Here is a 246,292-nt window from a genome sequence, read left to right as displayed (position 1 = left end):
AAGTGTTACATTTACCCAGTTCATGGAGTTGTTTAGTCTTTGCATGCATATGTGTAACAGGCTGAGAACATATTTGCTCATTTTGTGATTAGAAAAGATCAAATGTGTTTGACGAAGCAAAATATGAGGACGGCATAACTGGCAAGTCCTCCACCATGGCTGCTAGTCCAAAACCAACAGGCAGCGGTGCTACTTGGGGGCCTCTGCTCAGGCCTTGTTTTTAAAACTCAGTCCGAGTTTAAGACTGGCCTTCAGAATCACATTTCTGAAAACGTTAAAGTAAACCTGAGAAAATGTGTGAAAGAAAGGAAAAAAAAAAAAAAAAAAAAAAAAAAAAAAGATACACAGAATATTTACATGTAGGGTTTTATTCATTTTTCAACCTACAATGAGCATAAAACTCAAAACATGATCAAGGCTATGACAAAAAATGTAAAACAGGAATAGGATGTTGACTTTACAGCTACTTACATCAACTTTCCTATCATAAGAGTGGAACAAGTGGAATAAAATGAACTGAATTCACATTAAATGTTACATTACTTTATGCTCAATCTTTACACAATTAAAAAAACTGCCTAAAATTGTAACAGATTGGTGATTTTTGGCAAAATTGATATCCCTCACATACCCTTCTTGGAAGAAAAACACTTTTCATTAATTGACTTTAAATACATCATCATAGCATTATCTTCAAGTAACAGATGCGGGAGTTTTTTTTTTTTCCTTGGAACAATCGTTAAATTAAGTTAAAATCAGATGTAGACAGGGCTATGCAGAGTCAGAGGATGCTTGCAACTCAAAAGGATAAAAATGATTGGTTCACATTTACACTGAAAAAGAAGTCCCTGATAGAGGCTGTAAAACAAAATATTCACATTCTGCTTGCTTAAGTAAATATTGAAATGGTTGCAGTATTTTCCCCTTTGCCTGCCCAGACATCCTCTTTCATGCTAAACAATTCAACATAGTCCAGTTTAAAATATTCACCCAAACAGACAGCTTCCATGGTTACGCCCCTCATACACACACATGCACACACACAACTCAAAAGTCGAGCTCACATTTCCATTTCCTTGAAAGGCGTGTGGGTGTATTTAAGGAATTTGATTTAACTTTGTCTATCAAAATATAGAATTCATTAATAATACATGGAAGGGCTAAAATACAGGAGCGAGTGAACAAAGAAAATGATACAAAGCATTTTTTGTTTTTGCTTCTTACAGTAGCTATTAGGACCACAGAGTTCAAAGTTCAGGCATTGTCAGGTTTTGTCCCAGAGGAGGGAGAGAGAAAAGGTAAAAGGGTCTTCCAATTACTGGGACTATGCCTTGATGCTCAGTTGTGGGTATAGTTCAGCCTTGATGCCTGATCTCAGATCAGATGTTTAGACTACCCCAACACCCTCCTGCCACTTCATTATGGCCTCATCATCATCTCGTCTTACCATGTTGCCGCTGTTTTTCTGCTCAAACTGTCTGAAATTCCTTATCAGGTCTGGCCATCGAGCAAAATTCAGTTAAGCTAAAAAACAAGTATCCGATAAAAAAATGAGTGTATCATAGTTAAAACCACAAACTGGGATTTAAAATTCATAGTCCTCATCTGCCATGTCGATGGCCCAGGCAAACTTCTCACGCTGGGTTTTGTTGTAGATCTTCTCAATGGGAATGCCCCACTTCTTGCACCTAAAAAAAAGAGACAAAACCAGACAGAAATTAGGCTGGACAAAGTTTATTATAGCACAATAATCCTCATTGTGTCATTTTGTATTATTTGTGCATCTTTGCTCCCAACAACAGAAGGAAAAACGATTAAAAAAAAAAAATTTAATTCTCTTACCAAGCCACAGAGATGCGAGGGTCCAGGTAGTTGAGCTTGGAAGTGCCGAGGGCAATCTGCTTGTTCTCTTCACGATCAGTTGCCTGCACTTCCAGCTTCATCAGTTGCTCCTCTATCCTCTGAACCGCCTTCTTCTTGGTCTCCACAGTCCTACAAGGAGAAACAGGAAACACAAACAACATGAAGGTTATGCATGTGGTCGACAAGGTCAACCAGTAGATGACATCTGTACCATATTTTCATAAAGATCACTTACTTTTTGGATTTTTCATCTTTGCGTACTTTGGCATCAGCCTTGGCGCTCTTCAGTTCTCTCTTGGCATCAGAAAGCTGGTCCCTTTTAGCATCAATCTAAGAAAAATGAAGGTAATTATGTTAACATTTAACATCTGCAAGAACTTTCTAATGAATTTCAATGCCTTTCCAACAATTCACCTTAAAAGGCATGACTTTGACTTAATAAGTACACTGACGCCTCCAAATTTTCACTCATGTAAGACTCCTATATCTATAATATCGCCTTCATAATACTACAGACATGCAGCAGGAAAGCTCTGAACTGAAGCAGACTTACATTTATTATTTCACAAAAATCTAATACTTGCAATATGACATTTGTAAAATATAAAAAGGTCTAAATCCAAAAACACATCTGATTATTTCCTCCCACATTACAGCCATTGTCGGTATCCATTATTCGGTGTTCCCAATATTGTACATTTGTTGCATTTTGTCTTTAACACATTATTGGGAAAGGCTTTGCTACAACAATGTAGCTTGAGCAAAACATTTAGCAATTTCCCTTTGAGAATGGTGATACAAAGATTAAAGCATCTGGGGATATAAAAATCCAACTTCTACAGCACTGATGATTGAAGGTCAAGTTCTAAGTTTAAATGGCATTTCAGCAAAATCTACCAATGAAATGTAGGATATAAACTTAAAACATCTCAGGTTCAGCAAAAACAAATTCTTGCCAGTCTCAAAAACATTTCCTCACCTTAGTCTGCAGGTTCTGCATAGACTTCTCAAATGTCTTGGGTGGAGCCCTCTGATGGTTACAGAGGATGGCCACAGCCCTGTTGGCCCTGTTGTAGGACAAGATCTTGGCTGGAATGTTTTCCTCCGCTAGAGAGGGACAGTGAGTACAATCAGTTTTCTGTATGCAGAATGACACTGAACAGTAGTCAAGACAAAAACCCACATGAAACACATTTGATTAATTCAAAACATGCAACTCAGATATGTTGTCATGCGTCTTCTCATTTCCTCTAGTTGATTAATCTGGTTTTAGATTCTTTGACTTCAGAAAGCTTTACGAGGTGGAGACATACCACTTGTGAGCTGCTTCAGCTGCTGTTGCAAGGTGATTGATGCGTTGTAGGTACGGAAAACTTTGGCCGTCAGACCGTCCATCAGCTCCTGAAGGTGCTTGTTGAGGATAGAAGTCTGGAAGACCACAATGAGTGCAATCATTATACAAAGAAATTGGTGTTACGAGTGCCAAAGGTTGACATTGTGCTCTAAGTTATTTTGGTAACAGACTTCCTGAATAAAACAATGTAATTGTGAACTTTGTGTCAAGACTACAAAACAAAATGTATAAACCAAATAAGGATATTATAGTTCCCATGTTATGTTTTGCTTACATTCAGGCGATCAAACAGGTCATCATCAGGCTCCTTGTTCTCCATAAACAACTGAAGATTCTTAAATACCTAGAAGAGGCAGAACACATGTAAATACAGAGGCAGTGCTTGTACTCCTAAAAACACAACTCTACAGTGAGATGACTGTCCTTACCCTCTTCTCCACTGGGACTTTGTTGTAGTAGCGGATGGAGTCTTTACCCAGGAAGTCAAACTCCACCACGTACTCTTGACCATCCTTCTCTGGATAGAGTTTGATGTGTTCGACTCTCAGGGAGCAGCAGCCCACAGTGTCCGCAGTCTCTCCTTCCTCCTTCTCGTTACCCGCTCTCAGAGCCAGCTAGAGCACATCAGGACAGCTGGATTAAAGCCGGCTTACAAAGAAATTACACTCACTCCAGCCACTGTTTAAGCACCCGCTAAACCCTCTTTGCAAGTTAGTCATCGTTAAAAAGCAATTACACTAGATTTAACTTCCACAAGCTGTATACACTCCATGTCAAGAGTCATCCATCTGACTCACCTTGTCGATGAAGTAGAGTGCCACAGCCCTCTGTCTGATCCGCATCTCCTTGGATTTCCAGTCTTCATGGTACTGGTTCCTGATGCGGTCCACACATTTCTTCAGTCTGCGGGCTGTTTCATACTTCTGCCAGTCCTTCTCTCCCTGCAAACAAACAACAACAACAAACATGGATAAATGAGACAAGAGTAACTAATGAATTAAAGAGGACCATTTGTGTGTCAAACATGCAGTCACATGAACACACATGAGCTCAAAAGCATTGAGAAACATGACTTAACAGCTTGTCATTAGGATGTTTAATTTCACATTTCAGTTGAGCAATAATTCATTTTAACTGGAATAATAAAAAGGCCTTGAAAAGTTTCAATGAAGTCTACAGAAATAAAATCAGTGCAGATAACACCACTCATAGATTAAAGTTGTCACACGCTGGGCAACTACTACACATCGTTTTAAACAAGGAGCAGAACACAGCTGTCAGCCTACCTTGATCCTGGAGCTGGGGTTCAGCATGATGTACTTAATGGAGCCTTGAATGTTCTCCGTCCACGACACCAGCCAAGTCACCTTGTTGTCATGACGAACCTCTTTCCACTTAGTGCCTGGAGGAGGCTCAGGGTGCTTGGAGTCCCTGTGAGGAGCACATTAATAAAACATTTAATCATTATACCCCCTAAATACAGCAATTCATCAGCATGGGGGGGGGCGGCGGCTTTGCTCACTTGCTGCAGTTGATGATGATGTCTTTAGGCCTGATGCGTCGTTTGAGCATGCCCATCTTGGGATGGTCTCCACGACCACGGAACAGGCCTGGAGGCTCAATGCGGAAGTTTGCAATACGTTCCTTGTGGTTGTCCATGATGCAGTAGCCGTACTCCTGCAAGAGGCGCTCATTCTCTTCTTTTATTTTCTACAAGGAGGAGAGAAATAACAAGTCAGAACTACATCACCACCATCATGATTCAGCGCTATTAAAAAAAAAAAATAAAAAAAAAAAAGTTGATTGTGTAGCACAGCTGATGTATTTTTAACTTTCGATCGGGTCCTAAATTGTGTGGTATCTGAAAACACACACACAGAGCAGCTTACCAGTTTCTCCTCCTTTGACATGGCCTTCCTGGCTTCAGACTGTGCCTTAAAATATTCGCTCATTTCAGAGAAGTTGCACTTCTTCAGGTCTGTGATCTTAGCCTTTTCCTCTGCAGTCATTTCCTGTATCAGAAAACAAACCACATTCAAAAACGGGAATCTTTGACCTTTATAAGACTTCAGACTTTTGTGACTTCGTTCAGAAAATTACGATGGCCATTTTTCCTACCTTCCTCCAATCTTTGAAGAAGTTTTTGCGGAAGATATCCTTTGTGGTGTACTCATGGTCCAGCATTTTTGCAAAGAATGTAGCCACCTCTTCTGCTTCTGGGCTGAGCTTCATGGGTTTACCTAAAATATACAAAAATAGGTGTGTTAACCAGCCATGGACATTTATAGCTACAATCGTGTAGATTTACCATGTCCTTTGATGTAAAAACGTGTACTGTGCCTTAGAGAAACAGAATCTCACCATCATAGTAAAATTTGACATTGCTAGGGACAGGATCATAAGGTGGCGCAAACACCGGCCCTTTGTGCTCCAGAAACTTCCATTTGGAGCCATCTGTGTATCTCTCCTCTTCCCACCTGGAATCAGTCAAATAAGAGTGCAATTCAATGATAAGTTTGAATATACAAGAGGAACAAAATATAAGTTGATACAACAATCGCATGCAAAACATCCACAATCGACCCATCGCCACTGATAACTAGCGTGTATGTATCATACAGCTGGCTGACATGAGTAACTCACCATTTCCACTTCTCCTCTGGCTCTTTTTTTGCTTTCTTTTTTCCATCAGCGACTTCTCCTTTTTTGTCTTTTGTCTTTTTGGGCTTAATGTCCTAAAAAAGGGAAGAGAAACTATTTGAGCTCTTTCACTCCTGGGTGGCCAGAAAAAAATAATTCAGAAATACAAAAAGGTTGAGACTCTGATTCATCAGGTGCTCCTTTCAATTTGTGCTTTCTAAAACACACTGGGTTTGCAGTCTGCTCGTGACCTTTGCTTACCTCATTTTGTTTCCTTTTCTTAGCCTTCTTTTCATTTTCAGTCTTTATTTTTTTGGGCTTGAATTCAGAGCTGAAAAACAATAGCATGTGTTACAAGCGTGACAGATCAGATTTTGTATATTGGCACTATGAAATAAAAACATTAAAAGACATGTAAGAAGTCTAATGGCATAGGCCACTCACTCATTATCATCATCATCTCGTTCTCTCTTTAGAGACCTCTCATGTTTAGGGGAGTGGTAAAAGTCATCCTCAGGCTCAGACTTCACATGTGGTGGGCTGAGGAGGAAAATATACAAATCAGACATGCTTTATAAAAAAATTCATCTGCTGGTATCCTGAATATAGCACTCAAGAGAAACATGGGAGTCCAGACATACCTGGCGAAGCCATTCTCTTTTTCCTTTTTAACTTTACCGTCAAGGGACTTCATCTGAAATGGTTTACACAATGATGTTAGTGGATTATCATTTCCTGTTACAGTTAAGGCTTTTCCCCTTTTCTATATACACATAAAAACTAAATGACAGTCCAGAAGTTGCTTAATATTCCAACTGTGATAATCATGATTTTTTTTTTTTTTTTTTAAACATTTCCATGTCCAGAGGACAGATTTGTCTCCCTATTGTCAAATCATAATTGAAACAAAAACACATGAACAAAAAATAGTAAGCTATAAACAAAGCTCAGTGTCTCAATAGTTGAGGGACATAAATGTGAGCACATGATTTAAAATAGCTCACTAGTGCAGAATAATTCAAACTCAAAAAAAAAAAAAAAAAAGTATTACATGCACAACTATACTGCACAACTTGCATTCTGCCATGAATAATCTGCATGGTAATTCACCTTCTCCCTCTTCTCCTTGTGCTTGTCCTTGTATTTGTCTGTGCTGCCATCTTTGTGCTTCATCTTTTCCTTGTCTCTGTGTTTTTTGTCAGAGGAGTCCTTGTGGTCACTGGAGTTTAAAGAAACACACAAACTATTTATTCAAAAGGGTCTTAGCTTCCACCATTTAATGCAGAAAATACCACAGTAGTCAAGTGGTAAGTCTTGTCCACTCTGACCAGACAGCACATCAGATGTCTGGGCTAAGACGGGAACATGCATTTAAGAAAAGTCTGGAAGCACACACCATACCTGTTGCCATGCTTCAATCTATCCCGTTCCTTATCCTTCTTGTGGTCCTTATGTTTGTGTTCCTTGTCTTTATACTTGTCTTTATGCTTGTGAGAGTCTACAAGAAGAAAACAATGTCACCTACTTTAGAAGTGAACAAGACAGAATGTAATAATCTGAAAAAGGACTGAATAATGTAACTCTTGATTCAAGTATGACCTGTATGAATCTACATATAAGTGGTAAAGACGAACAAGGTGCATTCTCCGTGACCAGGTGCTATTGTGGATGGGTTTAGAACAACAACAATACTCTTATTACATCAACTTAGGAAGCACTCAAAGTCTACTCACATAGCTTACATAGTTTTTCCAAGTAGAGATATGAATTAAATTGCAGCACACAAGGTCTGAACATGCACCACAATCTGATAATGCAGTCTGTACACTGAATATATATTACACAGTAGCACAGCACCTCCTACTGCCCGTATGAGTGTAATTGTTTATGATACACTATAAAAAACGACTGACAGGTTGAAACATGCAATTGAACAAAGTAGTCTTTCACCCTCGCTTTAATCTGTAGGCCGGAGGGGGGGGGGGGGGGGGGGGGGGGGGGGAATTTGCATCTTAGTTTAAGAAAAAAGGCAATTATCAAAATTTGAGCTATCAGCCAAACTTTACCATCTAAAACTCCACATCACACCTACATGTTCTAGGAGGCTGAAGACATTTAAACCAGAGCTGACAGTCTTTTTCACAAATAGGTCTTAAAAACCAAGTTGTCCATATTCCTCTGATAAGTGAGCATGGGACAAACAAAAACAGCTTACGGGTTCAGAGATGAAAAAGTTTCATCTAGTCTAGTCTCTCTAAACCCAAGACAGTTCAACTTATCACTATAAAACTAGATTAATTCACCACATTATTCAGGGATGATTGATTGATTTGATTTGTGTTGTCTTCTCAGACCCAGAGCCAAACAACGGATACATTTCTAATCACTGTTCCTTTTGTGCTCCATCAAACTAAAGAATTTATCTGACAGACTGTTGATTAAGACTCAATTCTACAGTTCACTTCCCAGATTAAATACATACATTGAGAATATATGCCTTAGGTTACTAACTAGGGAATGTATGGAAGGTGTTGTGCTTGACATTCAAAAATGTTATGCATAAAGCACAGTATGTGCTAGTAAATGGATGACAGTGCTGAATACTAAAAAATAAAAATAAATAAAAAGGATGTAATCTATTTGAACCACAACAAAGTGGTTTGTAAAAAGTCAAACTTCCCTGTTAATGCTGCACCCTCTCACAACTAGAAGTAATGCCAAGGCCCTTTATGTTATATGTGTTTTATGTCAGTTGTCTGTATGATCGTGTGAAAAGAAAAAAGAAAGAAAGATGCACAGACAAGCTCAACACAAATCAGTAACTCCATGTTTGGTTTCTTCTAAGAGGGCTGAAGGTTGTAAGTGTTAAAAGCATATAACCTAGAAAAGTACTTAACTGGCTTAAAAAAAAAAATTCTTTGTGTATATTTCTTCAGTATGGGTTTCTATAGCTCAAATTGATAAATGATAATTGCTTTAAAAACTCCAAAAACGTGCTCACTCTTTAGAGTATTGTCATAACCTCCTAGTATCTCACACCCTGTTCAACTTACAACGTGATGATGAATAAAAGTTAATGACTTGACGTGTTGACTGATCCAACTTAAAATGGTCCACTTTCTCCTAGCCAGGGAGAATGTTAACTCCCTGTGGCTGAAATAATAAATAATCTTGGCTATCAAAACGCATTTCATACCGCGTATAAAAAAATTTAAAAAAAACAAAAAAAACAAAAAAACATACTCTTCATGGGATCTTAATGAAGCACTGTGCCTTCGCATTTCTCCTGCACACACAGCCATCTGCACTTCACAGCCTGGGTTCAGCTTGCAGTGCAGTCAGGCCGCTACACCGAAAAAGAAAATGGCGCAGAGACTAAGTCCTCAACCCCCAAACCCTCACTTTCAGGTGGGAAATGTGCTATTAAAAGCTCTCCAACAACAAAATCTAATGCGATAAACTGATAAAACACCTCAAGATGTGTCCCAATAATGATTCGAATTAAGAAAATAATTTATAGAAAAGCTTTTACAGGACCTCCCTTTTGAACAATAGGCGCTTGTGAGTGAGACAGAGGACTTAGTCTCTGGACGCCATTTCTGTCCTCTGCTGATCAAATGCAACGTTACGTTAGTTCTCAGTGAAGACATGTCAAAATCTGAGGAAAATCCCACTTATAACTTATTAGCATCATGTCTTAAAACTTACCATTGACCCGAGAGCCACAGTCAATCTGAAAAATCAAAAACAGATGAGTGTTAAATTTCGTAGTAGCTAACTAGCAGGCTAACTAACTTTGAACTTGCTGGATGTTAAAGCGACAGTTTGTTAGCTGCTCAGCTAGCCAAGCTAGCTCGGCTAGCTCGGCTACGCTGGCTGGTAATATGACTTAGCGGCTAATACCGAAGCTAACATTGGCTAACAGCTAACGCCAAATTAAATGTAGCGTTACTCTACTTTATCTCTGGCTTCACGCCTGGACACATATAACTCTGAAAGCCAACTGGTCAGCATCTTCCCGTCACATTACAAATAAAAATACGATGAAAGCTGTCAGGACGGCTGTTAACAACAAAATTAGTCGGCTTACAAACACACTCGGCCAACGCGCGCTAGCGGACACTCTTCAGTTAGCTAAGTTACCCTGTCAAACCAAACATAAAAACCACAGCAACAAACTCTACGAGATGACCACTAAGTTAGTAATGACATGACAAAATACATTGAACGTTACCTGATCCTCATTGTGGGAATGGTCCCCACTCATTTCCTAAAGCGTTGGTTGATTGTAAAAGAATTTAAAAAAATGAGTAACGTGTATGGTTACCACACACCGGCGAGAAGCTGGCAGAATGAAGAAATGACTCGGTTGTGTAAGAGATTCAAGTCCCAATTGTATAGCAATGCGCATGCGCATCAATTTAAATGGTAGTGTAGCTCCTCCCTTCGACAAAACGTGTTGCTCTTTAGGTCCACGATAGTCACACTCTGTGACGTACACATGTGCCAGGAGCACAAGCTGCTCCAGGCCTAGTGCTCTACTTGATTAATCAGTTTATTGGCTTGTTCGTAGTATGCATTCATTCAACCTTACAGGTGAATGACAGCAAGTGGAAGGAGCACTTTGTATATATTAATAATAATAATAACAACAACAATCATCATCAAAAGAGGTCTGTCCTTTTAACTAATATGACCTCACTCACCCCTCAGACTCAGACTCAGACTCAGACTCTCAACTGTCAACTCATCCATATACACATATATATTTGGCCTCTGGTGCAACAGTTAAACAGGTAGACAGTGCAAGACATAAAATACAAGACATAAAACATAATTGACATAATCTGAACAAATCTATGCATAACATAAAAGTGCAAGGGACAAAGACTGTAGTGAAAAAACAATATAGACTATAAGACAGGACAGTAGTGCAAAGACAATGTAACTGTAAAACAAGACACTAGTGCAAAAGGACAGTGTAAACTGTAAAACAGAAACTGTTGTGCAAGAGAATAATATAAACTAATACTCAGCAGCAGGGAGTTTTTGTAAACATAGTAAACAGATTTCTATCACTCAGTGAATATACATATACAGTACAATGCTCCTTTTAGTCTAGTGGCATTTGCAAAACAAATGAGTGACATCATTTTCATTCATAGTGAAACAAAATGATACAGTATTAATCAGAATCAGAATTGCTTTATTCGCCAAATGCACAATGTACACAGGACTTTGACTCAGTGATACGGCACAGTGAAACAAGATAATAGCAGGATAAGACATAGAAGAGCACTAAGATTGAGTAAAAATGAGAGTAGAAGGAGATAAAATAACCATAAATAAGAATACAAGTTAAGAATAAGAATATATATACAGTTAAGTAATAATGTATACTACATTATGCTACTTATTGCACAGTCCTGGCAGGACAGTTGGGCCCATAATAGGGGTTTTATCGTCCAATACAGTGTTTGTGTGAAAGTTTGTAAGTGTATGTTCGTGTATGTATGTGTGTGTTGAATTGGCGACAGTGCATGGTGGGCAGGCAGGGGATGAGGTCAGAGCTAGGATGAGTTGTTGAGAAGAGTGATGGCCTTAGGGAAAAAACTGTTCATGTGTCTGGTGGTCCTGGCCCTGATGGAGCAGAACCTGTGGCCGGATGGAAGTTTTCTGATGAGGCAGTGAGCTGGGTGTGATGGGTCCGCCACTATCCTACTGACCCGCTTCCTGGCTCTGGCATCGTATAATAATAGAATACTCACCGGCACCTGGCTGTTCGTACGATATGTCTGAGTTTGTCCTCCACCACACAGTGATGGAGGAGGTGAAGGCAGTCTTGATTGTGGCTCTGAACTGGGTGCAAACTTTCGAGGAGATGTTCATCTTCGGGAGCAGTCTGAGTCCTCTGGTGAGCTCACTTGATGATATTAGATGAGTGGGTCTCCCATTTCAGGTCACTGGTGATGGTAGTCCCCAGAAACTTAACAGACTCCACCACCTTTATGGCTGCATTGTTGATGAGTAGTGGGGAATGTGAGGGTTGGTGTTTCCAGAAGTCCATGACCATCTCCACCATCTTGTTGACATTGAGCTCCAGGTTGTTTTCTGTACACCATGCTGCCAGCTGTGACACAGTGTTCCTGTAGGCCAACTCATCATTGTCCTTGATGAGGCCTAGGACTGTGGTGTCATCAGCAAACTTGACCAGCTTAGCGTAGGGGCTTTGTACTCCTCCTTGGCAGATTTGATGGTTCTGTCTAGCCAGCCTAAACGTATCCATATCACCTTCCCTGTACGTATGTTCTTTGTGGCGTCTAAGTTCTCTGAGCTGTTTTGAAAACCAGGGCTCGTGGTTATTGTACCTTATGATGGTTTTGGTTGGGAGGCAGATCTGCTCACAGAAGTTGATATATGAGCATACAGCATCAGCAAATGAGTTGTTGCGGTCCTCAGGGCCTCTCAGAGACTCCCAGACAGTGGACTCCATGCAGTCCTGAAGCATGTCTTTTGCTTCTGGAGTCCATCTCCTTACTGTAGTCCTGGATGGTTTAGCCCTCTTCAGTTGCTGTCTGTATGTTGGGACCATCTGTATTATGCAGTGATCTGAGTGCCCAAGGGATGCATGGGGGATGGAGTGGTATGCATGTTTGATGATGGAGTAAAAGTGGTCCAGTGTGTTGCTGTCGCGTGTGGGGCACATCACCAGCTGTTTGTAGCTTGGCAGTTTATGTGAGAGACTACATGACTTGAAATCTCCCATGACAAGACCTACCAAGTTTGGCCGAGAGTTTTCCACAGAGGAAATTTATTAAGCCAGCAAGTATTGTGCTTCTCGGACGGGGGTTTGCAGGGGGATGACAGACGAAAATGCTCTTGGGGAGTAGTATGATTTGCTCTTGATAAAAACGGATTCTAGGATACTAGAGCAGTGTTGGTATGTGTTTACTGCACTCAAGCACCAGTTGTCATTGATGTAAAAACATAGATCTTTGATGTGATAGCATAGAACACACAACATGAAGAAAACAGTAATAAGAGTTAAGATGATAAAGCCGTCCTGAATAGAAAGGTTTTTAGGCCTTTTTTAAAAGAGTCTAGGGTCTGTGCTGCCCTCACATGCTTAGGAAGGCTGTTCCGCAAGCATGATACAGCAGAGCAGAAGGCTCGATCCCCCATGGTGCAGAGCTTAGTACTGGGGGCCCAGAGGAACCAGCTGCTGATAGATCTGAGGGTACGGGTCGAAGTTTGTGGTATGATCAGTTCCTGTAGGTAAGGAGGCGCATGTCCTTTAATGGATTTGTATGTGAGTAGCAGGACTTTGTAGTCAACCGTGAAGGAGACAGGGAGCCAGTGCTATGAAAACAGAATTGGTGTTATGTGTTCATGTTTTTGCACTCTCGTCGGGATCCTGGCAGCGCTGTTCTGAATGTACTGGAGCTTCTGGATGTTCCTGCTAGGGATCCCTGTGAAGAGCTGCATTGCAGTAGTCAAGTCTTGAGGAGATAAAGGCATGGACAAGCTTCTCTAAATCTGGCAGGGTTAGGGAGGGCTGCAGTTTAGAGATGGTTTTGAGATGTTATAAACCCTTATAACCTGCTTAGGCTGCCTTTAAGGCCTTGGAAAGGTGTTGTGCTTTTAGTGCCTTCAAAAATGGAGGTGCCCAGAATGTGTGGCATGTAACAGATAGGAGCCTGTCCTGCCATGCATAACCTTGAGAGTCAACAGGCCTATCAAATAACAACTCAAAGTGTTTCAGACTATAGTTGATGTGTCATGGTGAATTGAAAGTCAAAAGGCATGGTTCAGACTATAATTAACCACCTGCAATTTCTTTTTTAAAAAAAAGAAAGTATAATTTAACAAGTACAGTCACTTGCCACAACTGGCCTTGCTGATCCTCTTTAGACAATATAAATGTGTATTGTTTTTAATGGGATTCCCAAGCTGGTTGACAGGTGACCACTAAACATCCGTAAATCTGAATCAGCATCTAAAAACACCAGTATTTAAAAATCATTGTCAAAGAACACTGTGTTGCAAATCGTTAAAGCCACTGATATTTCTGATTTTTTTCATCAGCATTGTACCCTCAGACGTTATGTGAATGTATATAACAGTGTGGGTTTATGGGCCTGTATGCACAGTAGTTAGAAAAAAAGTCTATTTTGTTTGGGATGAATACCATTTGCAGACCTGGTGGTGGATCTGAGTGAATGGTGTCCAAGGCAAATTCTTTTTTCTTTTTTGTCCACAGGAGGGCATTACAGTTCATAATATTGCCCAGTAACATTAATTTGGCCCCCCAGAACCTTTTGGCACTATTTTCTCTCTAGACTAGCAATATTTACTTCAGACTTTTAGCTGAAAATGTTTTAAATGCTGTTGATTTAACACTTATAATGACATTATTCTGCTCAATGAAAGGCTGCTAAAATACATGGATAACTGAGAGGCTGTGGTGTATCTGCTGAAGGAGTTTCTGTGAAATTAAAACTCTACGAAATTATTGTGAAAGTAGGCTACACTGGAATCTACTTGTTGAGACCATTTCAGAGTCTTGGGCCAAAATTGTACGTAATATTAATTCTGTAATTATCTTTTTGCCTGATTTTAGGTCCAATAAAATTCTGTTAGTAGCCTACATACTAACATCTGATTTTAAGTATATTAATGAATCTCCCTTCTTGACTCTTCTGCAGCCATTGCACAAATCGATTTTAAAAATTGCAACTGTAATTTTTCTTTACATTTTATCAATGACAATGCTATATTACTGGTTAAGGTGCTGCAGTAACACCTGCACGCAGTGCTATTGTTTACAGTAAAATATAACCATACATGTACTTTTCCCATCCTGTTTTTCAAGACAACAACAAACAAAAGGCATGTAGTTTATATGATCCAGGATGCTTCATCGAGCTTTTTAGTTCATCATTGACAATCCAGACTTCAAATAATGCATCACCACACCAACATGTACTTGAGTGGACTATCACTTTAATTTACCAAATAACAGGCAAAGAAAACAAATAAGCATCAAGTCATAAAATCATTGACATGCTACATTTTATATTAAAATCTCAGCATAAATAGTCACAGTGTAAGACAAAAGCAACAGATGACAGTTAAGGGATAAAAGTGGCAGCGTTATATTTTCACTGCTCATCCTTCTCTTTGAATGATCAACATTTTGTTGATATTTAAAGTCAGTAGTAAAGTCAGTCACTTGCTGCTGTTTGGATGTAAAACCAACACAAAATCTTGCTGATTAAGGGAAGGTGCAAGGTTATTAAGGCACTGTTATGGGAACGCTGTGTCCTCGTCCTCGTATGCATTTAAGGCTCCTGAGGGTTTGGCTTTGAAAGTGGCGTTGCTGGGTTCTGGTATAAAAACATGTAGGAGTCACACAGCAGTCTGCGCACTAGTTCAGGAGCATGAGAGGGGTTGGCACGAGCCTGCTCCTCCTCTGACTGGGACAGGAAGTCACCCAGCTCTGGACAAGCTCGGATCTCTGGAATGTTGTAGCCACTTTGATCGTCACCTGTAAGAGAGAGTGGCCTTAAGATTAGACATCAGCTCAAGAAGAGATAAAAGCCAGTCACAGACGTCACAGTAAGTTTTTATCTAACACTGTTGAGGCTGCATTATCAGAAAATAAGGCAGTCACGGGTAACCACTCTATTGATAAACCCAAACAGGTCAGTGTTTGCACGAACATCAGATTGAAATTACTTGTTTAGGAATTCTAAAATGCCACTAATGAAGGAAAAGATTTCTTGCTCAAGACAAGAAATAACTTATTAACAAAAGTATATAAAACAAGCTGAACTCTATCTTACCGCATCTGTCTGCCATGCTGTCAAAGAAGAGCCAAGAGTGGGGGTCAGGGCTGTATTTGACAAAGGACACATAGTGGCTTGTTTGAATGCAGAGCACAGCAAACAGTTCCATCATGTGCTTGGGCACAGGTGCATCAGTGGGTACCTCCGCTGGTACTGCAAGTGCTTTGGGGGAGTGACCCTGCCGCGAGGGATGAGCATGCACCTTAAAAAAATAAATAAACAAAGAGAAAGCAGTCAGGTTTATACTGCAATTTAGGTCAATTGGACGTTTGACAATTTAGATGGCAGTTTGGCTTACCTGTGTGTTGCAGGTAGTGCAGTACTGTTTGATTCTCCCTGGCTGCAGTTTGCGATCTGGGAGACACTGGAGACACTCGTGCTCTGCCAAATGCCCACAGACAAAGCATTCCCTAGGAGCTGTGAAGAAAAGTAGTGAATGAGCATCTTTGGCACTTCAAAAACACTGTATTTAAGAAGTATTCCACAAGCAAAATATGTGATTTTATTCAGTGGCGATTATGTCTGTTCCTCACAGTTATACAGGAGATCTGTGATGTCCAGCTCCGTGGAGGGAATGATGTGAGAAAACATCTTATACTTGTTTCCAAACCTCGGCATCTGAACTATTAGACAGGACGGCATCTGAGGGGCAAATCAGGAATATTGGGGTTACAGCACATGACTGTAAAGAAAAGACTTTTAAAACAAACTAGACTTCATATCATTTCCTTGTAAGAGAAACGCTCACCTCTTCAAACTTGAGGTCACATGACAGGCAGGATTTATCCAGCAGCTGTTGGACCGTGGGCATCTGTGCCATCTGCTCCTTTTCCAGAAAGATCTGGAAGGTGTAAGCACCCTGAGATGTTTCTCCTCTTGATCTAAAAGAAACTGATTTTCAGTAACTCAAAACAGCCAAACAGGACAGGATATTTAATACTGGGCAGCTCAGCGTCATACCTGAGCTTAAGTAGCGGCTCTACGCAAAGCACCTTCTGAAAGAGAACTGTGATGAACTCTTCTGGGTCTGCAATGAGGCAAGATAATTTTAAAATAAGAAATCATACAGAATTGTAACAGCAGGCTTCAGTATTGCTATGTTGCAATGACGAAAGATCTATTAAAATATGTTAACAATGCATGTTACAAGATATGGGTGTGTACCTTTTTCCTCTGTTCTGAAGGTGTCGCAGCCAAGCTGTTTGCGGAAATTCATCACACTCTCAGCAGGCACAATCCCTTGTCTGTAATAAATACATTAGCAATCAGTGAGCAAACACAAGAACTCAAACACTGTAATAGCATACACCAGAACAAATCAGTAAACCCAAAGACACGCCTTATGTAAGTAAGTTTTAGGCATACACTCTTGTTAGCTAGTGAATAGAGAGTACTCATATTATTAAGACATAGCAAACAAGAGAGCTTGTTTACCAGTTGAGATTATGTAAAATGTCATAATGTGCTTGTTTTGCAAACCAAATGATAATGCAAGGCATAAGAACAACAAACAGTCCTGAAGACTATGTTTATACCTGCGTAAACGGTTGATGATTTTTCTCAGAGTGCAAGTTATGGGTTGTTCTGTGTCAGCGGGCTTCTGGCAGATATTATCCAGGGTCACTGATGAGCTGAACAAACTGAAGTGAGAGAACAAAAAAAAAAAAAAAAAGAAAAAACAACTTGTTTTATCAATCAGCACTTGTCTGGATACAGTTCATCAAGCTCTTTTTGTTGTACATGATCTGCACATGAATTGCTTTAGATGACGTGAGAGATGATGACGTGAGATTAAAGTAGATCTGAGCTGAGCTTGCAACAGTGTGCTACTTGATATTCAAATGCCCTGAAGGGTGGTGAACTGGTTTTACCTGAAGAGTGTGGCATCAAGGTAACAGGAGTTGACGTGGCCCTGAATCCCTTTCATTTTTCCCACTAACAAAGACAAGGCCTCTGATTCAGGGATAGGTGGTGCATCCTCCTCTGAGTCCTCAAATGGAAGAACTGAAGCAAACACAAAAACAGTTTTAATCTTCATATTAAAATGGCCGGCTCATCATTTTTAAACACAAACTGCATCATTTCAATGTAGTTTTACAACATTTTACAACTTATAAACTTAGTATTCTACAGTACTCCTAACTGTGCTTTAACACAGTCCAACTCAGAGTTCTTCAGAAATAATGATTAATCTCCTTTTCAATTGCAGGAAGTTCGCAGGAATGTCAGACATGTTCAACTGATAAAAAAAAAAAAAAAAAAGAGTCACAAACCATGCATTGTTTGAGGTTTTATTGACATAATTTCTCTTAGACAAATCCTACCAGAGGCAGAAAAGTCAAGGTCACTTAAACCAAAACTGAAGCATGATTTGTGACCCTTTTTTTCCCCAAGTTGTGTATAACCCCAGTGTGACAAATAGGATATCACGTTCCTCAGAACTGATTCTTTGAGGTTCTGTGATGCACAATTATGATGGGTAGTGGTAGGAATGAAAAACATCTTTCCCTGTGCTTTAGGCGAGATAATTGCGTAATAATGGCACCCTGGTCAGAAGTTCAGAATTTGCAAAAACTTCCTGCTCAGCACTACAGTTTCACGCTGTGTACTACACAGTACCCCATAGTTAAAATAGATCATTCTGAATGTTCTCAAGTTAAAGGACCAGCATGGAGGATTTAGGGGGATCTATTGGCAGGAATAGAATATAATATTCATAAGTGAAATGGAAACTTAGACCCTTATGTCATGTCATGTCTTAAGATGTTATACTGCCTTACAACCAAAAGCACATTGTAAGATTTTGTGCTTCCTGTGTGAAAATGTTCCCAACAGGTATCATCAAAGGTGAGCTGTGGGACTTGGTCATTGTAACTTTTATTTCTCATCAGACAGAGGCAGAGAGGGAAAGTCAAGGGAGGTAAGGCAGATAAGGATTCAGCCTTCAACTCGTAATTCTCAGCAGAGACTGAAAGAAACTCCCTAGAGATACTGTGAATTAATTAAAAATACCTGCTAGGGTGACGAATATGGGATGTTGTGTGACGCACACAAATACCAACACTGACCTTCATAAAGTATCTCTTTCAGCCTAGCAAACTGGGTGAGCCACATTTGCAAATGTGAACTCTGCTTATTGCTAGAAAAACAACTTGCTCTCTGTCAATTCATCTTTAAATTTACACAACAGTAAGTATGTTTTAATTAATGTATAATCATCTGAAAATAAGAATCGTTGTGTTTTTGTTACCTTAGAATGAGCCCTTTATATCTACATAGGGAGCTGGTCCTCTTCCATGGAGGCCGCCATGTTTCTACAGTAGCCACTGGCTCTAAAGAGGGCCTTTTGCATTTTTTGCAAGTTTCGCAGCCACCATAGGTTCTCCTACACACTTGGGTGGGGGAAGGGGTGTTGAGTTGGTTGCAATCTGCAACCTCACCACTAGATGCCACTAAATCCTACGTACTGGTCCTTTAAACTAAACGTTTTATTTCATCCCGTAGGAGTGAACAACACAGGTTAAAAACTCAGTTATATTTTAATTCAAAAAACAAATCATACAGTGCTTTAATAAAACATTTTATACAGTTATATCAAAAATAAAAAATATGTATAATGTGTAAATTGTTGAATTGCTTGAGTATGTACAATCCACAAACTAGAAGAGAGAAGTGTCTAACCTGGAGGTGTTTCGGTGGGTTTGGGGGTCTCCCTTTCTGTAGAGGAGCTGACAAACCTGCTATCAGGGCTGCACTTTGTGACAGGAACAAACAAAGCCCGGTTTCCTTTGCAGGTGAAATATCTCTGACTTCCATACTTCCCATCAGAGCAGCCATTCACCTCATAGTCCTGAAACAATGAGACAAAAACAGATATGATATATTTCAAATACCTAAAACCTACAAAGAACTAGTAAGAAAAAAATGTTGTCACTCACCAATTCAATCCCAGCCCATTCATCAGTCTTTCCTCCAAGGACCCCCAGCCACCGGATGACCCCATACACTGTGATGCCTGAGTTGGACACCACCTCCACCATGGACCCCACCTCCAGAGGCACATGAGATGTGCTGGGACTTTGGCTCTGAGTGACGCTCTGCTCTGTGTGGTTCTCTCTCACTTGTCGTCCACGAGATCCAATATTTGGCATGGAGTTGATGCGTGTCACCGCTTTTCTGTTTAGACCTGCAGAGAGGTATGGAGGATGGGGAGTTTCATAGTTAAAAAGTCATATGACATTTTTTTAAAGGCTTGTCACATGCTGCCTCATCAGATTGACCTCTGAATAACACGGCACAGGTCTACATGAGAGGTATGTAGACAGCTTTGAGTGCACAAGGTGCAACAATGCTAGACCATGTGATGAATCCACTGTTCTGCATTCCAGAGCAACAGGACCAGTTGTTCCAGTTGTGTACTGGGACCGCTGGATCTGTGTCTGGAGTCCCAGGTGTTAAAACTTTCAAAGACAGGATTTCATTCACTGACTGGGGGGGAGGGGGATTTTGTTTTTTGTTAGATTTTTAAATGTATGATTTAGTGTGATAAACTCAATGAAACCACCACCAAGTATCATGTGGTCCAGAAATGCTGCGTGTTGACTATGAAAGAGGCAAGTAAACTGTGACTTTGACCACATTACTGACCCCCACATTGGCCGTCTCTCCAGTGCAGCCCGAGGGGGACGGAGTAAGATGGGACGACTTGGACGACGTCTGCGGCACTGAACAGGGGCAGAGGAGCAGGTTTCTTGGATGACAAATTACGATCACTGTCCTAAAAGGAAGACAAAGAAAAAACAACAGTTGCTGAAACGCAAACAAAGATACATAACACATGTCCTCAGGTGTAGTCTACAGTACATAGATAACGTTCATGTGCATGTGTACAGTCAACACTCATGACATCACGAGTTGCGGATCTATTTGGCAATCTTTTGACTGATAACTTGGTTGTTTTTTTTAACCTGACGACATACAGATCACTGGAGATTATATAGTCCCGTGTTTCTCAGACATTTTCAAGTCAAGGACCCTTAAAGTGACACAAATTAAACCACGTCTGTCCCAGAGGGTCCCCCATCTGATAAGATTTTTGCTTTTAGATGTTGTATTACAGAGAGTGTATTGAAACCCATGACCAAAATAGTCATACATTCTGTCATTGCATTACTTATGGATGGAATTATAGTGATAATAAATTATTTCCCTTTTTGCTGGGGACCTCCTAAAACCCCTGGGGGGTCCCTGGACCCCACTTTGAGAACCACTGATATAGTTAATCTTATCTGGTTACATTTATTCAAGTTAAATAACTGCAGGTGTAATTATTAGCTTCAGAGCCATCTGACAATTACTTTGCTCTTTGCACTTTCCCCTCTATATCCAAGACACCCACCCAATGATAAACCAGAAAAACGACTCTACCCACCACAAATTCCACCTCAAAGCCAAGCATGTGCAGGTCATCTTTATTCTCCTTCCTCCCAATCTGCATCAGGTTCTTCACCAGGGCAGGCAGGTGTCCTTTCTTGTGCTTCACCACCACCAGGTCATCCTGAGACAGCTCACAGATGGCAGTGAACAGCTGGGGGTTACACAGCAGCTCCAGGCGTCTGCTTGTGGAGGACACAAAAAGCAGTAGCTGGGCCTGGTGGCGGGTCAGAGGGTACGTGTCCTCTCTCCTCACGATGCCTCCCTTCTTGGGGCTCCCTGCGCTGCTGCCTCCGCAGTACAGAAGCCCCATCAGCTCTCCACGCTGCGTCTCTGCCTCCACACGGCCAATACATCCTCGGCAGAAGCCTTTCTTCGACTTCCCGCGTATCACGATGAAAAACTTCTCCTTTACTACAGTGTCGGCCTCCATTGAAAGTCTTTTGTTTCTCTATAGAGTTTTGAAGCAGGTTTGGTACTAACACAACCTGTAGAAACACAACAGAAGCTCATTACATTGTAGCTTTGCAACGGCTCCCTACTAAAGCTACTTAGTTACAAAGTTGCGGGGAAATCAATTCCACACGAATTTCGTTTGAAAACACAATTTCCTGTTTAACACTTCTTACTGTGTCGAGGACAGTATAAAACTTATAGAAAATTAACAACACTAGAAAAAATAACTCATTAGTTCCTGCAAGAGCTAGCTTGAAATAGGTTCTGGGATAGTTCGCCTCTTTAAATAAACAAACCGAGCTGCTTTTTATTCAACGCATTTCTAATGATTTATTAGGGAGTCACTTACTGTTTTTTTTATAAGTCAAGAGCAACTACTCCATGACCGGTTACTCTACTGCTGTTCAAATGAAATAACTGCAGGCTGGTCCTCCTCTTCCTCTTGGCTCCCACTGAAGAGGTGTGTTAATCTGCAGGCGTTCAAATACTGACCTGCATGTGACCGACAACGCCCACTCTGCGTTGCTCAGCTTCTCCGCCCCAAAAATGCCCCCTGGGCGAGATTTCCGCAATAATATAAGACTATCTGTGATAAGAAAAAAAAGGGGGATTGTTGACCACCTTGTAGTTTGAAGAAAAAATATTTTGTGAATATTGACTCTATTATAGACTCCTAATCTGAGTCTATTATATGCCAAGATGCATATAATAGGCTATGTAGTGACATTTTAAAATCCATATTATGACCTTTTACTCTTCTTTTGCTTTACTGTCTCATTAGATTTGACAGTAAAATAAACCTAAAAGCTCAGTGCAGCTTCATTTATCAAAATATACCTTCATGATGACAAGAAGTTGTTATGTTGACTTCATTTCCATCTTGAAAAACAGACAGGGAGAACATCACATCCTGATGACAACTAATCACTGGAATATTACTCACCAGAAGCTACAAAGAAACAGTGTCAACAGACAGTGAGCAAAATATTGAGCAAAATGAGTAAAGTACACTGTTTTGAGTGACATGTTTGTCTGCATCCAAACACATGTGACGTGACGTCCTGTCCTGCGATGCAGGTGGTATGCATGTCTGACAGTATCTTGACTTCACATCAACTTTACATAACAGCCCTCATTTTCTTCAGCAGGCATGTACACAGTGGCCATGTTTCCTCAACCAGCAGCAAACTGGTGTCTGTTTCGCTTCATTTATAAAACAAACTGAAAATATATCAGAAGGGAGCTCATGTTTGATGAGTTTGTCACTTTATTAAGTTTTAAGATCATTCATATGAGCAGAGATTTTGCCTTTTTTCAACAGTTGAATTACTTTCCTCTATCGGCTCGTGATTACAGTAACACAAGGGCTAAACACTTTTCAAAATAGGCAGTACAGCATAAACTTACATTATACAACAGCTTATTCAGATGTTACTATTTCATTTCATACGTCATCGGAAATGTCTGTAAAGTTCATCAGAACATCAAACTTTAATAAACTACTATTTAAATAATTGAGGTACAGCTATGGCCTTGATGATATCTTTGTTCCTCAGGATCCCCTGGACAACGGTGTTTGTCTTCACCCTTTGAACTACGTGGCCCTTTGCTTGCAAATATTGCACACTCTCTTCTGGAAACTCAGCTGATGAGGGATTGGGAAACTGGAAATTACTAATATGAAAGAAAATTACTAATGCGACAAGAACAAAATGCAAAGGTCAGCTCCTGACCTCTGTGTCATATATGTACTCACACTCAGCGTGAAGTCTGTTTGGTTGAAGTTGGGGATGGAGTCTTCTCAGGGAAAGGCTGTTGTTTTTCTCTTTATAATCAGACAGTGCACTTATCAACACCTAAAGCAGACAAAAAGTCTAAATGATAAATGTTTTTTCTTCCTTTTTTTACTCATAACACCATCTACTGAATAAGGATCCAACTCCTTTTATGAGGAAGGTGAATCAGACCTGGGTAATCGCGCTCAAACTGTGTTTGTCTGAGCCGCTTAGTGCCATGTAGATCCCACATTTATGCCAGGCTGGCACCACTATTGTGGGCATGAGAGGGGACAGGGGCCTCTTCCCAGGCTGGACTCTGTTTCTCTACACAAATGGCAACCAGAGAGAAACAGTTAAAACAGTATTTTTTAACCGACTGGTTTTACTGGGTGATATTTCTCATGGTAAAGCACCTGGTTGGTTTGGAGTTGCCCTCGGGTTTTGTTTGGCCAGGAGAAGTCGAGGATTAGGCTGTTTAGAATAACGCCTGACTGCGTTATGATTCTGCTCCCAAATGGCCTGTTCAGGGAACTGCAAGATCACAAAGACAAGAGATAAGAAGAAAGAATGTCAGTGCGCCCAGCAGCACATACCACACATACATATCCTCCTGGTGGGATCTCTAATGTCAGACTGTAAACAGTATGATGACCAAGCACTTCACCTGGCCACTGACACTATGAGGTCATCTGGTCCCATTACCACTACCTGTCCAGCCACCAGCTCAGTCTGGAGGGAGGGGACAGAGGAGTAGTGTTCAAGTAGAGATGCACTGGAGTGATTGATCCTCTGTCGAAGCACGTCAGCGTGATTCTTGCTTTTAGCAAGAGCAGAGATAAAATCAACAGGAAGTTCACTGAAGTGCCTCAGCTACTGATTAGTTAGTTTGGTATTGTGCGGGTCAATTACGGCACAAAATAGTTATGAGAACAAGCAATGATAAGGGAAACATTATTATTATGACTTTATCAGCTGAATTAGAGCTGGGATTAGGTGATTAAACAATTAGACAATCAACAGAAAACTATTTTGATAATCAATTCATAATTTCAGGCATTTTTCAAGAAAAAAAGCTAAATATTCTCTGGTTCCAGCTCATCCAGTGTGCTGATTTGATGCTTTTTTTGTCAGATATGATTGTAAACTGAACATAACTGACTTTTAGGCTGTTGGTTGGATAAGACAAGACATTTGAAGATGTCCCCGTACAATGAGGATGTTTTACTGTTTTTTGATATTTAATGGAAAAAGTGATTAATTGATCCATTAATAAAAACAGATTCATCAACAATCAAAATAATCGTTAGTTAGTTGCAGCCCTAATCACAATTATGATATAGTTTACCTCAGTATGTCAAAGAGAAGATCATTCACTGAAGAGTTATATTTAGGGTCACCCAGACCACTTGCCATAGCCAGAGATGCTTTCAGAGCCTTTACATGGAGGAAAAAAAGCTATTTTACTTGGGAGAACTATTCAACTGGGCCATAATAAACATGAAACTTTGACTTATTTAAGCTTTGCAATTCAGTACCTCAGCAGTCTGGTGGTATGTTTGATTTTCTGTGTTATTGTTCTCAGAGAGATTAAGTCCCTCTAAGAGGTTGAGAACCGATATCAATGCTGCACCAACAGATGGGGGCGGAGGAACTTGAATTATAAACTCTAAGACAAAGGTAAAAAAAAAAGTAGATGAAGGCATCAAGAATCCACGCATATTTCTTCAGTCAAATAAAGTTTAGCTTTCTCTTTACCATTGAACAGGCCCTCCACTGGTTTCTTTACTTGTACACTGTAGTTACTGATGTCCTCTCTGCTCAAGACCCCTCCGTTGGCTCGCACCTTTATACGAAAACACAGAGAATACTGTCTTAAATCCCTGAAATTGATTAAAGATGATCCCAGACTAGATGTGAGTTTCACACAATGATTTTGCCAATGAAACAAGCATGTTTAATGTATGAATGTCGTTCACCTCATCCTCCATCTCTTGTGATAAGTTTCCATTGTAGAAATTCGACAGGCCAGCTTCCAAGACTCTAGCCAGACTGGGCATCCTCAGAAATGAACCAGGACGCAGAGCTCGGCCCTCGGGGAGAAACACAGTCCTGAAACGTTGCAATAGCTTCTCATCTTTTACTTTCGATATTGCCTCAGCTGTAGAAGAAAACAAATGAGTCACACCAGGGTATACTGTCCTCAGGTGACATCATCAGGTTATACTGTGAGAAAGTGAGAAATTGTAAAGAGGGATGGTTTGACTCACCGAGACTGTGAGACACATTAAAACCGTCTTTGGCTACGTCAGCTGCTCTGGTAACCACATCCTTCCAAGATAAACTGTGTTGATTTTGTGATAAAACATGTTCAACTTAAAAAGGTAGAACAAAATAACAAAAAACAATAATTTTGACTTTATCTGTTCATTTTTACCTTCCGTACAGCCTGTGAGCTTGGTGTAACCCTCTGAGCATACCTGGCACTCCTACTTGCAGACCTGCCTGAATGGATGAAGACAGATTATAGGCCTCTTCATGCTAAATAATAAAATCAATAATGTTTAATGGTGACCCACTTTTATATTACCTTTAGCTCTAAGCCATTCTGTAGCATTTCCTCTTTGAGTGTTTTTGGTGCAGTTCCCTGAAAATTTATTAACCTGGTTTCATTCTTATGGATGTCATGAACCAGCATCACCCCTCCTCTACAGAAAGAGAGTGAGCAAAAGATGAATTCATGATCAGACATCTTTGTATATTTTACAGCAAGCAAATCAACAATAAGTCAGTCACATACCCACCAATACCTGACACATGTGGATGCACAACACCCAAACACAGAGTGGCAGCGATGGCTGCATCCACACTGGAGCCGAGATCATTAAGGACCCGCTGGCCGAGTGCTGTGCAGCGTTCATGATCTGACACCAGCACACCTTTTATGAAGACCTGAAAAGCCGCAGTGATGAAGACCAACAGTGCAGCGGTGGTTTAAATTACAGTGCAGTTACAGTATATGGCATGACATACCGAGCTTCCCCCGAGGTAAATTTGCAGGATCAAAGCAATGGTCGCTCCAGTGGCAAAGATGATAGATGTGGCATAAACCAGTATGAGCGTGTCCTGACTGGAGCGGTCCTTGTTTGTCTCTTTGAGGTTGGATAAGCCTCTTTCATATAAATTTGGGCTACCAGAGGCCAGCTGTGTCAGAGGGATCTGTTTTGGGAGGTGACTGAGATCTGTGGCAACAGCAAGGAATCAACATTTTAAACTGTGATCTCAGTGAAACTGTTGTGGGTTTACAAACCAAATGTTGATATATTGGTTTAAGCCAAGATCCTCAAGACCTGCAGATCCTGCCTGTTTTCTCCCTTGACATCTGATCAGGTGATTTACATCCACCATATTGCAAATTAGGACCATGGCAGGTGTAAATCAGTAGTAGAGGAGAAATACAGCAGCATCTCGTGTGCTGAGAACTAAAACGAAAACCATCACTATACCTGCATCCTCTACATGCTTTTTGTTTGAATCACAGGTGAAGTCACTTGGTGATGAGCCATCAGCCGATTGAGATGAATCACCAAAACTTTTGTAACTGAAAGTTGACTGCTTGTTAAGTTTTGTTTCAGGGGAGACTTCCATGCTTACAACCTTCAATCAAACACTGAGGTGATAGCACCCTTCCCACAGGTTAACATGTAGTAGAACACAGCAGGTGCAATTATCCCCCAACCAATGAGATCTTAACATGTGCATCTGTCAAATAGTGAGCAGTTCAATGTCATTTGGAAGTTTGGATTTGAATTCCTAATGAATAAAGCACAAGCTGCAATGTTGTCCTTTTTATTGCTGTATAAAAAGGTTTTAAACTACGTACATACAGGTAAAAGCATGTCGGTACACAAATCACATCACCTTGCTCCAAAAATGTTTGAGGATACATTTTGCATAGGCTGTACTTTCTGCATCCACTCAGCACATTATCTGTCTAAACTCACATGCATACAACAACAAAAAAAAACATAGTGTATCTCATTTCATGAGGTTATAATGTAGCTGCCTATTAACTGATAACAGTTGTCAAGTGTTGTCATTGATTACATCAAGATTACATGAATAGATTATAACTGCACAAGACTGGAAATATATAAAAACAGACAGAATAGTGCTTTTCTTATCAACTCTGAGAGCCAGTTGTGTGTTTATTAGAGTATGTTAAATGTGTATGATGTGTGCTGGGTGTGCAGCCAGAGCTTCAGTGGCTGAGGGTGCGATGCCCTGGCTGTTGGAGGTGGAAGGACTGGTGTTGGACTCCTTGACGAACACGGTTTTGGCGCTGAATGGCATTGCGGGACATGTGGTGCCGATCTGCACAGGACTTAGCCTTCTGGGTTAACTGTGTCACTTCTGCCAGAGTTTTAGGCTGAGAAACAAGGCCAATGATGGCTCGACTGTTACTGGTGGTGTTGCTGGTTTGAACTGTGGGCTCTGGATCTGTCGCACTGGAGAGAAACACAAGAAAGTATGTGAAACATTCAAGTGTTGATTGCTTCTTGATGTGTGAACTCTGCATATGACAAGAAATTCCCTTTTTCTCTTGCTCCCTCACCTGGTAACAGTTTCCAGTGTTGTATCAGTGTCTGCGTTAATAGCAGAGTTTGATTGTTGGATATCGGGAACATCTGCATCCTGGTTCTCTGTTGTGTGAAGACATAAATGGAGCTTTGTCATGATTTGGGAATAATTCACTAGACAATATATTGTATTTCTGTGGAATCATTGCGAGTACTGAAATACCAGTTCTCTAGATAAACGAATAACAGGTTAATTATAGAAATTGTATGAGATACACATTTTGAGATGTCAGTCTTTGAGTTTTATTCACTTGTGTCTGTCCTTTAGCTTAAAAACACGTTGTCCAATAGTCCAACATTAGTGCAGTTAACAATATGTTTACTTAACATGCGTTTGCATAAAAAAAGCTGGATTTATGATTACTGTGATATTAATTTCAACCATACTGCCAACAGCCTATAATTACTCTGCTCACCAACGCAGACAACAGTGGACAACAAAGCCCAATGCTATAATATGCAACAACACTAAAATATGTCTGCTTAAATAATCTATAACAGTATATTTCTCTCAATATATGTTGTTATATTACAAATATTCTAAATGAAAGAATGGAGTAAACAGCCCATCTACTGTGGCTACATGACCAACCTTGATGATTGACAACAAGCCACCCTTCTTCCACCACTTCTCCAGACTTGACATCTTCAGGGGTCTTCTCCTCTCCCCCAAAAAGCAGACGGGTGATCGTTCTGAACATTACTGCTTTCTCTTTTTCTCCTCTTGAGGTGTTTGTCTTTGCTATTGTTCCTGTTTCCCTTCCCTTCTTTGTTCAGCAGGAAGCTCAGGTGCTGCAAGAGTCTTTAGCTGCAGAAGAAAAGAAGAAATATAGAGCACACAGCTGTCATATGCATGTTCACAAAGCATCTTTGCTTGCTAACTCTAATCCCTCTTTGACTGTTTGAGAGTGGGTAATGACACAAGACCCTCCCTTCATTATTATTTTTCAAAAATCTAGCAATGTTTGGTCATATGACTAGGATGTCCAATGAAACGTCTTGCAGTTCAATGGTTTGAATAATGATGCCCACTCCCCCAGAATTTCATTGTTAGGGTCCATCTGTTTCTGGATACATGGGGGAGGGGCTCCTTTATCAAACATCTTTCAAGTGCACAGCCTGGTCTGCACCTTTCCATGGACTGGAACATCTCTGTGCAGCCATTGCACTTTGTTAATGACTGACACTGCATTGTTTCCTGCAGTGCACACTAACTGGAATATTGGAATATGTTAGTATAGTTTTGTGTTTTCAGTGAATGCCATGCATGAGGAAATAATGGCAGAAATAATGGGATTAAAACACCACTGTCTGTAGGTTCTTGTTGAATCAAACTTGCCTCACAGTGTTTATGATGCATGTTTCCTTATTGTGTCTGGTCTTTCACATCAGTTCAAGTCATCAGTGTTTTACAGTTAACCGTTTGTTTTATCGTCCACAGCTGCAACCAAACTAAACCGAAACAACCACTGGCAGCCAACAGTACTTATCTCGAGCCAATAATTATGTTACTAATGTCGACTACAGTGATGTTTGTCGCCTGTTTATTGTCTAACGTAACGTCTCACAGTCCGTAAATGAGCTCGGCCGTTTTCTTACCTGCTGTTAGTGTTTTCTCACTTTGACTCGCAGACCATTGTGTCAATTTTCGAAAATTTCGAGTATTTTACCATTCTACGACTTTGAAAGCCTGTAAGTGTTACATCCAACAAGAAGACTGTTGTTTTGTATTTCAAATTTCCAACTGATCACAGACAACAGAAGACCCGCCCATGTCTCCGCCCACCAGATCTGATCCACCAATCAGAGGCCGCACACGCTCCCGCGGGTTCATTCGATTCTCGCCAAAGATCAAACTGCTGTCAAGATGATTCCCGTCCAGTTTCATGATGTGGTCACTCTTGTTCGTCCTTTGTCCTGCTCATGAACTGTAATACTAATTAATAACCACAGGAACGCTGCCTACAACAAAACACTCTTTATCGCAACCATGGTTAGATATATAAAACACTAAATGGAATGACTTTCAGTTAGATAGGCCTAGTCTCTTTATGTATTTGTACATGTTCATGGAGTGCGTGTGTGTCTCAGGTCCGCAGCTCCGGATAAAAACTATTGTAGCTAATGTTACTGTGTTAATGGTACCACAAACCCCCATCACAGAAACGCCTCTTTGTCTCCACTTAGTGGTTCGACGAGATTAAATGGTGACAACCTTCTTTGCATTCACTTGATGCACTTGTACTAATAAATACTTGACTAAAATCTAACAGGCAGTGCTTCAGTCTGAACATTATTGATGCTTTGTGAGACTGCCTTAAAATGTCCAAGGTGATAGGTCACAAGATGAACTGGCATTTATAATTTAAATTGATCATCGTGCGTTAAAGCAAAAGGTCAATGCAAACACATTTTTGAAGTACTTTATTGACTTTTATATTATTGGGCAATGCAAAGAATCTAACCTGTGTGGGGCTGTGGGATTTGTTCACTTTGATTGCTGATTTGTATTGTTTTATTTATCTTTAAAAGAGAGAGAGAGAGAGAGAGAGAGAGAGAGAGAGAGAGAGAGAGAGAGAGAGAGAGAGAGAGAGAGAGAGAGAGAGAGAGACAGAGACAGAGACAGAGACAAAAAAAGTAAAATGTGCTAAATTAAGTAATTAATTTGGTGCATTCTAAGATATAAGCCAAAGAAGTTTAACATTACAATCATTGAAATGAGCATTATACAGCCTTGTAGTTTGGTGGTGTAAACTGTACAAATGGCCAGTGGCCAACTTGCCCGAAGCATTTGAAGCATCAAAGATTTCCCTTAGATTGGACTGAATTACACAAAAAAAGGAAGCTTTTTTCCCTAAGAAGGACTGATGATCTCCCAGCATCAGTCCCCTGCAGCTATCACACCAAATGTACCCACATGCTCACAGTTCAGTCTTTATCACAGCGATATTCCTGCAGGGTATAGTGTAGGCAAGCTTGTTTGTGAAGCACAATGGTGAGTTTATATCGATATACCAATGAATCATACTAATCCTGTTCTTCATGACCTTGTTTTGTTTTGTTTTGTTTTATATATAGCATGTAGTAATATGTGTTTTATGTGAGTGTATGTACTGTACAAATATATCTATGTTCTGAAGGCACACATAATTCATAGTCTGTGGAAACAAAGGGGACATTATATAAGTTATTTTCATGGGTTTTTCTCACCGTATAATGCAGCTCATCAGGTCATATTTTATTCTTATCATGAGCACTGGAAATTTGAGAGGAATTATTTTTGCTGTTGCTTTTAAAAGATTTAGATTTGGACAGAATAAATTAAGTACATAAAATACACAAACCACTATCGGACAGAGTTTGACATAAAAGTCAAATCTTTGAATTCACAAGTTACACAACCTTTGATATATATACATATACAGATTAACTATCAGATCGATGCACTGATTGATTATAACCCTCTGTAACATAGCGCCTCCCGGTGTTAATTGGCATGAAGTTGAGATGTTTAATTACTACTTTCTTCCATAAGATGGTGCAGTTGCTCTACTGAGGTTGTTACAGCGATAAGCATAGCTGAGACAGCCTGTGATTTAATGTAGGCTATAGGTTAGGTAAGTGCTTCATTTACAGTAATGAAGTGTAGCAGAACACCAAATTACAATTAATACAGTTGACATATCAGAGCAACCCATCTACCATCTTAGAAAAAGAGATTAATGTCTGCAGTACAGTCTTCAAAACTTCAATTTGACGACAATTAAGCAGAAATATTACGCACATTCGTGATGTTTTTACGCTTAGACTCCCTCATCCCCAAATTCACCAGTGAGGGAAAAACTGGCTGAAATAAAATCAGTTAATGGATACCTAAAGACATGCAGATTAGGTCAGCTGAAGACTTTTCCATGTTTGAATCTGTTTGAGTGTGACTGTTTGTTTATGCACTCAGATGGAGGGATGCTTCTCAGCACATATGAAGTCCGTACATCCTTCATACAATGAGCTACAGTGTATAAAATAAATTCCAACCAGCCATAGAAATGGAAAATTATTTCTCATTATTTGCACACTCCAGGTAGCTACATATAAACATAATTGGACCACACAGTGCCACGGTGAGTGTGTGTGGTTATAATTTACGACACTCAGGCGGTCATTTACATACAGTCATTAGAATAATTGCTACAGTTCCTTCACCTTTTCTTGTCTGTAGGTCAACACCGCTGGATTCCTGTCTGTAAACGCTGTAAGGCTAATGTTTTTGTTATTGTGAAGTGTTTGAGCATGAAGGTTTCTTCCTGCGCATTAAAGCAGTGATATGGGAGGTGGGGAGGGCCCTCGGGGCGAGCACACCCCTACCGCCTGTGTCAGAGTATTTCAGAACAGAGGCAAGCATTTAGTCATTCTGCATGAAAGCTGCACATTCACTTGTCTGCTGAAGTCCACTCCAACTTGTGGACTACAGGAAGATATTTCCCTGTTTCCTACGGATCCCGAGGACCAAGATTTGATTTACTCTTTTTCCCATACTTCTAGAAACTGTGCGTCGTGACCACAGGATACTTTTACGCACAGTTATTTAACGCTCAAAAAGGACAATGCCTCGATCTTTCTTGGTCAAAAAGTACTTCGCTAAACAAAAGCCAAACTACAGTGAACTGGAATGTCAGAATGGTGAGTTATGAAGTTTTTTATGTTTGAATTATGAAAGTATTTCCTACATAAACGCGCAAACTAGACAGACAACAGCCACCTGTTTTCACAAGTGTAGTTTGTTACAAATGTGAAAGTATTTTTGTGTTTGTGATTTTTGTTTCTGGTTCAAGTAAAATCCAGTTACTCCCCGATCAAGTCGGGGCCCGTTAGCTGCACTTTCCCCCCTTTCTGCAACCAGACAGAGCTCCATTCATGTTACAAGAGCTTGTGAATACGTGGGAGGAAACGGCCCATGAAACCTTCCCATGGCTCCAGCTTTATGCCCAGTAAATGCTGATGGAAAAACAAGAATCTATAACCAAAACAAATAGGTGTAGCTGATGAAAGCATAGATATCAAATCATCAATTTGTTCTCTGTTCTTCTATTGTTTTGATAACTTTTATTATTGCACTTTCTGTTTACTATCTGATATTATATTTTAATCAATCCTCTCTTCTTTCTCAGACACTTCACTGGAGCGGTATCCTCTTGCTGAGCTCACATCAGGGGTCAACACCTCCACTGCCACCTGCTTCACAACAGGCCTGGTGTGGGACCTAAGTGTCCTGCCTGCCCTCTACCTGCCCACCTCCCAAACAGAGCCCTCTGCCACCCCAGGCCCCCTGGACCTCAGCTCCCCGTCCAGCCTCAGCAGCAGTGCCAGCAGTAGTGGAGAAGAGGATGAAGGGCGCACATCGGATCCCCCCAGCCCTGAACCCGCACACACGTATGCCCCTCGTCAGCGGATGAAATGCACCGGCGTTATGGCCCACGTCAGTCCCCCAGAGGAAGAGGAGGAGAGGGAGGCCCCCGTCACAGCAGCCAGGCCAGCCTTCCTCTGCAAACACTGCCCCAAAGAGTACACCAGCCTGGGGGCTCTGAAGATGCACATCCGCTCACACACCCTTCCATGTGTGTGTACCACCTGTGGAAAGGCTTTCTCCAGGCCGTGGCTGCTGCGCGGCCACATCCGCACACACACAGGTATGATCCATGTTTAAAGATATACCACAATATTACACATCTTTACTCATCTACTGAGTTTCCACTTGATTCATGAGTTACGAAATCAGTGTACGTGTTGTTGGTAAGGTTAAATCTGCATTTGAGTTGCTGTCATTGTGAGTCATTAGGTCACTCCTTCATCATCTGAGCTGTGAAGTGAGGAGCAGGATACCCATGATAATTAGCGTGATGAGCCAACATTTGATCAGCAGACATTATCACATAGGGAAGCCCTCTGTATACCCTGAACGCATTGATCACTCATTGTGTTTAATGTGCCAGCAACAATGACTCACTGGCTGGTTATCTTATCATGGCTGCTGGGGAAGACAACAGACTAAGGACACATGAGTGACAAAGGTTTTAAAGAATGCCTGAAGGCTCTTGGCTATCACCAAGCACTTAGTACCTGCAGCAACTTGTTACTGTGCTAATCTCATTTGGCTCTGATTTAATCATGCTAATTCAGTCAGGCTCTGACCCCACCAGCCTGCCATGTGCTTCTTCATTATCTACAGAATGTGTGTTTGTGTGTGTGTGAGGTGTTAATGGAAAGCTCTTGTGAACTCAGAGAAGCCTGACTGTCGTCACTGTATGAGGATGGTCGTTAGCACCACCTGCCAAATGCTATAGCCACATCAAAAGGGAGTGCCAGTGAGGTCATATGACAACATGTGTTTCCATCCTTTTTTTTTTTTTTCTCTCCAGGTGAGCGCCCGTTCTCCTGCCCCCATTGCAACCGGGCCTTTGCCGACCGCTCCAACCTGCGTGCTCATCTGCAGACCCACGCTGAGGTGAAGAAGTACCAGTGCAGCGTCTGCTCTCGCACCTTCAGTCGCATGTCGTTGCTGCAGAAACACAGCTCCTCAGGGTGCTGCTCGGCCACGGTGTGAGACGCCACAGCAAGAGAGACAGAGGGACCCACTCAGAGCTCAGGGCAGTGGAGGGCTAGTGGCCACGGAGAGAGGGTCTACACAAGCCGGGCTGCCTGTTAATGACCTGTAAGGCCACACAGAGCATGAAATGGCCCGCTTTAAGAGACCTGGAGAGAATCAAGCCTCATTATGGATCTGAATTTTACACTTTTAGCCTCTCTGCTCTATGAAAAAAAAATAAACAACAGAGGAGCAGATTTTTTTTTCTTTCTTGAGGCTGCTGGACCAAATCTGAAACGAGCAATGCTGACACTCACTTGATATCAGCCCCTTTGTTGCTATTGTGCCCATTCCAAAGCCAAATATGTAGTGAACTCATTGGGGTAAGAGGTGTTCTTTCCTGTCTCTGTCCTGGTGCTGGCCAGCTCAGGATCATGGCCTAGACACAGCTGCTGAGAGGTAGGGGTGCGTGGGTGGAATAAATCTCTCAGCGTGCCTCAAAACACACTCACACACTCACACACACACACAAAAGCAAATGCACACACAGCTGTCCCTGGTACTGTGGTGTAGATAGACGAGGTGCTAACAGGTGCTACAGCCATGACCTTCGCTGGTTGATAGCAGGTGACTTCCACTGCCCTTGGTTTGCTTAAGAAAAAAGAGGAAGCATGTCATCGCAAAAGAATGGCATCAGTTAGTCTTTTTTCACCAGTGGGGATCATTTTAAGCCTCTATTTTGACTACATCCAAACCTTCTCTTTAATCTGATGAGTTTCAGAGATAGGAAAAGCCGTTCTGTCTGTTATTTTCCAAAGAAACTTCACTTTGCAGCACTGCTGCAACATGGATGACAATGCAAGCCATGCACTCAAGGTTACCACAGTGTTAATAATACCAGCCAAAGCCATATTTTGTAAGTGAAATTAATTTGTGACTTGAAATTGTACCAAAAATGTGCCTTTTTTACCTCAGTATGTATTGTGGCTTTAAAAACTATGATTGCAGTATTAGTAGTAATTAGAACCAAATAGTTTGAAATGCAAGAAGGCTGGGACCAAAGATTTTAAAAGTTTACACCATGGAGACATGGTTGCCTAGTATGTGATCAGAACCCTGTAAATGGACAGAATTTTTAACTTTCCTAAACATTTTATGGCAGTGTTTTATAGTGCAATGTGCAGATGATGTGTTATTTCAATTTTGTACTATGCTTGTGTGTTCACTTCTATTTCTTGTATGTCATAACTGATAAATTTTCATTCAATAAAGTAATTTATGTTTATTAAAACTTGTTTTTTTGCCTTGGCATATACTTCAAATTGTGCGCGGGCAGTCTAATCTCTTCTTTGATATGATATGGAAATGAGAGCAGTTGATCCGTCGGTTATAAAAAGGTCTGTTTGATCATTAACTTGGAGATCTCTATTCAGCATCTTGATATTAGATGTGGCAAGCGAAATGACTATTGTGGTTAAGCAGAACTGCAGATGTGCAGGTGAACACTCTGCATGATGGACGGGAACAACTGAATGCACCTGCTTGTAGTTTCCACCTGCCATCTACTTCTCACTGTCACTGTGCAAACACTGCTGCACATGTGAATGTGTGTCTACAGTTAAAAAGAGAACTTCAGGGGAAAAGTCGACTTCTGTTTTCAATCAATCCTAAGATTTAGCATGAATTCATACGTGCTTGCTAGAGGCCTTGAAACGATCTTAAGGTGGAATTCTTGTAAGCTACGTACGTGATTGCAGTGTGTGTATATTTTTTTCCTCCTCAGGGAGAGTATAACATTCTCCTCTTTCTCCGCCTAGACAGTGAGTCAGAGTCTGCCCAGACTGGAGCTTTAGGTTCCCATGGCTCCTCTGCTCTCAGTCAGTAAGTCAGGCCACTAGTCAGTCAGTTAGTCGGTGTGCGTGGGCTGAGGCCCAGCTGGGCCAGCACAGAGTGAGGTAAGCTGTTCCACGGAGCAGTTCCTTATTTCCTTCTGAGTCAGGGAAATATACGAACATCTACCAGCCAGGACGACCACTGCAGCAAGCACAAATGACTCACCTCACACACTCAGTACTTCAAACGAGATTGCTTATACAGATTCTCAAACATCTGCGTACAAACACCAACCAGGTCCAATATGGAACTAATGTGAGAGTCCCCGATTGTGGATCCTTCGGCTATTATGGTCTCTTGTCTTTAGCCCAGGATGCTTTTGGATAAAAGGGCTATTAAAATCTCAGCTGGTGGAAGTTAGCTCAGGACTATTTTGATGATGTCAGCTGGTAACATGTCCTGAGGTGAGGGGCTTAGTTCTGCTAGCAAAGACAATTGAAGCAAGTCTATTATTTAAAGTTTTATTGCTCTCAAATTTGCTTGTTGTTTGACTTTTTCTGGTGATGTTCATCTTTGTAGTCTTTGAAGAACTGAAGGAAAAAACACGTATTCTAGTGAGGTGCTGCCTCACAGAAAAGAGTGGAGAGCCACACATAACTCTGATGCAATCTTCTTGCTTTAAATTCTATATCAACATTTTGGCACACATTGCTTTCTTCTAGTCTTACCAGGTCACCATTGCTGCAGAGGCTGTACAGCTTCATTCTGCCAATATAAACTTATATATTTCAAATCTTTGCTGCATCACAAGTTACTGTACTTATTTCTGGCTTTTTATAGAGAAATGAAAACACAACATGCTCCCTTCTTGTTCCTTGGGGAGAGTAGAGGGCCTGGATCTGAAATCTGAGAGCCTTTTCCTGCTGTGTGCTTTACAGTGCCAGAGCACTCACTGTAATTTACCAAAAGTGGCTGCTATTTATGCCATAAAGCATGTGTTTAACATTCCTGAACCCCACCATGTTTGTGTATCCCTCGCTCTCTCGCTCGCTCTCTCCCACTCACTCTCTGCCTGCTTCTACGGCTGTATTTCTATTTATGTGTGTGTGTGTGTGTGTGTGTGTCCCTACAGAGCAGCAGCCCTTTCCCTCTTCACAGAAGGATCATCTCTCCCCCTCTGAGACAAGGCCGACAGGAAGTGGGAGTTTACATTGGCCTACTTTACCCGAAAAAGCAGGCTGTACTGAGGAGCTGCAGAGCTCAAGTGCTGTTTCTGCTGCTGCTGCTGCTGCTGCTGCATTCTGCCACTGCCAGCGCCATGTCCCCCCCCCCACTCCCACCCCCACCCCCATCAGCTGTCCCACCCATGGCTGCTCTTATAGCCAACTTTTTGGGGTGGAGTTGGGTGGCTAGGAACTTAAGAGTGGCCTTCGGTGCAGCAGCAGTTAGGGCTCATGGCCTGGGAGACAGGAAGGAGCTGTCAGCATCTCATAAACAGGACCCATCTTGCACTCATGACACACAAGAACTGGAGAGAACTCTCCCAGGAAAAGCCTCCAGACACCCACTTCAACTCCAGTCTGGGCTTCATCCTGGTGCTTTTCAATGACCTGCTCAAAAGGAACTGTGACATAGACACTAAATATGCGTAGACTGCCTTTCACACTTGTGACTATCACCTGAAAGTCAGTAGTTGTTTTACTGACACGTTACAGTCACTTGACAGTAAGCTGATAATCAGTGTCGGGCAATCCAAATAAAGCGCGACCGCATTGCCATGTTACTTGGGAGTTGGGATGAGTAAAATATAACCTTAACAGTGGGATCAGTGTGAAAAGGCAATTGTCTGGAAACAGAACCATCCTCATGCTTTATGCGTAAGAATAGAAGGACTGTGCAGTTTTTGATAGCATCAAATCTATCATCCTATCCTCAGCTGTACTCCCCAAGCACCTCTCACCTCATGTATTGCTCCCTTGGCCTCCTCCACCAAGATTAGCACCTCTCAATGTCTGTCACCTTGCTTGAAAGCACTTCATTACTCTGTAATGTTTTTTCTGTTAATAACTTTTCCCTGACTAAGTTTGGTGGGAATTCTTGTCCCTGGAACGTCTCTTGCAGTGTTGTTGTCTTCCTCTTGACACGCTAAAGTTCAGAGTACTGATGTAAATGTCAGAATGCAGAGCTAATTCCTCTCCGCTGAGCTGCAAACAGGCCAGAGACACAACCGCTGCATCTGGTAAATAAGAAGGCCAACGGCGGTAACACCACAAGTATGCCTAATGATGGATTTGATCAGGCTGTGGAGTTGCCCCGAGGCTGGATTGGAGAAGTGGTTGGGTGGGTTAGGGGATGGGGGTAGGGGGTGCATATTAAAGAGTAATGAATCACACACTCAGTCACAGGGTCGCCGGCTATGAATGTGCTCTCTGTTGGTTTTCCTGGAGCCTGGAGTTTACTAACTGATGACGCAGGCTGGACTTGATCAGAGACATGTGTTGCTGCGGACTCGATGCCAGTGAGAAGCATAGCGAGAGAGAGGAGAAGGGGGAGAGGCAGAAGGATGGATGGCGCCTGAGCTTTCTGCTTTCCCTCTGTGTGTCCTTCTGGGCATTGCCTCACACTGGGGCTGATGGAATTGGAGAGAGCAGGAACTGGGAGAAGGAGGGAGAAAATAAGCCCAACTTCTACTCTGGGACAGGAAACAACAGATTCTCATAGAGTATCTTGACCCAGCTTTCAAAACTGTCATTACTCCCAAATTCTTGTGTGGCATCTCAACGAGCTGAGGGGCAGTGTGTCTGCTGTACACAAAAGCAACCAAAACAGATTTTCTTCTGGCCTTGACAGAATGAAAAATGAAATGCAATAATTATTCTAGCGTGTCAGGAGTCCGCAGCCGTGCTAGCAGTTGTGTGAAGCTGTGCAGTGGTGCTTTGAGCAGAATGCTAACACCCACACGACAAATTGTTCACAATGACAATGCTAACATTCAGATGTTTATTGCTGTATTGTATTTAATGGAACCATGCACAGTGTGAAACATAAATGTTAACATTTGATGTATTGCACCAGAGTTAGCTTCAAGCTAATGTATAATAACAGGTATAATGTTTACCATGCTCACATCTTAGTTTAGCACGCTAACTGTTCTAATTTGCTGATTAGCACTAAACACAAAGGACAGCTGAGGCTGCATGTGTTTGGTCATAAAGTTAAGAGTCAGACAAACTGAAATTTTGTCTTGATGGTGGCTATAGAGCAAAGGTTTAAGATTCCCAAACCTGATTTGGATATGGATGTGTGTACCTGATTTCATTGCAATCAATCCCATGGCTGTTGAAACATTTCACTTAAAACCACAAATGTAAACCTCATGGTGGCACTAAATGAAAAATCAGGCAATCATCAAAGTAATTAGGATTCATCCTCGGGGGACCCTGAATGTCTGTACAGAATTTCTTGCCAATCTATCCAATAGCTATTGAGATATTTCACTCTGGTGGTGGAGTCATCCCCCATACATTAAGCCCATACTAAGGAGTTCTCTCCACCTGACATTGGAGGAAATATCACCTGTTTGGCACAGTGACGTGCACCTGAGCATATTTTCCCAGACAAGGTGTAAGAGGACGTTGAGCTGTCCCCGGAGGCATCGACAGAGTATGATGAAAGAGGTAAAGTAGATTTCTGCCCACCTGTCAGAACATGTCACTGTGTAACAGCGTGTAAACAGCGTCAGGCGGTGTGCTGGGAAACAGATTGTCTTCCCATTTGTTCCTTAGTTTTGAGGATTTTGATTTGTTGAAAGCTAGAAAGCTGTTTGTGAAAGGGAGAAGCACTTCTCTTGGGCAAGCCAGGTCACGCCATGACTAAATTTGTCGCACACATGAATATCACTGACAGGAAGAGGATTGCCAATTGAGTCATATTGTCCGTAGCATGTCATTTCCCATGAACAGCCTGACAAGTTCACAGAGTCTTAAAGCCACACCAGTATGTGAGAGGGGCACGTTTGCAGCAGGGATAGGAGTTTGGTTTGTCACTGTTGAGGCTGAGGTGTCAAGTGCTTCCCATTTGTTGCTTTGGAGATCAAAGAAAGTTAAGACTCAAGGCACTGCGCCCTAGGAACAGATGCATGGCATCAAGACGTTGCTACAGATAGTAAACAGCAACAATCTGCTTCATGTACACACACGCTCACACACAGATAACATACAGCAGCTGTCATATTGTCATTATTTACTACACAAGCTGTCACACTGTCTCCAACATCCACAGATGCAAACATGCAGACGTAGGTGAACACACATAGGGATACAAACTGAAGAGCCTTCTTCTGAGTGGGAGGCCTATGCAGCAGCTGGTTCTGATGGAAAACACCCGGCACTCCCACCAACACCCCACAGGCCGTCCCTGTCATTGTGACGCACCGGGCGCTGCTGAATCCCCAAAGGCTCCAAGGCTCCAGACCTGGAGGAGAGCGATCTATTCATCAGCGGTCCAGCTTTCAAACAACTCCAACCTAACAGAGAGCCAGTTGATTCTGCACAGTTGGTTCCCAAACAATAGACACACACACACACACACACACACACACACACACACACACACATACACACACAAGTGAGTAAGTAAGCACTCGCACAATTCCAAATCTACACACGCACACAGACACATGCACACAGTTCTGCACATGTTGAAGCCATTATCCTGTTGCTTGTTAAGTCATTACTCTGTAGCTTGTTATTTTCTCAAGCAAGAGAAAGCAATCTATCCACAAAGGAGTGCTGAGAGATTTGCCACCCGACTGAGCCCTGGGATATGGGAAGTTACCCTGAAATTTGAGGAATGTGGTGAGGCCTGAAACCTAAGGAACAGAAAAAAAGATCATCTTCTGGAACAGTGAAGCTTCTTTCCCGGAGTCTCCGGGTTGTAGATGCAGCCAAGGCTGTATGAGATGTCCACTGGGAGGGTGTATTATAGACGTTACTGATGACAGTGCAGAAAAGTTTCAGTCCACCAATGGGACATGGAGGAACTGACATAGTATGAGAGCTTTGACATATTCACGGAGGATCTCAGACATCTGGTTTCCATTTCCCTCCTCTCCCAAGACAGTGAGTGCTGGCAGCAAGGCTTTTCAATGAAATCGTCTATTCCACTTCCTGTGCTATCAGTTTAGCATAAGTGTGTGCACCACAAAGCGCAATGAAAGCAATGCTCAACGCATAGGCAGTTATTAAAGTGAACTGCACTGTTTTCCTCCAGGGTTTTTTGTTTTTATTTTTTTTACTTCCCCACCCCCCTGAAACCCTGACGCCACCATCAGGGTTTATTAGCAGGAACACCCCATGAGCAGCCATTTTCACAGCATCCTCTCCACTCTGCTCCATACTGGGAGAACCTGCGAGCCACCACACTCTCACCACACTGCTAATGAGTGACACATGCCCCACAGCTCCGCCACTGACACCTAAGATCAAAGCCCTGGAAGAGAAGGGGACTGGTTTAGACAACCCCCCCCCCCTCCACCTCCACCTCCTCCTTGACACCCACGCGATATGTCTGAGGGCAGCCAAATGGTGAAGCACCTGTCCTTTCTACATTTAACACAAGCTGCGGTGTGGCTGTCTTGTGCTTCCTCCGTTCACAGGAGCTGAATCGGGGCGAAGCAATGGGTATTCCAGCTGTGGATGATAAGAGATCAGATAACACCATCCAGATATGCTGCATGTCAATGTGAGAGACATGAATGAGACACTGTGCGCAGTCAAAACTATTCATCTGCACTAAGCTTGTGGGTGGACAGATTAAGGGAGGAAATGGACTTATGGAAACCTGATTGCAAAAGTCTGGATCAACACTGAATCTCTCACCCCACAATTCCTCGAGTCCTTTTCATTAAATCAATTGCTTCACCCATCTCGAGCTGAAATATTGTTCCAAGCAGTTTCCATACTACTGAAGGGCGTTGAGAACAGAGCGGGTAGACAGGAGAGGGAGGGGGGCTAGCCAGGGCAAAGGCAGGAAATCCCAGTGCAGCATGAACTATTTTCCTCCATAGTTCCACCAGAACAGCTCTTTGTACCAGTTCCCCACCCCCTCTATCGGGCCTCTGTCTCTGACAACCATCCACTGCTGTTCTACGAGGCAACCGCACCACTACCACTACCACAACCATGAGAAAAACAACCCGAAACCTCTGTCACACACACACATGTACACAGTTCACTCGCGGGCCATTACTCAGCAGTGCTGGGGGTTGTGGAGTGGGGATCAAAAGCGTGGGGTTCCCCTCCATCTCAGTCCAAAGTCCCACTGTGGTTAGGCCATAGACAGAGAGGCACCTTATTTTACACAGAGCCCCTAAATGCCAAAAACACTCAAGTTTACAAAAGGAGAAGCGAAAACGCACACGCTTTCTTTCCCTGCTTCACAAATTCAGGGCAGGAGGAAAATGATCTGTGGCAAATCGAGGCCTTTTTCTTTCTCAGTCCCATCCTTCTCGTCAAACATTCCTTGGCAATAACTCTCAACTCCCCTCACAGTATCACTTGATCATCGAGGACGCACATGCTCTTCATGTGACTCCAATGAAAGATGGCTCTGCGAAGGCATATCACAACAAAACTCAATTCTGTGTGGGACTCTCATTTCACAGTGACACACATTCCACTTCATTAATTCTGGACGGTCGGAGGAATGAGAGAAATTCAGGTCAGTGACACTCATGAAGAACCAGGGAAAAGCAAATATCAGCGTTTGACTCCCTGCCACAGCACGACCCCACCGAATGTGTGTTTCCATATTGCAACATCAAATCCAGACACAGTGCTGATTTGTTGCAGAGCAGGAACCAGGCCTGTGATTGACTTGGATTTATTTTATGCACCAGTGAGACCCCATGCAAAGACTGAGAGGCCTCCAAAAAAGCCCACAGCCGACCTTTTTTTCCCTGAGACCTACTCAAGGCTATAGAGGAGGCAAGTGTGAGTATAGTGCTTGGGAGTAGGCAAGGCACCTTGCAACAGCTGGTCTGAATTATCCGTGGGGTTGGGGGTAGTCGGCTTGGGGAGGTGGAGGGGAGGTGTGGAGACTCCTGGCGCCAGGATCGGGCCAGCAGGTCAGGGAGGATGACGATTACCAAAATACTAGCAGGCAGCCATAGCCCTGGAGAGAGGGGGTGTTCCTGGCTCACACCGCTCACAGCTACAGGATGGGCAGGCGAGTGGACGACCACGGGGGGAGTGTGAGTGTGTGAGAGAGGGACGCTCCTACTTCCACTTCCTAAGCGATAGCCCCTTCCTGTCATTGAGAAACACCATTTCAATGACTGTTTGTTAAAACGACCTTTATTCTATCAGAGAATACAACCAGACAAGTGTAACATGAGCCTGACTCTAACTTTATTATATACATTTTTCTGTTTTTGTAAAACGTAACTTTACTTTTGCTCCTTTGGAAAGCCATAAAACCAGCTGCTTGCAAGGTGCAGTTCAGTCACTCATAAAGTTCCTTTTGTCTCAGTGAATGACCACATGTGAACAAGCTCAAAACTGTGGTTACTGGTGACAATCTGGAGCATGGCTCCGTCTGCTGGAGAAGGTGTAGCACTGCACCCATAGACATGTAGGGTTACAACACTGGTACAAAATACCATCAATGATTTTCAAATATTCACTTGTTCAGTTTTGACCTGCATCAAGACAATGAACAGTATAATAAAGTTTTGTTATCTTCAACTATAATAGCATGTGTTCATTGTTATGTTCAGCTGAACACCATCTGAGCCATATTAATGATCAAATATGTGTTTATTTTTTATGACTCAAATAATATTGTTTGTCATCAGTTTAATAAAGAATAAAACGTAAAATAGTGTCAAATCACACTGATATAACTTTAAGTCTTCTTCTTTTCCTTTACTGCTGATTTTGTGATTATGACCAGTCCACTTTCATGAATTTTCCTTTATCTTCTCATTGAAACTCAGAAAGTTGAATTCTCAGAATAAATCTTCTCTAACATGGCCAGCCAGTGCCTCTACTGTACAGTGACTCATATTTTCCTGTGTCAGGTTACCTAGATGCAGCACTACAAATATCTTGAGTCCTTTATGAACCTATCACTGCCCCGTACTGCATACCAAATAAAATATATATTTCTATAGAGACAATACACAATAAATAAAACAAAGACACAAAGATACAACCTTTTTACAATAAAATCTATCTGACACAATTAATGGGTTTCACATTGCTTGATTGTTGTAGATATTGATACTGTATCAAACATTTGACACACCTGCAGTAAACTACACCCCACAGACCACAACTAACGACTGCACACCGGTTTGCAATCTCAGTTCATCTTAATGTAATTAAGTAGACTTTAAAAAATCTTGGAGTTAGAGTTCAAACTCTTATTTACATCCAGATATCTATCAAGGTTCATTTGTATCAGGACTGATGTAAAATGTTACTGAATTGAGGAGTTTAAATGACATAAGTCCACATAACTTACAAACCTTGTTACAATACATCTAGAGCACTGAGGGAAAATGCCAAGTCAGGAGCTTTATTCACACACCTTAATAAAGACCTGTGTAATCTCACTCTGTCATGACTTGATGTTTAGAAAAGCACAGACTGGCCGCTAGCTCCCTGCTGGTCACAGAGCTCCTCTTGGCTCAGTCTGCATGTCAACAATAAATTGCATCTGGACAGATAATAATAACTTCACAGTGGTTCACATTCTGCATCAAGTCTCCACATACAGTAGGTTTGGAGATTCGTATGTGACAATGAACAAATGAGTTACTTCAGTCACGGGGTTCATTAAAAGATCACATATATATAATCTTTTTTTTTCAGCATGAAATGATGAGGCCTTTATAAAAACATATATATGAGAACACTTGCACTTTTAAGACCTATTGACTGCGGATCAGAAAGTCGGACTATTTTAGTGCGTTGCTTTTGTGTTAATAGAATAACAGTTTTAACAAATAGCAAGTTCTCCTCCTCCAGAGAGAATAAAATCATCTTAAACCATCACAACCTCACACAAACACTTCTCCAAAGATCAAGATTATTATATTTCAAGAAATCATTGTGCAGCCACCACAGTATGAATTTGAGACTAGTCACAATTAGTTTAATCACAAAGGAGAAAATGTAATATGTGCATCTCAGAGAAAGTGGGGACATGTGATTGATGCTTTGTGGCAGTAGAGGGTAGCATTGGTCAGGATCACAGTACTTTCAACCAAAAGGGCAAATTTAGCTTCACATTTTTCGGCCCTGTTTGAACTGATACATAGAAACAGGGTCCTGTTACACTCTCTCGGTTGGAAATATTTGCTTTTTTCAGATTCAGCTTTCTTTCATCTCTCTTTTGGCTGTATGCACACAGGTAAGAAGACTCCTAAGACTCCAACCTCTGATGTTCACACTATTCGGATACTGCCAATTAAGAGATGACAACAGATTGCTAACACTGCTGTATTGTGCGCTAAATGCAGTGTGAGAAGAGAAGAGCAGGACTGAGACACACACGGTGCCAGCTGTCCGAGTGTCTGGCCTGCTGCCGGGAAGTAGCACTTCTCTGAATGCCAAACTGATCCTTCTGTTACGTCTTGGAGAGTGAAGCAGAAGCACAGGGCTTTCCCTCAGGACTCTCTTCACCTGCTCCTGCTCCAACTTCTCACTGTTCAACATCCCGGGGCCCCACATAGCTCCGACTAGCTGTTAAATGTTGGCAGGATCTCTCAGAGGCCTGGGGAGGAAGCTAGATGGGGCGCAGGCTGATGCCCTCTGCTGGCTGAAAAAAACTAGAGCCAATCAACAAATCACTGACATACCAGCTGTTGAAATGTGTGAAGTGTAAATTATCCCTCCAAAATACATACACGGACCAAAAGGAACTTTATGTTTGTTATTTTTGTTAGGATACAGTAACAGAGGCATCAGGGGAAGCCAGTGAGGTAAATCTGAGCTGTCACTCAGATGAGAGACCACCTTTAGATTAGATTTCTGTGATTGTGTGATATTTTTACAGAATGTTTTTTTTCTTTTGTTGTTTTTTTCTTTTATTTTTCTCCTTTATTGGCTTGTTGAAAGCAAAAAGAGAAAAAGATGGGACGGCTCTTGGCTGGAATGCCTTCATAATGTCAGCTGTTGGCACCATAAACCAGGATTCCCAAATATTTTCATTTTTTTAGACCCCCCACATCCATGTGCACTTGACAATTTTTTTTATTTTACTTTATATTATGACAAGTAGGACATTATAATAAATCACACATAATTAAAATGTCTCAGATGACAGAATAAAGTTTAAGACTTATTTCCAGTGGAGTCCAAATGACAAGGTGACATCATACTATTAACTAACCAACACAATAAATACATATAACATCAAGTCGAACTTCCAAAACATGAATTATAAAAAATTATAAACACATTATAACTTAGATGATAAGTTATGAATTTCCCATAAACCATAATTGGACCTTGTTTTTAAAGTGTGGTGGTAACTTAATCCAATTCCTTCCCCAACATTTAAAGAAACAAGAAATCATGTTGTTGTTAAACCTCCAAAAGCACAAATCAGTAACACTAGAGGGAATGAGGTTCCCCAACCCTGCAGAGGAGGTATTTAAGATACTCGGGGGATAAGATGTTGTAGATACCACACTGAGATGTAGTTGTACGGCTCGACTCTTCAAGGGTAACCTCCCAATCCTTAAGGGTTCAAACCCAACATGACCCTGACCATCTTGTTCTGAGAGATCTGTAGTTTGTCTTTAAATGTTTTTGCCAGACCTTCAAACTATGAATAAACTGAGATGACAAAGCAACTTGATAATTGACCAGCAGTCTCGAACTTTCTTAATCTATAGATTCAATATGAAGATATTCAGATTCTTGTAATTCATACTGACATTTAAGTGAGATGTCATTAATATCTGAAACAAACTATTAAAAAGTCATAAAGGTTTATAAGTAGTAAGTTGCATAAAAGCTTTATTCATGGTTAGTAATTAGTTTATTAATGCGTTACAGATGATTAATAAGCTATTCAGAAGAACAGTTTGGGGTTCCCAGATAAAGAAAACTTCTATAATGTAATGTTTATCCTCTTCCAGCATCACTTTCTTATTCTTCTATCTTTTTGGCTCTTACCTTCAGGAAAATAGCTGCAGAACTGCATCGTTTGTTCAACAATTTATTAACATGACAACTGCAGATTTTATGACATATTAAAAATAAGTAACTCTCTACAGTTTTTTTCTCATCTGTGATGAATGAAATGGAAATCATTATCCCCAAAACAATGTGTGTAATTCTCATAGTTAATCTTCTCCTTGTAGTAGGTTATAAGCATTAGTTGTTACTTTCATAACGAGTTCAGATGTGTAATTGTATTTACATTGAGTTAATCTTCAAAATGGATTACACTGCTTTCATATTGAACTGTATTACTCTTATATGTGTTCATCAACATGCTCATCATGCTCAATATTTAAAATTTCAAACATGAATGTTTCATTACATTTTAGTCATCTGGTAAAGAATTCATGACAGGCCAATCTTACGTAACCACTGTAGGGGTGAAACTAAGTTTTATGATAGCACAGTTACTGAATATAAGCAGACAGATCTCAGAGAGGGACAACAGGCCTGTCATGCAGAAGGGACGATGTGAAAGTAGAGGGAGAGGTGGACACAGAGGGAGGACATGTAGGGGAGGAGTGAGGTAGATAAATCACTGTTGCCAGACTGGATCAATACAACACACCTTGTTACTAATTTTCATGAACTTGTTGTATTTGATTTGTCTTCTGTATTTTGTGAACAGAGATACAAACCTGTGAATGTCGACTTTATGTTGACACTGTAAATTTGCTCTGAGTTTTGATCCAACTGGCTGGAGAGGACTTATGACTTCACTACTGGTTCAATGTTTGTAAGCCTAAATGAGAAAATAAATACAGAGAAAAAAATGCCAGTGGATTTCAGTGACAGTTTCTGAAACATTTGGATGTCTTCATTTATGTCATTTTGGTGATAATGATGCACCGCTTGATGAATTTATTTACTTTTAACACATGAGCTGAATGATTTGAATGAGTTAAAGTGCTGAACAGGATAAATTGATGGAGTAAGTGAACTGCAATAATGATTCAGAAAATGTGCTTAAGCAATAAAGAAAACCAGTAATGGCTTATTATTGATCTATATATCCTTGATATATGTTTCATTAACTGTCATTAAGGCCATTACTTCAACTTTAAAAGCCCATAAAAGTACGATTTATTAGAAAGCAGTATCTTCAAATTTTGTGCACAGAGCAGCTTGAGAACTGAGCCACCAGCACGGTTCAGGTCTTCGCTCCTGTGTGTTTGCTCACAGAGTCGATCTCTCTGCTTCAGCTGATGTTTCCCCTGAGTGGTCTGTGTCAGTTTGCTTGGACTCTGCCTGGCAACCAAGGGAACCAAATGAACTCACAATTTGATGGTGCAACACCCACGCTGCCAGTCGGCCACCTCTTTCTCCGTAATTTTGAGCAGTTGCCACGGGAGACAGGTGACGTGGTCTTCCGTCGCTGAGGTGCTGGCGGAGGTGGTGATGGTGTTTGTGTGTATGCATGCACTTTGGTGTATGCGTGAATGCATGTGCGTATACAGGAAATATACGAGGGCTTGGAGCCTGTGTAAACTGTGAAAGAGCCGCCACGCGTCTCAGTGAAATGCCTCTCATTGTGACAGCAGCTCTGTCTAAACAGCAATTATGGTCAGAGGCCGAGCAGGGCCACTTGCATCCCTGAACGTCTCTAACAGACCCCCAACGGGACCGACAGTAAATTAGGTGAAGCTATGTCCACCCTGACAGTGAGATGCTGTAGGTCACTAAGTGAAGGTCTTTCCAAGCAGCTAGACAGGTTTCCCTTCCAAGTCTATTTAAAGTCAAGCAGAGTGACTGAAGTCATGGCCCGCTGTTAAGAACCAGTGATTTCATTGGAACCTAAATACAAGACCTGAAAAACATGGAGGAAAATCATTGTGTGAACTGAACTGCTCTGTGTAGCCGTGACAAATTCACAACGAAAACAAGGAAAAGTGGTGTGAAAGTGTGTGACATCAGTGATGTGATTGTACATGGATACATTCACCATAATCATCTTATTTTTCAAATCATCATATAGGAAACATTCAGCAGTGCCAAGTAAATTGTTTAGTTTTCAAAAATGAATTAAGATTTTTGATGATTTACGTCAACTTGGTGTGTCCACGAAGATCCACAGCAAACACTTCACATCAGAAACACCAGTGTCAAGAAGAGGATCGGCTGACTGTAGCTGTGTTTACTTACTGCCACCTTCCTGTCTATCATTACACATCACACAACAGATTAATCTCTCCTTGCAGTGGATTGCTCATCATGGGGTGTTTAAAGGAAGCCTTCCAGCTCCTGAGTGATGTGTCTAAGTGTCTGCACAGCCTTGTTAACCCTTTACTTCTGCTTTACTGGGCAGGAGGGGGCTGCAGCGGGGCTCTCACTGGGATCCTGGAGTGCGTCAGATTGTCTGCGGGCCTGTGTTTGGATAAGGCAGCATGCCCATTGTCTCTGATGCCCCAGCTGGGTCGAGGTATGCCTCCATGCTCCTGAAATAGAAAGACAGCTGAGGGCTGCCATGCATACTGAGGGAAGGGCTGGCCGAGCAGGCCGGGCCCACTGACCCAGACCACAACTTAGCACAATGAGAGACAGGGTATTGTCTGGAGCCAGAGGCTAATAGCAAAGGATTCAAACCCTCAAATGGCTCGCTAAAAGACTGATTAACTCTGCTGTGTGTTATTGTTGCCTGTGTATGAGTTGATGTCAGGGGGGTGGAGCGGGTGTGGAAGAGTAATTGGGGGCTTTAGAGTGTGTTTGTGCCACGCGTCTGCTCGTCTCCACTCTGATGAACCGATGGCTAAGACCTGAGCCCGCACAGTTGCTGCAAGGTATTGTGGGGAAGGCACGAGGCGATTACAGAAATATCCACCAGCGATGAATGCTTTGATCCAAAATGAAACACTGCTTCACCGATCTTTATATGGTTACTGGCATAGTGCAAAACAGGGATCCTAATATTTGTTCCCTCGAGCAGTCAAACTTTATTTATACAGCATTTTTCAGCACAGTAACTATCAGCTGATTTATGGAAGGAGAAAAAGAAAAGCAGGAAATAAAATAGAGCAACAAGATAATAAAAACATCTTTTTTCTGTCTTTTAAAGATGTTTGTACTGTAAAAATGTGCACAGATTGTACAGATAGATTAGTGGTTATAGAAAAAGTGGCTGCTACCGGATTTTGAATTATTACCACACGTGCACATTTTCGATTATAGATTTTTAAATGTTATAATACTTATAAACTTTATTTATATAGTATATTTTATACAATAAATTAATCTAAAAGTGCTTTAAATTAAGATTAAACAATTTAAAACAAGTTAAAAGAATGCAGACATAGATACTGATTATTATGTTGTGTTGATTGCTTCATGTTTTCATAGCTAATAATTATAGCAATAGATTTTGAATGTAAAAGCAGCAGCAGTTCATTTTACATTTTGTATACCTCTTTTGGCATTGCTGCTGCTGATGAACAGTTCCACCTGTGCATGGAGATGAAGATGGACTGTGTCGAGTACGATTCAACCCTGATGAGAATGACTGCAGTCATAATTCCCAATCCATTCTCTACATCTCGCTGCCTAAGCCTGGTGGCATTCAGTGCATGATGATCTAAAACAACTGTGACCGACCCCTAGATCAAGCCCTGATGCCCAAAATGTCGGCTCCTCGCTTGCACATCATCAACCTGACGGCCGGCCAATCCCCAGAATGAACTGAGGACTCAACCAGCATTTCGGAGTTGAGGCCCGCAGTTGGACTCCAGTAGAGTCATTTTATACGGGAAGGTAATTCAAAGCTTCACAAATGTCCAATAATCAAAACATGAGCATTAATGGGTCTGGCCACATTAGGGTCCAAATGATTTTGAAGAACACTGGGGATGTAAGGAGAGCTGTTGCTCTGAGAAGTCAGCTGTTGCAGTGGGCTGCAGTATAGCAGTGCAGAGAGATGTGCTGGGGGACGACACTAACAGTGCATGCACTTCACTATGTGTTTGTATGTGTGTGTGTTTACGTGCCGAAGTATGTGGACTTATTTAAAGCCAGCAGCTCTGGGGACTTTGGGATTCATCTCCTCCTCATGTGTTATCAGCATACCAGCTTTTCAAATGGTGCAGCGAGTGACATAGTACATAAACCAGCCTCTGCCTCTCTGAAGAGCCCCTTCAGAGTCCCAGAATAGCTCAGGCCCGTTCTATCTAACTGATGCCCAAGAAAGTTTGAGCCATCACGGCAACACCTCTCAGTCTGCCACGGCAACAGATAGCGGCATCAACAAAGATGGCTGCCTCTCAAGTCAAGACATCCATGTAGGAGTTTGTTTTCTTGTGTTTGTGTTTGTGTGCGTGTGTGTGTAGGTTGAAAGATAAGGGAGCAAACACGTTCTGTGATATTACAAGTAGACCTCTCACCTCTTAGGGTTTGTAAAAGTGACAGCGTCTGCGTCGGGAGTAGACGAATGTCTTTGACTTTTCTGTGTTGCTTTTGCAAAATTCAATGCAGCCAACAGTTAACAGTCAATCTCCCTATCAGGAATGCTGGACTCTGGCTTTGTCTATTCTGAGAAACTGTGGTCCCCTTTCCCTCCCCCCGTGCTGCACTGTCACCCTGCTCTCATACCAGGCACCAACCTCTCCCCTTGCTCTGAAGGTCAGATCTGGTGGAGCCAGAGTGTGAGAGGCGCACTGCTTATGCCAGAATTACTGGTTACACAAAATTACAGCAGCTACGTATGAAAATATAACGCACTGCACTATCAGCAGATGGTTTCCGAGATATAGCTACTTCGCATTTTCATCCGAGGCCCAAAGCGCTAAAGCCTGAGATATTGCCGTTCGTGGCTTTCTAGAGAAAATCTGAAAAAACAAAAGTTAAATTTACAATCTCTCATCTCATCTTTGGGATGAATCGACGCTCATATTTATCGGTTTTGAATTCATGTGAAGCACTTTATTGTGTGGTAGGAGCCGTGCGCCATGTTTCTCTCTATTAATATAATGTAGTATATTTATAGTAGCATGTTTAATGCCACACAGCTCCTGAAATAATCTCTTCTAAGGTTGCATCCTCTGTGGCCATACACAATAGCAAACATCCCTGTTGGCTCTTAACAACACAAAAGCAGCAGGGCAATTACTTGGAGGCCAACATGAGTTCATGAGCATCGGAGTCACCTAAAGTGGGATTAGTGGATTTGTGTTCATCAGGAGTTTGAGAGAGGATAAGAGCAATAAATACATTCCATGTATATACATATGCCTACTGGCTGTAACTTTTCTTTTACATGTTCTGCGTATATCATTTAATAGTTTTCTAAGAATATTCTGTCAAATTTCCAGTTTTTGTTTCTAGGTGTGGACACAAGTTACTGTGTTAATAGAGGCAATGATGCATCGCCCTTCAAAATCTATGGAGTGAAAAAATTCCCCCCTACAGGGATGCTCCTAATGCAACTCTCTCCCACTCCCTCGCAGTGTGTACAGTGCATAAAATAACTGGGATACAAAAATAGCCGGCTTGGGTTTAGCGCAATGACAAAAACGTAGCTTTCCTTTTGTGTCAATTGAGACAGGCGCTCAGCACCAATAGGCGTCGGAGGAGGTGGCATATGCTAATGAGGGACAAATGTGCACTGACCGTGACCTTGAGGAACACAGTATAAAGGAGGGAACATCTCGCCAAGCTGTTATTTCGTTGTGGTCGTCCTGAGGTCAGTGGAGAACTTTTTGCCTCTGTTTGGTAGGTTGATCATTACGTGTTTTTACGCGCGGGTTGGCTCCTCTTTAAAGCGTCTTATAGAGTCCTACTTTCATCACAGTAGAGTTATACCGTTTACCTTCGCTGACACGTGTGAGAAGGGCGCTCATCTTCCTCTGTCCTCTTTCTCTCCATATGCTGCTGTGTTTTTGTAGTTTTCATTTTGGTGATAGAGGATTTGCGCTCTTTACGCACAGTGTTTTCATGGCCACGTATTGTTTTTTTTTTTTTTTTGACTGCAGCTGATCTCATCCATCATTCAATAATGGAAGACTGAAGTAACAAAAACAGCTTTAGCTTTTTTTAAGAACTACTGATCCTAACAAAAAAATTGTGTTTTTCTTACCAAAGGAGTTCCACAACTTGTCTGCCTGTGTCCGGTTTTTGGGCCGGCGAGGAGTTGCCACCATGTCGCGCTTTGACATGCGGGAGTTCGGGGAGGCTGCATCGTTTTTACGCAAATCTGACCTGGAGCTGCTGACGACGCACACCGTCTCTATTGACGGTAGGCCTGATATCATTTAATCACCTAATAAGGGCACTTCAAAGAAACGCAACCTTATAGGGCAAATCACATGAAATATGTTCATATTAGAATTTAATTCAGTTTTGGACTTAATTTTAAATTGTTAACTGTCGTTAAATGATGTATAAATTCGGCCGATGGTGAGAGATACTGTAATTCTGTCTGTGCGGTTATATTTGTTTCAGATATTCAAGAAACAATTAGTATTGAAACTCGGAAAACACTCGAAATGTATCTTTTTTGTTCCAATGCAATGCTAGAAACAAATAAATTAATATTAATCAACTGTTGGATTTCTCTTTTGTTTTGGTTAAATGTTAAACAGTTGTTACTATTTTATTAACTCGTTTTTGAAAAGTTATATAAATAAATGTTTTTGATTCAATAAATACAATAACAGACTTGCTGAGATGAGTATTTTTGCCACACAGGCTGACTTCTGTAATATTTTAATTTTGTGATGATTGTCTGTATTTTTATTAGCTTCTATCATATTATATGTGTTGTGGAGAGTTTTGCTTTTGTCCAACACCCTTCCACTCAGTGATCACTTCTCTGCTGTGCTGTTAGGTAAGAAGCGAGCCTGGATCCCAGATGACAAAGAGGCTTACATTGAGATTGAGATCAAGGAGCACAGAGGTGACAAAGTCATTGTTGAGACAAAAGATGGGAGGGTAAGAGATCATCCCTCCTTACAGAAAGAAAACCTAAAATATAGACCTCAGGAGTTTTACATGTACAACACAATCCCATGATGCCTTTCTCATGTCCGCCTGTGTCCATCAGACTCTACAAGTGAAGGAGGATGACGTCCAGCAGATGAATCCTCCTAAGTATGACATGATCGAAGACATGGCCATGCTGACACACCTCAACGAGGCCTCTGTTCTTTACAACCTGCGCCGACGCTACTCTGCCTGGATGATCTATGTGAGTATCTTTTTATGGACTGATGGTGTTTCCACTCACACATGTTTCCAAAGGACATGATAATCCCCGCATTAAAATACCGAGTTTAACTGTGTGATTTTAAGTTATGTTAATTTATCAGTAGCTCTCATTTGGGGATTATAGCAGAAATTGTCAAGTTTGTTATCATAGTGAGTTGACCTTAATCTTACTGACTGGGGTCCCCGCAGACCACAGAGGTTTACTATTTGTCATATCTCACAGTTGCTTTATTCTATTTTTCCAATTTTTCATGACTTTGTCAATCAGTTTGTTTAATGACTTCATATCATTGTTTTCGGTTTCTTTAAATTAGTGTTTTTTTTTAAAAAATATCAATGCATTGGGGTCCAGTCAAAAGAAGTCTGTCAGCCATTTTGAAGGCTTTGTGGAAAGATTGTACTTGGGATAAAAGCTTCAATTTGTATTAAAGAGAAGTATTAATTTTCATTTTACACAATATGCAAATTAACTGGAACTTTCCTAAAATAATAATAAGATGTTTTGTTTTGTTTTTAAAGATGACATTAATGACATAACTAATAATGTTTTGAGAAGTAATCAGTTCACATTTTGCTATGATGGTTGTTTCTTACAGTACAGTCTTGGGGTCCCCAGGAGCCCCAGTTGGTAGTCCTTGTATTTTAAATATGTTGGGAGGATGAGGGTTAATCATGTTTGTTGTCTTCCTGTTACCTCAGACCTACTCCGGGCTCTTCTGTGTGACGGTGAACCCATACAAGTGGCTTCCCGTCTACACAGCCCCTGTGGTCGCTGCCTACAAAGGCAAACGCCGCACTGAGGCGCCGCCGCACATCTACTCCATCGCAGACAATGCCTACAATGACATGCTGCGCAGTGAGTGGTCACACATACACAAAACAATATGAAACCAGCATGCAGATACATATACCAAATATAAACACACACACACACCTGTCAGGTCTGAGTTACAAGAGTTAAGCCTTGTGTTATTTTCTCTTCATCAGATCGGGAGAACCAGTCCATGCTCATCACGTAAGTATCAACTGCTTCAAATGAATTTAGATTTTGTCTTATTGCAAGTCACACATTAGAGAAGAAACATTAGACAGCTTGTAATTATATGAGCACTGATATAATATGTAGAGTAGATTTTTCACACACAGTCGATTTTAAAGATTTTTTCTTTTCCGCTAAAGATTTTGGCTTTTCTTTTTTTCTGGCTGTTTCTCACTTTTTTCTTTTTCTTTCTCTCATGCAGTGTAATGATTTTGACTTACACTACCTTTTTAAATAGTTTTGTGACTACTTTCTACCTGTTGTATCTACACTTTGTTATTTTTCACACTCCTATAGCGGAGAATCCGGTGCTGGCAAAACTGTCAACACGAAACGTGTCATTCAGTATTTTGCCATTGTGGCAGCTCTTGGGGAAACATCTGCTAAGAAAGGAGTAAGGCCGACATGGCAACCCGTATTTTTGTTCCCCACCTCCCTTTTTCAAGCTTTTTTGCTGTATTTTATTTTTATTTTCTTCATTTTTTTTTTTTTTTTGGTCCCAGGAGTCCTTCAGTGTATTCCCTTTAAACCATATGTTTCCATACATTTTTTCTCACTGTTGAAATGGTGAATGTGAGAACTTATTACATTCATGTCTGAGTCTTTACCCTCATGTGTTGTGTAGCCACTTCCAGCCACTTCACAATGCTTTCTTATTGATTTTTGAATCATTTTTCTTTTCCCCTTTCCATGTCATTTCTTTTTTTTTTTTTTTTTTGGCTCCAAATTTTCCATTATCTTTCCCTTTGATTTTTGACTTTTCTATGTTGTTTGATGCTCATTTTTTCCTCCCCTTTTCTCCCCTGCGTTCACCACACTTCATCATATAAAACAAAGTGGCCATTGTTTTCTTTTTTTTACCACAGTTTTAACAACCAGTTTCTAATTTTCCAGTTGGTCATGATGTTCCCCTTTGATTGTGAAAGCATTATTCAGCCATTCTTGACATGATATCGCACTCACAGGCTTCTCGCCTTCTTCTTTTGCAGCAGGGTCCTGCAACTAAAACAGGGGTGAGTTAGAGTTGTGGAACATCACTTTAACATAAACTGTAAATTGTAAAAAATGATTGAAAAATGATCTTTACATTTACTGATAATTGTCACTCCTAGGGGACTCTGGAGGATCAGATCATTGAGGCGAACCCCGCCATGGAGGCGTTTGGTAATGCCAAAACGCTGAGGAATGACAACTCATCCCGTTTTGTGAGTAACAGGAATATACCTTGTGTCTTTTATATTTTATATACATTCAAATGAGCTTGATATTCTGGATATTAGTCGGTTGATTTACTGAGCATTTCATAAATATTTTTCCCACAGGGAAAGTTCATCAGGATCCACTTTGGACCTACTGGAAAACTGGCCTCGGCTGATATTGATAGATGTGAGTTAATGTTGTGAACGCAGTATTTTTAACACTACATATTTTTCTTGCTTCATGTGTAGTATGAACTCCTCTCTCTGCTCTTCAGATCTTCTGGAAAAATCCAGAGTGATATTTCAGCAGCCCGGTGAGAGGAGCTACCACATCTACTACCAGATCATGTCGCAGAAGAAACCAGAGCTGTTAGGTTTGTCACTGTGGCAGCTTTAAATATGTTTTACCTACGAGTGCAGGACTGTGACATGACTGTGTGTAAACTCTTTGTTCCAGACATGCTGCTGGTGTCGTCTAACCCGTATGACTACCACTTCTGCTCCCAGGGGGTGACCACTGTGGAGAACATGGATGATGGACAGGAGCTGATGGCCACTGATGTAAGAGCTTTTATCTAAGGGAGAGAAATTCAGCTGCATTTTAGTACAACACATCCAGTAAATCAAGTCGTGAGATCTCTTCGTCTCTGTCTTTCTGCAGCATGCCATGGACATCCTCGGCTTTCTGCCTGATGAGAAGTATGGCTGTTACAAAATAGTTGGAGCCATTATGCACTTTGGCAACATGAAATTCAAGCAAAAGCAGCGCGAGGAGCAGGCGGAAGCCGCCGGCACTGAAAGTAAGAACCAGTCACATAAGATCTGACACAAAACCAACCACTAAAAATTTTAAAACAAGCTTGTGATTGACTCGTTTTGTCCTGTTTGGTGACCAGGTGCAGACAAGGCCTCGTACCTGATGGGAGTCAGTTCAGCTGACCTCATCAAGGGCCTCCTCCACCCAAGGGTGAAGGTGGGGAACGAGTATGTGGTGAAAGGACAGAATGTTGAACAGGTGAGGAGATACATCAGTGTTTGCTTTCTGTGTTTTTTTTCATTATTTTTAAAATTGGAATGACAATGAATCGGTATTTTTCTTAGAATTTTCTGTAATGTTTATCATAGCCAATCAGGGGAGAGAGGACTTATAACTGAACAATCAATAGATCGTATAGATAAAAGCAGATCTGACACATAAAAGATACTTTACAAGGTAGTACGTGTTCAGGTTCATTTCATTCTCCAGGATGATTAGTGCGTTTATGAAGGACAGTTTCTCAGTCAATCAATACACTCTCCACACACACTAGAATCTGGTATCTAAGCAACAGGGCTTTCCTGTGTGAATGACAGCTGTATTCCTCCTGTGTGTGTGGGTGTGCATTTGTGCATTGACGCTGTAGGTTAACTATGCCGTCGGCGCTCTGGCCAAAGCCACGTATGACCGCATGTTCAAATGGCTCGTGGGACGCATCAACAAGACCCTGTACACCTCTCTGCCCCGCCAGTACTTCATAGGAGTCCTGGACATCGCTGGCTTTGAGATCTTTGAGGTAAGTAGATCCATAATGCAATTATTTTTCATATTATTATGGATGTTAAAGTTGTCTTTTTTTAAAAAAAAAAATATGAAGATCAAACTGGTTTTCTGCTTGCATGGGAATATTTTGTTTGAATATCAGCAGGTGCTCTGTTTTGTGTTTCATTTTTCTCATCAAGATGAATTATTGCAAGATGAATCTGTGTGACATATCCTCATGTTTTTCATGCTGTTCACTTCTAAACACCTGTTCCTCTTTCATCGCAGCTCAACAGCTTCGAGCAGCTGTGCATCAACTTCACAAATGAGAAACTGCAACAGTTTTTCAACCACCACATGTTCATCCTGGAGCAGGAGGAGTACAAGAGAGAGGGCATCGACTGGACCTTCATCGACTTCGGGCTGGACCTTCAAGCTTGCATTGATCTCATTGAAAAGGTGAACAAATCATTTTAGTCATGTTAGGCAAAGTTTAATCAGCTTTTCTAGACATATTATACTCACATGTTGTCATCCCTGCAGCCGCTGGGCATCATGTCCATCCTTGAAGAGGAGTGCATGTTCCCAAAGGCCACAGACAGCAGCTTTAAAGCCAAGCTGTATGATAATCACATTGGCAAGTCGCCTAACTTCCAAAAGCCACGACCAGACAAGAAGCGCAAGTTCGAGGCCCATTTTGAGCTGGTGCACTATGCTGGAGTGGTAAGAGCATTCTCACAATTAATTCTTTAATGAAGAATTCACCGCATTCACTGTTTTAAGCACATCTAATAATTTGGCTCCCACGGCTGTGTTTCACAGGTGCCATACAATATTCTTGGCTGGTTAGACAAAAACAAAGACCCGCTGAATGAGACGGTGGTGGCCTGTTTCCAGAAGTCTGCCAACAAGCTGCTCGCCTCTCTGTATGAAAATTACATCGGCTCAGACTCAGGTACAGTCAACAGGATTCTGACAGAAGATTAAAGCATATAACAGATGCCTTAATGTGGTCAAATGAATCACTCTGCTTATTATCACTCAGTCGAGTCCAAGCCTGGCGTCAAGGAGAAGAGGAAGAAGGCAGCCTCTTTCCAGACTGTGTCTCAGCTTCACAAGGTGAGACTGACACCAGTAAAAGGGTCTACTATTTAACCAGATGAATCCAGTCTTATTCTAAATAACTGTCAGTGTTTTTTGTGGTGTGAAAATGTGGGCATCACTGGACAGCTGGGACGGAGGCAGTTAAGACTTGCAGTGATGTTTAGGGCAATGATCACATGAACATCACTTTAAGTCTGTGCTGGCTCCTCTCTCATTTACATCAGCGACACTTGTGAGGAACACAAAATCCTGTGAGATGAAATGTGTTGTGTGGAGGTTCTCTAGTTATTTTTGTAAAAAAAAAAAAAAAAAAACACACACACAATAAAGTTTTTTTCATTGACTCATTAAACACAATTTGCAATGTTTGATCTTTCTTCCAGGAAAATCTGAACAAGCTGATGACCAACCTCCGCTGCACCCAGCCCCACTTTGTTCGCTGCATCATCCCTAATGAAACCAAGACTCCAGGTAACACTCAGCACAATCATCACATATCATCAGGTGCTAAACCATGGGGACTAGACTCATGTTTGAACCTGTTCTGTGCAGGGGTCATTGATTCGTTTCTGGTGCTGCACCAGCTACGCTGCAACGGTGTTCTGGAAGGCATCAGGATCTGCAGAAAGGGCTTTCCCAACCGCATGCTCTATGCTGAGTTCAAACAACGGTAAGACAAACCAGACACACAGATCACTCTGATCACTTTTTGAATATAGGACTTCAAGTGACACTGTGATCAGTCCTAAAAATCTTTTATACATTTGTGCAGCTACCGCATCCTGAACCCACACGCCATCCCAGATGATAAGTTTGTGGATAGCAGGAAAGCTGCAGAAAAGCTGCTGGGCTCCTTGGATATCGACCACAACCAGTATAGATTTGGACACACAAAGGTATGAGGCAGCAGCTTGTGTGTAACATAGAGCTATCTACATTACACCCAATCTATTTTAGGTTATGTGTTTTGATTTTATTTTAAGTGCTGTCAACCCCTGATTTAATCTTTGTTTCTTTCTTGACTTTTGGCTTCATGTAGGTGTTCTTTAAGGCAGGCCTGCTGGGTCAACTCGAGGAGCTGAGAGACGAGCGTTTGGCCAAAATCCTGACGCTGCTGCAGGCAGTCGCTCGAGGCAAGATCATGAGGATGGAGCTGCAGAAGATGATGGAAAGGAGGTAAAAGACTTTTTTCATGAACCTGAATGAATATAAAACATGTTCTCAGGCGCATGAAAGCCTTTTTGCTTTATACCTCACAAGAAGGTGAAGACATGAGTACAAAAAAAAAAAGACCTCCAACACCAGTTGCTTCTTTGAACAGGTTCAATAGCAACATGATCAGCCGCGAGCCTTTCAGCTTGTGATACACTATACCTTAGTATTCACTCCCTCGCTCTGCTATGTGTGGCATGCAAGGGCAGTGTTATCGGCGTGTGTGAGGCGTGTGCTTGCCCTTGTATGGTTACCAGGCATGTGTGTGGCCCTACTGTTAATAAGGGCCCCATCCCTCTCACACACACACACACACCCCACTCGCAGGTCTCTGGTCATTCTCTCCATCCGCTCTCTCTAAATTAAACAATGCTGACGGTGTCCTCAGAGCCAGGTGGCGACATGTGTCAAGTGGCAGCTGCTCAGGCCCTCCCTAAAAATACAACCCCCAGCCCCCTCCCTGGATGCCCGATGGCCCCTGGCCCCTTTTGTCCGCGGCGCCTGTACTTGTAAGTGAGTGCATTGATGGGATATGTGGCGGGTGACAGAGGATTAAAGCCTGCCGTTGGACAGAGGGCTTTAGTTCCTAAATAAACACAGACGCTCACCTTTGAGAGGCACCCGGCATGGAGTCATGTCAAAAATGCAATCAGCTCCCCCACCCTCATTCAGTCACCTCCTGCTCACTCAAATTCACCCTCTGAACACTGACAGGAAGTCCTTGACCAGTCTGCTCTGGATCCATATTTAGGACTGTGAGAAGTCATCCTGGGACTAAATCAATCTGGTAACCCTGTTTGGTCACAGTCATGAAACATCAAAAGCAGCATTAGGTGTATGATTTCATATTACATCCCTGGGTGTATGATTAGATACAAGAGAGTAGATACTTGCAGGATTAGTGCCAAAAATCAAGCGCCAAGGAGAAGTAACTAAATAAATAAACGGGGAACTCCAGGATAAATCTTTCTGACCTTCTTCCCTTGATATAAGTGCTCTGAACTTTATTTCTATTGGTATTAAAGCCTGATACGGCTTACGTCAGTGTTTCCCAACTTTGTTTTTCGAGCGTAACCCCACAACACTATCAGATGAGCCCAAGTACTTCAATCCCACCACCAGTCATGTTCCAAATGTGTTCATTTAAATTGATTTTGACCTGGATGTTGTTTTAGCATTACAAACTATATCAGAGTGAGTGTTGTTGCATTCTTTTTTTTTCTTTTTTACAATTGTACCATCAGTGTTAAGGTTGGTTTGGTCAGTTGGCAAATGCTATAGGTTTCAGCCATCTATCATTACTTTTTAGCTACTATTTCAACTGTTTATCCATTACTTTTAGCTATTTCACCTTTTATCTGATACTTTTAGCTAATCATTTGAACTGTTTATTTAATGCTATTACTTTTAGCTATCTATTTCAACCATTTATGTATATTATAACTGTATAGACCTCTCGGATGCTTGCTAATTAGTTGTGATGCATTGTATTATATAATACACATTATATTCAGGTGTTACAGCTGACCAAACATATATATATATATTTATAATTTTTTTTAAAAAAATTTATTGGTTAAACACACCATGGTAACTGCTGAAGTGCCTCCGGGTTTGTTTTCTAACCTGAAAATTTTAGAGGGAAAACATTCACTCTTCCCTCCATTCTTCTTCCTGTTTTCAGGGAAGCTCTGATGATTATCCAGTGGAACATCCGGGCCTTCAACGCTGTCAAGCACTGGCCCTGGATGAAGCTCTTCTTCAAGATCAAGCCCCTTCTGAAGAGCGCTGCCACAGAAAAAGAACTGGCATCTCTGAAGGAGAAGCTGATCCAGCTGAAGGAGGCTCTGGAGAAATCTGAGGTCAAGCGCAAAGAGCTGGAGGAGAGGCAGGTCAGCCTGATCCAAGAGAAGAATGACCTCGCTCTACAGCTGCAGGCAGTAAGTATTCACACATTCAGCTTTTAGAAAAGGGAACATATTGGAAGAGTATATAACACATTTCAAGTTTTTTTTGTTCTTATTTAGTTGTTTTTCTCTTCTGTCTGCCATAGGAGCAGGACAATCTGGCCGATGCCGAGGAACGCTGCGACCAGCTCATTAAAACTAAGATCCAGCTGGAGGCCAAAGTGAAAGAAATCATGGAGAGGTTGGAAGATGAGGAGGAGATGAACGCTAATATTCTCGCCAAAAAACGCAAGCTGGAGGACGAATCCACTGAGCTGAAGAAAGACATTGACGATCTGGAGATCACCCTGGCTAAAGTGGAAAAGGAGAAACACGCCACTGAGAACAAGGTGAGGAGACTGGAATAGGAGAGCAGTGAGATACCTAAAGAGGGTGCTAAGAGGCCACAGAAAGCTCCACAACACAGCCGGTGCATTGTACTGTACATGTCTGAGGGATAAAGAAAAATGCATGTGTCTTTGATTCCTTATTTCCTAAGTGTCAAATTTTGTTTCTTCTTCTTGCTTGCAGGTGAAGAACTTGATTGAAGAAATGTCAGCTCTGGATGAAACCATACTGAAGCTGACTAAGGAGAAGAAGGCTCTACAGGAGGCTCACCAGCAGACGCTGGATGACCTGCAGGCAGAGGAAGACAAAGTCAACACTCTGACCAAAGCCAAGGCAAAGCTGGAGCAACAAGTAGATGATGTGAGTTTATTTATCACTTACAAAAGCAAAACATCCTTTTTATACCATTTAGTCCACATGCTAATAGGTAACAAATTGATCAAATAAAATTATTTTTATTGTCATAATGTATACAATATACTATCTAGTAATGTGTAACATAGTTGGACCCTCCTTTTGCGAATTAGCTGGAGGGATCTCTGGAACAAGAGAAGAAGCTGCGTATGGACCTGGAACGGGTCAGACGTAAGCTGGAGGGAGATCTAAAACTCTCCTTAGAGTCTGTTATGGACCTGGAGAACGACAAGCAGCAACTTGAAGAGAAGCTGAAAAAGTAAGACTGATCATATATATATGTATATGATATAATAATATATTATTATATATTAGCAAAAAAACATCATCTTGCCTTTGAGGTTATTAAGAAGTAATAATTAACAAAAATCATTTTACTACCAGAAAAGACTTTGAAATGAATGCGATGAGCTCAAAGATTGAAGATGAGCAAGCCTTGGTCAACCAGCTCCAGAAGAAGATAAAGGAGTTACAGGTGAAGACTATTCTCTTAACCTCTGATAGAGCAGTTATGTAAGATAATTTTGATAAAGTAACCGACCATTGCTTTCTCCAGGCTCGAATAGAGGAGCTGGAGGAGGAGCTGGAGGCCGACAGGGCTTATAGGGCCAAAGTGGAGAAGCAGCGTGGTGATGTGACTCGTGAGCTGGAAGAATTGAGCGAGCGCCTGGAGGAGGCTGGTGGGGCCACATCAACCCAGATTGAGATTAACAAGAAGAGAGAGTCAGATTTTCTCAAGCTTCGGCGAGACCTGGAGGAAGCCATGCTGCACCACGAGGCCACAACAGCAGCCTTGAGGAAGAAGCACGCTGACAGCGTTGCAGAGCTGAGCGAGCAGATCGACAGCCTGCAGCGAGTCAAGCAGAAACTGGAGAAAGAGAGGAGCGAGGTCAAGATGGAGGCTGATGATCTGGCCTCCACTGTGGAGCAGCTCTCCAAAGGCAAGGTAGATAGACAAAAAAGAGGGCAAACACACTTAGAGATTTAAAATAATATGGGACCACACCAGATCAGTGTCCAGAGAATTCCCTCAAAAAGCTACAATTTCCATTTCTGGTCTGCAGGCCACTTCAGAGAAGACATGTCGCCTGTATGAAGATCAAATGAACGAGGCTAAAGCCAAGGTAGACGAGCTTCAGAGGCAACTCAATGAAACCAATACCCAGAGGGCCCGTGCTCAGGCTGAGAGCGGTAAGAAATATTAATTAATTTGATCATAAATCTTACAAACAGATTTCACAGACATGTAGGTAACATAGATACCTGCTCCCCTCGTAGCCGAGCTGGGCAGGAAGCTTGAAGAGCGGGAAGCCTTGGTCTCCCAACTCCAGCGTACCAAGAACTCCTTCGGGCAGAATGTCGAGGAACTCAAGAAACAGCTGGAGGAGGAGAATAAGGTCAGTTTCTGATCAATACATCAGTCAGTATTTGTTATTTATAGAACTGGTAGCTACCTCTGCAGAGCTTCTGAGTCCCTCCAGTTTAACAAACTGCTCTCCAACTTCATGATTGGTCTCTTAAGGCTAAGACCGCCCTGGCCCATGCGCTGCAGTCATCACGACATGACTGTGATCTTCTGAGAGAGCAGTATGAAGAGGAGCAGGAAGGCAAGGCTGAGCTGCAGAGAGCTCTGTCCAAGGCCAACGCTGAGGTGGCGCAGTGGAGGACTAAGTATGAAACTGATGCCATCCAGAGGACTGAGGAGCTGGAGGAAGCCAAGTGAGAGAGATATATTTTTACAGAATCAGATGGTAAAGAATGATCCTTTGAAGGCATGAGCATCAAATTTGTTTGCCTCTTTAATTATTAGGAAGAAGCTGGTGACACGTCTGCAGGAGGCTGAGGAGACAGTGGAGGCTTCCAATGCCAAGTGCTCCTCTCTGGAGAAGACCAAGCACCGGCTCCAGACAGAGATCGAGGACCTGGTCATCGACCTGGAGCGTGCAAATGCTGCAGCTGCTGCCTTGGACAAGAAGCAACGCAATTTTGACAAGGTACTGACAAAGAAAAGCTTGAAAAGTAATGTGTTTCCTGACAACTACTCTAGAAGATTGCTTTTACAATTGTCAAGGAAAGTACCCACTAATTAGGAAGATGAATCATAGTCTAATTAAGTTATTTGTACATCAGTCTTGTTACTTGATGACTTGGCAGGGTCAAGTATTAGTACCATGTACAACTCATGACGTTTGCACCATTAGAGCTCTGCTTTATCCTGTGAAGAAGGGATGAAATCTAAAAGCTGAAAATCCATCTCATTGCCTCTCCCAGGTGCTGGCTGAGTGGAAACAGAAGTATGAGGAGTGCCAGTCTGAGCTGGAAAGTTCTCAAAGGGAGTCTCGTGGCCTGAGCACAGAGCTCTTTAAACTGAAGAACTCCTATGAGGAGACCTTGGATCATCTGGAGACCATCAAGAGGGAGAATAAGAACCTCCAAGGTACAGTATGTGCCATTGTAGCTCACGTCATTGATACACAGTTTGAGATTTGCATTGAGACAGAGCATTCATGATCTTTACGCAAAATATAAACTACTTGTTCATCTTTACTCCCTCAGAGGAGATTGCTGACCTGTCAGATCAAATCAGTCAGGGAGCGAAGACCATCCATGAGCTGGAGAAGATAAAGAAAGGTCTGGACTTGGAGAAAAGCGAGATTCAGGCTGCACTGGAGGAAGCTGAAGTAAGTAGTTTGCTGAGTTCTCTCACTTCTCTGTTCTTGTGGTCTGTGTAAAAAAAAAAAAATCTGACTGGGGTGGCCAACAGTATATCTTCAAGCCTCAAGTGGTTTGTCCTTCTGTCTCAGGGCACTCTGGAGCATGAAGAAAGCAAAACTCTCAGGATCCAGCTGGAGCTTAACCAGATCAAGGCTGAAGTTGACAGGAAGCTGGCAGAGAAGGATGAAGAAATTGACAACCTTCGGTTAGTTTTTGTCTTTTCATGCTACTGCAGCAAATCAATGATTCTGTCCCATCAACCACCCCACATACACTCGATCCTCCTAATGTTTCTATTTACGCCTTCTAGCCGTAACCACCAGAGAACACTGGAGACTATGCAGGCCACCTTGGATGCCGAGGCCAAGTCTCGCAACGAGGCAGTGCGCCTGAGGAAGAAGATGGAGGGCGACCTGAATGAGATGGAGGTGCAGCTGGGCCACGCTAACAGGCAGGCCGCAGAGTCTCAGAAACTCCTGAGAAACCTTCAGGTCCAGATCAAGGTGAGCTCAGATTCATCGGTACATGGACTGTTTTTGTCCAATATTATTATGTTAATGTTTCATGACAATCAAAATCTCTTGCATGTACTTGACAGGACATTCAGCTGGAGCTGGATGAGACTCTTCACCAGAACGAGGAGCTGAAGGAGCAGGTGGCGGTGACAGAGCGCCGCAACAACCTGCTGGCTGCTGAGGTGGAGGAGCTCAGGGCCATGCTGGAACAAAACGACCGTGCACGCAAGCTAGCGGAGCACGAGTTGCTGGAGTCCACAGAGAGAGTCAACCTGTTGCATTCTCAGGTAAGAAAAATACATTTAAACCCAACCTGCAGTACATTTATGATATATAAATAGCTTATTTACGGTCATTTACTTTCAGTAGACAGGAAGAGGGTATGCTGTTTTCCAAGCTAGCTAGTTTTTGTGTTTGTTAGCTGAAAATATTCTTCAAAATGTAGTTCTTCTAGCCTGTTTATTACCTTCTGGTACAGCCACCCAGCTTGTACTAAGAAACCATATTGAAATCAAGATAAAATGACTTGAAAGGAGTCTTAAAATTGACTCTTTTGCTCCAGAACACAGGGCTGATCAACCAGAAGAAGAAACTGGAGATGGATCTGTCCACGCTGTCGAGTGAGGTGGACGATGCTGTGCAGGAGTGCCGTAACGCAGAGGAGAAGGCCAAGAAGGCCATCACTGATGTAAGAGATGTGCAGTTACGAAGCTCAGATTAAGTTTGTGAGTAAACTAAATCTAAAATGCAAGGGTATAAAACATCTAAATGTAAGATATTCACACTACAAGACAGCGCAAAATGTATCCTCAGGGGTGTGATAGAGATCAGAGAATGGTTGACTACATTGTGTTTATAATTATTCAGTAATTAGATCACTGCTGTAATAAATCAGCTTACATAAATACAGTCCACAGTCTGCCAGAGGCGTGTTGATGTTATTGCTGTTGGTTTCAGTCCAGTTGGAGATTACTTCATGCCCCCCCCAACACTGATCTTCTGTATTTGTAGGCAGCCATGATGGCAGAGGAGCTAAAGAAGGAGCAGGACACCTGCGCCCATCTGGAGAGGATGAAGAAGAACATGGAGCAGACCATAAAGGACCTGCAGATGCGTCTGGATGAAGCGGAGCAGATTGCCCTCAAGGGTGGCAAGAAGCAGGTCCAGAAGCTGGAGGCCAGGGTGAGAGCTGAGACACATTCATTTTTTTTATGTTGTCACTGTCCTACCTGCTAAACCTTGTAATGGGTAGAATGGGTTTGTCATATGTTGATCTTTCTGGTAGGTCAAAGAACTGGAGAATGAACTGGAATGTGAGCAAAAGAAGAGCCAAGACTATCAGAAGGGAGTGCGCAAGTATGAGAGGAGAATCAAAGAGCTCTCCTACCAGGTAAACCACCACTGCTGTTTGAACATAGATCATGCCAGGATGTATAAATTGAAAGTAGGGTAAAAGCTCACTGTGCTGTTTGTGCAGGCTGAGGAGGACAAGAAGAACCTGGTCCGCCTGCAGGACCTCATCGACAAGCTTCAGGCCAAAGTGAAGAGTTACAAGAGACAAGCTGAGGAAGCGGTGAGTCCACCATTAGAGATGATGTACTTAAGTTAGTATTAGTGTACTGTCAGTGAAAAATGATCATCATTTTTACAAAGTTCCTCCAATTCTGAAATAGTTTCCTGGTTTCTTCCTCTCTGTAGGAGGAGCAGGCAAACACCAACATATCCAAGTACAGGAAGCTCCAGCATGAGCTTGATGACGCAGAGGAGAGGGCTGATATGGCCGAATCACAGGTCAACAAGCTCCGTGTCCGCACGCGTGACCAAGGTAGCAAGGTTGGTAAACTAAACTCATGATGCAAGTCATATTACAGTACGCTGCAGAATTGTTTGACCTTTGGAAGTATTTGTTAAAATAAGCCAGTGGGCTTCGTAACAAGAACTAATCTTAGAAGAGACTGGATTTAATCCTCTGTTGAAGATGACCTCACATAGCCGTCTCATGTGATCTCCAGTGTGGTCATGAGTAACTCTATGACACTGTGTATGTGGTTGCTAATAAACACCCCTGTCTTGTGTATTTCAGCTTGCTGAATGATGTGAGGCTGAGCGTTGTGGCCAAACATATCACAGCCAGCCAGCTGCAACAGCTGTGCTCGACTGTGTGGACGCGCCCAAATAAAGACTTTTGAACCTTTAAATATGATTGTTTTTATTTTTATTTTGCAGTGTGAATGTGTGATAAAGATACGAAATCCCACAAAGAAGGTCCAAAGAAGAATTTATTATATTATTAATTTGACAAACAGCTGTTAAATAAGGAAAATTAAGTTCAATACCAGCATTAGAGGAGGAACATGAAGGTGAAAGTTGGTTACAGAAGTGGTTATAGTAGAATATGAAACGCAGACATGATTCTTCTCTCTGTTTGATGGTCATACAGCGTTAGAAAGAGATCAAGACGTGTGAATTTTTTAACACGACCATAAGAGATTTTCACACTATTCAACGCAAACACAAATAAAAAAAAATAAAAAAAATATGGGTTGTTTTTAAAAATGAATGTTAACTTTATACCATAAATATTATCCACCGTCAGCATGTCTAAAAGATAATTCTTGCTGTTAATCCTGCTGAAGTAAGATACAATCATTTAGAAGTCTGAGTGGTTTTGAATGAGTCTTTAAAGGCGTCATCTACGTGCACGTGACTGTGTGTTTAAGAGTGATTGCAAAATGTGTCTAATATCATCCTCATCATGCCAAACATTACATAAATATACAGCTGATAAAGTCAAAATATCAGGGGTCGAAAATGAAAAACAAATACGAGTGTTATATTAAACATTATGCAGCATGTTCTTAGCCAAGAGGGTAAGGTTTCATCATTTTTCTAGACAAAGTAATGAGTGAATGAAATCTAAGGCTTACTAGATCACTACATAAAGATCACTCTCAGAAATTCTGATCAAAAAGCTACTGAAGTCAGGGTTCAGAGATTGTTTATATAACTGCTCCGAAGAGGGCTCACAACATTCATGTTTTTATAGCAACAGCTTCACTGACCTCCACGGTGGATGAATGGAGTGATTCAGATCAATGATAACACACGATCAGTACTCAGAACGTAACACCACGGCAGAAGTACCCTGTGTTCAAATCACATCATGTTATCAAGAATAACAGCAATCATCTCGGGCATCCAGCAAAGAAACTGAGAGTCTGTAAGAGAGAAGCACTTGTAAAGTGCACTTGCATTAACTCCACTGCAAAGCACAAAAGATGAACTAATTTAAAGTATGTGCACAACCATCAAGAGATTTAAGACATGCTGAATGATTGCAAAAGCTAGAAAAAAAAAAAAGGAAACATTTCTGGTTAATCAGCTTTAAAGCAAATAAAAGGCTTTCAAAGTGTAAAGGAGGTGTGTGTTTGCATCCCAAAGGCGGCATAGCATTAGTAACTCATGGCATCAGGGGCCAACTGTAGAAATGCCCTTATACATTCACATGAACATGTGTTATGATTCATGACATGCTGGGAGTAAAACTGTACACTACACTTGCCATTCCAAGTGGTTTGATCTGTACGATGTCAGGATAAAATATGAGGTAGCTCATTCATTTGTACTTATCTCGGGTTGGGTCTGTTTAATTTGAGACACCAGATATCTGTTCAGCTCGCCATCCTCCATTTACACAAAACAGCTGCACATATTCAGGCTGCGGACACCATGTCGACACAGCCGTGCAGCTACAGATCAAGTGGTACCATGCAAAAAGAGCCATCACACAGAAAGATTGTCATTCTCAGTTTGTAGTCAGAAACTGATTTTGAGAAATAGCACAGACAAGAGAAAGTTGTAGACTTTCAATCCAGTGATGATTTTGGGCTGAAGGCTAATTGACATAAAACAAACTTTGTGTGGAGTGGAACAATGAAAGTGGTATCTTAACATTAGCACCTGCATAGTTTATTCTCTTCCCAAAGCATCTCTCACAACATGGATACAAATTCTGTTACAAAATGAAGATGTTTTTTTTTGTTTTTTTTTTTAAACAAATGTGTTAAAATAGAATAAACAATAAAAACAATTTAATCTGTGCAATGTTTTATTCTACAGTTTTATCCAGAGCTAAAAGCCATTGTTTTCAACAAGACAAAAATGAATCGACAAAAATAACCGGAAAAAGAAACGGGTCCCTGGGTGAAGCTTCTGAAGCCACGACAGAGTGGATGGTTGTAGGTGCGAGGAGCCCCGAAAAGATTTGTGAAACATGTCAACCGGCCCACAAGCTACCTAAATGTGCTGAGTAGAGCCAGAAAGCACCGATCAACAACAGCCACCTAATAAAGTAGACCCACAGATAGACTAAATGAAAATGCTGTTCACTAAGAAGACCCCTGCAAATACTCCAACATCAGCGGTTTCTCACCACAGGTCAGGCAGTGGAGTGGCAGAGAGTCGACAGCGAGCGTGTAGGTAGTGGGACAGTGAGGGCAGTGACTCCTGGCAGCCCTGTGACGCACCACTGACCTGCACATCTGGGTGATAGCTCAATCTGTGGCCATTTCCAAACCAAGTCCACGTGAAAAGAATCCTTTTCCTAACATATAATTTGTTGAATCATACATATTTTTTTCATAGAATTTTGTATAGGTTATATAAAAGGCTCTATTTGAATTTCACCTAAAGCAAACAACCAATGCAGGTGTCATTTCCCGAGGTCCTTTAATTGTCTGTTTTTTAGAACGTGTGGGCAATCTGGGGTGAGCATACAGGTTTCCTCCCCCTCTTCCTCTGAAGGAGAGGACGGTTACTTAGTGAGACGACAACAGCCGGGCAAATTACGCCCCCTCCCCATCTGTGGTGATGGCCTCCATGCGAAGGTGCAGACAGCAGACAGGCGAGTCTTTACATCCAGAAACGCAGTCATTTAAACGCCTGGATGGCTCGGCTCAGTGGAGTCCTCACCAGCTTCAGGTGTCCATGCTCCCTGTGACCCTCTGCCCTGCCCCATCCCCAGCGCACTGAGTGCACACCCTGAGGGTCAATCTTCCAGCAGGTCTCTGTCCAGATCCATGAAGGGCTCATCAATGTAGCTCGCTATGGCACACAGAGAAGTCCTGTCTGAGCCCAGCAGCACTGACACCGTCTCCTTCCAGTAGCTGAAGGGGATACAGGAGCTCTGAGAGGAGGGAAACCACAATTAGACTTCTAAACCTCATTTACTGCTTTTTATTGACAAGTTGTCTTTGTTAGCTCACTTACCACAGTATCTGATGAGCTACGAGCTTGTGTGTTGGATCAGTACTAACTCTCACATGTAATTATTGCTACAAACAACAAAATGTTTGGGGTTGTGTATATACTTGTCAAAACATTATAAAACATTGATATTTTTGGTCACTTGGGGGCAGTGGAACAAGCAAAAAGTTGTTACAGCTAACAGGTTAGCAAACAGTTGCCTATTTACACATCCAGCAGACACACAGATACATTAACATGAATTTGAAGTCACATTTCTTTCTACTTGGTGACTGTAAGTCTAATATTCACTCTCCTTTAAGCTCTGTTTGGGTATTCACCAAATTCTAAGAAAAACTTCTGGCTCTTTAGTGGTAAATTCTCCATTATGTTCACCAGCTAGTCACCAGCTTTGTCCGTCTAGCCTTTGATGCTGGGTAGGTAGCGCACAGTGGATTTAGCAGAACTTTTTCCCAATAACAGCTGCCTGCTGCAGATAAAAGCAACACTGATGAGCATGAAGAACAAAAAGTAACAACAACAAAACAATAAAAATAAAGTTAAAAACTATAAAACCAAACTAATGAGCGAAAAATGCCAAAATGCTGTGTAGAGCTACAGAGTTGGTCATCACTTGTTTTCACTACCAGTGAGCAGTTTCACGTTAGTCAATTAGCCCTTTTAAAAAATATATATATATACTGATTAATGTATCTTTAATGAAAGGTTAAGAAGTGCAAAGTATGAAACGGTCACCAGTGGGGGATGTGCATTACCTTACCTGACAGCCAGTCACTAGCTTACACTAATATCATCCATCAGTTTTATTAAAGTAAGACAAATACATAATAATTGTGTAATAATATACTGTGTCACATTAATTATTCATAAATTAACAATGTCATTACTTGTATTGCTGAATTGTATTACTACAATTGAACTATTATTGTATTACTGCAAACATTAATTAGTTGTATCCTTGTCTGCTTTCCCTCAAAAAGAGAGATGATTTGGGAAATTTGGAGAATAGACAGCAATATGATTGAGATTTGCCTTTTTTTTCCTCCATCTCTACCGTCTTTACACACTTGCTTCTGCTTGCTGTCGCTGTAAGAATGGAGCTTTTAGAAGATACTTGTGACTCTTGCTGCATTTTTAAAATAATGTGTCTCTTGGATTTTTCAAATTTTATTTTAACTAATGCTGCTGTCTAAAACCAGTTGTACAAGCTTGTGTTCAACACGTCACTGTGACGCAGCAGTCAAAACACTTAAAGCCTTTGTTTTTCCCAGCATGCATAAATGTGATTTCCTTGTCAGGATGCTTTGAAAGTGTGACAGAAAAGCGACTGAAGGTAAACAGTCAGACACTGAGAGGGAACCCTCACGTCGTGCTGCTGACTTGCAACTTGTGTGATGCAGCTGGTGTAGACTTTGGGTAAATGAAAACATTCACTGATGTTTCAGGTGTGTACAGGGAAGAGTGAGAGCAACTCACGTTCTCCAGACAGGTGCTGTCTTTGTCCTTGTTGAGGTAGTGACGCTGCCAGAAGCGCAGTAGGTTGTGGAAGTTGTTGAGCAGGCAGCCCGGGTACTTCTCAGCATACTCCTTCTCACGCAAGGCGTTGAGATAGAAGGGCAGTTTAGCCTTTCTTCTGGCCAGCATCAAGATGACCAAACTGGTGTTTAAACAGCTCACATTCTCCTGAAGGAAGGGGATGGATAGATGCAGAAAGGAATAAGGTTGATGAGTAATTCAACATTTTTTATCATGATTCTAACAAATAAAAAAAATCATTTAAATGTAAATTATAGCTGATACTACTTTAAGTTCACATCAAGACAGATCCTATTTTATTAAATTCGTTAGTCAGACCTGTGTGAGCGTCTGTACGTTGATGATGTTGATCAGTCGGAAAAGGAAGGAGAGCCTGTTCTCAACTCTGGCCATGTAGGACAGCAGACAGCACTCAGACAGCACCTCCACCACTGTTGAGAAAATACCAAAATCAATGCTGAAAGACCTCATATCATATCATAACATCATGGAACAGCACTTCAATTCAATTGAACAGATTTAAACTTTTTTTCTATTCTCGGGGGTTTCTCTGTGTGGACAGCAGATACAAAACAATCTGAAAACACTCTGATGCAGTTCATCAATAATGTGAGTCATTGTTTCATGAATGTTATGAGCAATATGAGCAACTTTTGACAAAATGTATTGCTTAACTTTCCTTTTAATCACAAAGTTCTTCAGTACTTTACAAAACAAGAATAAACACAGGACAAAAACCCAACATCTACATCCACAATCAATTACAAATGATGTGCTGATATTTAATTAAAATCTTCTTCAAATGTTCTCTAATGAACTGCTTAAAATGTGTAAAAAAAAAATTCCATTCCTGTTCACCTTTGACATCTTCAGTTTGGCTCTCAAAGCGGTCCAATGACAGAACAATGCAGCGCACCAGCATGTTAGAGTCCACCAGAGAGCTGTTGATCTGCGTCAGGAAGGTCTGAAACTGTGATGAGAAATCATGCTGTACATTACACACACTACATAAGTTGACAGATAGCTGTAAAATGTTATTTTGTTAGGCCCAGATACACAACATTTTTTTAATTTAAAAAGGGTATACAGGGTGCACAAGTACTGTATACCTTCTCTGGAGTGTTGACGTATTTGTTGAATCTTTTGAAGGCATCAATGTTGAACTTCATGAGCTCTCCAAGCAGATCAAAGTAGCTCTGCAGGACATCTCTGGATGTACAGCCACTATCTATGATGCAGAACAGGATGTGCTGTCGAGGGAAGAAAGGAGAAATTGAGCCATTCATTCAAAGTGGACTGTCGTCATGGAGGATATCTGTTGTGGGTTTTACTATTGATTTTACCTCTAGTAGTCCCCTCTTCAGAAGGAACATTTGGTCTGCATAGGAGGTGGCTCCTCTGAGAAAACTTTCCACTGCCCTCGCCTGCCAGAATCTACATATACGTCAGAAAGAGTCAGCAAAGCCATAAAAAGCAGAACTAGAGACGAATCTTGCGAAATCTTTTCAAAAACAGTTGAGAGCCTGCTGCTCTAATATGTGGATGTTTGACTTCCTTCAGGAAGCCTGACACCTAAAAGATCACCATCTTGGCCTACATGAAACTGACCTAAAGGACGAGTCTGGAGGCTCCCTCTTCATGACAGTGAGGAGGCGCGTGAGGAGGCCCTTCTTCCCGTCACACACTAAGCTTCTGTCTGTGTTGACCAGAGCTTCTACCTCGGGGATGTTAGCCTTCATGGATATGGCACTCAGTTCATTCAGCTCCTGGCTATTCAACAGGAGGTACTTGTTCCTGAAAGACAGGCAACACGTTTTAAAAAAAACAAACATAACATAAAAAGGACAAGTCAGATCCATGGTAAGTGAATTAAGAGTTGCTTACTCATGGTGATCACTGAAACTCTGGAGTAACCGCAAGAACTGGATTTTGAAAGATATTTCCTGCATAATAAGAGAAAAACAGAGAGTTAACAGTTATGTTTATTTGAAAAAGTTTCATTTAACTGCCCAAAGTCAGTTTCCAAGAGTGTTGTGTCAAAAGTTCATACTGGACTACAGTCGCAGTTCTCGTTCTGGCCGTGCACCACATGATTTGAAGCAGTGTATTTCCTCCAGATCAGCTTGTCAAACAGGTTATTGAGTCCCGGGATGAGACGGAACTCAGCCAGCATCTTGTGAACCTGTGCGGAGACACAATACAGGCGTCGGTAAAACAAACAGCCCTGCAAGCATAAATTCCAAGCAATGAAGACATCTGTGCTGTGAAGTACCTGGTTCCTCTGTCGCCCCATGAGAAGGACACACAGCACATAGAGCACTTCCACTTTATACATGATCTCATGGACGATCTTCATAGACTGGGGCAGTCGATGTCTCAGAGGGCTGGTGGCCAGGGAACTCTCATCTGATGATTCTGAAGGTGCAGAATAAAAATAGTTTTAAGTAAAAAGTTCTTAGGATTTAAGCAGCATGAGGAACTAGCAGCACAAGAGACTGTTGTCTCACCTGTACTGCTTTGTTCAGCCTCCTCAGTCGCCATCTGCATGAGGGCGTCCAGCACCAGAGCGTTGTCCAACCATGTGTACCAGTCCTCCAGCTCCTGCAGGAAGTTAGCTCCTGTGGCCTCAGACACCTTTCTGGTGGCCAGTTTACACAGCCGCTCAATAAAGCCCGGGATGTTCAGCAGGGTTACTGTTGGAAAATGCAGTGTGACAGTTCACTTTACTGATCCGTTATTTTGCAATGGAACAGCAAACATTATGTAGTACACTTGAGCTCTGTACTGTGAAGGCAGCGTACCCTGGTTGACCTCCGCCCGCGATGGGCTGGCATTACGTTTCTGCTGGGCATTTTTTGCCAACAGAGTGTGCTTGTCATCATTTCCTACATCAGGTTCTGAGATGGTGACAGACAGGATGCGGCAGAAGTTGGCCAGCTGTTGTTGGTCGAAGCTCTGAACCAGACCTGACAGGTTGGGGATGCCCTCTAAGTGGATCATCTCCTTGGGAAAAAAAAACACATGGATTGTTACCAAACTGAAAGTAAATAGAAGGTGATGTTTAGATTCATTTTTAAATAATCTCAAGATTACTTCCTTGGGCCCAGCACATACTTCATACAAGGTATGCCTACGCCAATGCAAGCATGTGAGATACACAAGTTTTCTGCGTTGATAAAGCAGCTAACACATGTTCATCAGCTTCTCTGGGGCCAGTGTGGTTATTAAGCATTAATCCACACGGGAGAAGAACAGTCACTGTAATGCTAGAGCCCTTAAAAATGGTCACAGAGAAGGAAATGTTCGTTTTTGTGCACTAAATTCTCCACAGCTGCAGTAAGAGTTTTTCAAAAAGAAAGCAGAATGTAAGATCCAGGATGTTTTAGACTTTCCAATGTACAAAAACATTTACAGGATAGAAATGTCTTTGCTAGTTTCACTTTCAGCAAGGTTTTATCCTCATTTAGTGTCCCTTCCTGTAAAGCATAATTATGTGAAGGAGATCTTCACATCACATGACATATTTTTAACTTCACATTTTTTCAATGCAAGTCTCTGAAGAATGTTCGCTGCCCTTTGCTTTGCGTAATGCATACCTTATGAAGAATGCAACTTGCCTTAAAGAAGAATAGTACTTATTGTTATACTTGTCATGGTGCTGCAGTGGTTATATCATATATGTAGCCATTTAAAATTAATTTAAAATGTCATCTGTCATAGCACCACTGCAAATGATACAGACATGCTGTGCATAGCAGTAATCAGACTGTAATTATACACACAATGCACTAACATGCCATCATGTTGTGATAAAAAGTGGGGAGGTGGTCTTCACCTGGAAATATCTTTTCTAAATAACAAAATATTATCTGTCATAATTACTAAAAAGAAGAGGATGTCATTTTGTCAAACTCATCATCATTTAAACATTTAAAAGATTTAAAACACCTCAAAAATCACAAAACTAACTGTGTGTCGGTGTTCAAGAGAACATAAGAAGAAAGCAAAAGGACATTGTTTGCCAATCAATCTGTTAGATTACAATTTTTTCATGATACAGAGCAAAGCAAAGACAGTGACGCATTTTAAAATGTTAAAGAATAATGAGAGAAATTGAATCTTAGCACAGCATGATTCTAAAACGAAGGCATGAGTGTAACATTAAGGTGTTAGCAGCTCTGCCAGGCACAAATATTCTGGCATTAGAGATGTCTGTACATGGACACCAGAGCCGGCAGATAACAACATAAATTAATGTGCAAAGCAAAAGTTAAAAGGTTTTGTATTTTTACAAAACAAAAAAAAAAAAAAAAAAAATCAGATTAGTAATCAGTTTGGCTATTTTTTTTTTTTTTTTTTTTTACACTTTTCACTTTTTAAGGCAAACACCGGCTTGCCAAATGTGTCACACTCTAGTCACTTCAAAGTCATTTCATTGGCCTTTTAACTCTGGAGTAAACATGGCCATAAACAGAGTTTACATGCTTCTGCTGAGGATTTAATCCATGTTTAACTCTGACCTTTTTGACTCCAAGAATATCTTCAATTAGAGTAGCAGTCTGTAGGAAGGTCTTCTTGTTTGTCATCAGGGTGAAGAGAAACAAAACAAAGTCGTCCCTCGCTGCCAGGCTCTTTGTGACCCCCTCCGTCTGTCAATTAAAAGGAAGACATTTGCAAGTAAATTAAATCACGCCTGTTTTGAGACAATCTAACAGCACAAACCTGCAAGGAAAATACATTTAGTTATGTACTAAACTGAAGCAAGGTATGATGCACCTCTGACATTTCTGTGGTACGTAAAATATGTAATAGGATACTTACACATATACAACAGTTGTAGAGAACACTAAGGCTGTCCTTGACCAAGTCATCATTCACTGTTGTAACAGAAACAGACATTAGTCTAATTATGAGAACGTTTCATGAAATTCAAGTCAATTATCATGTAAACATGTTTTAAATCCCCAATAAAGGAAAGAAATGTGCACAGATGTGATGTCAATCCTTCTTACTTTTGGGTTTTTTCTTCTGCATAGTTAGTGTGGGTCTCATCAAGATCTCCACAAGCAGCTTCAGGGAAACAGGAAAATGAGTATTCATTGCTGTGAGTCAATACTGTTTTTATTTCAACACTGTCTCAGTATGAGCTGTACTGCATACGAGAACTGACTCTCCAGAGGTAACAAGCTTCATTGTCTGAGTCCAATTATAACAGATCATGGAGTACTAAGAATGTCAAACTTACATCAACTCCACCAAAGAGGTCAAAGGTGTACGTGTTGGGGAAGGTGGATTCCTGAGCGGTCTTCCTGTCCTCTGTGACAAAAGACATGGCCTCCATGGAGAGCTGGGATGATAACACCTGACAAAAAGAGAGCCCGCATGTACTTTACATCACCCAGGCTCCACAAGTGAACCATTCAGCGACACGTGACTGAAAACAGTGATGCCACAGGCTCATTGTTGGATGGACTGGTGCTGTGTGGTTACCTTAAGAAGGCTGTGGGCATGAGAGAGGTCACTGTTGGGATGGCTGCTCTCGTAGAGCTTCTGCAGCAGAGTAGGGATGCCATTCCACTTGGCTCGTTTATCTCTCTCCTGGAGCAGGCCTCCTGGGAGCTGCAACACACAATCAGAGGTAAGCCGAATTAGTACAATGCACACTGAAAAATTTATATTTTGCATCAGGAGTTCAGACTGGTTTTAAAGGTCTAGTTTTTGCCTGTATGCGCTGTAGTCAGGCTGAAATCTGCAGGACAATTCATACCAGATTTAGGCCTAAATGGCACATTTCATGTGGCGGAAACATGAACAGATAACCTTCCTTCCCAGAAAAATGGGTTTAACTTTAAACATAAAAGGCCCCAGAGGGTAGTTGGGGTTGTGAGTCATATTGGAGTTGAGCCACATCTCAGGTCAACAAAGGGAACTAAAAGCAAAGTTTTTTGTTTTTGTTCTTTTTTTATTCCAGTGGTAATGTATGTAATTCCCTATGCAGTTAGCCATAATGCTGCTACAAGCAGCTAGTTCCACTGTTTACTTTTGTTCAGACTCACAAATTTTGAAGCGAGTCATGTAAAAATCATGTTTATTTCTAAAGCAGTAGGAGGCTGACAGAGATTGTCTCAATAACTGTCATGCTACGCGAGGCCTCGTTCATCCAAATCTCAATCTGAATCTCCAGAATCTCAACAACAGAGCTACCTGGGTAGCTAGCGAGCTGTACCCAGTATGCCATTCGGCAGTGTAATTTTATAAATGTAGAGTTGTTAGTGTTACAAATTGTTTATGTGTCACAGATTGTTGTGTTAAAGAGAGTTAGTTGTGAATTATTAATTGTTGTATAAAGTTATAACTGTTAGTAAGAAGATTATGCAGTTAATAGGGGTTCCCTCTCAATATACTCTACACAGCTCCCCCTGATTGTAGCGCTCTTCACTGTGATTATATATTTCGCCACCTATTGAAAAGTTGCAGCAATTATTTCAGCTATGAACTGGTGTGGCAGTGTATGAAAAATTCATATTGTATGGGAAATTAAAACTGGTATACCAGATGAGTCAGTATACTGCCCAGCACTATGTGTACATAATTTAAAACATACAGTGCACCATGTTCGACTGGCGGGACAGAGACAGGGTGATGGGATGGGAGAAAATAGTTTCCTTTCAGATAAAGTATTCACTTAGCTACTTTTATACATCTACATGTGTGTAGGTATGTATGTTTACAGGGTATGGGTATGCGTATATATGTATATCTATCATTATTATTGTTGCTTTTGCTGTATTTTTGGTTTTTAACTTTAATGTAGCTTTTAGAGATATTTTGTTTGTACCTGCTGTTGGTGTCCTTTCAGTTTTTATCTATTTGTTTGCTGTTTTTGTGACTATCTATCTATAAAACCCATTGGAGTGCCTTTTAGGGATGTCTATTAAAGAAATAATAAAAATCATAATTGAGGGGGAAAAAATCCAGATATTAATAAACATACACTTATTTCTCTCAAGGAAACAAGCTGTTTTCCAAACGGGACAGAAGAAGCAGCCTGTTTGAGGGATGTTTTTGATGTTCTCTACTGCAGCTTTCATTAATGTGATGTGTCAGCAGCACTGACTTAACACCAGTTTTCAACAGTTATCACATTGTGGCAGTTAAGTTAAACTTGTCAGATGCGACATTTTCAGTGTTATCAGGTATAGTAGAATCAGACAGAACTGCAGATACCAAGGAGCCTATAGACGATATTATAGGTTCCTTGACAGATACCAAGTCTACTTCATGAAAAAAACACTTAATGAAGTGACGCAATATTGAAGATGCACTGTATAAATGGTTTTATTAGCTTTATAATTTAAGGCCTTAAACTAACACTGAGTAAGTAGGTGAGATATTTGCTCGGTGGCTGTATGAGTCTAAATGTCAGGACAGGTGCGACGTTCATGGAGATTGATCAGAGTCAAAACAGTTGACGTAGACTAACGTTAGCGTTGTATCAAAACTAACCGTACAAACAATGTTCTCCAAAGTTACAAATATCGTGCAAACGTTTACTAGTGTAGAAATAAAAATAAACTTGTTCGCTTGTCCAAACAGCTGTTGTGTCCATTTATGGAAACGATAGTTATTGTGGTTAGTGTGTCGTTACGTAATCGCCTGAGCTGTTCAGCTGGCTTAGCTAGCTGGCTGACATTAGCAAATGTTACTGTCATTAATTACGTGATTTAAGCACTTTCCAAAACTGACCTACGGACTGTCTTGTAGCACCGACACCACAATACCTGATTAACACAGTGACGGCCCGTCAAACTAGCGATTCGAGGCATTTTGTGTACCGTAGTTCCCCTGGCCTGTAATGCTAAGCTAACATGGAGCTAACAACAAAAGACCCACTTGAAGCGGAGCTTGCTACATACATTTGTTGTCGTGCTACCATCATTTGGCTTGTCAGCGAGCAAATATTATTAACCAGAACTCAATGGTGTCAAAGTTTAACGTTTACATTCAATAAAATGTCCCACAATGTCGTAGCTAGCCGTAAAGCCAAAGCTGTAGGGAGCGACTACACCTTCAGTCAGGTCTCCGGGACAACGTCTTCGTTTTCAGGCAACATCCCGAGCGCAAGTCCCCGGTCTCAGGCGACCAACTTTCAGACGTCTTTACTGTCGAAACATGCGTCGTTTCTCTTACCTGTGTCCCTCGACTGAAACCCTGGCCAGTAATTTTACTGGCCGTGAACTTTGTGATGATATTGCTACTGCAATTTCTCCGTTTTCCTCCAGTACAAGGGGACTCGGACCCCAGAAGCGTCGCCATCATTTCTTCTTCCTGAACTGAAAGTGCTCGGGCAGGAAGTGGAAGGCTTTGATGAATTATTGGAGGTAATTAAGCGGCATCTGCTGGCAGAGAAGCAGATAATGACAACAAAGTGAAAGTAGCTTATGATAGGGGAGAGGCAAAAATCATTCATTAGAAGAGCCATAAATAACACCAGGCAGAAGGAATGGGATACAGTCAATAAAGGGAGACATTATTAATATATTGTATAATATATAAATTAATATAATATACAGAAGTCAGGTCATGTTGAACAGTTTAAATGAGGATATCATAATTGCAGAGAGGAGGTGATCATTACACGATTAAGGTTCATGCAGGTTTTCATTCCACGTTACATATAATGGAGAAAAGTCAGTCCAGTCTGTGTCAGAGGTGATTCTCTGGAAGATGTACACATTATCATACACTGTACTAAATATAATCCAGAGAGGGAGATATTAAGAAAATGAGACAGAGTAGGAATGGAGTTTAAAATCATTACTGAACACAGGACAGGACTTCAGGGAAATCAGAATGGGGTTGATAGGTCATATAATACACGTAGGATTAGGAAATAGGGGTGTGATTTGTTTATTTATTTAGATTTTCTATAGACCAATCAGTATTCAGGTGATCTAATGCCATGAATCTACACACTCTGATACAGTAGATGGCGGTATGCACCTTTAAAGTTGGTCTGCGATCCGCCAATAAACACAAAGAAGAAGAGAAGCATCTTTTTGTAAGAACCAAGGGCCCCCAATGATGTACACATTTTATGTTTCTGACAATAACACACACACACACACACACACACACACACACACACACACACACACACATATATATATGAGAAAGCACAGGCCAGACACTGTTTGTGTTAACGTGCTTATTTGTGTGTTGCTCATTTATTACACAACAAACATATTTTATTGGATTCCAATTACATAACTGCACACTGCAATATAGTTCACTTAGACTATTACATTCAAACAGCATGTACATATAATTAGGTTATAATTTAAGAAACATTCACAATAATTAAATGTTTGATACCAAACAAGACCAAACAGAAAATGGTTCACTGGCTCTCAATTTTCTGCTCACATCTCCACTGTGTGCCTGTTTGGACACAAAAAGCAGTCCACATACTGACATATCCTACAGTATGTCACAACTTTACACATTGTAGTGCCTCAGCCCTCCTGCTATCCTAGGGCGTTCCTCGAAGACCACATTGGGGCATGCAGACGACCTCTTCCACTGGATTGTCCAGACAGCAGGTGAGACAGGGCAGCATCTCGCTGCACTCTGTCAGCTTCTTTCTCCCCACACTGAACTGAACCATCTTTCCTCAAGTGTCCCAGCTATGATCATTATCTTCTGTCATTTGGAGATAGGAGCTGATGGCCTCCCTCAGCCCTTCGCTCACCAGAGAGTGGTCCGACTCTGTTCTCTTCCTCCTGAAGATCACAGACCTGGAGGAGATGGAGAAGGATTTTGAATTTGGTTATAAGGATATGACACAGTGTATTTTACAGAAACTTTTTTTTTTTTTTTACTAATGTGTAAACATGGAAAGAGATTAAATGCTTGTATTTATATCTTCAGGTTCTCATTGGACATTAACAAGACAGAAAATGCACTGCATTGATTTATTGCAGGCTACACTGAACACTGATGTGCTTTTCCAGAAACACCCTGCTCTAACCCACAAAGTTATACCTGTTAGATAACTAGCACAACCACAGTTGTATCTGATGACTATTGACTGGATAAGTTGGGGATGAAGCCCTTTGCTCAAGGGCATCTCAACAGTGGATAATGAGAGAAAGGTGAGAACAACTCGTTCTCTGTTCTGGACATATTTATCCTGCCATTCAAAAGTCAGTTTCTTTAATCTTTGAGCCATAAATCAATTTAGATATTTAGACAAACTCACTAAATTGACCTAATTCTGCAACAAAATCACTATACAGTTGAATAAACATCTTTCTAACAGTGTCAACAAAAACTGAAAATAATAAGCTTCACTAAAATATATCAATTGTTTTACATCCAGGACACCACCAGGGGTTCACATAGTACAGTACAATAAGTAACAGAGTGACACCTTGTGGCAGTCATCAGTAGAAGCAAAGAAAGAAAGAGTTCACACCTGCTTATGTCCTTCCAGTTGATGGTAGGCCTCCGGGTGGTTGTTGGTATAGGCCTGGCTGTCTGTCTGGAGTTGTCTGAACCCTGGATGAAGCAAGGCTCTGTCAGCCGACAGCACAATCCATTTGCAGACTCTGTAAAAAAAAAAAAAAAAGACTTGAATTAATTTCATTGCTTTGTCTTTTGTGTGTTTAGGCAAGTAACCAGCATTAGATCCTTAGTACAAACCTGTATAGTGTTCCACCAGGTGACGCAGGGAGGGGAAGGTAAGTCCTGGAGATATGTAGACCCAGCCGTTTTGGAGGTGAGAGATGCGGTAGTGCTTCACACTGTCCAGGTACGAAGGGTTGGTTCTCCTCAGGACAGACAGCGTGTAGCCATCTAAAGACAGAAATAGCACACAGATGTAGCAGTTAAACTACACGGCTCATAATTATGAACTGCAGGTCATTTAGTAATTATCAATATTACTTAAATTAAGCCATTCCAATCATAAGCCTTATTATAATACAGTGTAACTACTACAAGAAAATTCTTTAAATAGTTGAACCTGCAGTCGAAACACCACGCTTCATATTTTAAGTTTCATTTTGTGTACTAAAGCTACAATGTTGGGCTCAGTGATTGAAGAATTCAGATCATTTAGTGCAACAATGTAAAAACACTCTGTACTCCAGTCTTGCATCAAAAGTAAAAGTTGTGCAGAAAGTGTCTGATATATATGTTACATTATTAGACTCTGGTATTTTAATGTTGTAGCTGGTCAAAGCTGAACTAGTTTTAACTCCTTTATATATATTTAGTTTAGGGACTTTTCTCTAATTTTTGTATTCTGGAAAATAATAGTTAATTTAGTCTCTTTGGGACTCAAACTATTCTTAAATGAAACTATGTGGGAGGTCTAAAGGGTCTTTGGTGAAACTGCTAACAATCTGAAATGTGACAAGAGGCCCCGACTAGACACTGCTTTTGTGTCTCAAACCAAAGAGATTTTTTAAAATAAATATATCACATTTGTAATAGTCTTAATCTGCAAAGTAACTAACTATAGCTGTAGTGTAGCAAATGAAGTGGAGTGAAAAGTACAATATTTCCCTCTGATATGTTGTGGAGTATAAAGTAGCGTAGAATGGAATTACTCAAGTAAAGTATAAGCACTTCAAATTATAATCCTTGAGTATTTCCCGCCACTGGTTTGGCTTGGATTGAACATGTTTATGATGCAAATCACAAGGAATAAAGAAAAAGGGAACAACTCTCTAACCTCTGTTTGTCTCTGACTCTCGGATCATGAAGGCTCCACTTATGTTATTGGGCTGCATGAGCAGCTCCACTGCTTTGTACCTGCTGATGCCGGCGAACAGCCAACTGAACAGAGAGAAGACAAAGAAGACTTTTAGACAAGTGCGACAGACAGACAGACAGTATTGTCATGCAGATTTAAAAAAAAAAAAAAAACAACTGTTGTTTTGAGGTTAGAAAAATCCCCTGGAACAATATCAGAGCACATTCCCCACTGGAGGAGGACTGAAACTATAGGAGGTAGATGCCTATGTCATGACACTAGAGACAACGAAAGTCTTGTTCCAAACATCTGTCGCCACTGAGGTAAAGTTCACCTACACCCTCCAGGAAACTCCCCGCCTTTCATTTCACTTTCGTCTCTTCTGCTTTCACACACGCACACACACACACACACACACACACGCAGCAATAAGACTTGCATCTTAACACATCTTCATGATAGTTACTTACTTATATGTAACCTTGGCAGTGTAGTTGGTGGGAATGTAGCTCTCAAGATTTGTGGTAGTGGATCTCACCATCATAAAGTCACCATCACTGTTGGTTGGAGAGAATAAACAGTCATGACTGATTGTTTCTGTCAAGATGAAACAAGGGTGAAGGTGAAACATAAAGAGCTATATCACATACTCTGATATGATGACGAGTCTTTCCCCAATGCACATGGTCAGTTCTGTGTGACCGAAGGACGGGTAGTTGCAGAGGGACACAATCATGCTCTCCTGCGAGGCTGCAGAGAGGAAGGAGGAGATGTTTAAAATTAAGTTCAGTTATTTACATTTTCCCTATTTTTTTATTTTGTGTGTAGATATCTTGGAGATAAACTTACTTGGTGATACAGGTTCAGGTGGATTTTCTAAGCTTGTCAAGTTGGATCTACATCTGATGGGGCAGGTACCCATGTTCTTTGGCTTCTTGCTGATTTGAAGTTGCTCTTGTGGCAGAGAGATGGGGAGCATAATTAGAAAATCTTCAAAGGCGCTCAATAACTCATGTTTATAATTTAATTATCTCCCTAGTTAACAGACTATGACTGCTTACAGGTATTGCAACAAAACCTAGATGATACAGGAAGGCGCCAAACCACAACAAGAGGTATTGATATCCTGTGTTAAATTTCCATGCTGCATGTATGCGAGGAATACATGCAGCATTTTCCCATGAGAAATGATATTTTATTCTTACTATATGATACAGACTATTTCTTCATACTAGTAGCAGTAAGGCCAGAAATTGTCTTAAATAAAAAAAAACATTTAATCCATAAGGCATGGTCATTGCTAAGTGAAAATAATAGATATTTTATATAATACAAGTGATTCAGGCAATGAGTTTATTAATATTCTGGAGGTACAAGTCAGATCAGTGAACTAGAAAAAAGAAAAGAAAAGCAAAAAGATTCTCATCAGAGTAAGAAAAAATACTCACCTCTTTCAATTCTTGTATTTAAAATGTTGCTCCCAGAGGTTAGTCCGATCCTTCCCAGAGCAACAGATATATTCCAGGTCTTCTTGTCCAAAGATGCCCGTCTGCTTTCAGAACACACACACGAATGCTTGAAATATATGTGAAAGCTCAGGTTTCTACTCAGTCCTGCTGATCAATCTGAATGACTCCTCCGCTCTCTTCCCATGAAGACTGCTATGTTTTTGCAGCTGTTTATTGGGGGTTTGCTGGCTTAAGAGACGTGGCTTCCTGCATGGCCTTTATGTATGTCACCCGGCAGCAGCTTCCTGTGACGCCTGAGATCATGACATCCTGACTCAGAACAGCTTGTGTTGATCGCTTTGATGCAAAGTTGTTTTTTTTTTTCAAGTGGAGCTTAATAGTGCATCACTTGTTTATGGAATGTATTGTAGGTCTACGTAAGCAGGTTTTACATCTACTTGTATGTGCATCATGTGGTTTGACGCAGTGGGTAGGAGCGGTGACACAATTTCACAATGATAGTTTGTGTAAATTCTACAAGACTACATCTGATCTGACTATGTTTTTGCAGCTGATTCTGATGACTGATTGAAGGGAAACGCTGACCAAGTGCTTTGCCAAGTGTTCTCATTACATTCAGCTTTTGTCAGTCATCTTAAAATGTTGCCATTGAAGTTCACATCAGATAACAGTTAAACCTCAGCTGGAGCATGACAAAGCTTCCCCCTGCCAGCCTACTCCTGTCTTGATTTATCAGATGCAGGTTCATCCATCATGCTGACACTGCAGAGTCAACAGTGGAACAATATGACTGGAAATAAGGTCATTATGAACAATATAACCAGTATTCGTGTGAATCATTTGGGTGTTAAAAGAGCAAAGAACATTAACAATTGACTTTTAAAATCAGTCATTTATTCAGGGATAGTACAGCTTTAAGCGGTACATATTCATTGACGTCGGGGATGGCTGCAAGAATTTGAATTACTGATGTTATTAAGAATTTAACAAGGCTGAGAAAATCTCCTCTTGTTCTAGTCTTTAAACAGATGTACTAAGAATCTTTATCAGTGTGGAGTAGATTAATGCCTAACCACTGAGAACTGCCTGATAACGCAGATGGAATGAAACTTTTTATCTTATCATCATCATGGCAGATCTTTATTGACTTGTTTTCACAGTTATCTCATTAAATATTGCAACATCTCTATTTATAAATGTGTTTTCTAACTCCACACTAAGTATTTTTTAATGTTTCTGTCTGGATTGCAATGAAATACAGAAGATTTGTGTTATATCATTTTGATTTTTGTGCACCGGGGGTGGAAACAAAACCTTAGAAGATATTACAATCCAATACAGCAGCACGAACACTGACCTCAGTAATCACCAGTTAAATCAATGGCATTTAATATTGTGTCCACTTGATGAGAAGTTCATTTCTATTTCACTTCAGTTGAGGAAAATTGCAGATGTGCTGCACAATGGAGAAACCAGAATGATAAAAAAAAAAGCCACAGTGGCTGATATGAACATCAGATTAAAATTTATCTTGCCATGACCTTCTGTGTTTCTTCTCATTTCTAAGTCAATCTCCTCATCTCAATTTGCAGAGCAGCTGACCATTGTTTTCTTTCAAGCGTGCTAAATATAGACCGACTCATCTGTGACAAAAGTTTTCACACAGCAAGGAAATACGAAGACCTGCGGTTGGAAACTAACTCGCCACAGTCACCTCACTTTTCCACTAACAGAAGACGGAAAAGCATAAGCAGTTGCTGAGCTGACTCTTGTTTAATTTCTCTTTCTTTCATTCAGATAATCTCCCTGAACTTGCTATTTATATGCACCTGGTAGTCAGAATTATTAGTAATGTGCTGATAAATGAAAAACACAGGTGTTCTCATGTAGCTTTATTCAGTAGTAATATAAATGAGTTGAAAAATGAATCAGCAGACAGTGAGAAGCACCACTGGGCCGGTAAGTGAAGGGATTCATACTTGTCACACCAGAACCCACATGTTAAAGGTTGCTAAAACATCACTAAAATCTATTCAACTGAACAAAAAACATCAACACAAAGCAGAAAGAAAAAGGAGGCGATGAGCTCAATTACAAAAAGAATCCAAAAGAAATGAGAATAATGTGAAGTCGACAAACTGGTACAGGTTTCCTTTAACATTGAATGTCGTTTTATAATGTTTAAAAGCAGCTCTCTCCAGAGTTTTGATTACAGTATGTGATGGTTCTTGCATGTATCTACTGCACAGTTTTACCTGGCGTCATCGTTTTAAATACAGGCTGTAATCCTGTTTCTGCAGTTACAATAGTGATCCCTCTATAACGCATTGCAGCGGGTTTAAAAACACACAAAGATACAGTGACTCACAATCAATGTAGCCCATTTTTAGAGTTCACAACAAAAGAGTAGAGTTAAAATAGCGAAGGTGTTGTACCGTGCAATGATAAAAAAAGAAAAGAAAATCTACAAGTTATTTCGAGCACATGGAGGATTTCCACGGTGTGTGAAGACATTTAAAACAAAGACGTGGTGAAAAAAAAAATAAATACAAGGGAGGTGAGGTTGGACAGTTGAGTTGATCACGATTTGAGCATCTGAATATACAACACATCTGAATGTAGTTATGGTTTCTGATAGGAATGTGACTTTGACAGTGTATTCAATATAATATTTAACAATATGCATCTGTTAATATATTTATTACATCCTCTTTTCTAATCACATAGTTCATTACAGATCCCTCCTGGCTTTGAGTTGCTTAGGAGCAGGAAGAGAGAGAAAGAGAGAAGGGAGAGGGCACATAAGTTACTATGGGGAGGGTGCAGGGGTGCAGTGGGGTGGGGGTGGGGGTGGGGCGGGGGGGGGGGGGGGGGGGGGGGGGGGGGGTGGGGAGGTGGGTTTAGCAGGAAACCTCCATGGTCTGGGGTCTGGCCTGGCTGTCCAGGGCCCCGGTGGCGCTGCCCTCCAGCAGGCTGTTGAGGTTGGTGCGGCTGCGACTGCTGTCCATGGAGGTGATGCTGGAAGAGGAGGTGGTGCGGGAGCGAGCCAGACGAGTCATTCCTGCTGACGGCACTGAAAAGAAAATGGAAATGTGATTGTGATGCATATTAATATTCCGCTCACACAGCACAGAGACTCAGTGCACTTACATAGCCGGATACCACGACAATAAAAAAAAAAGTGCTTACCCATGCAAACAACTCTCAAATATGGAGACTAATCAAATAAAAGAGATGTTTAACAGAAAATTATGCACGTGTCCACTGTTGGGAAAATTTAAAAAAAAAAAAATCAAAGCAATACAACAGCAGAATAAAGCATTTGCAAGCCAACTCAACTGACAGGAAGCAACACCAGTGGGTCATGCAACAAAATAGGTCACTGAGGATAGAATCCATGCTAAAGGGGACAAACTAAACTCCTACAGGGAGATGAATGTGTCAAAGTATGCATGTGTGGAAATAATATATTTCACTGTGTTTAATACTGTCTGTATCCATCACCCTGAGCTGCTGTTGGAAATATCAAACAGTGCCCTCTACAGAATGTATGCATACATTGACATTCATCTACTGTAAGGAAGTTTTGAGGCCGTTTGGGTTCAAAGCCTTCTAAGTGGCAGCTGCTCAAGAACCCTGTACCTGATTCGTTGCTCAGATGACTGAGAAGAACGTAGGGAACTGTAAGTAATGATTAAAGAAGGAAAGAAAGAGGGAGAAATGTTGAAAAGGTAGCTCTTCTGTTGCTTTATCCCACCTCAGTGTAGTTCTCATTCAAACAGAGTCTCTGTTGCAGCTTCAATTGTTGAGTACAAATAGCTGTTTGCTAGCAATAACAGGTAAAAAAAAAAAAATCATGGTATGTGTGCAAACTAGAATATTTTTTCTTGTACTCTTGAGCTGTTTCCCTTTTGCATTTCACACTGTGGCAACGTGTTAATGAGGGAAAAGCAGCTTTCAGAAACATGCTGAGGTGTTAAGATTTATTTTCCACACTTTCCCTGCATGAAAACACTCTTTTTAATCTGTTCTAATCCTGCAGTGGCATTTACTCAACAGGGGGACTCGATGGCCTTTAAGCAACACTGAGACACTGACATAATAGCTACACCCGAGGGTGCCTCCCACGGTCAAAGGGTTTTTGGAACAGGAGAGAGCAAAAAAGAGAATTAGCATCACAGAAATACACACACTGACAGGCGTCATCTGTATGGCCAGAGCAAGCAAACCTACGTTCATGAATTCATCCATCCATGGATCAGTGTCTGGTTGGTGCACTACAAGTCAGTACGGTCTGACACAAATGTGTTTGTTGTTGTTTTTTTTTTCTTTGCTGATGAATGACTGTAAAAACCTGGAGGCCTGTTTAAGTATGCATTGAGTCTCTCTGGGAGACAGCATCATTAAACAGTTCTGAAGAGAAAAGAAAAGCACACCAGGCAAAAGAAAAAAAAAAAAAAGAAAAAAAAAAAGAGAGGTAATTCTTTTTAACGCCCACTCTGAACAGGAAGTGAATTGCTGTTCAGCACATCTCGAGTGCCAGTGTCATTTCAATCATGCTAGAAGCACTTCACACCTCACCTACTGAGGGTTGTGGGTACCACACACTGCAAAGAGCAGAGAAGAAATGCCGTTAGCGCCCACTGAGCTGCACAGGCTGCGTCTCCGTGACCAGGCTGACAAAAAAACGGTGTCTTTTCATGCACAGCTGGACACAGTCCAAACACCATCAGCAGGGGTGTTCAGCTACAGCTCAAAGGAGACTGCAGTGAAAACAATTCTCATTTAAGTAACAGTTGTCATTGCGCTCACGTCAACAGGAAATTCAAAACACAGAGAAACCTTGACCACAAACACGTCAGCCCAAGGGTGTTAGTCTGTAAACAGTTCTTGGACATTCAGTATAGACTAGTTTGAACTACTTCCATTATGTATTTTGATGTTTTCATGTACTGACCACATACATTGAAAGACATGTTTACTTACTGTAGCCCATGCCCTGAACAAAGTACTTGAAGGCCTCAGCAAGTTTCCCCGGCTGTCAACAGATAAAGCATAAAAGTTAAGAGTTAGAAGATCATTTAGAAAAGAATACTGCTAAATGACATGAATGTGTCTGAAGAAAGAAAAACCCACCTGCACAACCTGGGGCAAGCCTCCACAATCAGCCATCTGAGAGTGCAGAAAATATGATCAGTTCAAGTATATATTTTACAGCTTCTTATTCTATTACTAAATGTTTTTACAGTAAAAAAAAAGATCATGTGTGACATGCATGATATAAAATGTGTCTCAAAAGCTTCACCTTTAGCAGTGTGGTCTTGGTTGGATTTAACCTGGAATTGCATTCCACCTGAAACACCAAAGAGAGGTTACAACTGAATGCAAAAAATAGAAATAACAGCAAACGCTGCTCTTTTGCAAATCCTTCACAAAGCTTCTTAGATTACTGAGAGTTACAGAGTGGTGTATAACTCACCACAGCCTCCACAGCAGGTGATGTGTCACCAACCACCAGCAACGCAGGGCATCTGGATGGGGAAAAAAGAATGAGGTGTAAATATTCTCAAATCACATCGTGCACTCAGAGACAAATGTTTATTAGTGTGATCTCGACACCTACGTTAGTGTGTTGACGGTGTCCTCATTCAGGCCTACGATTGGCCGCTCGATGTCCAGTTCCTGACGGCTGGTGAAGGGAGAAAAATTATGATGTGTTTAGTGGAGCTGGACCACATACACAGCTGAGTGGATATCTGCTACGTAAGCTGATATGGATAAAAGATGACTTGGCAGTCGCTCATAAATAATAGATAATATATATCGCATCATACTATTGATAGGAGCCACAGAAGAGGGCCAAGTTGTCCTGGTTGATGTCTTGGGCGATGTGGAGACGGTAGGTCTGGATCAGCTCCTGGTTCTCTGTCAGCTCATCCTGGGGGAACAGAAAATCTGATTCAAATAGGAGAATCTTTCTTCTACTTGAAAGCTAGGATCTGTATTTGTGCTTAGCTTCAGCACTATCAGTTATTAAAAACTCAGTCTGTAATCTACATGTCACAATCTAGCAGTCTATGCATCTGAGAGGACAGAAATAGAATAATTAGTAATTATCTGTTATAGTGAGTGAGATGAGGTAAAGGTATCCTGGGAAATCAAGAAAATCCTCCTGAGGTTCAGACACTGTTTCACATTGTCAATGAAAAAGGTTAACAATCCCTCTTTCACAGGCTGAGCACTGTAGACTCACAGTGCTGAAGTGGTGAGACATGACGATATCCACCAAGTTACTGGTCCATCCAGACAGCTGTGGGCAGGAGGACAAGACAAGACTATTTTTAATGGTCAAATAATAGTAAGAGAAAATAAAATGTAGCTTGTCAACAAGTGATGCAGTGTATATAGATAAAAGGTCATATGAAGCCCTCCCCCGCCCCCGACTCTATGACTGTGTGCATCTTGAACACACTCGGTGGCCACATAACCGCAACGTCCATGCATTCGACTCTCGGCCGAGGGACCTGTGTTGCTCATCATACCCCTCTCTCTCTCTCGCTCCATTTCCTGTCTCTACATTGTTTGTCAAATAAAGGCGAGAGCCTGAAAAAATAATCTTAAAAACATTGTGAGCCATCATGTTCTGTACTTGAACACTCAAAATGAAACAAATCCAAATGAGTGAGCACTAGAAGCTTTACTGCTCTTTTGACACATTTGTAAAAATCTTATTTTTTATTTTTGATTAACTTTGGAGTGCACCTCACCAAGAAACAGCAGGTATAATCAAATTAACACAGGATTAGAGGCCCTGCCTGTGATTTTAATGCTATTACATCCAAATCTTCAAAGAACTTCTTGCCAGAAAATGAATCCTGTTTGTCTTTTTTGAAGTTAAAATATATCAAGTAAATCCAGAATAAAAAAGGTGACTTTGTGTCAGCGTCCATGCTTCTAAAACTAGTGGACTTGTTTAATTTACTTCTTGAACCAAACAAAATAGAATATGTAACAATATATGAATAATCTATAAATAGCATAGAAGCCATATAGTAGGCATAAAATAACATATAAAAGTGATCTTAAAATAGTATTGTAAGGGTAGAGAGCATAAAGGAAGCTGGCTGACTGAAATGCATTCATTAATCACAATCTAACAAAACACTGGAAAGTGAACTGAAATGGTTGGTGAATTATTAAAGCTTTAGCTCCGCGCTGCAGCGTGCTGAGGTCTTTCTAGGCTTATAGCACAGTAGTTATACTGACCTTTGAAGCTGCCCAGTCGATCCAGCCTTCGGCACATGGGTCGATATTGATGAGAACCAGCCCCTCCACCAGGGTGGGGTTGTTCAGCTGGGAAGGGAAGGATTCACATCAGTGCCTTTTTGACAAATAAGGGTGTTGTCTAGTATTTTGTGGGTTGTGGTGTGCTTACAGTTTTCGTATGAAGAGCTAGTCTTCACTCTTTTGTAAGCATGCAGTGTGGTTTATTCTCAACATTCATTAATCCAGTGAACTATGACTATGTGTATCTACATCTTGGCAGTGAAAATTTTGGACTGCAATGTTTTCTAACATGATGGAGACCAGAGCACATCTGTTCCCTTAAATCAAGACATGAAACAATGAAGATGGGCTTGTAAATTAAAGGGTGCGGCTTTGGAACTGCCTGAGGATAGAAAGAGGATGTCTGGGGAAATCTAAGATCCATACAGTACTGCAGAAGCTGCTTCCTACAAAATGCAAATGCAATGCAGCAACAGCTGCTATAAATCTATCAAGGGTAAACACATTTTGTTCCAAGCCAGTTAAAGCAAAACGCATTTCAGAATCAATTTTTGCTCATTAATTCTAAAGAGGAACAGACGCTCCGCAGAGAGCCCAGTGCTACAATTCCTAATCCCCACACCTTCCTTTCGTAACCCTGACCACCATCCTCTCTTTCATTATTCATCTTTCTCGCTCTTCTCTGTCACTTCTAGCTCTTTCTGCTCCACTGTACACAGATTGTGCTTATTTTAGCTGCACTGCTTTGAGTGTGGAAACAAGACGTAAGCCACTGAAAAGAGAGAATCACCAAGGTGATTCATCAGCTGGGGAATGGCAGCATATGCAGCAGACTGTAGAGAACCCTGATGCCCTGTGTGGGCTTGATGGGAGGCTTTAATGTTCAGTGTAACAAGCTGTGAGGCCTGAAAACCTTAAATTATTATAGGCGAGACAGGGAAGTGGACAAAAAAGACTGAGAGGGGGAATAAGAATAGAAAAGTGAAGAGGTATGACAGCGTAGATGATCTGGTCCCTGTGTGGACTCACTGCAAAGCGGGTAAGGATGTACGCTCCTGCTCCCACACCGATGCCGATCACGCTGTTGACCCTGCAAAGAGACCACCGGTTACTGTGGGCCTGGAGATGAATAGTCAATTTATGCACATCATCACTGATCAGCCATCAACAGGGGGGGGGGGGGCACTCACTTGAGCTGAGTCATCACAGAGGGCAGCATTTCAGCCAACTCGTCCATGGTCGGGTAGCGGTAGCTGGAGACAGATGAAACATGTGAGTCCGTGCCAGTACGTCAAACCTGCTCGATTTAATTCTTTATGTTTGAATTAATCGGAGAAATTGAGTTGATCATAAATTTAAATACTTAAAAAGTCCAGCGTCAGGATTTTGAATAGATTGGATAATGAATACTTTTCCATTAGCAAATGAACTACTAGCTCATTTTACATTCTGACTAAATGAATTGATTGTAGCTCCTCCAACAGCACTGCAATGATTGTGATCCCATTTATCAGCGCATGTAAAGCCAGGCTGGCACCCACCCGCTGGGGAAGGGAGGTGCACCCTCCTGCTGGCCGGGCGCGTCCACGTGAACCACTGCAAAGTGCTGCGTGATCTCCTGCATGTCCTCATAGTTGAACAGGGTGTTGAAGCACGACTTGTCTGGAGGGATGCAAACAGACGACACATTCATTATGCGAGAGTTCAAAAGTTTCAACTATCAGGACCTCAGGGTGACTCCAAGGTGCCGAGACTAAAAATAAAAGCATTTTCATTACACCCGTCACATTATGTATTGATGACTTTATTTTTGGCTGACTCACGGTTGAGGCCGATGTCGTGATAAGTGAGGATGACGGGTCTGTTGCCCTTGGGAACGCCTCTCATGGTCACATGGAGAACGCCATGGGGAGTCTCAATGTCATGCTCCTGCAGCCACGGGGAAGAGAGGAGCAAACAGATCAGAGCTGATCGATCAATGAATGGAAAGAGAAAAAGTATTAATTCTTGTGTTATTTTATCTTCTTCTCAACAAATCCCATTAAAAAGAAACTAAACAGAAATGAAACAATAGCATTCATTATAAAAATAGCAGTTCATTTCTTTCAGCTGCGTTCCAAACAGTACTCAGTGATGTCTGCCTGACATGGAGCTACACTCTAGACATTGAATGAAAGTTGTAAAGCGGCTTCAGAATAAATTACACTGGCTGTGTTTGTTGTAATAAACTAAGATCAGTGATGTTGATTTCGATGTAGTGAGGCCCCGGGGGGCCCACAGGGGGTCATTTGAGTGGGTCCCCAATACAATTTGTGTTATTTGATAAATTGTACTGTCGTGTTTGATGTTATATGGTTATAATTATGGTTATATTCATGTATGTTAACAATGTATCTGAAAATGAAACAAATAAAATACCAAATAGCAGAGACACAGCAGCTGACAGAACGAGGAGGTGATATTATACAGAGAAATATTCACTTTTTCTGGGTGAATAAATGTTAATATGACTTATAAAAAGGGAAGCTAAAGGACAATGAGAATGCTGAGCTTTCAAGTTTCATCAGGAGTCATTAATAACACCATCAAGCACACACACACACACACACACACACACACACACAAAGTGCAACCATTTACTGCATACTGCCGTTAGAAACCGAGTACAGTTAGATGATAATTGGCCTGTTCAACCACTGTCTGTAATCAATACAACACACATTATTAGACTGTAAACCATTAATCAAACCAATAACTAATAGCAGTCAATGTCAGACAACCTTATTATACTCTAGCAGTTACCTGCTGTTTCTGTAGTGGTGACAAAATGTTAAAAAATATACATATTAGCAGTTTGAATTAAACTGAAGCTCCCTGCACTCTCCGGGGAAATATTACATCTAATTCCCTTTAAGAAATATGACATATTAACAATTCTTACATAACTGTAGAAACACAAGATAAAAAGGTGTCATGTCAACAGTCTTCTTGTCAATTCAGCATCAATATAATCCATAAAGATAGACTTTATTTCCATACAAACTTTACATTTTGGATTTTTTCTACCAGGCTCCGTTGTTCAGCTGTGCTATTTTAGTGGCAAAGACTGTGGGAATGAGAGGCGAACCATTTAAAAAATTAAGATTTCTCACTAAAATACGTGCTGGCTGGTGGATCAGATACATGCCGACTTAAACACAGACTCATAACACTGTTAATTCACAATCTATCGTGTGTGTGACAGAGTTTTTTTTCAGCTGTTACCTTAGTAACTACCCGGTTTGCTGCTTCCCGTTTGGTGCTGGAGAGATATATGCGCAAACGGTAAGAAAATTGTTTTATGACATTGTTTTCTTTGTTTATTTCTATGATTTCAACACGGATTTGTTGTTCACAATGTAGCATTACTGGACGTAGTGGATAGTGAGTAATGCATCAGAGACGCAGGGTGAGTACCCATCAACATCACTAGAATATGTCATCAAATGCAACAATATTGTTCTTTTGTGTTTTCAAAGTCCTTGAGCAACAATGAATTCTATGGCATGGAGGCTTAAGCTGTATCAGGCTTTGCCTATGCAGACAATACTTAGTAGGATGAATTCATAGTTGGTTTTTGTTTTTCTCAGGGGATTTGTTGATAATTAAACTCCAGCCTTCTGCTTTAAGCTGTGGAATACTAATAACAGTGCGTGGGCCTTTTCTTTTTACATGAACATTATCTCAGCCATACACCACACAAGACGTTATACACGTGATTCCCACAACAGACTTGTAACTATTTCAGCTAAAATTAGCAATTTAAGCATTACTGTATTAATAAAGTAGGAATATGTAAAACAGGTAGAGTGAAAATAATTCAGTCTAAATAAAGCCTTTAACAACGCTTGAACACTGAAGGGATGATTTTATTCACAGATACAGGACACACACACATTCCCTCAATTAAACACTCAGTGACCAGCACGACATTTGGGGTTCCTATCTTGGTTAGAGCATGCAAAGCATGCACCTCTTGTCTCCATCACACATCCCCTATGCCCCCGGTCAAACAAAGCACTGAATGGGCTGTCTGGGAAAGAGGTTTTTCATGCGGGGAAAATAGTCTTTTTATCCACGGGTCTGAAACTCGCAGCGCTTTCACAAGTATGACTCTGCAAAAATGCCAGTCATTTGCTTTGCAGAATGTCGTTGCAGAAAGCCCCATTAAAATTCAAAGAGCTCACACCGGACTCATTCTCTCCGTTACCGTTTTTTTTGAATATCTTTCTTTATCAAGCACAAGGAAGCCCCGTGTTAGTGTTTCACAGTGCTTCTACAAAACAACACATTAAACAGCTTAATGTTCATTTCAGCCGACAATTAATTTGGCTGGAAAACACTGGAATAACAATAATAATAAGTTAAATGGGGCAGATAATTTAAAAGATGACAACAGACAGACAAACAGAGGCTCTAATTAGTGTTTATGAGCTTCAGAAATGTGTAGGAAGTGACATAATGTGAGGTGAGACAACACACACAAGTGACAAAGCAAATTTCCAGACCACCCGTCAGATTTACAGCTTCATTTTGCATTACACAATCAAACATACACACTTCCCAAGGTCAGCAATATTTGGTGCTGCATACAAGGGTGTGTATGACGTAGCTACGTGTGTGCGTGTGTGTGTGTGTGTGTGTGTGTGCTGCACAGAGAGTGAACGGCGGGGCGGGGCACAGCGCTTGCCTGGTCTCAAGGCCCACTGGTCATCAATAATAAAGAGAGTGAGCCTGGGCGGACGAGAGACACAGGTTATGGCTGACAGACACAGACGGAGCATGACTCTGACTGTGCAAGCTGCCATTTTCCTTCCTGGATTCCCGCTGTAGGTGTTTGGCTGATGGAAGTGTGTCACAATCTCTTCAGAGGTGCTGAAGGTTAATTCTCAAGGACAAGGCTGCGGTAATTTGCATCTGCAATCTGTAATGGACACAGCAACACGAGCGGGAAGCTACACATCTGACAACAACGGAATGAGATGTATCTCCATTTGTGTGGGCGTTGGTACAGAGATAAGCCTGTCACACCAAAACATGAAAACTATGCAGAACAAAACAACACAAAGCAATCCTCACTGCCTGCTAAACACTGTGAGCTACGATCTACAGCTGCTGAATATAACCTTGCTTCCTAAAGATGGAATAAACTCTAAAGAAACTCCTCTACTGACAGGAAGCTCTGCACTCATTCAAGGCCTTTTCATAGATAATGAAATGATTCTGCAACCCCTGCCTGGTGGGGGGGCTCTGTCTATAACAGGTTGCTCTTATAGACAGAGAGGAAACTCTGCATGGCTGTGTTGCTGCAGAAATGTTTCGCTTTTAGACAAGGACAGAGTCAAGGACGCTCCGTGTAGACAGAGAGGCTTTGCTACATGAAACGAGGCAAACACACTTGTTCAAATGCCTGCCTTCTGTCATGTGCGTGGTACTATACATGGGCCAGCAAGAAACAGCCGTGTACGCCCCACCGGTGAAACGAAATGAAAACGGTGATGAGAACATGGGGCGGGGGGGGGAGAATAGAAGATGAAGATAAGATAGATAGAACAAGAGATAGAGAGAGTTTGGGAGTGGATGGGAGGAAATAGAGCGTGAAAGCAAGCTGGGACACAGTGACAGAGACAGGAGGAAAGAGAGAGAAGACAGGGGGAGTCCTGTATGACTAACAGAAGGGTGTGCCTTAAAACAGAAGGGGCGCATCGCTTTAATTTATCATGTCTTTCAAGCCATGTCCTGGAACAAGCAAGGGTAGAGAATCTTGGAGAAAAGGGGTTGTGGAAAAAAAAGTGAAGGAGAGGGCCTTTTATCTAGCCATTAGCTCTTGGTTTGCTGATGGTTTATAAGCTGTATTGATCTGAGAACTCTGCCTCTCATCATTTCCTTTCACTAACACACAAAACACACCCACACCCGCGTATGGGTATATATGTACACACGGCTGCATCACAAGAAAACAGACATGGGGTGGGGCTGTTAGCCTGGACAGCTAGAGGGGGGGAAAGCAGGAGAGCACTGCAATGGCAGCACCCCTCTCATCCCCTCTGATACATTCATGGTGGCTAGTTGTTGGACAAAGAGTGTGTGTGGGTGTTTGGGAGGTTGTAGGTGAGACAGGAATACTGAGTAGGGGGTTTGTGCTTTGAGGAAAGGCGCCTCAAGAGGTTGCTCGGGGCAAACAGGGAGGTAAGGACTCGGGTTTTGGTCCCAGGACGAAGTAGGGTGAGGGAGGTGGGGTGAGGTGAAGAAAGGAGAGCAGTATGTCATACTGCCCCCCCCCCCACCCCACCCTCTCCAAAAGACAAAAAGAGCACAATGCTGGCACTTTGCACCATCCACAGCCATTAACTGTACATGCATACATGCATCCTGCAGTTATGGGTATACAGAGCATGCACGAGCATGCACACTGGAACACACAAACACATACCAATGACCCTGCTCATGGACACCCACTTACTGATGGGCACGTACACATCCTCTCTGGTTGTGGCATTTGCAGATTCAGAGACACTTGAGCACTGCACATATGCATCTTTCATATCATCACATTAAAATGCACCACTGCACCCTGAGCCTGTTTAGGCTGAGCTGACTGCACACATGGGCACTGTGTGACCTGTACACATACACACACACACATACACACACACACACACACACTGAACAAATGTTCAACCCATACGAGCAGCTGCCCAGAAACAAAAACCCCAAAGTCTCAGCCGTCTGCCGAAGGTGGTGACAAGGAGCCAGGAAGACCCCCACCAGCTTTTCCCTTCCCAGAACCAGCTGCTGTCACCCTGTCTTTGGGGAAACCGCACAACAACCCCCCATTAATCTGAACCAGAACCCCCTGCTGCAAGACCCAGCCAGGTCTGTCAAGGCAGGCAAGACGCATTTGTCACTCACCACTCCATTCCCAGAGCATGCAATCTGGTCCAGGTCCAGAATAGCTGACATGTTTTTCCCACGCAGGAGAGGAGTGTGTTTTGCTATGTGCGAGTGTGTGCTGGACAGCTTTGAAGATCTCCAAAAGGAGGAGGAGGAGGAGGCGGGAGGGAGCGTTGGTAGAAAAGGGAGGGATGTAGGGTGAGGCGGCTAGAGCGGCAGCGACAAGGAAGAGAGAGGGAGGAGAAAGACACGGCAGAGGGAGTGAGGAGGAGATGGGTAAATAATCTGAATGAAAGCAGAAAAAGGGGGGTGGATAAGATGCAGAGAGAACGAGAGAGAGAGAGAGAGAGACAGAGACAAGAGGTGGGAAAGAGAGCAGGAAAGAGACCGAGGGGGAGGAGAGTGAGACTGCAGACTGTGCTTGGTAGTCACAGTGCGTCCGTACATACAGCCACCGGTGCGTCTAATTGGATTGCAGAGGGTCAGGTGGGTAGGGGGAGAGGGTGGAGCTAGAGGAGAATGTCGAGGAGGGGGGCTAGAGTGGGTGGAAGAGAGGGATGGGTGGGTGAAAGAGGGGTGATGGGGTGCAAAGGGATGCAGAGGCAGTCCGGGAAAATGGGGAGGCTGCTGACGTCACGTAGTGATACTGATAAAGTGAAGCGAGAGAAGAGAGGAGAAGAGAGGAGGCTGACTTTGACAGCTCACCCTGGGCTGTGTTCTGCATCAGCAAAATGGCTGCTCACCACTGAGATTTAACAACACCCGTCTCCAGGTTCACTTTTGCTTCACCTTGCAGAGGGAGAAGAATCTGAATGACCTCAAGAGTCTGAATAAGAAATATGAACGGCCTCGATCAGACCCAGTTAATAACTTTCAATACCGAGAGTGAGTCACTCAGCAGAAATAGCGTAAATCGCAGCAGTATGATACATACCAAAAATAGCTTTGTTTGGCTCCTACTCCTAACACTACTTTATCATGTAAATCTTCCTGCAGTGCTCCAGTATTCATTTCAGTGTCGACATTTAAAAAGATAGACCTCATCTTCTAGGCTTCCCAGAAAATGAACCCACAACTATTTTTATCCAACATTCACAACCCAACATGAAAGGATCTGTTTCTCCTAAACCTCCCTCTGAGTCATTTGATCCACATAGTTTATTGATCTCTGGTTTTCTGCTCTCCTCTGTCATCTGCACAGCTGCTGGCAGTGCAGGGTGTTACGCCTTTGTTTGAGACAGGCTGCTCCATGCAGCCAATGGCACGCAGGCAGACAGCACGGAGTGGGTGGGATGAGACTTTTCATTGGCTAGCTAGTGTACTAGCATGGTTGGTTGTAAACTTCCAGTGTTTCTCCTCTAAAATTTCCTTGTCCTAACCCACAGAGGGTGCCACTGACACATATGTTATTGTATGTGCATTTGAAGGAAAAACACTTATTACACAGAGAATACAAATAATAACTGGCATTTGTTTAAAAAAAAAAAAGGGTAAGAATAGAGGATAAAGGGAATAAATATGGATATCAAAAATATGCACTTGGCTTTTTTATACAATATGATGTCACAAGAGAGTAGCATCTCTAAACCTTTACTTCCATAGACATGTTGTTTGTTAACCAAAGTATAAAGTTTAAAAAAAACAAACATGATTACAGTCTATTTTTGTTCCATCTACAGTCATTAAGTCATCGTATGTAGATCATGGTGCTCAGTGATTTATGCCAGATTAAGGTGTACATGTGATCGGTCAGCTCATGAGCTAATGGAGATGATGTGTGTGACCGTACACATGTACACCATTTCCTCAACAGAGCAGGTGCCTCTTTTGTGTCATGCACTGAGTCATCGAGTGTCTCGGCGGGGTTCTGCAGTCTGAGGAGTCACACAGGCAGACAGAGACGCTCTGCATAGCTCAGTTCCATGTACAGATCTGCGCAGACCCTGTTAGGATTTAGGGCATGATTTCAATAATTCAGCGATTTCATGTTTCTGCATATTAAAATGCATAAGCTTGGGAAAACATTTTCTATTAAACCACCACCGACATGGCTAAATCTCTCTTCATCCTATCGTCCTCTTCTAAAAGGTGGTGACTGAGCTACATCTGTGCAACGCATTACATTTTTATGATGCTTACGCTTACCTTTAGGACATGCAAACAACAAGAAAAGCACAGCGGACTGAAAAGACATCATGCAAAGGCAGAGCCCTCCAGCCACACATGAACAGGCTTATGGCACCCTCTGCTGAGCTCAGTGAGGCAGTGACGGTTTAAAAAGATGAAGGCATGACTTGGCAGCCGTTTATCTGAATAAATAAATAGACGGCTTCTTCTTGTCTTTGTGTTGCAAAGGTAGAGGATCGAGGAAAGAAAGAAAGTGGCCATAATATCCAACATAATGAAATGTCAGCCTTAATAAGTGATGATGAATAGACTATATGGAAAATACTGTCAAAAATAATACACTCATAGTGGCAAATATAAACTCAAAACCATTCAGTGACAAACTAAAACATCTTAACCTTTTGCTCTCCGCAGCAAACTGCATCAAGTCTAAGATGTTCTATTTTTGCAGTGTACAGTCAGCCGTTTCCATGTCCATGAAGTATCTCTGTGTTTGTAAGTATGCACTTAAAACACAGCAGCTCCCATGGGTGGAGGAGGCTGACTCACACCTTCCTCCCCTACTCGCCTCTTAGTGACGTAAGCAAGACATCATAGGGGACATAAGACTGCAGCACCACACCCTTAGGTTGTCCTCTGTGACCCCATTTCACCACCACCACCATCATCATCATCATCATCGTCGTCGTCGCCTCCCTCCCTCTCACACACACCCATGCAGGTGCACAGGGCTTGGACATGACTGTTGCAGTGCCTGTGGATCGCCTGTGGTGGGAGCTTTAGTAGCGAGGAAGACGGGAGGAGAGCAGCTGGATTCGTCCTCCAGCTGCTGGAATGTCACATCGGCAGCTCGGAGTGATGGTGCAGTGGTAAGGACCCCTCCCCCACAACTCATTGCATTCATGGGAAGTCTGCTGCTAATGTCTTGTACTGCATGTGGGCATGTGTCTCTGTACTACTACTATACTGTAGAGCTGCAAAGATTAGTCGATTGACAGAAAATTAATCGTCAATTATTTTGATAATCCGTTAATCGTTTTGAGTCATTTTTTTTAAGAAAAAATGCTGAAGTTCTCTGGTTCCAGTTTCTTAAATGTGAATGTTTTCTTTTGTCCTCTATGACAGTAAACTGGTTGTGGACTGTTGGTCGAGACAAAAAAAGGACATGTAAGGTTGCATCTTGGGCTTTGGTTTGATTGACATTTTCACTGTTTTCTGACATTTTACGGACCAAACCACTGATTGATTGAGAAAATAATTGACAAATTAATCGATAATGAAAATAATTGTTAGTTGCAGCCCTATCACACTATAGTAGTCAGGTTCAGTGATATTACATAGCTTATTTAAACTAAAACAGACATTTCAAAATCTGAGCCTATATCAGTCTAATTCAAATAAATCAGCACATAAAAATGGACAAGATTAAAATAGCAATAAACATCTACAATTTCCTATATTTTCCCACTGAGAATAATTACAAACAAAGTTGAAATATCTGTATAAATTTTTATGTGGCTAGTATTTTTGGTGAAATGTAGCTTGCTACTACAATGCAGCCTACATACTGTAGCTATTTGCTAAATTGCTAGTAAGTAGTAAGCTAGCTAACACTCCTTTTCTCAGAATGTCTGCCCTCTTGGCTTGTAAAAACAGAAAAATAGACACAAGATATACATATCTTAAAACTGTCACTTTTATGAACCCAAAGGTATAAATTCAGTAGGAAAATTCAACCTGCTCGTTGCTCTTTAAATTAGCTCGATCGCTGGGCTGCGACAGTGTGACAATGAGCCAGCATGAACAACACCGGAACCGAAGCAACTTAATAGAAATGATTATTAATTTGATCATCTCCAGCCGTACCTTTTCTACTGTGACATGACGAGTTGCTGTCAGTGAAAAAGGCCTGCTATTGTCAAACTTTCCCTTGTTGAAGTAACATACATATGGAAGATGTCCGAATGGAGTTCAAAGAATCAGCAGTTTAATGATTCCTCTGGATAACTCCTTGAGGGCTGCTGTGTGAGGTCAAAATGGCTGCCATGAAAATAAGGTCAAATGCACTTCTGCCTCAATGCCACAGACACAAATTCTAGTCCAGTTCTTGTTAAGTACAACCTGGACTGAAAACAAATGTCACCTGAGCAGCTGAGTGAGTGCGGTATTCTACAAAAATGTGAATGTATTGTTGAAAAGGCAGACAGAAGTGCATGCTGGGGAACATGTAGCATGCCTACTCCAGCTAACATGCTTACGCTACTCTCCTCCCCTGCCTGCAGCAGCTATATATAGCTCTGGTGAGGATGCTGGAAGCAGGCGTGACTGCAGAAAGTGAGAGTGGGATGAAAGGTTTAACCCTTTGCAGCTTTGATGGTCATGAAACACTGCAGAGTGCTTGCCACTGGGAAGAGACTAGTCCTCATGTAAGAAGCTCATCCTTTGCAAAAAAGCCAATTTTACAATCACAGAGGCCTGGCAATCCAATTCCTCGTGCAAACAAACCATCAAAGAAAGATCTGGAACACTGCCCACTTAAGGCCAACATTTTTCTTCAATGATAATAATTCCTACATTATCACATAAATAGACAACGACTTTGGCTCAAATGCTTACTGTGGAAAGGCAAGCATAGTTTCTGCAACACTCGTTTTTTACTGTAGAAAACAATAGATGAGGCAACAAATGAAAGATGTCTGAAATGACTGTGCTTGTACCTTTCTTTCTGACATTTACTAAGAAGGTACACTCTGTAAAGATCACCAATATCCATCACACTTTCAAAGACAAAAGAACCATCTCTACACACATTTATTTTCCTTATTTTGTGGCATAAAATGCATAGCTTAGTACAAAAAATGACCTGGTGACACATGTAATAGTCTAAAGGTCCTGCTAAAAAAATCTCTAGAGGAGGTGTTAGACCCTCTATCAAATTTGACAAGTATTGACTAACCAACTGATGAACATGCCTCCCTTAAAGCCCTGCATTGTTGCCAACAGTGCTAAAACTCTAAGACAGAAAGAGAGTGACAAAGGGAGAAAGAGTGGCATGATGTGTGATAAGGTTGCAGACTCACATCCCTCTGATTGGGTATTTAGCAGTTCGAGGACTGCATCTCTCTGATCCTGCAGTCTCTCCCATAAGCCTTTCTTATTGGAAATGAGTCCCAACAAGCAAACACAATACTAAACTCTAAAGCCACAGGTATACTCCTGAGCAGACGTGTACCATTAACAACAAAGCTCAACACAGGAGGGCCGACTCCTCAGGTGACTCAGCAGTATACCTGCATCTGAAATATAAGGGACACTCTTTCAAGGACGATAACACACATAATTTGTATAGGGAGGACAGATGGTTTGAAAGAGGAGTGAAGGAGGCTGTCTACATCAACGTAGAAAAACCATCCCTCAACATTGGAGGAGGTCTACGACACCACTTATCCCCCACCTACGATGCTGTGCTTTCATCACCTCCCAGGAGACTTAACAACCGTTCACATTTGGCCTCAAGACAACTCCAAAGACTGTCATTTACACAACGACTTTAACAACTATCATTACAACAACCAGGAGCACTAATGAACCAAGTGGTATCAATGACCTTGAAAACAATCTCACAGAGGTTAAATACCTGAGACTCCCCACCAGTCAGTTAGAACTGAAGAAGCCCTCTGGATGAGAGGGATGTCTTCAAGTACAACCTTCAACAACCAAGTCCAGTGACCCTCGATTCAACCCTCCTTGGACTACTCAACCCATGTTAACCCTCTTCAGTATTATTTTGTTTATAGACTACAGCGCTATCGACTAGACTATTATGCGGATAGTGTCCCTGTACTTGAGCAAAGGATACATGGAGAACAGGCTGGGTAAAAACTGTGTCTGAGTAAACATCCAAACGCTGTCATGTTGAAAAAACATTGACCAGTATGGTGGATTGCCCCATTCATTTTCCCACAAAAAATAATATAAATAAATAAAAATAAAATAAAAAATAAAAATACATTTCACCAGCATGTGGGCTGCAGTAAAATTGTAATGTAATGTTGCAGATTAGGAACAATGTTCAGATGTGTGGCAAGAAGACAAATAGGGTCCACAGTTAAGGAGTGAGAATGGGGCCATGTCCCAATGCCCTTAACCTACTTAAACTAGCATCACCTTGTCCCCCCTAATGGTCAACGAAACAATGCTTAAAGTAGGAGCAGAGAGCAACACTCACCTGGCAGTCAAAGTCTTGAAAGTTGCGTGCATTCTGCAAAAAAAGAAAAAGAGGAGAAGAGTTAAAATACACCATAGGCTCATAGATGCCTTATATCTAAAAGTAATTCCAAACCTCTGATGCAAATTCATCTATTATAGATGGGTGGTACTGCAGTGCAGATTTCACACGAGGTGTTGGATTTATTCCACAAATAGAACAAATCTAGTGGTCAAGTACTATCTTGAATTTTAGCGATGGGATCCAGGTAGAGAACTGTACCCAGTTTGCAGCAAACTGTGTGCATTACAGTAGTGCGGCAACGATTAGTTGATTAATCTCAATTAAGTAGCTAAATATTTTCATATTTTTCATGCCTTTAAGGAACAGAATTGTGTTCTTCTATGTATCTTTGCTACATATAACATAATTAACGGTGCGGGCTTTCAGAGAGAGTATTGTCTCAGTTGGTGTTTGTCTTTAATGGGACAGCAGGAGGCAACAGAGTAGATGAGCAGAGAGGCAAGAGTGGGCAGAAGACAACAGAGAAGGTTCTGGTGGGATTCAGTTGTAGGCCAGACCAGTAGGGTGCATATGGGTCTTGAAGCAGATGGTGGTTATAAAGCTCTCAGTTTCTTCCTCATGCTGAGATAGTTGTGCAGCAGATATAATGGTGGTGCGTTTCTAGTAAAAGTCAACATGATTTCATTGCTAGAATGCAGATCTGTGGTGCTGAAGCGTTGTGGACACATGATGAATGTACAGGAAGGAACTTTACAAAATCACTTCCACCAAAGTCGACTGGCTCAACATGTTGAAGAGAGTGACAAGTTTATAAAAAATGTGTTGCTTCCTCCAAGTAATCGGATGTGTTTGTCTGTTTTATTTGTTATACCAGTGGTTGCTCTAGCCAGAGAGTTAATTATCATTTTTACTGTTTTCTTCTCTTATGCATCTTCTTTTTGAAGCAAATAATAATCACGTATATCTGTAACCTTTGCTGCAGGCTGTTATACCTGTTAAGTTGTTCTTTACTGTTGTTAAGGTTACTTTACTGCTGCAGACAGTACTTGGTTCTTCCTCATAACTTGCTGCATCATCAATGTATAATCTGTATGGAAATCAGAAGGTGTTTTCATCACATCCTCACAGGATCAGACAGAAACTGAGAATCCCCTTTCATCACTACTATCATGTCACCATCTCCTCATCTGATTTCAAGACTCCCGTGTTTCACTTTTGAAATGAGCTGGCCACTAGGTGGAGTGAGAGGTCAGTGACAGTCTCCTTTATTCAGATGCCTTTCCCCACCCTGTCACCTCACACAACACATCTACTTTTACTGGCACGGAGCCTGACAAAGCACGGAGCCTACTCCTGCTCAGGCTTCCAACCCACCTCCTCAGACTTGATACATCACCACTTGCTCCTCCTCTGGAGGTACTACACCCTCCTGACTGTCTATGACAGTTGCCTGAGGGGAGAACAAAACACTCCCATGTTTCCCCATACACACCCTCTTTCTAATCAGCTGTTGAGATTGAGTGGGGAAGAGAAAAGGGAGGCCAGAGGAGAATGGGAAGAGCTTTGATCTACCATTGGGGTTTTTTTCTTGTCCATACTTCCTTCTGTTTTTGCCGTCACTCACTCGCTAGAATCTTTTAAGCTCTCAAAAATAAAGAGATGAGTTTCTCCCCGCTTCTCCTTTGATTTCTCTTCGTTCTTGCTCGCCTGTCTCCTCTAACTCTCATGGTCTCTTATGCCCCCATCCTCTCTCTTTCTCCTTTCCTTCCTTCTCTCCTTCTTCTCTTGCCTCTATCTTCCATCTACAACCTCCTTTTTTCTATTGACTTGCTCTCTCCCTTCTTTTCTTTTCCCTCTCGACAGTCGAGCAGATATGAATAATTCACTTTGATGAACAAGACTGCAGAGTGAGCATGCCTAGTGTATTAGTGTATGCATTTGCCTGGAAGTACCATATAGGATGCTCAGTCAGTTTAACTCTGCACCACACGTCTGTTCACTTTGTGTATGCGGTTACACAGTTGAGTTCAGATGCACTGTTGTGTGCCTGTTGCCTTAGCAGCTTGTCACGGTCTTGTCCTCCCAGGAACTCACCTTATTGGTCAGCAGTGGCTTGATCTCAGTCAGCTGTACATCCTGCAGCTCGTCCATCTTCCTGTCTGGTCACTGTAAACCACTCTGCCCAAGAAGAAAAAGAGAGAGAATAACATTATTCTCACTAATGATAAGCATCAGTGATTGGGATAGCAAAATTGTACATAGTGAGAGCATAGCATAAAACACTCTACACAACTGAGAGAGAACGCCCAGAGTCATGTTTAAAGAGGCATTCCAGCAATTTAGTACTGCTGTTTCATAGAGGTTGCACATTTTGAAGAGGCAGATGGAAAAAATAGAAATGTCCAAGTTGAATCAGCAGACACCAAAATATGTGTAATCCCTAGTATGGATTACACTTAAAAAACCCCATAGATCCTACATTTCCCATAATGCAGCTGTCTTTTGTTTATACCCATGTCTTTCAAAATCCACCCCTCAGTTTGTAAAGCAGACTTTGTGTTGAAAAGCCTGATGACATCATTATGACATCATCAGGGTTATTTTCTCAGACTTGACAATCCTCCTCCAGAGCCACAGAAGACACTATGCAACTGTTTTCACAGTAAATGGTTCTGTTTTGCAGCAACTGATTATTATTCCATTAATGGTTTAGTCTGTAAAATGGTTGAACAGTGAAAAATGTCCAGTGACAAAGTCCAAGGTGGCACATTCAAAGTTCTTGTCCAAAACTTAAAGATATTCTGTTCACATAAACCAGAGAAAAACATCCAATTCTCACATATGAGAAACAGGAACCAGGAAATGTTTGTTATTTCTGATAAATGACTGAAACAATTAATCGATGATTGACTAATCAATTAATCAACTGATCCTTTCAGCTATAGATGCAGTTCATGGCAACACAACCTACTCATCTGATACTGATAGATGAGTGTGGGGATGAAAGACATGGCAGCAGGTAACTATGTCTGAGTCCAGCCCTGAAAGTGTATCTTTCTCTCTTTCTCTCTCCTTGACTCCATACTGCTTTAATGTGTACAATATAATGATACAATAGCCAGCCAAGGAAGGGATAGAGGGCGTTTTCTATATTAATTCTCATGGAAAGGTCACATTTCCAGTCCACACAGGTAGCGTGCAAACACACACGCACACAAAGATGGATCAGGCCAGGTTTAACAAGAAGCTCTAAAGCCCACCTCATTTGTTTTCCCCTTGAAGCCAGCCGTTTGTCCCTGCAGATAATTGCTGAACAAGAACACACACAAGAATGTCCCCCTCCTCCACTTTCCCCGAAATGGTACCTCTTCGGCCTTGCCTGTTTGCACAAGGTGAGCACAGGAAGTGCTATTGAATTACCTGGCTGCGCTCTGGTGAGTGGCTCATGTTGCACATAACAGCAGATGGAGCCTCTGTCTCTTCTAGGTCAATGCTTACAACAGGAAGACAAAGCCAGATCAGCCTGCCCTGCAATACAAACAGCCTCTATACAGTAAAAATCATACTTACAGGTACAGATGCACTTGATGCTAACAGAGACAACTGCAAGTGCAACTGAGTAGAGGACTAGCCAATTGGAGGAGTGGCTACAATCACTTCCTGAGTCAGTGCCAACTCCCCTGGAACGACCTTGGGCTGGTATCAGATAACCTTCAAGGCTGGTTAGTGACGAGTCTATCAGCCTACCAGCAATGATGACGTCACACAGTGTCTGTGTTACCAGCAGTTTCATCCTCTGATTGCCTGACAATGGCAGGAACAGAGAGCTGCTTGCTGTTGACGCATGAATCTGGTCAGAGGTCATCCTGCTCTGGAAACAGATTGCACCTTGCGTGGAAACAACCAGGGAAGCAGATGGGTGCAACTGAGCACAATCCTCAAATTACATAAAACAATCCAGTGAAAAAAAAATGTAGAAACACTAAGTGTTGGAAATACTCAGCAATCAGCATGGGGAGTGAAAACATGCCCGGCAAAATCCCTGCTGACAAATCCGGCTCAAGGGTGGAACTAAATAATATTTAGACAAGTGAACAAGGAAAAAAGAAAAACAAATACTCTGCATGCTTGAGCAGATTGAGCGTATTGGCCGGATCAATCCAACACTTCCTCAGGCTGTCACAGAAAGTGGGATGGAGGCGAAGGCTGCTTTAATTGTAGCCGGCTAGCCGGGTAATCGAGGTGTTAGGGGAGAAGGGGTCAGAGTAAGCTTAAACCAACTGACAGACTTGACTGGGTGGATTTCACAGCCCAACCCCACTGACCTCTTATACTGGGTTACCCGGGCAACTAACAACCATCACTCCCCCACCATCATCCAGTGCCTCTTCCTTTGGTTTCCACTTGAAAGAAAAACATGTCCCCTGAGGGTTCAAGCAGTTCTCATGTTCCCTTACACTTGCATCAAATCACCTGAAAGAACACCAGATCCCATTTAACGTCCACCACCAGCGCTACCCTTTCCTACCTATTCTATGCCTGCTCTACCGTTCAGCATGCGCAGCTGTTGCCATAGAGACAAAGCTGGTTGCCCATGTTTATTCTAAGCTGGGCTAGCCCCAAGGGACAGATGTGAGGCAAGGAAAAAAGGGGAATAGATAGTAGTGGAAATGAGTGGAATTGATGAAGTGACGCTCAAAACGTGCTTTCAGCAGTGTTTACTCCTGACAATCACAAGGACTCAAATGAGCTATGAACACTGTCTAGATATGACAGCAGTATCTTAGTGAAACTGTAACAGAGAATCAGGAAAAGTAGTCTCGGATAACAGGAGGGAAAATCAATTTGCAATCTGTGCAGTTTGCGGTGGTTGTCCCATATTCATACCATACCATTACTGTGTGGGGAAAGGACTGAAAGAGCTGATGATGTAGAACGAGTCCCTCTAGCCTCGACAGCAGGACTGTCTGGTGTGGGGGACGGCTCTCACAAATGGTCTCCCTGACACCAGAATCTGCTTTACACAGCTCTTCCACTTGCAGATGAGTAACACACAAATTACATGCTGGCTTTCACATGATTTCCCTCATCTGTTTTTCAGGTCCATTTCCCTGCACTGCGTGGAGCTGCCAGCAGGACCTCATCTCTGCGCTAAATATCATGCAACGCAGCGAGGGGACAAGGGAGCTGCTCTGAATGAATAAACAACAGCAGAAACAAATCGTGTCAGAGGAAAACCACATGAGGGCCCTTTCCATGCAGCAAAGGTCAGCCTTCACTACAGCCTAGCGTCAGTTCTGCCTCTGGGAGACTGGGAAGTTTTCAATTCTGACACAATTACTTTATGGAAAGAAAAGCAAAGACATGTTGAAATCTGTCAGTTTATTGAATGGATAACTTATTTAGCATCTCTCTCTCTCTCTCTCCTCTCCTGTTGACAAGCACTGCTGCCTACCTCACATGCATCGTCCAGTCTGTGAGAAGAGAGAGGACATAACGCTGAGGTGCGAGAATGCATGCATATGTGGACAGAAGAGGTGTGTGCCAAAACACCTACTGTAGATATATAGTGTCTCTGCCAACAAAAAGGAGTCCTGTAGCTGCCATGTCAGCAGACGGCTCTGAGTGATCGATGAACACATCCTCTACTCTTCCTCCCACTTTTCCTCATGCATCCTCCTCCCTGTGCACTCTCCCTGTCTTTATCTATCAATCTCCATCTCACCTTGGACCGTCAGGAAGTCCAGGCAGGCCGCATGATGGACGACTGAGAGTCCAGCTGTGATGCTGACCCTCCCTGTGGCCCCTTCAATTAGTCCTCTTTCCTCTTTATCGCCATAGTAACCGTGATTTCAAATTCCTCATCGTCGTCATCATCATTCATGTCATGGTCGTGCTTTGACTCTGACCTCTTTGGCTTCAGGGTGACCAAGGTGAACGTCACCATGGTGACCTCACATTAACCTGCCTCTGGGTCTCTATGGAGACCCTGACTCAGCCATCAGCCATATTGCCATGGTGATATAGAGCTGAAATCCATAACTGTCCACACACACTGTAACCCCTTGCAGTGCAGAGAGGTTTACAGCAAAGACAGTGGTTGTGTGGAGGCCTGCTGTTTAACACAAGGGTTTGTCTATATTTACTTGATGCAATTCAAGTACTTGAAAGATGTTAAAAGGGTTTGTTGCTTTAAAGCAGTCCAGTAAATGCATATATCAAGATGAATGTCTTGAGTCTCTAATAGTGCAAACAGGAGTCTTTTTTCCTCCAGTTTTCAGGCTGGCCTGTCCTGATTAAAATGTTGAAGGAAAGGAAAAGCAATCTTCCCTTGCCCAATTTTGGACGGCACAACTAGAGTATTGTTTGCAGCCCTTGCTATCCCATAATATCCCATAATCCATTGTATATGGTCAGTTGTTTAACAGTGACCTTCATCAGCTTGTTAAATCAAGAAACATGTGACCTCCACATGGTATTACCAGGTATTTGCATTCAAATGGTCATTGATCACTGTCAATAGGTCACTGCAGGATGGAAATAATGGAAGTGAGGCATAAACTCCAGTTTGTTCTTGTTAGTAGCCTGGATGTTTTTGATCACAAGAAAACTCACAGAAAGTTTGAAGTTACTCGGCTGCTACGATTAGTCAATAAGTCGATGTAAACATAAAAATTAATCTATTTTGATAATCTAATAATTGTTTTTTATCTTTTTTTAAAGAAAAAATACCAAATATTAGCTGGTTGCACCTTCTAAAATGTGAGAATCTGATGCTTTTGCTTCTCATACATGGTACTAAACTGTATATCATTCGAAGAAATTATGTTAATATCTGTGAGAAATTATAACAGCCAGTTTTTAATACTGACATTTTATAGACAAAACAATTAATCGTGAAAATAATCGTCAGATTAATTGATAATTAATAAATTGTTACTTGCAGCCCTAATGTGTTGAAATATAAACTCAGGTATCATGAAACCTGTCCCAGGCCTTCAGGGTCTCTGAGGGACATACCTTTATGGGCTGCGTAGAGGATCAGGATCTAGCCCCTGAACTGGGACGCAGCTATTGTGTCCGAGCTGAGAGCCAAATTATTCTAATGGCAAATCCTATCACTGAGGAACACAAGCATGTCTGTCCTCAACTGGAGCCTCAGTATTCAGTCAGAACGTCACCAGGCTTCATCACAAGAGAAAGTAGGCCAGAACAAATTCCAGAGATACTACCCTCCTGCCAACCATCCAGACAGCCTAACATCTATGTTTCCTCTTCTTTATGTGCAAGAGTGTTTTGCTGTCAGGGCTACAGACAAGTGGAAAAAAGTTATTCCTGCACTGGGGTGGTGACGACTTACCATTACACTGGGAGACCTTTCCATCCAGGGGGAACGTCACTGGAAATTTCTTTCCCCTCCAACTTTTCATAACCGGGCCAAGTCCATGTTTACAGTTCCCCGTGTGCGGAGGCAGCAATCCGAAGTGGAGTAAATCTAATGGACTGTAACAAGGCTCACTTCCAGATTATTGCTCTAACCCGAGTCGTTTGGTAAGAGAATTATAAAAGGAAAATCCATTTGTTTGGCGTTTCAGCCCCCCAGCTCCCCCCCCCTCTCATGTCAGGTCAATAGCAACATGGGTGATAGACAGGATGGTTGAATTTCATTGTCTTGTCTGTTCTATTCTAGGGGATAACACGCAGGAAGAAACCTTTCATTCTCTATCATGGAAAACCTGACCTATGTCACAGAACATCCCCTGCTGGTACTGTCAGCAAAGACACACAGATGAACGAGCACAGAAACACACACCCATGCAGCTCCCCACGCTTCACGTCTACTTAATTAAATGACAGCTTGCTCTCCTGAGGCTCCATCATCCTCCTTACAGCTTATATGATTCTCCTGATACAAGCCGACACAGATTTTTTTTCCCCTTTCTTTTGACAATATAACAAAAACTAGGATGAAACATCTCTCTGATGTCTTTTTCTGTCATGATTCGATCAAAATGGTCTATTCTTATCCGATACACCAACACCCAACTCTGGTTTTGAAACTGAAAAAAAAAAACCAAACATCAGACACGCGCCTGCTCAGGTGTTAAATTTAAGAAATTGATGCATACATACTGATACATAAACAGGTGACCACTGAATAAAGACAAAGGAAAAATAATGTCCTGATGGAAATGTTAGATAAGCAACTCAATCTACAAGAGAAGCTATTTTAAGGTGATAAGGAAAACAAGTCTTCTTCATCCTCCTGCCGACCTCCTTGTTTGATCCTTCCAGGGCTAAAAAGATCTAATAAATGCTAAATACTGCATTACTATAATTGACTCATCTCCTCTTTGGGAAACTGAATCTGAAGGCACACTCACTCAGTCACTACCACATTTAATATCCTGAGCCTCGGGCCAGCCATAACTCAAAATGCAAGTGATAAATATGTTGTAGAGGTTGTACTTGGACGGGACATGGGATATTACACACACTGGGACGATAATACGAGTGCTGCTGTGAAAGTATAAGACAAACACACGTGCCCAATTGCATTTGTGCGTGGGAGGAGACTTGTGACCTTGTCTTCTGGGTTGTGATGTTCATGCACGTCTCTTTATAACATCTGTCTCTTGAGCAACACGACTGCATCTTTTTATAGAGAAAATCATCCATCACTTGAATGTTTCTGTGCATATGTGTGCACGTGTGTGTGTGTGTGTGTGTGTGTGTGTGTGTGTGAGGAAAAGCCTGGCTCATTAGCAAAGATCCTCAGTGACACGTAGCAGCCACTGCACTGATCTGTCTGCCAAAAAGCCCCCCCCCCCCCCCCCCCCCCCCCCCCCCCCCCTCATCAAACACCCAAACCCTGACCCCTATACTCATTCAGGATTGGGGACAGCCCCTGTGGCACTCACAAAAATGAGCGTCCATGTAAAATAACCTCCATACAATCTCAGACCACATAAAAGCACAGTGTTCTGTACATGCACCTGCAAGTACATGTACAGTACATACACACACACACACATGTCTATAATCCTTCAGGGCCACCGAGTGCAAAACCCCTCTCATTACTCTCCGAGGGCTTTTAAAGAATTACATTATTCCTTGAAGGGCCACTTTATCTGCTAATGGTCTTGTGAGATTAAAGAGCAGCATCTGGCTGTATTGATTTATAACCACATATCTATTGGTATCATCAGCATGCTTCACCTCTCACATGAAACCGCGCACAGCCTCAGAATCTCCGAGGACAGCCTGCTGGCTCCCTAAATACAGTGCTATGGTTCGTAAAATTATTTGTCAAAACTTCCTGTGGCACGCTAAATTTACTGTGCGAATACAAACCCGGAGACCAAGAGCAATATTTTCCACTGGTGAAGTGATGTTTCGGACCAGCCAACTGGAAACTCAATTTATCCGTTAGGCCTGTGTTACACAAGGAAGTGTGCGTGGCAGACAATGAATTTTGTATGTGTATGATATGTAAGGCCTTGAGTGTTGTATGTATGAGTAAGTCTTGCTGTGAGTCAGCCCTTCCAGGTTCCTCCCTCCTCACTACATCGTACAATGTGGCCTCACAGAGTCACCCAAAACATCTATTCTGGTCTTCATGTATAAGTAAAGTGTTCCCCGCAGTAAGATGGGCATCGATTGCAAGTGAGTCTAATGGGGTGAATGTGTTTTGATTCTTAGAAGTGCATGTGTCCTCTTGTCCCCTTACCTTTCCTTCTCTGTCTGCTGAGAAACAGACACATATTTACCCCTGTCCTGTCTAGGTACTGTACTAGAAACTAAGACTGCAACATTGCAATTTAACAATATCATTAATCTCTCAATGCCCAAAATGTGCTCATATTACAATTATTAACAGATACGCTGTCTGACTTTGATACTGTATGATTAAAGTTAATAGATTTAGCCATCCATGTAGTTCATTGGCCACAGTCCATCCACACACAGGTGTTGTCACTCAATCTGCCTGATGAGACTTCTTCTCAGGACTTCGGAGGTGTTCATGGACCATGTTCCATTGACATCCTGTTGGTTTATGACAGCTAGCTGTTGTTCCTTCGGAGGTTAAGTTGACTCATTTTGGGTTTAGACTTTGTCAAATTAATGTAATTTTTTCAAGTACCCATTAGGTTGAAATAACGTGCACTTTACCAATTTTTATTAGTACAAAGACTCTGGTGACCTCGGGTAATTCCCAGCATAGGTTCAACCCACTTGAGCAGAGGCCTGATTAGCCAAAGTGAAAACACCTGCGTAGGTGTGCATCAGTAATTAATCAGGGCAAAGATATCAGAGGTGAGCTAATACAAGACATGAAATATCACGCACTGATGTATTTTAACAGTTGTTGTCGCTTATCACTTTTAAATGTAACAATTTATCACAACACAGGTTTCTGGCCACATCATCCAGCCCTACCTGGCAACTGGCTCTACAATACAGGTTGTGAACAATGGAAATATACAGTATACTATTCATACTGTGCTATTTACACACACACACACACACACACACACACACACACACACACACACACACACTCTCATGAATGATGTTTCTCATCTCTCCTTAGACTCCAAATAATACCCTGCAAGGCACTGCCACGGTTGATCCTTTCAAACGATGATAAATAGACTAATAAGAGAATGGCAATACACTACAGACAGCAATTTAGATAGCTGTAGCTACATGACACACGCCAAGAGACAGATGAGTCTCGATAAATCTACTGTGATAGGTCAGAGAGAGGTGTGAGCCCGGCTGAATGAGTCTCTCCTGGCTGGGCTGGTATCTGGCTATAAATAAGACTGAATGGCCAGCCCTGTCGCCCTGCACTCAGTGTTGCTAATAGAGTACCTGCCCCTACTCCGCTACGCTAGGCTAGCTGCCGCTTAGTCTGTGGGGATTTCCTCTGCCATGCTCACTTGTGCAGACAGCATAGAGAAAGACCAAGTGGGAGAGGGATGCTGCGCGCGTGTGTGTGTGTGTGTGTGTGTGTGTGTGTGTGTGTGTGTGTGTCCTGGGTCCCAGCTGGCTGACGTGAGCAGACCGAGCTTTCAGAAGGGCGGTGGCCTGCTGGAGGCTCACAAAAATCTGTACACCGTGGTCAGACTGGACGAAGGGCAGCTGTGGAAGCGACAGAGGGGACATCTGCGCAGCCCACCCGCTAGCTCACTCACACACTCACACACTCACACGCACGTTGTCCTAGGTCACTTCTGGGGACATTACATAGACTTACATTTATTTCCTGGAGACTTACCCTAACCCTAACCACTGCCCCAAAAATCTTTTGTCCCCAGTTGGACTAGCCGTCCCCAATTAACTGGTCTTAAATCTGAAATTTGCCCCTGAAAGTAGCCTATGGCAGACACACACACACACACACACACACACACACACACACACACACACACACACACACACACACACACACAGGGCTTTGATTCAACAAGCTGAGTGGAAACATTAGAACCCGCCTCCATAAAACATTAACACAGCACAGAGACATGAGAGCCCTTGTGCCCAGAGATAGTAAAGACCTCTGCCTGTGAATACACTAAGGCCTTTGATTCACACCATGTCTCAGCATGTTTCAGTGTATGAATCAGTGCTAAGAGGCCTGTTGCCTCACAGGAACACAGCCTCTGCTAATAGAGTTATCCATGTGGTCAGCTTGGCTGTCACAGTGACTGATTACTGACAACTCAATCTCCCAGAGAAACACAGAGGTGGCTCCTCTGCCGCCTTCCCTCGCAAATGCTCGCTGTGGAGGTCGGCGGTGTCCTTGGCAACCACGGGGGGTGCCCCCCTCGAGCTTTCCTCGGCTCAGCTGGTGGCGCCGCTGAAATCGAATGACCTTTTTCATCGTCATTTACATAAAGTCATTCTCTTCTCATCATGACGACCGACGCAACATGGAATGCTTTACCAGTCAGCGCGCTCACTTTGCTTCCAGGATGCAAAGCAGCAATAAGACACCAAATGAGTCATAAAATGGCACAGACACTATTTCTCTTCCTCATATGTATCAATTGTATACATTTCAATGTGTGTAACATGTCACAACTCACACTGAGCTACACGCACAGTCACCAGGGACCAATCTCTCTATGTGCAATTCCAGCATTTGATGATCAGGTCCTTGTGTACTATAACTGCTTATAGCAGGACCACAGCCTGAGGGGAGGATCCTCAAGTCAACACGGCATTTTATCTGCTATTTGCTCCATCATAATAACAACCACTAAAGCATTTAACTTTCCTGGGTGTTCCCTAGACCGTTAAAGTAAGCCGAGGATGAAATCGTTCATGCTGCACAGCCTCTCATGAGACTCTAAAAGAGGGCTGCATGCTGCTTACATGTTTAAGTTGAGAGGGTCTCGTTTGCAGCATGTGTGCCAGCTTATGTGTATCTATGACAAACGGGTTTGTCTCAGTGGAGAGCTAGACCATCCTTTTTCTTCACACACAAATTCATGATGAGCACAATGAGACCTGTCAGAGTGGAAATACTTCCCTCTACTATTTGAGCAGGTGTGTGAGGGCCGGTTCTCAAAATATATGATCCTAAGTGAAAAGCGGCACTGAAGGACAGTCCGGAGCATCCGGAGGTCCAGTTTGGCTAATATCCAACACTTTGGATCAACAAGCTTAACACCTGTGCTCTCTCTCTCTCTCCTCATCACCACCTGCTGATATTATTGCTGACGCTGATAAAGAAAATGGAGACAGACAGAGCCCTCCCTCCTGCAGGGGTGCGATCCGGCGGATAAGAGTGTCTGAGAAAGGTGTGGAAACTGCCATTCATACAAACCTGCAAGCGACTGTCTCTGGTGTTTTAGTCATTCATTTGTTTGTTTTATAATTTAGTAGTTTTAGTCATTCATTCGTTTTTTTACGTGTGTTCTCTATCCATCCCTGATGAAAATGGGATAGCTGTCCACATACACTGTAAAGCAGTTGGGTCAACGGAAATGTAAGAAGTTAACCTAGAACAGAGGTGTGTATGCATCAGCTGTTTTTTTTGCACTGAATGCTTGAAGCTGCTGTGCAAAGCTTGTGCTGTAACTCTAGGCCCTAAGGTACGGCTTAAATTACAGATTCAGTTACAAAAACACAGCAGCAGCAGCAGCACAGCTCCAGGAGACAGGGTCAGACTGAGAAACTGTTCTGCTTTTCAACAACACGCAAAACCTGTTTGCTGGAGCTGTTAGCTGGGTTACCAGATACATGAAAAGCAAAAAGGGAAATCAAGACGAGGATGTGCTGTTGACAACTGAGGTATTTCTAATTATGAGAACAAGTCAGTAAACGTCCACGTCTGGCGCAGGTTGCTTTGCCCCGCAGGGCTGGCAAACCCACAGAGACAGTAATGTGGAGGTGTGAGTGAACACAAGGAGGAGGAGGACTGACTGTCAGCACATTGGCTTAATTACTGTCTCCATCTCTCCAGTGAGTGTTATTCCCTGACATTCATCCCTGCCATTCCTGCAAGAAATCCTCTTCTCCACAAGAGTGTTTCTCACTTATTCTGTAATCCCTGTAATACATTATGTGTAAATTGTAATCCCTGCTGAAAGGCACCTTAATAGTGTCGTTTCTTGATGCTGAAATATATTTCTTTACATCATTCGCTTACTGTAGGAATGCAATATAATGTACGGCACGGTTACAGTTGGTGCCTTTGTTTTCACTCTGAATACTGAGGTAAGTTCATTTTTCTGAGCACTTGCGGAAGGAGGAACGCCACAACAGTTGGAAAGAAGACCAGAAAGTCTGACAGCTTTAAACAAAGTGTTGTAATAAAGCGCAGACGCCTATTTTAAGTGATGCAAAATGAGTTGTGCAGTGACATTTCAGCAGGGACTGAGGCGAGAGAGACCAAATGAATATGTTTCCAGCAAATTTCAAAAAGATCCCAAGTACAATGTACGGCTTAATAAACAACTTTTGACACTCCCATTAGTTAAGCAGTAGCTTTTCACTGTAATAATCAACCAGGGGTAAACTGCCTCCAATGATATGGCAATAAACCTCGGACTAACCACTAACTGCTCTTTCTTCTGCTTTCAAAACAAGCGATCGCTTTACAGAGCAGCTTACGGAGAGCAACTGTCTGTTAATAGTTATCTATTTGCTCTTCCAGTCTGAACAATGACCGTGTGTGGCGACAATGTTGTGAGTGACAACAAATGTCTGGTCGTTGCTTGTTGTGTAAGCTCCGTGACCACGTGATACTGTGGAGGGCATTGTGGGAGATAGAACACCTGAATTCAACACCACCACCATAAAACTATAATTAAAGACACTATACAGCACCAGAATTAAAGCTTTGAGAGCTTTAATATACAGCCAATAGTGTGTCTGCAATACTGAATATAGACTAGGGCTTGGTGATATGGACAAAATCAAATATCACAATATTTCTGACCAAATACCGCGATATCAATATTGCAACAATATTGTAGGGATGACTACTGGTTCTTTCACAAAATATTTACACAATGAGATTTTTGATAAGTAATCATCAGTAATGTGGATATAATGACTAAGTGGGTAAAGGCCGATAATAGAACAGATAGAACAGTCTTCACTTTACTGTAATGCAGCCTTTAAAACCAGGTCAAGACAACACGCCATATCACGATATTACGATATCCAAAATCTAAGATGATATCTAGTCTCATATGACCATAACGATATAAAATTGATATAATGCCCAGCAGCAACTGAATATAAAGGTTATTATAATGACCTTCTCGTACTTTATGGTATTTCTATTCTGCCATGACTGGAACTACTTTACTAATGATTTTACTATGAACTGCAGACTACAGCGTCCTTTTTAAAACATACCACAAAAGGACAATGGCAATTTGAAGTAAGGGGGAACACCTGATGCCCACCCTCTTACATTCCGCACCTGTGTGACCTTCCCATGGCCACCAGTGACATTGTCATCCATCATGTAGTGTCTGAATGGTGTGCCAGCTGCGGTTATATCATTATGATTGATCTGAGTGAAAATGATGGATCTTTGAAGTCCTGTCTCGGACACTGTTTGGGAAAATGTGCCGAATGAAAGAGTAATATCTACAGTGACACCATGAGTGACGAAGAGCCACACATCCAACACACAGACAAAATGAAATCCCAGAGGAAAATCATGTTAATATTCCAATAAAGGAAAAATAATTATAGTAATAGTAATAATAATGATAATAAAAGGTACAATGTGCGTTTTATTGGACTCAACAGTGAGTTTATAACCTAAAACTCTTGTCCTTTCTGTAATACTGTATCACTACTATAAACGGAAAGTACATTTTCCTGCAGGTATTTTTGGTGTGAATTTTGTATTTTAAGATTGTATTAAATTAATCAAGCTATAAGCTATTCGGCTAACATTTCCTTAGTTGTTTCAGCTCGATAATTCACGATGTAACGCATCGTGACAGGCCTCATTTTAATACAGATAGCAAGAACCTAAGTTATTATTTGGCAAGTACACAATATAACAGAAAACAAACTCACACTTCATACGTACTGCACTGAAAAAAGGAAGATACGGTGTGAAAACAGGCGCTGTGTCGCATCACTGTTGAAGAGCAGCGATGAACTCAATTCAACTGAGCTGCAGTTTTTCTAACTGAAGCTTCGCTCGCGGTGTCTTAACGTGTGTTTTTAATTGGTACGTTACTGACTCATTGTTGCTCCAACGGCTGCCTCCATTTCTCCGACAAACGAGTCGATATACAGACAGCAACACGAACAGGCTGAAATCCAACGAGCTGAGATAATCTCCTGTGGCATCGGGCACATCTGTAAGTGGTAAATGGGAAAATGTTACCGCGAAAACACGGATTTAACACCTACCTTGGCGATAAAATAAGTATCCACTGGGTTCCAGTCAATTCCGCTCCGGGTATATTGTTGAATATCAACGGCAATGTGAATATTTAACGCTAAATGTACAATACTGTGCTCCCGCCTGCCGCTTCCTCTGCTTCAACTAGTATTTCGATGTGACTCTGGGCGGAACTACACGCTGCGTCGCAGACACCACGGAGGAGCCAATAGGAGGAGGCGGTGCGCACCACAGACAGGAGGAGAGGACAGAGCTCTCACTCTGCTCCGAATTATGAAGACGACATTCTGCTCCCAAGGCACGGAGAGTAAAAATGCATGAAGCTTTCACCCTGACTATACAGTAGACAAGCGTGAGTAAACTACATTTACAACCACGTTTTTTTTTTTTTTTTTTTTAAAATGATGGTTACAGTTTCCAGCTTTATTTCAGCTACGTGCCAGATCTGCTCCTACCTCGAGGTAAAATAAAAGGCGGACAGCGCATGCCCCAGAGAACGCCCACCTTTGATGAGAAGGAGGTGAGATCATTGCAATTATTTATTTTTTAAATGTCGAGCGTATTTCTTTTTAAACACAGACCATCTTTGGAAGTGGTCCAGTCCAATGCCCCGAGAGAGCAGGAGATTAACACGTTGGCTTGATATTGTGTTGTAAATTTATAGTGGGCAGTATATCATTTGCCCTGCTCTGTCACCATGCCGGTTCATATTTTGGAGATTAACCGATTAGAACTCCCATCAAGTTTCTATTTTCAATCTGATGATGTAACCACACAAATCGGCTATGTAATAAAACATATTAGATCAAGTATGCACGCAAGCTTTGTTTTGACGTGTTTTTTCCCCCAGAAAAGTTCCCCTCAATCACGCAGCTCTGCACATAGCAGCTGTCCAGTGCACCCAACTGTTTTTGGGCCACTGTTGAGATGGGAGGTTGAATGCCTTGCTCAGTGGCACTTCAGCAGGAAAGCATTCAGCACTGGTTTTCTCTAGTTCTACAAACCCTCAGTCACAAGCTCACTTCTTCAATCTCTAGACCACTGCTGCCCCTTATTTCAATCCGATTGTGTAAGAGCACAAATCAGCTGCGAAGAAAACATGTTACATCAAACTGAATGATGCAACCTTTGACTTCCCTGGTAGTCTTACTGCCAGCTGGACAAACAGGATGAGAGGGGCCGCTCTTCTTCAAACACCCAGCATGTCAGTGACACAAGAAAATGGCCAAGAATGTTCTCATAGTGATTAATAACAATGATAGTTTATTTATGTACCAGCAAATCTGTTTGCATTGTTTTTGACATTTTTCCCTGCTTCTAAGCCAGACATTTACAGTACAGTAGCATACGATATCTGTATTTGGAGAATGTTTTCAATAAAGAAGAGCACATTTTTGTATGACATATTTACAAACAACCAAAATACTGCAAATAAACAGATGAAACAGAATCAAGAACATAAAAGAAATTTACAGGTCTTCTAAGTAGTATTTGTCACTGACAGAGCACAAGATGCAAGGTTAAGGAGAGACGAGTCCACATACAGTTTTCAGTGAATCATAGGTCAAGTGCTACAGCAATAACAATGCAAAGAGTAAATTGATGTAAGGGATACTGTAACTGACAAACACATAAAGATTAACCAATAAAATTGGTACACTGATGAAAAGAAACATTACAGTTTAAGACAAAACAGAAATCATGCTTGTTACAGTTTCTGAAGCTGAAAATAAAGATGCCTTTGATTCCAGACAAAAAATAACTTCACAGTGTAGTATAAAACAAACCCTGGAGTAGGTCATAAACAGAACAAATTATTTGTAGAGACTGCTTGTACAGTGCTGTCACATACTGGGTGTCTTCAAGTTATTATCTGTCCACAGCGAGAGTTGAAACGCAGTATGTACGGCACGACAGGTGAACAAAACTGAACTATATAGAACATTGTTGATGCAAAAAACAGTGACCATTTGGAAAACATGTTCAAAAACTATTGCAAAGAGGCCATGTAGATTAAGGAACTCAACTGCAATTTGAATATAAAGCTTCTGTATGTAAAGCACTGTGTACTGAGAGACAGGGCAACCTTTAGCTGTAGCGCAGACAAAAGGCATTCATAAGGTTTAGAGTTGCATGGGAACCATAAAAATGTCATCTGGTCCTAAGGATTTTCTCCTGCATTTACGAGGTTACTTTTTGTGTTTAATCCTGATTTATGATGCTGACTTTCCATACGTGTTCATATAAGTATTCATATATGACACTGACTGGCTGTAGCACCAGATTCCACCACAAAGAACCTTTTAAAAAAGGAGAAACAGCAGCAGCAGTCAGGTCAGAGAGAACGTGCTGATCAATCTGAGTCTTTCACTTGCATTAATATTGTTATCTTTGCAGCGAGCTTCCTCCGCTGCACTGTTTCTGCATGCTGTGTGCTGCTGTTCTCTGGCGCCCTCATGAGGAGCTATACAGGGCGATCTGCTGCACCTTGCCCAGCTGTGTCAGCAGCCGCTTCATGCGGTGTTTGAGCTGAGGCAGACGGGCCAGAGGTTCAGGAGGCTCCAGTTCCCCGGTGTAGTCTAGCCAGCTCTCCAGCACTGAGGAGGACAAGCAGAAGAACAAGAACTAGTAGTGAGCAACAAGACTCAACCTGGATTATTTTGGTATGCTGACTAAGGCCAACCCATGTATGGTGCAATCCTAACAACCTCTTGTACATGACAGTGATTTCTGGGCTGTTACATAATTTCATGATCAGAAGCAGATGTGTTTACATTCAATGTTCAACACTGCTAACATAAGCTAAGTAAGATGTAAACATGTGTCATTGCTTAATTTCATAATATCAAACCTAATGACCATTTTGGCGAAGAGCCTTCAAAGTTTCCTAACCCGCTGAAGAGAAAGTTACAAACTAAGTTCTTACCATCCAGCTCCCTCTCAATGAAGTCCATCCTGTGCGAGACCTCGTCCTGGACAGCATCTATGTGATCCAGCAGGTTGATCTGCCATTGTTGATGCTGCCTGCTGTTATCTGCAGCCTCTCCAGGATCTCTCCCAACTTCGTCCCTCATCTCAGCCTGAGACCACGAGCCACCCATCGATGCCTAGACACATTCATGTCAAGTTATCAGACAAGATTTTCATTGTCAACAGGTTAAGACTTTTTTTGTGCAAAAGCTGCTAAAATCTAAGCACACTATTCATGCACATAAGATAGACAAAAGGGAATCACTACATGAAGACTAGTGTCAGTAACTAAGACAATGTCACCATGACAACTTTCCTGCTTTAATTTTCCTGTTTAAAATGTTATGTTGTTCTCTCTATAAACAAGACTGTGTACATAAACTTGTGGGAGAAGTCAATGATGAAAACTTTGTTGCTTCTGTCACTAACAGCTCAAGTAAATTATCTTCTACAGAAGAAACTCTGGTGACATCATGGGTGCTGCAGTATTTTAGTGCTATTCTGAAATTGACAGTTAAACTTTAGAGAAATCATATTTTCTCAATTTATAACAGTTTCAGTTAACGTTGAAATGTGATTTTACAGTAGGGAAAAATAATGACAACTTGGTCAGTAACATTAACACTGAACACCATCAGCAAGGAAGAAACCCTAACCTTGTTACTGGTGCCTGTTGATTTAGGCTTGTCCGTCTCCAGCAGGCTCCCGTAGCGCTGCTCCCGCTCCAGTAGCTCCTCAGTGCTTCTCATGCTGTCTTCCAGCTCTGAGCCCTGTCTGGTCTCCACCACCAGCCTCTGCTCCACTGCTGGGTAGTACGCCCGTGGTTTCTGGTAGCAGTGTTCACTGGTAATGTATGAGTCCTGGAAGGATGGGAAGGGGTAGGAGGAGCAGGACGAAGAGGAGGTGGCAGCTGTAGCAGCCCGGCTCAGTTTCTCCAGAGCATTAGACATTAAAATCTCGCCTCTTCTCATGTCCTCATCAGGAGTCACAGGAGATGGAGCTGCATCGCTGCCCCGACATGAGTCCGAGCTGGTCAGTGACCTCTCTACCTGCTTCCAGGGCTGGCGCCACAGCTGCAGGTCAGGGTGAGTGTTGTTCCTAAAGAGCCAAAGCAAAGATTAGTCTACTGTGTAGACGTGATATAAAATCAAAAGACAGCTGTGTTGGTTTAATTGGAAATATCCTGGGTAATAATGTCTGATCTGCATTTAATTTGACTTCAGTAGTTAACAGAGAAACAGCCTCGAGTCTCTTCTTGTATTCTACTGAACTCACTGCAAGACGCTCATCTTCAGCTGCAGTCCGTTGAGGATCTCTACAACATGGTGCACATCTCCCAGCAGCTGGTGGGTGGTGGTGATCTTCTTGGCGTTTTGGTGAGAGTAGTTTTCTTCCAGGAAGGAGAGGCCGTACATGTGGCCATTGCTCAACCATTCACGGTCATACCAGTAGCGCAGACTCTGCCTCTGACCTGGGAATAATGTGTCAATGTAAATACAGTGTGTGCTCAGAAGACACCAGTGTGAGCCAGCTTGGTTTGGTGCACAATGCTAAGTCAACACAAGATACATAGTTCTACAATGATAAGTTCCAAGTTTTACAGGCAATGTGTTTCACTAATTCTAATCACGTATATTAGTTCACTCCTCCATATTGGCAGCTACTAAGAGTCAATTTTCAAACAGCTACTGTACAATCACGCAGCTCTTTATTTATTAACACATTTACTGTGCTCATGAACACACTTGCAAGACATCTTACAGCCAGTATCAATTTAGTACTACATTCATTGATTAATCTGAAAAACAACAGCCAGTAGTGTTCGGGCCAGGGGAGAAGAACTACAGCTCATTAATTTTAGTTTCTACTGAAAAAAAAAAAAAAAAAAAAAATCAATAAGGCAATTGGCAGCAGAAACATCCCGTAGCCTCACTGTTTAGGAATCTTGTTATGATTTTGAGTGACTCTGTTTAATATAATCCTTGCTCTTTTCCTTTTGACGTTTATAACTGGATGCATATTCTAGACTGTGCTTGCATCACTGGGACCCAGTTTATTAAACACTGGTAACCAGTGTCCTCTTTTAGCAGAAAACTTGGGAACATTAATAAACAAATGCAGTGTGAAGCATCTAATTCTTAGTAAAATGTTGGTGATCTACAATAACATAAAATGAACTTTAATTACTCAGCTAGTTAACATTATAATGTAAATATATATTTGAACCATCTGATATTTTAAAAATAAAATCCTAACTGTAATTTGTCACACTGTCCACTAGAAGGCACACCATAGTTGGCTGTTTAAAACAGGAAGCATGCATACTCAACCATATCAGCTTGAGTGCTTTGATGTCAACACATCTAAATGATCACAGTGTGTAATTTATAGCAGACACCACTCGAATCAAAAGGTGTTTTTTTTTCTCACCTGGTGGGTCTCTGCAGATGTAGCAGGTGTATCTGTCTGGAACATTGTCTTCCAGCAGGCCCATACAGGTGCCATGCTGCCAGCACAAACAATCCTCACACTGAGGGAAAGACAAATAAAACAATGTTATACAATAGTGCAACCCTGAGATTTCTTAAAAAAGCTTACAATGCCTTAAAAATAGACAAAGTATAAGTTGTGACAAAAAACAACCAGCTCACCTGGATCATGAAGTCATTCTCTTCCTCCACCTCACAGATACATCGCACTATCTCTTGATCATTGGTGTCTACTGCACCAGAGTCCACACTCAGGGGCGGGGTTGTGACATCGAAATCCACCCCATAGTCATCGTCGCTCCACCCACAGCTGTCAGTGGACCAGTCACTGATGCTATCCTCATCTACAGTAACGGGAACAAACAGAGCTTTAAACAAGGATTTAACTTTTCCTCTAGATGATTCAGTTAAAAGGTTAAATTTAACTGTAGCTCAATTTATATTCTCTAACTGCACAACATGTTTTGCACTGAGTTTTAATGAATATTTGTGGATTACATGATAAAGCAAGCTGTAGCAGCAAAGAGCTCAGGATTCAATCAACCAAGTGTAAATACAAATGGCCTCATCTGTTGACAGCAGGTGGTTTTATTCTGCAGGTCATGATGTGTTTTGAGCAACAACATTTGGACACAGAGACCGGGTGTGACACAGATCAAAGTCAACAAACAACATGATGGATTGAATCCGAGGGAGAAGAATGGAGGGGAGAGGAAGCCATGTACAGTCACACACACAAACTAATACACACACACACACACACACCGTCATAGAGATACCCACCATCCACATGTATCTGCTCTGAGTAGCCGTATCCGGGCCTGCTGGGGTAAGCCTCAGGCTTGTGATTGTGTGAGGGGGGGGTTTTGAGTGGAAAATTCAATTTGGACGGAAGACCCAATACAGAGATGTCAATATTCTCCTCACTACCTGTGTAGTCTGTTAATACAGGGAAGGGGGGAAGCAGACGTAGAACAAAATGTCAACTTTGAAAATGCCAAACAAACGCCCATCAGGAGGTGACAAACTGTGGCACAACAAACATTATGGAAAAATATGATAGACAATTTTATAATAGTCATATGGCCCATGTTTCAGGACTTTTAATTGTGTGAAATCTGTGGAAGGCACTCTATACATACATCTGTGTACATGCCAAACACACTAGTGTGAATGCCAACTAGGAATAAGAGAGAACAGTGTTGGGGATTTGTGTTTGGGTTAGTCAATATCAGTGCTACAATAAAATCTGACTTTTCATCACCAGTACTGTCAGAGTTGTTATAAGAGGCTTAAACCAAGCTATAACTAATAGATGTACAAGAAACAAGTTGGAGTTATTTGATTGGCATAATGGAGTGACAGAGGCCAGTGACAGATGTAACACTTCTCCCACACACAGAGGCTCAGCCACCACACCAAGAGGAGTGAATGGAGTGCTTCATGCTTCGCAGCCTGTCCGTTTCCACAATGTCGCAGCGAGTGCACATGCAGAGAAGCAGATATGTTACGAGGCCGGATGCCAGGGAGCCCTTCTTACCAGACTTGGCCTTCTTTTTCTTCTTCCTCTTCTTTAGTTTAATGCGGAGGAAGTCCTTCTGTTTCGGTTTCTCTTTCAGTCTGTCTTTTACTGACCCTGAGGACGGGTAAGTGGCAAGAGTTAAGCTCTGTGTGAGCACAGCTTTAAGAACAGGTTACTATTCTATGAGAAAACACAATGAACTGCTATAATTATCGCAAGAAGGAAGGACATTATGTAACACATAATGAAAAACACCTCATCACTGAATCTTACTGACCAATGTCAAAGCCACTCTTGTCTGAATCCTTGTCCTGCTGCTGACATCCATTCCTGTCCAGCTGGTTCTCCTTGCTCTTCTCCCTAAGTAGCGCTCTCTGCTGATGGCCCTGAGTGTTGACTGCGGGTGGGGCTGATGTGCGTCTGCATGCGGTTTTCACCTCACCGCGGGGAGCCACACCAGCTCCAACAGAGTCTGAGAAAAATTGAAGAAAAGCGCAACAATAAGCCCAAAACTCTGATATTTCAGTAACAAAGGAAGTGCAACTGACAACACAGCCTTGTTTTCGAAGCGTGTGATTAGGGATGATTCTGCATTTCCAATTTTATTGCTGCATGACCTGACATTTGGTTTGAGCACTGTAGAAATACCAGCTGACCCAGTTTATTATTAAACTATTCCTTTGTCACTTCAATTGGGACGGAGGTGAAACTGGAGAGGAACTCACGCATCGAGGCAGAGATCGTGCGCCTTCTCTTCGGGGTGTCTAAACTGGTGGTAGTTGCCTGTTTCTCAGAGGCCCTGGTCTGCACGCTCCTGGTGGGGCTGCGCTCCCCCTCTGGAGGCTGCTCCTCGCCGTGGTAATATTTCATATGGTAGTGCAGCAGCTTGGCCTTACGGAATGACTTTGTGCAGCCAGGAGCGCTGCACTTAAACGGGTTATGGTCAAGGTTGATGGACAGGACGGGAGGAGGTTGGTTTTTGATAACTCGGTACACTGAAACAAAGAACACCACAAGTCAGGTGTATAAAGGAAGCACATCAAAAAATGAGAGATTACTGTTTTTGTATGATGATAATAATAATAATAATAATAATAATAATAATAATAATAATAATAATAATAAGTGTTGAGATATACTCACATGGTTCTCTGCTGAATCTGTTGGGGTTGTGGAAACCCTGCTTCCTTACCGCTATCAAACATAAAAGAAAGACATTCATTTATTCACCCAAGTCCTGAAAATATAACCTGATGCTATATGTTATTTACTCATTCATACTCACAATCTAGCAGATCCAATGCTGCTAGTTTACTTCATTAACACTTACGTTTCACAGGCTGAGGAGGAGGAACATCCGCTGCAGGCTGAGAGCTCTCCGATTGGATGTTTGGCTTCTGCTCCACATCTCCATTGGATTCTGTGGTTGTCATAGTGACAGACACCTGCTCCGTCTGACTGGGCATGTCTGTGTATGGCTTGGGCGACTCTGTATATGGCTTTGTTCCACTCTGTTCCGTTTCCACCTCCTCCTTTTTCACCTCTCCATTTACATGACATTTTTCCTCCTTATGCTCGTCATTGTCTTCCACCTTCACTCCATTTAGGAGTCCTGTCCCCTTGTCTGTATCCCTGGGCTTGTTCTGATCTGCTTGCTCTGAAATTTCCTCTTCCTGTTTAATGGCGGGTGCAGTCTCTGCCTCACCATTTGTTTTCTTGTTCTTCTCATTTACCATTCGCTCTTCCCGCTCCTCATCCTCACTATTGCTGTCCTCCTCCTGGTCGGAGGTGCTGCGTCTGGCCCGCTTGTTCTTGGGACCACCGTTCTCCTGAGGCCTCCTTTCTCTGCGGTTTGGGACTCTCCTAACCATGTTTCTTTCAGAAGACCGAGACTTTCCTCCACCAACACCACCTTTCTATTTGTCAGCAAGGTTAAGGAAACAATGGTAGAAAAAGGTGCTTAAGACATGTTTGACGGAGGACGAAACATACATAGACAGCGAGATTTATTATGCATAGTTATGAGCACTAATTACATGTACCTCTTTAATAAACGGCTTCACGTGTATCTCCTTCACTGTCTGGATAACGCCATCATAGAATTTCACAGTGTAGGAAGCTGAGGGCAAAAAAGGAGAACAAATTGATGGAAACAATGTTTAACATAAGCACAAGCTGCTGGCTATGCAGATTAGTTTTTAAGTAGCTGCTCTTAAATTGTTCTTCTTGTTGTTAGTAGGAAATATTCCCCTATTTAGAGTTTTGTAGTTGTGCATCAGCTAGATTTATCGTCATAGTTTCACTTTGATGTGCCAGTGCAAGAGAAATTGCTATCAGTTGCTATTATTGAGTGCCGTCCAAAACCACACTTTTCCTTTTGAGAGCAAAGGTGACAGTTTAATTTATTATTAACTTTATTTGAGACCATCCTCCATATTGTTTTCACTTTTGCAATCTTACACTGAAACTACCCAACTTCAATGATCCAAAGAAAATAACGACATGAAATGCTGCGATTCAGTTACACTTTTAATAATCAATAACTCAAAATAGTATTAAAACATAGTCATTTAAATGTTTTATGGCTGCTCTATTCAAACTTCAATACAATTGTTTATTACCTGGAGTTATTGATACCTACCATCTTTATTGACTGAAATGACCTTAGCGGGGTAGAAACGGCAGTCAGACCAGCTGGCCAGGACCTTATCATTCACATGAAACCCCTGGAAGGAAGGACAGAGACATTTGACCTAGGAAAATCTCATGGAGAGTGCTCTAATTTTACTACCAAACAGCAGATACCCATTCAGCTTACGATAAGCAAATAAAACATCAGTATCATGTTTCAGCTTTCCGGAAAAACAGATATTGAAACTCTCAGTGCAAAAATACAGTGTGATCAAAGGCTAGAGAAACACACAGAATGAAAGCGAGCATGAACCACATCCTTAGCTTACAGGTGCAGAAGTGTCGTCCTGCTGCAGGCCTTGCCGCCTCAGCTGGATCCTCTCAACGGGCCTCAGGTAGGGACTTGTCCAGTCAAACCACTCGTCGTAACGGTGGCTCCACTGGCGGTAATGGATTAGTACTTTTTCATCCTCATAGTCAATCTTCTCTATGTTGGCAGCATACCTACGGCACAACAGAAATTCAAAATTGCATAATTCATGTTACAGGTTGAGTTATTTAACCTTTATCTCAAGGTATGATGAGAGTGGTAGAACACTAGAAATTAATCAAACTTATAAAAATTACAAACATGAAGAAACAACAATGAATGATGTGACATCACTAAACAGAGAGGATGGTATGCTGTGGGCAGTGTTAGTCATAAACACATTACAGTAATGTCATTTCTTTATTCACTAACAAATTAGGTAATTATTTGATAGTTACTACTTCCAGTAACACACAGTTACTAACAATTTCGGAGGTGAGCTTCTTTGCTATCTTTCCTGGAGTGGGACGAAAAGATACCCAGTTTTGTTTCTGTGCAGCCAGTGGAGGCGCTAGTGTAGGAATGTAACTTGGTGATGGAAGTGGCTTGCATCCACCAAAAGTTTAGGAATACACCCTCCAGTAGCTGGCTAGCTAGCCACTGTTAAACTGGGGAATCAACTGGGTTTTGCTCAGAGTTAAGAGGGTGTGTGATGCTGGCAGCTTCACTGTAAGGACAAGATCACTGGGGTGAGCTGTCTGTCAGTATATAGCTCCAACTTGAAAGCTAGCGGCTGTGTAAGCCGTCTTTAGTAAATAACTAACCATTAAGAGACAAGCTGTCAACACTTCCTGCACACCTTACAACACTGATTTATAATATGAAGTATCAGTCACAGATTAATTCAACTGTCCATCATTATTAATTGTGCTCTAAGGCTGCTTTGGTGAGTACACACCCATCAACAGCTGTTGTTTACTGGCAGAGGAGCACTGATACAATGAAAAGGGTGAGTGTCTTTCTTCACTCTTTTCTTAATCTTTTAATGTTTGATAGGCATACAAAATTGCAAGCACAGGCCCAGGAAGTAGACATTGTGCATTTAAGCGAGAGGGTGAAGGAAGTAAACAGTTACGGAGATGGAGAGGAATGAATGAGGCCATGACTCACCAGTTTTTGAGGCTGTCTCTGGCCTCAAGCTGAGCTCCCACCTCAAATGTTATCCCTCTTCTGTTAGGGGGTGTCTTACTCATACTGCCCACATCAAGGCTCTCTTCCTGTACACACATACAAACACACAAACATTAACCAATAAACACACCAATCAAACCTACAACAATATGACTTTGGTTACACTAGTGAGAAACACAAATTGTGTGTAGACAAGAAACACAAAATACATATGACAACTGAGGACTTCACAGACAATCTTGCTGTCAGCTCTGTCTCTCTCAGGTCATCACTAACTATTATTTTACCAAAAGACTATGGAAAATCACAGCTCTGCACCTGAGTAGCAATTTTGGCGTTAAAGACAAGTAAGCCACTCCCACTGCATGCCCGCTGAACAATAATACAGTCCAGGCTGGGAAAAAGATATTACTAGTGTCAACGTATCCAAGCTACAGATCACACATGTTGTAAAATGGTGCAACACAGTGTATAGCGAGAGAAAACTGTCATATTAAGGTGAGCCATGCCCCTCAATGGTGGTGAAATGCGTAACTAATATCAGATGTTCAGTGATCAGCAGGGGTGTCTAAAACGACTTCACACAGGTTCCTATGAGGGTCGTTATCAAAATGAGCAATATTTAATTTTAGCATTATTTCATTTCTTATGAGGAAGGCACAATGAGAGATGGTACAGAAATTACTAAAATAGCTCAAGCACCCATCAGTGCACTAGGTAGGCAATTATGCACCAATTCTATCCGTCGATTTCTGTCTAACAGCATATTCTTCTTCAACGGGGTCCCTGTCTGGTGCAGTCTCGTTAAATACAGGCCCATAGTCCACTGCTGATGTTCAGCCCCTCTGCTCTTTTCATAGAAAATAGCAATTCCCTCCCGATAACACCGCCTCTTTTGTCAAGCTTACATAATACACAGATTGAGACATCAGCCGCGCTTTTTTAAAAGCTAAAAGATTTATATTAAGTATCGCAACCTCTTACTTTTGTCCGGCGTATAGCTGACTCGGTTCACCATAGCGAAGACAGTCTGGAGTTACTGGCTTTCAGTGCAACCTACAAACCGGATATCTTCACACTACTCGGCCCACGTGTTTTCTGGTCAGCCGCTTTCACGTATAGACACAATAGGAGACAATGGGAACGACCCTTGAAATGATCCGTCTGTTGCAGCCAGACACCGAGCACGATATCAAAAGGTCGAAAATGTCCTAATAGAAAAATACAGGATTTAAAATTAAATCGGCTGTTTTTTTTAATGGCCCGCACAAGTGCACAGAGAGGCAGACAGACGACGGCAACACAGGCAGGGCGCAAACCGAGAGCTGGTGATGCTACAACTATGAGCCAGGAAACAAGATGATGAATAGCAATAAATAAAATACGCTAATAAGAGGAGATCATCACATTTCCGTGATAAATTTAAACCTGCGTTGATATATTATCGAAAGAGGCAGAGTAAAACTTGCAACGCACACCCTTGTACATTTTTCAACCACACATCTAGTGCGCTTGATTAGTCGTACTTATTTTATTGCAGACAACACTGCGTGAAAACGTTGTCTCACGACCTTCCACATTTATTATTGTTGACCACCTCGCCAACACTTTATTGTCCGGTGTTTTATAACCAGTGGGCGTAACACCCTCGCCTACGTCAGTACTTTACGCCAATATGACTGGTCGAAGGAGTCTCGTGTGGGCGGAATACGGGCATCTGATTGGCCGTACAGCTGTCACTCACAGAGCTCTTCGGGCCTCGCGCTAAGGCCTACTTCTTGATACTTTTTCTGCATTAAACTTCCCCAACTGAGAAACCCACGGAGCCGTATAAAAGCTTAACGTGGAAAAATGACACGACTACCAAGGAAACACGCCCGTAATGACACAAAAAGAACAACTTAGTGTACTAAGATAACACTGTATCACCTACTTCGTCACATATGTTTTGAACTGAAAAAGCCGACATGCGGCATCACAACCATCTACGCTGTTTGATGCATCCACAAAAACGGGCCTATTTCGCGATGCCGTGAGGAATTATAAACTCTCAAACGCGAAAGAGGATATGGTTTGAGCTGCCTACCTGTTCTCCAGTCACTGTTTGTCCAGCAGAGTGTAAAAATATGCAATATTATCCCTTCAAAGTGCAGGTACCGCTGCCTCCGCCTGTCTCCCACAGATCACGCAGTTGTATTTCTTGCCGTTGCTCATCGCCGGCGCGGGCAGAGTGGTGCTTCAATGCGCATGCGCTTACAACGGTCCCTAAGACGTTCATGTATTTCAATAATAATCTTTTAAACAAAATGCAAAGGTCAGTTGCTTGTAAATGTCAGCCTGATCAGACCTGATTTTACTTTTCGACGGAGGCTTTATAATAAAAGACTTAAATTAATCAAATGTAGGCCAACATCATAACTTGTTGCTTACATACACACATACACACACAAGTAAAAGTCCTCCATGAAAAATCCTACTTAAGTAAAAGTACATAAGTATTAGCAGCAAAATGTATTAATTTCGTCCTTCTGATATATTATCATATATAACATCATTAGATTATTAATACTGAAGCATCAGTATGTAAGCAGCATATTACAGTTGTAGCTGCTGGAGGTGGAGCAAGTTTCAACTACTTTATATACATTTAGCTAGTTTAGTCCAGTGGTTCCCAATCTAGGGGTTGGGCCCTTCCAAAGGGTCACCAGATAAATCTGAGGGGTTGTGAGATGATTAATGGGAGAGGAAAGAAGAAAAAACAAAGTTCTGATACACAAATCTGTTTTCAGTTTTTGGACTTTTTCTCTGATCTTTGATTTGTGGTGAAATATTGGATCATTTGAACATTTATTGAAATGAAACCATGTGAGAAGTTTAGAGGGAAAAATAACTATTTGGTGGAGCTGTTAACAACTCATAGACATCTGAAATGTGACCCCGACCACACACTACTTTTTGTAAGACATCAAAAGCCAAAAAGGTTGGAAACCACTGGTTTCATCTTTGGTGTGGGAACGTGTGTTGTAATGTGTTGTAATGTGTTGAAATTGTTGTAATTTAAAAGCCTGTTATATTATCCATTGTGTCAAAAGTAAAGCGATCAAATAAATGTAGTGGAGTAGAAGTATAAAGTAGTATCAAATGGAAATATTCAAGCAAAGTACAAGTACCTCAAAATTGTACTTAAATACAGTACTTGAGTAAAGTATTTAGTAAAGTAAAGTGAAAATACACAAGAAAACTGCCTCAAAGAGTATATTGAAGTACAACTTACAGATACTTCACCTCTGATTTAATTAATAGATACAGACTATAGACTGTAGATGGCTGATACAACAATCAAAATGAAAGTATAAACTCTATTATCAATCATAATAAATGTGACTGAAATGATTTAGTGAAACCATAGTAGCATAGAAACATAAATAACAAACTTACCATTACATGCAGACACACTGTAAGTCTCTATAAAGTTACAGAGGCTGTTTTTAGGAAAGACCTTTAGGTTTGAACTTGTGGTTCCTCTCTGAATAAATGGTTTTTGCAGTTAGGATGATTTGAAAATTAAAAAAACAGTTCTTTTCCTGCCTGTCACTGAGTGTACTTTTTGAAAGAGTCTGTCCTTTGGGTTTATTTCACCCTGTGTGTTTTTCTGAAACTTGTTCCAGTCCAACAGGATAAGGCCAGAGGTCATTTCACCCTGCTGTCATGGTCACAGTGCCAGCCCAGCTTCTCTCCAGTAGTGGACAGGTACACGATTGCTACAGAGTGACAGATGAAGCAGATGGCAGTTTTGTGCATTGAAGTGCATGAAAGGACACAGCTGAATATGTACAGATTGGATGAGTGAGGGTGATGCTGTGTGACAGGATGGGGAGCGGCTACTGTTTGCTGAACCTTTAACCTGTGCAGAAGCAGATACAAAAGAATAATAACTTCATAATTCTGGGCAAATAGACTATTAAAAGCCTTCTGAAAGTTATGTGTCTAAAGCTGACATGCCCTCTTTAGATGAGACAGATGGACCCTTATTTTCTTCTCCTAAAACATTTCTGTGTCTGATTGTGTAGTACAAGTGTAGCTTCCTGAACAATACTGGTAGACTGAGAAACGCAAAGGTAACTGCTTCTGCTTTCAAAGCATAATAACAGTTTTCTTTGCTGAATCAAAACTATTTAATTATAATCTGTAGATTTTCCTTATTAACTTTATAAACATTACAAACATGACATTAAAATGTCAGAAGACAGTAAAAAAATACCCATTGTACAGTTAACTTTTTGTTTGAAAAATAACTGAAATGATGAATCAGTTATAAAAATAGAGAATATCCAGTGTCCCACTGTCTGTTTTTCATAAATATTTTTACACTAACATTGTCTTATTCATGTGTGAATTTTCAAATACTGATTTTTGTTATTCCCAGAAACAAAGAAATACTTTAATACTTTCTTCACAAGACGCACATGATATATTCCAGTTACTGAGTTTAAATTGTTTGAATTAACATTTCAGCTGTTTCAATTTTTTGACTAATGCTGACATTTTTTCTTTGACCTGTCTACATGTCAGTGATTTGATACAAAGTATTGAGAAATACAAGATGTGTTCTGGTGTTTGTCGTCCCTCCTCTCCCCCTCCCCCCTCACTTCCTGTCTCCTCTCAGCTATCCACTATTTCAAACCAGAAGTGACCAAAAACCAAACAGGAGGTGACCCATCTACAATTGAACAAACCTTTATTTATGGACAGTGATTCTATATTTTAACAAGAAGGTATGCAAACACACATATACACACATGGAAAGTGGTTTGAATCAGTCCTATGTTCAAAAGGCAAGCGGTTACAGCAGAGAAATGAACAGTAATTACAAAAACACTTTTTTTATTGCTCTTTACAGCAACATTGAACTTCACCTTTAGCCTGGATCATTAGAATACACAAGGAGAGTTAATACTATTTACACACAGAAATTATTTACATTGGCAAAGCCTGAGGGGACACAAAAAGCTTACTCTACAGTCTCATAGTGCTTGACAGTTGAACAATACTCCATTCTCAGTATAGGGGTTTGTGATGGATTGATGAAATTTTCAGTCTGTGAGGGAGGCCATGTACAGTTATCACATCCAACACCCGTTTTATCATAAGACCTGAGCCAAAAAACATACAGACCACAAACAAAAGAGAACACAACTCCAATTGAAAGACTTCTTATAGATAATAGAGAAAGAGAACTATCATTTGAATACCCAACATCCCACATCACAAATTACAGCACTCTCGTCTGGCTTCAGTTGAGTGTTCAGAGTCGCAAAATCAAAGCACAAGTTAGTTTTCTTAGAAAATCGCTTTTCTGCATATCCTTCCAGCTTTGAAATGTAGGCTCTGTACTCAAAATAGTCAAAATAGTTGTGGCGTTGCGGCTTCTTGTGTCTCGTAAAATGAAATACGAGGAGGCCGTCCATCAGTACAACTACTCAAAACAGCACAAGCTTATTAATAAGACACCATTAAAAGATTTCTTTTACTTTTCATATTTTCAATTTTCTGTACATGATAAAAGAAGACCGTGTCTTTCGTTCACACTCTGACAGTCACACGCACACAAACACACTTGAGTGATACCAGAGAGTCAAAATAGAGGCAGAGCATCAACGCTGCTGTCTCTTGTTTCTTACCAAGTGAATACTTCTGAAGTAAATACTGTAAGACTCTCACTTTACTCAGCCCAGTTGTTGTACAATTAGATTGTAGTACTACTCATTTAGCAGGAAATGAAAGAGGAAATCTGTTTTCACATGCAGTGGTTAGAAAATACATCATTTTAAAGCTAACTCTAAGGATACAGTCTAGAGTACCCGTGAGTTGCTTTTGGCTTTCACATGCCGTCACTGTGGATTCTAGTATCAAAAAACACAGTGAAACTTCAGGTGACGTGTATTGTCTCTCAGTAAGAAAACAGGAGAGCACACGAGTCAAAGTCCAAGCTGTTTTCTTACTCCAGCTGTTGCAAGAGGTGTCATATCTCACCCCGTGAGTTTCCAGTGTGGTCTGAACAGAGACAGTGTTTATGCATGATTGTAGGTTACTGTGTAAATGTGTAACTGTAGATGCCAGAGGGCTGATCCAGCACCCGAGGTGGGTTCTGTGGTTTAACAGAGTCTACACAACCCCTTCGATGAAACTGGTGTCCAGGTGAACGATGAGCATTCTCAGGAAGGACATCTCTTTGCGTGTGTTTTCGAAGATAATCCGCGGGTCGTCTGATTGGCATCTGAGGCAGTTGGGGGCCATCACCATGGCCAGGTTGTTCACATCCATCTTGGTTATAGCCACGTTAGAAGGCTGGGCGAATACCTGGAGATAGTCAGAAGGTACAAATAAGGAAAGCAATGAGCAAAGAAGAGTGTACAGACTGACCTTTGACCTGTGGTGAGTAATGCATGAGTTACGTTCAGTTACCAGGTCAAATCATTAATATTTTTGGTTTGTAATCAGATTAAGTGTTTTATATGAGCAGTATTTCAAGTTGAGACTTGAGGGTTTTCAGTGTAGATTTTGTTTTGTATAATTGTGAGGATTAGTTTGACTATTTTTTGTAGATATATCAGGATAGATGTTCACACCACATATTACACAGTATATGTAAAAGATACTGCAAAAATCTAATAATTTACAACACTACACAGAATGAAACAAAAGATTAAAATCATTTGACATTGAGTTTTAATTCTGATTTTCAGTTACAAAATAAAATATTTTGTGTATTTTTCTGCTTTAGTTATTCAAATATTTTTTGTATTAGTTTTTTTTATCTGACAAAGGTTACACTATGGCTTTTCACTAAAACACACTAAAGAAAAAAGGAGACATTTAAGAAGAATGAGAAAAAGACAGCAGGCAAAAACATGTGAATATAGTTACTATGGTGTTACTGGAATAGGGACTCGGGTAAATTAGGGTTGTGTGTGAGTGTTCGGGTGGATTATAAATCTAAGACAACATGGTTACCTGCAGGAAGTGGATGAAGTAGCAGAGCACCAGCCTGTTGAGCTCAGGCAGAGACTGAACCACAGCGATGGCCGCCACTGGGTCGTCACAGTTACTGACGCACTGTATATAGAAGTCCATGGGGATGAGAGGTTCCTCCAGTTCCCGATACCACAGCTTCATCAGAGAGGCTTAACGAGACAGACACACTCTTAATATGCATGTTCAAACTCTGTGTATACACGCAGATGACACAAAGCAACAAATAAGTCACATAAAAATGCATCTTTCCTCACCTGGAACATTGGGATCTGAGAGATTCTCTGGGATCCTCCACTGATCTACTTGGAGCTTCAATGCATTCACTTCATCAATGTCTCCGGGCACTCTGAAGACAAAACACAGCATGTCAGTTACATTCAATGGCCACAAGGGGGACCCCTACCTCTATCTCTACTTCTACTTCATGCCCTGCAGCAAATCCATTACTTATGTACACCCAATTGGCTTCAAATGAGGCCTGGTGGCTGAAAGTACTGCTCTTTGTTTGCAGTGCTTCTTTGGAACAAAACAAAAACAGAAAAGACATAATATAACCAAACAACGCAGTGTTCAGGGAAGCAGAGTTTCACGATGAGATCCGTATATAGTATGTTTGACCAAAAGAAACAGTTTTCCAAACAAGATGTAACAGAATGAAATTTGCTGGGGGAAAACTCTACACAAACACACAGTTGTGAAGCTCCCACGTGCTTGTAAGCTTAAGCAGTAATGTAAACTCACATTATGAAGTATCAAATTAAACAGTGCAGGTCTCAGCAGCAAAGCAGGGCTGTGTTTGTTCTGCTGTCTGCTCTGTGTACTGAACACAGGGAGAGCCTACTTTGATATAAGGGGATACAGGAGACCACACACACATTTGTTTATATACGCTATACATACAATACACTACACACACATACAGTACATAAGATCCCCTCTAATTTCCTAGACTCCACCTCTCTCACACCGCTCAAGTCGAGGCATGTGATTGGATGAGTTGGGGCTGTCTTACCTGAAGATGCCCTCTGTCTGAGCCCCTCCGAGAGCCAGAACATACTGGGAAAGCTGAACTTGTACCCAGGGCAGTTTCCTGTCTGGGAAAAGCTCGCTCTGCCTCTCCATCACCTCCTCCAAGGAGCTGCCAAACAGGGAGGGGGTAACGATAGCCCGCCTGCTGTGGTCGATCTCTTCCAAGGTGGGCTTACGTAGCCCCTGGGAGGGGACACGGGGAAAAGAACGAAAGATTTACTACCTGGAATTGTCAGGGACTACGATACTAATCATGGCTGTGCTGTGTCTACAGCTGTGTTACTATGACTGTCTGTGTTTATGTCTCTACCTGTGACTGTGTCAGCGTGCCTGTAATTATGTCTAACTGTGACGGTATCCAGTGTGACTAAGATACGAATCACAACTTTCAAACTCCTATTTTTATCGTGTGGAGATAAAATATTTTTGACAGCACTTGAATGCAACATCAAAAGCTTAACTCCTCTCCTAGTGTACCTTTTTGCCTCCTGTGATCGCCACCTTTTGCAATTTCCGATGACAGAACTTGGCGTATGTGCTGATAGGCAGGCCTGTAACGTAAGAGAAGAGACAAATTCAGCACTGAGGAACAATGAAACCCAACTCCAAAAGAAACAATACGCACACTCTCACCATATCCTAAAAGACCCCCTAGGTAAAACCCTTAAGCGTCAGGCATTACTGAACACACAAAATAATAAATTATTAACACTCTTTCCCACAAACAGGACAAGCAGTGTGTTTTTCCCACAGATGTCAAACAGTGTATGAGAGGCAGGCAATGGTAATTGGAGAGACATGTTGACAGTGTGATTCTAGCATATGGGGATTAGAGCAGGCCGGGCTAAACTGTCAGGCTGAGGGAAGATTTACTGCTGTTGAACAAAAGCTTTAGAGACAGGATCCGGCCTACGCATCCAACATTCAGGTGATTCATCAGCATAGGCTGAGACAAAAGCCTCTGGAGAGAATGAGAAACACACAGGCTCCCTGTCTCTTACCTGCCCTAAGTAGCTACTGGAGAGCCTAGACTCTCTGATTTCTGAGGCAGGTTGTACGGGAGACACGAGCTACGGAAGAACCTGATGCCACCCTCAAACATTTTAATTGAGATTCTGTACATTTCTGTTTCTTAATCAAAAAGCAAACAGAAAACCTTGACTGATAGGCCACGGTGTGTACTCATAAAATAAAAATAAAAGCTATCCTTCATCTCTGTGGTAACGGTTTACACTAAACACTGAGCTCTCATGGGGTCTGTTCCCGTTCCAAGAGTCTCCACTGCATCAGGTACCTGAACCAGGGCCAGACAGACAAACTTACTGATGGGGCTTTACTAAGTAACAAACACTTTCCATCATATTCCCTACAGTCAAAGCCCCAAGATTTATGGCAAACAGGTGACTCCCATGCATGCTCACAACTGCTGCTAATCTGACCAAGTTCGACTATAATTATGTCTAATTAGAGAGATCATACCAATAATTTGCCCTTGATCTCGGAGAAGACTCCCCCCCCCACCACCACCACCCCAAAAGCTCCCAATATAGCGACTGCTCACTCTCTGGGAGAAAAGCAAGAGTATGGAGCCCTGTGTTGCAGTGAGAAAGGGTTTGGAAATTACTGGTGGTCTATATTTACATCAGGTTTGATGCCATGAAAACAACAACAGCCAGGCAACCAAAGCCTGGGAGAAATGCAAGCTCATTAGGAGCTTGAGTGTACTGTACCAGAGAACGGCATGACACCTGTCTGCACATATTCTTAACAAGAAAAAAAAAAAAAAACAGCCATTAAAGAATGTTGAGGAGACAACTTCTGTCTCGTCTTGGTTTCTGTCTACGAGACGCTCATCCAAGCGCTGGCTGAAACCAATGCGCCCCCGAGCCCAATAGAGTCTGTCTCCAAGCAAGAGCCTCCAGTTCCCACATGCAACTCCCACTCCTGCTGCTCACAGCTGCTCATTGCTCTGGTCAGACAATGTATGTGTCCCAGCTCCTCCATTCATCAAGCAAACAGCAGCTCTTATTATGCTGTTTTTGTACATGTGAGCCTTTTTCTGGTTGCTGGCCATCATCAAGATTCCCCTCTCTGAAGACCTTTCGAGTTAGTCAGAAACTTTAGGGTTTCTCCATGACCTCTTAGTCAGTTGAATGTTTTTCAGCATTAAGCACTGACTCTGAGTCACTGAAGTGCGATGTGTGAGGCCACTGCTGTGGTGTCTGCTGTGAGACGATTGGGTTCCTCTGTGGTGACATAATCATGAGAGCTGGCGGTGTGGGCTGCTTTAATGAGGGCACGTGCCGGTGAGTAGGTATCCCCTTTAATGGCTCTCTGACATGCAAGTAGCGAGAGAGACCACTAATATGATTCACAGTGCCGTCTATTGTGCGCGTACAGAACCTTCTGAAATTCTCATCCTACATATTTTTTTTTCAGCCCGACTTTCTGTGAAACCCATTCATTGTGTCTGCAAGTACATCAGCATGTACTCATCTGACAAACTGCACAGCGCAGAATTTTCCATCCCACTCAAAGTGGTCACTCTACAGGGAGTGATAGGTTTGATTTGTAATGGCTTGCATTGCTTGGAGACTCTAGACAGCTTTTGAAGAGAGTAGAAAAACATCTTTGGGACTCTCTACTCTACCTACTTTATGCTCTGTCAAACTGATAATCTTGTACAAATGGGAAATACTGAAGAGCCAATGATCTTAAAGCTCTATCTAGGGCAAAAGACTGAAGAGCAAATAAATGAACAAAAGATTTACCCTCTTCTTCCTCTGTGTTCTGTTTCCGCTTCTTTCTGGACTTTGAATTCTTCTTGAGCTTCAGTTCCTGCTGTTCCAATATGAACTGGGTCACTATGGACGATAGAAGATAGCAAAGGTCAAATTTCTGATGGTAAAAAGATTAACCAATCACCTTACTGAGCTCATCATAAAATAACAGCTTTTTTTTTTTTATCATGACTACACTGACTACCTTTAATTAAAATTGAACAAGGAAAAAGAAAAGGAGAGAAGAAAATAAATGTTAATTTGTTAAAAAATATTTCTGGGCTCACAAACAATGCTGACTATAAGACAACAACTCAGGGAGGTATAGAAGAAAGAAAGGTGACCCACCCTGTTGCTCAGTCTGAGACTCACATTTCTTGTCGCTGGTGGGCTCCATGTGTCTCTGGATGTAGCCCTCCAGGTAGCAGCGGAACTTGGGCGAGGGGGCGAAGAAGGCCAAGCTGACAGCCATCAACTCCCAGCCCGCCGCCAAGCTTCTGGGGGTGGCATTACCTGTTGTCTGCCTCACCAGCTGCACATAAAGCTCATCTCGCAGCCCTGGCATGTCCCAGCACTTGGTGACAATGAGCAGGGCACAGTGGCGGCGGTCCAGACGCGAGGGCCTGTCTCCCATGTACGCCTGCACCAGCTTGAACATCTCGCAAGCCTCCTTCCTGACGGCGCGGTTGCTGGTGACGAGCATGGGCTTTTTGATGGATCCGCGGTTCCACGACAGCATGTTGGCGATGGAGACACGGCGCCGGAACAGGCCTTGCGTGTGCATGTTGAGGTGCTTGCTGGCCCAGTCCTCCATACCCATGTCCGGAGGTGGGGGCTGCCGCAAGGTGGCATAGGAGAGCTGGTAGGAGGATCCCCCTGCTCTTCCTCCTGCCCCATCACCTCCCTCTCTGTTGTCATGGTTGGTAGGGCGGTGGGGGCCAAGGGAAGCGGTTCGCCCGTCCACCATGCCTTTCTTCCTGCTCTCCAACTGAGCCTGCAGCTCTAGGGTGCCCGCCTGCAGGGGAACAAGAGACGGACATGAGACAGATAAGAAGAGTTATACAGAGGAGGAGGAAGAGGGAGGGTGAAGGTTGACCAGAGAGAGGGATAGAGGCATGAGTGCAGCAGAGGTACGATATGTATGTGTATGTGCAGCTGCACTGTGTCACACTGAGAGCTGGGCTGCTTTCCGCCTACTCTACGGTGCTGGGACTCGAGGGGGAATTGTTGCAGGATCGGCACATTAATTTCCTAATGCCTGAAAAGAATCTCCCCAAATTCTCATGTACACTGGCCTCAGCAGCAGGTGACCAGATAGTGGCGTAACAGTTCTTACCCCTGCCTCTCCCTACAACAGGCTCCCCTCTCCTGCATAAGCAAAGCTACGCTCTACACAAGACCTCCCAGTGATCCCTGCGGTTGGGTTTACGACCATAAGGAGCACCTTACCTCCTTTAATAGAGAAAGCCAGTAACCAGATATGCTCTGCAAGCAGCCAGGAACAACATGGAAACCGAGCCAGAATTAAAGCTTAAATTTACTAATGGAACATAAAACGCATTGACATGTCTTTTCAATGAGACCTTGATGTAATATGGAGCCGACAAGTGCCAGACAAGCTGGACTTTAGATTTTGGGTTTCTCAATCAAATGGAGCAGATCTGTGGCTAAGCTTTGGCAGAGAGCCTATACGGTCGTTCAGAGTTGAAGTTTTTTTTTTAAAATGGGCGACAGAGGTCAACTCCAGAAGATCAAATGCAACAAAGTACATACTTAGCTGAGGAAAGAGACAAATGCTGTGCAACTTTTATTTTCAGTAAATTACACTGTTATACAGATAGCTTACAGATGCACCAGTACAGGGTGCTTATTTAGCCATGCTATGGGTTGGGACACAACAGCGAAACAGTGGAAAATACTCTCAGCTTATAAAAACATGAATTATTCATGGTCTTTGTGGAAATGGTCGGAGTTTAAGTGTGTCCTTTAAATAAGTTAGTTCAAAGGTCTTTCAGCAAGAACAGAATGTTCAAATATGGAAAACGTAGAGCTGCTCATACATAGCAAGACATAATCTGTGAGTGTGTGTGAGTGATATAACAGCAGGTCTGCAGAACATTCCAGGACAGACTTAGGAGGCCCGCTCAGTGCTCCTTGGCTGTTGTCTGACATGAAAGCGCTACAGTGGTATCAATAAGCTTTAGTACCAGTCTGCCTCCCTTTCCTCCTCCTCCTCATCTCCCTGCCAAGCCTGGGCCATATGGGCCGCAGCGGCCCTCCTTCCTGACCGAGGGGAGCCATGTCCTGAATCTCTCTGGCCTGGCATGGGCCCCAGATGCCCAAGCACAGAGCTGGCGTATGAGTATACAGTACCTGCAGCGCAAGGCAGATGGTTGGTGGTAAGAGGATGACAGGTAATGCTGGGACTGTGGCCATTATAGACAGCAGTGCCCAGCCTGCCCACAGCCTAATGTCCTGGGGACATTTAGGCATTCAGGATTGGAATGTAAGAGGCATTACTCACAAGATGCCTTGTGTTATTTTCAAAGAGACAGATTAGCCTTACTGTTTTCAGCCAAGAGCTCCCTGATGAATCAAACATTCCCTATTCTAGTTGCAGAGGCGCAGTGGGACTGACTTGCGTCTAAAAACAACACTGTAATGTATGGAGTTATGATGTGTGATTCTGTTGCAAGAAGGGATTTGGAGATTACAAATAGCAGATCTTGGAAGTGGCTCCGCATGCTGCTACTTATATAACTGTTTTAAGAGTAAAATAGTTCTTTTATCTTTGATCATGTGCACCTTTTGTAAGGACCCTTGACGTCAAGATAAGCCGTCACCACGGTCCATCAACACGCGGTCTCTCTGTACTTAACTCTGCAAAGTTGAAATATATCAAAATCTATTGTGTTGTCTAGGTTTTTTAAAAATCTGATCTGCCCCCATAGTCAAGAGGAATATTTTCTGCACAGCCAAACAATCTGTCCTTTCTTCCACTTCCAGCTCTCTGAGGACTAGACACACTCAAAAATACAAAAGTAGCAGCTAAAAATGTCCATAATGTGCAGATGCTTTGTTCAGGCATGACTCGGCCTCATTTGACACAGTGAGACTGAATTCTTCTCTAATTTAATAGTGAATCTGGAGACACATCAGTAATAAGAGCACTTCTTGACCAAATAAACCTGAATCCAAGCAAACCTGCTGAGGTAAACAGACCACACAATAACACAGACACAGTTGAGCTCTTAATCAGGCAGGAAAGTATCATAATATTAGATTAGCCATGATGTTTTCTCTTACAAACTCTATTTTGTTATTAACAACACTTTAACTCACACACAGTGAGCGAAATTACCTTTTTTTACCGGCCAAAATAATAAAATGCCTTTTTGTGTCACATATACATTTGTGTCTGTTCATTTCATTGAGATAATAAGGTATTATGTTGAATACTGTACTGTAATGTCCTGTATGGGACACTAAACTAGGAGCGCTCAAGACAGTCTGTAGCTGGTGCTCCTTCACCTCAGACCATCTTGAGCACTCCTACAGTTTTGTGGTGCTGTTTAGACGCATGTAAAAAACATATGGTGCACACGTCAACACTGTAAACAAACATGAGTAATTTCCTCTGAGCCATCATGCCAGATATTTTATTACATGACTATTTTGGTACACATATTTACCTGCCATTGTGGCAGATAGTCCTCTGGGATTTACTCGCCAAACGGAAAATCTATCCACATTTGGTGCTTAGCAGGTGTTAATTTCAGACCTCTCTCTCTCTCTCACACACACACACACACACACACACACACACACACACACACACACACACACACACACACACACACACACACACACACACACACACAGGGGGTGGGGTTACCTGAGAGGGTGGTCCTGGGGTCTCTGGTGAAGACAGGCTTGCCTGGCTATTGACACTCATCTCCAAGGTGTCCACCTTTTCATAGGTCCTTTTCTGCCTCCCTGGTATCTCCAGAGGGGTCAGTGCAGGGTTGCCATGGTTACCTGCCCTACTCAGTGAGCGGGTAGCCCCGGTGAGGTCCTCTCGTGATGCGCACCTGCCAGCTGACCCACCTCCTCCTCCGTACCACCTGAGTGAGTTTGCAGGGGAGCGTGTCCGAGGTACGACCCCTCTCTCCCCCATTTCCGGGTCCAGTCCTGCTCTCACCTCCCTCATGGTGTTGGAGCGACTCACCACCTCCCTCATCTCGGCCATCAGCCTTTCATTGAGGGCGCACAGCTCTCCACTGCTGCCTACTGACCCCGGCCTGCCTCCTGCACCGCCACCGGCTCCCACCCTCCTCCTGCTCTTTCTTCTCAGACTTGGAGAGGGGCCTGTGGAGTAACCAGAGTCTTGATAGTTTGCTGTGGCCTGTGGAGTTGAGGAGGGGAAGTCCTGCGAGGCCTGGCTGCTCTGCCTACTGTGCCGCGCCTCCATTGCGCGCTGCACAGTGGCCTCCAGCACCCGCCAGCTGTGCTTCTTGTCCAGTGTACTTGGGCCCGGGGTCCCTGGCTCTCTGTCCCTCAACTGACCTCGGGCCTGGGGCAAAGAATGAGCGTGGGACTGGGGATGTGGCTGAGGCTGGGTCAAGACAGGGTCTTGCCTGGAGGTAGGGGAGGGGGCACGTGTGGGTACAGGGGAGCTGGATAGGAGCTGTTTGGGGTCCACGTTGACCATGTGCTTGATGCACTCCAGACCAGCTGGGCTATAGTCAGAGGCAGAAGGATTCCTCCTGTGTCTGGACCCTGGATGAGATGAACCAGGGTGCTGGAGGTGTCTGGGTTTCTGGAGGCTATGGGTGGGCGTCAGGCGAGACAGAGGTTGCCCGTTGTACAGGTGCGCCCCCTCTACCTCCATGTCTATTGGGGGTTCATCATATATGGGACAGTCTGAAACTGGCTCGTCATAGATTGGGGCAGTGCAACCATACTGGGGGGAGACAGGACGTGGTGTGCTGGTCTGTGACCTGTGCAGGAGTGGACTAGGATGGCCACTTTCTGATGTCACCAAACAGAAGCTGCCATTGCTGGCTTTTCTCAGGTGATGAGCCTGGCGTGTGTCGGCTGCCATTTTGCCAGAAGGGGCAGTTTTATATCCCTGGTTGGTGCTTAAGTGTCCTCCTTGGGTCTTACTGCTGGATGAGTGGAGCGTGAAGGTGTTGGCTTTGCCGTGTGCACTGTGCTGGAGGTGCTGCTGCTGCAAAGCTGGGCTTGGCTGGCTACGGCTCATGCTGTTCACCTTTACCAACATGGCCGCCTTAGAACCAGGAGCAGGCTGCCATCTTTGAGAAGCATCTCTGAAGGAGAGAAGACATAGAGTAAGAATAAGATGTGATGTCAGTCAAAGAAACAGTAAATATAAAGATAAAAATAAAAGGCAACATATTCAACAGACAGTATCCTAAAAGCCAACAGTATTATGAAAGCATTATCATCATATGCAATCAAGCATGGGCGCAAAGCCATCTGCTACATTTCATCTGTTTCAGAAAATTCCAGGCTGACAGGGCTGGGAAAATCAGCAGCAATCCACAAATTCTTCTCCAAACATTTCACTGACCTCCAAAAACTTCACTCCATTTTTAGTCTGGCAGTCATAATAGCCTTGTCAAACCCATGAGACAATAACTCCTGTGTGTGTTGTGTGAACCAAGTGCCTAAAAATACTAAGTGACTGAACACAACACATCTCACTGACACCCGTCCACATTTCTTCCTAACATGTGTGACTTGAGGTCTTGAGAATATACATAGAGTAATGCTGTATAATAGTTGTGCATCTGTGAAGTAGCTAATGTTGGTTTCATCTATATATGACTATCACATGGCATAAAAGTCTGCCATCTGAATCACTGAGTGAACGTTTGCACAGTAATCCAGCAGGCCACATGAAAAGAGGTTGATCTGAAAGAAGTCAAGTTTGCAGTAGTTCACAGTTGAGAAGATCTTTGCTCGGGTCCAAAGGTTAATTCTTCTCCTTTTGGTTGAGTGGCTAGGCTAACTTCAAACCCAATGGCGCACTGCTAATCCCAGCAACATAAAACAATCTGCCATCAATCTGGTCACGCTGCTCTGGTCTACTGCCCTCCACTCTGCTGTCGCCTCATAATCTTCCCCTGCAATCAGGACTTTTCATTCCTCAACTGATCAAAAACTCACCCTCTTACACCAACCAGTGTGTCTAAAGCAGGCATTATTGCACATACGCACATGACATAGTTGGTGGCTGGCCTGAGTAAGACGCATGTGACGCAGTACAGAACATACAGGCTCAATATACTTCCTGGCTTACTCAAATCAAACAGGTAAGTAAGTTTATAGGCAGGTAAATGAGACTTACCTTCCCTCCCTCCACCCTCTCTACTTAACATTCAGTTAGGTGATTAATGAGAATCAAAGCTGATCACCTTCTGTCCTCGTAAATCCAAACATAAACACAGACCAGTGTAGAGCCAGAGCTAGTGTTCAAAGGCTTCCCTTTTCCAAGAGCACTACGACTCAGTTGAGAGTTGGGCTGTAACGGCAGGAAGAGGACGCAAAGGGAGGAGGGAAAGAGGCGGAGTGACCCCCCTCTCCTCCCCACATCTCTCTGGAACAATGCAGAAACAATTCCCCTGAGGTCCTCAGGCCAACGGCAAACTTCCTTTAGTCCTCCTAGCTATAGCTCAGCATTCTGCCTCTCTCTCTCTCTCTCTCTCTCTCTCTCTCTCTCTCAGGAACCTGTGCCACCCCCGGTCTATAGAATGAGTCACACCACCTCAGAGGTTTGAATGTAAACAGGCTCTCATCTTCAAACGGTCCCAGAGATTCACCATCCAGGCTGCGTCTATAAACAGCTGGGTCTCAGCCACCTGGCGCAGCACCAGGACAGTCTGCCACAACCACTGTTGTTGGGAACACTCCAAGGCCCCCCCCCTTCACCACTACCAATCAAGACAGTTTACTGCCTAACACATAACACACACACACACACAGACAGACACGTGTGAAGACAAGAAGCTCTGATGGATGGGATTCACCTCAAACCACCACTGTTTAGTTGTTACAATCAAGTGTGACTGTGTATGGTTATACAGGGCTGTGAGGGGGGTTGATAAGTGACAGCTGTAAACGTGAGAAGCCACTGTTTGTACTCTTTTGAAACGGTGTATGTTTTCTCACTCTGGTCCTGTCAGGCAGGAGGAGGCGATACAAATGCTACAAAATCTTTCCCACCTTGGCAGTTGACGCGGGGTTGACTGTTTAGCACCGGTTTGCTACGGCAGGAACAGCTCACACATGAAACATCAAGGCTTTTCTTGTAATTGGACTGCCAAAGAACACAGCAGACCTCACACATTAAACCACAATAATCAAATTCCGCTTCCATTATCTACAAACACATCAAACCTTGTTGCTCACACAAAAAAAAAACAATCTATGGGGTTCATGTAATGGCGGACTGTAAAAGAAAAAGAAAAAGAAAAAAAAAAAAATCATGACTCTGTCCTCTATGTTCTCTGTGGGTGGGTGACGTACTTTATGAGGACTGACCCTGAGAGAGAAGTGACCACTACTTCCTGTCCGAGGAGGTCCTTTGGAGGTTTGGAGAGAGGGCTTCCCCGTATGTAACACAAACAGGAAATGCCTAATGTAATGTTCACACACTGCACTGAGGGCGGAAATATGGGCTTAATCTTAATTATATTTACTGTAGAACTTTACAATTTGTTTGACTTTATTTATTAGAAATTCTATATCCTTGGAACCAAGTTGCCCTTTCATCTTCATGTCCAAAAAATACAACACTGTCTCCTGAAAAATTTCATCCTTCTATGTTATTCCTGCCTATCCATACACACACACACACACACACACACACACACACAAAAGTATATCATATAATATATTCAGTAGCAACAGTAAACGGCCTATCCTTCAGGGACTGAAACTGAACACATTCATATGGCTGTGAGGAGCACCCTGCTAAGTCCAGCTCTCAGTGTTGGGAAAGAGGGATTTTGTCAGGCTTTGTCTCTGCTGTTTGCCTGCCATTGTCCCAGTCAGGCTCAGCAAAAGGGGGTATGTTCACCCCCTTCAGCACTGACACATTGTGCTAGCAGGGAGTTTGGTGTGATGATCATCACGATCGCATGGGGGCCAGTAGCCAACTCTAACAGTAAGGCTGTACAGTGTCTTCGATCTCTATCCAAAGCCTCTAATCCCATTACACAGCTAGAACAACACTCACATATCAGTAAAGCCCAGGTCAACCAAATAAAGTATGATTACAAACCCTGGACCGAAAGAGAGACAAGAACAGTACAATGGTGAGAAAATACAACAGGCCTAAAAGTGGGGAGACCAACTGGTGGTGGGGGGGTATGGGTGAGGGAGAACAGAGAGACAAGAGAGGAGGGTGTGAGCATGTGTAAATGAGAAGGGGTGGGGATTAGTCGTGGGAGAGTGCAGCAAGGGAATGAGCGGGAAGGCTGGAATTCCTCAGAGCTCATTCAGGGGCCTCTGCGGCAGTGTGGTGAGCCTCACACAATGCATGGTTGTACCATTGTCACGGAGACGCTTCTCTAAACGACAGCAATGGAGTGCAAGGAGGAGTGGGGGGGGGGGGAGAGGGGGGTAGGACAGGGGCTGAACCTGAAAGAGTCATCTTCAACCTCAGTCAGGCAAACAGACAGGCTCTTACGTAACCCTGAACAGGCCTGGACTTTATTCCAACCATGATGAAAGTTGTTTAGAAAGGGTGTGTTGCCTGCTAGTAGCTTGCCTGTCAGGTGTTTGTTGAATGTTAGCTGAAGGAGGGGATTATGCACAGCAATTTATCACAGAGGTTAAAAAAAGAGATGATAATTATCGCTGGGGGTGTAAAAACTCTCTTTGAATTTTTCTAGATCTCTAGCCGTTTGCAAAGAGATCATCTCCATTTCAACTATTTCTCAAGCACACAGCGGATGTGCGTGCCACACACCTATGATATGCCCATATGCGCTTACAAACCCCTTCATTCAGAGCGTGGAACAGACACGTGAGACCTTTAGGATAGACAGGACAGAGAAATGTAAGATAAAATGAAGTTAGAGGCCCTTTGGAAACCAATGGGGTAATCTGATTGGTGTCCAGGGCAGCAAATCAACTTAACGGTCAGCAAATTCCAATTAGTCTTGGCAGTTCTGGTGTCTCACATCCACAAACACAGTCCCAGATACTTCTGTCACTGTTCTGAATATTCCTGCGGTCAGTTAGTCTCAATGACCAACTAAATATACTATGGGGCTCTGATGTCAGCAGATGTTCTGTCTCTCCTTTCTTTCCTGCTTGGAATAACTGCTGTTGGAAAAGCCATCAGCTGAGTCACTTTGGCCGATAGAGAAATGGATTTTGAAGTTCTTAAATATCCCCCCTGGGAATAGTGGGGTCTGAATAACAGGGGTTATTATTAACATTGGTTGGACAGGAAGAGGAAATGAGGTTGCATAGGCCAAGCTTCTGCTACACAAACACCTCAGAGCACAGACCAATGGGATCGCTGCGATCTGCGTAATAGGAAGGAAACTGAAAAGACAAAGAAGATTCGCTGAGGACAATGTAGAATCCATGTCGCCAACGTTCAAAGCTGATTTTTCCTCTTACCTCACTTTTGAACAAACTGTCATAAAAATATCTGACAGAAGCATAAAATAATGTTTTGGACATAAGGCAAAGCTGGTGGCCCCCTACTTCCTGTAAGACACCTCCAGAGAGCCAGCTGTCCCGCAACAGCTGAACTGACGCACCTCCCTCCTCTGAGCCAAGATGTCTACCAGCTGTGCATGTCCGTGGCTCTGGCAGCCCGACCCTTTGAGGAGTGCCGGGCTGGGCCAGGGGACGGCCACTAGGATCATTTTGAAGGGACAGGATGAGGCCAAACCCAATGGGATTCCAGAGAGACCCATCACTGGAATTTGAAACTGTATCTGCAAGTGTTTATTGTGAGAACAGATCCCATGATAGCACACTATTAGGATGACATGATAAAAAAAAAAAAAAGGATCCTCTTCACACACTCACCAAACCTGTTCCAATCAGTCTCAAGTCTCAGAGATATATATCAGGAATACAAAAGATCATAAAAAAAAACAATAACAATGGTAGTAAGTAAACAATAATGTGTCTTTAGAAATGAATGGGAGTGAAAGCACTCTGAAAAACAGCATGTCTGCCCACTGTGCGTCAGCTGAGGCAGCCAGAGCAGCACGCCTCGGGCCAGTTCACATGCAGTGCCACCGGTTTGTTGTGAACACACACTTGAGATATTCCACTACACCACAGCACCAGAGGGAGAAGTTAACTGTAAAAGCAGTGTTTCAATGATATCTAAAATAAAACAAAAGAGGTTTGGATACGCTGCTTCAGTGAGACACATAAAATGGTAACTCTGTAATCTAGTTTTTGAGAAAGTCATAAACTTTACGAGAAAGACAAGAGTGAAACGTGGAAAAAGTAGAGAAACGGCACAGAGATAAAAATGAAAGGAGGACATTGTCACTGCTAACTAGACCAAAGCACTCAAGCACATAACAGGATCCCAAGTTCAAACTTTTTTCACACAGAAGAAAAAAAAAAAAAACTGTTTCATTATTATAGGCAGACTTAAAAAACCATCTGGAAAGAGCTGAAAAATGAGCTTACCACACCGGGAGTGAAGAGATAAAACAAGTCTTTCCAGTGTGCGTAAAAATGTTGTGGCTACATCCTCAGAGTGGCGGGAGATGAAAAGCATGAAAGGCTTGCGCTCCCGCTGTAAACATGTAGACAATATGTGACTCATTAAGAACTTAAAAACTTAATCTACCCCATAAGACGCCCCCCTTGTTTCCTAAATAAAACAACTAGTGATTTCTCCTACATGACTCACAGACAGACAGTCGCAAGCACACGAGGGGGAAGCTTGTTTTGTTTTGGCTTTTTTGTAAATATATTTTATTGATTTTCAAAGTTTTCATCCCATAAGAGTAAAAGACAAAACATGTGTTTTTGACTTCAATTCACCTAATCATCTTCTAAATACAAAGAAGCACTATTCATCAAATATGTTGACAAATTGAATTCCCCATTCCCATCTCTACCACCCTCTCTAAACACCCACCCACCCATAGGATTACAGGTTGCAGAATACATTTAGGCAAAGAAGGGAAAAATATAAGATAATCAAATAATAAATGAATTTTAACTATACAAACAAAAGGAAGAAGGAAAAGAATAAAAGGGAAGGGAGGAGAGTGGGAGATGCTCACTACTGTAATAGGACATTTATGAGTTCCACCCTCCTCTTTAACAAGGAGCTCCTGTAGAGTCATAAAAATCCAGAAAGGGCCTCCATATCTTAACAAAGGTTTTGAGAGGACCCTTTGAGTGTGTATTTAATTTTTTTTTCTAGCTCTAAGAAATACATAACATCTTTGACCCAATGAGAAAAGGATGAAGGAGCGCGTTGCTTCCATTTTAAAAGGATCAAACGTCTCACAAGGAGTGTAGTGAAAGCTATGACCACATAGGCTTTATTTGGTGAGAGAGCACGGGATTCCTTTGATGTTAAACCAAAGAGGGCATGGACTGGGTCAGGGTCAAATTGGATTTCAAACATCTCACTAAAAGCTTTAAAAACACTTATCCAGAAGGTGGAGAGATTCGGACACAGCCAGAACATGTGCATAAAGTCTGCTGGCTGGCCTCTACATCGAGGGCATAACGGCTCGATGTTCGGAAAAATCTTTGCCAATCTCTGTGTACCACGTTCAGTTGTATTAAATTGGTTCGGCTTTTTTATTCTTTTGCTTTCATGCAGACAGTTTATTTAGAAAATTCCCTTAAAACTTCCCTAACATAGACTCTGACAGAGAAATGAGAATAAAATGTTTCCAGTTCTGTTTTTTTAAGTCGGTCGGTATCAGATACTGTCACCTTTAAACAGAGGTTCCTGCGTGTGTACTTTCTGAAAACACATCAGACTGAAATTGAACCTAACACCCATATAACTAAACTGGTTGCACATTCATTTGAAACCAACTATCTTGTCTCCTCTGTAATGAATAGATGTTGATACAACTTTGGTATAAGTGCACACAAATAAACATAGTTCCTGATACAGACAAATCTGTGTACACTTTCGGAATCTTTTTAAAGGAATCCAAAGCTAGCCAACAATCAGGAAAGGCAAGTTTTAAGTGTCTAATCCCAGCACGGCTGCCTTAGATTGAATGCTGGTACACCGCTATATCATTACAGGGCTAAATGAGAGGGCACATACAAGCCATTTGGTGTTGTTCTCCTTTCAGCATACCTAGACTTCCCGCTTAGAGAAAGCTCTCAGTTGACCCTGGGGACAACTAGGTTTAAGTGAGAGCCTTTGTTCGTTTTAGTGGTTCATTATATGCCTCAGGCAAGCCCACGAGACAAAAGAGTAGTGTGACCCTGATGTGAACCACTGTGGGTCACTTCTGGGTTGTTTTACACCATGCTGTCATGTGTCCTCAGCAGACTTCTAACATCCACTCATCCTCAGCAGGTCTCCTGTAAGTTGAATGTAGTGGAAAGGAGCCCACACACAGTGAAGACAGGAACATACACACACACACACACACACACACATCACACATCACACATCACACATGACACACCATCTATGGTGAAATCCCATACAGATGTTACCTGGTACAACACAGACACACATGCGATGAAAGGTGGGTGAAATTCAATACAGATGTTATAAGCTAGATGATCTGTAACACCTTTGAGTCCTACATCATGGAAAGAGATCAGTTTGCCTGTTTCCTGTGCCCATAACCACATGTGACTGACATGTTTACCCCTGGAGACCACGGTACTTCCCTGATGAGCTCCACAGGCTTGAAGTACCCAGAAATTCCCAGGACATGTGATAAGACTTGGCCAATGAGTAACAGATTTGGCACGCAAGCGTGCGTGTGTGTCTACATTTCCTATAAGCATGAACAAATACAGATATGAACTTTACAAACAGAGAGAGACAGACAGAGAAAGGACGCTGCATCAACCAACCAGTGCTTACAATAACACACGGGGTGTGTTGTGTGGAACTTTGGAAACTCTTCTATCTATTATGAACAGATTTATTAATAGCCCATAAACAAAAGGAAACTGGTGTTGGATGAAGTGGGGCTGTCCCATCTTCACAAAGAACAGCATTGTTTTTCAAAGGTCAGAAGTTAATAACATTTCATCCCTGCTGAAATTTCACAGAGAAAAAAAGAAAGAAAGAAAAAAGAACATGTCGAGACATGTCTAAAACGGACGTTCAAACCAAACATTGAGGAACTTTCAACACTGAAACACCTTATGAAACTGAAAAAGTAATGACCGGAAACAGTGTGATCTAAAAAAGGAAAATGACTGTGTGCTCATGAAAGCTCCTAACACTTCTCCATTAAGGGTGAGACAGAACAATTAGCTAACCTCAAACCACCGTGACCATTCCAGCTCTTCATTTAAACTTTCTCTCTTGCTCTTATCCCATTGATCCTTGTCATTATCAATAAGACGGGCCACTAACTGAAGACAAGCATGTCTCAGAGTTTGTTTTCATCCATTTTGAGCTGTCACATTCCACCCTCTCTGTGCATTTTGTGGTGGTATCTAATTACCTGCTAAGAGATGGAGGCTGGTGAACATGTGAAGGGCCGTATGGCTAAGTAGGGTATCAAGCCCCTGTTGGCTAAAGACTCCTCAGCCGTCCTCTGAGGAACACAGCTGGCCATTGTTTTAAGGGGAGACAGAAAAGGTTCTGGGAAAGGTTGAGTCACTGGGGCAGAGTGGGACCCTCTGGGGAGTTTTAACACTCCCCACACACACCAGAGGCGATGCAACAAGGCATATAGTGGTGTCATTTAACAGCCATGACTGACCAATTAGTTCACCCTCCATCTTTTCATAATCCCAAAGGACCAAAGGGTCAGGGGAGAGACCTCCTAATGGTCAAGGTGAGGTACAAGGAGGACCAGGAGGAACCGGAGAGCCAGAGTCGCCACGGCAGAGCCTCTGAAAACCAGCAGGGTTCTCCTTGTTTATAGGCAGCTGGAATGTAGCGGTTCTGCTTGTTATTAACCACAGACAACACTCTCTCACATGCCTCTCATGCATGCACATTTAAGCTCTCACCCATAAGAGGCGTTACAGTCTCTGATGGCCTGGGGCCTAGATTTGTTTTAGGAAAATGAAATGAGCATTGGAGCAGAGTGGAGCAGGATGGTGGTGAGCACACAGAAGGACACTAAGACGGCCTCAGTGGCCCTTTGCCAGGGGAAACAGAAGTGGCATGCCTGGAATCTGGCTTGGAGGGAAGAGACGGTGGTTTGGATGAGGCCACAACGCCAAGCACATGATGGGGTCTTTGAATGACTTACTGTTAGGGGCCGTACTGCACCAGAAACCCTAGCGTGAGGGGGGAGAAATGTCGTGCTCTGTAACATAACTGACCATTCTCCCCATTTGGTAACGATTTGCTGAAATGACCGAGCATGGTTCACAGCCAATTGTATGGAAACATGGGACATATGGAATGTTCAGATAAGTGAGAATGAAAATAGAAACGCAGTTTGAGATCGGCTTGACTGGTCAAAAGTCAAAATAATCCTACGAGTTCTCATAGCAGAAGCATTTGAAAGTCATTACGACTCACTATGCCACATGCTGAGATGACTATCACATTTCCTCACTTTTCTCCTGGTAATATGATCCACTAATGATTAAGCACAATTCCCTTTCCAGACTTACTGTAGAGGTTACTGGAGGCTTGGTTAGGCTTACCTCTGTGGTTCTTTGCTGCCATCTGTGCTGTGTTCAGTGCTGCTTCCGTCTCCCTGCGATCTGCTGTCCACTGCTGGGTCCAGCTCGGGGTTGGCAGCCACCTCGCTGGTCTCCAGGGCTCTGGGAACAGGACTGTCTGCGTCTCGCTCGGGCAGAGGGGTGCAGCGCCCCTGGCTCCCTACACTGCTGATACTCCCCGTGGTCCCATGGTGGTGTCTGTCGACGCCCCCTCCAGCCCGCTTGGCCTCACTGCAGCGCTTCATGGCCTGGAGCTGGGAGAGTGGCACTATATCAGCTCCCTGGGGTCGATGCCAAACTGTGCGACGCCCAGTTGAGTTGTAGTAGTAGAAGCGGCCACTTTGAGGGTCGAACAGCTCCCACCACTGGTTACCGTCTGCCTGGCGGACTGGAGCGCCTTGAGGGGGTTCCCAGCCGCACTCACCAGTGGTCAAGTTCACATACATACGCTCACGGGAGCGTGGCTCCAAGATCTCCACCCAATCAGAGCTGAATGAGAAGAAACAAGAAAAAGGGTAAAGTTTTTTTTTTTTACATCTAAATATGGCAACAGATTCACCAACAGGATTCGATAATACAATCACGCCTGAGTACTCATCAACTCGACAAGCGGTAAACAACCCACACTGTTTGACAGACTGAGAGGCTCAAAAATGCCCACTTGCCCATATGGAGAGAGTGTCAATGTTTGTGTCCCCTACATGTATCCATCTGTATGTGTGTGTGTTTGGAGTGATGTCATCTCTTTGGTAGGCAATGGCAGGAGTGATGGCGTGTATGTGTTTCCCGGATAAGGAGACAGGTGGACACACTCAGTGAGACACCAGGCATGGAGTCAGCAGGGCCCAAAGAGAACCATACGCTTCGAGTGCCACTAACACAAAAACCACTGAGCTTAACTACAATCACAGAGTGACAGCAGCCAGCTCAGCACAATACTCACAGACAACAACAAAAAAAGAGACAGCGGGGAGGGGAGGCGCAAAAGAGAGAAAGAGGCAGAGAGAGAAATAGAGAGAAACCCGGTTTGCATAAAAGTACATAGGCAAGCAGATAAGATTGACAACCAATTACACACAATTAGACCATGAACTGAATTTCAGAGAAATTATAGGACACTATCTGTGTTAAATGGAGTGTGTGGCATGTTGCAACTGAGTGATATCACCCCCTGTTATGAGTATATGCTGCAGCTATCTACTTCAAATCAGGGTCAATAAATACGACAAATAAGCTAGGACTGCAGTTTGCGGGTATATCCAGGTCATGCTACCCTTTAGTGGGCTCCATTATGTCTCCTTTGATCTAGTTCCCTAATGCAGGCCTTAACTGTGCCAGCAAATCCATGTGGGAACAGGAATACTGCTAACAGCCAGCAAGAGTCCTTTCCCCAGGCTCAGCATCCCAGTAGATGTCTAGATCCGGGCCAGAGGAAAGACTCAAAATATCCAATAAGTCACAACACCCCCCCTCCTCTCTTCTCCTCTCCTCTCTTTTCTTGTAATGACCACTTGAGGGTCCTGGCAAGGCTAGGTTCTTTCTTTTCTTTGGTATCCCATCCAACTCTAGCCTAGTATCTTTGAAAGAAAAACACCAGTGGAGAGGAATTAGTGTCACAAGAATCTGCCATAGGTTTGGATCTTTTCCCAGCTTTCTGAGGACAGAAAAGCTTTTCTTCTCCCCATCACGGTTGTTTGTGGTACAAGCTTGCAGTCCAGGCTACCTGTGATGATCAGAAGGGGCATAAAGCTTAGCATGGATAATGCTACCTACAAAGTCCACCAAATACCCACATTCATTCCTTGTGTGCCTGCCAAACCAACCCTGTGTGCACCCCCGGCCTCAGAAATAGACACAGAAGAGTGTGGTGCCAGTCAGTTCTGCCAGGGTTACAATGTCACCCCGTTGGCTACAACTCACTGGGAACAACAGCTGCTCTCAGTTTTAACCGCAGAGCTTGAGTAATTTTGACGTATCTGTTTGTCAATTATGAGTATCAAGTATTAATCTCTATCTCTTATGTGCTCAGCACCGGCCCCAGACTCTCCATAGGTCGATTTAACAGCTAGGTAAACATAGAAAGTGCATGGAGAGGATATAGGAGCCTTCCATATACTGTCTACCCATGTGTCCCAGTGCTCTATGCTGGGAGGCCATCTGGTCCAATCTCTCACACTAGGCAAGCAGCCCTGACCTTAGTGGACTCAACATGTAGGCTGTTTTTATACTGTCTTTTTAACCCACCTGGAATTACAAGAAGATGAGGGAGGAAATTGAGGAAGAAAATGTATTTATGAGTCAAAAGCATGAATGTATTTGTTCATGTTGCAGCGGTTGATTCGGTCTAGCAGAGCAGTGTTTACAGTCTGACTCACAGAGAGAGTGGGTTCCACAATGAGGCTCAACTATTAGAGGATGACTTTCAGACTGATCAGGTCCGCAACACTTAATGGGCGGGAAGCCTTGCGAATAATGGGGCATTGAAAGCGGAGGCCAAACAGTCAATAACACCCCACACATACCAGAGTCTTCATCCTTTTACTGCTCCTGGCCTCCTAAAGAGGCATTCCCACAGCAGAGAAACTGATCTCTTCATGCTGCATTCCTCCATTCAGTCCTGTTTGTCATCAATCTTTATAAATGCAGTGTTTGTATCTGAATTCAAATTAATCCCTTATGGATTACATGACAAACATGGAGTGTTTTTTTATATCCCAAAATTCCACAGCAGTGATGACACTGGGGAAACCAGCACAAACTTTTAACATGGCGGACTGTGTCCTGAACACTCTAACAGGAAATCAGGGTTTGAGGGTCAACAGTGGAGGCCATGGCTGACGAGTTAAGCAGCATGGGGTGTAGCGATTGCATAAGGACTGTTCCCTCTGGGTAAATAAACAGCAGTTTAGAGCTGAGAGTGAGCCTGCTGGGCTCTGTTGACACAACCAGATAAGCAGGAAGATGGACCAGTGTTAAGGTTCTGAAGTTCCTGAAACATCACTTTTGGGAGTACTCAAGTAACATGTGATGTCCATTACACAGGTTTGTCTAATACAAAGGGACTTTGTCAGTCAACACACTTTTTCTACATTTAAAATGAAGATGGATTCATTTGTGCCATGATAACATGTCCTCGATCCTGTAAATTAGATAAAAGTGTTGCCATTGCCTGAAATGGAAAACTAACCAAGCAACATTCTGGTTGTTATTAATTCCTGGTGAGACGTTACTGTCTGTAATATCATGCAAATGAGCCTGCTCAGCTTTTCGCTCACTGACGAGAGAAGGAGGCATTAAAGTATAGAGCAGAACTCCAAACAACTGAGGCAGCCGGCTTCATCCTGCAAATGTTCATAAATGGTTTGGAATGCAGTCTGCACCAGCTCAGCGAAGTTTAACTCCAACAAATGTTTTATATTGATCTAAAATTAACTTATTACACACTCACACACGCACACACACACACACACGGTCCTATGACTGAAGGACACAGCACCTGATTTACCTCTGAGGAAACTCAATTTAATTGAAGCAGACTTCCATGTTAGGGGTTTGTGTGGTCCTAAACCAGCACTTGACTGCCTTCAGTAAACATGTGAACACAGAGAGTTGAAAAATAATGATGTGGAGTAGTTGACTTTAAACACGAAATATTTTCATGAATATTAAAGGAAAAATTCACTGCTGTGAATATGATGATTTCGTAAAACTAGGTCACCTATGTAGTAGAATTGTGCAATTATTTTGGAAATTTGTGCTCTATGACAAAAGAAAACTGAGAGAAGCTGTAGATTCTCCATATCGCTCTTAAAGGGGAATCCCACAACAAGCAGAATGCACTGCACACGTCCGCAGCATTATATCTCTTTACTGAGGCTTACTTTCATTTACAAAACTTTTTTTCCTATATCAAAACAGTGTGCAAGCAAACAATGTTTCTTTTAGCTATTTTGGATGATGATGAGCCGGACCGGATTGTGGACAAAGCTGAATGCAGCTGCCCACAAGTTACGGGTAACAAAGAGTTGCTGAGTTTTCTGTTCTGTTCTTGTTCTCTCGGACGATCATCACCGGGCAGGCACCGGTCGATGCTGCCAAGTTACCCTGGCTGAAGCACCTCTATTTCAGCTGCAGCTGTACCATGACTCTGATGGTAGCTTTCTCCTTGATACTCTATTTTGTCTGATTCCACAGCACTATATTTGGCCTCATAAGTTGTAATAGTGGTGCCACATCTCTGCTCTGACACTGTATTGTAAAGCTAGTTGTTGTTTTGTGTTAGTTTTAGCGTTATTACAGAGAAACTCAGCTGCTGAAGTCAGGCTGCAGCTGTAACGTTGCTCTGGTGGTTGCTTTGTCTTGCAGACTCTGTTGTGGCTGATTCCACAGTGGAATATTCAGTCTCGTATCATGAAACTAGGTTTCTTCCAAATATACTGATATTTTAAAGTATTTAGTAGTATGATATTTTAGTGTCTGCTTTTCCCTATCACTAGAGTAACATGGTAGGCGGGAGTGTTTTGGGAGACCCACATTTTACCGTCCATGAAGGCACCACTACAGAAAATGCGGAAACGTAGTTTGTAGTCTAAGGCAGATCTCCAAAGTCACGAGTTTTGCATCACAATGAGCGCAGAGCTCTGGGTGCATGGCAACATGAAAGGAAGTTAAACATTGTTTATTTGCATATGCTACCCACATTGTAATGAAACAATTCTGGTTGAAAATTGGCAAAGTTTCCCTTTGAAGAGGTGTTATTATTCCCCTTTCCCAGTTTACAATTTTCATTTTCGTGGTCTTTTTACAAACATTTGCATGTTTTTATGGTCAAAAACCTCCTAGTTACAGCTGTACAAGCCATGGATGCAACCCCTCTGTCTCACTCAGCCTGAAATGGGCTGTTTTATGTCTGCTCAATGCCCTGAATGGCTGAGTGACGCATGCCCAGGCCAATCTCAGGTAATGGATTGTAGCGTACTGTAGCTAGGAAAAACCAGGTATCTAACTAAAACTCAACCAGGAAATTGTGATAGCCACTGCTGAGGATAATGTTATCCAACCTTAAGAAGGCTGTACAATGACAAATTTACTTCCTGACATCCAACAACTGCACAGCATTTCCTCCGTGACTGTCTCTCCTCTGCTCTGCTCTGCTCTGCGTGTGTGTGTGTGAGCCCCGCCCTCCTCGGTGAGGTAGGGGGAAATGCTGAGCATATAGTTATGACATCACAACCTTACAGAAGTACAAAACGGCTTGTTTAAAAGGTGCAGTTTCTGAATATGGGCTGTGTGCATTTCTCCGTGGACTGAGCGTTTTGATACTTTCACAGTATTTATATAGCATCCAGACCTGCTTTATAATCAAAAAAGAAATGGAAATCTTCCTTTCTACAATATGTCCCCTTTAACTTTTAGCTGACTCCAGTCTTTCTTGAAAATAAACTGCTTTTTTTTTTTCATAGGACCTATTTTTCCATCAGAATCCCTAACTGAGACTTTGCTCCAATTTTTCATTCATTTCACTTCAACCTACATTATTTAACTGAACTCTTGTTAATGCAGCAGGGGTTTATCTCGTGACATCAGACGGTTTTGTATCTAAACTGTCCACAGCTTTGAATGATTTGGAAATTTGAGGATGAAATCCACTATCCTTTTGACTCTTGTGTATAATAACACACTCTCTGCTCTCCCATGGCACACAGGGTCTTTGTCTCCCATTTGGGTCAAGGAGACGCTTCAGCAGACTATGGTTATTCCACAGTGACTAAAAATAAAGCTTGTCAAATTGCAAAAAAATCTCTGCAAACAGAGCCTGCCACTGAGACCAAGAGGCCAAAACTGACACTTGCGCACACACACCCAAACACATACAGAGACGTGCGCACGAGCACACCTTCTCAACCATTTTGTTACTCCCAGTCTCAATGTGCCAGAGGTCCCCTTCTGAGGGAGAAATACTTCATCTATCATCCACAATTTACAGTCAGCTCCAAAAATAACTAGAACTGAGAGCGGTTTCCCAGAGTGAGGGAAACAACAGAATATAGCTCATGGAATCTGCCCCATTGTTCGAAGCCAACGCCAAAGTGTAAATGGCACTTTTCCCAGCAGCAGTAAACATAGAGGAATGGACAATACATTCACTAGAAATAGGGCAACGCACAGCCTTGTGTTATTGTCCAGCTTTGGATTTCAAACAAACTAAAATACCAATGTGGTTGTTGATTTTGTGAAAAAGATAAACCATACAGAGAGAAAAAAAAAAACATTGTTTTCTCTGTGTAGCTTAGATTTTTGACCAAACTATACAGCAGTGTTTCATCAGATAATCTAGTAATGGTTGAAACGCAGCTTTATGCTCCAATGCTATTGTGGCATTTCTGATGGACAGATAGGACGCCTTCAGAAACTGAGCCAAATGGAGGGTATTACCGAATTCATTTGTCCATAAAGTTGTTAAGGTGAGACAATAGATAAAACCAGCGGGCCAGTTAAGCTCCCATTTACCATTTAGTCCTCTTGTAAGGTAACCTCTAACCTTTTCAAACAACAGACTATTCTGAGCTGTTGCTTGTGACTGTCCCTTGTGGACTAGGGCGGGCTGAGTTCTCACACAGGGCCTGCCATTCATCTAGGAAACCTTAGCACTCCGCTCACCAAGCACATCAACAAGTGCCAAGGTCCACCCTGGCCGGTATATTTACAGACCTGCTATTTCCTATTTGGAGACATAAACCGTCCTTTCTCCTTAGATACAGGGGTTAAAATAGATCATCACTCAGAGAAGAGAAAGTATTTAAACTCACCTATCCACACAGGTATAAAACTATTAAAAATGTAGCAACACTGAGAAACCACGGGTAATTTGCTCTTACTGTGCAAGCAGAGACCTGCAGCTCACTATAATGCAAGGAGTGATCTGCCAAAAGCAGACTTCTGTTTGATTATATATAAACCATGTACAAAGTCTATTCAAGATGGCTGCTAGGCAACCTGCTTATCTAAATATTGTAAAACAAGAGCAGGGACACGGACCGACTACTGAGTGCTTGGCAGCAGTTCCAGTAGCTGTGACTAACGAAGAGTGTAACTGTAAACCTGGCATGTTGAGTGCTGTGGCCATGGTCCCGTTTACTGGAGTGAAGAGGGCCACAGCTCTAGCATGTGTAAGCCCATCAGCAGCACTTCAAGGACATGACTGCACTGAAACAAAATACAGGGCCCATTTAAAAAAAATGATAGTTGAGTTCTTTTTCTTCTGGACTCCACTCCATTGACAATTGCATTTTTGCTTGCAACATACTACAGTCAGAATATCTGTTTAATCAAACATGATTCTCTCAAGAGTGTGTGTGTGACGGTGCTCTGAAGAAAATCTACAGGACACGGCAAGAATTGATAGTTCAGCTTCAGCTGCTGTGTTTCCATTGCTGGCAGTGTTTGTTGATAGTGATGACAAAAATCACATTTGATAGAGACTAATCTTGTCTGTTGGAAACAGAGCTAGGGCGAGGTGTATATATGTCGTCTTTGTGCAGGATGTGTGAGCCTCCGCCCCGCCCAGGCGTCCAGAACAATCAGAGCGAGAGGGGAGAGTGCACATGTTTCAGATGACAGAAAAAAGCCCTGCACCTGTCATACACACATTCTTTGGTCCTTTTGTTTAACACCTCCCGTTCCTGCCGTGTCACCAGGGTCAGGGGTCAGTAAAACTCACGGCACAATTGGTGCCTGTGCGCTTATGTGCTGCATTTAATTTAACAACAAACAAACCGGCATGAGGACTGCTGAGTCTGTTTTAGAGTAATGGACTTCTGAGAGGCAACTAGGCACTTGTGCCCACAGCAACCCTCATAAAGTTAATGCTAGGGGTTAGCATGCCGTATACTTATCTTGTTCTCTAACTTTAACAGTTATGTGCTTTGTAAACCAGACCCACAGAGCTGCACACTGCCCGTCTTGTTTACTCTTTTGCTTCTTGTTAGAATTTCTACTGGTCTATTTATCATTGTAATGACTCTATAATAATGTCAAACGCTCTGGTAAATGTCTTCATCGGTCAACTACTGTTGTCATTTGTGCAATTGTGTGTTGGGGTCATTTTGCCTTACAGCCAAAGCTTATCTGTATATCCATAAAGGCCCTGATGATCAAAAGAGTGAAAAATTGACAGAAATGAACTTGAACCTGGAATGATCATTGATACCTTGAGTGGACAACCATTCAAGGTGTCTTCATTTTCAAAGGCCTACTCACTTTTCCTGCAATTTTGTGACCATGTTCAAAAAAGTAGATAGATACATTTGAAAAAATGTTTTTTTTTTCCCCATCAGCACAAAGCCAGAGTTTTCCAAACCCAAACAGCAGGTTCTGGTTGTGCTGTGAGCAGGCAAATTTACCTTTTTAAAAACACTGAAGAGTCCCCACTGTTCACTTAAATGGCCAAGATACTCACACTTTCAGGGTTTTTCAGGGCTCTTTCTGTAATTCAATATGGCCGATCACACAAGTGTTGTCAATGACATGTCTTTTATGTTGTCGGACAGCTGCAAAGTACGAAATAATGATTTGATCAAGTGTTTTGCCCAAAAATCACTATTTCATACACGGGCAGTCTCTCCATTAACGTGGACACGGGCTCAAACAGGTTCCTACCTCTTCTCTCTCTCTCCTCCCTACCCAACCTCCCCCTTACCACGTTTCCTCCCAACCCTCAGCTGCAGTTGTCAGTGTCCATTCCTCACTCGTCGTGTGCTGACATTGGCAAACGAGTTCAGGGGTCGTCTTTCACAGCAAGACTCGTCAGGCATGATAGAGCTGGCCTTATGTGAGCCGACCCAGGCACAGGGGTGGCAGGTTGCCAAGGAGGGGAAGAGAGGTAAAGCACTTTAAGACTAAACAGCCGGGCAGCCGCATGCCTGGCAGAGAGAACAAGGTTAGGATGGGAGGATAAAGATGAGCAGAGGGGGAGACTCCAGAGCTCACCCTGTCACCTGATTCACCTCCAAGTGGCCTGCACGCAAAAGATGCTAACAAGCTGTTGAGTGACAAAGGGTGTGACAATTCTGTTATGACACTGCTCGACTGAAAAAACAGTAAGGATACTAAACAGTCCCATGATACAAATGAAAAAAAGTAAATTGTTGCACCTTTAAATCCAACACTGCTTCTCTGCCAATTACTGTGGAGTCAAACGCAATAATTCTCCTGCAAGAGCTCTACTTTACTAAAATGTCATCATGTCAGTGACGATGAGTAAGTTTTCTGATGAACTCTTTTGTCTTGCCTAGTATCACCTGTGAACAGCGTGATTGGCAGCTCTGAGTCACTTGATCGACTGCTAACGCTTAAAACCGCGAGAACCAGATGGTCTGGTTTTGTGTGTGTGCTGTATTGCAGGGCCTACATGCCACAGTCGGATCTATTTTAAAACAATTTCCTGCTAATTAAAAAAAAAAGTAGACTTTCCACATCTTTGCCGCTTTCTTCACAACGCCAACCTGTACACTGTGTTCACCACAAACGAATATATAGGATTTTGTCGACCGTTTGCTTGTGAAAGACAAGCATATGAACACGCCGATGTGAAAATATCCCTTCTTCGTCTGGGGGCTCTCGGGGAATAGAAAAAAAAACAAAAACATGGTTACCTAGTTGACAAGAATGTCCTGTGATGACTCACCGTCATATGCATTACAAAGCCTGTGAAATGCACCCTATTTCTAAAGCCTGTGATGGCACAGAACAATGCAGACTATTGTCAGATCAACAGGCAGACTTCATTCAACGAGAACTCTCTGTGTTGCCTCCACACAGGGGAACCCAGCCAATCAGATCCACGGAGGGGAGGGGCTTGAGACATGCATACAAGGTCCAGGGTGACCTCCTTCAACAGCTGCCCTAATCCAGAACTAGAGACAGTTTCCCCTCACCATTGGCACTGGATTAGACCGGATCTCACAAGGTCGTTCAGCCAACTTCAGCAAGACCCGTCTTTCCCATGCTGCCTTCCAGCTCGCGATTTTACATGGCCTAAATGAATTCATTCCCTGTAGCTGCCAAAATGTTCACCCCCTACTGCAACAAACCGATTCTTCATGAGATGTTTGAGATAATAGTGCCTACCTCGCTACCGGTTCCAGGAGAACATTTTTGTGTTGGCAGTCTTGAATGTTACTTCAGATACCCTCGCTGTAATCCGCCTACAAACTAACCACAGTGAAGCAGCGCTCTGTGATTGCTGTATGGTGAGTATTGTCTTGTCCCGCCATCCGGCCTTCTCCCACGAATGCTGCAGTGTTCAGCACAAACACCGGGATCTTCCGGCCCCCTTAACTGCTCTGCTGAACAGTCACTGTCTGTCTGAGACACTAGTCAGCAACAGGGTCAATAAATTCCCTTTTATAGGAGTAAGCCTGACCAAACAGAAGCCCCTGTCCTTCCTAAAATCCACCCCTTTCCTTACTCGAAGAGCACATGGGGACTTTTCAGATCAGACAAGAATCTGGACGAGAGTGAACATGTGCAGGAGAAGCTGAGGACGGGATCAGGGTGTTTACCCCATACAGCCTGGTCTTTCTGTCCAGTACACCAGCTGTCAGAGCAGGAACAATGGGGTCACTTGTCCAAACAAGAGAAACGAATGAACCTATTAGGATGTAATTGTACTTAATAACCCTAAGCATTCATTGTCCAAACTTTATCTTGTCAAATCATCCCGGGTCAGACATATTTTGCCTTTTAAAAATAAACTCAAGCATTCAACCTCTGCCATCTGCGTGCTGCCTAATGGAAACAACATTTTCCATTAGTTTCTGACCTGCTCGCCTGCCACCAGCAGCAGTTTGTAACTTCATTTTCAGTTGGACCACACCATCCCCACCCCCCCTGCCCCGAATCCTCCCCTGCTGACATGACAAACGAGGCCAGGGTCTAATCCCAGAGCAGAGTTACAGGGTGAGTGGGGGGGTCAGCGGCTGGTCAAGCAACCACATGGGAAAGAAACGTCCGGATTGTCCTCTAGAGGAAGTGAAGGTGCAGACGGCAGGCTCTGCAGGATTAGAAATGCAGAGCAGCCTGGTGAAGATGTTAACGCTGGGTCTATGTGGGCCCGAAGGGAGGAGTGGGGCGGATTATGATTTAAGAGGCCGTCGCTGGGGGATCGGCAGTATAGGGACAGATTAATACTTTCCTAATAAATAAAAGACTTTCAGGTTTTGGTAGAGGGAGACAAATGTGATGATGCATTTCATGGGCAAAAACCTTTCATTTCTAGTTAGACTTTGCATGTTTTATGTGTGTTTTTTTTTTTTTTGAGTTTCAGTGTTACATTTCTGTGTGTAATGATTGTGTTTTATGTGCTTTTGTATTTTTTGTGCAGAGCTCATTTGCATTTTGACACAGTTTTGCACTGTGACAGCTCACTAAGATTATATAGACTTCAACTCTTTTATAGCAGATGACTCATTCATCCTTACAGCCTATCTGAATATTATAACTAAACCCGCAAGTTATTATCCCCTGTAATGCTTGTGAGTGATGATCAGCACTCTTAGCATCAGGTTCAACCAAGTGTGGCCAAGGAAGTTAAACCCACCTTTAATCCCTACAGAAGAAAGGTACAAAGTGTCAGTTGTACAGTTACAGATAAATGTGTTTACAGATGGTTTGGGTAAATCACCTTAACCTCATTACGTTGTCACTATGGTAGACCACAGAGAATCAAAGTCAGATGGAAAGGGTGTACAAAGTGTTAAGAGCACTGATCCACAGGGATGTGACCAGGATTATCACAGAAAACAGGAAAGAATTGGCTGAAAGCTGGAAAACATGATTTGAAGCTGTATGTCTAAAAAAAACTCAACCGAAAAGAAAAAGATCATCCACATAATGTATTATTGACATGCTGTTGTCACCAGAGCACAAGCTTCAAAATCACTTCCTCTCAACAGACAAACAGGTCTATTGTCAAATCCTCTGTAGGATGGACATCCTGTCTTGTCTTTGTCAAAAGACCCCATTTTGATTCATCTTGTTAGGGAAACGTATGGTTTGTTCTCTTTTGTCTGCACACTGTTGTGAGCTAGCTGGGTAAACAGTGCAACAACATCCTATTGTAGTTTCTGCTCCTCAAATTGACAAGCCTAAATGAACGGAGGAGATGTTTTAGGTGGCAGCAAGACCAAATAGCTTAGACCATTGTCTTGTCCCACCATCTCGCCTTCTCTGTCTGTAATGTAGAGCTGAACAGATAAAGATGAAGCCCTGCACAGATAGAGAAGTTAACACGTCTGCAGAAACCAACACTACGCAGACGCTACCACCAGTCATTATCAGATGAGCCATGTTGGGCAGGGAGACGGTTCAACTGCTGCACCCAGGAAGACAGGTTGGTATGGTGTGTCAAACTAACTGCCTCAGGCTATATAAATGACATCTGACTAGACGGCTTGCTTTTCAGACAATGTACATTGCACAGTGTTCAACAGGAGGTGCATTAAAAAATCATAACTTCAACTTTAGTCATTAAAAGCCATCAAGTCTGAACTATACAGAATTAGCCCCCATTTATTTTAAACATGTGCCAAAACAGTTGAAGGGAACCAAAGTAGCTTATCCTATACATCTCAGTAGTTTTAAATAGACTGTGTGGACTAAAGCAAACCATCTGTCTCATGAAAACGATGACAGCTAAACAAAGTTTTAATGCGCATCTGCAGTCAGAGCAGATGCTGAAAAAATCCAACATGTGGAGATCAAACCAGTAGCTAAGGCTAAGAGCCCCAGTTACCATCCACCAGTAAAAATAAGAGCAACAAATGGGCTGTGGGACATTTGCCTTCCGTTTAGGTTATTGGTCTGTTAACCACAGCAAAGAGTTAGTCAGCTTAGCCAATTTGTGGAGGAGTTTAGGAAAAAAAAATCAAAAGATGGGGGAGGTGTTGATAGACAGAAACGAAGAAAGTGGGCTAAATCCCCCCCACACAGCTACTAGCTAATTTAACTCTACACATACTGAATGGAGGCGAAACCTGACTTTGTAAGACACGAACTTCTGTCACAGTTGCCCCATGTTAGCGTTATTAAGCAACTAAATAGTTAATACTATTTAGCAACAACATACTAAATACTTAATATAGTTTAAACTGCTAAAAATGTGCCGTAGCGTTAAATAAAAATAGCAACACAACTGGCAAAAATTAACGTTACTGCTAACTTTCAGTTTTACAAGACCTTTGGACCCACTCTTTTCAAATTAATTTTCTGAACGATAACTCACACTTAATTTTCACAAACTCCAGCTAACATTTAAGACGATAAATTTCCCATAAACACTGTAAAGTACTTCAACAATGTAGCTATCCATTGAGCGGCGTGGTTGCCTGTCTGCTGGCTGCCCTCGGCGAGCTGTCGGCGGCGGGATGATAACGTTAGCGAGGCTCCAGCTACTAAACTGTCTCCAGTAAAGTTTGTATCGCTTTGAAGTTTAACGGAGGGTTAGCTTACCTTGTCCCGGCCATCCTCCTCACATTGTAAACAGGGCGTAAACACGGAGAAAACGATGTTTCCCTCGTATCGGGCTGCAGGTTTGTTTTCTGAGCGCACAAGGTTGTCCGGGCAGTGAGTAACTTACGGGACGGTCCTACGGTGGTGAATCCGATATGGAGTCTCCGCCTCTGCCCGTGAGTCATAGGTTGGGATGGGGGTCACCCACCCCCCGCACTCAATCCCTCAACTAGCTGGCTGGAAAAGAGCAGAAGCCAAACCCTGATCAAAACATTTCGTTGGCTGGACAAAGCACAGTGACCAGAACCGTCACATCAGGCTCTCATCACGGTCAAAACTTTTCTTGAAGCTGGAGCAAAATAACTTCTATGCGACCACAGTCTTTATGTGGATGTAAATAAGTGCTTAAGTCACTTATAAGTGACAGTTTGGTCAATTTGACAGCAACACGCTGTTGTTTTAAAGCACCTTTAGTTATAAAATATACGCTATAAAACACATATTGTACTGACATGTAATTGAACAATGTGGTTGCTAGGCGACGCAGCAGTCTGAGTTTGGATTAGTTCGCTCACATTTGAATTTCATATCAGGGATATAAAATGTGCAGATTTTACAACGGCTTCTGACTTAACTCGGCCAAGTCAGAGAGACTTCAAGGTCTTAACTCTCTGTTTTACGAGCATAACTATCTTTCCATTCTTGTAACTGTAGTGAAATGACATGTGAGCATGTGAGCAGCGTGTCGCTCCCGGTGGACAGGCAGACAGAGACACCTGCTGGACAGGAACACAAGTAACCATCATGCCTTTGTAGAAGAAAAGTCGGCTCATGTTTATGGTCAAACAACACTTTATTCACAATTACTATCAGCACTCAGGTCTATGGAAATATCTGCTAAAAAAAAAATCAAAGAAGCTAACAAAGGCAGGTTGCTAAAATTCACATCAACAGGTATTACATTGTTGTGTTGTTCCTCTGGCACAGAGTAAACTATATATCCATCAAATGTACATGGCGCATCTCTTCACAGTGAACCCTTTAAGTGCTTTTCCAATGTAAATAAGGAAAGGACAAACAAACAAATTGCGGGCAATGAAATTTCTCAATCTACATTTCTCCCTATAAGGTCATTTTGTCAACTCATATCATACAATGAGGTCTGCCTCTTCAGTATTATAAAAAATATTGTAAACATTTATATTAATTGCACAACATACATTCAAATACATACTGTACTGTACAGCAAGATTTTACTTCTGTATTGTTATCCTGTAGCACCATGTATAGCAAGCTGAACAAACTATTTGGATACTTCTACAGTGTGGTTCTGACAATACAAAGGAGAAAAAATGGCATTCACTAATGACGCTTTCTGCCAGTGGTCAAATATTTTGGAGGTTTGGATCGTACCATTGTGAGATAGTGGTTAGTGTAGGCCTGTTCGAGGTGTGCTTGACACTTGTGTAGGGTTGGATCAAGGCAGGCAAAATCTAAAAATCACCTCACATCTCACAGCTTTGAGGAAGATGATGCTTCATTAAGGACATTCATCAGCGTTAAGATCAACTATAATACAAAAGATTATGGCGAAAAAGTCTGTTACAGTTGGTCGTTATAAAGTCCATACCACTTCCATGTGCAGACACATTGGTGCAGAAAAAACAAGAAAAAAAAAAAGAAAGTCTGTTGTTATGTCAGCAATCATATTCCAAACGCTATGATCGAGGTTATCAGCATGTGCCACAGAGACATCATGAGGGCGAGCGGCAGCACCCATGACATTGTTGTGTAGCAGCAGAGTTGACAACTCCTGTTTCCATCCAGTCTCATATGATGAAAGAAAGCTGATTAAAGCTGATATATATTATCTACAAGCAGTACTGTGAGACTGAATAGCTTGTGGATACCCACACTGTCCCATCTGAATCACAGCGTCCTGGTGTTATTGGTCTTGACAGCGAGGGGGTAACAGAGGATGTAAATGAGTACGAAATGTGTGCGAAGGTAAAACTGACAATTCGAGATTCTTTAATTTCCTCTCAGTCTCAGCGTCTCCTCTGTCTGGGTGAGGGCTACAAAGAGTAGCTCTCTCAAAAATCAAAACCCCAGATCAGAGTAGAGTAGAATCTCAGGTTATGGTCCATCAAAGTGTGGTCAAGGTCCTTGGGTTCGCCTTCACGCCACCTACTCCTTCCTTCGCTGGAGGAGGCCAGTGTGGTTGGTTATGGGCTGCAGATGGTTAACCAACCCAGCCTTCCCAAATCTGCCCTCTGTGTGTGTGGGGGGGGGAAACAAATGCTGTAAGTTAAATGTGCAACTTGAAGCATTCACTGGAAACCATGGCTCCAGTTGTGGTCTGTCCCTACCAAGACTGCGCGGAAAAGTAAAAAATGACAATAACAGGACTGAGAACACAACATAAGGACACATCACATCTGCATTGCTGTATTGAGTTTGACTTGAGTGGGTGAATGGAAAAAAATGATGGTGCGGCTTTGCAATGCAGGTAAATGAGAGTTACTGTAAGTAGAAGAGAACTAAAGTAAGGAGAGAGGAGAGCATGCTGCTGGGTCATATGACCAAGCTAAAAAAATCTGGATGGAGATAAGAGTAGAGCTTGGCTGACTACAAAGGAACAGATGGGTTATGACAAACTCACAGCGATTTGGAGGAAGGCTTCTTCACTTTTGGCCTCTTTCGACGATGAACTGGCCTGAAGCATGCACAGCACGTATACACGCGCAGGGCAAATGCACGTGCATGGAGACAAAACACACAGGTATATACACGCACAAAACACACACACACACACACACACACACACACACACACACACACACACACAAACACACACACACACACACACACAGGTGCACACACATACATGCATGCGCACACACATACACACCCACACGCACAGCAGAGACAAGCAATTAGGCTTCATTACAAAAAAGGGAACAGCAGAAGCTGAAAAGCAGGCTTGTATTTTGGCCTTCACTGGCTGCTGCTTCTGCATGCTAAAAAGTCTTTGATCACAACAGTAAGGAACCGTGGCAGTTTGAAGAGGTTCAATTTCAGCACAACATCACTGTATTTTATTTCCTCGACTCCCCAGATGAATTGAAACGAGCAGAAACATAACCAAAGACACACTAGGGAGGCTGCAGCCTCCCTGAGTTCATAATGTAACATGAATTCCATCTGCGGTGTTTGTAAAAGTAATTAACTGTAAGAGGAAGAAGAAAATACCTGTATTCACTGAAGTAGTTTCGCTCTTTTCCTCCTGAAAGGAAGTGGAGGTAACATTAGTCTCAGGCTGAAATGACTGGAGACACTATAATCAATCATGTTTGCCTCCGGGGCTTTTTACTCACCCTTCTCCGGGTTGCATTGCTTATGTCCCTTGCAGCCTCGTAAGTCCATGAGCTGTTGATGCATTGAATTCAGAGCATTGCGGTCGAGGCTGCTGACAGCATTTATCAGCTGCAGGAATAATAAGGACAAAATGTCAACGAGGGCTCTGCCAAACAAAGTGGATTTACTTGGGAAACTTGACAGGAAAATCTGTACCCTCTGTGCATACAGGAATGTACTATGAAACATGTTGTGGGATCACTTTAGAAAGTTATTTATATATCCGCCATTATATGTGTGTCTGTACAAATGAAATACCTGGTATGGGTCAGTGTTGAGGTCAAAATACTCCAGGAAACCGGTAGCAAATTCACAGAACAGGAAGTTGTGTGTGTCATTGATGGTCCTCAGGCACCAGTAGGTGTTGTTGTTGGCACTGGTGCATGCACAGAATGGACCCACTGAGGAAGGGAGGGGGGTGAGGGATAGGAGTGGAAAACAATAGTGTTCCAAAATATTGTTTTCATCATATCTGCTTAGGAAAATAGAGTCACAAATGAGGACATGTTACACCACGTTATTCTTCAAAAGTAATTCCTCACTTGTCCAGAAGGGGGCAGTCTGCCAGTGATGGTTGTCATGGGTGAAGCAGGTGAGGCCCGGCATGCTGCAGGTGTCGTTGTTCTGGAGCCTTTTGAGGAATTTACGCAGTTTCTTTCTGCGCTTCTGCTCCTTCTGCAGCCACTGACTCTTCTGCTTTGATGGCATTCTGATAAGAACAAAAAACACTTAATACTGTGAGAGGAAATAAAAATAATATATTCACAGTATAAAAAAAATGTTAACTTACCTGAGTGAGTGCATGCGTCCAGCATTGAGCCTGAAAATCTCTTTATTCTTAAGCAGATAGCTGTAAAGACAAGAAACAACTGTCAAATATGTAATTAGATCTTTATGCAGGTGACTGTGATACTGACAAATTCTCACCTGGGAGTGTCACACTGACATTCCTCTGGCCGCACCTTTTTCAGGTGACCTTTGACCTCACGCAGGTTCTTGATTTTGGTTTGTAAGGTTTCAATCTAAACACAGCAGGAACAAGAACACACAAGGCTGAGTTACACACCATAAGCTAACGACGACCTGTGAAATGAGTCTTATGCGCTATGTTTAACAAGGATGCAAGTACAGCAATACCTCATGCTCAATGTGCAGTTTGTGGTCTTTCCATGCTTGAAGAGATTTGTAGAGGCCTCCATCACACTTTACTGTGTCATTCATAAGAATGGAGCACCTTCAGGAAAGAAAAATGCATATACCATCTAAATTATTATTTCTCTCTTTTATCTGCATAAACATTGCATATCAATGCAGCCAGATGTACATACACACACCTGTAGGTGACCTTGAGAGCAGCAGGTGGTGTAAGCATGTTACTGATGGTGGGTTTGGCTGTGGCTTCCATGCCACTGAACTCGTCATTGTCTTCCTCATTCCCCACTCCTCTCTTCCTGTCTTTGGCCCAGCTGCTGTTCCTGGAGCCCAGGGGCTGGTAGCCCTCCTCCAGGTCCACAGCGTACAGGTCTCCATCCAGCTCAAATGACACCGAGCGGGCCCAGCGCTTCCTAGACACAGTCTTACTGGATTTCATCTCTGAATAAGACGAGACAGAGGAATCTGAGTAAGACGAGAAAGAGGGATCTGTTTTTGATACTGGAGATCAGGATCTATGAAGATGTAGGCAAGTGAAGTCGACAGAAAAAAGTATTGATGATATGAATCAACGTTCCATACAATTGGTATCATGTTCCATGAATAATTCACAAGCTTTTATATTTGTTACTTTCAAGGCTCAATGATTAAAGGCTCTCTTGTCTACTCTGGTCTACCACTTGATGGCAGCACAGACACATCCTTCTCTTCTCATGAATACTTCAAAAGCTGGTTATTTTAGCTGGAGATTAATGGCCCTGTTTTGTAAAGGCTTTGTAGGCCACTGCAAGGGCATTTCGAAGTTAAGCACAAGTGTCTGTTTGAACAAAATCAGATCTATTAATAACTAGCAGAACACTGGTGCATGTGAGTGACAAGAGGAACTTACTCTTCTTGGTGAGCAGCCTCTTTCGCTTCAGGACTGATGTTTTCAAGCCCACATCCCTGCAGTTACAGCTGTCGGAGTTGGATGTGAGAGACAGCTGGGAGCCACCGCTGGCCATCAGAGCCTGCATACGTGGGGCATAGAGACTGGCCATGCCCTTGCACTTATACAGCCTCAGCTTGCCAGTCGGGTCCTCCACACACTGCCACTTCTGGAACAAGCCAGAGGGAAATATAATGATGGTGGTGTTTTAATGCCTAAAACATTTAACAAGTTCTTTTTGGTGTTATGCTCAAATTTAGACCTCTAACGGTGCTCTGTAGACGCCTTTAAATGCAAGAAATATTCCAGACCAACAGTATTAAAATATTTTTATGAGATGAGTCTCTCATTCAGATTTTTTTTTAACAAATCAGAGGGTTCTTTAAACACACACACACAGACATGAGCATGTGTCATATTCAGCACATTTCATTTTGAAAAATTAAAAAAAGAGACTTTGATGTCAAAAAGAATCCAGTGAATTCAGTGATTGCATATTATACTCAGTAAGCTGTCAACCAGATTGCAAATTATCACCCTGCATGAGCTACAATCCACGTATACTCTCCTGAAACTTTAATTATCTCTCCCTCTCAGCTCCTGCAGGTCAGGTACCTGTCCTGGCTGCTGGCAGGAAGTCTGGTACTCTGCCTTCTGGCACAGGTCCTTCACTCGCTGATATTTCGGCAGGAAGTTCTCCTCCTGCGCCATTTCCTTCCCATCGGCTCTCTTGTGCGGAGGCTTCCTGAAAGAACAGGAAAACGTCTGACATGAAGGTTGTTTCAACTAAGTAAAGACAAGGAGACTGATGTCACCAGAAGACAATGCCTAGAATGAAAACATGTCAGAAAGGTCAATTGATATAACCTACCCTCTCTCCACCAGGAAAGAATCTCTCCATGTTTTACCCTTCCTGTTTAACTGGAACCTGGAAAATGAATAAAAAGAAAAAGAAAAATCCTGTCAGAGCACATTGTGATATTTGCGCTGAACAAGCATACACTCCATTTTCAAATGCCATCCTTTTACAGCACTGAGAAGAAAATGGTGTTACACATTTATATTTAGACTGTAGATTTCATTATGTCTGGGACAACACCAATAACAAAGACACAAATGACTTTGTGAGGTATAGTCATCTAATCTGCAACATTTAAAAATGCCATTGCTGAATTGTCTAACGAGTGCCAAGATACTGAGACAAACAATTAATTATGCTAACCTGTTGACTGGCCTGTCTGTGTCCAGAAGCTTGAGGATAGACTTGCCATCCATTTCTGCTGGGACATCAACACCGGCCATGTCCAGCAGAGTCGGTGCCAAGTCAATGTTCAACACTAGATGAGGATTACTGCAGGATAACAAAAGTAAAGAGATATATTTAATTTAATTTAGAAGAGTTTGCTACAAAAAATGATGCAAAATGAACTTGAGAGCATGTATTTGTTCCTGGAATATTAAAAAGTGTGTAGGTATCTGAATGTTGAATGCTTAACAGACACATAAAGATAACAGTCTGAGTCACTTACATGGCCCCTTGCTCCACATTTGGTCCTCGTATGTAGAAAGGAACACGGATATCAAACTCGTAAGGCATCGATTTGCCCTTCACCAGACCAAACTGGCCGATGTGGTAGCCGTGGTCTGAGGTGTAAATGAGGTAGGTGTTGTCCAGTTCACCTGTCTCCACCAACATGTTGTACAACTATGGAGGATATAATTCATTGAACACTCACACAGTGTAAAAGAGTTATACTTCACATTTGATAGCTCAAGTCTCCTGTGCCAGTTTCAAGGAAAACGGGATTGAACAATTTACCAAGTGTGTCAGTGAATACATTACACAGTCCCAGTCAGAACAAGCACAGATCTCTCAGGACTTGAGAATGTCAGATGAAATGTGTGTGTGTGTGTGTCTGGTAGCTTTGTGTGCTATGTGTGTGTTTCTGTGCTTAAGCATTTATCTATCTGTCTGCTTGTCCGCTTACCTTCTCCATACTGTCATCCACAGACAGCAGGGTCTGCATCCTCCTGCGCTGCAGCATGTTAGTGAACTGCATGTGGACGGGCTTCATTGGTCCTGTGTAGCGTAGGATCCAGTGTTTGTCCGGGTTAGGAGCGTAGTTGTAGCTGGGGGTTCTGTAAGAAGTAGAATACAGAAAAAACATTAAAGTAAACAGCCAAAAAAACAGATGTGATGTACATAATGTTTCATTTTTGTTGCTTCTTTTATATCTTAAAAGGAGGAAATAGCACAGGACTCGCCATACATTTACATCCAGTTGTTTTTTCCATCTCTATATGTGCAGTTTCTATATTCTATAGCTGTAAATTGGATTATAGAAAATGTACCAATGTGTGTACAGCTACATTGTGCATCCACAGCAATATCCTCTGCCTGTGTCTGCTGATGTGTCCTATTCTTCTCTTTCTAAAGTAGCCAGCAAACTGTTTATGCAATGCTAAACTAGAGGTTACATAAACCATGTAAAATGCAAAGCACTGCAATCAATAGGCTCGTACACAGTGAGCACAGTTTGATCAATATTTTACTCCAAGCCATATGGAACTTTAATTATTTGAGAATAAACTGCTAAATCGTTAATGAGATCCTAGAAGAAAATATTTTTAACGTTTAAAGTGGATCGATTTCACTTTTAAAGAGGGCTAGTGTCTCATAGCCTGGTGCACAATGGCAACCATAATGTAGTGTGAAGATGTGTCTGCAAGGTGCCAAGGTGATAAGGTTTATCACCAGAGGAGTATAGTACTTTTAGTGCTTCTCTCTCTTCATGTGGTTGATAAGGACGGAGGGAGATGGAGTGAGAAAAATAGCCAGAGAAGGCGCTCTCTGAAAACATCACCCGAGGGAGAGCAAATTTATGGAGAAAGAGCAATTAAAAGTTTGTACAAAGACACTGGGGCTGAATTTCAAGAATATTCTGTGCATAAAGCCTGCGTGGCACATGTTAATGATGCTGGAGGGATTAGATGAAGCGGGAGGGATGGTGTGGAGGGTTGAAGGAAGGAGGCAGAAACTGCAGTCTCATTACTGGCTTTGGATCTGTCTCTAAAGGCCAATAGCAGGTCTGCTATTAGCCAGAAGCACTAGACAGCCAGTCAGGAGCACGGAGGGTCAGGAAGACAAAGGCTGAGATGCTCTGCAAGTGTGTGAGTGTGTGCATGCACGCGCACAAATCATTACCTATGCATTAAATATACATCATTCATGCCTCTCTTTGATCATTGCTGACAAAATGGTACAAATTAGCAAGGCTCATTACGGTGGTAACACTAATGTGAGCAACACATGAGCCAAATAAACTGGAGCGAAACACTGGCTGTGCGCGGAGAGGGCTCAGCTGCCAACAGCATACTGCAGGCAGAGGAAGATAAGATCGAGCTGAGATTATGGAATTTGTGTCATTCTGGGTCAAACGAAAGGGAGTCTGAATGTGTGGATGACTCACACGCAAGTAAATAGCTGTGGATGTGAAAATGTAAAAATTTACCCTTGTGCTTGTCAGCCTCGTCCCACATAAACCAAATCAGTTCACATCAAACGGGTAATCCCAGTCTGACTGAAACACAGTATTTACTTATTCATGCAGTCAAGTTTATTATCATATAATATCCTAAAACCTTCAACAATTTAAGGGTTCACATTTTGGTTAATCAGACGGGTGTTAGCAGTTAAGACGCCTGCTCGTGTCCTTACATGTGCTGTGATGCGTTGGGGAAAGCAGTGCTGTACTGCGGGGCAGAGTCCTCTGGACCATGTGGGGCCACGTGGCTCAGGACCATCATGACAGGGCGGTGAGGGTACATCCGCTTGGACATACGGAAGTAGTTGATGCTGTCGTTGGTAATGATGTCCGTCAGGTAATCCTGTGGAGCGAGAAGACATTGTCCATCAGTGAGTAGTGAGTAACAGAGGGAGTGAAGGAGAAGATGTCAAAGACACCTGGTGTGAGTCAAAAAATATTCCCAAGCCCTAAATAATGACCCATGACGGATATTATGTACTGTTTAACCATTTGAACCTTGAGTTTCCTCTTAAAAATCGTACAAGTAAAAAAAAAATCATTATTTCCTATTTAGTCATCATGGATAAGGATCTAAGGCTCAAAAAGTAGATATAATTACATCTCTCAAAGAAACCTAAATAATATTTTGTTTGACTTTTATTTTCATACAGGTAAATATTCTGAGGGAAGGTGTGTGTATAAACACCTTTGAGTAGTCGCTGCTGTGTTTCTCTCGTACTCCATTCCGGCAGAGGGTGTAGTTGTAGAAGCGTGAATTCTTCACCAGGGCTACCCATTCCTTCCAGCCAGGAGGCACATAGGAGCCGTTGTACTCATTCAGATACTTTCCAAAAAAGGCTGAGGGACGAACAGCAAACAGCATATTAATTCTATTCCTCAAGCTCTGATTCATCTGTGAAAGTACTGTTTTTGAGTTACTCACCTGTCCTGTAGCCGGAGTTGTTGAGGTGCACAGCGAAGGTGTGCGGCTCGTGGTGAGCCTGCCACGAGGGCGAGGAGCAGTTTTCATTGTTGGTGTAGGTGTGGTGGTTGTGCACGTACTTCCCTGTAAGGATGGAGGACCGGGACGGGCAGCACATGGGTGTGGTAGAGAAAGCGTTGGAGAAATGTGTGCCGCCCTTCTCCATGATGTGCCGAGTTTTGTTCATGGCCTGCATTGAGCCTGGGAGAGAACAGTGGGAGAGAGAGAGGACGGTGGAGGGAGGGGGCAGTACACAGGGATAGGAGGGTGAGAGGAGATTCAAAGGCCAAGGATTGAAATGAAAGGGACGCAGGAGGATATAAAGCAGTTGGAGAAGAAAAAAGAGAGGGAGAGATCGAGGAAAACAGAGAGGGTGAAAAATATAAATATAGGGCACGAGAGGGTAAAAGCAAAAAACATTACGGCCAAGGAGAGAAAAGAAGAAGCGGGGGGGAGTAAATAAGGGAATAAATCTTTTTCGTAAAGTGTAACCCATTTGGATTCCTGTGTACTAAAAGCTTTTCAAGCTGATGGTGATTGTTTGGGGAAACAGATGCTTGACCATAAATTCCTGCTTTTCAATGGGACTCTTCTCACTAGCGATCAGAGGAGGACAAAGGATGTCACCGAGGCCATTATGCAGCCACTCCAGTCCAATACGCCGCTAAAGGACTTAAGCGGGTAGGGAGATGGCCAGGGTTTGGCACCCAGACAATGGAAGCCATAGGCTGCCCTCATTTCATGCCAGCGATGGAGGAGTTGGCAAGGGGAGCAAATGACTTTGAGTGGGCCAGTTGTTATGGTTCCAAGAGGCAGGATTAGGTTGACTTTCCCTTGCTGATGCTGTTGGATACACATGGACAGAATAACCATACCCATGGGCGATGGACAGAAAGCAAACAGACAGAGATAGATGCACAAACAAAGGAATAATGGAGCGAAATGTCTTACCCAGCTCTATATCCTGATCATCAGTGAGGATGAGGATGATGTTGGGTCGGATATTGCGGATGTGGCGGTCCCTCTGCAGACGAGACCTCAGCCGATATCCAGACAGGTAGCCTGAGCCCTGGGCCACAGGAAGGACTCCCAACAGGACAAGAAAGAGCAGAAGAAGCGGGAGAGGGGCGGAGAGCCCCTGCCCTGCCATCACGCTACCCTGCAGTCACCTCCTCAGTCCCTCGTTTCACGCAGTAACACGGAGTCTGCAGCTCCCACACTCAGCCTGAACGACAAGACACAGAGGGAGACTGATAGGCATAAAATACACACACACACACACATGGACACACAGAAACACACAGTGAAAAATAGCAGATGCAGGCATTGCACAGCCATTACAGGGTGCTCTTCCGTACAAATGCACCCGTTTGGGCTGAGCTCAGCTCGTTAATCAATCATTAATGATGCATTAGAGTGGTGTCATTGGTTGGGTGTAATGATCTCTGGTGATGAGCACATGGCTGCCAGGCTGAGGCTAATGGGCCTGGGCCCGGGGCCAGCTCAGGCCTCACCTCCCCATGAGAGGGTTAGGGTTGATATGAGGGATGTGGGGATGTGGGGAGGGGTGGGGAGCAGAGGTGAAGGAGAGAGACAGAAGAAGTGGGGATGAGAGGAGGAAAATGAAGACAGGGGTCAATGATCAGGGTGATGGTGTAAAGAGAGATGAAGACTCCAGCTCTAAAGATTCAGAAAACATTTATACCAAATCAACAGAACCGTGGAACTGACTAATACTGAAGTACCTGCAAAAATGAGACTGTAATGTGGCGATATCACCAAGGTCAATAAAAGCAAACCTCTAAATGTGCAGAAAATGACTAATTCTGCTCTCCCTCTGTGAATTTAACATAACAATTAAAAGTCAAGCACGTGTTGACCTGTTGAGCTTTTTCTTAATTAATCTCTACGTGCAGTTCGCCAAAATTACTGTACACTACAATCCTATTAGCTCTCTAATAACTCTTCCTCATTAACAGTATATCTCCTCTGAGTTAACCATGGCAACTGTTGGTTATAATCGCAGTAGTAGTTACCTGCCTATCTATAGTTCATCAGCACTATATCTATAGTTACTATGAAACCCAGGAACAATTATCTTTTTATGGAGAATCTTACAAAAAGCAAGCAAAGCAGTACAAACAAGATCAGTGTTATTAATGCACACACAGTATCTATTGTTAACTCATGTTCACCACATTTTTTAGATGTGTTACATTGCAGAGAGTATCATTTTGAAACAACATCCATTAAACATTAACATTAAATAATATGATTTGTATTGATAGATGTAGAAATAAAGGTAGGCTAAATAAAATAAAAACAATTTCATTCCACACATCCTTCATTGAGCTGTCATACATTTATTATTAACTGAATATCTGAGAACTAAAGAGAAGAGCTGAACTAATGTGCTTATTTTATCATGAGACATAATCAGAGCAGACACACACCACAGTGACCATAATCATAAACCCAGTTTACAAGCAGCAGCGGCAGCATCAACGTGCCCACTGAGATGTGCCACAGTCAGAAAGAGGAGGGCGTTTGAGCATGTGTGTGCATGTCTGTGTTTGTGAGTCCGCAAGGAGTATGTGGCCAGAACAATCCCTGTTTGAAGATGAAGACAATAACAACAACATAACGGCAATGTCCCTGTGCTGGGACTGCAGCTCCTCCTTAACAACAACCTGACTGGAATACAGTTCGACATGGGAATAAGCAGGGAAACAATGAAGAGGTACACAAAAGTGCCTGGATGCACACATAAAAAAAAGAATAATCTGAAGTGTATTTTTACGGGAAGAGATGATTACAGATGGGAGCTAATCTTCACCTCCACCACCAGTAACTGAGGAACCTTCTTCCTGTGAATCTTTAGACACAGCAGATGAAGTGAGTGTGAGCTGAATGTGGGAGAGCTCCTCTGTCTAACACAAAGCTCCCTGTTCCTTTCTGTTCTAAGCTGTTGTCCAGATTTTGCTCGTTAAGGTCTTCCCTATCGCACAAACACCCACACATGTCCTCCATCCCTCCTGCATGGTCTTGCTTTGCACAAAATGCACATACACATACTCACCATGATGTGTATGTGAAGGTATATGCACACACACACACACACACACATAAAATGTGTACAACAGCAGCTGTGTTTGCTCTGGTTTCCTACTCCCAGGGCATGTGGCTCTTCCCCGGAGGAACACATGAGCTCTGACCCAGGGCGGTGTGCTGTTTGAAATTGTCCTTGCTCCTTTCTCCTGCTCCCTCTCTCTCTCCCTGACTGCGTCCCTCTTTCATTTCTGGCATGGGATGAAAACAAGACACCAGCAAGAAGGAAATCCACAAGAAATAAAAACCTGGTGACAGAAAGATCCTCGCTTAACTGGCTCTGTCTGCAGCCAGCAGTGAATACCCCGTCACCAAAATGGATTCCAGGACATCTATAGTGAATAAAGAATAGATTCAGTGTGCTCAAATTAAGATGATCCTCCGCCACTGGCTCCTCTTTTAGAGTGGTTTGTGGTGTGGAAGGTACAGTGCTTCCCTTTGATAGTTGTTTATCTGTTCAAAAAGCTGATGTGGGCAAAACCTGTAAGGGAAGAGGACCAAATATAGGCTTGATTTACAGGAAAACATCCAGCCTAATTTAAATGCTGATCTATCAATAGCCGAGTATGTCAGTGCTATGTTATTGGCATGCTACGGTGGTGGATATTTCCTGACGTGACTCCCATGAGGCCTCCTCCTTCCCCCTGATACTGAGGACTAATTGGATTTCCAGGCTTTTATCAGCTCTAACTGACACATACAGTCCTTTCTTTCCAGTTTGCTCTCTTTTATCTACCCCTATTGTTTATCTCTCCGGGTGGCAGATGCTACATGAAAACGCAAAGAAGAAAGCAGAGGAAGCCATAACGTCCAAACAGACAGAAGCCATTATACCTTGAAGATATGTGGAAAAACAAAGATGGACGACCGTTAAAAAAAAAAAAAAAAAAAAAAAAACAGCAGCAACTTAGCTATTCTCAATCTCCAACAACATGACCAATGTGATGGTTAGCACACATTCATAATGCAAGGCAAGCCATGTTGTTTCTGTAAACTGGGATGATTTAGAGCTCGTTTTCCCTGACAGAGCTGTGCCCACATCAGCTCTTTGCACTAAGTGAACTGCGAAACGACAATGCTGATTCAGCCCGATAAGACAAGAATGAAAGAGGAATTTTTGCCATTTAGACAAAAGCACAAGACAACATGAGTAAATATAACTCTCAGCAAAACTCATTAAAAGCTGGGGGCTTAGAGGGGGAGGGCTGGTGAGTGAGCCAGAGAGAGCTGAATATGAGATCAGAGGGAATAAGCTTCTAAAAGCGTGTTTGAGGAACAAGGATCGTCTAAGGTTATACTAATGCCAAGTGATGCCTGGAAGTCAGAACAGAGAAGGAAAGTTTTGCTCTTCAGTCATTTGCTTGTAAAGAGGCTCAGCGAGACAGCAGCACTGCATCACCAGATAAAAACTTAATGCCGTCCATCTTTTATTGATAAGTCTGAATTATAAATGCCGTGACAACAGAGCTGGCCATGTCACAGCATGGGCATGATGGTAAGACGGTGGCGAGAGTGGAGGGATGAAAACACACACCACGTCGACAGACAGACAGATGTGTTACATTGTCCAACAACACACACACACACACACACACACACATCTGTACTCCAAGTTTTACAGCTCAAGCAAGGCAGTGAAGAAGCTTTGAGAGTGCTTGATAAATCTTCCAAAGGCTCTGCAGAGGCGTTAATGTACTTTTTCCCTATAAATAAAACACCTTGGGCTTTGAAACAGGCATAAAGTCTGATTCATCCAATCTGCAGCCCCCTGAGAAGGCACGAAACACAGACAAAATATGAGAAAACCAAGGAAAAATCAGACATTTATTACATATTGAAGGGGGACGAGTCATGGCGTACACTTGCAATTTAATCAGCTGTGCCTCATAATGCATATGAAATATGGAGGTAAAAGCCCACAAGCTGGAAGCCAGACTCCTGGAAATTTCTATCGCGCATGTTCTGAGACTGAGAGAGATGGAGAGAAAAAGATAGAGAAAGTGTGAGAACGAGAAAGAACCTCTAGGCATACAATCAGGAGAGAACAAAGCCCGAGCACTTCCACTGCAGATGGATTCTTCCAAAACATGGAAACTAGATTCACAGACTAAGGCATCCATAAAAAAATAAAATAAAATAGGACAGAGAAAAACAGGATGTGGTAGCAGAGAACCTCCAAAAAACCTCTACATTGTTGCCTACACAGGAATGTTCAGTCCACTGTATTCTAGTGCTGGTAAACATAAAGGCCAGGAAGGTTTAAATAGACACATCTTGGCTGAATGTGACCCGCTGCAACACTATCAAGCCAATCCCTTTGGTCATAATTGAGGCTGGCAGGGCTTTGCTAATGTGTGTTCCCATTGGCCTGCCTAGCTCTGAACAGAATGTGCAAAATCTCTAAGGAACCTTGAATTTACCAACAAAAGTTGCATTCAGATGCAAATTCTGCAACGGCATGCGTCTATGTGAGAGTAACTTTCTCTAGGAGAAGTTTATGTGTGTGTGCATGCGTGTTTGTGTGCGCGTGAGTATGTGTTAGCGGAAGGAGGGGTTTGCAATGCTCAATACAGTAAGGAATGCTTTTTTCATGATAATAAGAAGCCATGGTTTGTCGCCATCCTTCATCTATCATTCTCTGCTTCCAAATCTCTGCTCCACTACACACAGCAGTAACATCACTGTATTCAAGCAGGCTCGTCTACCTCATATCTAAACGACAAAATGACCCATATGAACATTTTATGCAGTTAAAACTACATGGTTAAGGTTTGGGTAAGGATTTTGGTCAAATAAACTATTATAATAGTATTGTTAAGGCAGGCAACTAAAACCATCATGGCTAAAACCAGTGTGAACCGTTTTCTGGTGTCAAACACTTTGTATGCCCATCAGCTATCTCAACCCCCACCCGTTTATTTCTCTCTGTGCTGTAAGAACATTTCTGCTTTGGTCCTCGTCACGACAGGTGCTTTAAAGCATCCTGATAGTACAGCTGAATCCCACATGATCTTCTCAACCAATGACCTCTAAACCAAGGCTTATCAATTATTAATGTTGGCTTGATGACATCTAAAACAATGGCTCCTTTAATAGGTCAGTGTGGTCCGTCCAAATTCTCAGTCCCCGGCTGATAACCCTGAAATCGTATTCAATAACTCTCCAGCTGCTCTTTGGTTTAAAATAGCGCCTGCACATTCTTTTGACAAATGTGCCTTTACTTCCTAATAACTAACTTTAATAGTTGAGAATGACAAGAGATAATGCGGAGGCTGATCCCATTCACCGGGAAGATTTAATTTAGATTTCCCTCAGGTTCCGATAAGCTCGGCACTCGGCAGACATTTTAAGATGACAGTCAGAACCTGCACAGCAATTTTCTGTTTGAATACGCAGACACAAAAGAGCAGTGGTTAGACTTTAAAAGTGAGAAAATGAGATTTCTGCTGCGATGAGGAGACTCAAGTGTGAAATATTTCTTTCTGCAGTTACTGTGAAACCGTTTGCCTCTTCACTTGTGTATGTGTGTGAGTGTCTTTTGTCCTTGTTTATACATCATATTCTTCTCTAACCTTTAATACCATGTGGAATGTGCTGTTCAGACAGTGAAATATGAATGAGAGTAATTTTAGTACTTAACACATCATTAATCCTGCAGTGAGGCTGTTGCCCTGAGAGATGAGGTGAAGCTGCGATGTGTTCGGGCTGGAAAGCACACACACACACACACACACACACATGCACACACACAGTGACTTATCATACATTCATTTGTTTATGTTTTTACTTCCAATAGTGATAGAAAGACATTATGGGTACACCTACCTACAGTAGGTTTAGTTTATCCACAAAATGTGGCCAAATGTGTGTAGACAGCCTTGTTCTGGGGCTGTTTTTCATGATTTGAGCAACGCCCTTATTTCCAAGCGAGTGTAAATCTACAGCATACCAAAAATATTTTAGACAATAACATGCTTTGTGCTTTGTGGCAAAAGTTAAGTGACGTGACAATGCCCCGCGCACAAAGCCAGGTCCATAAAGAAATTATTTTCACAGTTTGTTTTGGAAGAACTTCAGCGGCCTGCACAGAGTCCTTTGGGATGAATTGAAGCCAGGCCTCATTGCCCAACACCCAACATCCTCAGTAATGCTCTGAATTTAATGAATGGGAGAAAATCTCTGCAGACAGGTTCCAAAATCTGGCAGCCTTCCCAGAAGAGTGGAGGCTGTTGCACTATATGTTACTATAATGTCCATGGTTTTGGAATGGCATGTTCAACAATTGTATATGGGTGTAATATTTGGGCGTCCATATACTTATGGCAACATAGTTCGACGCAAATAATATGCATGAAGTAATATATAAGTGAACATACATGGAAGTAGGGTAACAAACTGATAAATTATAAATGCAAACAAACACAAACACACGCCGAGAAACTGTCCTCAGAAGTCATGTTCTGGTAGTCACGTTATACTTTGGAGGAGAGCTCGGTCCACGCCCAGATACAGAAAAAAACACAAAACAAAAAAAAAAAACCATGCATGTGTGCCGGGAGCACCATCCCCATCTCTGCAATTCGGTAATCCACAGGGCCCATTATCTTTTAAATGGTTTCAACACGAGAGAGAAGAGAGAGTGATGGGATGCTGGGTGAATAGTTTGCTGGAAAAAATAAGAGGGTGAGGAAGAGAGACAAACATAGAGGGAGAGAGAGAGGGAGGGGGGGGGGGGGGGGAGAAAGAGACTGTATGATGGTGTCAGTTCAGACAAAAGGCCCAGTCATGATGTGTTCTCGCTGGAGAACAAAGAGCTCTGACAGACTCCCTGGGTCTGCTCTGTTGACTATAAATGTACACCATACACACACACACGCACATGTAGGCTGAGACAGACAGACACACAAACACACCCACACTCTGCGAATCAGACTTCAAACTTCTCTCTCCAACAAGGGGACATAAAAGGCATAACAACAGTTAGTCTAATTATCTCTGAATCTGTAGGAAATGAACAGCATTGTACTGTTCAAAAACTGGTCGGCCCCGGCAGCACTAGAGGGACATCACATAGCTACTGTATGCCTTTTTGTCTCTTCCAGGTTTAACAGACTAACTCAGTGAAGATATTGCTCATAATGAGTTTGGATTGCAGCCACACCACAAATAACAACATCACGACCTGCTGTGGCGAGGATGTTTGGTGACGGAATTCAGTCTTCACCTTTTAAGACACTGGTTTTCATTTTCGCTCACGCGCATCCACTTTTCGCTATTGCTCTCCGTTTCCAGCAGCAACTGTGTGGCATGTAGGGCTAGCGTGGTGGTCTGCAGGTTTTTTTTTTTTGGGGGGGGTAGGGGGCTTCAGGCAGGGTCCACAGCGGGGTCACGGCATTTACCCCTCCTCCTCTGCACCCCTGCAGTACGCTCCATGAGAGCCCAAAGAGAACACGGAGGTGTTAGAGAAAACACAAACAGAGCCCCGATTGTGCCTGACTTGGGTTCAACCCCCCCACAGCCCCACCTCCAGGGGTTTAAGGCTGAGAGAATGAGCAACTGTCAATGGTGTTTTGTAAATACGTAGCTGTTTTCACTTCAGATGGGTTTATTCAGATGTCGAAGGGAAATGCGCCTGCTTTGCAGTCTGCTAGTGTCCTTGCCTTTCCTGTCCTATTGAGGTTTGTATGGGAAAGCCATTTGTGGTGCGTCCGAGAGACCGGCACAATCGCCAGCTCCTTTGACACAGGGGTTGACAGCTGAAACAAGTGAGCAAGCTGGTGGACAGGGCAGCCCACTGAGTGATGGCTGTTTCTTATTGGCACTTATTGACCAGAGGCAAAGCCCCCCTACAGTGTGTCACATCTCAGCTAAATGGATTACAGACGGGGCCCATTGTTCCTCTGACATAACTACCTCAATGAGACCGCATAACGTTGCATGACTGCAGCACCAATGAGAAATCAAACAGAGCATAAGAGATGATCTGTTTAAAAACTGTGTAACACTAAAAAAGCCTGATGAGAGGAGCGTTATTGGGATGCACGCTGATATTTATCTGCTTGGGGTAATGCAATTATCTCTCTAAACAATGCTGCCTGCCTCTAGTTTATATGCCGTGCACATCATGGTAAAATTAGATCACGTTCCACAGGACTCATAGGTTTTAAGCTGTCATTTGTTGTGTTTTAATTACATGCCATTTTTCTCCCATCATCAAATTAGCACCTGCAGTGGGGACTGCTCCTAATGGCCCTGACTTAATGATGTTTACAGACAATATCGGTTTCAACTTTCAGTAAACAACTGCTGCCCGCCCACTGAATAAATTACAGACAGCCCAAATAAATCAATACACTGGCTGGAAGTTACAGCTCAGCTACTGCAGAAGTGATCACTTCTATAGACTTGCAATTCTTTCACTGGACTGATAAATAATGGTTCTTGACTACTCAAGGAGGCCCTACACAGCAGAGGGATGTTTTACCGCGGGGTGGCGGGGGTCTGTGGGTGCTGTGAGCATCATCTTATCTGGTGTTAAGCATACCCTTGGGGGTTGGAGAGGCAACGACCACTTCTTTACTTCGTCACTCCTCCCATTCTCTGTCCTAACCCCCCACCTTCGCTAGCTGGCTTTCTCCGGGCCCTTTTGTCGGGGGATTACTGGGGGTTTAGAGACGCACACACTGATCCCTCCCTCCCCTATCGGAACCACACAGGGGGTTAAGACTGGAGCACAGAGGGGAGACCTCGGCACAATGATCTGAATTACAGAAGCTTTCTATGTATGGCCACTTATATTCCCCCCATTTGCTCTACTCAGAAATCGCCACAGAGTGCTATTCAGTGCTTGTGGTTTTCCCAGCAGGAATCTTGGGCTATATGCCAAAACCCTGGGCAGATTTTTTTCAATCTAATCTACACCTACAGAGTTCAGTGAGTGTGTTTTCTGAACCAAACCCTTTGTCTTTTGCTGAGTTTAAACATAAACATGTGGTCCTTGTAATCATCCACGGTAAACGACCGACACAGAAAATATCCACGGCAAACAAACAAGCCTCGGGTGAAACCGCAGCAGTGTATGTAACTGCAAGCAGTGAACACACACATCCCACATCATCCCTCCGTATTGTGAGAGAGCACAGGCTGTCTCCTCCTCTACAGGTCGGTATCCATCTCTCTCTGTCCCGTCCCTGGGACAGCTGCCCAGACAGCCCATCTGTCTGTCCTGACCTGTGTTTGGGACCATGGGGGGAGCCTAAGTGGCCCACAAAGGGGGTCTCTGGCATGTTGCCTTCACGGTAATGACAGTTAAGCTGCCAGCGGCTTGCCTAACAGCTCTGGAGGTCTCTCTGTGGTGCTACGGTATTGATATTGTATCGGGTTGCAAAGGGCTTGGCAGCCTTTTAATGAGTGCTCAGATTGATCAGGCGGTAGTGGCTCTCCCTTTACTGTGGATGATGCTTATTGGCTGTCCCTGCAGGCTTGACCTCCCTCTTATCAGTATCAGAGGAGGGAGATTTACACTCTCATGCCCTCAGTACATACGCACACAACCACACACATGCTGCCACGTGTACACTCTCAAATGCAGGAACACTAAAGATGTATTAATGAATGTTAATGTTAAATATTCATATCTAAATTGAACACAAATAACTATACTATGCTTTAGGGGATTTTCACAATCGATTGACCTCAACACAGTAATGGCTGCTTGTGCTGTAAATTAATATGTTTTATTTTATTGTTTTATTATTATTTTATTATTCCAGTCAATATGTGATGAGAGAGAGCTGCTTGACTGGACGTAGGCAAACTTTATAAACTCCAAACTCTTAATAAACTTTCACTGGCGAAAATATTTGCTTTGGTTACAAACACACTCACTCACTGGGGTGTGATGGAGCATCAGCAACAGCTAACACAATATGTAACTATTAAGGGACTCAATCTGTAGCCAGTCATCCAGTTTAAAACACTATTGGCAATACATTTTGAAGGAAAATAATTGAAATCTGAAATCTGCCTCTAAAATAAAAAAAAAGGTCTTTTAGTTTTAGTTGTAGTAATAAAAATATCAAGTTGCTGTAATCGCAATAATTATTCCCCAAAACAGAATACTTTATCAGCACTTACACAGAAAAAATACTTGAGGCAATTTTCTCAGTAAAGATATCTGCTGTGAGGAAAGTAACACTTTAAAAGAAAAATCAAAACAACATTTAACATTTTATTCTGATGCATGCCAACACCCACACACACACACACACACACACACACACACACGCACACACACGCACACACACACACACACACACACACACACACAGAGGAGAGAGAAAGCAAAATGTCCTCTATGGGAGCTGCTCATGGAGTCATTAACTACAATAGTAAGCAAAGTCAGACAGAAAAAGGAGAGAAAGATATTTAAACTGCCTGCCTGTCAGCGTCTATTATAGTACTTCACCTTTCTGTCCCTCCTCCTCCTCCTCCTCCTCCTCCTCTTCTCCACCTGCCTCCCTCCACAGGCTCATGTCAAGGTCACAGTGGTGGTCTGTGGGACTCAACTCTCTCCTATTAGCCCTCCATTAGGCTGCTGTCAGAGAGGCAGCCAACTGTCGCCCTCCCGTGGTTGTGATCATGACCCCCACTAAGCCTCTGGATCCCCCCCACCGCCCCCCATCCCTCCGGGATCTACGGCAGGGGAGTAACAGGATGGAGGTAGAAATGAAACCCCAGCTCAGTTCTCAGGGGAGAGGACACTGTGATCATTTTTCAGTGGCCTTTACTGGTGAAGCAGTGGGAAGACCATTCCATGACTATGCTGCCGATGGGTCACACTGAAATGTGATGTGAAAAAAAATGCAGTGGATTTGCAAGTAAAAACCACACATTGTGATTATGTCCTCTTCAAAATGTTCTCTGCATATATGTGCTCCTCCTCTCTGTCGCCTTCTCTCTTTATTTTCTCCCTCTCTTTTTCTATTAAACATGAATTAGCCATGCTTTGATCAAGTTCATCACTCTTGTGTTGTAATTAGTGCTGTGTCAGAGCGTAGAGCGCGGCCCCACTTCACTAATAGAGCAATTACCGCACCGTCGGCCAGCTCTCTGACCTTCACCCCCACACACCTTCAAACCCTCCTATCACCCACCCATCAGCTCAGATGGAACATAAAGCATCAGACAGGACAGGAGATATACCCAGTTTTTCAACCACGTGGGGATTAATAGGTGCCTATAACCTTTTACTGTGGATCGCACTTGAGCGAAAAGGTCAATCAGATTCATGAGAAAAGCGTCGTGGATGAATGTCTGCGCTTAATGAACATCATATAACACCAGGGTCCTACGTGTGAAGCAGGAAAGCATTAAAAAGAAATTCAAGACACACATAAAATGGCCTGTAAATTCTCAGAGTAAGCAGACAAGAGAGGAATAGGGATGCACTGGAGGACAGAGGGACACTGTTTACTGCTGTAGAGATTCAATTAATTATCCCTACATCATAGTTAAGAGAGAGTAAAACACTACAAGCAAAAGATACAAGGCTTTGACCAGAATCTCCACCAGCTGTCCTGCATTTTTCACAGGGTGGGCAGTGATGATATACTTGATGTGACACTTGTCATCCTGTGTTTGGTAAGCTCCTTGTTAAACATGTCTGTGATTAAAAGCTATTAAAGCAATTATCTTAACAGTAGGAAAGCTGGGGACGGGAGAACAGGGCCTTCTGTGGATTTCAGATGAAACCTTTCAGCGCCATCGCCCCAGATAGCTTAAGTTAGCTGAGTGGTTATGCAAGTGGGCAGCAGAGATATTTTTTTTTCAAGTGTAGAGATGCCCACACACACACACACACACACACATACACACACGCTGTCTTCACAGCCAGCCACTTCCTTACAAATAGAGAGCCGACTTCCCAGCCAGCCGATGGGAGCTGACACACTGAAAAAGAATGAGCTGCTTCTGTGTTGTTACTATAAAGCTTGGCCAGAGTGCTGAGCGGCCTCTCTGTGTGTGGCGCCGCAGGTTGGCACACTCACAGGGGGCTTTATTGGGGTGCCGTCCTGAGCGTCAGGCAGCATGCCCGATGTTGACAAAGCCTGGTATCGCCTGCTGTCAGCCCATTCTGTGTGCACCCGGCGGAAAGAATCAATTAGGCCGAGCTCACAACAGAGCACTTTAATATTTGACTTTTAATCAGTGGGCAGAAGGCAGGCTGGGGCACGGAAGCAAGCTGGCAGTTCCCATCTTGCTGATGTGGAAAATGAGGGTCAGGGAAATGCTCCCAGAGCCCCACAATGTGCATCACATATCCCAGGAAGGATGTGAGAAATTGCCATCAACAACAGGCTAATCCCTCAAAGTGTTAAGGGAAAATATCCCTTCGTCAGTCGCAAGATATCAAAAGCACCTTACGCAACCAGCTGCAAGGAATGGAGGAGAAATATCACATAACTCTGCTCGTAAACAACCAGAGCTCTTTGGAAGGGACAGTGGTTTTAGAGAAGAAAATGAATTGATGAGGTCTTCACTCGCCAGATGAACTGCGCCTTTGAAGATTTTCTCTTGAAGACTTTTGGTTTTTATCCTGCACTGCCGAAGGCCCCCTCTGCCAGCAAGAAGAGGAGGAAGAAAGAGAGAGGTGAATGCTGTCCTCACGCTGGGGTTTTGAAGTGGAGATCAGTCCTCAAACAGAATAGCTTACCAAAGGCACATCATTCACCTGTCTGCTCTTGCTAGTGTCAATGAGACATGAAGGAAAATCATAGTTCAACTCCCTCAAATGCTCCGTCAAGAAAAGTTATGGAGTCAGGCATATTTTTTCCACAAACAAAACAGTAAACTATCGGAGCTATTTTAAGAGCCATTTGTAGTGAGTCGTTTGTTAATCAAAAAGGAGAGCTGATTATAGTCGCACATACTGATGTTTTTGCAAGTGATTATGAGTCAGCTGTGCACAGCTGTGCACATAATATGCCCACATGTTCTGAGTGCTGCTTCTTCTTCTGCTGCCCAACTGTTCACACAGGATGACTCTGATCACATCAGCACAAGCATGCCGGTGCTGAAGGACACTGCAGTGGTGATGTGTCCAGATCATGCAGATTGATTTGCCTGTTTAAAACTATGTTATCACAAAAAAAAATCAATTTTTAAAACTCCAAAATGGAGTTCAAATACTGACTTAAAGCATAAAACATGGCCGATGTAATCGTTGCTTGTTTAGTAAAGACATGAAGCTGGTTTACAGCCCAGAGCCACAGGGGGTGAAAGCGATTTTTCAGCTATTGGTTTAATAATTCTGAGCTTTGTAGTTTGCTCATTAATTCTCACGACTATTTCCCTCAGCTTCACCTCTCTCTCTCTCTCTCTCTCACTCTCTGCATCTTTCATTTCACTCTCTTTTCCCTTCTCTTCATAATTACCATATGGACTGATGGCCACAGAGGGGGCATCTGCTGTGGCCACAACGCATCTGCAACACCCACAGCTCTTTGATCATGGATTCCATCTCAGTGGGACCAACAATAACCACTCTCTCTTGTTTGTGCAGAATGAAATACTAATCACTGGTAGAAAATGAGGTGATGTGTTTTTTAGAGTACCGTGACGCATGAGTTGCCTCTGGAGGTGACGGATCTATCCCCCTCAGTAAATTAAGTGTTGATGTTAACATTAGCCTGCTGTGTTGTTTGTTTACTCCAACGACTGTAGAATCCATGGTAAAAGGAACAATAATCTGAACTTGACTTATTTCCGCTGTGAGGCAGGGAATGATACCCAGATTGGTTTATAGATAGCTAAAAACTGATGAATGATAGGCCGGTGGCAGACATCACACAGTTAGGTACTGTGATTATACTTTAATGATGAAACATGAAGACATGTTCTTGCACGCACTGACCCACATCTGTGTGTAAAAATGCAAAATGAATACAGAACCCTACAGAAGCTGTAGCAACAAAGCAAAACCTGCACACGTGCGGGTCAAATCTGTGTGTGAGAGGGAGAAACGAGATCTCACTTTGACACAGTAAGAGTAAGAGGTGAACAGCCTTACCTTCCTTTCTAAACAAGCTGTATCTGATGTCCTCCTTGCCCACAGTAATCAGCCTCTGACTGCCAAGTTCTGCAAGCAAACACAAAGTCCAGAATGGATGAATACTTCCAAAGCTCAAACAGAGCCAGGCTACAGTATCTCTATGCCATTCCGGCTTGTTTTTCAAATCCTTTGTAAATGTCTGAATCTTGTGTGCATACTAGTTTATAGCTGTTAGACTCTGGCCTGTATTGTCTCTGTCCTCCTTTAACAGCTACCATAAGCCATTCTGGGTCCAGATGCCACTCCCAGTCACCACTCCTCCCTCACACATACCCCGAGGACGGTGACACATCTGTTTTAGACAAGAACACTGACGAACTGTGCCATACTGAGAGTAAACAACCACATACGGCATGTCAGTCCACACGGTTTGTAATCGCACGTATCTGGAAGTACTCACTCAACATAAAATCTATATTTGACTGATGTGACGCCGGAGGAAGCAGGCGATAGTTCAGGAGGTAGTTTAATTAGACCTGTGCCAGAAATAGAGTAAAACGTGTCTCGTTTTTAATATAATTACAGCTCACACTCCAGGACATTTTTAGTGATAGTGATAATCATCAGTTTCTGTTTGCAATACTATGCTCACATTCAGTCAGGCAGACAAGTAAATCCTTACACTGCTTTAAACTAGGTGTCAAAAGAAGTTGAGGTACAGAAAAATAGCTGTTTTCACACGGCTTTCCATCAAGCTGCCGTCTACCATTGTCTCCACGTCTCCAACTGCCTCTAGTTGTGATCTTGTAAGCTACAAGGCCTCATTCTGTGTCTGCCTGTGAAGACATGTTGACAGGAGTGGAGCCGTCTGATCCATGTTCTGATTGGACAGGTGTCAGTGTCCGACATGTAAACATCAGAGTCGAGAGCCAAACCAACTTTTACGTCTCCATAATAACTGTGAAATCTTGGCCTTAATCTCTCTCTACTGATGGAGCTGCTCATATTTCATACATAGTCTTTAGCGAGATGCTTTGCACACAAAAACGTAGTGATGCACACACGCATGCACCCGTTTGGTATGTGCAGCAAGGCTAAGAATACGCTGGAGGACCGTATGAGCCCACATGTATCTCGCTGCCAAGGCACGTCTCTGACTCCAGCTGCTCTCTGCCCACGCCAGCTCTGCCAGCCACTCATGGGCATCAAAGAGAGGTGAGGCTGGACACCTGTGCCTGTCTGTCTGTCTGTCTGTCTGTCCATCTGGAGCAAGAACAAAAAAACCTAAGATCTCTGTCAAGGCTTGCTTTGCACTGTGAAGCATATTCCTAGATAGCTTAACACATAGCTGACAGACATTTGAAGCCAAGGACACATCCAGAAGGAGGACTTTCAATTGTGTGACAACAACACAAAACATAAGAGGCATCATTTATTTAGACAGGATTTTATTTGGCCAAAGATGACATCCACATAAAGTTGCAGCATTCAGCAGACACCGGAGGCTGCAAACGGCAAAAGTGATTTACTTTCTTTCTCTCTCACTAAAATAAAGGAGTGACAGATTTAATATAAATAAGCAGAGAGGGGGAGGAAGAAGGGAGGGGATTGGAACAGGCTGCGGGTGACAAGGCAGTGTGACAAGCGTGGCAACTGAGAGAAAATGCGGCACCTGGCCTTGTCCTTGATGTGAATAAGAGGATGATACATCAAAAAGTGACAGGGCAGAAAGACGGTTATTACCCAGGCGAAGAGGAAGATGAAGAGGAAGAAGAGGAGAAAGGAATTATTTTTAGCAGCAAAGTAAAAAATACGCCAGGGGTTCAATTTAATATTTCCATAAAGCGTTCCTGTGTTAATGACTCATGTTTTATTAGTTGCAATAATCTCCTGTTCTTGGCAGAGTTACACCAAAACTGTAATGGCATTTTCAAGCAATGAGATCAAATGCCCACGTTAAGAGATAAAAGCAATTGGGAGACTTCATCCTCCTCTGACTGTGATAAGCTGGAATGAGCCGTCTGTCTGTTCAGGTTGATCCTGATGAAGTTTGACCGAGAGGGTAAATAAGCGGGAGCCCCAGGCCATCTCTTCTTTGATTAGCTGTATTCTCCCCGGCGGCAGGAGGTTGATTGATTTCAGTAGGCTGCAACCCCGGCTCTGCCCCTATTGATCCCTCATCCCCAGACCTGTCTCTTCCCCAATTAAGAGTTCACTAAGCCGCCGCTATAGACCACTCCTAATGAATACCACCTTCCTGCCAACATCTTTATGTTGCACTCACTGCGCTGCCTGTCTTTGGTGCTTTATCACCTCATTCCTCACTTTCGTCTTCTCCTCCATGCTACTCCTCTACTCCAGTCGTACTTAATGCTCAGTTACATCTGAACAATAATAGTGCAACTGATTTGTGATGATGTAGCTGGTGAAGGGGAGGGGGTCGCTAGGTTAGTGAAGGAATCCCACAGTTCTTTAAACATAAGCTTGGGTAGACAGTCCAAATCTCTGTACATCACTGGGAATCAAACCGCTTCACCAACAGCCAGATTTGAAGGATTAGAATGAATTGAGCTACTTTGGGTGTAAAAATCTGGAATGTGTCTGGGTGTGAGGAGAGGAAGATCAAAAGATTCATTAGATTAGAATTAGATCAAACACAGTCAAAAGTTGCGAGGACAGACAGAGGAGGAGGGTGTGAAAGTGATGCCTAGTCCGCACGTACACGGGTATATTAAAATACAGCTTTTTCTATTCTGTTTTGGCCTTTCGTCTGCACTCAAACTGTGTTTTAAGTCACTGAAAACGGACCTATAGGAAAATTTGGGACAGAGATTTTTTTAACACAGTGCTTGTGTGGACGGGATTTTTTTTTTATAACAAAAGGAGGAAAAACCCTATTTTTAAAAATACCCCTATATGTGTGGACTAGGCCTGAGAGTGGCTGACATGAGAGAAACAGAAATCTAAACGTAGGAGCCAAAAAACTGTCTGGCTCAGAATCGATTTAATTGCCAGGTACACATACAGATACAAGGAATCTGCCCATCTGTCTTTCCACAGAGCTGTTGGCACGTCAATCTCTTGATCTGCCCACCTTAAGGGTGCAGTCAGAAAACGCAGTTCAGTCACAGGTCAGTTGTGCCCCGATGCACCTGGCCTTAAACCCGTAATCCCACTGCTTTGGTGGAGTGAGAAAATCCAATTTCAGAGATCTGTAATTCCATGAACCTTATTAGGCAACACAATGGCTGCCTGAGGGAGAGGCACGAGGGAGGGCTGTGGGGGTGCGGAGGGGGGCAGGGGGTGGCGTAGCTGAAGTTGTGACCAGGCTAAACACAAGGACGGAGAGAGGGTGACAAACACAGAAATGGAGATTAAGGTAGAGTTGGAGTGTAGCAAATCAGGGAAATGAAGAAGACAAGAAGTGTTCTGGCACGGCTGCACTTCTAGTAAGTTACCATGACTAGGTACAACATGATGAAATGGGTGACACTAATTCACAGGGTTAAATTTTCAACTTGCCAGTCAATAGTCACAGTCAAGTCCTCATTACTGCTTCCATAATTTAATCATGTCTTAAATTTGTCATAGCTTTTTATTTTTTTTCTCCATAAAACTGTTTGCTTTAAAAGCTTGAACAGAGGATTTTCAGTCATGTTTTATATAAACAGATTCTGAGAATAGATAATATTTTAGCTGTTTTAGGTTGGCAGGTGTTGCCATCCCATCACCACTGCATCCTGTATTCATTTAATCTTAACATCAGTGGGCCACTTAGACTGCTGCTATCTGAGTGCTGCCATTGATTGTTTGCCTAAATCCAGGAGAGCAGAGTGTGTCTGTTTGTTTTGCCTTGCTAATGGACACAATGTGAGCACACACCTCAGTGAGAGGAGACACGGCCATCAAAGAAAGAATGGCAGCCGTGACGAGAGGAATACACAGCAGGGTGATCCATAAATATCACTCTTCAAATCTATATTTTTATTTAATCCTTCATTTAAACAGGTGGTCTCATTGAGATCAGGAGAGAAGAGAGACCTAAACATATACAGTTTAAACATAGACAGACGCAAAGATACACGTTATACATTTTTCACAATTATGAACAGCAATTACAAGTGTGATTTCAAATACATAAGTACAAATTTTTATAATGTTCAAGTGAAATAAGAGAATTTAGTTTCATATTTGTGGAGCTCATTCCATTTGTATGCAGCATAATATTTGAAACCACCTTTTCCAAGTTCAGTATGAGGAAGAGGTGCAGCGACTGTAATGTTAAAATGTCCTGAGACCTGACATTGTAGGTACGGTATTTAAATGGATCCAGAGAGCAGAGATAACTATGCAGTTTTCGCAGTGGAGCCTTATAAATAAATAAACAACATACAATGCTGCTCCCTTCTGTTTGTTAAGGAGGATCATCCCACCTTTTCATATAAGATGCAGTGGTGAGTGAGAAATGTATCACTCGTTATGAAGTGCAGTTTACTGTGATACATTGAGTCAAGAGGCCTGGTGGTGGAGGGAGAAACATGCATATATACAATATCACCATATCAGGCCACATCAAGTGAAGACAGAATTGTAGATTGCACAATGTCTTTTTTTTTTTTTTTTTTTTTTTACAGAGGTCCAATTATGACCTTCAGTTTGCTTGATATATGTTCCACATGAGTCTTAAAAGTGAGCCTGGTATCCAGCCAGAGTCCCAAGTATTTATAACATTCAACAGTTTCATTTTCAGAACCCTGAAGGGTTTAGATATGGACAGCAGGCTAAATACTCTTAAGTGACCTAGAGAATAGCATACATTTAGTTTTGCCAAAATGTAAAACAAATATGTGAGACTCAGATGGTGGAAATGATAAAAAATACAATGCAGATGAAAATAATTTTAATATTAATAATTACAAGTACGTAAATGAGATTCTGCTTATGAGACAAAAAAACTGTTGAGAAAAATTACTTTGAACTCGAGTGAGATCTTGGCTGTGTTCCAAAATGTCCCAATCACTGCTCTTAGCAGCCGCAGTTAATACTGTCATAAATTATTCACAACTGTAACAAAACTGTAGCAAAAGGCCACTGATAACCCCGGGATCTAAAAGCTGATTAGGGGAGGAGATTGGAGCAGGGATTTAATACAAAACTGGGTGATATAGCGGGGCTTTACTGATATCTCTGCTGTTTGATATTGCAAGTGAGAAGGGGCCAGCCACTAGCCGCAGTCTCTCCTGAGACAGATAGGGCAGTGAAGCCCGTACCCTGTGGCCAGCAGGGTATAATTACATTTCCCCATGGGGCACCTCTGCCGCAGCAGCTCAGCCATATAGAGGGAAAAGATTGAAATCTGATTGCACTCGCACATTGCTGTCGAATGCCTGTCCACGCTGGAAATCACAAGTATACACACTGTGCACTCTGAGCAGATATGGCACGCACACAAACACAGAGAAACAGCACAGAATCACATGCACATACAAACACACACCAATGTGCGTCTCCTTATTTGCTCCTATCAGCCGTAGACTACTCTTTCCTCTCTACACGCTGCTGAGTGTCTGAGAGGCGTCGTCAAAGAGCCTCTCCGCTTCTATCATTAGAGACGAGAGAAGCAGCAGCACCGAGATTTACACGCTGATCTCCCGATGCCGCTTCATCGCAGAACCTGTTAACAGCAGCTCATACATACTGATGAACAGGGACTCAGAGGGGGAACACGTGAGTGCTACTTACTGTCAGGCTACTTTTAATGTATGCTAAAGGAGCAATGAAATACTGGTTATGCTGCAGAGTTTTAAGATGAAATATCAGCTAAATAAAAAGTGAATCAGCGTGTTTCCGTCTGTTACCTGTAAAGTATGTGAATATAGGAATATTCCGATAAAACTGATATAGGCTACCTATTCAAGAGGATGCAACAAAATTACATAATTAATTGTGCAGCAGTAACTCAGATACATCATGACATTTAATTGCTGCTTCCCTGCTAAGATGGCATTTGTGTTTTAGTTTTTTTAATTTCTGCTGGAGTGGAGTCATGGCAGCATCTACAGTCTAAGAAGAAGAAGCAGTTATCAAGACATACTCGATTTCATTAATTTCCATCAGCATTTATCACATTTTCTCTTTTTCAATATCTTCCACATCAGCCAAGTGTGAAAACTTTTTTGTGGAATATTTTGGCTTCATTTCGAATTTCTTGTTTTTCCTTAAGCACAAATTACAAATGTGCATAAAAACAGATCGATGGAAACGTACCAACCGGTGTAGCGAAAGACAAGTCAACATGTAGAACGACAAGAAGTGGAACAGATGGAACAAGCAGTAGCTCTGAGAGGGCTGAATGAAGCTAATGGGAGACATTAGCTTTAGGACCCTCTAGTATAACCTCACTGTGTCGAACCACAAAAGGTCAAGGCGGCGGTAAAATGAGCAGACACCGGCGCTGCCCCGGCTGCCTGCAGGCCCGCAGAGACCATGGTGCAGTGTCACCTTGGCTGCTGTCACTGATATCTGCCACCTGTCACCGCGCTGCCCCCGTGGCCAGGGATGTGGCTGCGTTGACAATGGGTTTATCGATAGCTCTTCCTCCTAAGAGGGGCGACGGGGGAACATGTCCTCTGCTTTCATGAACAGCTTGAGTCAACAGCCTCGGCGTGCGGCATTAGCATACAATACATATTCATGCCTGTGTCTCCCTTCAACTGCATCGCCAGCCCTCCTGCACATTTTCCAGCCATTTTTACAAACGGCATGTCAAGCGCCCCATTTTCGCCGGGGGTCCCACATGGCCTCTTATGTATTCACAGCACGGCCGCTGCAAACAACATCAACAGGTCTCAAGGTCGTCACTCCCACTGATTGTGTGTGTGTCTCAGAAAGAAGTGAACAACTCAAGAAGAAAAATGGCAATGAGAAAGATGGGAGCTAAATAAAAACTCAAAATGTGTGTGTATGTGTGTTATATGAGCATGGGTACAAATTTACACCAGTTATATGTAATGCAGTGCAAATAAGTACATCAGTGAGTTTAACCATGCAATTACAGCTTAGTGTGTGTAAACAAAAATCTGAACAAAATGTTATGTACATCTGAGTGCATGCAGGTGCGTTTGTGTGTGTGTGTGTGAGCAGATTGTGTAGCGTGCAGCTGCAGTCTCAACATGCCTGGGGACTAGCTAACAGGTAGACTTAGCAGGAGCATCCTCCTTCAGTCCACTGGCATCTCAGTGAGAAAAGAGGCCAGTTGATGTGGGGGTTAGAGCTTCCATGGCAGAGTGCGTTGTGATAAATAATGAATGCTTAAAGAACAGATCTCAGAAGCTTCCTTACTTCCTTCTATCCCTTCATCCCTCCATCCCTGCATTCATTCATCCATCCACTCATATCGCCACAACACCACGCGGCTCTATCATAAATATTTCAGCCTCTAGGTCAGTGCACTTACCCCCACACCCCCCCCCCTCCCCAATACCATCTCCACTCTGCTGCTCTTAACCACCACCACTTGCTGATGACACAGCCTTTTGACCCATAAAGCTATTGACAAAACACTGATAGTGAGTACATTCACTGGGACTAGCTACGTAGACTAAAGCCGAAAAGGCTTCTATAGGAGTGGCAGCAGCTGCAACTGTTGTAATGGCTACTCTTAAACGACCAGTGTGTGAGATTTAGTGGCATCTAGCGGTGAGGTTGCAGATTGCAACCAAATTAATACACCTCTCCTCACCCTCCTATTCCAGGCGTGTAGGAGAATCTACGGCAAACTCACGAAAAACACGAAAGGCCCTCTCTAGAGCCAGTCTTTGGTTTGTCTGTTCTGGGCTACTGTAGAAACATGGTGGTGCAACATTGCGGGCTCCGTGGAAGAGGACTGGCTCCCTATGTAGATATGAAGGCATTGTTCTACGGTAACAAAAACACAACGATTCTAATTTTCAGGTGATTATACACTAATTAAAACATACTTATGAATATTATATTCCATTTCTGCCAAGTCCGTTCCACTAGATGCCACTAAATCTTACTCACTGGTCCTTTAAACGAATGAATGCTGAGTGGCCGATACCTCCTCGGTTTCTAAAAAAGATCCCCACAAGGTAAACAATCCAAAACTGGACCTGTCCTGACTCTGGAAAAAGTGATATTTTTCCACTGCTGTAGTTGTTGTTTTTGCTCTAATTTTAAACCCCCACACACACATTCAGCAACAGTCAGGATTATATTTGGCTGAGTAAATACAAAGCAATGCTGAGACAATGAATGTTCCATATTTCAAAACACCACGGCGTGTGAATCAGGAAGACAACCAATCACGAATTGGATTCAACACCAAAGAGCTGTGAGAGCTGTACTGACTTGTTTCACTGATTAAAGTGGATTCTCGCAGATTCTCAACACGACAGCAATATAATAACTGTCCTACAGCAGCGTACAAGCTATATAGAAACATCAACATCACTTTAAAAACGGACACTTTTAAACCAAATGCAGACACTGTACATGACAACAGCATCTAGCCCAAAAACTACCAACTTGTTCCACCACATAAACAGCAGCACCTCTCCACGCTGCTCTGATTCTTACTCCGAGAAAAGAGTCCAGTGTGTCCGATGAAAGAGGGGTCTGATCTCTCTTACCCTGATGAGCAGTGCCGTTAGCGACTCCATGCATAAATCTCAGAGGCGAACAGAACGGATCAGAGCATTCAAGTGTAAACTAGGGCAAAGCTCCAGCACTGTACCTTCTACATACGCTACTCTGGAAGCAAGTCCTGTGGAGGAACAAGCTGATCACATACTGAGGGATACACACGCTGCCCTCTGTCATCTATCAAGAAATGCACACACATATACACACATGCACACACACAAGAAAAATTCACACACCTGTTCTGACCAGTCTAGTACCATCCAGTCTTGTCCGGTCCGTTCAGATCCGGTCTCTTGCGCTGGCAGAGTGAGGAGCTCGTCTCACCCCCCACGCAGCCCGGTGCAGACAGCTCACTGTTATAGATGCACTGACAAGTGAAAGGAGGGAGGCGTGGTGTCACATGAGATAAATAAAAGAGGGAGGGAAAGAGGGAGGAGAGAGGCTCCCTCAATCTACAATTCAATTTCGCCCTCACTCCCTTTTTCGGCAGCCTTTCTGTCCTCTTCTCTTTCTCTCCTCATTTAGCATATTCTGGCTGTTGCTCTATCTCTCCCTCTGCTTTTCCATCTTCCTCTCTCTCTGTTATTCCTCGCCTGCTCTCCCTGTTTCTATTAGTTTTAGCTTTTCTTCTCGTGTGTTGCTTCCTGTTTCTTCTCTTTCTCTACTCTTTCACATTTTCCTCTGCCTCTTCCTCTCTTTCTCTCTAGGCTCTCATTCAGCAGTAGTGTGTGTGTGTGTGTGTGTGTGTGTGTGTGTGTGTGTGTGTGTGTGTGTGAGACAGTGAAACAGGGCAGCTCCGGCCATCTGCTGGAGCCTGTGAGCTTCACCTATTCACAGTCTCATAAAGGCAGAGGCACACAGAGGAGTGAGAGAGAAAGGAATGGGAGGGAACGAGGGATCAATCTTAATGCTGCAGGGGTGGGGAGGGAAGGCACAGCCTGGCACACACACCATATCTATCAGGCTGGCACCTCTGAGGCGAGCTGGCGTGGGCACGCCTGCTCACTGGGTCCGGGCAGCACGGGGATTTGGCTCACAGTGCATGGGCATGCAGATAGAAAAGAAAACGCACACCCAAATCAATTTATACACAGGCGCACAAAAGGTATATATGGGTGACTTCACACACACACACTCTCTCTCACACAAATCCACAAAACCAATTTCCTCTTTGACAAAACAAACAGGATCTATCAAGACGGATAATCCTACAAACTCAAAGAGACGTGGGGACGGAGGACAGGGGACAATTCAACAAACTCACACAGACGCACAAACAAAACCTGCCCTGAATCCTTCCATCACAACAGAGCTAAAGTAAGCTTTTCCTGCTTGGTTTAAGCCAGGTATTTCTCCTGAGTGCCCGTGTCACTTCCTATCCCCTGACCAGGAGGGAGAGGTGCGGGGGAGGGTGGCGGAGGGTGGAGGCATCCATCACTGTCCACAGCAGCCGTCCCATGATGGATGCGCCTGTTTATCCCTCTCTGCAGGTTATTTAGATGCAGTCACAGCCAGAGAGATTAGTGATGGAGAACCTCTGCACCTCCTCGCCTCTCCTCCCACCCCATCTAATCAATAACGCTCTTATCTATTATCTGCATTTCGAGGTATTTCTCCATGGAAATTTGAAGCATGGTGAGAAAGAGAGATTAATTGTCCACCCCCTCTCAGTGTTTTCAATTACAATGCCTTCAATGGATCATCTATCTGTCAGCTTGGCACACAACGGTATTTGTGTCACCGCAAAGAGATGAAACCATGCTGCTCTGAAAAAATCAAACAGCATTTTTTCCTGGCCATGACTGTCCCTTGCAGATGCAAAAAAACTATTCAGAGGCAGGGATTTGCATTGCATTTGAGGATAAAGAATATTTTATTTTCTGTTTCAATGTCAGGTGCATTCAACACTAATCCTGGTAAAAAAAAACAAACATTGTCATTCAAGCCAATCAGACCCACGAGCCCTTTGTAAGAATGGATTAGCCTGTTCTAATACTATTCATTATTATCTTAAAACAAACTATACTACTGGAAAATTATTATTATTATTTTCCACCACGGTATGCATATCAGATGATGTCTGAGACTGTGAGACTGCTTACATAAAGGAGGCATCTAGATGCTCTAATATGCTGGATTACAGACAATGCCCCAGAGACGGCCATGTTTTTCCTGAGCGGTGCCGACATGCCAACACAGCAGCCCAGTGACACCACTTTAGCACATGGTTTATTCATGCTCCAGCTCCCTCTCTCTGATCGCTCTCACGCACACTTAAGCTGTGTCATCTCACTGACTTCTAATTGGGTTTAGCACAGATCAACAGATGCATCCTCAGTCCAACCGCTGTATATGAACAGGGTAAAGTTTCCTCATGTAAACTACCATTACAGGTTGATATCTTATATATCAACCACACAGGCTTTAATGGAGGAACCAGAGGAAAATCTCCACAGTGGGTCGAGATAAATTGAAAGACAAAACAAACAGAGACTAACACAAAATGAATACAAATGTCTGCATGTCTATAGAGAGGGTTCAGTCCTTGGGGAACACATTTAGCATTTCTGTTTTCTGCTCCATTGGACACAAAGTGGGCGAGGCCACCTTTGCATGATAGTACGTAGGCAGGTGCATAAATAAGAATGAATGATTTCTATTCTGATAGTGCAGAAAGACAGCTATGTTCTATCCTGCTGAGATATTGTCCTTGGCTGGGAGTGTGCTGTTACAAATGAATTTGTTCCTTTTCTGCACTGTGTGTGCCAGGCTGATAAAAATATCCCCTGTCAGCTGGCTGCGTGAAGAGGGGAGGACTCAGTGCAAATGAGGCAGACCCCCTCACTGTCTTCTCCTTCTCGCCAGCTCTCTCTATCTCTGAGAGCACTCCTCCTATTATTCTCTGGGTTTGGGCTAGATGGTTCAAGGCTGAGTTCCCTCCACCACCACACACAGTTCCCCCCGCACCATGCCTCCATCCATTCTGTGATTCCCTGGATGAATATGTGTGTGTGTGTGTGTATGTGTGTATGCCAGTGGGTCCTGTGCATTGTGACAACTCTATATCACCATAGCTACATTATGGAGAGAAACAAAGATAGAGAGAGGAATAAAAAAGGGAGAAGCAGTGGAGAAGAACCCAGGAGCTGACAATGTGGGGACTCAAGGACACAGGATTGACAGAACTAAGGATGAGAGACGTCCTGGCACCATGGAACAATTCTCCTGAAAATAGCACAGCGGCTACTGCAGGTAGAATAGTAAAAAGGCCGTCTAACCTGTAAGCATAGCTGCATCCTCCTGCTCAGTTCTTACAGGCTCAAACATATTTAATAAATATGTCTTCAATATGAGATAAAAACAACACTCCAACACACACAAACATTAGAAGCATGTGTCCAGAGGACAACAGTCTTGGCTAATTACAAATGCAAATAGTTGAATCAGTCACATTCTGCAGCTGTGCTCATTGCTCCTGGACTCCGCTCGAGGTCCCGTGGTGCAGGAGGTCGTCAGAATGCCAGGCAGGGATTAGCCGAATACCCCGACATCATTACAACCCGGCAATGATGCACGCCACACATCATCCTGTCACGTCTAATGTATTCTCCCGCTTATGTATTTCATCCCTTCTGTCACCGTCACATCACACTATACCATTGAAAATATAAATAGTTAATAAGTCGGTTATGAGCAACCATCGTTTTCCAGCAGTTGGTTCTGTATCCTGAGGTGATGTGATAATTCATTCATGAGTGTCCCACAACTCTGAGTGGCACAATTAAAGAGAATAGAGTCTTCAGCAAAGTTTCCTCCGTTGCAGATTTCAAATTTAATTGCCAGGCTGTTGGTCACAGACGTTTTTCAGACAGAGGAACGTCTGGATGAAGTCTCTGACTAAAAGCTTTGCAACAAAACGTGAAATCTCCAACAGAGCAAGTGTAAAAGAGCCTTTGTCCTCCTTAATTGTACTACAGAGTGTAGATTTTCCTGTAGCACCCTCCTGAGACTGTCTGCGATGTGTTTAAGTTCTCCTCGTTCTTGTAAAGTATCTCTGGAAATGACAAGGACAAATAACAACACAGGCAGATGTGCAGACGGACATAAATCTAAGGAAAAACAAAAAAAAAAACGCCAACATGGTGTCCCAGCTGCATATGTATATTTATTCTAACAACATTTTGAGTATGTAGTGCATTCATACTGGAAAAATGTCCAACTAAGGTATACTTAAAAAAGTCAGAATTTCTACTTAAGTGTCAAATTTGATTAAGATGGATACCGTCGTCCCACGATGCAATGCACAACAGAAATAAAAGAGCTGCTGACAGCTGGAAAAAAGGAAAATAAAGACTTTTCTAACATGCGCACATTTTGGTTGTCATAGCAGGACGGGCACAGGTGTTACTAATCACATTAACGAGGAATAACGAGGGCTACAAGCCATTAAGGTCTCCTTTTAGCTATGTAAGTGATCTACTACACACAATATCAGCGCCATGGAACTGAAACACAGCCATTAGTAATCCTATTAGTTACACCAAGTTTGAAATTTTGTTCCCAAACTGCAGCTTCATTGACGTCCCACATGGCTTGTATCATTCCTTGTTAGTACAAAACACTACAGCACATTGATTTCTCGTGTTCTCCATCTGCCAAAACAGTATGTTGTCAACATTAGTACATGGTGAATTAGTACATAGTAATTAGAAATGGGACACCCTGTCAGTCCTGCTGACGGAGCCCGTGTTGTTTGATGATCAGCCAGCAGGGGGAAGTGTATTCAAGTCTGGAAGGAATAAATCTTCCACTGAGCATTAGGGGTTTATAAAAAACATTGAAGCATCATTTTAAGGTTGGAGAGACAACTGCATTGATTTGAAAAGTTGATTCATTTCTGCCGTATATTTTATTCTGTATATTTTTTCACTGCAGTACTAATGTTGAAACCTGTCTGCCTGCTCTGACATATTTCTTCTTCTGTTCACGCCTCGTCCCCCACGTACTAGCACATACTGAGCCGTTGTTTGTCCTTGGATATAAATGTGAGCCTTTGAAATAGTGCTTTTCTCTATTGTTAACATGTATTTAGTTATTGTTGAAAGAATCAGTTTAGTCACCTTTTACAATTCACATTTGTAGAGCTTTTGCACTGTTTGGAGGCATTGAAATTCACATCAAGTTGAGTCAAATCATGAGCAGAATGTATCGTTTTAAGATGAATCAAATCTTTGCTGAAAGAACTGAAACCAAATTGAAATGTTGTATTCCCTTTGATATAGTGCCAGCATATGTGTTTTTTATCTATATTACTAAAGAGAAGAAAAATCAAAGCATCTTTTACAGACAAGCAACATGAACTGGTCAAACTTTAGAAGTGTATTCAGCTCAATATGCCTGTTCATAAACTAACCGTAAAGAAAGTTATAGTGAAAAAAAAAAATCAGAGCAGATTGGATCAGTCCTGCACACACACTCCGTTCCCATCTGTCCATGTGCGGCAGGCATTGCAGAGGTTGAGGAACCGTTAGCAGACCGTGGGATCCAGAGATCAAAGAGCGGCCCCCTGTTGAGGTCTGTGGTCCCGAGGAACACAAGCCGCTATGGGCTAGAGCCAGGATCTCATCTCCAGCTAATTAACTAAAACCCCTTTGACGCTGTTATTTGCATTCCTAATGTACAGCACTCAGTGTAATATCTGCCACACATATTAAATAAGAAGCGCTTGTGGGTTTGTCTAACAAGGCACCCCAGTGTTTTTAGCACAAATACATTTGTAATCACTTTAAAACGTTGTGAGGGCGGCTACACAGAAGAACTGAATTACCCTGAAACAGTGATGAATTTCACAATATGATTAAATGAACATTTGTGTGAACTTGCTCGATTCACATGTTCAACTTTTTGTTCATTTTAATCCGGACCACCACATGCATACTTGTGAACACACATAAATATGCATGCACACAGTCACACAGGACCCTCACTGAAAACACACACCTTGCACGCCCACAGTGAAGTTTTCAAGCACTCTCAAGAGCAGCTTTCCAATCTCAGGACTCAGTGGAGTGAGAGAAGGGCCTGAATTATAAATCAGGGGGCTTTAAACGACTATGTAGATTAGCAAGCAGTCATGTTTGGTGTCTTCAATAATTAATTACTTGTTTGTACCAAAGTGGACCTCGCCTCTTTTTTGTATTGCTCTGCGTGTCTGCAAACAAACACTCACTGGCATGCAATCAGGAGCTGCCAAGGGGTGAGGAGCGCTCCTGAATAAGCCTGGTGTCAGTGCTGATATCACGACAAAAGGTCACTGCTGCATGGAGGGGGGGGGGGGCGTTCTCATAGTGTGTGAGTATGTACATTTTTATACTTATTTCTCAGATAAAACTCTTGAAAGTGAGGATGTTTTGCTTGCCTGGACATTTCCCAGAGGCTAGTTTTGGGTTTGAGCGTAGCTCTGACGATTAGGAACAGATTTAGGTTTGTAGATGAGTAAGTTATCGCTAGCAAGTCTGTGTTAAGTCCTCGTTGTGTGTGTATTTGAACATGCACACCTATTAGTAAAGACAACTGTTAACTGAGTTTCAGCACTCTGTAAGTATATGGACCAATGTCTGCCAACAGTAACACCAGCCAGCTACAGCAGAGTGACACCTGTAAATCAAACTGTCACAATACAGCAGCCTACGTCGTCTCTCCATCATGTCCTAAAAAATGTAAGACAGACCTCCTCTCCTTATCTCAGCCCTCTGGCCATCTCTCCATGGCCGCCCTGAAACAGCCCTGTAAGCAGACTAAAGACAAGTGGGAGGATGAAATGGTATCCCGCTCTCCCCCGTGAGGGAGCAAAATGATGAATTGTGTAAAATCTTATTTGGCACCTCATATTAAAGAAGTCAGAGATTAAACCCGCAAAGCAAAAGGCAAAAAAAGAGCTGATGCAGACAGAGCAGAGGAGGACCCATTAGAGAAACGCTCCTGTCTGTCTTTTCTGTCCGGCTGGGTGACACCTCGCTCCTTAATGAGCTGTCTGAAGTTAAAACAGGAGAAATACCAACACAATAAATTACCAGGCTCATCGCTTCCTGTTTGCCTCCACTCAGATGCGGCTGAGTAATCTTTCTATCTGGCCTCGTACCATCCAGAATGAGATTCTGTCAAATCACATTCTACAGTCCTTGGGCCCATTTGCATAACTACGTTCGATGTTTCCAGCCAAACTGGTGACATGTTTTTCTGCAGTTAATTAGATTTTGGAATTAGTTTTCCAAAAAGAAAAAAAAAAAAAAAAACACAAGATGATTTTTTTCTCTGCTTGGTCTTCTATTCCCATTTGGAAGTGACAAGATAAAATTGTATATAAGGGTAATTGCATGGCTGTGCTGGAATTAGAGCTGGAGAGAGAAGGTATTTTTGCAGTTAAGGAGCTAATACTCTATTCCAATTTCTGTCTGTTTAGCATGCAGGCTCTGAACTGTTCCCTCTGACATGGCAAACCTCATTAAGATAGAGCAAACTAATTCACTTGAGGACGAAAGCTAATTCTCCATATCTTTTTGTTCTTCTTAGAGATATAGAGACAAACTGAAATTGGGTCTTAGGGGATATGCACACTTGAAGGTAGAGCTCTTTCCCAGCTCTTATCGTTACACATTTACTGTAGATTAAAGCGAAGAAGGGAGAGAACATAACCTTAAGCTCCCTTTGAACTGGCACTGTCAGAAATAGAGGAGGCTCTGTACGGCAAGCCCACACTGGACAAAACTGTCAAGAGTATGGACATCCGAGCTGCACGGGATCAGTCCGCTCATTCTTGCTGATGAAGCACAGCTAGCCTTTTAATGAAGCGGCGGAGGAGAACAGGGAAGAGGAGAGAAGGATGGAGGGAGACTAAAGGAAGGAAGCGCCGATGCTGGGCCTACGATGGGCAGACATCCATTAAACAAGCACTCAGCATGGGATGTGACATTTACCGAGAACAGCCAAATGCCATGGCAATTAATCAGGGTGCTGAATGCCAGCTGTATCAATACCCCTAGTTCACGGTCATGGGCACACTTGAGCATGCAGAAAGAAACACACACACCTGAAAAAAGATACTTTTCTCTGTTTTCACAGGAAGAGCACAATGTGGATAGAGCGCTGCGGCTTGTCTCTAACCTTAATATTATTTGAATGTCTCAAACTAGGACGCACACGGAGAAATGGAATGAATACATCACTCGCACAATCACAGAGTAAGGCCTGGGAGATGGCACACATTTTACTCTGCAGGGAGTTGCAAATTGCTTTTGAATAACCGAGGTCTAATTGACAGGAAAAGAATGCGCTGTCACTTAGCTAGTGCGACTGTCATTAACACATTTTTCATTTTGTACATGCTCCGAGGCATTATTGTTTTGTTGGCCTCAATCCCTCCCCGGTGCAGTGAATATGTTTTAAAATGGTTGTGAGCAGAATGTTGTTAGCTACACAACACTCCCCGAGGGGAACAAAACACAAGAACAATTGGCTCATTAGAAGCAGAAACACTTCAAACCACAATGTGGCTGGAACACACTCAGAGGAGAGACAAAGTCAGGGAGGGAAGAGCACAGATGGATGGATAGGAGAGACTGGGAGGGAGACAAAGGCACACCAGCAGAGGAGAGGCAACCTTGTGTTCAACACACAGCGAGCTCAGCGTGCACTAGAGAATTCAACTGTGGAGATGAGGTGAATTTATAACGCACATGAAAAGGCTGAGGAGCGAGGTGCAACACATAATTAGATTAGAGTAATCTGATTATCACTTGCACTACCTGCAACGACATATTGTACGCTTATAATGAGTACAGGAATAATCACATTACTCATACTTCCATGAATTTACTCATAGAGATTTATACAAGGTAAAGCACATTTACACTGAGATTTGACATACCTTGAAAACATTTGTAGAGGACTTCTCACCTGTCTCTTGACTCTATATGTTAGAATTTAACTTGTGGCTAACTAATAATTAGTTACAGTGGGAGACAAAGAGTAACATAGAGTTTTCAAAAAGGTTACATCCCAGATTTTAGGTAATTAGCAAAGGTGGAAAGTTAATAAGTGCAGTCACTTACTTCATACTTATAATCTATTTCTTTAAAAAAAAAAAAATCTCTGTTGTAGTTACAGGTGAATTTGCAGATACAAACATACAATACACTCAGTAAGTATCTGGGAGCAGCTACAACATTAAAGGATAAAGCTGGCGATGTTTTCTATATTTTTCTTATTGTCAACAAATCTCGTGTACAGAGCCAAACCAACAATGAACTGATCCTACTTACAAGTATTGTGTGTGTATCCAAAGCCTGATATATCTTATTCCGCTGTGCTGTAGAGCTCTGTTGTTGTCCAAAAACTATTTAAAGCACGTCAGTGAGTCATATCACACAGTGGGTGACACGTTCCTTCGCCACAAAGATTACGGTTACAGCAGTTTGCTTAGAAATGGCTCCAAAGAATAATACCAGCCATTATGTTTTCAGTCTCAGGAGAGAGGTTCCTTGTGCGGCAGACACCATTATGCAGGAACACGGTTCTCTCTACAGAGCTTCGCTAGCTTGTTGTGCTACATATGACAACCTCTTAAATTTGTGCTACCTTACAAATGTCTCAAAGAACTTCAGTTAAAAGTCAAGAGGTTGTGTTATGTAGCAGAGCAAACTAGCGAAGCTCTCTAAACAAAACCCCGTTCCCACACATGCGCAGCAGCATCTGCCGTACAAGGAACCTCTCTCCTGAGACTGAAAACATAATTGCTGTTATTACTCTTTGGAGCCATTTCTAAACAAGCTACTGTAACCGTAATCTTTGTGGTGAAGGAACATATCACCCAGTGCAGCTGTGTGGCTCATTGACATGTTTTTACCACTTTTTGGACAACAACAGAGGTCTGGGGCACAGAGGAATATCAGGCTTTGGATACACACACAATACTTTTAAGTAGATCAATTCATTGTTGGTTTGGCTCTGCACGAGATTTGTTGACAACAAGAAAAATATAGAAAACTGCCAACTTTATCCTTTAAACTGCTGATTAGATTTTAACAATCTGAAGAGGGCCATTCCTCATAATGATTACTGTTACATCTTACTACTAATACTTCTGTAATTTGTCTTTTTGAGTAAAATTTTGGAAATGATTCTATATATTTCCATAATCAGTAATCTCTCCTACCTTGTGTGCATGACTTCAGCAGCTCAGCTCAGCCTCTCTCTGGTTGAGGCCTCTGTCAGGCAGAGCTGCTATAAAAATCTATAAAAAGGATAAGAGAGTATTTGTAATTCTGTGAGTGAATGACCTTACTGTGACAGCCGCTCTGAGACACGGATGTCCCAAATACACCAAACAACTGGCCGAGCCATGCCACTGACCTGTGTGTGTGTGTGTGCGTGTGTGTGCGTGTGTGTGTGTGTATGTGAGAGAAAGTGCAAGAGAAGATCACAGAAACAGTGGGAGTATTTTATGACAGACACCAGCCCGTCTCTCTCCTTGGCTGGGTGTCTTGAGGCAGACTGGAGGAAGCTCAGGCTAAAACAGCTCTCGAGGTCTCTAATGTTTTGTATAGAGATTAGAGTAATATTTTCCAGGACATATTCATCTATAATTCATTCGGTCTATTGAATCACCAAACATCGCTCACAGTCTATTAATATCAAATTCACAGACTTACAGTCTGATGTAACTGTTCCTCTGCATGCAAGACAACTCTGCAACCGCAAAAACTGAATTCACAATGTTTGTTAACCTTGTAAACCCCAGAGTAAATTTAAGTCACAAGTTAAAAAATTGAAACACTGCCTCAGGGTACTTTACTTTTCATTTGACTTAACTTTTAAAAAGACATTCATCGAGAAACTAGTACCAACCTATTATGGATACATAGGTTATTTTAGATGAATTAGCTTGTTTTTACAGGTGATAATTATTAGTTTCCTTTGTCCTTATGGAAAGTTTTTAGTTTTAGTTTAGTTTCACGTATTAAGCGTTGAAATGAGACAAATGTAGACCTTTACACCTGTTTACATTCTACTTGCTGTTTGTGCTTCATCCATCTTCTCCTCGGCCTGATGTTGTTCCACAGCGCCCTCTACTGATATACCAAAGTGAAATGAAAAGAAAAATACATTTTTCCAGTTTTAATCCTGTGTCCCTGTGTTATTAGTTCATTTATCTCTTGTTATATGCCAAATATATGTCAAAAATCAGTATCAGAGTATACTTACATCAAAATCCTTGTCTTTTCTCTTCCTGTAAAACAAATGTTGGATGACTCACTCACAGGCTTTTACAAAAGTTCATCCAATAAAATGGGACTTTGGATGAGTAGCTCGCCACACCGGTCATATAAAACTGCACTTCACTGTTTATGGGTCGTAGCAGCTAACAGAGTAATATGGAGAGAGACAGGAGGAGATGTGTGTGAGGTGTATGTGGAGCCAACAGTCCTCTCTAGCTCCGGCTCTACAGAGCCCCTCTGGGGGACGTTCACTGCGGATGCAGCGGCCTCTTCAGTGATGGCAGTCAGAGGTTGGTTAGCTGACCTCAGAGCTCGCTCTAAACCACAGGGTTTCACTCAGGGACCATTAATAAATTACTGTTTGAAGTGCTTTAGTGCTTCTTCTATTATATATTAATATTTTTTATGGAAATTTTATTCAAAAACGTCTCCTACTTCCCTCTTCTTCTTTGTAAATGCTATTCAGGTGCATTACTACTACCTGCTGTTCCTCAGGATTTCAGTCAACTTGACTCGTTGTACAGTCCTGCCTCACATTGGTGAAATTTAGTTTTATATGTTTCTTTTTCATAATTCTATACTCATATTGTGCCTCTCAAAAATGTAGAAACATGTTGTTCAGTTTGCTACAGCCACTTTGCTCTGTTGACTTTTTTCATGTGTTCCTTGTTATGTTAGTTACAATATAAAATAGAAGAAGCACTAATTCAATCCAATTATGCATGCGCGAAATTTCAGAATGAGACTTCCCCTTGAGAGAGACTTGGTTAGACACAATAACAAACAGACAATAGGTCAAGAAAAAGAATTCTAAGTATCTAACAATCTGAGCCTGTCAGTGGTAAAAACAAGCACTTTTAGTGGACATACATTGACAGGGAGCTATGGTCCCGTCGGATTACGTTGCAGCCCGTTTCGCGGCTGTTGGCTGCAGCGCTCTCGTTCAATACTGGACCAATTTCAAAAATCGTTGTCCTCATTAGTCAGTTGGACACAAATGATAGGAAAATAGGGTCCGAGTTTAAAAAATACCAAAAGCCCCCCCCCCCCCCCCCCCCCCCCCAAAAAAAAAAGTTTCAAAAAAGTGAGGTCACTGAGCAGACATAAGCTAATGTTTAGTGAGTTAGCGTAATGATATTTAAATTGTTATTCGATCACGGGGTGTGCTTCGACCAGTGATTCAACATAAAGTCTTTTCCATGTAGATATTTTTATTTTTGTCATAGCAGGAAAAGCACAAGTTATAACATGATAACTCCATAACATTAAGGTGTTGTATGACTTACCATTTGAGACAAAGACAAATATGCACAATATTTGGTCACTAGAACTATCACTGTAATCAATGTTATCAGTTGCACTTTTCCTGCTACTACATTTAAAATTGATGCCATTAAAAACAGGTTTGTATTTAACTGGTTTTATAGGCTACAGTGCTCACCAAGTTAGTCCAGATTAGTTGAAATATGTAGGAAGTCTGGTAGAATTCTCAGGTCATTTTCACATTAACCCCTTTGACGCACAAGAGGGCGCCACCAGTTCATATTATTCTCACAAGTAGCAGGTCCAAGCAGGCAGGATGAGACTGGCTCTGGTTTAGTTTCAGCTGGCAGGACAGGGAAAAACGTGTGAATGTATTTGTGATGTTTTACATGACATAAAGACAGTTTGTGCTGTAGTTGACTAGGTGAGTGAATTTACATTTTTGAGGTGTGTGGGATAATCTATCATAATAACTTAATCCTGTTACCTCAATCAGAAAATCTTCTTTTTGTGGAAAGAGCACTTTAAATAATCTGTGGATTTAGTTACTGTAGCTGTAGGTGGCAAATATTCACCTTAATCTGTACACACACCCAGTCATAGCCTCCTTTAAATCTTAGACTTTAATGCCTCAAACATTACTTACTTTACACAAGAAGGATTTTGGTGTCCAAATTTGATGTGGTAATGGTATAACTTAGCCAGTTTATAATCATTATGGATAAATGCTGCATCATTCAAGAGTTTATGATTGGTATCGACCAGATTAAGTCAGTTAACTTTAGGAAAGGAACCTCAGCTCAAGAAGATTAGTATCATAGACAGCACTGTTCTATTCATTCAAGCAATAGGTGTAAATGAGACATGACAGCAGCATCTGACATCTCTTGCCCTCGAGGCTAAAGGGGGTGTATGTGTGGAGGTGGGGGGGAGGGGGGGGGGTCTGCTTAGATTACATAAACTCATCCTAGAACCATGGGAGAGCAACAGAGACAGAGTAATAACCTGTGGATCACTTCTCCCCGAGTCTGTGTTTAGATTTCATTATTTCCCAGAGGCACAGAGCTCCTCGAAGCGAGGCCTCATACACATGAATAGTATCTCATCCAAACTACAAGCTCTACCCTAACAGTCCTATTTTTAGTCCTACAAAAAAAACAGAAACCATGAAAACCAAATGACAGCTTCACTCTTTGTGTTTGTGTGTTTTCTCAGGGTGATTGTAGAGCCTTTGCAGATGAAACATCAGCCTACTACACCCAGGGAGAGGATCCCATAATCTGTTTAAATATGTCTGTTAGAATTGTTGTTGTGAGTATCCATAAAGCTGTTATTACAGGTATTACTGTGAGCTTGACAAGTATGTCTTGGCAATGGTTCGGTGCAATGTCACAGTCAAAGTGAGATCACTGATGGCAACAATAGCTGGATGATGGATGACACATACAGTAGATGGATAGATGGATTGTTATGGTTCACATGTTGAATCAAGTGTATCAAAGGTAAGATGACACCAACCATGAGTGTGAAAGCAAGGGAGAGATACAGTTGGAGAGAGGAGAAGTTGAGTAAAAGGTTAAGTGCCACCTGCAGACAGCAGACCATTCGGGACGTCATAACACAGCCGTAAAAAACCCTCTTAAGGCAGTTTGTTACAAACCAGGTTAACACACTGGAGCAGTTTACAACTGGAGCTGATGCACAGTAAAGCACTTTACACAGTCACTGAGACTAACTGGTTTGGCAGATACCACCACACATGCACACACAGACACACACACACACATGCACATAATGACTCTGAAACAATGATCTTTATTTTGATATGATCCGTTTGAGTGAGTGCTATAATAACATATCTTCTGACACCTGTCACCTAGATGGTTCTGGTCTGGTTCTACCTGACAGGGCATGACCACTGACGCTACACTTTCATTTTCATCTAGCTCCCCACATTATAGTTTAAACTTAACTTTGTAACCCTACAGTATTGATTTAAAGCACTGTTCAAACCCATTGATTTTTATTTAAAATTCTACTCTCACTGTTAGATGCCAGTCACAGCGTATGTATCTAGAATAATATACAACACTAGTAGACTTTTCCATTTGATGTAAGAGTGCAGTCATTAAAAAAATTATCTTGGATTTGAATTTTTCACCCAGTAATGACTGATATGTTTGGCCTCACTGAAGTGCTGGAACATGAAGTTACAGAATATAATGTTATGTTGTCAAACAGCGTGAAAAAGTTTAACATTAAAGCACCTCTACGTAACCTTTGCTGAACAGCGCCCCTTCTGGCCTCAGCTGGTAAGTTGGTTCTTGGGCAACCATGTTCTACTGTATTGTTTTTCATTCATTTTATGTAATTACTTCTGCCAAGGAGGTTGTGGTTTTGCCTGTTTTGAAATAAAATGAGAAATTTGGGCTACCATAGAAACATGGTGGTGCAAAATGGCGGGCTCCGAGGAAGAGGACCTGCTCCCTATGTAGATATAAAGGGCTCATTCTAAGATAACGAAAACACAACAATTCTTATTTTCAGGTGATTATACACTAATTAAACATAGTTATGAATATTATATCCCATATCTGCCAAGTCCATTCTGCTAGATGCCACTAAATTCTCCACACTGCACCTTTAATATTTTAATAATTACACCACTGAACTATGTCAGTGTCAGTTGCTGCTGCTTATGCAGAGTTCACACTACACCATTATGGCCCTGATTTTCCACTTGCCGACAGTTTTTGGAGATCGCCGACAGAATCCCCAGATCAGAGGCAAATTGGCGTTCGATTGGCACTCGATGGCTATGCATGAACTGTTCAAAGACGTGATCCAAGAGACTCGCTGATGCATTGTAGACACCCGAAAGATATCAAGCAGGCTTAATATCTGGACCTGTCGGGGAGTCAAAATCCTGTATCGAATCCTGTGTGAAAACTGTTTTGACTGAGGGTGGCAATGAGCTACAGTCAATTAGAGCGCAGGTGACGGGAAACATTTCTCTTGTCACTTCTCACATATGTTTTTGTGACAAAACATAGTTTGGAGATCACACAGACTCGTCTGGGATTCCTCCTGCTGAAAGATCTTGTAATGTGTGACCCCCATTCACCAATCAGTCTTGTGGTGTGCAAAACACAACGACTTCATGATTCCTGATTACAAGACAGAAAGTTGTGTAGTGTGAACAGTACAGCAATCTGACGACTTTGAAAGTCATGTAGTGTGTGCTTGGCATTAGATGTCACGAAAAAGTGTAAAAAAAGATGAAAAAATGAAAAACTAACAAGTTTGTGAAAACAACCAAGTAGCCAACTTTTTTTAAATTTTATTTTTTATTTATTAAGTAGCCTACATGTTACTAAACCTGTGTTTGGTCAATTATTTTAAACTTGTGTTTACAAAATTGTGTTTACATAACACAATTTCACTCTTACAATAATAAAACAGAGGATTAGTAAATAGTCTATTTTGTTCCTTTTTATTTCCAAACGGGTGAAATCTTGACCTCCTTGTCATAAAATGAATGAAAAACAAAAAAGTAGAATGTGGTTGCTCAGCAACCATCCTAAAACAGACTTACGGCTGCTGACCCGTCATGAACCAGGAAATTTGGCCCCACCCTAGTTGGATCAGCTGGAGGGCTAAACTATCATGAGTGCGGTTAGGGTTATGCGCACAATGAAGCAACACAACAACAAATCTTGCAAGAGTTTCACAAATCGTCCCTCCAGCTGATACAATCCAGTGCCAACTCTAGTTGACAGCGAGTCTTTCAACTGCCGACAGAGTGCCACAGGCTGCCACTGAGGTGCCACAGGCTGCCACTGAGGTGCCACAGGCTGTTATTGAGGTGCCATAGGCTGCCAGTGCCACTAGGAGGATCCTGGCCTTACTGTGTTAATGTTTGCTAACATTAGTCATCATAAGCCACTGGTCATACCAGATTATGTATTGAATTAAGCAAGATGTCTCACTTAAAGAGGAAATTTAGGGTGAGTGGTGGAAACATCAGGTTTTGAGTGTTAAAGAAGCATCAACAATTATCAAACCAGGCAGATGATACACACAGCAATTCTCACCCTCTGTTGCTGTGTAATTGCTTTTCTTCACACCTCACTTCATAACTTTATCACCACTTTATCAGCTGTCAAATCATATACACAACACTTCTCATCTACTGCAGCAGTCTTCTTGCTTTTCTTTATACCTGACTATCACCAGGCAGAGTTTATTCTAAGCTGCTGGATAACACGTTAAGCCTGTGTTTGCCTAACTCTCTGAACACAAACACGGCTAATACCAATCCGGCTGCACCACCACTGCTGTTGAGCCTCTCCCAGTGGGGCGTTGGGCAGGCCTGTGTTGACAGTACTGTTGCCCCAGTAAGCCTGATGATTCACACACAATGTTGTGCCAATCTGCGGGTCTCAACACACACCAACGGCGCACAGTCCTAGCCAACCAGCCGGTGGCTAATTGTGCAATGACAGGACCAGAAACTTTCTTCAGCTCTGCAGACTCATGGGCAGAAAACAAGTGCACACACATTTCATTGTGCAATATATGGGTCTCACTTGGACAATATGATTCAGCACTTAGCCTTGAAATAACAAAATCCATCCAAATGCCTCTCAGTCTGGTTTACGGTAAATCTCTTGGCATTAAAGTCTATCTGTGGCTGTCAATGGACGAAAAATAGATGCGTCAGCAGCGTTTAGACCACCGCTGTATTGTTTGGAAAGGTCAAACAATGTCTTGAGGATTCTCCACTGAATAAAGTGTTTTAGCTTAAGTCAGGGACCAATAAAAGTTATTTTAGGACATCAGTAGAGAGCACCTTTTGTCCTCACATCAACCAGGGTCACCTTAACACTTGAAGCAATTGTGGAGAACTTTTGAGCTGTGTTACTCTCACAGAGCAGCACAGCGGGGAAAACCTGTTGCCTCGACCTTTGTCATGTGTGATACTTAAGCCCTGCGGCCTCGATGCAGGTGAGAGCCGTGTGGACAGTTTGCACCTGTAATCTGAAGAGCTGAGGTCACCTCTGGCACTTGGGACTACTTGTTCTCTTTGTCTTTCAAACCAACTCCCTCCCTCTGTTGTATCTGGTGTCTTTCTCCCTTCTCTAACCCTCCATATCTGTTCTTCCTTTGCTGCGACAGAAAACAAGGGTGGGAACCAGAGCTGATACAGGTGGTGAGAGGATGTGCGAGGTTCAACCAGAGTGAAACGTGAGAGTGAGAGAAGACCATTGAAACTAGGAACACTGTTTGTTCTAATGGCTTCCAGAGAAGGCAAACACCAACTAGTGCTATCCAGATGTTTTCTTTCCTTTCTTTCTTTTTCTCTTGACTTCTTTCTAAAATGAATATTACCTTGTTTTACCCAAGTAGCTGGATAATTTGTTCCATTTGAGGGGAGGGGGCGGCAGGCAGGCGACAGTCAGGCGAGCAGCCGCACAGGTTCAGGCCTTGTTGGAGAGTATCGCGTAGCCGCCTTTTACGACCTGTTTAACACCAGAGAGCTGAACGCAGCCATTTATTCCGCAGTGTATGACACGGTGTGAATGCGATAGGGTGAACACGGCAATAAAAAAGAAAAAACTCATGTTCATTACTGCGAGAGGAAATCAGACTACATGGAAAAAAAGAGAGGTCCCTGTTTGTCCGCAGTAAATTACATTGACGTTCATGACGCCTCCCGGCCTCTCTGGATCAACTGACAGGGTTTGTTTCTGCTACAACTTTCCACTGTTTAAAGGGAGGCTCTATTGTGATAGTACTCATATACTGAGGGGAAACCCTGACGCATGCTGTTTACTGGAGAAGCAGTTATAACATTTAAAACAGCCAAAATTCACACACACACACACACACACACACACACACACACACACACACACACACTCACACTCACATCATTTGCATAACAATTCATGTCTCAGCTAGAAAGTAGAGGTCCTAACTGCCTCCCAAGAGCATCCAACCTACCAAAACATATTTATCTTATGAAACTTCATCCATCATGTTGGTGTAATGAGAGATAACACATATGTCTCTGTTTACACATTCTGGGATAAGAAAAAACAGCATCAGCATAATTATGTGTATATATATGTTTGTGTGAGAAAGATGGTGAAAGTGGATAGTAGGAAAAGATGTGTGTGTTTGTGTAGGTTGTAAAGGAAGAGAGGACAAAGAGCAGTGAGTGTCAGAACGGACAGCAGCCTTCATCTTTACAAGGTCTTCAGCAGAACAAGGAACATTTGTCCTGCCGACAACCAACAGGAGCCACCACTGAAACAAGGCTGTGTGTGTGAGTATGCAAGGTATCATGTTTATCGCACTGCTGTTTATTATGTATGTCAAAGCCAATATGTTTATATGACCGCTCTTTGGCTCAGGAGCCTGATCCTCAATTCCTTGAAAGATCACTGGAGGGTCCCCCTGTGAACACTTAGGCTCGGGCTTTCAGAGGGGGAGGAATAACAATCCCCTCTATGATGTCTTCCACATGCGCTCAATGACACGCACTAATTTTTTTCTGACTGTTTCGTCCTTCATCAGATGTGTTGGAGGCTAGGCAAGAAGGGGAGAGAAGAGAAAGAGAGAGACAAGGGTGAAGGAACGTGAGTGGGAGAGAGGAAAAAGTGAGAGCTGATCTTAAATTTCAATTGAGCCCAGGCAGCTACACAAACAGTGGATGAAGGTGGGAGGAGGAGGGGGGGGACAGCAGCTGAGGCAGAGGGATGGATGGATGGATGTGGATGTGGAGAGGGAAGAAGGGAGGGAGTGAGGCGCTCGGCAGAGCCACTCAGTCTAGACTCCAGATGTGCAGGCAGCAGCAGTGTGGCTGTTTTGGCCCCCACCAGGCTGCTCTGGGAGTATCCCCGGCACATGTCCCCACGCCGCCTGTAAATCAGCCCAGCCAGGCCTCAGGCAGCACCGCAGCCACAAAACCCCTCCGCCCGGACCCCCTAAATGGGCCAGCCAGCGACAGACGGACGCCGATGAGCCCGCTGTGCCGCGTTCCGCCTGTAATAGTCTCCCTCACTGCCTATGTGAGATAGAATGGTCTCCAAGTTTTAAGTGTTACCACGCTTTTCCGTATACACCTTTTCTGCCTCTTGTTTTTTTTTTTTCTCTATGTGCATGTTTGCACGCATGTGTAGGTGTTCCTCCAAGTGCAGATGGTGCCCATCAGGGTGCAGCTGCCTATAGATCAGAGAGGAATGCTGCTTGGTGTCATAAACGCTGCCGTCTCTCCTCATTTAGCTCCACCACAGCTCGTCTGTCGCTCTTCTCCCTAGTCTCACTGGCACCAGGGCATTCCTTCAATAGCACACTGCTTCCCATACTTCACATCCACTCCAACATCCACAGAGCACATTCACACAATTACAGATTCCTGCTGGATGTGAGCGTGTGTGTGTGTGTGTGTGTGTGTAATCCTTTCCCATCAGCGCTCAACACATAATTAGATGTTGGACTAGGAGGCCCGGCCCATATATAGTAAGCAATGCAGACCACAAACATGCACTTAAAACCAGATTTCTTATTGTACTCCATCAGACCAGAGTAAGCTATTTTAAAAGTGGAGAAAAAAAAACGTCTTTCAGTGGGTCACCGGGCAGCGTTTAACACATCCAAGTCCACACGAGCTGGAGGAGCAGAGGAGGAGGAGGAGGAGGAGGAGGAGGAGGACTGTGTGTCTCCAAACCAATCCCGTGCTATTGTGCAAAGTGCTAAAGTCAACGCTTCACTCAGCTGTTCAAACAGGTAGCGTGGAAACATTGGAGCTGTGTTTAAGTTGATCAGGCTGCAGACATCCTCTGAACAAACAGGTGAGCGCAGGGAAAAAATGTGGAGGTCAGGGTGTTGTGCTGTGTGTGTGTGTGTATGTGTGTGTGTGTGTGTGTACACTCAGCCGTGACTGTGGCCCTGTGAAAAGAGGCTGCTTTCCCTTCTGTCCACTGTGTGTGTGTGAACAGGTGAGCAAGCCACCATTTTTAGTCTAACCAGTAGACACAAACACAGCAAATGAAACACACAAAGACGCCTATTCACACTCACACATACTCTCACAAATCCCAGCTGATCCTCCTAAACATACTGTACCTGTTAGATTCCAGTTGCAGCAGCGATCACACAGCCTCCTCCTGTATCTATCTGTGAGTGTGTGTGTGTATGTGTGCACTTTGTGGTTGTTCAAACACGTTGATTGTGTTGTTCCTTGTCACAGAGAGACAGAGGGAGATATCCCAGCATGAAGGCCCAGACCTTCGATGGGACGCTGCAGGATAAAACAGCTGACAGCCTCTGGAATTCTCCTGGACATATGAGGTTAACTGGGCTTTAACCTCTGCACTGTGGGAGGGGAGCACTGCTAAAACACAGTGCAGACCTCCGACTGGACTGTCATCAGAAGCTTACATTAGACAATGAAGTGTACAAGACTCAACAATAGGATTAGTGTGAGATTTATAAATCCCTTGACATGATGAAACAGATAGCTAGAGATAAAGAGAAATAAATGTTTATGAGTTAGGAGTGCTGGAACGATTAGTAGATTAATTGATAGAAAATTAATCCTCAATTCAAAGAATGAAATAATTGTTCCAGTCATTTATCAAGCAACAATGCTAAGAGTCCACAGTCATGCTAACGGCTGTGAGGCTGCACTTTAGGCACAGCGGTGCTTTGAGCTAAATGCTAACATGCTCATGTTTAGCAGGTGTAATGTTTTTACAATGTTCACCATGTTAGTTCAGTGTGTTGCTATGCTAACGTTTGCTATTTAGCACTGAACACAGTATGGAGGATGATAAAAAGTCCTTTGTTTTGCAGGTATTTGGTCATAAATTGAGGTATTGGAGAAATGATCAAATGATCACCAAAGTCTTTATGATTTATCAGTGTCATTTATTGTCAAACAATGAATGTTTGTACACAACTGTATGCTAATCCATCTAATAGTTTAGATATTTCACTCTGGACCAAAGTGGTGGACAAATAGACAGACCAATGCTGCCATCTCTAGAGCCATGCCACTCGTAGGGCTTAAAAAAAAAAAAAAGAAAAAGAAAAAAGCCAAACATGCTGTCTCTAGTTTCTTAAAAGTGAGAATTGGCTGCTTTTATCTGGTTATGTAACTGTTACTGGGTTTCAGACTGTTAGTCAGACAAAAGAAGCTATTTGAAGTTGTCATCAAAACTTTGGTGAAAACAAGTCAAAATAATTATTTGATTAATCAAGAGAATTAATATTGAAAACAATTAATAGTGAAAATAATTATCAGTTGCAGCCCTTGTAAGCAGTGTCAACATGTAGCACTATCTATGTTTGAGTCTGAATGTGACCTTTTACTCTTTACTTTTTAGGGTTTACAGAGAAAAGGAAAGATTCAAAAACCAAGAGGAACACATGAGATGGGAATCTCTAATAATTCTCAACAGCCTCTGTTTTGTACCACAAGAGGGCCACCTACACCATCCAAGATCCTCCTGGGGTCCACAACAGACAGGAGTTTGTGTGTCTATGTGTGTGCTTGCGTGAGTGTCTGTTAGCATGCATGCATGAGCAATCCTGAGTGGGGGGGATTGCAAGAGACAAGGCAGTCAGTCAGAGGGCCCTGGGCTCTCCCAGTTAATTAGTAGCAGGGCTAGGCCACAACCAGGCCAGCAGCAGCCGCCTGGCCAGCAGTCATCATGTGAAACGGCTGGAGGGGAGAACGTCTCCCTGACGCTGCAGATAGAGCCGTTCAAAGAGCTTATCTGAGGCTGTCTGGCCTCGCCTTATCTGATCTGACCCCAGCTCATACGCCTCCTGTTACACTAAGTTTCATCTGGTGCAGCGTGTGGAAGTTGTTCCAGTGTGTGTGTATGTGTGTGTGTGTGTGTGTGTGTGTGTGTGTGTGTGTGTGTGTGTGTGCATGCATTCAAGGGCCTGAATGTGTTTAAAAGTGTGTTAGAATCTGGTTATAATGTTAAATGCTTGAATTGGATGACAACCAGGCCAGTGTGAGGTCACCATCAGATGTTACACAGTAAAACACAGGGGAGTGAGGGAAAGGGGAGGAGGGGGGGTTAAATATCAAATCAACCACAGGTAATGTCACTGTTACGAAGCAATCTGAAATCGTTTAGCTGTACATTTGTGCAATGATTTATGAAGTGATTTATGGGAGAGTTACTCAGGCGAGCTCTGTGGCCTGAGCTGGATACGTTCAGGAGTGTGTTTTTGTTTAAGTGTGTTAAGACCACAGCTCAACGTGTACAGCAGAAATCTTGAGTTAACAGAAAGTAGTCAGATATAATCTACATGTGGGAGGTAATCACTAATCTGTACTGAATTGCATTCTTCAAACAGCTCCTCTAAACTCTGCATGAGTGTGTACTCATCCTGCAGGTGATCATTTATTTTCTATTATATGCTAACAACCAGTGTTGCATCTTTCAAATGAGCCACTGCACAGTAATTACGTAGCCACTCTAAGCTTTTTCTCTCCTGGCAGCGGCTGGTTGTGGGCAGGGACGAACAATTCAGACACAATTTAGCTACAATGCTGCAGTAATTGTTGTTGCCCACTGTCTCCCCGGGGGTGACCCTCACTTCCCGAAAACACAAACACATGCAGATACAGATGCACATACTCACACACATTAACACACAATGTTGACACAGCTTCAGCAGGGACACCCCCCTCTACACCATGACACCCCCCCCCACACTCCACCCCCCTCCTCCTCCCCCTTTTTGCCTTCTTGATCCCTCATCCCATCGTCCCTCCCTACACACACACATACACACACACACACACACACACACTCATACACACACACACACACACACAGTGCTGTTTGGTGGAGATCAGAAGCCCAGCTCGGAGGCCCCACACCTGGGCATGTTTGCGGAGGAAGCGGGCCCTGGGCGGGCTGCGCTCCATGCGCCTGTCGACTGGCTCCACCAAGTCTGGCCAGCTGTGCTCCTGGCCTGGCCTCGCGCTGTGGGGGCTGTGCAGCTGGGAAAGGCATGTTTCCCAAAAGAGGAGAAAAAAAGGACAGGGAGGGGAGGAGGGAGGGAGGACACAGAAAAGAGAAAAAGAGAGAAAAAAAAGGGCTTTAGGTTATTTCGAGCTCATTACACATTCATCCCTGAGCTCTCCTAAAGCATCTCCTTTTATATGAAAAAAACATACTCCAATAGATTCTGGGTTAAGCTGGTTAATACCTTGGAAGTGTCTGAATTCATGATTAGATTATTTTATGGAATTATCAAGCAAGTTTCTATTTTCTTTGGAAGGAAAAAAAATTAAAGTCTTGCATAGCAGATAATCAAATTGTATCTCTTTGTTGTGATAAATGTATCATATATTAGAGCACATTTGTTGACACATTCGTTTTCCCAGCTGAAAAGTTAGTGAAAAGTGAGTTATATGATGCATTCTTTGCTGTTTTTGTTTTTGAGATAATTAGGCCAGCTGGTAATAATTTATATTATTTCAAGAAACGCCACATTTTCTCGAGAAAGCAATTTATTTCCTCATGCTGTGTCAAAGAATTTCTCAACAAACAGAAATTCACAAGTGTTGTTGCGTAGTTTATTGAAATCAAATTTAAAAAGTTTATTTGTGTTGCATGTGGCTGCTGGATATTCTTATACGGGGCAGATGCTCCAGTGTGATGAGATGGGCCGTGGATACAATGCACACGCTCTTTCACCATGCAGTTTGAAGAGACGACAAACAAACTTTTGCAGCATTTGCTGTTTCAGATGTCAGCTCTTCCAGTGTGTGTGTACTTAGCCTGCTGCCATGCGGAGCTCCCGAGGGCTGCCGAGCCCAGCAGTAGCTCAGGAAGTGGAGGACGTGTGGAGAGGCCGCCGTGTTCTCCTGTCACTCAGCAGAACAGCTAGCCGGGCCGAGCCAGGCAGACCGGGGCCAGCGCACAGGCGGAGCAGGGGGATCCCGTCAGAACATGCCCGGAGCACAGGCCTTGTCCTGGGCAGTCAGCTCTCCCTCCCTCCTTCCCCCCATCCCTGAGGATGAGTCCCAAAAACTACATAGCCTTAATTATGATGGATTGAGAATGAGATTGTATCACCCCTGCTGTTGTTTTTGTTGAGCAAGAAAAGTGTAACTGCCAAAAGTTGCTACAAAACACTGCCATCTCTGCAAGGCACCTTCACTTGTTCAGTATCACTTGTCTGTTTTTAGCTCTGTTTGCATAGTTCAGATTCTAGACACCTTGATACTATCTGTGTAGAGGCAATATAAACCCTTGGCGGCACAGGACTTCAATAGGTATCCCTTGGGCTTGTTTGACTACAGATTGAGTGTTCAGGTGAAACAACACTAGTTATCCAGTCCAACTATTTATTGCCCCCGCCAGGTCGTTCCCCTCAGAGCACCTCAAACATATGAGAGCAGCCGTGCAAACAGAGGAGCAACACACTAAACCCATTTGTCAGTCACACAAAGCGTAGAGCCTGCTGACACACAACGTGTTCTGTCTGTGAGGAGCCCATGTGTGAGCCACATCCCACCGGTTCAAAGGAGACTCTCGCAGTTTTGTGCGGGGGGACGTTGAGGTGGCATTCTGGCTCTCATCGGCCCGTAGCCTCTCTTCAGGCTAGGTTGGCCAGCACACCGGGATCCTACCCTCCATCCCCAGGCTAGTCCGGCTCCCCGCTGCCCTCTCTCCTGTGGCCTGACCCTGGATCTGCCACCCTGCTGTCACCAGTGGACCAGGTGGCCAGATGGACATGCAGAGAGGAAGCAGCATAAGGTGACCATATGCTGGTAAAAAAGAAGTGGATGCCAGGAAGTTTATTTGCTCTACTTTAGCAAACAATGAGATAAAAATGTTGCAGTGATAAAATAACATTCATTAATGGTGAGTGATGTGTTGCAGGATGGGGTACACCAAGAGCTCAGACACAGAGGCGTCTAAAATCAAACTATATTTTCTCCTACATTTGACTCCTTGTGCTTCTTTTCTCTATTGCTCCCTGTTTCTCTGTGCAGGCCTGTGTTTGCTCACCCACTGAGGCCTCCTCCTTGCAGGCTGTCTGTGCTCTGTCCTGCCTGCCCCATCACAGGAGCCTGCTCTTGGGCTTGGCGTACCGACTAGAGCCAGTCTCTGCTCGCTACCAGGGTCCACACACCCACACCCACTACATTCCTCCACTTGCAGCCAGAGGGGAGGGTGAGGTGCTGGATGAGGTGAACATCAGTCCTAATGGATGGGACAGCCTGGTGCGATATTGCACAATATTCTCTCCAGATCAGCAGGTATGAACTGCGCTTTGTGTCTCAGTCTGATATCGTTAGGCTGTACGATATCTGTTAGGCTCATTTTCCTGTGATGCCGGCCTTCATAGGTCTGCTCTCTTAGAAGATGATCTATCTCTGGGGGATCAGATTCGCTTTGCATTGTATCAAAATAAACCTGCAGCTTAGCAGAGTAAATGGAAAAACATTACAGGGGGAAAAGAGAGACCTCTGGAGACACAGAAAGAGAGAAAGAAAAAAAAATCCTGACAAAAGCAGAAAGAGAGAATTATCTCCCCAGCTGTCTGTGCATCAGGAAGTCTCTCCCAGAGAGTCAGCTCTGACCGGCCTGATCACAGAGGCAGGACAGGAAGTCCCACAAAAAGAAAAGGAAGTAAGCACCAGCTCCAGGAAGTGACTTTTTGCAGCTTCGGCTCCACGAAGTCTGGACCCTGAAGGGAGGGAGGAGGAAGGGAGGCAGCCCAGCTGAACACCAGAGTGTGAGAGAGAAGGAAAAGAGACGGAAAGACATAGAGGGAGAGACAGATTAGGGCGTAGTGACGGCACTGACAACTGTCTCCATGCCGCCAGCTGTGTGTCATTTAGTGAGTGCTTATAAAAATGAGCCTGGCACCAGGGAGTGATGTGCCCGATGCCGCGGCGCCAGGCGCTCCGCTTCAAATGACATTGGGTGCCACCACCAACTTCCTCTCAACCTACACACACATATACAAATGAAAGAGCACAAAAAGCTCAATTCAGCACAAGTAAATGCAGGCTTGTGTTTGTAAGAGGCATATTTTCAGCCCTTAGCTGGTTCTATCCTTCTGCTACAACACAAAACTGAAATGTGTTTCCACAAAGCATCAACTTACACAATACAGCGATTCAACAGTATCAGAACAAACACAGAGTATGTCAGGACAAACAGATTAGTGGCTCAACATCACCCCACCACGTCCCATTCACACACACACACCTGTGTTCACACATTTACTGACTAAGCCCAGCGTTTTGCATGTAAATAGAGTGTGTTGCTGTGTTGAGGAGGTGCTAACTTCCTCTGTGTTGCACCTGGACTGAGTGCTCATCTGCATAAAGAGAGAGGGGGGAGTGAAGGAGAGCTCCAAGGACAGAGAGAAAGAGGGAAAACATCAGAGGTGTTAATGGGTTGAAACCTGGTAATTGGGGGGTACTTAGTCAACTATTGTCATCGTGAGGCCTGAGGGACAACAGATGAAGCCTCATTTGGATTTTTTAGAGTTCGCACGTCACTTTAAGTGCTGATGCCTTTTAACTTACAGTGTATCAGTTACTGTGCTGTCATTTGTCCTCTAAACATTTCTTTTATTTCCATTTCATCCCGACTCTTATGTTGAATTGCTATAAACTTTTCTAGTTACTATTAATGTTTTAGCTTGCGTATGTATTACTGTTACTGTTTCCCCTTCTACTGTATATGATATTCTAGTTTGTCAGGTTTATTTCTCTTATCTTTTATGTACTTCCATTTGCTACTGTGTCACTTTCCCTGCATGTAATCAATAGAATATATCTTATCTTTTATCATATTTCCATAAGACTATTAATTGTTTAAAACTGCAAACTTCTCCTTTAAAACTGTAAATTCCCTGTGAAGTAACATATATTTTCAGCATACAATATTTTTATGATCGTCTATGTCATAAACATGTAGTCGTAAAATGCCTGCCAGCCTTGAAACCACATCTCAAAATGTGCCGTTTGAGAACTCTCCAAATTTCTAAGAGCCACTTTCGCAAAAAGGCAGAAAATTGAATGATATGTAATAAGAAGGAACAATTTGACTTCACACAAACATGGATAAGTTGAAGTCATCATGTCTGGGCGCAGCCAGTGTGACCTGTACAGTATCACCATGTCCTTCTGCATGTCCTTTACCAATGATCCTGTTCATTCTTCCCTGATAAATGATAAAGCAGAAAACCATATGTTCTCTGTTTGCTATCAGAGGCTATCAGGGCCTTACTACAGTATCTGCTAGGGCCCCGTCAAGGTCAGACCGCAGTTCATCCAAAAACCCTTCAGGCTTGCAACTGCTTTTCAGATGGGACTCTGGCGTCTTGGAGTCAGCACGGGACACACAGTCATAACATTTGGGTTGGATTCATCCAACAGACATAATTCAGCACAGCTTTAAAAGCAAAAGCTGATAATATTCAAAATGACTGCTGTCATCATACTCAAGAGAGTGAGTACTCTGGCTTGGGGCCAGCTAACTCAGTACTCTATATTTGGTCATTTCTCCTTGCTTTCAATGACTTCACCATTGCAATTTTAGCCCGGGTCCATGTGTTGTTTCAGTCTCATTTTCAAGTAAACTCTGTGATCACCTTGCCTTTGCGTTCCACAGGCCTTTCAGTGGGAGCACAAAGAGAGAGAGGGGCATTAGTCCACAAGAAAAGCCCAGCTTTGGCTTCTTAAAGAAAGCAGAGGTTTAGCTCTTTCACTTCCACTGCATTGTTATGCTAAGGCCCAGCTTGGGAATAAGAGTGAACCATTAGCATCTGAAGAAGAGCCAACATCTGAGGGAAACATGTCTTTAAGGCCCCAAAGAAAAGAATCCATGCTGTCTCTCCCTCTCATTTTCTCATTCTCTAACTCACTCACTTGTTCCTCAACTCAACTCTCATTCCTTGCCATTCGAAGGCCCATTCTCTTTTCTTTCAGTTTCTCCTGCTGGCTCTTTTGGCGCGAAGAGGGATAAGAGATGTGTATGTGTGTGTGTGTGTGTGGGTGGGTGGAGAGGGGGATTAGGAATTGAAATGCCTGATGAAACAATGAATATAGCTCTCAACACAAGCTACACATCTATATCAAACAGGTTATATTCATTGAAGGCCAGTATTCATTGTTAAAGATAGCTGATGGAACCAAGAGGTGGCACTAGCATGAGGCTACAGCACTGCAGTAAAGATATTTGACATGTAAAACCTTGTCTGACCTGATCTGGTCCAATAGTTGCCCAGAAGAAGCTTCATCCACAGCTGGTATGAACATGTCATGTCTAAAGACGCAACTTTCTTTTGGCAGTTCCTACGGGTTGTCTCTGTGTTCCTTGTTTGTCAACGTGAGCAATAGTTTCTGTTATTTTTTCAGTTTTTCCAAAGCTGCCTGTCGTCTTCTGTCTTCACTTGTTCCTATTCAACAGTCCTGTCAGTGTGCTGAACAATATTTTTTTAGGAGAGAAAAAAAAATCCAGTTGTTATTGTTAGTGTGTGATACTGTTGAATCACCAGAAGTGTTTGTAACGGGCGTATAATATATGAAACAGGTTTTCAAATACTCATCCACATCCATGTGCCATGTATTTACTACAAGCTCCATGATTATATAAGTATGAAAAGTTCCAGTAAGAATACCAGACAAATACAAATACAGTCAAAATTAGTACAGTAAAGTGTCTAAAATGTTATTTTAAATCAAGAACTATCTGATTAATGAAAATACAAACAAGATTACAATGACCAGATATTCAATGTTAGCTTCCAGCACTCAGACAGACAATTCAGTCTAAAGTACTGACATTGGATACCCAGTCCTAGTCATGACTTAACATGACTTAACATGTGTATTATGTTGGGTTGTAACCCCTAATGTAATACATGATAGTCATTGCTGAGAGCAATGAGTATTTCAACATTTGTAAATATTCAAGTATCTTAATGTCCAAAGTTTTGTCTCTTGTTTTTATCTGTTGTCTTTTTGTCTCTTCTATTTTTTGTAATAAACATGGTCATAAATTATGTAAAAGGGCAACAAGGCAAGAATAACAATTCTAATCACAGGCTCCATTATCACCACTATTTTTTCATGCACTGTACTTTGTAGCTACTCACAGCTCAGTACTAATCACACATTTATCCTCCTTTTTTCAGATGTGGAAAAGCCAGGGTCTTTAACCCACATTCATTTCTATTTGGTGGTCTATGACAATCAGCTATATGACAGGTCATGGTTTAGTGTTTAGTCCCATTCATACATACACACCACGACCTGTTGTTGTAGCAGTTTTCAGTGTTGATGTCAGGTGGTCAAAGGAACCAGAGTTGATTTTCTGGTAAAAACACTAGTTAAATTTCTCAAATCAAAAGCAGCAATGTTCATTTTTATGTGCTTTAATATGATGTTTGATGTTACCATGCAATGACAACAAACATCAAGCCTCACAGATGCCAAGTCTCATGCAATCGCAGCCTAATCTATCTGGAACAGTCACGTTACCTGGATAATTAAATATGACACTACTGCGGCTTCCAAGTGTGAAAGCAGTTTTATTTTCTATTGCTGCTATGAGCTTGGGTTTGTTGTAAACAGAGTGGTCTGAACATTCAGCTGGCTATGTTGCTGCAGAGCTGCAGCCGGTCAGGGGGGCAGCTGTGGGATGAATCACAGCCCCAACACACATACATCATCCTGGGTGGGATCCCAGACGCTCCCCTGGGTCACAACTGGACATAGAGTGGATCGAATCCTAGAAAGAGAGTGATACTGTAAAGAAAAACAAACACAAACTACAGGGCAAAAAGCAGGGACCGAAACCTAGAAATGCTGAGTCACTCGAGTTTTTCAGGCTGAGAGATCTCTGTTCTCCTCCCAGCTGGCTGTTTGACATCAGTGATGAGCTGAGCGATAACAACAACACTTTCACCAGCAGTACTGTGAAGCCTACTGTATGATAAACATATGACTCTGACAGGGATTTCTGGTCAAGCCCTTTTAGTGAACTAAAACCTCAGTGAAGCACAGAGCCATTCGGGGAAGAGAGGAATGACTAAGTCTGAGTGCACCTGCCTCTCTGTCAGGATAACACCGCCAGCACACTGACAGGAGTTAAGGGGGTGAGAGGGCTGCATGAAAAAAAGGAATTTCCAAGGACAGGGAAGATGTTGTGAAATCATATTGCGCATGTGGCCCGCACAGCTGCAGAGGGAGTGAATCGCTCCATGTGTAACAGCATGAATCACCAGTAGAGTTCCTCAGAAGTCAGATCACACTTTCAGTTCTCTCAGTTTCTACCTCTCTCTCTCTCCCTCTCTCTCTCTCTCTCACACACACACACATACACACACTCCTCCCTCCCTCCCTCCCTCCCACCCTGTTTTGCTCTCTTCTGTTTTCCATACCTCGCCTTCTCTATCACAGGTGCAAGCGGTGAAGTAAGCTGACTAGATCATCCACATATGCTACATAAGTAACTCACACACGTGCACACACACACCCTTCCATATAAATACACGCACACACGCACACACACACACACACACACACGCACCTCAGTAATCACAATGAACAATGCTGGAGCCATCCAACTTCTCTTCATCAGCATGAGATCATGTGGCATATATAACACACATCGCTCACACACTTCCTCCTCCTCCTCCTCCTACCCCCGCCGCACTATAATGCAGGTGGCCGTCCAACTGCAGCAGCCGGAGCAGCATTCCTTCTCTGTTGTTAAGTGACATCTCCTCTGTAGAAGTGTCCTCATCCTCATCCAGGAAAATCAGATGACTCACAAGGTTATTTATCTCAGATGGCTCTCATTTGGATTTCTATCTCACTGCTAATATAACTGGAATGCTTACGGGGGGCTGCTTCGGGACCGTACATGTACAGCATCTGCTTGTGGATGCATCATAGATAGTAATGAAAAGACATTTTATTGTAAGCAGTTTGGCTGCTATGGTTCACTGATGGCCTGGTCACACACAGCATTTAAAATGCTGAAATTTAGCAGGGGAAATCAGTTAATATGATCAGTGGATTCACTCACACGGACAAAGTAAATCCACACAAATCTTTCAGGCTGAGTTCAACTTTGGTTTATTTTGACAAACAAATTTGTGCTGTCACAAGTCATTTTGACAGTGCTGACCTTTGAGGGAACACAGCTGGAGAGTTAGAAATGGAGGAAGCTATCGTAGGTTATCAGCTGTGTTGCACATTTGCTTTTATTTAACTCTCATCTGTTGGATTATAAACCGCTCCACAAAAGAGAAATGGTTTGCTGACAATTATGAGACAGGAGTTGAACTATATTGTCCTGTGAGCAACCAGGCTAACAACTTGCTAACTCTCAAGCTTGCTAGTTAGAAGAGCTTTTATTTCCCTTCAATAACTCTTTATCGATTGAAGTGGAAAATAACCAGCACAAACAAAATAGAAATAAGCAATTTTCTCTGAGAGAGCTATTGTGACTGACTAGCCCTAGCATGTTTAGCTCACAGTTAGCTCACCAGGTTTAGGTTGCATCTTAGGTTTATTGGCAACATTGCATTATATTTTAAAACACATATCAGACATTGTCAGCGATAGAATGATAAAGTCCAAGACTTATTTGTATGGCATTTTCATGCGCTAGGCAGCTACAATAGCTTACCAACTAGCCCTGCGAGTAGCCACTACATCACTTCTTCACAGCTTCTAAAACCGCATATTGTGCAAATACATGTGAATGAATTTTGCTGTGCCAGTCTCTGGTATGACCGGACCTTAATAGTGATCATCCAGAAAGAATTCATCCATGAAAATACTCAGCAAGAAATGAGACGAGGGGAGGAGGGCAGCTGATTAGGAGCACCCTCATGAAGTGGAGAGGCTGCCAACATCTTTATCTGTTGCAGCTTTAGCCTCTGATACTAAATTGACAGCTTTAGAATGTGTCTTTAATGCTAATTCAATGGATAAATCCACCCGGGGCCGAGCTAGCTGTAGTGCCCTGTAGGGCAGCGGTGTTATCCAGGGTCCCTAAGGACTGTCCAGTACTGCTCTGTGTGGTCCAGCCCCCCCAGGAGAGGGCCGAGGCTGGGGGAGGAGGGGGGGGGGGGGGCTCTGGGCCTCTGCCTCCCTCTCCTCCTTGTCCTCCTTTGATATCAGGAGTGTTGGAATGGAGGAGTAGCACAGGAAGGGAGCGGGGGGGTTGCTGGGTCTCCCTAGTTGCCAAGCGAACGCCATATGGGCAGCTCACTGGTGTTACTGGGGGCCCGGGGCAGTTCCCAGAATTCACATGATAATGAAGCCCGGGGCCATTCAGAGTGCTGGCCTAAAGCTGGGCCTAAGAGCTTTTGATAGCCCCCAGCAGCCTGTAGGACTGCCCACCCCGGGCCCAGCCAGCTTTCCTGCCAGGCCCAAACCACCTGTTTGATTTTCCCAGGGCCCTGCCACAGCGGAGGGAGAGGAGAGAAAGAGGGAGCAGGGAGGAGGAGGGGAGGGGCAGCAAAGGAATGTCTCCCTCTTATTTTGTCACTGAGTGTGTACTTCCCATTCACTTCCTCTTTATAATCCTCCAGCCCTCCCCTCACGTGCACACACACATACACACTGTCGCATAAACACAGGCGCGCACGCAAACACGTGCACACGAGTATAACCTAGATGCACATACGCACACACCCCTTCTGACCCGCACACAGGCTCTTTCCCCTTTTGTTAAACCCCCTGAAACAATCCCAGGGAGAAGAATGAAGTTTAAAAGTAGGGCACCTTCTGCTGCATCGAAGTTTCACACAAGCAGATTCCTGGAAGTGGGCCCTGGGTGAAAAGCAGGGCGCTTGTCTTCGCTGTGTGTCTCTCAATTCTACGTGGGAACCAGGGGAGGAACTTTCCTGGGCAGCCGAAGGGACTGGGAGACTGGCAGTAGAAGCACCCAGGGGGTTTGGATGAGAGGTTGATGGGGACTGGGTGGATGAAGGGAAACTCGGGCGTGAGACGAGGGATGGGAGTGACCGGGGAAATGGAGTGAAGCTTCTGGCACTTGTGGGGGGACGATAGATGTTTACAAGAAGGGCACATTCCTTTATCGTGAGAATGGCTGGTCGATGCACAGCAATAACACAGGGACAGACCGAGCAGATGGCCCCAGACCTCCCTTACTGTAGCCACAGCACATAAAAACAAATATTTAATTCTCACTTGTTGCTTTATCAGTCAAAGACCGGGTGGTGAGGAAAAAATAAATTTTAGGTCAGTTTTATTTAGCCTCAGATTTTGAATGGATATTTGCATACTGCTTTGCTGACTCAAGGTGTGTCTTCTTCTCTGACAAGATTCTGTGGTAGAATATTTCCTGTTGAGAAATCATGTGATGTGATCACAGTAGCAAAACACACACACACACACACACACACACAGTGGGAGCACAGGTGTGCAGGTGTGACGCTGTGTACTCTGCGGCCACTTCCAGTTCCCGGTGTTAAGGCGGGGCAGCGTTCCTACAGTTTAACCTGAAATGCTGCCTTGCTGGGGGCTAAACACCTGCGCTGCACTCACCGGGTTACAGAGAAAAAGGGTAGGGACGGTGTGTGTGTGTGGCGGTGGGGGGTGGGGTACACCCGAGCTACTGCCTCTTTTAACACATTATTCAGGTCAGGTGTACAGGGGACATCTGCATAGAAAACATTACAATAACACTGCTCTGTAGCCCTATTGACTGTGACAAGAATACACACACCTACACCTGTTGCACCTGCACTACCTTCTGTGGGGCACATGAATAGATAGCCAGATTCCCACACCCAAGTAAATTAACTTCCTCTTGCAGTTGCGCCCTCCATACAGCTTTGATAAATAGAAACAACAAACAAGAGAGGAAACTTGAGCAGGCTAAGATCACAGCTGAGCCAGCAGAGACTGTTAAGGTGGGACTTTAGTGTCAAGAGCATCAGGAGAGAGAAACAAAAACTCCCCAAGGCCCAAATAACTTGATTATACCCGCTCCACAATCAAAACAAAAGTGGCAGGCCCAATCTGTTCACTGTCAATGGCGGCTCTCATTTGTCAAGCCCATCCAAGAGGTTGGTTCTCAGGCGACTCGCACAATGCCCAGTGACAAACAGGAGGGCTCTCCTTTTAGCCCTGCCTGCCACCGGGAAGCCCATCTGAAGTATTAATCTTTGGGTGGAAGAGTGGAGGAGAGGGCTCAGCCTGGCCCAGCCATTGTCCCCAGGCCTGGGCCCTCTGAATGGGGCTTTGTCAGCTCCCCAGCTGCCACTGTCCATGCTCCATCTTTGGGCTTTGGCTCCCATGTCCCCTGGCCGTGCTGACTGGACGCCTCTGTGCAGCTGTGGGGATGTGCGAGTTTGTGTGTGTGTGTGTGTGTGTGTGTGTGTGTGTGTGTGTGTGTGTGTGCGTGTGTGTGTGGGATGGAGGGAGAGGTCAGGTGACAGACCATTCGTCTCACACACACACAGACACAAATACGTGGCTTTACATAGAGTCTTGTCATTTCAAAGTGGTGCATTCAGTTGCCATGGAATCTCAACAACACCAGAATAAGTTCCTATCTAGAATACGTTTGTTCAGTTTCCTATTAGCACTCGATCAAGGGAATATATTCCTGTGTGGTAAACATATGTATTTTTAAATATAGAATACATTTTTAAACCCCATTTTTTTTACAGCTCTTAATTGTATTAATCTTCTTAGTGGTTTAACAAAATCACAGAAATATTATCAGGGTAATCTGTTGCTGACCTTTGACCTTTTAATAATTTTACTTGTTACTCTAGATAAGTCACCTAAATGCCTTAATTAAGTATACAGTATGCATATATATCCATAAATGTCAATAAAAATGGACAGCCTTATCTGACTAGCTCCATTGTCGTTCTCAGTCTTCCTGTCTACGATACTGGAGCTGATCTGATGGTTTCCCAGAGGCAGAAGCAGCAGTTATTTGTTTGTTCTCCATCTCCCTCCTACAGCAGGGGGCAGCTGGCCAGCAGCAATCAGGCCTGTCCCCCATAGGCATCTTCTGGCTACCAGCTGAGAACAGCTGGTCCCCCCTTCTGCTACCAGTGGACCTGGTCCCTGCTGGAAGTCCTGCAAAGGAGAGGGCCTTATAGGATCTGACAAACAGGCAGCATTCACACATAGACAGGTTCTGCTAATGAAGAGGCCTCATTAGGCTACATTTACAGTTTCTATAGAGGTGCGTCTATTGTTCAGGGGAGCTATAGCCATTGGGCTCTTCAGAACAATGGAGAACCTCATCAGGTTGTGTTGCCAGTTTCACCGTGGCCTCAGTGCGAAGTCAGTGTTAACTCACTCCACCGTCCACCGTGTGATGTCAGCGGCAAACTGTTGCTAAAGTGAAAGAGGTGGTGGGAGGGGGTGAGGTGGCGTTGTGAAAAAGTTGCTGGCGGTGGTGGGGGGTGATGACCAGCAAACGGAAAAGGGACTCTGGCGTTATTAGATTTGCAACAAGCCGTAACACTGTCTCCCATTGTGTATCCCTCCACCCCTGCCCTCCCCCAAGCCCCTGACCGTAGAGAACACTACCCAGCATCCCCTCCTCCTCCTCCTCCTTCTCACCCGGCCCCACCCCAGCACCCCCCACAACCCCAACTAAAGCTCTCTCTCCAGGCAATTGCCACTGGAGTGGAAAGTATTCCAGAGCACAATGCCTATGCTCTCAATGGGTGCTTTAGCATGCCACCAGTGCGCTGTCACCAGCAGATGGGGAGCTAATTAGAAGCCATTAAAGGGCTTTGATAGTGTGTGTGGGAACCAGGCGGAGGGAGATGGCCACAGGGGTGTAAAGGAGGGGTAAGCTTTGGGTCCGGTGAATGCACCCACACATACACATGTACACAAGTGAGAGAAAGAGATAGAGACCAAGCTGTCCCTGCTAGGGTGAGGGAAAGCAAGCAGCCGTCCTCCTGGGCCAAGGACGCAGAGCAGAGGACACCTGTTGGGCTTCAAGGATCTCTGAGGCTTTGCCACACACCAGCTATCAGATGGAGATAGCACTACTGTAACCTGCCCCTGGCTCTCAGGGAAGGGCATCCATCCACCCACTCAGTCTACTGCCTGCACACAGGAAAAAAAACACCCAACAGGCGGCGAGGCTCCAGCCGGTCTGCACTGCTGATGACACATCTCTGAACCAGGACTCCCACAGGAAGTGACTCCCAACCACGGGTCCTCAGTCATTACAGAGGCTTGGCTGCCCAGGGAGGTGCCAGGCCACGCCAGGGCACACCAACAACTGCAGGAATCAAGGCGGAAACATACATAATACACGCCCACAGAAGCACTGACACACAGTATTACAAAATCTCACATTCAGCACAAACTTCCTCCGGTTGTACCTGACTGATGAGCCACCAGTCAATCATCACTCAGCCGCGTAAAGATGTGACATTGTGGTGTGGTAAAAGTTTTTGTATCTGACACCACACACACACACACACCCCTCCCACTCCCATATGAGCCTCTCCACACACCTGCACACAGGTGTGATCATTATCAAGCAAACAGGAAGAGCCTGACTGGAAACTGGAAACTAATCCCACAGCTGCAAGGAGATGGCCTATGTGTGTGTGTGTGTGTGTGTGTGTGTGTGAGAGAGAGAGAGAGAGTAAAAATTGTTGAAAACTTCCATGTGGTGCTCTCTTCTCATAATCAAATTCCTCCCCATTTCTTTTCAACAGTATATCTCAATAATCATACTGAAGTAAAATCCTCTGTCTAAGAAACCATTTACTCTCATCCGCCACTGTTGTGGTTTTGGTCACTTTCATGTTTCAGGAAGTAGTACGAGCACTACATATTGTCCCCGTAGCAATAATAACAGCAGCACAAGTGTGAAAGCATTACTGGAATGTCCTATTTCCTCTGAATGAATTCCTGCACCAACTTTTCCTCTGGTGGCTTCCTGTAGTGTGCTTTTGTAGATCTATTTGCTGTAGTGATAAAGAGGGCGTATTAGCTAATACGTTTCCCGTCCACCAAATGGAACAATTTATCCTGAAAAACGCTACTGAGAAACAGTTTGTGTGCTGGCACAAATATAGCCAAGATACACAACGTTCTGAAAAAAAAAAAAAAAAAAAAGATAAGTGTTGCCTTTCTGCTGTTTGATGGATGCAGGATGTTGCAACAGCACTGACACAAACAGTAGCCTGTCATAGAAATAAAATACCAAGTGATAATAAGGCTCACATATAAAGAGTCCTCTGGGAAATGAATTCTGTGAAGGGGGGAAGGGGAGCTGGGTGAGGCCATTGCCATTCTGTCAGTTAAAATCAGGAGCTAATATGTTTCACTTTTCTTTCCCCTCCTCTGCCTCTTCCCTCTGTCTTCTCTCTCCCCTTGCCTTGATGTGCTGTAAACAGGCTAAAAAGGGCCCAGCTGTGTGGAGTTATTGTTGGTGTCAGTAGGAAGTGCTGATAGCTTTTGCAGCTGAACAAAAGCTGGATGAGGGGAGTGGAGGGGCGCTCCAGACACTGTGGCTCCAGCCTAGATTCTCTCCCACAATCCCTGCACCGCACTCCCATTGTTCTGCCCACCCGGCCCTCCCTTCGCCCTGTCAGCTGCGACCTAGGACAGAGGGCAAAAAAAGAAAAGGGGAAAAAAAGAAAGTTTTTGAAAAAAAGTTTTTACAGGCTACTGCAACAGCTAGAAGAAACAGTCCCGGTGGTAGTTAACTTTGTTACAAGAAAGTAATACTGACGTTATCTTTGGTCTGGTTTAACATCTGTGCAGATATAAGCAGTGGCTCTTTAAATAGCTTTTTTTTTTTTTTTTTTTTTTTTTTTTTACAAAAACCAGAGAAGAACAAGCTGTTTGTAAAGTTCCCTCAAGACTTTACAAACTCATTTAAAACTTCATTAAAGTATTGCGTCAATCTGTGCAAATAACGATAGTAATAATAGTCTAAACTAAACCTTATATTTGCAACAGAAATGCATATACAAACAATTATATATTGCAGATCTTAGTCCAACAAAGGAGTTTAATTTATAAGCATAACATGTGGTTATTATGCAGTAAGAACATTTACTCAAATAGCTCTTATTCTGAGATACTTGTACTTTAATTGATTATTTCTATTTTAAGCTACTTTATACTTCCACTTCACTGCATTTGATAAATATAGTACTTTTTATAACTACTACA

The 246,292-nt window shown here is 42.7% G+C and overlaps 12 protein-coding genes and 1 long non-coding RNA gene across 39 annotated transcripts; 2 read left to right on the top strand and 11 right to left on the bottom strand.

Annotated features, from left to right (window-relative positions):
- Positions 1-350: 350 nt before the first annotated feature.
- On the bottom strand, positions 351-10,254 carry top1a (DNA topoisomerase Ia). 4 transcript variants are annotated; one of them, XM_044349094.1, is made up of 21 exons: positions 10,092-10,254; positions 9,566-9,590; positions 7,254-7,355; positions 6,968-7,076; positions 6,499-6,551; positions 6,302-6,397; positions 6,119-6,188; positions 5,861-5,952; positions 5,579-5,694; positions 5,336-5,457; positions 5,107-5,229; positions 4,740-4,927; positions 4,504-4,648; positions 4,015-4,158; positions 3,646-3,831; positions 3,492-3,560; positions 3,177-3,291; positions 2,843-2,970; positions 2,099-2,193; positions 1,843-1,992; positions 351-1,688 (listed from the first exon to the last, which is right to left on the bottom strand). In XM_044349094.1, the coding sequence occupies exons 4-21, from the start codon at positions 7,028-7,030 to the stop codon at positions 1,586-1,588; spliced, it is 2,058 nt and encodes a 685-aa protein (XP_044205029.1). In that variant the 5' UTR covers positions 7,031-7,076; positions 7,254-7,355; positions 9,566-9,590; positions 10,092-10,254; the 3' UTR covers positions 351-1,585. The 4 variants fall into 4 exon arrangements, with proteins under 4 accessions (XP_044205029.1, XP_044205027.1, XP_044205030.1 ...); XM_044349092.1 differs by having other exon boundaries at positions 7,259-7,355; XM_044349095.1 differs by having other exon boundaries at positions 7,259-7,355; positions 10,192-10,240.
- A 4,584-nt stretch (positions 10,255-14,838) lies between these two features.
- On the bottom strand, positions 14,839-22,055 carry cyldb (cylindromatosis (turban tumor syndrome), b). The gene is made up of 14 exons (XM_044350229.1): positions 21,944-22,055; positions 21,137-21,626; positions 20,353-20,482; positions 19,644-19,891; positions 19,387-19,555; positions 17,577-17,709; positions 17,241-17,345; positions 16,870-16,949; positions 16,666-16,732; positions 16,454-16,586; positions 16,239-16,347; positions 16,004-16,122; positions 15,703-15,907; positions 14,839-15,404 (listed from the first exon to the last, which is right to left on the bottom strand). Exons 2-14 carry the CDS (start codon positions 21,569-21,571, stop codon positions 15,199-15,201), a joined length of 2,139 nt encoding a protein of 712 aa, XP_044206164.1. The 5' UTR covers positions 21,572-21,626; positions 21,944-22,055; the 3' UTR covers positions 14,839-15,198.
- A 778-nt stretch (positions 22,056-22,833) lies between these two features.
- LOC122981522 (glutathione hydrolase 7-like) lies at positions 22,834-27,143 on the bottom strand. The gene is made up of 15 exons (XM_044350275.1): positions 26,876-27,143; positions 26,403-26,611; positions 26,170-26,321; positions 25,960-26,077; positions 25,807-25,874; positions 25,640-25,713; positions 25,349-25,530; positions 25,128-25,215; positions 24,908-25,038; positions 24,718-24,806; positions 24,037-24,189; positions 23,786-23,903; positions 23,562-23,696; positions 23,351-23,450; positions 22,834-23,239 (listed from the first exon to the last, which is right to left on the bottom strand). The coding sequence occupies exons 1-15, from the start codon at positions 27,015-27,017 to the stop codon at positions 23,097-23,099; spliced, it is 1,902 nt and encodes a 633-aa protein (XP_044206210.1). The 5' UTR covers positions 27,018-27,143; the 3' UTR covers positions 22,834-23,096.
- A 59-nt stretch (positions 27,144-27,202) lies between these two features.
- Positions 27,203-29,831, bottom strand: tp53inp2 (tumor protein p53 inducible nuclear protein 2). The gene is made up of 4 exons (XM_044350276.1): positions 29,609-29,831; positions 28,602-28,817; positions 27,985-28,072; positions 27,203-27,877 (listed from the first exon to the last, which is right to left on the bottom strand). The coding sequence occupies exons 2-4, from the start codon at positions 28,708-28,710 to the stop codon at positions 27,631-27,633; spliced, it is 444 nt and encodes a 147-aa protein (XP_044206211.1). The 5' UTR covers positions 28,711-28,817; positions 29,609-29,831; the 3' UTR covers positions 27,203-27,630.
- A 2,547-nt stretch (positions 29,832-32,378) lies between these two features.
- Positions 32,379-35,634, top strand: snai1a (snail family zinc finger 1a). Its single transcript, XM_044350126.1, has 3 exons — positions 32,379-32,689; positions 33,178-33,696; positions 34,426-35,634. The coding sequence occupies exons 1-3, from the start codon at positions 32,614-32,616 to the stop codon at positions 34,608-34,610; spliced, it is 780 nt and encodes a 259-aa protein (XP_044206061.1). The 5' UTR covers positions 32,379-32,613; the 3' UTR covers positions 34,611-35,634.
- Positions 35,635-45,558: 9,924 nt separating this feature from the next.
- LOC122980572 lies at positions 45,559-53,802 on the bottom strand. 2 transcript variants are annotated; one of them, XR_006403057.1, is made up of 4 exons: positions 53,721-53,802; positions 49,950-50,097; positions 48,301-48,404; positions 45,559-46,260 (listed from the first exon to the last, which is right to left on the bottom strand). It is a non-coding gene; the product is annotated as an uncharacterized LOC122980572 (long non-coding RNA). The 2 variants fall into 2 exon arrangements; XR_006403056.1 differs by having other exon boundaries at positions 45,559-46,250.
- myh7ba (myosin, heavy chain 7B, cardiac muscle, beta a) lies at positions 53,313-69,059 on the top strand. 3 transcript variants are annotated; one of them, XM_044348703.1, is made up of 41 exons: positions 53,313-53,879; positions 54,471-54,574; positions 54,687-54,830; positions 55,550-55,706; positions 55,838-55,865; positions 56,187-56,283; positions 57,002-57,094; positions 57,212-57,275; positions 57,364-57,462; positions 57,546-57,649; positions 57,750-57,888; positions 57,985-58,103; positions 58,492-58,641; positions 58,896-59,066; positions 59,151-59,330; positions 59,430-59,562; positions 59,653-59,726; positions 60,095-60,182; positions 60,264-60,381; positions 60,484-60,607; positions 60,751-60,887; positions 62,608-62,863; positions 62,977-63,219; positions 63,401-63,577; positions 63,745-63,890; positions 64,016-64,106; positions 64,188-64,577; positions 64,696-64,822; positions 64,910-65,028; positions 65,154-65,350; positions 65,442-65,625; positions 65,903-66,068; positions 66,188-66,312; positions 66,436-66,551; positions 66,657-66,849; positions 66,945-67,148; positions 67,424-67,549; positions 67,873-68,043; positions 68,147-68,251; positions 68,339-68,434; positions 68,560-68,878. In XM_044348703.1, exons 1-41 carry the CDS (start codon positions 53,783-53,785, stop codon positions 68,713-68,715), a joined length of 5,808 nt encoding a protein of 1,935 aa, XP_044204638.1. In that variant the 5' UTR covers positions 53,313-53,782; the 3' UTR covers positions 68,716-68,878. The 3 variants fall into 3 exon arrangements, with proteins under 3 accessions (XP_044204638.1, XP_044204637.1, XP_044204636.1); XM_044348702.1 differs by lacking the exons at positions 53,313-53,879; positions 54,471-54,574; positions 54,687-54,830; positions 55,550-55,706; positions 56,187-56,283 and adding exons at positions 56,882-56,902; positions 68,945-69,059 and having other exon boundaries at positions 55,844-55,865; positions 68,560-68,694; XM_044348701.1 differs by lacking the exons at positions 53,313-53,879; positions 54,471-54,574; positions 54,687-54,830; positions 55,550-55,706; positions 56,187-56,283 and adding exons at positions 56,879-56,902; positions 68,945-69,059 and having other exon boundaries at positions 55,844-55,865; positions 68,560-68,694.
- A 63-nt stretch (positions 69,060-69,122) lies between these two features.
- Positions 69,123-82,008, bottom strand: trpc4apa (transient receptor potential cation channel, subfamily C, member 4 associated protein a). Its single transcript, XM_044348704.1, has 18 exons — positions 81,853-82,008; positions 79,153-79,281; positions 78,908-79,024; positions 78,675-78,732; positions 78,484-78,539; positions 78,183-78,311; positions 76,464-76,665; positions 76,170-76,355; positions 75,935-76,077; positions 75,713-75,844; positions 75,547-75,605; positions 75,271-75,456; positions 75,006-75,096; positions 74,772-74,912; positions 74,521-74,632; positions 73,981-74,093; positions 73,603-73,809; positions 69,123-72,046 (listed from the first exon to the last, which is right to left on the bottom strand). Exons 1-18 carry the CDS (start codon positions 81,979-81,981, stop codon positions 71,909-71,911), a joined length of 2,328 nt encoding a protein of 775 aa, XP_044204639.1. The 5' UTR covers positions 81,982-82,008; the 3' UTR covers positions 69,123-71,908.
- An 847-nt stretch (positions 82,009-82,855) lies between these two features.
- Positions 82,856-87,139, bottom strand: sla2a (Src like adaptor 2a). The gene is made up of 8 exons (XM_044349237.1): positions 86,872-87,139; positions 86,273-86,377; positions 86,074-86,173; positions 85,894-85,980; positions 85,403-85,506; positions 84,367-84,519; positions 84,140-84,272; positions 82,856-83,459 (listed from the first exon to the last, which is right to left on the bottom strand). The coding sequence occupies exons 2-8, from the start codon at positions 86,343-86,345 to the stop codon at positions 83,336-83,338; spliced, it is 774 nt and encodes a 257-aa protein (XP_044205172.1). The 5' UTR covers positions 86,346-86,377; positions 86,872-87,139; the 3' UTR covers positions 82,856-83,335.
- Positions 87,140-88,769: 1,630 nt separating this feature from the next.
- ndrg3a (ndrg family member 3a) lies at positions 88,770-123,511 on the bottom strand. 7 transcript variants are annotated; one of them, XM_044349262.1, is made up of 18 exons: positions 111,041-111,142; positions 110,891-110,963; positions 109,565-109,648; positions 107,468-107,500; positions 96,003-96,108; positions 95,721-95,841; positions 95,370-95,432; positions 95,209-95,269; positions 94,159-94,245; positions 93,146-93,202; positions 92,727-92,830; positions 92,516-92,581; positions 92,372-92,423; positions 92,198-92,245; positions 92,029-92,064; positions 91,879-91,930; positions 90,535-90,573; positions 88,770-89,965 (listed from the first exon to the last, which is right to left on the bottom strand). In XM_044349262.1, exons 3-18 carry the CDS (start codon positions 109,619-109,621, stop codon positions 89,793-89,795), a joined length of 1,155 nt encoding a protein of 384 aa, XP_044205197.1. In that variant the 5' UTR covers positions 109,622-109,648; positions 110,891-110,963; positions 111,041-111,142; the 3' UTR covers positions 88,770-89,792. The 7 variants fall into 7 exon arrangements, with proteins under 7 accessions (XP_044205197.1, XP_044205196.1, XP_044205199.1 ...); XM_044349261.1 differs by lacking the exons at positions 110,891-110,963; positions 111,041-111,142 and adding an exon at positions 123,371-123,511; XM_044349264.1 differs by lacking the exons at positions 110,891-110,963; positions 111,041-111,142 and adding an exon at positions 123,029-123,117.
- A 1,091-nt stretch (positions 123,512-124,602) lies between these two features.
- Positions 124,603-136,706, bottom strand: phf20a (PHD finger protein 20, a). 5 transcript variants are annotated; one of them, XM_044348980.1, is made up of 17 exons: positions 136,562-136,706; positions 134,455-134,561; positions 133,304-133,478; positions 132,985-133,069; positions 132,386-132,462; positions 131,674-132,259; positions 131,487-131,537; positions 131,069-131,338; positions 130,621-130,815; positions 130,362-130,457; positions 129,605-129,760; positions 128,984-129,165; positions 128,763-128,862; positions 127,608-127,803; positions 126,989-127,430; positions 126,289-126,469; positions 124,603-125,959 (listed from the first exon to the last, which is right to left on the bottom strand). In XM_044348980.1, the coding sequence occupies exons 2-17, from the start codon at positions 134,535-134,537 to the stop codon at positions 125,817-125,819; spliced, it is 3,018 nt and encodes a 1,005-aa protein (XP_044204915.1). In that variant the 5' UTR covers positions 134,538-134,561; positions 136,562-136,706; the 3' UTR covers positions 124,603-125,816. The 5 variants fall into 5 exon arrangements, with proteins under 5 accessions (XP_044204915.1, XP_044204917.1, XP_044204918.1 ...); XM_044348982.1 differs by lacking the exon at positions 136,562-136,706 and adding an exon at positions 136,002-136,090; XM_044348983.1 differs by lacking the exon at positions 136,562-136,706 and adding an exon at positions 135,921-135,939.
- Positions 136,707-139,196: 2,490 nt separating this feature from the next.
- arhgap46a (Rho GTPase activating protein 46a) lies at positions 139,197-173,973 on the bottom strand. Of its 2 annotated transcripts, none has more exons than XM_044348647.1 (10): positions 173,697-173,973; positions 160,170-160,676; positions 149,215-150,649; positions 145,668-146,334; positions 145,311-145,403; positions 143,017-143,090; positions 142,523-142,722; positions 141,765-141,856; positions 141,490-141,659; positions 139,197-140,835 (listed from the first exon to the last, which is right to left on the bottom strand). In XM_044348647.1, exons 1-10 carry the CDS (start codon positions 173,879-173,881, stop codon positions 140,641-140,643), a joined length of 3,618 nt encoding a protein of 1,205 aa, XP_044204582.1. In that variant the 5' UTR covers positions 173,882-173,973; the 3' UTR covers positions 139,197-140,640. The 2 variants fall into 2 exon arrangements, with proteins under 2 accessions (XP_044204582.1, XP_044204583.1); XM_044348648.1 differs by having other exon boundaries at positions 145,692-146,334.
- Positions 173,974-174,242: 269 nt separating this feature from the next.
- On the bottom strand, positions 174,243-219,838 carry sulf2a (sulfatase 2a). 10 transcript variants are annotated; one of them, XM_044348656.1, is made up of 26 exons: positions 219,673-219,838; positions 218,789-218,945; positions 218,596-218,655; positions 217,740-217,817; positions 207,763-207,893; positions 198,881-198,949; positions 184,654-184,927; positions 183,664-183,903; positions 183,427-183,578; positions 182,912-183,081; positions 181,182-181,332; positions 180,723-180,898; positions 180,416-180,544; positions 180,065-180,121; positions 179,809-179,938; positions 179,155-179,362; positions 178,448-178,730; positions 178,251-178,347; positions 178,041-178,135; positions 177,904-177,963; positions 177,656-177,822; positions 177,372-177,514; positions 177,074-177,182; positions 176,949-176,982; positions 176,359-176,412; positions 174,243-175,969 (listed from the first exon to the last, which is right to left on the bottom strand). In XM_044348656.1, the coding sequence occupies exons 7-26, from the start codon at positions 184,850-184,852 to the stop codon at positions 175,939-175,941; spliced, it is 2,685 nt and encodes an 894-aa protein (XP_044204591.1). In that variant the 5' UTR covers positions 184,853-184,927; positions 198,881-198,949; positions 207,763-207,893; positions 217,740-217,817; positions 218,596-218,655; positions 218,789-218,945; positions 219,673-219,838; the 3' UTR covers positions 174,243-175,938. The 10 variants fall into 10 exon arrangements, with proteins under 10 accessions (XP_044204591.1, XP_044204588.1, XP_044204593.1 ...); XM_044348653.1 differs by having other exon boundaries at positions 218,789-219,838; XM_044348658.1 differs by having other exon boundaries at positions 178,448-178,706; positions 218,789-219,837.
- Positions 219,839-246,292: the final 26,454 nt, after the last annotated feature.

This window comes from Thunnus albacares, chromosome 4, assembly GCF_914725855.1.
Source record: "Thunnus albacares chromosome 4, fThuAlb1.1, whole genome shotgun sequence".
NCBI lineage: Eukaryota > Metazoa > Chordata > Actinopteri > Scombriformes > Scombridae > Thunnus > Thunnus albacares.
This window is presented reverse-complemented; position numbering and strand designations above follow the sequence as displayed.

What these genes read in the sequence shown, in the direction of transcription:
- ndrg3a (XM_044349261.1), bottom strand. Translation starts at nt 109,621, where the DNA reads ATGGACGAGCTGCAGGATGTACAGCTGACTGAGATCAAGCCACTGCTG. An exon ending in ACATCCTTACCCGCTTTGCA is followed by an intron (nt 94,246 to 95,208) that starts GTGAGTCCACAC and finishes TTCCCTTCCCAG; the next exon opens with CTGAACAACCCCACCCTGGT. An exon ending in TCATCTGAGCAACGAATCAG is followed by an intron (nt 89,966 to 90,534) that starts GTACAGGGTTCT and finishes TTTTCTTTTCAG; the next exon opens with TGCCGTCAGCAGGAATGACT.
- sulf2a (XM_044348649.1), bottom strand. Translation starts at nt 184,198, where the DNA reads ATGGGTTACACTTTACGAAAAAGATTTATTCCCTTATTTACTCCCCCC. An exon ending in CCTGCCAGCAGCCAGGACAG is followed by an intron (nt 179,363 to 179,808) that starts GTACCTGACCTG and finishes GGCTTGTTCCAG; the next exon opens with AAGTGGCAGTGTGTGGAGGA. An exon ending in AACTGCACATTGAGCATGAG is followed by an intron (nt 178,136 to 178,250) that starts GTATTGCTGTAC and finishes TGCTGTGTTTAG; the next exon opens with ATTGAAACCTTACAAACCAA.
- sla2a (XM_044349237.1), bottom strand. Translation starts at nt 86,345, where the DNA reads ATGGGTACCTGCCCCATCAGATGTAGATCCAACTTGACAAGCTTAGAA. An exon ending in ACCTGAACCTGTATCACCAA is followed by an intron (nt 86,174 to 86,272) that starts GTAAGTTTATCT and finishes TCCTCTCTGCAG; the next exon opens with CCTCGCAGGAGAGCATGATT. An exon ending in AGAGTCAGAGACAAACAGAG is followed by an intron (nt 84,520 to 85,402) that starts GTTAGAGAGTTG and finishes TTCTGTCTTTAG; the next exon opens with ATGGCTACACGCTGTCTGTC.
- myh7ba (XM_044348703.1), top strand. Translation starts at nt 53,783, where the DNA reads ATGTCGCGCTTTGACATGCGGGAGTTCGGGGAGGCTGCATCGTTTTTA. An exon ending in TTGAGACAAAAGATGGGAGG is followed by an intron (nt 54,575 to 54,686) that starts GTAAGAGATCAT and finishes TGTGTCCATCAG; the next exon opens with ACTCTACAAGTGAAGGAGGA. An exon ending in TATGCTGAGTTCAAACAACG is followed by an intron (nt 60,382 to 60,483) that starts GTAAGACAAACC and finishes ACATTTGTGCAG; the next exon opens with CTACCGCATCCTGAACCCAC.
- phf20a (XM_044348980.1), bottom strand. Translation starts at nt 134,537, where the DNA reads ATGAGTAAGACACCCCCTAACAGAAGAGGGATAACATTTGAGGTGGGA. An exon ending in AGGACGACACTTCTGCACCT is followed by an intron (nt 133,070 to 133,303) that starts GTAAGCTAAGGA and finishes CCTTCCTTCCAG; the next exon opens with GGGTTTCATGTGAATGATAA. An exon ending in AGAGCAGATACATGTGGATG is followed by an intron (nt 129,166 to 129,604) that starts GTGGGTATCTCT and finishes CCGTTACTGTAG; the next exon opens with ATGAGGATAGCATCAGTGAC.
- snai1a (XM_044350126.1), top strand. Translation starts at nt 32,614, where the DNA reads ATGCCTCGATCTTTCTTGGTCAAAAAGTACTTCGCTAAACAAAAGCCA. An exon ending in TGAACTGGAATGTCAGAATG is followed by an intron (nt 32,690 to 33,177) that starts GTGAGTTATGAA and finishes CTTCTTTCTCAG; the next exon opens with ACACTTCACTGGAGCGGTAT. An exon ending in CCACATCCGCACACACACAG is followed by an intron (nt 33,697 to 34,425) that starts GTATGATCCATG and finishes TTTTCTCTCCAG; the next exon opens with GTGAGCGCCCGTTCTCCTGC.
- trpc4apa (XM_044348704.1), bottom strand. Translation starts at nt 81,981, where the DNA reads ATGATGGCGACGCTTCTGGGGTCCGAGTCCCCTTGTACTGGAGGAAAA. An exon ending in GTTTCAGTCGAGGGACACAG is followed by an intron (nt 79,282 to 81,852) that starts GTAAGAGAAACG and finishes TGTGTGTTGCAG; the next exon opens with CTCCCAGGAGGCCTGCTCCA. An exon ending in GGCTGAACAAAGCAGTACAG is followed by an intron (nt 76,078 to 76,169) that starts GTGAGACAACAG and finishes CTGCACCTTCAG; the next exon opens with AATCATCAGATGAGAGTTCC.
- cyldb (XM_044350229.1), bottom strand. Translation starts at nt 21,571, where the DNA reads ATGGAGGCCGACACTGTAGTAAAGGAGAAGTTTTTCATCGTGATACGC. An exon ending in ATCATCAACCGTTTACGCAG is followed by an intron (nt 16,950 to 17,240) that starts GTATAAACATAG and finishes TATTTATTACAG; the next exon opens with ACAAGGGATTGTGCCTGCTG. An exon ending in CTTCAGAACAGAGGAAAAAG is followed by an intron (nt 16,733 to 16,869) that starts GTACACACCCAT and finishes GCCTCATTGCAG; the next exon opens with ACCCAGAAGAGTTCATCACA.
- tp53inp2 (XM_044350276.1), bottom strand. Translation starts at nt 28,710, where the DNA reads ATGTTCAGAACGATCACCCGTCTGCTTTTTGGGGGAGAGGAGAAGACC. An exon ending in GCTTGTTGTCAATCATCAAG is followed by an intron (nt 28,073 to 28,601) that starts GTTGGTCATGTA and finishes TTCACACAACAG; the next exon opens with AGAACCAGGATGCAGATGTT. An exon ending in ACACTGGAAACTGTTACCAG is followed by an intron (nt 27,878 to 27,984) that starts GTGAGGGAGCAA and finishes GTTTCTCTCCAG; the next exon opens with TGCGACAGATCCAGAGCCCA.
- LOC122981522 (XM_044350275.1), bottom strand. Translation starts at nt 27,017, where the DNA reads ATGGAAGTCTCCCCTGAAACAAAACTTAACAAGCAGTCAACTTTCAGT. An exon ending in CACAAGAGATGGAGGATGAG is followed by an intron (nt 25,216 to 25,348) that starts GTGAACGACATT and finishes TTTCGTATAAAG; the next exon opens with GTGCGAGCCAACGGAGGGGT. An exon ending in CTCATAGTGTCAGTGGCCAG is followed by an intron (nt 23,904 to 24,036) that starts GTGAAGTGCTTG and finishes GTGATCTTGCAG; the next exon opens with TTCCCTGAACAGGCCATTTG.
- top1a (XM_044349092.1), bottom strand. Translation starts at nt 10,124, where the DNA reads ATGAGTGGGGACCATTCCCACAATGAGGATCAG. An exon ending in CCAGAGGAGAAGTGGAAATG is followed by an intron (nt 5,695 to 5,860) that starts GTGAGTTACTCA and finishes GACTGATTCCAG; the next exon opens with GTGGGAAGAGGAGAGATACA. An exon ending in CCTCGCATCTCTGTGGCTTG is followed by an intron (nt 1,689 to 1,842) that starts GTAAGAGAATTA and finishes TCTTTTTTTTAG; the next exon opens with GTGCAAGAAGTGGGGCATTC.
- arhgap46a (XM_044348647.1), bottom strand. Translation starts at nt 173,881, where the DNA reads ATGACTCACGGGCAGAGGCGGAGACTCCATATCGGATTCACCACCGTA. An exon ending in GGCAGCAAAGAACCACAGAG is followed by an intron (nt 150,650 to 160,169) that starts GTAAGCCTAACC and finishes TCTCTCCTTCAG; the next exon opens with AGATGCTTCTCAAAGATGGC. An exon ending in CAGACAGAGGGCATCTTCAG is followed by an intron (nt 141,857 to 142,522) that starts GTAAGACAGCCC and finishes TTTTGTCTTCAG; the next exon opens with AGTGCCCGGAGACATTGATG.